The 269,824-nt window shown below is 32.5% G+C and overlaps 9 protein-coding genes and 1 long non-coding RNA gene across 15 annotated transcripts; 6 read left to right on the top strand and 4 right to left on the bottom strand.

Moving 5' to 3' along the window:
- Window positions 1-2,315: 2,315 nt before the first annotated feature.
- Window positions 2,316-24,235, top strand: LOC139514558 (S1 RNA-binding domain-containing protein 1-like; the record flags this gene model as incomplete). The annotated part of the gene is given in 17 exon segments (XM_071303935.1): window positions 2,316-2,535; window positions 2,983-3,100; window positions 3,575-3,713; window positions 4,304-4,400; window positions 5,703-5,904; window positions 6,894-7,102; window positions 7,688-7,845; window positions 9,187-9,283; window positions 12,250-12,348; window positions 13,550-13,641; window positions 14,233-14,315; window positions 16,015-16,121; window positions 19,588-19,752; window positions 20,969-21,139; window positions 21,767-21,852; window positions 22,376-22,474; window positions 23,459-24,235. Coding segments are annotated over 17 exon segments (2,394 nt in total). The 3' UTR covers window positions 23,713-24,235.
- A 2,151-nt stretch (window positions 24,236-26,386) lies between these two features.
- Window positions 26,387-31,742, top strand: LOC139514557 (uncharacterized). The gene is made up of 3 exons (XR_011662634.1): window positions 26,387-26,780; window positions 29,842-29,927; window positions 31,122-31,742. It is a non-coding gene; the product is annotated as an uncharacterized lncRNA (long non-coding RNA).
- Window positions 31,743-36,531: 4,789 nt separating this feature from the next.
- LOC139514556 (DNA repair protein XRCC3-like) lies at window positions 36,532-59,488 on the bottom strand. Its single transcript, XM_071303933.1, has 6 exons — window positions 59,339-59,488; window positions 48,077-48,214; window positions 47,039-47,251; window positions 44,681-44,823; window positions 38,346-38,558; window positions 36,532-36,825 (listed from the first exon to the last, which is right to left on the bottom strand). The coding sequence occupies exons 1-6, from the start codon at window positions 59,397-59,399 to the stop codon at window positions 36,559-36,561; spliced, it is 1,035 nt and encodes a 344-aa protein (XP_071160034.1). The 5' UTR covers window positions 59,400-59,488; the 3' UTR covers window positions 36,532-36,558.
- On the top strand, window positions 59,454-115,532 carry LOC139514555 (rab3 GTPase-activating protein non-catalytic subunit-like). The gene is made up of 34 exons (XM_071303932.1): window positions 59,454-59,638; window positions 63,276-63,461; window positions 63,778-63,856; window positions 65,001-65,048; window positions 65,288-65,363; window positions 68,340-68,441; window positions 69,168-69,267; window positions 73,850-73,945; window positions 74,425-74,570; window positions 75,693-75,772; window positions 76,146-76,235; window positions 77,011-77,150; window positions 79,269-79,393; window positions 80,055-80,254; window positions 81,159-81,241; window positions 81,826-81,890; window positions 88,271-88,361; window positions 88,719-88,849; window positions 89,640-89,907; window positions 90,416-90,513; window positions 90,918-91,014; window positions 91,634-91,794; window positions 92,363-92,555; window positions 93,121-93,267; window positions 101,412-101,518; window positions 102,511-102,577; window positions 103,024-103,094; window positions 103,467-103,502; window positions 104,802-104,876; window positions 111,514-111,726; window positions 112,873-112,962; window positions 113,582-113,806; window positions 114,317-114,475; window positions 114,985-115,532. The coding sequence occupies exons 1-34, from the start codon at window positions 59,530-59,532 to the stop codon at window positions 115,129-115,131; spliced, it is 4,101 nt and encodes a 1,366-aa protein (XP_071160033.1). The 5' UTR covers window positions 59,454-59,529; the 3' UTR covers window positions 115,132-115,532.
- Window positions 115,533-119,691: 4,159 nt separating this feature from the next.
- On the bottom strand, window positions 119,692-155,540 carry LOC139517618 (NFX1-type zinc finger-containing protein 1-like). 3 transcript variants are annotated; one of them, XM_071308859.1, is made up of 10 exons: window positions 155,335-155,510; window positions 151,695-151,962; window positions 150,365-150,947; window positions 149,214-149,318; window positions 148,665-148,946; window positions 147,313-147,540; window positions 144,907-144,953; window positions 140,348-140,466; window positions 127,969-133,304; window positions 119,692-120,397 (listed from the first exon to the last, which is right to left on the bottom strand). In XM_071308859.1, exons 3-10 carry the CDS (start codon window positions 150,939-150,941, stop codon window positions 120,240-120,242), a joined length of 6,852 nt encoding a protein of 2,283 aa, XP_071164960.1. In that variant the 5' UTR covers window positions 150,942-150,947; window positions 151,695-151,962; window positions 155,335-155,510; the 3' UTR covers window positions 119,692-120,239. The 3 variants fall into 3 exon arrangements, with proteins under 3 accessions (XP_071164960.1, XP_071164961.1, XP_071164962.1); XM_071308860.1 differs by having other exon boundaries at window positions 151,890-151,962; window positions 155,335-155,459; XM_071308861.1 differs by lacking the exon at window positions 151,695-151,962 and having other exon boundaries at window positions 155,335-155,540.
- A 19,277-nt stretch (window positions 155,541-174,817) lies between these two features.
- On the top strand, window positions 174,818-187,108 carry LOC139517616 (NFX1-type zinc finger-containing protein 1-like). Its single transcript, XM_071308855.1, has 4 exons — window positions 174,818-175,131; window positions 176,795-176,849; window positions 180,474-185,809; window positions 186,537-187,108. The coding sequence occupies exons 2-4, from the start codon at window positions 176,833-176,835 to the stop codon at window positions 186,737-186,739; spliced, it is 5,556 nt and encodes a 1,851-aa protein (XP_071164956.1). The 5' UTR covers window positions 174,818-175,131; window positions 176,795-176,832; the 3' UTR covers window positions 186,740-187,108.
- Window positions 187,109-191,915: 4,807 nt separating this feature from the next.
- LOC139517617 (NFX1-type zinc finger-containing protein 1-like) lies at window positions 191,916-206,351 on the top strand. Of its 2 annotated transcripts, none has more exons than XM_071308858.1 (5): window positions 191,916-192,065; window positions 197,209-197,244; window positions 198,222-198,326; window positions 199,456-204,695; window positions 206,214-206,351. In XM_071308858.1, exons 2-5 carry the CDS (start codon window positions 197,234-197,236, stop codon window positions 206,333-206,335), a joined length of 5,478 nt encoding a protein of 1,825 aa, XP_071164959.1. In that variant the 5' UTR covers window positions 191,916-192,065; window positions 197,209-197,233; the 3' UTR covers window positions 206,336-206,351. The 2 variants fall into 2 exon arrangements, with proteins under 2 accessions (XP_071164959.1, XP_071164957.1); XM_071308856.1 differs by having other exon boundaries at window positions 192,041-192,183.
- Window positions 206,352-210,995: 4,644 nt separating this feature from the next.
- LOC139517615 (adenosine receptor A2b-like) lies at window positions 210,996-212,189 on the bottom strand. Its single transcript, XM_071308854.1, has one exon. It carries the CDS (start codon window positions 212,183-212,185, stop codon window positions 211,253-211,255), a length of 933 nt encoding a protein of 310 aa, XP_071164955.1. The 5' UTR covers window positions 212,186-212,189; the 3' UTR covers window positions 210,996-211,252.
- A 15,572-nt stretch (window positions 212,190-227,761) lies between these two features.
- LOC139514554 (NFX1-type zinc finger-containing protein 1-like) lies at window positions 227,762-247,966 on the top strand. Of its 2 annotated transcripts, none has more exons than XM_071303930.1 (9): window positions 227,762-227,832; window positions 234,785-234,890; window positions 235,912-236,010; window positions 237,261-237,374; window positions 237,977-238,075; window positions 238,437-238,550; window positions 240,012-240,173; window positions 240,590-245,856; window positions 247,625-247,966. In XM_071303930.1, exons 2-9 carry the CDS (start codon window positions 234,868-234,870, stop codon window positions 247,822-247,824), a joined length of 6,078 nt encoding a protein of 2,025 aa, XP_071160031.1. In that variant the 5' UTR covers window positions 227,762-227,832; window positions 234,785-234,867; the 3' UTR covers window positions 247,825-247,966. The 2 variants fall into 2 exon arrangements, with proteins under 2 accessions (XP_071160031.1, XP_071160032.1); XM_071303931.1 differs by lacking the exon at window positions 227,762-227,832 and adding an exon at window positions 229,259-229,345.
- Window positions 247,967-255,099: 7,133 nt separating this feature from the next.
- On the bottom strand, window positions 255,100-267,981 carry LOC139514553 (NFX1-type zinc finger-containing protein 1-like). 2 transcript variants are annotated; one of them, XM_071303929.1, is made up of 5 exons: window positions 267,843-267,981; window positions 265,378-265,413; window positions 258,323-263,649; window positions 257,474-257,605; window positions 255,100-255,591 (listed from the first exon to the last, which is right to left on the bottom strand). In XM_071303929.1, exons 2-4 carry the CDS (start codon window positions 265,392-265,394, stop codon window positions 257,475-257,477), a joined length of 5,475 nt encoding a protein of 1,824 aa, XP_071160030.1. In that variant the 5' UTR covers window positions 265,395-265,413; window positions 267,843-267,981; the 3' UTR covers window positions 255,100-255,591; window position 257,474. The 2 variants fall into 2 exon arrangements, with proteins under 2 accessions (XP_071160030.1, XP_071160029.1); XM_071303928.1 differs by lacking the exon at window positions 257,474-257,605.
- Window positions 267,982-269,824: the final 1,843 nt, after the last annotated feature.

Raw genomic sequence — 269,824 nt, 5'->3', positions numbered from 1 at the left:
TATTTGTAACTTGACCTTTACAATCACTTCATTTGTGGTGTTTTATGTAATATCAGATACTGTAAATTCATTATTATTCATTGGATACCAATTTTCGTTGCTTTCGTGGTTACAGGTGAACCATGAAATTAAATGTTCAATAAAAAACAAATTTCCTGTAAGCTTATATGCAGACTTTGGCAAAACCACTAAATTAAACATCCACGAACATGCAAGTTTCTCGTAATCCATGAAAATTGGTACTTAGAAAATAAATGAATCCACAGTACCTTTATTATACCCCACGCAAAGAAGTTGCGGAGGGTATAATGTTTTTTACCCGTCCGTCCGTCAGTCCTTTTGTCAGTCCGTCCGTCCGTCCGTCAGTCCTGTTTCTTGTCATCGCAACTCCTCTCAACTACACAACAGAATTTCACGAAACCTTTTCAGATAATAAGGCAGACTATGTAGTTGTGCATATCGACGGGAAATTGCGATTCAATTTTTTTTTTTCTAGGAGTTACGCCACTTTGAACTTATTTACTTTAATGTACTACTGCAACAGTTTGTCATCGCAACTCCTCTCAAACCACACAACAGAATTTCACGAAACCTTTTCAGATAATAAGGACATACTATGTAGTTGTACATATCGACAGGAAATTGCGATTCAATTTTTTTTCTAGGAGTTACGCCCTTTGAACTTATTTACTTTAATGTATTACTGCAACAGTTTGTCATCGCAACTCCTCTCAAACCACACAACAGAATTTCACGAAACCTTTTCAGATAATAAGGACATACTATGTAGTTGTGCATATCGACGGGAAATTGCGATTCAATTTTTTTTCTAGGAGTTACGCCCTTTGAACTTATTTACTTTAATGTATTACTGCAACAGTTTGTCATCGCAACTCCTCTCAAACCACACAACAGAATTTCACGAAACCTTTTCAGATAATAAGGACATACTATGTAGTTGTGCATATCGACGGGAAATTGCGATTCAATTTTTTTTCTAGGAGTTACACCCCTTTGAACTTATTTACTTTAATGTACTACTGCAACAGTTTGTCATCGCAACTCCTCTTAAACCACACAACAGAATTTCACAAAACCTTTTCAGATAATAAGGACATACTATGTATATTGACAGGAAATTATTATTCAATATTTTTTCTTATACAATTTTTTTTTCTTGTACTTATTTAATTTCTCCAATGACAATGTGGGGACGTGGGGTATGTGAGCGTGCTCACTAAGGTTCTTTAATTTGTTAATATCCTAGTCCACAATTTGATATTGCACTTATTTATTATTCCCCACCTACAATAGTAGAGGGGCATTATGTTTTCTGGTCTGTGCGTCCATCAGTCTGTTCGCTCGCCTGTTCATTTGTCTGTTCGTCCGATCGTCCTGCTTCAGGTTAAAGTTTTTGGTCAATGTAGTTTTTGATGAAGTTGTAGTCCAACCAACTTGAAACTTAGTACACATGTTCCCTATGATATTATCTTTCTAATTTTAATGCCAAATTAGAGTTTTGACCCCATTTTCATGGTCCACTGAACATAGAAAATGATAGTTCAAGTTTCAGGTTTAAGTTTTTGGGCAAGGTAGTTTTGGATGAATTTGAAGTCCAATCCACTTGAAACTTAGTATACATGTTTCCTATGATATGATCTTTCTAATTTTAATGCCAAATTAGAGTGTTTACCCCAATTTCATGGTCCACTAAACATAGAAAATGATAGTGTGAGTGGGGTATCTGTGTACTATGGACACATTCTTGTTAATGATAATGTCATTTCATGTAAGTTAGTATATTAATGTATGTATTTATGTGTATTTAAAAAAATATCACTTATTATAGTTCATATCTGCAATTCTATTCATGAAAGTCAATTTCTTTATAGTATAACTTATCGTCGAATTTGAATATCAAAAATAAGACAACGCGTGACCGAACAACGCATGGATTAAACGAGTGCGCAGCACGAGTTTAATCCATAGCGCTGTTCGGTCACAAGTTGTCTTATTTTTTATATTCAAATACGGCGATTAGTTATTCTTTTTATTACATTGGCAAATGGCTTTTTTTTTTATGAAATTAATGTAAAAATGTAAGGAACTACATGTATATCTTTTTCCTACGCATTGACAATATTTGTTTTGATCCGACGTTATCGACGTCTTGACAACGCCTATTGTTGTACATGTATGACGTCAGAGAGTGAAATAACCATGTTTATTTCACATGTGAAATTATCAGTTTTTATTTAACTGGGAAATCAATGTAATTCATTGCAACCAATGTAATAATAATATTTATTATGCAGATATGGCTTGTGAAGAGTTAAAAAATACAGATCCAAACTGGGAGACAGAAGAGGCTATTGCTGAAGACTTAGATCTTCCAAAATGGTCTACTAAAAATGTTGTTAAACTTTTGGAAGAAGGTTGCACAATTCCGTTTATAGCAAGATATCGTAAAGAAATGACTGGAGGGATGGAAGTTGATAACCTCAGAGATATTCAGTCATCTTTAGAAGACCTCAGGTATTAATTTGATTTTGAATATATGTGTTCATGAATAATAATTCAGATCAATCTATAAACTGTAGGTGTATTGATAAAAATCTTTTAAAGAAGGGAAGTTACACCTATATATAGCTAGGACTATTATAATTAGTGTAGTAGTCCCATGTTACACACATCTATTTTTTGGCTATTTTTATTGCTACAAAAGTGTTGGACAATTAAACTGTATCAATATGTTTTCATTTAGAACAACTTGAATCATTAAAACAAAGCAAATACACAAAATGTACTTTAATGATGAAAATATATATTTTATTTCATATGTCAGTCTACAGAAAATTATTAGTGTACAGTATAATGGGTAACAAAACAGAAATATAATGAAAAACCTAGGTCCTCAATTATTATTGAATCTTTTCATCTTTAAGGGTAAAATTGCCCATATGTTCGTTTTAATAATTTCAGACATGTCCAGAATAAGATGGCTACTGTATTGAAAGCTATCAATAAACTAGGCAAGCTTACACAGGGATTAGAAAAATGCTTGAAGAATTCTAAAACAATAACAGAGGTCGATGATTTGGTAAGTTCAGGATAATTGAAAAGATATATATGTAAAATTTTATTACTTGTATATACTTTTTGTAAGGAACTTTATACAGCACATTACAGAGTTATGATAATTTGGCTCTGGAATCATGAAGTTTAACTTTTGAGCATGTATTCAGTTACTGCATGAATTTTTTGATACATTATTGTTAACCCCCAGCTTTTTGAATCCGAATGTTTTACCAGTATTGTAATGAGTATATTGATTAGATGTCTGTCAATTCATCTGCTGTCCTTTCATCTCACTTTTGTATCCATTACTGCTCTTGAACAATAATGCTAATTCATGTTATATGCTTAACATGCTTAAGTCCTATCTACTATGTATATTTTTTTTCATCACTACATCAAGTACACAATTCTTTCAATCTATCCACAATGACTATTTATTTAGTTATTCTCAATAACTCTATAATTATTTTGTTATTTTACACTTTTATATTTTTAGTATGCCCCTTTCAAACCTGGACATAAAGGTACACTAGCAGAAAGAGCTAGAGCTCTCAATTTAGAACCCCTAGCTATAACATTCCTTGAAAGGCCCTGGGAAGGTAAACTTGAGCAGTATGTGGATCCAAATGTTAAAGGTATGTCAAATTATATATAAAGAAAAAAGAGAGATAAAAAACATAATATGGTAACATACTTTTGAACACTTGAATGTCCTGTAATATTAAACTGTGTTTTTTTGAAAGAAAAGTTAAAAAAAAATCAGATTTCAGTTGGAATTTTTTTTCTCTAATGCAGTAAGCCAACACATTTTTATGGTATTAGATTCTACATTTATTTTTAGATTTTTTGTTTATTAATTTGTGATATGTTGATGGACGTGATGTATTTTTGACTATTGATTACCAAAGTTTTTTGTTATTAATGCTCTTGTAATAACATGTCTGAAAAAAAAATAATTATAGCATTCATTTTCTGTTCAATCTGTGTAATTGTTTTCTTCTTTTATCCACTGATTTTTTGCATTGATTTCATACACGTAAACATTGAAATTTCATACATATTTATACGGATACTATACATTTAAAAGTGTTTTTTTTCTAAAATTCTGTTTTAAAATAGCATTAGTATATAAAAAAAGATTATGTAATTCCTAAATGATATGTATGTATACCCCTAAGAAGAATTTATATCACTCTTTATATAAAAAAACATCTATATAATTCAGGTTTACAGAAGTTGTCAGATGTAGAAACTGGTGTTAAGCATATACTAGCAGATATCATACATAAGCATAAAGATAGCATGGATTTTATAAGAGGGTGGTTAGTATTGTCTTATTTTTCTCTTCTGAGTGTCCCTTAGGGATAAGAATAGAAAAATGTTGATTGGTTGCTAAGATTTTTTAATTTTCTCCAAGTAATTTTCATACCAAAGCCGAAAACAATAGAGGGACTTTTCTTCTCAATTATCAGTTTTCCTTTTCTTGATGATGATTCATTGGGTACATTTATCTAGTTTACATTTATTTTACCGTTAGGTCAATTGGTTTGATTTTTTAATGTTCATATGTCTCAAATTTCAATGAACTTGGGAATTTTTCTTTCGCCATAAAAATATGACAAAATGCTAATTGAGCAATTTAGGGCATCTTGGCCATCAAATTTTCTGTTTCTTGACAATTTCTTTTCAGCCAAAAACTATACCTTTACCAAGCTTGGTTTGGTAATGCCCCAAATACTGCTGAATTGTCGTCAAAATTCACATTACAGCAGCTATAGATAGACTAAGACTAAAGGATTAAAAAAAATGTGGTTTAAAGATTTTATGTCTATCTTTTACCAAAATAAGTTTGATAATGCCCCATGGAGTACCGTAAGAAAAATCTTATTGAAGTTCCGAGACCACAATTGTCGTCCCTTGATTTTCGTTGTTCATGAATATAGTCCCTAGTGTTGACAGTGGGTTACTTGCCATTAATTTTTATACCCCTTCCAAATTTGTTCCTCCATGTTTAATGCCTCAAATTGCAAGTAGGGGTGAAATTACACTAAATAAATTTGGGTCCAGAATTTTAAAGGAAAGTAGTAATTTGGTCCAGGTGAAAAAGGTTCAAAATTAGCACTTCGGAAGCTGTCAAAAGATTTCAAGACGCCCCAAACATGAAATTGTCCATATTTTGAGTTAGAGCCGATGAAGTTTTCTATAATTTTGATATAATTTGTCCCAAAAGTAGTACAACACACTGTAAAAATTTCTTTGAGAAAGCGCAGGTGTGATTTTTTTTATTTTCATTTATGTTCTAAAAGAAATGCACTACGAAATAATTGTGGTCTCGGACCTGAAGCTTTTCATTATTTGATTAATAATTTTGAAAAAAAGACAGAATATAAGTTTTTGGCCTCTTTAAAGATACAAGCATGATGCTTATGCAATTAAATGATTTGTAGCTTTACTATTGTAGTTATAATAAAGATAAGCTAGTTATGATAAAGAGGCAAAAATATGATAAAAGATTATATATTCATTTTAGGATATAGAATTTTTTATTAACCGCCAATAGTTATGTATATTTATCTAAAAATGTTTCAAAGTAAACAGATTTTTTTAAATGTTCTTTCCAATAGGTCAAAATACAGGGATATTAAGCTTGTCACTTCTGAATGCAAACCAAAAAAGTCTGGAAAAAATGAAGACTCAAAGACAGTTAAAAATGCAGAAATGAAAAAAGTCGTAAAAAAGGAAGTGAACATCAAGGAAGAAAGTAGACATAAATATGAACAGTATTTCAACTCTAATTTTAATGTCTGTTATATAAAACCACATCAGGTAACTATTTTTTTATTTAACATATGAAACCTCAAATGGTTAAAATAATGGGTTGCATAAAACCTTAATTAGAAACCCTGATTAATTTGCCTGTTACATATGTTCTCACCAGGCAACTTTATGTCTTTTAAAACATCATCAAGAAATTGTCTTTATTGTCTGTCTGTCTGTCTGTCTGTCTGTCTGTCTGTCTGTCTGTCTGTCTGTCTGTCTGTCTGTCTGTCGATCTGTCTGTCTGTCCGCCAGTCGGTCAGTCAGTCGGTCGGTTACAGTTTTTTGTCAAGGTAGTTTGTCATGTTTGTAATGAAAGTGAAGTCCAATCAACTTGAAACTTAGTGCACATGTTCCCTATAATATGATCTTTCTGATTTTAATACTAATGGAGCATACTTGTACTATGGACACACTCTTGTCTTATTTCTTAACATCCAGTAGAAAAAAAAATCAATAATTTATGACTTATATAATTTATGTTTGCATGTCATTTAAATTCTCACTAGTTAGTTTATTTGTTTGCTAAAGTGACTGTTCTCATTTCTTATCTGCACCATAACATTACATCAGCCAACTTTAATTTATTTGTTTTTGGAGATGTGTATGATAGCTAACCAAGTTTAAAAAGTGTCAGCTATCCATATGAGTTTGATTCAAGTGGTAGTGAGCAATAATATGCCATTGTATGGCCTTCAACAATGCGAAAAACCCAATCAGTATAATAGGCTATTAAAACCCTAATCATAAAAATGTGAAACTATTTAAATTATAAAACTAACTACATTTACCTTATTTATAACTAAACAATTTACAAGAAAACAAATATGAGTATCAATGAACCAACAACAACCACTGTAACACAGGCTCATGACTTCGAAAAAATGTTGCAGGGTTTAAATGTCATATTTTCTAACTAACCAATCACATTCAAGTATTTGTATACAAATCATAATGGAATACTATTATTTTGTCAGTGATATCCCTTTACATTTCAGGTGCTAGCAATTAATCGAGGTGAACACAACAAATTTTTGACAGTTAAAATAGATGTACCAGATAAAGTAAAATCAATGTATGAGAGACAATGCAGTCAGAATTTTATTAACAGAGCTCATCAAGGAACATATGCTATGAACATTATTACCCAGGCAATCAGTGATGCATATGATAGATTGGCACATCCTCAAATGATCCGATTGATCAGGTTAATACATAAATATTACCATCTTTTGATACTTTCCTGGAAAACAATTGTTCTGTGACCTAGTTTATGTGTCAAACAGCAAACTGAAAATTGTTTACTAATCCTGGTCATGGGAATTCATGAACATGGCAATGTTAAAGGATTTTAAGGTATAATGGAATAAGGATCTCCTTTAAAGTACAAATTAAAACTCTTTAGATTTATATGTTTGAAAAAAATGTACAAAAATAATATTTTTATTTTGAAAATAAAAAGATATGGCATGATCATGATGATTGCTGAGGGAAAACTCTCCATCAGAGTCTAAATGACATAGAAATAACTATAGGTCACTGTACAGCCTTTAACAAAGGGAAAACTCATAAAGCATAGTAAACTATAAGAGGACCAAAATAACAAATATAAATCAGTTCATACAAGAAAACTAATAGCCTGATTTATGAACAAAACAATAATTGCTCAATATACAGATAATGTATATGCATTGTGGGGACATCGGAATCTGTTCTTCTTTATTATAACAAAGCTAACTATAAATCCATACACATTTGAAATGATTGTAGATATAACTTGTTTTCTCCTTAGGTCTGAATTGACAAAAAAGGCTGAAAAAGCATCAATTGAGGTATTTGCTACCAATCTAAAGAATTTACTTCTAGCTTCACCTGTCAAGGGAAAGTGCATTCTGGGATTAGATCCAGGATTCAAAAATGGCTGTAAAGTAGCAGTAATAACAGCAACAGGTACACATATTTTATTTCTTCAAATATGAACTCTATTTGTGTTGAATAGAAATATGTGTAGATTTACAAAGAGTTCTTAATTTTCTGTCAGAATAAAATACTAATTCATTAATTAGTTGAACACATGTGCTATACATGGCCAGTATTTGTTGGTATTGTCAACTTGACCTGTAAATCTCTTTTTTACTTGATGTGTCATTGGGTTTCTTTATAATTTATGTATACCCCCAAGTCTCCTTTTGTTCATGGATCAATGACAAGAAATATGTTGTCATTTATACCAAATGAGTATTTCAGTAGTTTGATAGGCCTATGCATGAGAGTTTTTTATGTTTCAGTATACCAAAAAAAACAATAATCAGAAATGAATGGTAAGAATATATTGATTACACTGCACCTGATTTATACTAACCACAATCTTTATTTTGCAATTAGCTGACATATTCACTAGCTACTCATTTTGAAAGAATGAATTCATACTTGTTCAGTCCATTGCCTGATTGGTATTCTGAAAGATAAAACTGCTACAGGCATTTGGCTTGTATAAAATTCAATATGCCTGACAATGGTGCATTTTATAGTGTACTGCAAGCAAGAAATACAATAAAAACTTGATTATGTGATGTTTTTTTTTACATTTTGCCATGTTTGTTCTTGCCACTTTTATTCCTTTTCAAATTCATTTACCTAATCCTCATTAATGATTATTATGCAATTTTGATAAAAATTCTGATTAACATTAAAATAAAATTAAAATAAAATGCATCATTATTAAAAAATTACTTCTTTCTTTTCAGCATTACATAAGACTAAAATGCAAATGTAAACAGTTCTTTTGAGTGAAATGATGATAATCCAGGTCCCTAAGTTGTAAATCAGTGATCTTTCAGTGGTTACATGACTACCTGTAGGTTGCAATTGCAACCAAAGGGAGAACCTATAGTGTTAAGCAGTTAAAATTGGAATAAGACTTTTAAAAAATGTCTGGCTGGCTCAAATATTTTTTGGATGACCTGACCTACACCCTGTAAAATGTATGTCAAATTTCCAAATTTCAATCAAACTTTTTTATATTTGAAACGTTGCTTTCATGTTACACATTGTGTCCAAATTACCCATAATTTGCCTGATTTTGACTAAGGCTGGGGATAAATTTCTCATCTATGTTCATATCTGTAGATATAGTTTTTTGACACCCTGCAGGAAATTGTACACCCTTCGGTATGCCTCAGAGTATACTGGGGTACTTATGCAGATATGAACAAAGATACAAATGTAACTTATTATATCATAATATTAAAAAGGGGTGGAAATGATAAAATGTTCCTTTTTATATTCCAGGCCAGATTGTTCACACTGAGATAGTTTATATTCATGATTATAAAAGTAACAAGTATGATGAGAAAATGAAAATTTTACAGATGATCAAACAATATGGGTAAGCTTGATGTAGAAAATAATTTTATCTGTGTTTAGGTAAAGATTGCATGAAATGCAATCAAAACCTTATGGGACTGACTTGATATCTAAATCTTCCAAGGCTTATCACTACCTTTTTTGATACACAAAATATAGTGCATTGATCATAACATTCTATGCATCCTATCCATGAACATATCCAGAAATATTTTGATGTAATATATGCTCAGATATTCAAGACACAAAATGATGTTAAACTTGTCAAGAAAATTACAATGTAGGAATCTAATATCTGTTCTAAAAATATAAATGATGTCATTGTTAAATTCATCTTAAAAAAAATGGAGTTATCTTCCTTTGTCTAGAATTGCTGTTAAATCAACTACAACCAATGCAATATTCAAGTTTACTTCCCACTATTAGATTGAAGCAATCTTTACCCTCAGTGCTTACAAGTACTTTGATTAGATTCAGGAGATAACTGAATTGTATTTAAAGCTTGGCCTTCGTAAAACGTAGATTTTACTATCGCAAATTGAGTTTACCTAGCATAGCCTAGCGTCTTTGTTTAATAATGTAATTAATGATTTCTGAAATTTTTCAAAACAGATTATTTTATTTCAAAATGTTCCTGATTATTATTCAGTATTTGTTGTTGCTTAAATAATGAAGTCAAAACGTGGAAATCTGTTTTATATTCTTCCAATGGTAAATTTATTCTGTTTATAATCCTCAGGCTTGTAAATTTTGATAAATGTGGGTTATGTTTCTACGCACAGTTGAAAGACATCAGGGCTCACGCTACCAGGCGACTTGGGTGAAGAAGTCGCTTTCCTGACCGTCACTTCGCTTTACCCGACCCCCAAAAGCGAAAACAATTCGCCCGGATGTTAACGATACTTCCTTTCAGTCGCTTTGGCATCGGACATTTTCAATTTTTTCCAAGTTGATAAAACATCAATTTTTATGCCCCACCTACGATAGTAGATGGGGCATTATGTTTTCTGGTCTGTGCCTCCGTTCGTCCGTTCGTCCGTTCGTTCGTTCGTTCGTTCGTTCGTTCGTTCGTTCGTTCGTTCGTTCATTCGTTCGTTCGTTCGTTCATTCGTTCGTCCCGCTTCAGGTTAAAGTTTTTGGTCAAGGTAGTTTTTGATGAAGCTGAAGTCCAATCAACTTGAAACTTAGTACACTTGTTGTTTATGATATGTGCTTTCTAATTTTAAAGCCAAATTAGACTTTTGACCCCAATTTCATGGTCTACTGAACATAGAAATGAAAGTGCGAGTTTCAGGTTAAAGTTTTTGGTCAAGGTAGTTCTTGATGAAGCTGAAGTCCAATCAACTTGAAACTTAGTACACTTGTTGCTTATAACATGATCTTTCTAATTTTAATGCCAAATTAGACTTTTGACCCCAATTTCATGGTCTACTGAACATAGAAAATGAAAGTGAGAGTTTCGGGTTAAAGTTTTTGGTCAAGTAGTTTTTGATGAAGTTGAAGACCAAACAACTTGAAACTTAGTACACATGTTCCATATGGTATGATCTTTCTAAATTTATTGCAAATTTAGATTTTTATGCCCCACCTACGATAGTAGAGGGGCATTATGTTTTCTGGTCTGTGCGTCCGTTCGTTCGTTCGTCCGTCTGTCCCGCTTCAGGTTAAAGTTTTTGGTCGAGGTAGTTTTTGATGAAGTTGAAGTCCAATCGACTTCAAACTTGGTACACATGTTCCCTATGATATGATCTTTCTAATTTTAATGCCAAATTAGAGATTTTACCCCAATTTCACGGTCCACTGAACATAGAAAATGATAGTGCGAGTGGGGCATTCGTGTACTGAGGACACATTCTTGTTTATCCAATTTCACGGTCCATTGAACATGAAAATTGATAGTGCAAGTGGGGCATCTGTGTACTTAGGACACATTCTTGTTAATTGATAATTAAAGAAATTCAGACATAAACAATTAATCTTCTTAAGAAAAGAGATTGAAGCATTGTCTTTACAGTGTGTAGCAGGTTGTTTAATTAAAAGACAACTTTTTATGACTTCATGAACTTCCGTAACTTCAGGTGCTTGATACTCAAAAACGTACATCAACCTAACTTTTGGGGGGCAAAATAAGTTTGTAACTTCATGTAAAAATGTCTCCAGTAAATTTCAATCCATTTATTGCATTAAAAACGTCATTTTCCTTTCCAAACATCATTTATTTTTCTAAATTTTCTTGCATTCGTCTGCCATTGACCGTTTCTAACTACGGATCAGAACCGGACCAGCTATGACCGAAATCCGTATTTTTACAATAATAACTACAGAGGCATGGATGGAACAGCTCACAGAAGAATATAAACCCCAAAAGGGAAAATTATTCATTCCACACACATTAACAGACTTTTGGTTACATCCAATTGATTAGTGTATATAATTCCATATAATTTATATGAATTGTTTCAAAATATTGATTTAACTCTGAGACTATTATACTAATGCAATTTATTATGGCCCAGCTTAACTTTGCATATATTTTTTTATGAGAAACACTGAATTTCATACATAAGATAGTTTTTAATTAAATTGTAATTAATATATACACAATGTATCATAATTTCTTTACCTTTTTGACATAAAAAAATAATCTTTTTAGTGCTAGATATTTAGTTGGTAGTTTCTCACAAGAACCTAAACTTCACCAACTTTGAATTTGAACTGTTACTGTAATTGTATACTCAGATATGAATTGAACAATATAAAAAGAACATTATTTACATATGCCCCTTTATACTATAGTAAAATCCAAGCATTGTAGCGCAGCATGCGTAGGAGCACTTCTCTTTCAAATCTCACCACTTCTCCCTATCAGTTTCAGAAAGAGAAGTCACTTCTCCCTATGATTCTGAAGTAGTGTGAGCCCTGGACATGTATTGAATGTTATTGGTCAGTTACAATTTCCATTCTCAATTTTATAATGATTTTTTGCAGGTGTGAGATATTTGCCATCGGAAATGGAGTCGCTTGTAGAGAGTCAGAAACTTATGTTTCTAACCTGATTAAAGAGGAATACCTGAAGATGAATTACTGGTAAACTGTTTAATCATACTTATCTGTTTATCTTTAATTTTGATGTATAAGGTAAATATGAAAGAACTAGACTATTTATAGATTTTAATGGAAATGAATTTTAAAATTAAGTTATTCAAGGATTTTTGTCGAGCCTTCGACTTTTGTTGAAAAAGCGAGACTAAGCGATCCTACATTCACTCTGTGGTTAAAGTTTTTGAAATTTTAATAACTTTCTTAAACTATACTGGATTACTTCCAAACGTGGACAGAAGTTTGTTTATGATCATAAGATAGTATCAAGAAGTAAATTTTGTAAAAATAAAATTCCCATTTTTTCCATATTTTACTTATAAATGAACTTAGTTTTCTGTGGGGAAACATTACATTCACTCTGTGGTTAAAGTTTTTAAAATTTTAATAACTTTCTTAAACTATCCTGGGTTTGTACCAAACTTGGACAGAAGCTTGTTTATGATCAAAAGATAATAAACAGAAGTAAATTTTGTAAACCAATTAATCCGTTTTTTACGTATTTTACTTTTAAATGGACTTAGATTTTCTGCCAGGAAACAACACATTCACTCTGTGGTTAAATTTTTAAAAATTTAATAAATTTCTTATACTACTTTTAATTTGTACCAAACTTAGACAGAAGCTTGTTTATGATCAAAAGCTAGTATTTAGAAGGAAATTTTGTTAATATTTTGTACCTGTGTATCTGTATTTTACTTATAAATGGACTTAGTTTTTTCTTCCAGTTAACATTACATACAGTCTGCAGTTAAAGTTTTTAAACATTTATTAGATTCATAAACTATCCTGAATTTTTACCAAACTTGGACAGAAGCTTCTGACAATCAAAAGATAGTATCAAGAGGAATATTTTAATTGATTTTTTTCCTCATTTTTGTTGAGCCTGTGATTTTCAGCAAAAGTAGGCGTCTGAGACCCCTTACAATTTTTTTTTTATAATTTTCTTAAATGTGATAAGGAGACATTACAATATTTGCTGTAAAACAACCTTTGATCAACATCATTGTTAATTGCTAATTATTTTTTGATGGAACTGATTCACATTACATTTCTCAATGAATTATGGGTAGTATGCCATAAGTAATGATGAAATTTCTCTCAAATATTGTTACAAGTGTCATTCTCACACTAACTTGTTGGTGCCATGATTACACTGCCATGAAATGTTTATGATGAACTATTACAGTGTGGTAGATGAGAGTGGAGCATCCATATACAGTGTGTCTGATCAAGCCAAGAAGGAATTACCTACTTTAGATCCTTCACTTAGAGGGGCAGGTAAAAATTCACAATATTTATCAGAAATTGCTACTTTCTGTTTTGATATGAAAGCATATTGGTAAATGTACAGACAACAACTTTAGGTTGCACTTTGTAAAAAATACAGTTGTTTCACAAGCCACAACTCTTTTGGGGATATATTCAATATTCATAGACATTCGTTTTGTTTACCTGCTGATTCCCAGATATGATCTCTTCATTTCATTTCATAGAGGCTTAACTTGGGAATTTAACCAGTATGATATACATGGAGAGCAGCCAGATTAAATTCTGAGAAAGACCCAAAGTGAAGGGAGGGGTATTGCAGCAGAATTTTACTATAAGTTTAAACTCTTAAAAGTTCAAGGCATATACATGTAAATGAAAATTTGGCACACAGCCCTATATATACGAAAATATAACATTTTGAGTGATAGTTCTTTTATATATCATTTTATAACTACTACAGATGGATTTTTTTAGGTTGAGGTAAATCCATCGGTATACAAAGTTAGTTAGTTTATTAGATTATTTCTTTCCATATGTTTTTGTATGTAATGGGGTCCATTAGTAGTCAATAATCATATGATTTAATTGATTACATTTCAGTATCAATAGCAAGAAGATTATTAGACCCTCTAGCAGAACTTGTAAAAATAGAGCCCAAACACATAGGTGTAGGACAGTACCAGGTATGATTATTTTTAGTTATTGAAGGGGTTTCTAGTCTATTAATTAGAATTCAAAGATTTTTTTCATTTTTTGCTAACATGTAGTTTTTATTATGTTATTAACAAAACTGTTTTCATTAGGCCACACCAATTTGATTCCTTGTTCAACGGACCTGCCTGCACCTATTTTTTTCAAAACAGAATTTTTTTATTTTTATTTTTTTTATATTCCCGCTTCTCGCATCCGGAAATGTAATCATGTCCATTTCCCGCACCGTTTCTTTTTGTAAATATTATAAAAAGATGTCAACATTTGTTTTTAAAATCACAGTCTAACCTGTATATATACCGATTTTAAACATAAAAGCACTCCACCACACTTTGTAAATATCTGTGAGAATATTTGTTTTAGCATGGAACCTATTTATCCAAAGCGGGAGTGCTCCGATATAAATTTATATTGGAAATACCAGTAAAGAACATAAAGTATATTCCCTATCAAAAAAAAATTTTGTTGTTAGAATAAAGTACAAAGAACTTCTGAAGGATTTGCCTTCAACTGCAATTATATTGTATGCTGGCGAAACAAAACTATCCATAACCGCTGCATGTTTATGCACCTGTCCAGATTGATTGAGGGGCCTGTCATTCAGCAGTTATCGTTTGTTGATGTTGTTCATTCATATTTTCCCGTTTGGATATACATGATATATAAATTAGATCGTTGGTTTTCCTGTTCGAATTGTGTACGCTAATAATTTTGGGGTCCTTTATAGCCTGCTGTTTGGTCTGTATCAAAGCCCTGTGTAAAAGGCTGTACTTTGACCTGTGTTTGTTATTATCAGGTTGAGAACAACCCTCCCTCAGACAAGGGGTCATTTTACTGATGTAGAAAAGAAAATAGAAATACCAAGGATTTGTATAGTTCTTCTGTACAAAATCTTTGAAAACTTAGAATTTTGTACTCAAAAAGAGGAGATTTACATCATATTTTAAACAACTTTTTCTAAAAGAAGGGTCCACTTATTTTGAATAATATTAAACTGTTAAAGTGAATGTGTTAACATGGTTAAAGTCCAGGAATATTACAAAATTCTTGGACATGTTTTGACCATTTAATACCAGATAGATATATAGTTCTTTTAGAAAATATGAGCCCTTTTGTACAAACAAATATATTATAACTTATATTGATCCCTCATAAAACATGTAAAAGGGATATTTATAACATTAACATGATTAAGGGGTTGTCCCCAAACTGATTATGACTTGGATGGAGAATTGTCTCATTGTCAGTCACACATACATAGACCAGATTTAATTATTTCTTGGTGAACAGGGAAAAAATACTTTAGAAATTAAAGAAATGTCAAAGTACAAGTGATAAATTAAGCTTTAATATTGTCAAAACCTACTATTTTATGTTTACAAAAAAAAATTATAATCGCTCGCCTTTACTTTTCAAGCTTCGCCTCAAAAATTTGCAAATTAAATATTTTTTTATTAAAATTATCAAATCGCTCGCTCGCCCCAAATTTTGGAGTCCAAAAATCAGTAGAACAAGAAATTAAATTGGTGTGGACCAAGTTAGAGATGATAAAAATCCTTGATCTAGTTTTCAACTAACCATTTGATCAGTCATGTTAAGAAAATAAAGAGGACTATAAGTATTTAATTAACAGACGATGAATAATTTGATTATAAACTTATTTATAACCAGCATGACATGCCAGAGAACCAATTGAAGCTGTCATTAGATTCAGTGGTGGAAGAATGTGTCAGTTTTGTAGGAGTAGATGTTAATACTGGGAGTGAGAGTTTACTCAGGTAATATTTAAAATGTTGTGAACTTAAAATATATGAATGATATTTAGAAAACTAACTATTCAAGTTAAAAGAACAAAGATGAGATAGGTCATTGTATATGTTGGACTCGGAGGTGCGATGGGGACTCAGAAGTGTGATGGTCTGCGCCGAGGTGTGATGGTCCTTTTGCTGATGTGCAATGGTCTATAAGACATGTGATGGCTAGTTTCAAATTCAAAGATGTTAAATTATGATGAGAGCTTGATTTGCTTATAAATTTTTATCTAAATACCAAACATTCAACATTTTCTCCATTTGCAGTAAAAGCAGGGTTTTACCAATGTTATTTCAACTGATCCGGCGGAGCTTATGTTTTAATTTGCATAAGGACAGTCTATTTGAAGATGTGCGTGATAAGGATGATTGCTGTTATAATTTTTATTGAATTCTAATCATGTATCAGTGTCATCAAAAGCACATTATGGAAATGTCTTCACAGTCTGAACCGAAAAGTTAAAAATACACCATATGAGTTGGCCACAGAAGATAACAATACAACTAAAAGTAAAAAATGTATAGCTGATACTTTTAATAACTTTTTCACTTCCTGTGCGGAAAAACTAAGAGAACAAGGAAGTTATACACCTGTTAACAAAGCAGATTTTAGTAATCTTAGTAAATTTGTTAAAAATAAATTACATAAACATGAAAAATTTTCTATACCACCAGTGAATATGAATGAGCTATTTAATGAATTAGCAAAACTTGATATAAATAAAGCATCTGGTATGGATAATATTGGTCCAAAAATCCTAAGATTAAGTGCCCCTTTTATTGCATCACCTCTCACATATATATTTAACAGAATGATAGATACTGGTATATATCCTTCATTACTGAAGAATGCTAAGGTAACACCAGTTTTCAAGGATGGTGACAAGCTTTTAGCAACAAATTACAGACCTATATCTGTTCTTCCAACTTTATCAAAATTAATAGAAAAACATGTTTCTAATAAAATGTACAAATATTTATCTAAACTTAAACTTTTACACCCTACACAATCTGGTTTCAGGCCGCAGCATTCTTGTCAAACTGCACTTATCAATATCATTGACAAATGGTTGCAAGAAATGAATGATGGTAATTTAAATCTAGCAATTTTATTAGATTTTAAAAAAGCTTTTGATTTGGTAGATCATGATATTCTTTGTTTAAAGCTTGAAATTTATGGATTTAGTGAGGCTACTGTTAGTTTTTTTAAGTCATACCTCAATAACAGAAAACAGCAGGTAAACATTTGTAATGTTTATTCTGAACAACAACATATAAAATTTGGTGTCCCCCAAGGTTCTATACTTGGTCCCCTATTGTTTGTACTATTTATAAACGACCTTCCCTTATGTATTGAAAATTGTGAAACAGACCTATATGCTGATGACACCACTCTTCATAAATCTGGGAAAAACATAGAAAACATACATGATGATGTTCAAGAAGATTTATACAGGGTTGAAGAGTGGTGTAAAATGAACAACATGTTCATTAATGCAAATAAAACAAAATGTTTGGTTACTGGAACAAAACAGAAACTATCAATTCAGACTTATCAACCAAACTTGATAATAAATTCAAAAGTCTTACAAAATTCTTCATGTGAAAAATTATTAGGTGTTAAAATTGACAGCACACTTAACTGGAAAAATCAAATTGACCAAGTTTGTGCTAATATATCATCCAGAATATACCTTCTTTCTAAAATAAAGAAGTTTTTAGATATAAATGCAAGGAAAACATATTACAATGGGTATATTCTTCCCTTAATTGACTACTGCTGTATTATTTGGGGTGAATGTAAAAATGAAGGGAAAACAAGAATTTTAAAACTCCAAAAAAGAGCAGCAAGATTAATTCTAGATGCAGATCCTTTATCCCCCTCAGCCCCCTTATTTAAAAAACTTGGGTGGATGACAGTTGACAATAGAATAAATTACCACAAATATTTACTTCTATATAAATGTATGCGTATGGAAGCACCAATGTACCTAGTTCAAAAGTTTAAACTGAAATCAGATAATAATCCTTACTCCTTAAGAGGTGTCACTCAAGGTAATCTGATAGTTCCTAAGCCAAAAGCTGAACTATTTAAGAAATCCTTTGCTTATTCTGGATCAGTATTATGGAATGGACTACCACACAAAATGCGTAAGGCTCAAAACACTTTTACTTTTAAGCAAAGTATCAAGAAGTACCTAACACAATCCTGATAAGAAATATTTGCTACAATCATGACAATGCATTTGTAATGTATATTTTTTTTTATTTTCATTTGATTTTTTTGACTACATGTATACTTCTTAAACAGCATTATATCTTATGTTAATAACAATACATTGAACTACATGACTGTAAATTAACTATGTGTAAATATCTGTTTTGATTGTATTGTAATTTGTATGTGAGGGCCTCAGGGAAGATTAGTTGATTGTAACTAACTGAGTTTACCCTCTTTAAATAAAGAATTTATTATTATTATTATTATACAAAAGAACTGAGTGTATGATATGAGACGAATAACTGGACACTACATTGATGAGTTTATCCCAAAACTCTTGTCTATAGATGGACTGGTCTTAAAAAAGCGAACTTTTTAAACCGCGCCCAGTCAAGTGAAATAAATCTAGTAATAGCAAGGGCAGATAATAATGCCTCCAAATTTAACACATTTTCACAACGCTGTTATGAGAAGTTCAAAATTGCTGAATTTTTCATTCCATTCGCTTACTTTAGTTTACCTCAACAAAATGTAATGAATCTTATACACAATGCTTATTATTACAAAACACAGATCAAGTGAATTTTGGTGGCATCACTTTTACTTTTCTAGAGTTATGCCCCTTTACAAATGAAAAAAATTGCTGAATTATTCATTTCCATTCTTGAAACCAAATGCTATGAAACTTTTACAAAATATTATTTGAACAATATTATATGCAGGGGGCATCATCTGTGTTCCATGAACACATTCCCCATTTATTTTGTAAAGAGATCTTTAAATAAAAGGCCCTTCAATGAAGACTGAATGCAATTAACTTTTTGATGAAATTATTCCTTTTATTGGTTATAAAAAGTCGTAGTCAATGTTTTTCCAATATAGATGCATACAGAATAAAATCTTGGAAGATGTACTGCAACAAACAACAACCACTAAATTACAGGCTACTGACTTGGGACAGGCACATACAGAATGTAGCGGGTTAACATGTTTACTAATGTCATTCCCTCCACTTAGCTTGTACAGCTTTATATAACAAATTATAGTAATAAGTTTGAAAGGGCTTAACTCATGAGATGGATACTAAGCACAAAAGCACAAAATACACAAAGTACAGATGTGAGAGTTACAGGTTCTGAAAGCTTGTTCAAAGGCCATAACAACTTATAAAAAAAGTGTATTAAATGCTTAATTTGGATATTAATATTTCAGGAGAATAGCAGGCTTGAATTCCACAAGAGCTAAGAAAATAATAGAATGGAGAGAAAGTAATGGTTTATTTGTCAACAGACAACAAGTAAAATGTGTGAAAGGTATCGGTGACAAGTCTTACGAACAGTGTGCAGGTTTCATCAGAGTCATTGCTTCATTTGAAGGGTATTAAACATTACGTCTGTTGAGAGATATATTTGCAAATGTAATATGTTAAGATTGAAAAATCCACCATTTTACATTTACATTTACTTCAAAATTCATTCAACATAATTTGAAAACACCAAGATTGTCAGGTTTTTCTCCTACTATTGAAATTTAGATTTGACTGTATATTTATTTATAAGACATATCAGAAGTACATGAATACTGTAAATTCAGAAATTATTGCGTGCATTTATTATTGCGATTTTGTGATTTTTGACTAAAATGCAATTTTATTTTTTGCAATTTGAAAAATATCCTGTTCATATAAAAAAAATTAGAATGCGAGTTTAAATTATTGCAATTATAACCATGTTGCATTTTTGCAATAATAAAAACTTCTCAGTAATTTCTGAATTTACAGTATATAATATAATACAAAACAGATGTGGTATGATTGCCAATGAGACAACTCTTCACAAAAGACTAAATGACACAGAAATTAACAACAATAAGTCACCCGGAAGTTACAAATGTTGAAACATTTCAAACAAGAAAACTAACAGCCTGATTTATGTACAAAAATTGAACAAAAACAAATTTGTAACACATCGATAAACAACCTCTGAATTACAGGCTCCTGACTTAGGACAGGCACATACATACAGAATGTGGTGGGATCCTAACCCTCCCCCTTACCTGGAGCAGTGGTGTAACAGTACAACATAAGAACAAACTATAAAAAATCAGTTGTAAAAGGCTTAAGTCATCAGATGGATAAGTTCATTTACTGGAAAAATAGAAATTACTAAATCTCTTTATTATGCTACCATACTTATAAATCAGTTAATGTCAATATGTTTGTAAAGTCTTGACGGCATCAATTGAACCTTAAAGGAGGTTTGTTGTTATTTTTTAATGTTATGCTCAACTTTTATCAAACTTTGATAATGTCTCATTGTAAAAATGAGAAGATCCATATTTATGTAAAACATTGTGATTTAAATGTTGTTATTGCAATAGAAATATGTCCTATCATTGACAGTGCAACAGGTGTATTTTATAGAGTTCAACCTCTCACAAGGAAGTCATAATTTATAATATAATATGGGGCAAGGTTTACATTTAATATTTTTTTCTGTATAAATTAATTAGTATATTAGTGTTTTCGTTGTTCTTTTCTTTCATTAGTTCTTAACATGAACACAATAATTAATCTTGATTTTATTACTTTTAGTCAGACTGAAAAATGTAAAGAAGAACCTGAAGAAACCAAAACAGGAAGAAAAAGAAAGAAACCTACAACTGGTGGTGGGAAAGCTAAAAAGAAGAAAGACTCCATCAGTCTAGAACCTAACATCCTAGATACAACATGGATACATCCAGAATCTTATTGTGCAGCAGAAAGGTGTGTACTCCTTGATCTAACAATGTGAATAAAAGGAAATGGCGGGTATATGTCCTTGAGACAGCAACTCAATGACTAAAATATCCATACTACATCAAGACTTATTAAGCATGATGTCTAATGCATTTCATTTCAGCTGAATAAACTGATCAGTACATTTTAAAGTTTGTTAATATTGTTCTATCGGCCTGCCTTGATACAGCTGCCATCTTACATGTTTTGATAGATGTCATATTATTCGTAGGGTTTTCATATTATTTTGATAATGTTTGGAAAAGCAGTGTTAATTGAAAAAGCTTATAGAAGTAGCATTTTCAGCTTAGACATGCAAATCATGTAAAATATACAAGATCTCAATGGGTTTTATTAAAAAAAAAAACTTGTATGAATGTATGTCAACAATATCTTAATTCAATATGAAACGTTGTAAAAATAAATTAAACAAAAATCACTCTTACAGTTCTCGAAGCATTGATCTAATTTGTATACAATGTCTATAATAGAAGAGTATTTCATTTTTGCAAATAGATAAAGAGTGCAATAACAATTTCTACTAGATTTATAGCCATTAATGTAAAAAAAATATCCATGATGTTCTGATATTAGATTTTTAAACTTGATTTGTAGTTTAATGAATATGATAGGAGTTAAAAAAGAAAACCTTGGCCAAGAGGTGTTCATCAGAGAGGTACAGAATTATATGAAGACCAAAAGTATGACAATTTATTTAATTTAGTTTAATCTAGCTACATTGGCATCAGAAAATTCATTTAATTAGATTCACCATACATTTTAACAGCAAAACAGCTGAAGGACGCCTCTGAGTGCGGGAGTTTCTTGCTACATTGAAGACTCATTGGTGGCCTTCGGCTGTTGTCTACTCTATGGTCGGGTTGTTGTCGCTTTGACACATTCCCCATTTCCTTTCTCAATTTTAAGTATTCTATATAAAAATGAAAGTAAGAAAACTTAAAATATTTTAGAATGCAATCTTTTCATAAAAGGAAAGTTATTAAACATATACATAAATATAAAAATATAGTTTCAATCCAACATTTATATAGAAAGCACAAATAGCACAGTTGCAATATATGTATTAATCATACGGTTGGAAATAAAGTAAAAAACATTCGTTGAAATTTGTACATAACTCTCTGGCTATGATATAGTCACTACACCTTTAGAGATTTTTTTGTGTGTGCATGATAATTTAAAGTTTCCCCACTTTTTTTATAGCCACAGAGGAATTGGCAGCTACCCTTGCAGTAGGAGAGCCAACAGTTGATCTGATTGTCAAAGCATTCCTTAAACCATATTCCTATGATTACAGAGAAGGTAACAATTAATCTTGGTTTACTAATTAAGATTTTTACAATTAAAGGATTTAACAGAATTCATAAATTACAGTCATTTGATGAGGTTTTTGTAGACGAGATTGGCATACAAAATTTCAAACCTGGCATTTTTTTGTTTGAACTAAGTCCTTTACAAAGTCCTCATTATCTATTTATAGTTTTGGTCTATCCTTTATCTATCTAATGTGGTCAATAAAGCATGGGCTATGCCTCTTATGTGGTGTTAAGGCAGATATTATTGCTTTAGTTGTATTATCAATATTGTCATTAATAGATAACTTAGTTCTTGTGAAAATTGACATAAAAATCAAGGGGTCTTTTCACAAAAAAATCATACGACTAAAATTAATAGTAAGTTATACTGAAACGTTCATGATTTTAAAGTAATTTTCCGATAAGATTTTTTTGTGAAATGAGTCACAGACCTTGAGATATAATTGATCAATCAAAATTTTATTAAACAGGAAGTTTGCTTGTCTGGTACTGACTAAAAGTAATTTACTTTTGTTCCCTATTTACTGCTGGCTTCCAACATTAAATTAAAAAAAAAAAAAAAAATTAGTGAAGGAAAACATCCATATTTTCCTTTTGAGAAGATTATATGTTATTAAAGATGGAGAGTTGTCTCCTTGGCATTCATACCACAGCTTATTTTTATACAGGGCTGCGTTCAATATCGTAGAGGCTACGTAGTGCTACGTAGATTTTGACTATTGAACGTGTAGCTATATACTAGATATTAAATAGATATTGATAGCAGCTACATAGCGGCTACGTAGCTGCTACGATATTGAACTCAACCCTGGTAATGTTGTGTCTTGTAAAAGAATACACCAAAAGGCTGGACGAGCAAGCAAAAAGATATATATAATCCAAAGCAATAGACCTTGTGAAATCATTGTTAAATTTTTATTAACTAGATAAACCATGTGTACAAATAACAGTTGTATTTTTCTGTTTTTAGGTTTTGAGAAACCATTATTCAGAAAAGAAATTCAAGACATTAATTCGTTGAAAAATGGAACAATCTTGACGGGAAAAATAACAAATGTTACACACTTTGGAGCGTTCGTAGATATAGGTGTAGGACAAAATGGACTGATACATGTATCGAAAATGAAAAATACAAAATTAAATCTTGGAGATAAAGTATCTGTAAAAGTTATCTCACTGGAACTGAGCAAGAAAAGAATTGGTCTGGAAATTCATTGCACTTGATATAGCTTTTCATGTGAAGTATCAAATCTCAACAGATATCAGTTTCAGGCAAAAGACGATGCAAACAAGGACGGATATCAATTATGGTGGAAGTGTGTGAAATAACATATGGCCTTAGATATTATGAATCATCAGTAAAACAGTTATGGACCAAAATATGAATATATAATGTCAGAAATGTAGATGATTAGTCTACAGCATCATATTGACAGAGACTTTTTTGTAATATTGTAGTATGTCGACATTTCTTTTTTTCTAGATTGTAATTTTATTGATTTTTTGATGGATTTACTAGTATTAAATTGATAAGATTGTTGTAGAGAGTCTCAACAACATCACTTCACAGTAAAGGTACAGTCGTTAGGATACAAATAGTAATGTGCTGATGTATGAAATCTGAAAGTCTGAATATTACATCTTAGTGTAGCCATGCTATTGAAAGTGAATGTAAAAAAGTCAAATAAATAGACTGAAACAATATAAATAGAATGTCAACATGGAAAAGAAAGTAAAATAAATGGTTGATTAGGTCAGTTTATGGGGAACTACAAGTGGTAGGTCAATGATATTTGGTATGTAGTTGTGTAAGCAACGGCATATCTCATTTCCATGGAGATAATTTGGCTCTGCCCCCTTAGTCATGGTCTATTGACTTTGAAATTTTTTCTGAGTTATCATGTATTAGTTTGCGATTAGGTCAATTCAAGGGGAACCATTAGTGGTAGGCCAATGTCAATTGGTATTCAGTTGTATAAGCATTGGCACATTTCATTTCCATGGAGAATATTTGGCCTCACCCCTCAGTCACAGTCTAATGACTTTGAAACTTATCTTAGTTTACATGTATTAGTTTGTGATTAGATCAGTTTAAGATGAACTGCTAATGTTAAGTCAATGATATTTGGTATGCAAATTTATTGGCATTTGCAAGTATCGTTTCCATGGAGATTAAATAGCCCCACCCCCTCTTATTGGCTTTGAAACTTTTCTATAGTTTACAAGTTAATGTTTGTATTTAGATTTGAGAATGACTTATTATAAGTCAATGGTCATGATGGTATTTGGTATGCAGTTGTATAAGCATTGGCACATCTCATTTACATGGAGATTGTTTAGCCATGTAACTCAGTTATGGTTCATTTACTTTGAAAATTTTCATAAATTGTGTAAGATGTTAAAGTATTGCTATTTTGATTTCAACATTTGCATAATCAAAATTACAAAAAGGTGAGACATATATCTGTGATAACAGTTTATAATGTTCTGAAGTAGATGGTTTTTATATGACCGCAAAATTTGAAAAAAATTTCGTCGTATATTGCTATCACGTTGGCTGCGTCGTCGTCTGTGTCGTCGTCGTCGTCTGCGTCGTCGTCCGAATACTTTTAGTTTTCGCACTCTAACTTTAGTAAAAGTGAATGGAAATCTATGAAATTTTAACACAAGGTTTATGACCACAAAAGGAAGGTTGGTATTGATTTTGGGAGTTTTGGTTTCAACAGTTTAGGAATTAGGGGCCAAAAAAGGGCCCAAATAAGCATTATTCTTGGTTTTCGCACAATAACTTTAGTTTAAGTAAATAGAAATCAATGAAATTTAAACACAATGTTAATGACTACAAAAAGAAGGTTGGTATTGTTTTTGGGAGTTTAGGTCCTAACAGTTTAGGAATTAGGGGCCAAAAAGGGACCCAAATAAGCATTTTTCTTGGTTTTTGCACCATAACGTTAGTATAAGTAAATAGAAATAAATGAAATTTAAACACAAGGTTTATGACCATAAAAGGAAGGTTGGTATTGATTTTGGGAGTTTTGGTCCCAACAGAATAAGGGGCCCAAAGGGTCCAAAATTAAACTTTGTTTGATTTCATCAAAATTGAATAATTGGGGTTCTTTGATATGCCGAATCTAACTGTCATGACTGTGTATGTAGATTCTTAACTTTTGGTCCCGTTTTCAAATTGGTCTACATTAAGGTCCAAAGGGTCCAAAATTAAACTTAGTTTGATTTTGACAAAAAATGAATCAGTTAGGTTCTTTGATATGCTGAATCTAAAAATGTACTTCTTGATTATTGGCCCAGTTTTCAAGTTGGTCCAAATCGGGGTCCAAAATTAAACTTTGTTTGATTTCATCAAAAATTGAATAAATGGGGTTCTTTGATATACCAAATCTAACTGTATGTAGATTCTTCATTTTTGGTCCTGTTTTCCAATTGGTCTACACTAAAGTCCAAAGGGTCCAAAATTAAACTTAGTCTGATTTTAACAAAAATTGAAATCTTGGGGTTCTTTGATATGCTGAATCCAAAAATGTACTTAGATTTTTTATTATGGGCCCAGTTTTCAAGTTGGTCCAAATCAGGATCTAAAATTATTATATTAAGTATTGTGCAATAGCAAGTCTTTTCAATTGCACAGTATTGCGCAATGGCAAGAAATATCTAATTGCACAATATTGTGAAATAGCAAATTTTTTTTTAAATAGAGTTATCTTTCTTTGTCCAGAATAGTAAGCAAGAAATATCTAATTGCAAAATATTGTGCAATAGCAAGATTTTTTTTTAATTGGAGTTATCTTTCTTTGTCCAGAATCAACTTAAATCTTTGTTATATACAATATACAATGTATATTCACTTTTTACTACCAACTGATAAATTAAAATAATCTTTTTTTTTTTTTTTTTTTTTTTAATAAAATAATGTCTTTATTGCACTTTTCTTTGCTGTTGTAACAAATTACTCGACCTACAGCAGTTGGCCGAGTATCCCTGTGAATTAGTCACTGGATAACCAGGGAATTTATTCAGTGAATTAATATATAAGATCATAGTTTGTTTGTTTTACAGTTCATGGTTATTACATACATTTTACAAACTATATTGTTTCATAATTACGGAAAGTGTACAGTTTTGTCCGGTTTTGTTTCTAAAGATTAAAACTTTATGATCGTTGACCTTTAACCTTATTGATGAAAACCGTTGAAGCTTGTTGATCAATTGTCCGGATTAATTTATATGTTTTATTGATACACACGAACAACTTAAACTTTGGTTAAAAATTACATGTGGTAAGTTTCGACGTTGTAGTTGGAAATTCATTTGATTAAGTGATAAAGTGTGTATAAAAGTATTTTGAGACAAAATTCTGTACATTTTCACAAAGCATGCTGTTTTGGTATATTGCCACGTGCTCGGATATATTGTCAACTTTTGCTACACAAATTCTATACATAAAAAAAATATTGTATCTAGCTATTCATGATCATATGTATCTTTTTACATCATTTAAAAATTTGCTGTTTTTAGCATTAATATATATGTTAATTTCGTATGTGTTTAAAAATTCATTTCTGAAAACTGTATAAGCGTCTATGTCTTTTTGTTTATAATTTGATATATGAGTGCTTTTATGAATTGAATATAATAAGACAGTAAGGAAGAGATTTATATCATTATACATAGGATCATGTATTTTATAGCCCAGTACTAAAGTTTTAAAATTAAAAATATGTGACCCAATTTTGATTTTGCTTACAAGTACATATATTTTCTTCCAAAATTCATGAAAGAATTGACATTTGAGAAAAAAGTGTTCGTAATCTTCAGTCACATTACACAAGTCACACATACTTGTTTCTTGTATGTGCCATTGTAGTAATAATTGTTTACATGGTAGGATGAAATGGAGTAATTTCCATTTAACATTTTATATTTGTTATTAATTAAATAGGTAAAAGTAAATTGAAGCACATTATTTATTGGAGTGATTGATTCTAGATTGAAGATGTTTTTCCATTTGGAGAACCCTAGTGGTCTCTCCTCATTTTTGTTATTTAAATAGTTATATATATCTTTGGATGACATGTTTTCAATTAGTTCTGTTTTTTTGTTAACAATCAAGGACAAGTTTAATTTTGTTTTTACAGAAGTTTTCAAAGATTTGTCAGATTTTAATGTACTAACCCATTCTTTTGGAATACAATTTTTCAATTTTAAAAGTTCTGAGATCCAATTGGTTTTTGAGGTTAGTTTCTCCAATATAAGTTTTTGTGATATGTGCCCTTTTTGGTCAATTATATCATTAATGAAAATAATACCATCTTTTATCCAATTTGGGTAAACTAAACATTTTCCTTTAAATTTTATATTTTTATTACCCCACAACATTTGCTGCCTAATATTTCTAAAATTTATGATAGGTGTATTACTTGTTGGTGTATTATATGCTTCATACCAGCTCTTTAATATGTTCAAGTAAAATGTGGGTAGAACATTACTTAAATTAGGTAATGATTTTATGTTGTCAGGCATCATATGAAATATAAGGTTGTTTTTACCAAATTTATTGAAATAATATGTTGGAATGACTTTCCAATTAGCAAATTCTTTTGCCGTTAATCGTTTAACCCATGAAATATTTAGTGCATTTAAGAAGCAATCAATGTCTGTCATTTTTAGACCTCCATTTGTGTAATCTTTGGTAAGTGTTGAACGTTTTACCTTTTCTTGTTTATTATTCCATATAAAATTATAAACAAGTTTTTTAAAATCTTTTATGTACATTTGGGGTATTGAAACAACCGAAGCCAAAAAAGTAAGATTAGGTAAAATAAGCGACTTAACAACTGTTATTCGTCCTATCATGGTTAAATTTCTTTTTTCCCAATCAAGTATTAATTTTTTTGTCTGTTTCATTGTTTTTTCAATATTTAATTTGTCACATTCACTTTTATCTAATCCAAAGTAAACACCTAGACTTTTAATTGGTTCTTTGCTCCAGTGTATATTTTCAATTTTTTCTTTACAATGTTTAAGTCTACCTAACCATATACCTTCTGTTTTAGATTTATTCAGTTTCAAACCAGAAAGTGTTCCAAATATTTCTATTAGGTTTAATGCTTGGTGTATTTCATTTTTTGAACTGAGAAAGAGTGTTGTGTCATCAGCCAATTGGGAAATTTTTAAACTGTGAGTTTTTTCATCAAGTTTAATTTGAAACCCTTTAATGTTTGAATCTTGTCTTACTCTACAGGCCAGGATTTCAACTGCCATAACAAAAATAAGAGAACTTAACGGACATCCTTGTTTTATACCACGGTGAAGACTGTAGGTTTCTGAAATCCAGCCGTTATTAGACAGGCATCCTTTAGTATCATTGTATAACGTTTTAACCCATTTTAAGAAGGAGTGTGGTATTCCAAATTTTAGTAGAGATTCATACATGAAGGGCCATTCTAAAGAATCAAAGGCTTTGGAAAAGTCTATGAACAATAAAACCCCATCTATATTAAATTTTTCTGAGTAGTCTATAATATCTTGAATCTGGCGAATGTTAAAACCTATGTACCGATTTTTTATATATCCATTCTGATCGCTATGAATAATTTTGGACAACACCATTTTTAATCTTTGCGCTAAGGCATAGGCCATAAGCTTAGTGTCTACATTTAATAAAGTGATTGGCCTGTAGTTATCTAATGATAATGGATCATTTTTTTTATATAATAAGGAGATAACACCTATTTTTTGGAGAGTTGTCATTTCTTCTTTTTCATAACATGTATTAAATACCTTCACTGCAGATTCTTTTAGGTATGACCAAAATGTTCGATAAAATTCTACACTGAGACCATCTAGTCCAGGGGATTTATTTAGTTTCATGTTAAATATAGCATTTGTACATTCTTCTAATGTTAGGTTGCCCCCCAATAGTTCACTGTCACTATTGGATAGTGAGTGATCTATCTTTGTTTGACTTATATAATTTTTTATTTCTGAAGGGTCCGGTTTAGTACTTTTATACAAATTTTGGTAGTAATTTTTCCCTAGAATAAGAATATCCGACGCGTCTGTAACAATATTACCATGGTCATTTCTAAGGGCGGAAATGGTTTTCTTGGTTTGTCTTGATTTTTCAAGACCCAAAAAATATTTTGTGTTTTTTTCCCCTTCCTCTGCCCATCTGACTCGGGATCTAATTTGTGCACCTCTTAGTTTCTTTTACATATAAATTTTGTAAATTGTTTTCTACATTATTTATTTCTTTTTTAAGATGTTGAGAATTACTTGATTTTTCATTTAAGAATTTTAACTTATTTTCTAAATGTTTAATTTCATTTTTACTTTCAGCAGCCTTTTGTTTGCAGTATGCAATGGTTACCTCCCTTACTTCAGTTTTGAAAATGTCCCAAGTAACTCGAGGATCATTATTTTTGGTGAGTATTTTTTCTTGATGAGTATCAATTAGTTTAATTATTATTTCTTTGTATTTTGTATCATTCAGTATGCTGTTATTTATCTTAAAGAATCCTTTGCCTTTATTTTGAGCTTTAAGTCTTATTTGTACAGAGATTGCTTGATGATCTGTATGTGATATTAGTGCAGGTCTTATGTCTGCTGATATTATGTGAGGTCTTATATCTGGGCTTATTAGAAAGAAATCAATTCTGCTTGCAACACTTCTATTGTTTTTTCTTCTCCATGTAAATTGACTGCTGTTTTGATTTAGTTCTCTCCAAATATCAATAAGTTTATATTTTTTTATAAGTTGCTTTAAACTGTTAACAGGTTTATTTTGATTATTAGGGCTAATACTTTTTCTATCAAATGAAGTTAAACTTTCATTCATATCACCCCCCAATATTAATATTCCTAAGCGGTTATTGTTAATGATATTGTTTACTTTTTTGAAAAAAGAGTTTCTATTTCGACGAATGTTCGGAGCATATACATTCAATAGCGTAAAAATATTACCATCAAGTTCTATGTTAATGAGTATTATTCTTCCATCATTATCTCTAGTTTCATTAATAGTTTTATATTTTATGTTATCTTTTATAAGAATTGTTACGCCTCTTGATTGTGAATTTCCGAAACTATGGTAAAGTTTCCCTTTTATCTCATTGTTTATGACATTTTCATGTTTTTCAATAAAGTGTGATTCTTGTATGAATAAAATATTACATTTTTGGTTTTTGCACCATAGGTTTAATCTTTCTCTCTTTTCTTTTTGCCCTAAGCCTTGACAGTTTAAGGAACAAATATTTAGTTTTTCACTCATTATAGAGATTAATTATTTTTATATTACACGTCATACACGCATCTTCAGAATTATACAATAGAGACAGAAGGTTGAGCTTAAAAAGTAAATAAGTTGATATCATATTGTTAATATACACACTGAAATTGTTTACAAACACATATAAATTATACACATATAAATTATACACATATAAATAATATAGATAACAGTTGAATTTTATTTCTAAATTACATAGTATCATGTGTTTAAAACCAACATTAATCATGATGATGAATTTTATGTTGTGTGTGATAATCATATACTTGTTCACATGTTTGTTTAAGAAAAAGAAAAAAGAAATCATTATTACGTTTATTTTCTTTTTCAGGTTGATGTGTCTGTTGCATAGAACATGTACAAGAGATTTTGTATTTTGCGCAAATTTACTTTTGGGATTTTCATGATACACAAATAGGAGTATTTTTCTCACAGCGTTATGAAGACTGTGCTTTTGGATATAAAGTAGAAGCATAATGATATGACAACTGAACCATAATGACTGGATTTTCCTGTTCTCTTTGCTCAACAATTTTATTTTGATTTTGAATATCCTATGAATATTGAGAAGGAAGTGTACAAGAAAATTAAATATTTGTGCAGTGTATAATGTACATTTGATTGGATTTAACAAGCATAAAAGTATTTGATTTGTGATAGTATTTGGATTATGTCTGTGTGAAAATGTGATTCTAGAATTTTCCTGATCTAATCTGAGTGTCTTAGCATAAGGAACTGCTGATGTACATGTATCATAACTCTTTTTATGCATAATGTTTTTTTGGCGGATAACGTTTACAAAACATTTGATAGTTGTGATCCAGCTTTTATTATGACATTTAGTGGATAGATATATAGAAATTTGTTTGCCGTTAAATAGATTGTGAATTTTTAAAAGATGAGTGCTTTTCAACATGTTCAATATCAAAAATAAATTACATGTATACATATATTTTTGAATTACTCTTTCATGGGAATATGTATAATCTACTATTATACCATATCCGTTTTTTTGTTCATTTTTTATAATATAGATAAAAACAACAAAAGAGACAAAAATAACATAGATAAATTTACATACACACATGAATATTTACAAAGAAATATTTGGGTGTTGGCCACACAAAAAAAAAGGGGGGAATTAAAAATACAATTTGTTCTTTAATCATAATACATTGACCTGAATTATATCGTCTTCAAATGAGTTAATGCCCTTTTGGTTTTTGAATAGGGACGGATCGTTCATGGACTTCATCAGTCGGTGTTGTTGCTGGACGCTTTTCACTGCAAGAGTCTGGTGTTCCCGCGCCAAATTGAAACATTGTTGTCTGAATATTTGATTTTTTAGCTGTAGCGTCTCCTGATTTTTTCCTTCGTTTTGTTGTTTTCTTTTTTTTCTTTTTGGGGTTTTCCACTTCCTCCAAAATATCATTGGTTTTATTTTCGAATGAAAATGTCTCTTTGGTGATTTTCTTCGAGGCCTTTCTGAGTACATTTGATAACTTTTTCGGATTGACTTTTGTTGCTGATTTTGAAACTGCTACATGCATGTTTTCTTCTGGTGTATCATCAATTGACTCAGTGTTAGATTCGTCACTGTCAGTATCACTTTGAGAAGAGCTGCTGCTTTTTGGCTCATTTTCATGAGGCATGCTGTTACTCTCCTTGTTTTGAGCTTCAAAACTTGGACAGTCAGCCTGCTTATGCCCTGGAAGTTTGCATTGTTTACAGACCCAGTCATTTTGACAGTCTCGAAATCTGTGACCATTTTGAAAACATTTATTACATACTAAGTTTTTCGTTTGTTGATGGCATTTGATCTTTGTGGAAGACCGTAGCTCTATACTTTCCTATTCTGATAAATCTTGGTAGGGGTTTTTCTAACGGGTCGCAAAAAAGAATGCGGTCACCCGTTTGGCATTCTGTCAGCAACCCATCTACTCGGAGTCGTTCTCTGTTTAATTTGTGAACGGTACATTTGCCTTCATTTTCAATGGCCCTCAAAATCTGACCATCGTCTGCAGAACACGGAACGTCTTTGACTCTGACACGTAGGTACAAGAGTGATGAGTATTCACTTGATTTAGGGTTTGTATTATACACGTTAATTAGCTTGTTACGTACAATTATCTTTTTGGTAATGAGAGTTACTCTGTCATTATCAGAATCTGGGTAGATGCGCCACATACCTCTTACTCGTTGTAGGCCTTTCAGATGGCTCTTTGGTATACATGAGTCAATGGAGTTGTAGAGTTCGAGGTGTGTAAGGAATTGATCTGGGCTGGGTTTCACCTCACCAAAGAGGTCAGTTTCCAGAATAAATACAGGTTTTACAGAGCTAAGAGTTTCGTGAATATTGACATGAGGTTCACCATTCAGATAATCTTTAGGTATAAGACCTAGTTTAACTGCATCATTGTAAGTTTTGGATGAATTCGTGTTATGGCTAACATCACTGTCATTTTGTGGTTTACCTGCAGTAGCCATATTGAATTTACTGGATGGTTTTTTTTCAACGTATTTTTGTATGAATTACAAGTTCAATTTAACTAATTAAATAGTATATGCACGTCACTACACTTTCATAGGTTTGTTCTGTCGAAAAACAGTCGTTCGAAGTCTTGTATTTACGATTATTTCGTAGATTTGGTAAGAGCTCAAAATTCTCCTTGGATAAGCTTGAGGCCGCTTACCGTATCTTAATACCATCTTTACCATTCAGTGATAACAAGCAGTTTTTTTACATCTTAATATTTTATGATGTATTTAAATGAGTAGTTATTGTTGCAAACTCCATTAGAAATTTTAATTGAGATTAGTTTTGGAATAAGGGAAAGGGGGATGTGATTAAAAAAATTGGGTTCAATTTTTCTCAATTGAAATTTCATAAATAAAAAAGAAAATTTCTTCAAACATGTTTTTGAGAGGATTAATATTCAACAGCATAGTGAATTGCTCTAAGAGAAAACAAAAATTTTAAGTTCATTAGAACACATTCATTCTGTGTCAGAAACCTATGCTGTGTCAACTATTTAATCACAATCCAAATTTAGAGCTGAATCCAGCTTGAATGTTGTTTCCATACTTGCCCCAACGGTTCAGGGTTCAACCTCTGCGGTCGTATAAAGCTACGCCCTGCGGAGCATCTGGTTGTCAAATGGTGAGCCCTCTACTACAATCCTGAATGTGTGAGTTTTCCCATTCCATTCTTTCTTCTGTATGAATTCATGTGGTGGTTTCATTTTTTAACTCACCTGACCCAGTTGTGAGCTTTTCTTATCACTTTGCATTAACTGTTACAAAATTTTTCTTCCCTGAATTTATTGGGAAATATTTAACAAAACTTGGTCACAATCATCATTCAGGGTATTTAGTTTGAAAAATGTGTCCAATGACCGTGCCTACCAACGAAGATGGCTGACCAGCTAAAAACAGAAGATGGGGATAAACGCAAGTTTGGTCTTTTATTGTGAAACTGTTATAAAAAGAGAAAATCTTAAATCGGTAAAAATGTTATGACAGTATGTTTAGCACTACCACTAGTCTATTTATATCAAAACTATGTGACAGCTTTTTGTAGGAGTTAATGCCCTTAAATGACAAATTTTACTATTTTTGTCGCAGAAAGCTAATCATAGGGATAGTGATCCAGCGGTGTTAGCTAACTTCATAAAAGCTTTATATTTTAGAAGGTGGAAGACCTGGATGCTTCATACTTTGTATATCGATGATTTATGTCACGAAGTTTCCATCTGTCACATGTCCATTGTCCTCATTTTCATGGTTCAGCGACTACTTGAAAAAAAGCTTTCTCTTATTATGAGTAATTGGATAACTACATTTGGTATGTGTGTACCTTGCAAGGTCCTCATGCCCTTCACAGTTTTCACTTGATCTTGACCTCATTTCACGGATCAGTGAACAAGGTTAAATTTTGGTGGTCATGTCCATATCTCGGATACTATAAGTAATAGATCTAGTATATTTAGTGTATGGAAGGATTGTAAGGTGCACATGTCCAACTGGCAGGTGTCATCTGACCTTGACCTCCTTTTCATGGTTCAATGGTTATAGTTAAGTTTTTGTGTTTTGGTCTGTTTTTCTTATACTGTATGCAATCAGTGTGCTATATTTGGTGTATGGAACGATTGAAAGGTGAATGTGTCCAATTGGCAGGTGTCATCTGACCTTGACCTCATCTTTATGGTTCAGTGGTCAAATTTATGTTTTTGAGTTTTGGTCTTTTTTTCTAAACTATATATGCAATAGGTGAACTATATTTGGTGTATGGAAATATTTTATGATGTACATATCAGTCTCACAGTATTTGTTTGTCCTTGACCTCATTTTCATGGTTCATTGCTCAGTGTTAAGTTGATGTGTCTATTTTTCCTGAACTGTAGGCAATAGGTCAACTTAATCTGTTGTATCTAAGGATTGTAAGCTGTACATGTCTGCCTTGCATGGCTCATCAGACCTACACCTCATTTTCATGCATCATTTGTCAATGTTAAAGTTTTCTTGGTTAAGTCTGTTTCTAAGAAACAATAAGCAATAGGTTAACTTTAATTAGTGTATTAAATGATTGTTAGATGTACATGTATTTTTCGTTTGGTTTATATGACCTTGACCTCATTTTCTTAGATCCTGTTAAGTTTATGTAATAGTTGACTGTTGTAGTAAAGCTTTCTATTTAGGACTATCAACATAATATCAATGGTTAGTAAAGAAGGCGAGACATTTCAGCGTGTGCAATTTTGTTTTTAGTTTTGCCTATTATTTTTGAAAACTGTTATAGAAAAGACTGCATTGTTGAAATCATCAGTCAGAAACTTAAATAGGCAAAAATTATCGACAATGCCAGATCTACAATTAAGACTGGAGGAAAATAGTTCGATGACTCCTGATTGTAGTTATTTTTCTTTAATGACAATTTTGACCATTTTTCACGTTTAGACTTACATGATAAAAATTATAATAGATAAATAGACACTTTAAATCTCAAAAATCATCATAAAGCCAACATCTACTCATCAAGTATTTTGTCAATTATAAATGGCATAAGAACTTAATGAAAAATTAAAATTTCATACAAAATTCATGAAAAAGAGATTGGAAGTCCAGTTGTGAATTAACCCCATCATGAAGAGTAACAGTTCTTTATGCTTCTATGTATAAACCACTGAAATTTAACAACATGGAATCAAATAAATTCTACAAAATGGCGTATAAAAATAAGAAGATGGGGTATGATTGGCAATGAGACAAATCTGCACAAGAGACCAAAATGACATAGAAGTTAACAACTATATCATATATAGGTCACTGTACAGCCTTCAAAAATGAACAAAAACCATAGTCAGCTATTAATGCCCTGAAATGACAATTCCAACTAGAAAACTAGAACAGTTTGAATCATGCACAAAATAGGTAAATAAGACAATGACAAATATTCCTACCAAGTGTGAAAGCCTTTTGTCAAATAGTTGCGGAGTAATTTGGTGCATTGGATGGAAGAACAAACAGGCAGACAAAGTCTTTGATTAAAATTATTTTAAAATTGCCTCTCTAAAAAAAATAACCAGATGAAAATCACACAGCATATAAATATTGTACAAATTACCCATAATGTGTACAAGTTTTAGTTTTAATACTTGAACAGTAAAATGTTTGATTGCAGAAAAAAAGAAATGCATATACAACTGCAAATAACCTATTGAACTATACAATGAAACAAGCAATAAATAATAATCTTTTTTAATAAAATATTAACAAGTCCATCCTTTAAATCCTTCTTGATCTATTATACAAGGTAGTTTTAACATGGGTAAATGTGGGGCAAAGATGACTTCTAAGTCTCTAACACATGTTTCAAATCCACCAATCACCAAATTGTTTATGAAATGTTTTGGAATTGTCACATGCTGGTTAGTTCTAGTCAAGGTTATCCTAGTAGTCACTTGATTGGACCATGTAAGACCCAGGGATGGAATATGCTTTCTGTGCCTGTCTTTAACATCCATTGAATCTGTTACCTGTGATTAATGAAGCAATAAAGCAAATTAATACATTTAAATATAATGGTTTTCATTTCATATTTAGTATTACCACAGTTACTTAGTATTCCAATTTTATTGTTTCTTAATTTATTCTTTACCTATTAATATCTGAAACTTTGAACAGTAAAAATGATCAGCAACAAAGATCTTCAAATAAGTATTTGACACTGTCATACATGTTAGCAACTATGTCACTGTACAGCCTTCGACAATGAAAAAAATGAGGCTATAAAAGGGCCAGACATGAAAAATATATAAAAATAAACAGCTGCGCCATGAGCGCATGATACGCCCGACGTCTTATGTGGAAGTCTTATGCAATAATCATAAATAGTTTCTGAGAAAGTTTTAAGCAATAACCATATATTGTTTTAGAGACACGGCGGGACATGTGAAACCCCCCACCCTGTTTTTTTTTTTTACAAAAAACTAAATATTACCAAAATAAAATTTTGAATCAAAACCAAAAAGTATACAGATCTTTACATTAATATAACAAAGAAGTGGGTAAAGTTTTAAGCAATAATCATAAATTATTTTTGAGATAAGGCGCGACATGTAAAAAACCCTCCCCTGTTTTACAAAATACTCAATAACTCAAAAATAAAATTTTGAATAATCACCAAAAAGTATACAGATCTTTAGATTAATAGAACAAAAAAGTGTGTAAAGTTTTAAGCAATAATCATAAATTGTTTTTGAGATACGGCACAACATGTAAAAAAAAACCTCCCCCTTTTTTACAAAATACTCAATAACTCAAAAATGAAATTTTGAATCATCACCAAAAAGTATACAGATCTTTAGATTAATATAATAAAGACATGTGTAAAGTTTAAAGCAATAATCATAAATAGTTTTTAAGATATGGCGCGACATGTAAAAAAACCCTCCCCCTTTTTTACAAAATACTCAATAACTCAAAAATGATATTTTGAATCAACTCCAAAAAGTATACAGATATTGAGATTAATATAACTAAAAAGAATTTAAAGTTTTAAGTCATAATCAAGAATCGTTTTTGAGATACAGAGCGACATGTGAAAAAAACACACCCCTGTTTTAGTTATAAAGTGCCGCAACTCAAAAAGTTTAAATCTTATTTTCACCAAAAAGTATACAGATCATTTGACCATCATAAAAAATAACTATATTAAGTTTCATGAAATTTGGATAAGTCGTTCTTAAGTTACAGTGCGACATGTTTACGCTGGACAGACGGACGGACAGACAGACGGACACCGGACATTTGTATACCATAATACGTCCCGTCAAAATTTTGACGGGCGTATAAAAAAGCAAGACCCTCACTGGTAGTAAAGGTTGTTTAAACTTCCACTCGTTGTCAAATATATAACTATCAAAATGAAATACGAAGGGCCTGATTTATGTAAAAAACAAGGTAAAATATTGAAATCTAAAACTTTACAATATACACATCAGTATTCCACAAAATAAAAACAAATATGGTGGTTACATTTGAGATGTTAACTTGCCTGATTCACACATACTACAGGAATATTATACTGGTTACTAAGCTGATGTAAACAAGCCCCCATGGATGCAAGGTCTTTTGATCTCTGAACCATATCTTTTTGGTCATATTCGCATCTGAACAGACTAGCAACTGAATCAACAACTACTAGTTTAATATCTCCTTTGGAAAGCAATATAGGTAATCTCTTTTGAATGCAGTATTTCAATCCACTCTAGAAAACAAAACAGACAGCATAAACAAATATTAGCTAATATTTTACATTTACATAAAATGTATGGAATGTCTACCGTTATTACACTTCCACGTTAGGTAGCAATAAACAGTTAGGAAAAAATATAAAAAGTTTTCCTCATAAATTTTACCATCCCCTTTTCATAATTTGCTTTCTTGCACTTTTAAGCTTACTGTTTGTGTCATATATGTGCATATGTATGTAATCAGAATCTTCCATAGATTTTATATCCAGTGTAAAATGGTAAAATATAATTTCTTTTGGGTGTATCCATGGCAAAAATCTGCATTTATTTGCTATAAAATATTGCAAAAAGGGGGGAAAAGATGTCACATATTTCCCCCAAATTTGGCCAAAAGTAGAATTTCAATTGTTTGAAGCCATACCTTTTCTGAAACTGTTTACATATATCTTTCAATAAATCCAATGAAAATCATATGTATTTCGTCTCATTTTTTTGTAAAATTGTGTGAAAAACTTTGTGTAGAAAAAAAGTGTTTGTAAACATTACATTAATTTCTGGACCGATGGCAGGTCTAGCTTAATGAAAATACAGAGAGTCAAACAGAAAAAAGCCTATAAAACATATAAAAAATAATCTTGATGTTCTTATAAACCATCTTTATTTTATTACACAATAACTTTCATATTGAAAAAATCAACCTGGGCCAAAATGCGAAACTAAACTCCTAACTGGGTATTGCTACCTTAATAGTAAATATTTTTTTCAAATTCTCCCTTTTACCTAAATTTCTGTGTTCTGCTAGCTAGAACGAGTAAAATACCCTTTTATTTTTGAAAATTGGTTGAGTAATGAATATTTTATGAAGGTTAGCAGTTGACACTGAAACGCGACAACAACTGATTGAAAGAACGGTGCCAAGTCAAAGTGTAAAATCTTGTTTCTACCTCAATTTTTGGCAAAACCTTAATAAATGTACCTCTTTTGTCAGTTTTTTAATGTTGAAAATCCTAATAAGATCTCTGATGATGCAAAATTGTACAAAATTTAGCAATTTCAAGCATAAAAATGTTAATCTTTATGTTTATTGCATACCAAAGACTTGATTAAAAAACTTAGTTATAGGGAACCATTTTTTACAGCTGAATCAACTAAACATTTAAAATATGTCAAAATGTAACATGATATCTTGATAAAAATAATAATTTAGTACATACGCAAGAAAAAATACAAAGCGTTTAATACTTAGGCTACTACATAAAGCGCAATCCTTCAGAAGCAAGGGTTAAGCCAATAGAATAAAAACAAGAGGCTCTCAAGAGCCTGAATCGCTCACCTTAATTCTTTTGGTTAAATCTCTCATCAATGATTATTTTGGCTTTTCAATTTATTTAAATGTTTTTTGGATCGTCCTATTTTCTTCAAAAGCCAAAAAAAATAATCATTTTCTCCTATGTTCTATTTTAGCCATAGGAGCTATGTTTCTTGACATACAAGGAAATAAAATATAAAATTTATACTAGATACTCTGAAACTCATTTAGCCTAAGTTTGGCTGAAATTGATACAGCAGTTTCAAAGGAGAAGATTTTTTAAAGTAAGTCAACATGATGAACAAATTGTGAAAAAAGTCTTTAAAGGGCAATAACTCCTTAAGGGGTCAATTGACAATTTTGGTCAAATTGACTTAATTGAAGATCTTACTTTGCTGAACATTATTGCTGTTTCCAGTTTATTTCTATCTATAATTATATTCAAGATAATAAACAAAAACAGCAAAATTTCCTTAAAATTATCAATTCAGGGGCAGCAACCCAACAACAGGTTGTCTGATTCATCTGAAAATTTCAGGGCAGATAGATCTTGACCTGATAAACAATATTACCCACGTCAGATTTGCTCTAAATGCTTTGGTTTTTGAGTTATAAGCCAAAAACTGCATTTGACCCCTATGTTCTATTTTTAGCAATGGCGACCATGTTTGTTGATAGATCATAACTGCGGATACAATTTACAAACAAGATACCCTAAGTCACATTCAGTTAAAGTTTGGAAGTATTTGGCCCAGTAGTTTCAGAGGAGAAGATTTTTGTAAAAGATTACTAAGATTTACGAAAAATGGTTAAAAATTGACTATAAAGGGCAATAACTCCTAAAGGGGTCAACTGACCATTTCCGTCATGTTAACTTATTTGTAAATCTTACTTTGCTGAACATTATTCCTGTTTACAGTTTATCTCTATCTATAATAATATTCAAGATAATAACCAAAAACAGCAAAATTTCCTTAAAATTACCAATTCAGGGGCAGCAACCCAACAACAGGTTGTCTGATTCATCTGAAAATTTCAGGGCAGATAGATCTTGACCTGATAAACAATATTACCCCATGTCAGATTTGCTCTAAATGCTTTGGTTTTTGAGTTATAAGCCAAAAACTGCATTTGACCCCTATGTTCTATTTTTAGCAATGGCGACCATGTTTGTTGATAGATCAAAACTTCGGATACAATTTATAAATAAGATACCCTAAGGAACATTCAGTTAAAGTTTGAAAGTATTTGGCCCAGTAGTTTCAGAGGAGAAGATTCTTGAAATAGTTTACGACGACAGACGACGACGGACGCCAAGTGATGGCATAAGCTCACTTGTCCCTTCGGGACAGGTGAGCTAAAAATGAGCCTGGTGTCAAAATGTATAATTTTGGTTGTTAAGGACTGTTGACAATGAAATTGACATGTATTGTCATTCTTAAACACTCAATTCCCTCAGAAGTTGATTTAGAATCGATATATCAATGGATTTGTTGTATGAAAAGTCTTAAATTATACAATTCTGAGCCTGGTAAGTATGCCATAAGATAGCAATAAACAGTTAGGAAAAAATATAAAAATTGATCCCTCATAAATTTTCCCATCCCCTTTTCATTGCTTTCTTGCACTATTAAGCTTACTGTTTGTGTCATATATGTGCATATGCATGTAATCAGAATCTTCCATAGTTTTTATATCCAGTATATAAAATGGTAAAATATAATTACTTTTGGGTGTATCCATGGCAACAATCTGCATTTATTAGCTATAAAAGGGGGGGGGGGAAGGGGAAAGATGTCACATATTTCCCCAAAATTTGGCCTAAAGTAGAATTTCAATCGTTTGAAGCCATACCTTTTCTGAAACTGTTTACATATATCTTTCAATAAATCCAATGAAAACCATATGTATTTCGTCTCAATTTTTTGTAAAATTGTGTGAAAAACTTTGTGTAGAAAAAAAGTGTTTGTAAACATTACATTAATTTCTGGATCGATGGCCAGTCTAGGTCAGGGGTCACCACACTTCAAAATTATAGGGAGAAGTCACTTCTCCCTGACAGCCAAACAGGGAGAAGTGAAGACCCAACAGGGAGACTTCAGGGAGAAGTGAAGGCCCAACAGGGAGACTTCAGGGAAAATCGACAGATCGCGTTTATACTTTTTATGAATAAAATATTCTAAGAATCTACACCTTTTTGTTACTTTTCTAATCATTTTTGCATGACAATTTAAGGAAATACATTTTGTAAGTCCTTGTCTTGCCATACGTGTAGTCTGAAATACTTTTTTATTTACATGTGTACCTATGCAAATTGTCATAAAAAATCATGACATAAGGACCATAAGTTAATGGCATAAGAGCTATGTTTATTCTGGTAGGTCTAAATGAATTGAAGATTTGACATGGATCAAATTATGCTGCATTTCAAAGACTTTAAAATTAAACCAAGTCCAAGAACCTTTTAAAACAAAAATAATAATCAATTATGAAAAGTTAAAATACGGTTTCACTGTCTTTCATAGCTAAAATCATGATTCAAAAATGTATCTGTTCTTAATAAGAATTCAGAGAGAAAACTGTTTGACATGTGTTGAACAGTTGAAAACGTAAAATAAACTGTTAATTTCAAATCGTGTACATGTAATCGCACATGTTTGCGGTATTTTTAGCCATAATAATACGGAGAGTCAAACAGAAAATAGCCCATAAAACATGTAAAAAATAATCTTAATGTTCTTATAAACCATCTTTGATGGCTAAATTAGTATGCAGCTGTCTAAAAAGGAATTTTATTACACAATAACTTTCATATTTGAAAAATCCACCTGGGTCAAAATGCTAAACTAAATTCCTAACTGTGTATTGCTACCTTAGCAATCTATATTATGTTTTTTTTTGTGTATGTGTATTTTTTTTTTTATGAGTTGGGTGTTGATTGCTGATTGCTGATGTGAGGCATTTTTTTGGAAAATAAACAAGAATGTGTCCATAGTACATGGATGCCCCACTCCCATTATCATTTTCTATGTTCAGTTGACCGTGAAATTATCATAGGGAACGTGTGTACTAAGTTTGAAGTTGATTGGACTTCAACTTCATCAAAAACTACCATGACCAAAAACTTTAACCTGAAACTCCCACTTTCATTTTCTATGTTCAGTGGACCATGAAATTGGGGTCAAAAGTGTAACTGGGCTCTAAAATTAGAAAGATCATACCATAAGCAACAAGTGTACTAAGTTTCAATTTGATTGGACTTCAGCTTCATCAAAAACTACCTTGACCAAAAACTTTAACCTGAAACTCCCATTTCATTTTCTATGTTCAGTGGACCGTGAAATTGGGGTCAAAAGTGTAACTGGGCTTTAAAATTAAAAAGATCATATCATAAGCAACTAGTGTACTAAGTTTCAAGTTGATTGGACTTCAGCTTCATCAAAAACTACCTTGACCAAAAACTTTAACCTGAAACTCCCATTTCATTTTCTATGTTCAGTGGACCGTGAAATTGGGGTCAAAAGTGTAACTGGGCTTTAAAATTAAAAAGATCATATCATAAGCAACTAGTGTACTAAGTTTCAAGTTGATTGGACTTCAGCTTCATCAAAAACTACCTTGACCAAAAACTTTAACCTGAAACTCCCACTTTCATTTTCTATGTTCAGTGGACCGTGAAATTGGGGTCAAAAGTCTAATTTGGCTTTAAAATTAGAAAGATCATATCATAAGCAACAAGTGTACTAAGTTTCAAGTTGATTGGACTTCAGCTTCATCAAAAACTACCTTGACCAAAAACTTTAACCTGAAGTCGGACGAACGAACGGAGCCACAGACCAGAAAACATAATGCCCCTCTACTATCGTAGGTGGGGCATAAAAAATAAGATTGGTTATAATTGCCAATGAAACAACTCTCAACCAGAGACCAAATGCCATAGTACTGTTTCCATTCTATGTACAACTAAATGGGACTATACAGCTGTAATAGTATTTCCTTCCTCTTTTCATTTTAAGAAGCTTCTGTGGTTTAACAGAGTTCAACATAAATATTAGTTCAATTGCCATGAACAAATGAAATGTCACAATCAGGTGACTATAAGATAGCTGTACTTTGCCTATGTGGCAATTAAATAATCACTTCAGAAATATAGAAAATAACCAAAATGCATTGTTTTAGGTTGCATTTCTGTAAATATTGACAATGCAATTTCCCATAGGAACTCCTTTTACGGCTAAAACTGTACCACTTTTACTATGAAGTTTTGAAAAAAATCTTATCCTAGAATTGAAAGTTCATATGCACTTCAATTTTTTTCAAAGGTCAAAATATAGGGCTGTGGGGCATATTTTCAACATTTACCTCGAATGAAGGGTTACCACAGATTTCAATGTAAACAATATGCACATGTATATTTACTGGTAACATTCCCAAGATATGTCTCTATGAGATGGAACACAGAGAGCATAACTGGGAACCAGTATGTAAACAAAATTAATTTTCTATGAATATTCTAAATCTCTCCAAAAGAGGCATGGTTTGAGAAACAGCTGCATTTACAAAGTGCAACCTTTAACATATTGATTCACGTGCATTCTTTCTCACACAGATCTATCTGAATGCAGATTCTGGAAAAAATAATCTAGAAGTTTCTTGAAAACAGAAAACTGATATCAATGACATTTTTTTTATCAGAAATTTAAATTTGGACAAGCTGTTTTCCATTTTTAACAAGTAAAATTTTGTGGTCATTTGCCAGAAGGAGAAGTTGATTAAAAGTTATGTCAACCCTGTTTTCATAAATCAAATTGTGATACATGTACTTACAATATCAGAAATATGTTCTATGAATATGTTGTCTCCATACTGTATTTTGTTTGATAATGAATTCACTTTAAGATTGAAATATTGGATCATCTGATGAAGACGTTTGTTTGGGAACACATCTTCTGTACAAATATAGGCTGCCCCTGAAACATATTATAAGTGTAAAATATAGGATATTTAATGAAAATAAAAGATACTGTTTCAAAGAAATTAACATATCAAATATTGACTGCTTGACTATAATTAATATGTATGTACTGAATAGCTAATTAAATCCTGGAAACATCTATCTGATAACCGAGCTAATCATAGTGACCGCCTTATATTTATGTTTGACCGAAATAATAATTGACCTATTCTGCATAGTGACTGAGGAGCACATCTAATACTGAAATCTTAACTAGACCACTACATACCTGTCAACTGACTCCACGGCTGTGACCCGAGATTTTTCACAATTCTGAGGGATCACCGGGACAACTGCCGCGTCATTCAATAACCCGAGAATAACGAAAATTACCCGTTTTCACCTGGATTTCTTAGCCTAGAGATTGATTTCATAAGTGATTTTCTTTTGAAATACCGGCAAATTCGTAATTCTTTCATGAACAGGAAGTTCAGCTACATGTAGCTGTGTAAACTGTCAAATTTAGTGACCCATTATGTGCATGGCTTCACTTGACAGCTTTGGTGTCAACACACTGTTAATAACACCAATTACCTTAGCTTTAGGTCGTAAATAATTTGTGTACAACTTGAGTTACTTCCCCTTTTTTGTCACCATTAAAATTGTTCCTTATATTTACGTTTTTGGGGTAAAAAAGATTAAATCTTGTACAAAAAGAATTCAATATTACTTTTCATTATTTTTATACCTTTATATTATTATAAAATATGTAGTTGAAAATTATTTTTTCATCTATACTTCCTTTAACTGTTTAACTTTATTTTACTATACTGTAATTTCAAGACAAGGCTGTTCAATCAGATGTTTAAGGGCTAAAAAGCCAGTCATTGACTTCACATAGTTCCAATTGAAGAATAAAAAATTAGCAATGATGTTTAAGGTTGAAGTCGATATCATGCATGTAATGGATACTCAAATGTAGTACATTGTATGAAGATCAATAAGAAAAGGAAATGAGGCAGTGTTACACAAATTTATCAAAAGCTTTTAAAAGTGCAATGACAAATTTTAGATTACTCAAACAAGTGAACATGTTTTGGAAACTTTGAATTATAAGAAAAATGTCCCCTAAATACTGAAATTCAGCTCGAAAAGTTTGTACGCATTATGACCTGATATTTCATTCTTCAATGCAGGTCATGACCTGCATTTTCATTGTCACAGGTTGACAGATATGCTACTAGAGAATGAAATTGAGGTCAAATGCCATGACATGTCAGGTGAACACTTATATACTTCTCAAAACCTAAGTAATTGAAAGTGAGGCAAATCTATATATATGCTTCTAATAATAGAACAGCATCCTGCAATTACACTGAAGAGATGAGTAAATGTTAATTTCTGTTCACTTAAAAACACTTTTGAGTATTGCCTCTAGATGTCCTCGTTTAATTCCTATGAGAAGGTAACACCTTCCGAAATGAAAGCTGATTTTTTTGTTTATCAACTATAGTTAAAGGAGGAGATAAGGCTTCTGCCCAATGCTAGGCAGTGTTGTCATAAGAGAAATAAAAAGTACGCTTAGATGAAGTAAAGAATCAGATGTACCTGAACATTGTTAGGTTGATTTTCAAAGCACTTTAAATATATAAGACCCCTTTACCAAGAATTTGTTTTACATGCACACATATAAAAATATGCGTTTTTTATATAATGAAATCATAGGTACACCACCTTGAATTACTGTACATTTAATGTTGCCTTATCTTACCTCCACTCAATCCTCCAAGAGTAAATGGCAGCTGTACATTTAATGTTGCCTAATCTTACCTCCAAGAGTAAATGGCAGCTGCACATTAAATATTGCCTACACTTACCTCCACTCAATCCCCCAAGAGTAAATGGCAGCTGTACATTTAATGTTGCCTTATCTTTCCTCCACTCAATCCTTCAGGAGTAAATGACAGCTGTACATTTAATATTGCCTACACTTCCCTCCACTCAATCCTCCAAGAGTAAATGACAGCTCTACATTAAATATTGCCTTCACTTACCTCCACTCAATCCTCCAAGAGTAAATGGCAGCTGTACATTCAATGTTGCCTTATCTTACCTCCACTCAATCCTCCAAGAGTAAATGGCAGCTGTACATTTAATATTGCCTACACTTACCTCCACTCAATCCTCCAAGAGTAAATGGCAGCTGTACATTTAATATTGCCTACACTTACCTCCACTCAATCCTCCAAGAGTAAATGGCAGCTGCACATTCAAACAAAGCTGTAGACACAGCTGAGTTTTACCAGCAGAGCTCTCCCCGGATATTTCTGTTATACCATGAGACAAAAGTCCACCACGTAAAGCTTCGTCGATGGATTTACATCCAGTTGTCAATTTCTTCAATGTGAGCTGACTAGGACATTTTTCTTCCAATATGTCCAAAGCTAGTAGGCAGATAAATAGATCAGATTACAGAATTGGATGAATATCAGAATTTCAAATGAAGGAGAAATGTTTTCACCTGGTTTTTATTGATTTATAATGACTGAACGTCTATGAGAACTCCTTTTTGTCAATTTAACTTAGTCATTACAATCATACAACCAGAGGCTGATTTAGGGGGTGGCCCTCCCCCTTTTTGTGGGAAAATTTTGGTTGGTTATATAGGGAATCACTGAAGCATGACGGAGTGGGCCCCCTCTTAGGCAGTCAGGGGGCCCCAACTTATGAAAATTTCTGGATCCGCAGGTGACAACAGAATATAGATATTAGAATATATATATCTTTAAAAATAGTTTGAAAACTGAACTTATCTTTAGATTGAAAATGAAATCATGAACCATAACATGTCAGAGGTCAAATATGAATTAAAAAATATTTCATTTACTGTTAATTCAGAAATCAGTGCACGTTTTTTTTATTTGAAAAATGCAATTGGGTTATTATAATAAATTAAACTTGCATTCTGATTATTGATACATAGATCATGTAAACCAACATGCAGATTATCCTGCAATCACAATAATGAAATTAACATTCTTATTTATTCTTATAAAATCTCAAATATAAATGTTTTCTGAATATACAGTAATGCAAGCAAAAACCAAAATTATCCAAATTAACAAAACAAGAACCGATATTGAATTTACCAAAGGATGTAAACCAGGGCCCATCATTTCCATTATCTCCCCTTTAACATGTTGTGGGATCATGAAATCTTTGCACAATGTAAAATCAAAGATAAACCACATGCTGCATTAATTGTTCACCTGAAACACAAGGCAGTTTAGGAACTGTTCTAGCAACTGCTTTCTTTAGTAATGACACGTCTCCTGAACTTAGTCCTGTTGACCTTTGAATATCTGGATTGGACAGACTCAAAACAGTTTCAAACTTTTTTATATTTGCTGAAACGAACAAAAAAGATAACAATAAACAAGGAGATAATTTATACATTTGTACCTACATTCCCAATTTAAAATATTATACATTTTAAAGACATTTATATTGACTGTGTTGTTAGAAAAATCACCAATTTTTGTAGTTCCAAATATTCTGATTTTTCACATTCTAAGTTTTCATGTACACTGGTCTCCTGTTGCAGACTTAACAATTAACTGCAAGGCCCATTGCCCAGGCTTGTAAACTCTACAAGCTAACAGAATCCAACTTTAAAAATTCTTTTATAAATTGAGCTTCAGTCTTGTGGACTCAAAACTTAATCGTGAAGGCTGCTCGTCACGTGAAAAATTCATGTGAAATATTGTCTTTTCATGAATATAACAAGTCTCTTTGTGTAAGTTAAAAATTTTAAAGATATTTCTTACTATAAAGTGGATGTCAGTTTTGTCTTTATACAATATTTTAAACAATCTTAAGAAAAGTTGTCTCAAATTCTCAATCTATACACATTCAATGTCCATTTGATTTTGAATAGCAACTTAATTATAAAAGTTTCAATCTTTGCTGCATAACCATACTCATAGTTTGTTTTATGTTAATATATGTTATTCATTCTTTGACTGTTTATAGATCTTTATCTATATACTGTTATGTATGTGTTTTTATATTCTGCCAAAAGCTCCAGTCTACAGTCACAGCAACTTTAAAATTGAGGAATAAAGTTGTGCACCCAAAAACTGTTGATACATGTACATATGAATCGTGATTTTTTTTTATATACTTATATTAATAGGTTTTTTTTCTTTGCTGTGAATACCACTGTCACTCTAATATAATTATAATCAATTTAACTATTGTCAGTTTATTGTCTTAATTTTGTCAAGGATTTGTATCACTGGCAGACCTATTTGGAAAATCACCGTGATTTTTGTAAAAAATTCGGTGTTTTTTGGCCAATCTGCGCGGAACGGATAATAAATAGAGGTTCATCGTAAATTTTCCGTTTTACAGAATATTTTGCGGTTCTCCGGAGATTTTCCATGTCTCAGGGAATTATCCGTTTGTCCGATAAAACGGGTGTGTATTGAGTCATTGATAGAACCAGTGATGCGTGAGCGACGGTTATTAAAAGGTCGGTTGTATAATCCGTTATGCGTGAGCGACGTTCAATCATTAATTGATCGTTGTATAATCCGTTAAGTGTGAGGGACGGTTGTATTGAGGTACAGATTGTGATATATGTAGAAGTTTACAGAACTACTAGTATCATTAATCGATTGAGATATAAGGAATTTTCAAAAATTTATCACATATGATAATGTTTCTGTAAATTTAGAGAGAAACAGATTATATATTTCTCGGGGTTAAAGGTTTACTTTTATGATGGAAAAATACATGTGTATTTCTGAGGCCGCAGATCATTTAAACTTCATTGGCAAATAGGAATTTTTAAAACGGTCTTGATCACCTGCTGATCCATTAATCTTTCAGAATGAAATGCACATTTATACCTCTTGGGGTTGAAGGCATATATTAGCAAAATTAACAATATGCTACGATGAGATAATAACTAGTTGCGAATTTTAGTCCGAATGTGTATATATATATGAGCATATGGACATACATTCATCTTTATAATTAATCAGTTCATCTGTCATTTGTTTTATTCAATTACTTTTCAATTGTGGTATAAATACAATTTTATCATTGTGTAAGACGATTTGAGAATAATGCTTTCATCGTAAATACTTCAGAAATTATAATTGATTCAAGAACCGTTTATTGGAACAAAAATAAAATGAACGGCCTGGAGGAAGTTCTAACCTTAGTTGATATCAGGGGTCAATTGGTATAGCAGTATGTTACGTAATACAACGATCGTCGATGCATAATATGCATATGTATGTATATAGTATGCATGCAACTGGATTTCGACAACTCGTTGGTTGTCTTTTAGACAAAGAAGTTCCATTTTAAAGATATCAAAGTACGTCAATGCACGTCTTGTAAACTAATCTGTTACTTTTTGAAATATAAATAAGTTATATTTAAAAGATTGGATGGTTATTTCACACGTATCAAAGTTCTTCTGTCATCATTACTTACTGTTTTTCAATTATTTTTTGAGAGTTCGATCTTAAAACTAAGTTCGTCCTGACATTTATGGAATATTTGCCACTGGAAGTTAAACAACCAACAATCAATCATCTTATTACAAAATTTAAAATATGCCTGAGCGATAATATTCTTTTAAATTTTAATGTGAAAGACAGTTTCTCCATTTATAAGAAGGCACTTCCAGGTCTAATGTTAAGTGTATCTAAATCCCGGGATTGAGATTTATTTACTATACTAGCAAAAAAAAAAAAGAAAAGAAAAGAAATGATGATACGTTTTTTTTTTAATAATTAAATAATTAACGTTAAAAATATATGTAATTAACTTGATCTAAAACTTGACCTCGCTCATAATAGAGAATGTTAAAAATCAATCGTGTCGACTGCACGGGATTGTCCAACGGCGGGAAATACCCTGTAACTATAAACACAGGTGATGTTACTGACCGATTGTGGAATGTCAATTAAAGGGTTAAAGTGATGTGTAATGATTGACATTATTGTGCGCTTGAAAGTTGAGGCTCTAGTAGGTTCATTTCAATTGATAATCGAAAATCGAAAATCATTTTTTTTCAAATCAACGATGAAGTTTTGGATATTATGGAAGGGATTTTTTTAAGGACAACGGAGGTACCTTAAAAGTCAATAGGAAAATATACAAATAAAATAATATAAAACAATTTCGAAGGTCACAACTTGTATCTTATAAATCAATGATAAAGCGACTTCATCAGTATTAACAGTTATAAGATTGCAATCAGATGACTTTCAATTTTGTTTGTGTTTCAGGAGTGGGAGTGTATAAGATTACCTTATATTACAATGTTTGTTGATATTGCTTGACCCTTATGGGTGTAATTTTGCAATAAAGATTAAAAATATATATTTTGGATGTTCCATTCTCAGCATTGTTTCTGGTCTTGTCTGTTCGTTTGTTCGTTCGTCCGTCTGTCCCGCTTCAGGTTGAAGTTTTTGGTCGAGGTAGTGTTTGATGAAGTTGATATCCAATCAATTTTAAACTTAGTACACATGTTCACAATGATATGATCTTTCTAAATTTAATGCCAAATTAGAATTACCTCATTTCCTCAGTCCACTCAGGGACTTTCTATACTAATTAAAGATAGTCCTTGGTCTGTTAAACATAGAAAATGATAGTGCGGATTGGGCATCCGTGTATACTAGTGACACATTCTTTTTTTTAATTTATTAAACTTGTTCTCAGTGGCAGATCCAGATTTTTTTTTATATATAAGGAGAGGGGAGACTAACTGATAATGTCATGAGAGGACCAGCTCCAGTCATTCTCAAGTGATTCCCTATATAATCAATATTTATTTTCAACAAAAGGGGGCGGACACCGTGTCATTCCCCCTTTATAGCCGACTGAGAAACTCAAAGGGCTGTTTAGGCAGTCTATGTCGTCAAAAGCTTCTATGCGTTGTATAGCCAGTCATTGAGTCAGTGTCGTTAAAAACCTCCATGATATCAATCAATCAAATCAAGACTATTAAAAACTCTCATCAACGCCATTCCCCACTAAATCCGGCTCTGGTTCTATTAATTTCATTACTTCTTCAACATACTAGTATCGGGAGCATGTGAGTATGGTAGCACTCCGTAGATAGGTCTGTAGTTTTGCATGTATGACACTAACAGTTGGCCTAACGTATTAGAAGGCCAGTGTTGGAAGGTTATTCAACATTCTGTGGCTCAATTGTAACTATATTTTCTGTGAAGTGCTACCTAAGCCGTGGCCTGGTGAACCCTACCCATTTTTGTCAAAGGATTTTCCAATAGCACATCGAAACACTTCCAGCATTCTATATTTTTTTTCACCAAAAAAATTGTACCTCAGCATAATACAGGTCATGAGGTACATTTGTTTGAGGAGGGGGTTTCAATTACTGTTTAATTTCCTGTTACTACGAATTTTCGGGATTTTTTTTTCATCAGATTTGCCCTGTTGTCTTTTCTTTTAACTCCGTGTAAACCCTCACACGCGATGTTTACAGAATTATTTGTTTGTAAAATCAAATTTGTTGTATTACCTCTTTTATCAAAATAATATTTAGTTAGCTTTATTAGCGCCTTTTCAAAGTCCAAGCATTGAACATTGCAAACACATATAAATATTTTCAAATGAATTAGAAAATATCTTCCCAAATCGACAGAGAGATATTTGCCACTGGTCTTTACCCAGTTAACGATTCACTCTTAAATGCATTTCTCAAAAAACGATGGGAAACAGAAAAAACCAGACTATATCTTTTGGATAAACAGCCAAGGACATTTCCAGACATGAATATTACTGCATGGACCATCGCTTAAAAGTTTTGTGACAGAACAGACTTACAACTTTACTATAGTACATGTACAGTGCTTAGAACTCTCATAATTTTACTCCAGTTTACATAGTGCATTATTTTATGTTTTATGATAACAGAACTTTGTTTTATCAAGGTTTATCATAACTCGTATGGTTTTATGATAACTGATTTCTGAGGAATATGTTTAATAATGTAAACTTTATTTAAAGATACGTTTTTTCCAATTGGCGCTAAAGAAAAGCACCATATGAATATTCATGAACCTACAACGATTGCTCAAAATCGTGATTTAAAAATCCTGTTTGTGAGATGTAGATTCATTTTAATACCGAAATTTCGTCTATATATTAAGTTTCACAAGTGTATAACACGGAGAAGCTATCAGAAGGTACATTACTTCCATTTTGTTTGGGTGTGAACCATCGATGTTTACAGCAATATCAAAGAATAAGATGATGATGGTAGAAAGAACTATGGGCGTCATGTGGCAAATATTACATGCATATCGGACCATGAGTTGTCAATCTGTATGAAAAGATTTCCAATACAAACATATTATTGAGAAGGAATGTTAACATGCTCTCGTACTAGTATTACAGGGTTCTTGTGTCGTTCACCTTAGACACACATCTTTTTAACGATGTTTAGGATAAAAAAAAAGACAGAACCAATTTAATGTCATATATCCCTATTTTTTAATATAACTATAACAAGAATACCCCTATTAAGCGGACAAGCAGTTTATTCTTTTTTCTGTTATTGAATATTGAATACCAAGAAGGAAAGTAAATCCCGAAATTAATTTGAAACTTTGATACTCAATAGTTTTCCAGCAAAATATTCACAACCCTTGGGGATAATTAGTGATTGTCCAGTGGCATGTATAACATGCATGTCGGAACAGGAAATGTTGCATAATGTACTTTCAGAACCATGTTCACATCATTATAAATTATAGCCAACAATTGAGACGACAACTCCTTCCTTTGTTCGAGAACAATCTTGTTGAAATAGAAATCTGTGATTTTACTATGTCCATAACTTCGATGAACCCAAAGCAAGTTAAATATCGACCTGTATTTAATTCAAATAAGTTCTCTTCTTCTTCTTCGTCCATCGACATCCCATGATAACATACTCAGTCTGTTGTCATACGAGGACTAGTTTATTTACAGAACTTTTAACCCAAATAAACAAAATGTATGTTTCTTTCTTATGTTCAATGTAAAAATGTATATAATTTTGAATTGCAACTATCTATAGTTCCGTAACTTTCTATCAAGGCGTATTAAAGAATGGTCGAAAAGTGCGTATATTTTTGTTAAATCAATATTTCTTGTACGTTTCAAACTGTCCTTCACTTTTGAGAACGAGTACTTACATTTCCCCAAATTTACCCTTGGAAAAAATGTGAAAACAGATTTTTATTTTATCAAATCTTTTTTTTTTGAATTATTTAGATTTTTATAAATAATATTCTTTACAACAGAAATGTAATTTATAAACAAGCTTATGCGTTTAGTAATGACTAGTATATCGGACACGCAAGACAGAGATTTATACTATACACCTGATAGTTCAAAAGTTATCGGTCGTATACACTGATCAATACCCTTAGAAGTGAAGCGATGCATGAACTTGCAAGTCCGACAGGAAATCGCTTGAATACCTGAACGTGTCACCTCACAATACATTTGGGAGTAATACCTTTAGCCATGCTGGTGATCAGACAAGGGAAGGTACAAATTTATTTAAATAAGTTTATTACATAAAAGAATTATGAACAAATTAGATTTTCGAAAACAATTTTCACGGAACACTTATTTACGCTCATTTATGACTTTGAACTATGACTTTTTCACCAATTCCCATATAAACAGTTAAGTAGACAGAGACATCAATATCAGCCCAAGGGCCTTTAGGCCCGAGGGATGATATTGGTCGAGGGTGATACGGCATATGATACGGATTTTGCCATGTATTATTCTCTATATATTATACATATTATATATTATACATATAACAGTATTTTTAAAATTTTTTTTTCATATATATTATACATATAACAGTATTTTTTTTAATTTTTTTTCATACATATATCACTAAAATTCAAGCGACTATGAATTCACGAACACGTGGCTGTTGACACATTACACACAATATACTTAAAATACCTGGGTCAATTTACACTTCTGGTTTATTGTCCCTTTAACCAGCCAGTGTATCTGTGTGTGATGTATTTATCTACCGTGCAAGGGTTGTGCAGCCAGTCAAGGTCGTTAAATGTATCTCTAGCTCCATTGACAGACTCCCATAATATATTCGAAAGCGGATTCCGGATTTTGAAAAAAAAAAAAGAATGTGGAAGGACGTAAAGACAACATTACAAATTGGACTAGTGTACATGCAACATTCAATCTATTTCTTGTGTGACAGTTTACTGACTGTCAAACCCGTGTTCAATTTATTATTTTGATATGGTTCCATCATTCGAAAATAAGTTATTAAAATCTCAGTAGGCTAAAACAAACTACTGGATTTTACCCACAGAGTGCAACAAACACAGGTCACGGAAATGGTTTCTACTACTTCAAACTTTGGCAATCTAAAATAAAATCTAATCAGTCAATTTTACAGTATCACAATTTCATGTAACAGAAGAAGATAGTGCCTTGAAGATAGCTGAGTAAAATAAATATTTTTTTAAACAAGATATATGTAGGGAGCTCTATTTTTAACCAACCCGCGCATGAACAGATTCATTTTTTCTTGTATTTACTTCCTGAATGACACAACTCTAGAAATGTTTGCCACTGGACATCAATTTAAAAATTAAATAGAATCAGACAGTCAGGCTCGAGCAAAAAACCTTGAGAACGGAACTTTATAGCAAGATATATACTATAGTGTATACAGATTGTATTTGAACACATACGAGGGTCTTGAATATTGTCTTATAGTTGTAAGTAATTTTTCTGTAGTCTTCATATTTTCCCCCATTATTCTATATTCTTTGTTTTCTTGGTGTCTATTTTATTTACTTTTTTGGCCCTTTGTTGTGCACTTTTTGTCCATATATATTCTCTCTTCTTCTATATAAATCCTATTCAAACCCTTATAAACATACACAATCAAAATGTTCAACTCAAAACCCCAGTTGACTTGTCATCCATGGAGTTTTTCTCAACCGTTGAGAATATAACAAATGCTAAATGAGTCCGTTTAAAAAAAAGATGTGGTGTGATTGCCAATGAGAAAACTCTCGTTAAGAGACCATATGCCACAGAAATTAACAACTATACATGTAGGTCACCGTACGGCCTTCAACAACGAGCACAGCCCATACTGCATAGTCGGCTATAAAAGGAGAAAAAGTCTAGGAGTCCATTACTGATATTACATATATATATGATTAATGTATCACGTATACGTCTGATGCTTAGTTGTTGGCTCTGCTGGAAGGCAAAATATTTAGCTCTTTACTGACTAGTATTTAACAACTGAAACTAGATAAGTTATGAAAATCAAGGAATCTATACATGCTATAACAGCAAATTTAAACGGAACCAAAACGCAAATTAGTAAAATAATAAGTATACAACTAGCATTTCAGCATTTTAATATTGGTAATTATTAATGATTTAATGCGTAAATAAGTTATCCTACACAGTGGAACAAATGGGAAGCCAAAGTACGTTAATGTCTGGATTAATCTTCTGCAAAAACAATGTCATTTTGTTTATTTTATCTGGTTAAATCTTCTGACATCAGACTCGGACTTCTTTAGAACTGAACTTTAAATGTGCGTATTGTTATGCGTTTACTTTTCTACATTGGCTACTAGAGGTATAGGGGGAGGGTTGAGATCTCATAAACATGTTTAACCCCGCCGCATTTTCCCGCCTGTCCCAAGTCAGGAGCATCTGGCCTTTGTTAGTCTTGTATTATTTTAATTTTAGTCTCGTGTGTACAATTTGGAAATTAGTATGGCGTTCATTATCACTGAACTAGTATATATTTGTTTAGGGGCCAGCTGAAGGACACCTTCGGGTGCGGGAGTTTCTCGCTACATTGAAGACCTGTTGGTGACCTTCTGCTGCTGTTTTTCTATGGTCGGGTTGCTATCTCTTTGACACATTCCCCATTTCCATTTTCAATTTTATTTCAATAAACTGACTTAAATAAAATTTAAGCAAGTTAAACTGTAAGCTTGCCGCCGTTGATACCCCCGCCGAAATATTTCAGTTCACAGGAAGTTGTTGAGAAATGAATCTGAAAACGCACCACACGGTACAACTTACTTGCATCAACCCTGTAACCAAATTGATAGATACGAAAAAGATAGATACGAAAAAAATTTACTTAAATAAATGTTTACATGTAATGTATGACGTACTTAAAATCATCTTTGTGTAAAGAAACGTTTGAATTGGCTGATCTTTTTGTAAAGCATGCTATTTTGACGGTTACGGATTCAGACTCATTAAAGATGCAAACGATGCAAACGGCTATGCTCGCACATGTTTTGATCATTTCTTTCAAACACATACGTTTGCAAAGTTTACATAAACTTTGACAAACTATGCAAACGCTAAAAATGCGTCTGCAGTTTGTCGTTTGTTAGTACAAACGCTGCATTTTTTTCTAACTTCAACCTGATTAAACGAAGTATTTGTTTCTACGTTTGTAAAAAAGTCTGATTACTAACAACATGTGCATGCATTATTGAAAATTCAAACAGGGTCATTAAAGATTTATCAAACGATGTATTTGTTTCTACTCGTGTAGAAAACAGTAACACACGCGACACAACGTTTACAAAATTCTTGTTAGAAAGAAATGCGGCCTAAGAAAAATCTTGTTACAATCACAAGAAGTCTTGATAGGTCGTAAAATAAACTTCCCATCACTTTATTCTTTTCACATGTCAATTTAAATAAAAAAATTCGCAACGATGTCATAATTGAAAGCACGAGGAAGGCTGGCCAAAATGTTCAACTTGCGGCTAGTGATTGACAGGTATGATTATATCTTGGGGCTCTTGTGGGGAGCGTGGTGTCGGACGGAAAAAAGATTTCCAGTATTCATATATATATAAATGTCGATCTAATGTGGAAAATTGTGAGGTTTTTTTTAATAGCACAAAGAAAAAGACGTTAGAAGAGTAACAATGTGTAACTATAAACGAATTACTCGTTTATAATCTACGAGACTGATCAGATCGAAGTTTGATAAAAAAAAAAAAAAAAAAAAAAAAAAAAGCATTCAATATCAAACCTTCTTGGTTGGAGAAAACATGTTCAATGTATACCTGCAAATATGTCTTAATAAATTATATTGTGTATTTAAATTATCTCCATTGAATACAATACAATTTATTAAATGTATCTATGATATCCTCCATAAATAAATATCTGAACAGGTAAAGTTAAATTCGGATCAACAGATTGATTTACGACCTTCCGCTTGTCCATGTTGTATTGCAAAAATATCACAGCACTGCAGGTATTGCTCACATTAGACAAGTGTCAAATCAGTATGACATAATGTCGGATTACGGCATCTGCAGTAATTAAGAGTCTGTTTTTACAGGAACTGATTTATCTTAACATGACAATAAAGAAGAATTTTGTAAGGTGAACATATTTGTAGTATTGCAAAGTTACCACGTGCATTTTCCTGTTCATTGGTCACATTTAAATAGATTATTCTTTATTGAACTAAATTCGATATTTAAATTGCAAGTAACTTTAATATCAAAACCACCGCTTTTTATTTCTCGACTGAAAAGGGTAATAAGACGGTTATTTTTATCTGACTATAAACAGTGTATATAATCACAACGATCTATTAATATCCGTTGCTCACAGATAACGGATTATACAACGATCTATTAATAACCATCGCTCACGCATCACTGGTTCTATCACTGACTCAATACACACCAGTTTAATCGGACAAACGGATAATTCCCTGAGACACGCGGATAATTCCCTGAGACACGGAAAATCTCCGGAGAACCGCAAAATATTCTGTAAAACAGAAAATTTACGATGAACCTCTATTTATTCTCCGTTCCGCGTAGATTTGCCAAAAATCGCGGTCATTTGCCAAATAGGTCTACCAGTGTATATAACCATGTATATGGCAAGCCAAAGTGGACAAAAAGAGCTATTTTTTAATATTAGAAAATGATTTTTTAATATTAGAAAATAAAATCATTTTAATATTAGAAAATGATTTTTTAATATTAGAAAATGATTTTCTAATATTAAAAAATCATTTTCTAATATTAAAAAAATAGCTAGAAAAAATCATTTTCTAATATTAAAAAATAGCTCTTTGTGGCAAGCCAAAGTGGACAAAAAGAGCTATTTTTTAATAATAAAAAAATCATTTTCTAATATTAAAAAATCATTTTCTAATATTAGAAAATAGCTCTTTTTGTCCACTTTGGCTTGCCATACATGTGAATGTGTTTGTGCTAATAAATAGTGTCTGTTGTCTATATAAATATATTAAAGTTTGTCATGTCAATGAGTTAAGGTTATGATAACTGTCACAGTAAATGTTGATACTGATAGAAATTTTGGTTTCTGAATAGTTTAAAATTTGTGTGTGTGTCTCCTCCAATAGAAATTTTAAACTGACCTAAAATCAAATCTCTTAAAAAAATATTAACCTTTTATCAATGCATGAGTAATTCTTGGATTAATGTCTAGTTGTGACAGTTGTTCTGACATTTACTGACAGTATTTTAGAAAATACCAAACTCAACATTTCCCGCCAAAACCATATTTAACTTCCGTTTCCGTTTCGGAACGTAAACATTGATTTTCATTTGAGACTTTTAAAACGATAGAAATACAAACCATGTCATGCCAGCTCTCTGTATTTGCTCATTTCCAAGAAGTCTCATCACTAAGAGAATATCTCTTTCCCTGCTTAAAAGATGAATCGACACAGAAAAGTAACAGTGGTGGTGAGACTGTTTTGTAAAATAAAGGGGGGTGGGGTACATAATCGAGACTGTTTTGTAAAAAGTGTGTGGGGGGGGGGGGGGGGGGGGCTACATTCGTAGGTCACCTCGGGTCCATTTGCCCATAGACGGTTCGTCCTGTTCGACTACATTTTAAATAAGAAAATACGTTCGTGTAATTAAAATCGTATAAAATTTATGAGAGAAGAAAAAAAAAATCATTTTAGATTTATGTCTAGTAATCTGACTGACCAAGGATTGGTATAGTATTTTTATGGTTTAGGAAGTAATCTGTAGGTTTGTACATACAACCCGTTCTGGCTACATCAGTTCTATGTAAATATTGTAAGTAAGGTAACCGGGGCCAATATATGTTGAGTAAGCTTAGATAAGACAGAATGTCAACATTCTGTTAATTGCTGGTATGCCTTCCTACAACATTGAAGGAAGGCTTCTGAAAAATAATTTCTCATAATAATTTGTTCTTCATGTCGAGCTGATTGGCGTCAATGTATTTCTTGCCATTAGTCTGCCAATTCCTGCTATTGACCCTGCAATCAGAGATCCCAATAAGCTGTCTCCCTTAAACGCAGACTAAAAATGTTCCAAATCACCAGTAATAAAATTGCCATTCCATAGGATGACATTCAACATTTTGTCCAAATTGAAAGCAAGGCAAACACAACTAGTGAGTGCTTCAAGGAAAAACTCACCAGAGAAATTCTCCTTGAAAATTACCCATACCTACATGCATAATTCATAATTTTTTTTTATCTTATTATCTATTATGAAAATAACAATCTTTTAATTCAAACTAAGAAAAAAAACCACATCAAACAATTTACTTACTTACTTATAGTTACTTATAGTTGATTTCCAGTACAGGATCCCTCAAGGTTCCTCTTCACCAGACTCGTAACTTAATGTGTTTCTTATACTATTTTGACCGTGACTTCCGGATATTTCTGCTCTATAGTCATTATAGTATAATTCTTCGTCTAACCAATATTTGTCTAGTCGATTTTTGAATGAATTTATCGATGGTGACTTTGTTATTTTATCTGGTAGTTTGTTCCAGGTTTTAGCAATTCTAACAGAGAAAGAGTGTTTACGGATATTAGATTGGAATCTTTGATGAACTACTTTATTACTGTTGGTCCTACTACTACATCTTTGTTGAGAATCTTCTGCCTTTCTTAAAAATGAGCTAACTTCTTTGTCGTAGTGTCCGTTCATTGTTTTGAAGGTTTCGATCATGTCTCCTCTTATTCTCCTATAGGATAATGTAGGTAAGCCTAGTTTTTTTAGTCTCTCTGGGTAGCTCATGTCTTTTAGCCCTGGTAGTTGTTTTGTTACCCTTCTTTGAACACCTTCTATTTTGTCTATATCTTTCTTTTTGTATGGGGACCAGACTGAGCTGGCATAGTCTAGGTGTGTTCTAACCATGGTTTTGTATAGTGGCATGAATGTCTCTATTCCCAGGTATTTAAATGTTCTTCTAAGAACTGCGAATATGGAGTTTGCTTTGTTCACTTTTTCACTAATGTGGTTTTCAAATGTGAGTTCTGCATCAATGAGGACTCCAATATCTTTTTCCTCTTTAACTTGTGCTATAGGATGATTTAGTAGGTTATAGATTGGTGGATGGTCAGTGCTATTAGATTTCTTACTTATTTTCATATATTTACATTTTTCTGGGTGAAATTTTAGTAGCCATTTGTCACTCCAGGATTCCATCTTATTAAGATCTTCTTGTAAAATTTGTCTGTCATTTTGTGTTTTAATTATTCTGAAGATCTTAGGCCAGGATTTTTTAATTTGTTGGTTTACGGATCCGCCGACCCGATTTTTCCGATTTCCAGAATAAAAATAAAATTGACTTTTCATGCTTTTTTATTCCCGCCGACCCTAGCAAATGCATTATCCCTGAAAAATAATTAAATAATTTTTTTTTATGAAATGAAATGCATTAATCACTAACAAAATTGATAACACTTTCTGTTGTGAAAAAATAAAACTTCCAGTTTACGTTTCTAAAAATAGACAAATCAATTATAACTGACCTTGAAATGTCGTTTGCGCAAATAATATTGCGGAACGAAACTTGTTTTTAAAACCAATTACACAATAAGTTCGTTTCCCTTATTTGTCATCAGTCCGTAAGATCATCATCTCATAGAAATAGACTTGTCCAAATGTGGACAGGGTAAAGGCATCAAGTTGAAGTACTGAATATTAACAAATCATTTGGAATTTTCTTGTTTCATAGATAATGAAAAAATTATCGTCCATTTGGATAAAAAACGGGAATGCGAGACAACAGATTAACCCGATAATCTCGTTTTCCAGTGGACGAGTCTATTAGGTTTTTAACACGTGTGTTGAAACTTATTTTCGTACGACGTTTTTACATTTTTTTCTTTATCAGTTTTCGTGCTTGAAGATCATTATTCACCAAGTTTTCAGGAATTGATAAAGAGCTACGCGAATTTATTTTTCTTGTTTCTGATATGACGATTTAATTTCGTCTTTGTCCGTGCACCCCCCTTTTTTTTACTGTAATTTATTGGACAATGTCATGCGATGTTTATAACATTTGAGCAATAATATTTCATCGAACTAAAATTTAAGAAATGATGATAAAATAGCATAACAAACATATTGTTAGAAAGGTGAAATATATATTGATTTTGCATATTTTTCTGTCTTCAAAGATGATTTTTTTTCTTCTTTTTTTTCCCGACCGACCGACCCGACTTTTTCATTGGGAAAATCCGTAAACCATCAAATTAAAAAACCGTGGCCTTAGTGTCATCTGCAAATAGGTATGCATCAGAATCTACTTGGTCTGGGAGATCATTTATATATAAAACAAATAGTAGTGGTCCTAATACTGATCCTTGGGGTATCCCAGATGTAACGTTAGCCCAGTCTGACTCTTCACCATTCACTACGACTTTTTGTTTCCTATCTTCTAAAAAGCTTAAATTTACTTTCACATCTTGATTCCATTGATCTAATTATATATAATTTCTAACCAAAACTAATGGGGATATGGTATGATGGTCAGATGACAACTATCCAAAAGCCCAAAGGACAATGAATGAGGTTCCTGAACATGATTACGTGTTTAGCATAACCAAGGATATTAATACTTTTGAAATATTTTTCCTGGCTGCAAACCTTCAAGGTCCCTTTCAATAATTTTTAATTACAATATTTATTATTTATAATATATTGTAGCATCGATATCATGATTATACAACACAACAAACAAATAAAACAAAGAAGAATATTATTTATGGGTAAATGGATGTGGGCGTAAAAGATACAGTAAATGGGCAAACTGACCACAGTTCCCAAGACGAACAAGTAAAATCTCATTCCTACTTGTCATAGAATTGATAAAACTTAGGAAAATGATATGTTTTACATTTCACAGAAACATATATAGATTATGTTTTCTTATTGGAGTAAAATGTCAAAGTTGTTGATAAGAAAGGTTTTAGGAAAGGCCCCTATAATATAAATACATTAATTTGCTATCTTTGTGTCAACGGTTTTACCTTTACATTGTTCTCTAGTCATTTACAAATTTATGTTAAGAAAGTATTGAAACCATAATGTTATATGTTTGTAGGAAATGATGCCTGGACTGAGGATTGGAGTTGGAATGAAGATGAACCGATGGAACAAGATGACTCAGACTCATCTCAGTCAACCGAGGAGAATAAACACAACTGGCTACAGGATTGTCTCATATCCATCTCACCTGCTAATGATCTCATGGCTGTGGCATATGGTGACAAACTTGTCCTGCTCTCACGTATGTAGGCTTTACTTAAAATAAAATTTTGAACCATAAACTATATGCTTAGAAAATAGATTTTTTTTAAAGTGAATATGAGCCATAAAAAAGTGTTACATACAATTTATCGCATTACAAAGTATTTGTAAAGTAATTTGAAATTCAAAGTTGCACTACTTAATTTATTTTTGCACAGCTTTTGATAAACTAAGCTACAATTCAATTTACATGTACATGTATACATCATCAGTGACTTTATAGTTTGCTAAAACCCTTCCTGTTTTCATTTACTTTTGTAGTAACTTTTTCTTCATGACTTTAATATATTTAACAGAAAAATGGGATCCTGGTGACACAGAATCAGAGACCAAGTTTTCTATGAAGTATAAAGAAAGTTTGAAACAAGATGAAGGGTATGTATTAATTGTTCATTATCACTGAACTAGTATATACATGTATTTGTTTAGGGGCCAGATGAAGGACGCCTTCCGGGTGCAGGAATTTCTTGCTACATTGAAGACCTGTTGGTCACCTTTTGCTGCTGTTTTTTCTATGGTCGGGTTGTTGTCTCTTTGACACATTTCCCATTTCCATTCTCAATTTTATTAGAATAGATCATGTGATTTTGCCCTTCATCATGTTATCAAAGAGGTTAAAAAGAATCGAAGGCCGTAGAAAAAGCTTAATTATGGTTGTTAATAGTAAGGCATAGAGGTGGAAATAGTTACTGTATATATTATATTGGTTAAGACTAAGTGATTATGTGTGTAAAATACTTTTTAGTTTGGGTTATGTTTATTATTCATATGTTTACATAGAGAATAATACATGGCAAAATCCGTATCATATGTCGTATCATCCCGAGACATCAATATCAGCCCAAGGGCCTTTAGGCCCGAGGGATGATATTGGTCGAGGGTGATACGGCATGTGATACGGATTTTGCCATGTATTATACACTTTATCATATATTTCAACAGAAGAGTATTATATTATATGAACTGTTTTCTGATCCATAGCACTGGGTTACCTTCAGTTCTACTTTTGTCTTGTTTCGAAGGCCTTAAAAGAACTGCTCAATTACTTATCCGAAGCACTTGGGTTACCTTACAATTTGCGTGCTGTTGTTTTTAAAATATTTTGTTTATTATTGTATTAATTTGTGTGCTTTGTATTTTTCATAGTTGCATTTTCGTGACGTCACATACAATATGAAAACTCGATGTTCGTGACGTCACATACCAAACAATGACGTCATTCAAAAAATTTATCTATTTTGAGGAAAATTTTTCTTAAGCCAAAAAAAAAACCAAACTGACTTTATGTAAAAAAAAAAAAAAAAAAAAAAAAAAAATTAGGGGTGTGATAAAGGGTAGGGGTGTGATAAAGGGTATGCGATAAAGGGTGCGCATCAAAGTTGCGCGATATGGATTAAACAGCAGGCTATTCATCACATATGCAAAACTACTGTATTTACTACTAAACATATGATAAAATGGTTTAATGACTTGATTTTGTCATGCAGTAGGACTATTTTGTTTTATATTTTTATTATAGGGAAACCATAACAGCTGTTTTGTGTCTGCCATTAGCCTCTCAGAAAAGGTAATGAAAACTGTCTTTGCCTTAGTTAGAATATTATAATACATTTTATGATTATATAGATATAATTACTGGATGAGATCTGAATTAAAGTATTTAGTACAATGTATTAAAAAAATGTAGATTCTTCAACATGTTAATCTGCTTTTAGTTTACACACCACATAAAAATAGACTTAATTATTTTTTTTGTTAGTTACATTTATAAACATGGGTAATTTCTAATTTCTTTATTATTTGTAGAAGTACACAGGGTGCTCCAGACTGGACATGTATTATTGTAGGATTTTCCACTGGGTACATCAGGATTTATACTGAGGTAAAATTGGGGTATTGATTTCTGTGTTGTTGGATCTTTTTGGTACTTGTATCTAAAACAAATTATAGCAATGCCTGCCAACTGAAAAACTTGACTAAAAGCATTTTAGATAAACAATAGGGTATGATCGTCGAATCACCCAAAACTTTTGAAGTTGCACATAGGAAGTAGTGCTCATTAGGAATTCTTATGTAATTTGTTATCGCCTGTGCTTTTGGCTAAGATGTCAAAAAACAATTGTACGAAATATTTAATCGCCGAAAATAGGGTATGCTACAATTTTTCTTGCATATATAAACAATGTAAAACAAGGATTTAAAAGAAATAAGCTCTCCAATGAGTTTATTTGACTGGGCTTTCTAATCATAGGTTTTCTTCTAGTTCTCAAATAAATTACATTTATATAATTATTTTTATGCAGTTAATCTGCATTATGCGAGCACCCTAGATTTGTGGTCTACCCAATAAATGCTGAAATACTTGCCATTGTTATTATCTAGCTGGCTACTATGTTATATATAACTAATTGAACACTTTTTTAATACTTTTAATTCTGGATTACAAAAAATATGACTAGAAAAACCTTAAATGATCGTCGAATCACCCAAAACTTTTGAAGTTGCACATAGGAAGTAGTGCTCATTAGGAATTCTTATGTAATTTATTATCGCCTGTGCTTTTGGCTAAGATGTCAAAAAAACTGTTCATGCTGTTGGCGGCAATTTCAAATTAGAAGACGAAATTCGTATCTTTTCAATTTGGAGCCGCAGGGGTTCAAATTAGCGGTGGTCCGAGGTCCGCGACCTTCCACTTTCGACTTGGTTACTAGCCACGCCTGACGAGTCTTCCACTCTGAGACAACTATATCACAGTTATAGTACTCTCAGTTCGACTTGAAAGAAAATAAAAAATAGCTTTGCAAACCTTTTCGCCAAAGTCTCCAAATAAACGATCTCAAAACTTATTTTAATCATTATTATTCATGACAGCGATGTCAATTTTGTTCAATCGCTAGCTATATACAGAAAATCACCGACAAAAAATGTGTTAATACGAGTAAAATCGTATCTGACTGACAAAAACAACATTGAACACAATATGACAATGGCTGCCGTGAAAAAGACAATTACAATTTCGGATCCGATTCCGGAAGCGGATAAGGGTAATTCCGGGTTTTTAGCGAATCCAGACAGTTGACAAAATACATCTATGCATGGTAAATGAATATAAACACTAGAATTGAAAACCAAACAGACTATTTATTGTTCTCAGAATCACCGAAATATTACAAATCTGACAAACATGAGAGAGTAAAATAGAAAAGAAATATTATTAGTACTAAGCAACTAATATGTTAACTTATTTTTAGCTCAAAGAAATTGATATATGTAAAAGAAAGAAAAAGCAGAAAATATTTTAAACAGAAACTCAAAATTACTTTTGACAAATTTTAATGTCAAAATCCAATACAATGTGACAGCTGGGAACAGTATATCTAACAATATATATGTTCCTGGTCACAGTATAAATTTTCTTTATCAGTGATAAATGTTGATAATGCATGTAAGATGCTTTTAAAGTGTAAACATATTACTGCAATTTTGAAGGGGTATTTTTTTTTCTCAATTTTGAAGGGTCAGTTAAAGTAGCTGGAAGATTCTTACCTTATTTTCACAAATAACTACCTGAGTCCTGAGTGTAGGCAAATCATATGATATATAGGTGGCGTACTTTGGGCCACTCTACCCCCTCCTGTTTGATAACTTTGAAACGGATGAGATCCCCACCTCTCAACCATATACATTCATGTATGGGACTATATATATAACTAATCAAATGAAATATAAGGGGAGTCCATGGGGTGACCACCACCTCCTGTTTGGGAACTTACGAAACGGTCGCCTGAGATCCCCACCCCTAAACAATATATATTCATGTATGGGTCAATATAACTAATTAAATGAAATATAGGGGGAGTCCCCCTACCCCCTCCTGTTTGAGAACTTGGAAACCGATGAGATCCCCACCCCTAAACCATATATATTCATGTATGGGACAATATAACAAATCAAATGAAATATAGGGGAAGTCCCTGGGGTCAACCTACTCCTTCCTGTTTGAGAACTTGAAAACCCTCAAGATCCCCACCCTAAACCATATATATTCATGTATGGAACAATATAACAAATCAAATGAAATATAGGGGAAGTCCCTGGGGTCAACCTACTCCTTCCTGTTTGAGAACTTGAAAACCCTCGAGATCCCCACCCCTAAAACCATATATATTCATGTATGGGACAATATAACAAATCATTTACATTTACTATGGGCAGGTCAGTCAGACCTCACCTTTGATCCTTGTAGTAGTGAACATTTGTCTGATTTGTGTCGCATAACTATTGTATTATAGAATACATACTCAGTTTTCTTTACAGGGAAACCAGTCTATTCATACTATTACATGTTCGTACTAAGTCAACACGTACTACTAACAGTCAACTAAAACCAACGTTAACTACCAACAAGAACAACTACAATCATTGCGAACTTGTACCACTGCAGACTCACCATAAAAAATATACATTTATATATTCATTGCTATTGAAACCTTGATAACATATAAATTATTTGCCTTAATAATTAATTCATTAGATAAACATAAATGTACAATATATGAATGTTTAATGCCACATCAGAGGCGGATTTAGAGGGTTTTTCAGTGCCCCCCCCTCCCCCCATTTTCCATTTTTGAGAAAAAATTTGGTTGATTATATAGGGAATCACTGAAGCATGACTGGAGCAGGTCCCCTGTTAGGCAGGCAGTGGGCCCCCACTTATGTAAATTTCTGGATCCGCCACTGCACATAATTACGATTGCCTGGTTTTTGGTTAACTGCCTTCAGCGCTTACAGCGCTTTGATTATTCATATTTCCATAAGTTGATATGCAGATAACTGAATGTTGTTATGTTTTCAGACTGGTACCTTGCTTTTATCCCAGTTATTGCATACAGAACCAGTTCAAAAGATCAAGTGTAGGACTTATGAACCTCCAAGATACCTTGGTCTTTCTGAACAGGTACAGAATTACATTAAATAGAGTATACTATTCAACTATGATAAAAACAAAATTAAATAAAGCTAATTGATTGATAGATATTGTATTAGACATGGAAATAGTCTTTCTGTAGCAAGATTTAAAAAGAACAGAAAAATGTTATAAATTTAAATTAACATGGGAGTGGATGAAAAGCTAGTCATTTTTGGCAGTCATATGACCTTTATTTTGGATATATAGGACAATTTGAATTAGAATATGCAGATTTCTGATGATTGATGAATTTGTGTTATTAAGACCTAAAAATGTCAATTTATAATGATCAGAATTCCTGTCTACTCAATACTTAACATGGTGGATCATTTGTAAGCAATAAGTCTCACTTCACTTATGTTTAGGTGGTGTTTTATGATTTTTCATTAAACAAGGAATTAATTAAATCTTGAATAATTTTGAATTCTGGAAAATTAATTAAAAATGTATGATGAAAACTAACCCAACTTAAAAGGGTTAGCCATATGCGCATGGCTAACGTTATTTTTTTTTCACTATCATTTCAGTATGAACCAACTAACTAACCCCCCTTAGCCATGCAGGCATGTCTAACCCTATTTAGTTATGTTAGTTTTTATCATAAATTTCTCATCAATTTTTCAGAATTCAAAATGATTCCAGATTCAAATAATTCCTTAGTATAAGAATATTTAATTTGTGTTTGTTATGTCATTGTATTTACTAATATTTCAGCATGAGGAACTAATAATTCTATTCAGAAAAGCCCTTGTGACTGTAGATGGTTTCAGTCTTTACCAGTCACTTAGAGCTTGTAGGAATCAAGTGGCCAGAGGTAAATTAATACTGTTATACACATTTATTTTCATTCTTTCTTGTACAGTACTAATGTAAAACATTTATTTTAAAATATAGATGATTCCATATCAGCTAGCAGAAATAAGTTATACATTGCTTCATTATTTACCTCATGTTTTAGTTACTTGCATATTGATATAAAAATAAAGAAGATGTTGAATAATGGAAATTGAGTTAAAATAAAGTAGATGTTAGCAATTATAGGCAACTGTAAGGCCTTCAACAATGAGAAAAATCCATACTAAATTGCCACTATAAAAGCTCTGACATGAAAATGTGAACTGATTGAAAAGAAAATCTAGTTTTTTGTTTGTTTGTTTGTTTGTTTGTTTTTTTTTTTTACACTAGATGAAAATCAGCTACAGTACCATTCAAGAGGACCAACTCTCCCACACCCTACACCAAGGAAAATGTCGGAGTCACTCCGAAAAACTCTGATATTCCTCCCAAAATGTTGGAGGAATTTAAGAGTAATCTCTCCCAAAATCGCGTAAATGTTTATTGTGATAGCGAACTCACTCCCTACACCCAGGAATTAATTGTCCTTATCCTACTTTGATCTCTACCGGCACACAACTGATAGGGTCATTAGATTACCTGACAGGTAAAGGTTGATGTAATAAAGAATTATATTTCCGGTCTTCTGTACCAGTTTAAGTGTCAAACAGGTGTATAATTTTAAATGTCTTTTAATACTAGTTAAGTTTAATTTGTGGTAATAATAAGTTAAAATATTTTTGTATTTCTTGCTTGCTTATCTAAAAATATCTTTACCTAAATGTACTAACTTTTTAGAAAAAAAAAGGTTTATAAAATATAGCGGAATATGTGAAGAACCCAATATTCTTCTTCAAAGTAAATGTCTTTATTTGAAAATTATGTGTCTAAATATTTTGTTAAGAAAGTATTGAAACCATAACATTTTTGCAGAGCTCCAGATAAGGTGCGTATTTGCGTGATCACGCAATACAAATAATAAAAAACCCAATGCAATGGCCCATTGCAGGGTTCAATAACCCAATAAATTCAATGGAAAACCCAATTATATTCCAAAACCATGAGTTCTCAACCCTTTTATTGGCTACCATTTGCCTTATTTACCCCTTATCTGTTTACAGTGGTCGCGTAAACTATTTTTATAATATTTATAATTGGAAATTTCCTTCGTTCTAAAAATAGATCCCTGCATCAAGTAGCTGAAATGGGTCCCTGTTAGAGTTTTCCGTTGCTCAATAGGTACACGTGTTTTTGTCGATCTTCTCGGCGTTTATCCAATTAGCGTGTGTCATGAAGTCATATTTTTTTCGCATTGCTTGGGATTTATCATTACATAAATTGAATTAAAACAAAAGTGAATGTCCGATAAAAATATTGAATAGAAGCGTGTTTTCTGCTTCTTTTGAAAAGCTTAGGGAAAGTTATGATGATAACAAGACTCAGCCAGTGTTTTTAGGAAGCGTCCATCGAACACACAGGCGTGTGTACGTACCTTAACGAGAACATTGCTAATAAAAGCAGGGTTTCCTCAAAAACGAAATCAGTTGGAAAAAGTGAAAGGCCAAATTAATTTTGACATGATAAAGCATCAGAAACCAAAAGTTCTAATAAAAGACAACTAAACCCAGATTTATGAAAATTGAAATAAAACAAAAACATTCAAGTATAATTAATACTATTTTTTTTCATTTACGGTTAATTAATGAATACACACACAGGCACTGGTCTCAGAATTTATTATATAAAGGTATAAGACGAGTGCCTGTAAATACACATATCCGTTTTTTTACAGTGTATATGAGAAAATACAAAACTGGCAGAAGGTTTGAAACGGAACACAAATTAAACCTACAATTGCTTCTCAGTCAATAAACCAAATAAAACAGCTAGCAAATAACCCTAACCCTAAACCAAATAAAAAAGCTAAACAAAGAAAGAAACATATTTAAGATGGAAAAAAAAATCTGGGGTTGATATTGCCTAAATATTCAATATTGTGTTGATGAAAAAACCCAATACATTAAGGAGCTTGGTGGTGAAAAACCCAATTTGTTATTAACATGAGGGGTGAATTGGAATTGATAATGCAATCAAAAAACTTTATCACCCAATTATATAAGAAAATGGTGGGTAAAAAACCCAATTTGTGAATTCTTATCTGGAGCTCTGATTTTTGCAAAAATTTATGTAAGTAAAAAGGAAAATTTATTCACCATTCGTTTATAGGCATAATGATAATTATTTAAGTCTATGGCATTTTCTTTTTCCGATTATCTAATTGTGGAATGAATAAAAGATTTAAAAGCAAAATGTTGTTGTTAATTCTTTCAATTGCAAAGTTTTACAAAAAATAAAAACTGTACTTAATTTTGACATCGATGTCTTCACCAGTAATTTAATATTTTATTTACAAAATGGGCATACTTGTGTTAAAATAACCGGAAATTTCCACTAAATTAATGAGAGCTGTTTTAAGAAATTATGTGTCTCAAAGTTTTGTATATGCAAGTAAAAAAGAAAAAATTATTCACCATATGTTATGCTTAATAATAACGGCATTTTCGTTTTTAGTTTTGTTGGCATTACTACAGGATAATAATACATTTCGGTTACGACAGGAATACTTCCACAGCTGCATTAAATCATCTTTGTATAATATTTATTTTCGCACAATGAATGTAAATTTGTGTATTTTGAACAGTGATCTTAAAAGATTTTAAAAACAATTATTTGCCGTGCGAAGACAATTCCACGATACACATGTCAGTAATCAACAGTTATCAACAGTTTGGGTTGAACTTGAACTTGACTTACTGAAAATGTTCAATGCTAAAAATAGTTAACATTAATTTCATCTACAGCCCGAGTATTTTAAAGGGCTGGAAATAATATAGCGTACCAGTAAACTCAGGTGACCTTTCTAGACGACCGTGGGAAAATTCATGCAGGTTTCTAAAGTTGCAGAACAACATTTTTGTGCATTTGTATTGAGGCTCTAGGCGGTCCTTTTACAATTGATTAATAGGAATCTAAAAATCTAGAATAAACGAGCACACATCTTCTTTGAATATTTGATTGTTAATTTTTTATCAGTCAAAACAGGACGTAGACCTGAACATTAGTTATATGCCATGGTCAATAATATAAATTTATGGTTGATGAAATATTGAAATTATGATGGAATTTGTCTGGGGGATCAATTGTGTTCAAATGACAAAAATACGAACGAAAAGAACTGCCAATTGTAAGCGGTTGAGAAATTTTGAAAATAAAATGCTGACTGATTTAACTGGAATAGAATATTATGATGGGCAATTATGAGGTTTGATAATAATTAAAGGATTAATGACCTATCGGATAACGATAAGCGGATTACTTATCATCACAACTTTTAATATCTTTTGTAAAGGTTAAATGGCTGAGTGTCATAAACTTGTCAAAAACATGAAGACAGGTAGAATTATAGTAATTTAATGTGAAAATATTTTTTACACTTTCTAAATTTAAATAACGAAATTGATATAAAATACTCTCGTCAATTTGAAAATCGTTTTGTGAAATACGAACATGACAAGCCCTAGCAATACCACTTGAAGTTTTATCATTTGTTCAACCATTTTTAAAAAAAAATTTAAATATTTAAATATAACTTCTATGATTCAACAGAGTTGTCACTTTATAGTTTCTTTTCGTAATTTAAATTATTCAAGTCTGTATATATGTACCAAGGTGGTAAAATATAATATTTTACATTGCTCAATAAATTGAGTTTACTTGTTGATCCGATGAATCAACTCTGTGGTTTTGATTGGACAATCGTGTTACTGTAAAATCAACATTTTTTCTATTAGCCAGTTGATTTTTAAATAATAATAAACAACCAATGCAGGAATATTGGTTATTGAGTAAGTCATAAAAGATTCTAATGGTGGCAAAATCATCTTTGTTGAAGGAACACAATGTAAGACCTGACCGTATTGTAATAGAAACAAATTAACAAGCTTTTTCTTCATATTTTTTCGTTTGTACGTTTTATTTCAAAGATAATAGCATGGGACAAAAACATATAAATTATTAATTATCTTATTCTAAATGATTATGTCACATCTTTATCTATCAAAGAAAGGAAAACCTTTGCTCAAATTTCACAGCCACACAGTGTTGGGAAAGAATCTTTGGAGGAATTTGGGGGTGAAATCAGCGGTACTCGGTGTGGCTCCGAAAAACACGGAAATCGGAAAAAAACGATATCGAATTGATCCATTTGAATGGTACTGTATAGAAAATTTGTCTTTCATATTTTCAGTGAATGCTATTTTGACTGTAGGAACAGAAACATTAATGTAATGACTAATGAATCATGTTTTAATTTTGTTTCTTCTACTACTGGCCTTAAAAGAAAATAACATATGATGAAATATTGAAAATATGATGGAATTTGTCTGGGGGATCAATTGTGTTCAAATGACAAAAATACGAACGAAAAGAATCGTACATATGCTTATAAAAGTTTAATTATAGAAATGTTGATTATGATAACATTCTGTTGTACATTATTCTAGCTACAGCAGGAGATACATCCATACAGCCACCACCTTTAGCCTACAAAAAATGGGGGTTACAGGGACAAGAAAGAATACAAGATTGTTGTACATGTGGTAGGTATATTATATTAAACAATATTATCATTATAGCTTTATAGAAAATTCTACAGGTGGAAGGCATGTGAAAGGATATCATCATTATAGCCATGGAGAAACTAGGACTAGGAACAGGCTAGGTCAAAACCCAAAATAGTTAGCTTGAATAATACCACCTTGGCAGTTTAATATCTCATTTTATATATACAAGAAATTTATGACAGTATAAAATGCACCATTATTGAGAATTTTAATTTAATTTTCACACATTTATTGCTGAAGTTTCATTTTCTTATAAAACTAAATAAAGACTAAGAAAAATCTATTATATTTTACTGTAATATGTTAAAAAAATTCAAATGGAGTGTTTATGCATAATGTTTATGGACAAATATTTCTGTGAAGGTGGTAGACATTGCAGTAACTTCAAATGTTTTTAAACTTTTCTATGAAAAAATTTCTCTTCATTTTTTAAAACAATCTCTTTTCTGTTTTAGGTATTGATTCTCCTAATCCATTTGATCAGATGAAATCTGCTGCAATGACAGCACCTAATGCTACATTAAGACCAGCCCCACCAACTTCTGCCAAATACATTACGTCTGGTGTTAGTCATTATGTTGGAGTGTATAATGCTGTTGAGGTATTTATTGATAAAAAGGGGAATTGATGGGTGAATATCTATGTATAGATAAAATGGGGACATTTATAGGTGAATATTATGTAGGTATTTGGTTTGTACCTACCTACACATTTCATGCTTACTTAACCTAAGGTTTGAGTAGTTTACAAAGTGGCTAGGTACACTAAATCTTCCAATATCAGTAACTTGGCGAAGTCAATTAATGGATGTCCAGTTTTTAGTAGCAGTTAGCTGAAATAACCCATATGTAAAAGAGAGGTGTTAAAAATACTAGCACAAAAGTGTAAAAACGGTTATAAAGAAAGTTTGCTGCTATTATTTCAATGTTTCCATGATATTTTTTGCTTTGTCCAAGGCACTACATTTTAAAATATTACTGGCAACCGAAATTTGTTAACATATTTTTCATTAAAAACATTGAAATTTCCTCTTATTTCTTCTACACTTTTATGTGATTGATCATTTACATAACCTCACCGTTTCTGGATTTGAACATCTGAAGAGGTACAAATTAGCTGTATTTGGCAAAACTTTTAGGAATTTTTGGTCCTCAATGCTCTTCAACTTCGAAACTTTATTTGGCATTTCAAACATTTTTTAATTGGAGCGCCACTGATGAGTCTTTTGTAGACGAAAAGTGCATTTGGCACAAATATAATTTTTTTATCCTTGTATCTATGATGAATTTATTTACATTCCCAAATGATTAAAAGGGAAGTAAGGAGTAAGTGAGTGGCCCTACAAATACAAAAATCAAGACATTATTTTTTAATTTTGAATATGAATTAAAGGAGTTGTTGGATAAATTTCAGAGATGCCGTAACCTAAAACACATCAAAAGAGACATCACCAAATGGTTTTCAAAATTTGTTAATTGCCCACACCAAACAGCCATTCCAGGTAAACAACTTGTGAATGATGTAACAGGGACAGTCAAATACCTAAGAACAAACCAAGTTGTCAAGAGAGAAAAGTATAAAAACAGTGACAATCACTGGCTAAGATCCTAACTTTCAATAGTAGCATACAATGAGGGGTAAACTAGTTTTGTAAGTTTACAACCTTTAAGGATAGAAATAAAAATAAAATAAAACTAAAGGAGTAATAATCTTTGAATTACAGGGCAGTACACAGCCTATTTTATCAGAAGTAGCCTTTGCCGTTGCCAGCAAACTGAAGTCTGCATTAATGTCAGCTGCAAGGTTAGAATACAAATGCCTGATAGTCAATTGTAATTTACATTATAAGATAACTAAATGGAGTTGACTTTAATTTTTTATCAAAATTTTTATTAAAAAAACATTACAGCAAGATAAGGCTGGCATTATTTAATACTGTAAGTGCAGAAATTAATGTGAGTATTATTTTTTTACGATCCCTTGACCACTGTCAAAAATGGGAAATCTTAATAATGTTATTTCAAAAATGTTTCTACTTCTGTCTTTTGTCAGTAAATTTGAACATGAAAATACAACTATACACAATGCCAACATTAATGTAAATGTTTATGTAAGATAGAAAAGACCTAATTGTTTAAAATGTTTTCTTACTGTTTGTATCAATATTCTTAAACAGTGGCTGGTTAGGGTTTGGACAGAAACAGAAACAGAAAGATGAGGATAGAAGCAAACCCAAAATTGAACCAGTTACTCCATTAAATATGAGGTAAATTTAGTAATATTAATGTTTCCCATTGATTTAAATGTGAGATACAACATTTTTTAAAGAGATGTTTATGTATGAACTTTGACTATGACATCAATTAGTGCACCTGTCAAACATTTTAAAGTAAACACATCAAAGACAAACAAATCTTCACAATGAAATGTTCAAACTATTTTATATTCCATTCATGAAAAGCTAATTTGTAATTTGGCATACCTCACCTCAAAGGATCTGGAAATTTTTTCACCTAATTTCGAAATTTTGAGATAACTTATAAGTTGGTGCCCTTTTTCAAAAAAAGATTGTCAAAATCACATTATTTAGTATGCTCAAACTCGTAGCCTCACGAACTTGCTGTTGCTTGCATCGCTTAATCTTAATGAATTTTCCTAGCATTTCCCTAAAATCATTCAAGAGAAATCAAGGGAAGGCAACAGTTTAATAATTAAATGATTTTAATGACTCAAAACAATAATTTTCTCAGACAAGGCTTACTTTTCTTTCGATTCTGAAGACAAAATTGAAACCGGATGTTTTGGGAAATTCTAAATTGAGCAATTCTGGTCTCATTTCAGGGTTTAGTCTTGTTTTTTCAAATTCACAGAAAATCATTGGTTTTGTAATTTTTTACCTTTGATAGTGTTTCGATATGAATGATAATACTTACACTTGCTTTATTTAGCATGAAATCAGTTTGAATTTACAATTTAGTGTCTAATCTTGGGAAGAAGCATGTGTGTTAGAAGTGACTTATTAATTAATTTTGTGTTGTCAGCTTTGGTTTACCAGATAGGCTTCGAAATGGTGACTCAATCCACTTATCTCCTAACAATAACTATGCTGCTACAACAGATAATTTTGGTCGAGTTATTCTGATAGATATAGACAGAGGAACAGCCATCAGAATGTGGAAAGGTATTCATATATGTAGAATTCTTACTATTTTATCCGGGAAATTAATCTTGTTATAGAATGATTTTATTATAGATAAGATGTTATGTCTTGTAACTTAAATATTCACAAAGTGATAATAATTAGTCATTGCATTCTAAACACTGGCATATCTTAATTTTTTGTAAAACTACTTGACATATTTTACAAATATTATAAATAGATAAATAAACTGCATGTGTGGATAAAGCATTGAGTGAAATCCAATTGATTTGGGTAAGAACTAATTATATCCCCGCTTTAAAAAAGTAGGGGTATACTGTTTTACTTCTGTCTGTCCATCAATCCATTCGTCATTGATCCATCATCTGTCTGTCCCATGAATATTTATCTTCCCATCTTTCTCAGGAACTTCAATACAAGGATTTTTGAAATTTGGTTCCAGGGTTTATATATGTAAGCTATACTGTGTGAAGACAAGTGTTTTCAGATTCATCACTCAACAACTTCCTGTTTACCGAAACACTTGTATCATTTTTACACATGATAGCCAAGTTGAAAATTTCGTTCCCACTCATTGGTATATACTTATTTTATCATCCACAAGCAACAATGTTAAACTTTGGTATAGAAATGTGACTTAATAGTTAATTTTAAACATAATTGTTGGAACATTTTGGAGATACATCTCTTGAAACCATTTTGGTTTTGAAGTGCCAGGGATCTCCATGGATGAAAATTGAACCATGGAGGAACTTTCACCATTACAAACCTTGTCTACGCTGTACAGTGTAGCGCGATCAGAAGTATTTTATCCCTCCATACAAGGAATGGTGAAAATGCTAATTCATTGCTTATTTAAATTATATTTATTTGAATTTTCATTATAGAATTAGAAGTATCAATATTTTCATTTATTGCCGTTTTTAACCATTCAAATGCCAAGTCATCATGGCCCCCCCTTAGTCGAGAATGACCAAAAGCTGTCATGAAGGTCCCCATGCAGATTTCTTTTATTTTTGGTAATTGTTATGGGGGTTAAAAATCATCTAATGTGGAGCTTATTTTTCGTGGACACTGTCAAATTCAGAGCCCATTACCGGTATGGCTGATTTGCAGCAGCAACAAAACAATTCGTACGGGTTATGTAAAAGGTTAAAGAGATTTGTAAAGCAAACGTCGACAAATGAAAAGGTTTTTAATGACTATCTGGAAAAATTGATGCTCTGCAACATGCATCTTTCGAGTCTGAATAGAAACCGGAAACGCGGATGTATCAATTTGATTGTAATATACGAAATGAATTCGGAATTTAGATACGATATTTCTTTACAGGAAATATTTAAGTTTTTACTTTTAAACTTTTAAAGTAATTCTAAATTATTGTTACAGCAGTACTCGATTTATTTACGATGAAATAATATTTACTGTTTTGCGTCTTATTTTGTACTTCTTAAAAAAGGGGGATGCTGATTGCGTAAGTCAAAATAAAGCACGTGTTCGACTTGTTAAACTGTTTTCTTTGTAACTGGATTAATTTATTAATTTATTTATTTAATCTAAATGATCATAATCATTTGCTGAAACTTAGTTGATTACTTCGACAAATGGATCGTCTATCCTCAGATAGTATTCTCCCGTTTGGTTTGTTGATCTACCTGTACAAGCTCGGGTACAAGTAGTTAGCGATCTTAATCTGGATATCCCTCAGGCGTTAGAACTGTATTTGATTATAACATAAAAAGCCTAAGGGTTATGCAATTACATGCATTTGATTATAATTGATAAAAAAAATGGCGTCGGGCTACAAAAAACGATGAAGTTTTGAACGATGGCGGAAGACAATTTAACGATGGCGCAAGACAATTTAACGATGGCGCGAGTCATTTGACGATGGCGCAAGACATTTGAACAATGGCGGGGCTCCATCGTTAAACAGGCCATGGAGATCCCTGAGTGCTTTGCTGCTCTGATTTCCTGGTAGTTTACGATGAAACACTGACACTTCCATAATAAAAATGACAGCATAGAAAAGGATTTGGTCTTTATATCACAATCAGTGATAGATACTGCAGCTATTATGACATATCATATGATGACTTAAATGTTGAAGACGGTAACCATTGTCATTTATCTTTTTAGGTTACAGAGATGCACAGCTAGGATGGGTACAAGTGAAGGAAGATTTACAACATGGAGAAACACCCCAGCAAAGAAGAGTAGCTCAATTTCTTATCATTTATGCTCCAAGAAGGGGAATCTTAGAGGTATAAGTGTATACACATTTCATATACATGTAACTGTATTACATCTGGTGTTAACATTTTCAACAGTTTAAAGGAGTAGGTAAACTAAGACCCCTTTTGGGCACCAAAATATAGCAGTTTTACAAAATTGTTAAAATGTAAGCTATTTATTAGAAAGTATAATACTTCTGTTACATAAACATGGGCTGTTTTTGACAACACAGTTCATACAATGCACATGTATATCTGGTTCTAGCATCATTAAGTCATGCTAAATTACTTAAATCTTCACAATTTTAGCATTTGAGTTAATTTTTAGACAGTTTTCGTCTTAAATGGAAGTGGCTGTATTCGTGTTCATTCTTAATATCTAAATGTAAGCTGTTTTTGATTATAATACATAACATATATAAAAGTTGAGGATGAACATGGATGCGGCCAATTTCATTTTTGACAAAAAAAACATCTGAAAAGTGACATATTATGGCATATTTGATAGAGTTTTAGTATTAAAGCTTGAATTTGGGTGTCTTTAATGTCTAAATCTGTCCAAATTTTTCACATAAACTAATTGAGTATTTTTAAGTAGACATTATACTGAATTCTTTTGTGCATAATAACAAATGTATTTAAACACCTCAGAGTCTAACCAATATAAATAAATTAAAGTTTGTATTACTAGGTATGGACGGCAGGAAATGGTCCACGAATTGCAGCGTTTAATGTGAGTAAGTCTTGTCAGCTGATCTGTCCAGGATATGGATACCTTGGATTAAATAATGTGACAAGTAGAGGAATAAAAACAAGATCATTCCAGTGTGCTCTTATTGACCCAGCTGGTACTATAAAAACTCTAGATGTACCATTCCACTTAGCACTTAGGTAAATAGATATAGGGTTTTTACATTGGTATAAGAGGATTATCGGCTTTATCAAATTGAGATAATTGAATTGTTGAATTTTACAATCAGGAGTAAATATGTAAGATCTGTTTTAAAAAGTTTAAAAAATGTGTCTGATGACCCGGCTACAAAACCAAGATGGCCTACATGGTTAAAAATAGCACATAGGGTAAAATGCAGTTTTTGGTTCATATCTCTGAAACCAAAGCATTTAGAGGTAATCTGAGGAGGACAAAATTCTTCATTAGAGCAAGATCTATCTGCCCTGAAATTTTCAGACCAATCAAACAATCAGGTAACCTGTTTTTGAGTTGCTGCCCCTGAATTGGTAATATAAAAAAAAAATTGAAGCTTTTAGTTATTATCTTGAATATTATTATAGATAGAGATTAACTGTAAACAACAATAATGTACAGCAAAGTAAGGCCTACAAATAAGTTGGCATGATCAGAATGGTCAATTGACCCCTTAAGGAGTTATTGCCCTTTATAGTCCATTTTAAACAATTTTCATAAATTTTTGTAAATTTTTGTAAATTTTTACAAAATATTTTCCCCTGTCACTACTGAGCCAAGTTCATTATAGATAGAGATAATTGTAATCAGAAAGAATGTTCAGTAAAGTAAGATCAACAAACACATCACCATCACTAAAGCACAATTTTGTCATGAATCCATCTGTATCCTTTGTTCAATATGCACATAGACCAAGGTGAGCAACACAGGCTCTTTGGAGCCTCTAGTTCTATAACTCAATGTTATTCATGTTGTGAGCATACTATCTTTTTTTTATTCACTTGTAATTGCAAATTGATTTAGTTGAGTTCTTGAATTAAATTAAAGCTTCAGAAAGTTTCATTATAGAAATTTAATATATCATTTCAGTGATAAGAACAGTAAAAGAGCAAGGGATCTACATTTGCTTAAGCAGTTGAAACTTGTGTTAAAGGACAACACTGTAGAGTCAGGTAAACTAAACTTGTATTGACCTTCCAGTTGTCAGACTATTACCATTCAACAAATACCTAATGAATCTCTGTTTTACCATATGAGCAAATTCATTGTTATGTTTAAGGGGTTAGAGAAAACATACAGGAATTTACTCTTTAAAAATCAGCTGAACGCTTTAATCAAATACTTTTAGTGAAGAAAAATCAAGCTTCTCATGACCAAAATTAGTGTTCATTAAATTGCAATTATTCTTGTTAGTTCAATAGTTGGGTCTTTCAAATTTCTTGAAATTGTTATGTTTTTATTAACAGGTCAAAATAAATATTTTGTGAAAATTTTATGAAAATTAAACGACTCAACTGTATTTTATTTAAAGAAATATTAGTAATAAAATTTAATATTAAGAAGAAAGTAAAAATTGATATTTGTACACTTAAGTTGTTTTATCAATCTTTATCTATAACTAAATTGCAACATATGAATTCATAAAATAGCAATAGAAAGTCTGAATGCTAATACAATGTACCACTGTTCCTATTTTAACCTGTGTGTAGTTAATTTGGTTTATTAATAATAAAATGAATGGTTTTATTCTTTCCAGAGACATTGGAATCAACTGTGAAGTCACTTATTCTTGACATGAAAATCTCAAGTATTGCACAGCAGGTAAAATTAAAATCAATTTTAGACACTGTTTTTAAGAATTGATTCAAAATTGCAATGCAAATGAATATGTGATAAAAAAATTATTAGATAGTTATAAAATTAAAAAGATTACTTTTAAAATATTGAATTCCAATGAACTAAGATGATAACTAATGTTAAATATCCCAATTGGTTCAAAAAACTTGTTATTGTCAAGATACTAGTTTAAAAAGTAGCAAACCAGTATGATTAAATGCACATTTGAAAAAGATTTGAACTAATTATATCTCTCCTAATGTGTAAATAATAATAATAATTCTTTATTTAAAGAGTTAGCTATAAAACTAATCTTCCCTGAGGCCCCCATGAAATACAATGAAATAGAACAAACAATTACAAAATATCAAACAAACACACATACATGAATAATGAAATAAAATATTTTTATGAAATATACAATTTTCAAAACAGGTAAAAGTTACAAATTCATATATGACATATATAGTATTGGCATCAACAATATTATAAGTTTGAGTAAGTGTGTGAAAATTATTATGCCTATAAAACACACATCTTCTTAATGTTCCATCAAGTAATTTTTTAAATCTCTTTTGAATGAGCTTGCACTTGAGGTTGATTTTTTCGGGGATATTGGTAAGTTATTCCATAAAATAGATCCTGAATATATAAAAGATTTCTTATAAAGCTCTGTTTTGGCTTTTGGAACTTGTAAATTTTTCCAAGAGGCATTTCTCAAACAATATTGGTTTATTTCTGGCATTTCTTTAAATTATACAGGGGCTTCATTCTTAAAGGGAAAATTCACGATTTTTATACGACCGCAAAATTTGAAAAATTTTTCGTCGTATATTGCTATCACGTTGGCGTCGGCGTCGTCGTCGTCGTCGTCGTCGTCGTCGTCGTCGTCGTCCGAATACTTTTAGTTTTCGCACTCTAACTTTAGTAAAAGTGAATGGAAATCTATGAAATTTTAACACAAGGTTTATGACCACAAAAGGAAGGTTGGTATTGATTTTGGGAGTTTTGGTCCCAACATTTTAGGAATTAGGGGCCAAAAAGGGCCCAAATAAGCATTTTCTTGGTTTTCGCACTATAACTTTAGTTTAAGTTAATAGAAATCTATGAAATTTTGACACAAGGTTTATGACCACAAAAGAACGGTTGGGATTGATTTTGGGAGTTTTGGTTTCAACAGTTTAGGAATTAGGGGCAAAAAAAGGGCCCAAATAAGCATTATTCTTGGTTTTCGCACAATAACTTTAGTTTAAGTAAATAGAAATCAATGAAATTTAAACACAATGTTAATGATTACAAAAGGAAGGTTGGTATTGATTTTGGGAGTTTAGGTCCCAACAGTTTAGGAATTAGGGGCCAAAAAGGGACCCAAATAAGCATTTTTCTTGGTTTTCGCACCATAACGTTAGTATAAGTAAATAGAAATCTATGAAATTTAAACACAAGGTTTATGACCATAAAAGGAAGGTTGGTAATGATTTTGGGAGTTTTGGTCCCAACAGAATAAGGGGCCCAAAGGGTCCAAAATTAAACTTTGTTTGATTTCATCAAAATTGAATAATTGGGGTTCTTTGATATGCCGAATCTAACTGTCATGACTGTGTATGTAGATTCTTAACCTTTGGTCCCGTTTTCAAATTGGTCTACATTAAGGTCCAAAGGGTCCAAAATTAAACTTAGTTTGATTTTGACAAAAAATGAATCAGTTAGGTTCTTTGATATGCTGAATCTAAAAATGTACTTAGATTCTTGATTATTGGCCCAGTTTTCAAGTTGGTCCAAATCGGGGTCCAAAATTAAACTTTGTTTGATTTCATCAAAAATTGGATAAATGGGGTTCTTTGATATACCAAATCTAACTGTGTATGTAGATTCTTCATTTTTGGTCCTGTTTTCAAATTGGTCTACACTAAAGTCCAAAGGGTCCAAAATTAAACTTAGTCTGATTTTAACAAAAATTGAAATCTTGGGGTTCTTTGATATGCTGAATCCAAAAATGTACTTAGATTTTTTATTATGGGCCCAGTTTTCAAATTGGTCCAAATCAGGATCCAAAATTATTATATTAAGTATTGTGCAATAGCAAGTCTTTTCAATTGCACAGTATTGCGCAATGGCAATAATTGCACAATATTGTGAAATAGCAAATTTTTTTTTAATTAGAGTTACCTTTCTTTGTCCAGAATAGTAAGCAAGAAATATCTAATTGCAAAATATTGTGCAATAGCAAGATTTTTTTTAATTGGAGTTATCTTTCTTTGTCCAGAATCAACTTAAATCTTTGTTATATACAATATATAATGTATATTCACTTTTTACTACCAACTGATAAATTAAAATAATCTTTACCATTCAGTGATAACAAGCAGTTTTTTTACATCTTAATATTTTATGATGTATTTAAATGAGTAGTTATTGTTGCAAACTCCATTAGAAATTTTAATTGAGATTAGTTTTGAAATAAGGGAAAGGGGAATGTGATTAAAAAAATTGGGTTCAATTTTTCTCATTTGAAATTTCATAAATAAAAAAGAAAATTTCTTCAAACATTTTTTTGAGAGGATTAATATTCAACAGCATAGTGAATTGCTCTAAGAGAAAACAAAAATTTTAAGTTCATTAGAACACATTCATTCTGTGTCAGAAACCTATGCTGTGTCAACTATTTAATCACAATCCAAATTTAGAGCTGAATCCAGCTTGAATGTTGTGTCCATACTTGCCCCAACTGTTCAGGGTTCAACCTCTGCGGTCGTATAAAGCTACGCCCTGCGGAGCATCTGGTTTACTTATGGTTTAAATATGTTCATTATGACATAATATATATATTCACAAAGTTTTATCGCTATATGTGCAGTAATAAAGGAGAAATTCAATAATTAATGAAAAAATATCAACTACTTCCTGTAGGTCGTGACGTTTTCTCCTGATTTTTGCATGCCGGGATTTAAAATACAATCATTAAAAGTCTTGGTTTTAATCATATTTTAACGTAATCGTAAGCGCGCCGATGACTTATGCTTTATCTAATAACCATCCGATAATAAGAAGATAAAACGCACAGACGTTCAATTGTACTCATTCGTGAGATAAATTATCTATGTTAAACGTATATATATTCGAATTATTTTTGTAGACAATACAAAAAGTTATAAATTTATTTTTAATAAATGCATTTTCGGACTGATAAGGTGAACAAATTAAAGTACAATAATCTGTAAAGACAATATGTTGGTGTACTATTATTGACCTTTTACTATCTCTGCTATGGCTAGGTTTATACGATGTGTGTATTCACGGTTCTGTGGCAATACTCGTAGATGGCTTGTTGAAAGGTAAATTGTTATTTGCACTTCGGTATTTAACCACGCCTCTAGGGCACACCTTGCCAGGTGTGACTGTCTATTCGGATCAGTGGTAGCATTTAATACACACATTAAAAATACATATTCAAGTTGGTGACAAATAAAAATTGGTCGCCGTGGAATTATTTAATTATATTTGGTGCTATTATTTATTTGAATTCAAATAAGTTAATTTACTAAGAAATACACAATTTTCGGTTAAAGACGGGAAACTTAATTCATATGTCAGAATGAAATGATATACAAGTCTTGTCCTTGATTTATGTCTCATAAAAAAGGGGGACTTAGAAATTAGAAATAGCTTTACTAAATCATTTTTATTTGTCTTTATTAGGCGAAAAAATGTACGAGAACACTTACATTTAGACTTTTGAACGCCATGTATTAATTAATATATGAAACTATCTGAAGATAACTCTACCGAAGCGGAATATAATATGTACGAATAAAGAAAAAAATATTTTTGTAATGGAATCGAAAAATTACGAATAGATACTCTTTTCAAGTGTGATAAACGTCAACCAAATTTATTCATAATGGGGAACGTCCTTATTAAAATCTGAGACAACTATAATAATCGTCGTCTCCCAACGTATATATATACTTAAATAACTATTTGATCAACGATGTTTAAAATTAAAAGACAACGAATTTAATGTTATCTTTCCCTATTTTTGAATGTTATTATAAGTCTGTTCAACTTGCAAGAACACCCCTAAAGCGGACAAATATCCGACAAGCAGTTTATTCTTTAAATTGCTGTCATTGAATATCAAGAAAGAAAATAAATCCCGAAATTGATACTCAATAGTTTTCCTAGAAAATATTCACATTCCTTGGGGATTATTAGTGTACGTCCAGTTGCATATATTTTACATGAATGTTGGAACAATTGTGATGATGACGAATTTCGTCCTTTATTCGAGAACAATTTAATTGATATATAAATCTGTGAGTTTACTATGTTCTTAACTTCGATGAACCAAAGCAAGTTATAAATTGACCTGTATTTAAATCAAATTGTTTCTTTTTTTTCTTCTTTTTCTTTTGGTATATATACAATAGTCTATCGAATTCGTTGATTACATACTGTTGGCATACATGGACTAGTCTATTAACAAAACTTTTACCACAATTTACACAAAATGTATGTTTCTTTCTTATGTTCAATGTATACATGTATACATATTTTAAATTGCGCTACTGACTATAGTTCCGTAACTTTCTACCAGGCGTATGTATACACGAATCGTCGACAAGTGCGCACATTTTTTTAGATCAATAATTCTGGTATGTTCCAATCTGTCCTAAACTATTGACAACGAGTATATATTACATTTTCCCAAATTAACCCTTGGAAAAATATGTAAATAGATTTGTATTTCTTCAATTATTTTTTTTTGTATTATTTTTTTTTTATAAATAATATTCTTTACACCAGAAATTTTATTTATAAACAAGCGTATGAGTTCAGTAATGACTAGTATATTATATCACTTTCGGACACGCAAGACAAAAATGTATATTATACATGCACCTGATAGTTCAAAATGGAAAGTTATAAGTAACGGTCGTGTACACTGATCAATACCTACAGAAGTGAAACGATGCATGAACTTGCAAGCCCGCCGGACAGGAAATCGATTGAATACCTGGACGTGTCACCTTACACCCTTCCAATACCTTTGGGAGTAATACCTTTAGCCATGCTGGTGATCAGATAAGGGAAGATCCGAATTTATTTAAATAAAGTTTATTACTTGAAAGAATTATGAACGAATTAGATTTTCGAAAACAATTTCCACGGAACACTTATTTATCATTTTATGATTTGAACTTTGACTTTTTAACTAATTACAATATTATCAGTTTAAAAATAACAGACTATATGGTTATTTAAAAATATAAGACCATTTTCCGTATCAGGTTAGTCAGTCAGATAAAACAACCGTACGATTGACAAGATATCGACACGCAATTACGACTACATCGTTTACTGTAGTTTTGTTCCTTTGTGGTTTATTGACATATCGGGATTTTTCATCGGAGAAGGTGACAAGATGGCGGAGAGTAGAGAACTGATACTCAAAATTTAAAATCGATGGTGATCTCTTATTTAGCGGAATAAAACTTTAATATCTATAAATTTGAGCATTTTTATACAGAATGGACATAATATCAATTTTTGATTTTTTTGCGAAGTTTCCCTTTAAGGCATTTCTGCATCAAAACTGATTTGTGGTATGAGATTCTGTTCTCTACTGTCATCCTTCCAAGCTGTTTAAACAGTGGAGCTGATGATGAAAGTGGATCAGCATCTAAAATAAGTCTTGCAGCCCTTTTCTGCAATTTTATTATTCTGACTAGCTTATTTTTAGCACAACGAATCCAAATAATACAACAATAATCTATCAGTGGGAGAATGTAACCATTATAAAATAATTTTCTTAAATCAATATTTAGAAATTTCTTAATTTTAGAGAGTAAATAAAGTCTAGATGATATTGATGAACATAAGTAATTAATATGGCCTGTCCAGGATAGATTAGAGTCAATTCTAACACCTAAAAGTTTTTCAATTGATGATTTTTGAAGAATATTATTCTCAATCGTTAGAACTGGTTCTGCTTGATTTAAACACAACCTTTGTCTTGTACTTATAACCATACATTTCATCTTATCCGAAATAAGACATATACAGATGAAGTTTTAGTCTGTTTATTGGACGATAAGACAACTATCCCTAAAGACCAAAGAATGAAAATTATCTTATAAGACTAAAGGTCAAAGTGATTTATTACAGGTCACCATAAGGCTTACAATAATGAGCAAACTTCCACACTATTTTGTGGATGTACCAAATTATATTTGCAGGTCCATGTGAAGTTTGTTTTTAATTTTTTTGGTTAGTGTGGTCTGATGTACCATCTTACTTTTTTCGTATTGTTTATGTATGTCTTGCTTATAATGTATAAACAATCAGTTGTTTTTGCAATTCAGGGTGTAGAGAGAGTATTATCTACAAAGTATCTGTCAGTGAGTGTGATGAGAAAAATACTTCAAGCGTGTCTACAACAGTTCACTGATAAAGGTAGGAATCAGTTTGAATAATTTTAGTAAGTTCTAAAACTTACTAGTAGCTAATATTCATCCTATTAGCTAGACAGATTTTGACACTTGTTTTTCTTGAAATAATCTTTAAACTTTAAGCACTGGAATATTTTTTAGTTGTTGCAATTAACCTTAACTTTTGGTTTGATTTTTCCTCAAATTTTAGTCCATCATTATCACAATCAGTCAATTGCACATAATTCTTTAAAATAAGATATTTCTAAACTAGAGGAGACTTCTCTTAAACTAAATATAGGCAGGTTGAAAACATGGATTTGCTTATCCAATCTGATAATAATTTTAAATTTTTACATGTTAGTCTGTATCTTGTTTTCAGATTGTTTAGATATAGATAGTAAGATGTTTGTTAGATATAGCGAGTTAAAGGATGGATTACTACAGACATATCAAATGTTAGTAAAAAGTCACCAAGCTATAGTGGATCAAGAGAATAATCAGAGCAATGAGGTATATAATTAATGTTATATGTCAGGGCCAATATTGAAATCTTATTACTATAGTCTAAATGCTCATACTCTCCCAATAGAATTTGTTATTGCTTTAATTAGTTGTCTCATTGAAGCTATTTAAAATTTGTTTATAAGATAACTTTATGCAATAGTAAAGAATACTACATGTATGATGTCTTACCTTACATTACAAATGTATTTTCTCAAGCTTTATTACAAAGATTTGTATTGACTCAAAGTCTTATAACACACATTTAAACCCTTTTCATTACTCTTTTCTGGTTCTTGTTATTTTGGCAATGTGTCTAGGCATATAGTGTTTTACATGTTTGTTATTCTGAAATCAAAACGTTTTTGTGAATTTTTTATAATGCCTTTTAATGAAGCTACTTCGAATAGACAATGGAAAGTTGTTCTGTTGAAACTTTTTTGTATTGCCTGCCATTCTAGAGCTTATTTGGTAGAGAAGTGTATAATGATGACTTGCAGATCTTCAGGTAGACCAAGGTTTCGCTATACTCAAGTTTGAATTATCTTTTTAATGATCAACATTTGTCTTTCTAATTGACAGATCCTTACCATCCGACAAATACTTAATGAATCTACCAGATACGCCATATGAGACTCACCATAAACCCATGTGTTGGTAGTGTATGTCTCTGGTACATCTCCCCTTTGAATTGATTTCCCCCACATATACATTATGTGATGTGGCAGGAGGTGAGTCATACTAGCACATAATGCTTTTTCTTACTGTAGGATTTATATAAAAACTTTTTATTTTCCAGGAAATTCTTGAAAAATCACTTGATTTGTCTGGCTCTGAGGCCACACATATAGTCTCACAACTTGATCAGTATTACTCTACAAAGAATGGTGGGAATGGAGAAAAATCAGTGAAGCGTGTCAAATTTGAGGATGACAAAGAGGGTATGACACCAGCTGGTTTCCTAAACTGTTTCCAATGTCAGCCACACTTGGTTGAGCAGGATGCTAGTCAGCATGGAACATATGAATTGATGAGTAACTTATCAGATGATAAAAGAACAGATTTAGGTAGGAAATTACCATTATTTATACCAGGTATAGTGTATATATAAGCTTGTGAAATATCTCAGTGGTCAGTATAGTTGGTCATGATTTGATGGAATTATTTGATGAAAAAACGTCATTAAATAATTCAGTAACTTACAAGGACACTTATGTTACAATTTCTCAGGCATTTTTTACTTTAATTTGGCCTTTTGTATTGATGGCAAGGTGATTTGATCTATCGATATATATGATAGATTATATCACTCCTATTTTAGAAATAGGTGGTTTATCCCAAGTACCCAAGTATTCAACAAAACCAATAAAACAGAATTGTAGAAATGTTTGGAGTGAATATTATTGCAGAATGTTATATTTGAAGTTTTGAAGTATATAGAGAGTATTATGATAAAAATACATAACGAAAAATTCACATTTTAATCTTTATTAGTTAGACAATCTGATATTGGCTTATCACTGATCATGGATTTTCTTTGGAATGTAGCACAATTCTGATTTTTTTTCCTTACAGTGAAATTTTTGTTTGAGCTTTCTCTGAGAGACAACAAATCAGCCAATGAACTTGGTATTATTCTACAAGATAGCTCTCTGTCCCCAAAGTTGTTAATGGTAAGAAATAGATTATCTCTTTACAGTTTAAACAAAAATTAAGTATAAGATTTATATGTTATTATTTCATTTTGATTATAGTTTACTCTGCAAAAAGATGAATCTGTTCAACAGAAAGAGTAACGGGTAAAGTTGAATTCTGAAATGATCAATTGGGAAATAATTATATATATAATGTCACTTAAAAGTCTGTCTGGAATTCAAGGTAGAATGAACAATGACATAATAGAAAAACAAAGCATATGGTGTATGCATCCATGACACACAATCAGTACATGCATAGCCAAAAAAAAGCAAAAAAAAACAAAAATCAAAGGAACAGTGCTTTTATTGCTGTTCTTCATCTTAAAGTCAGTGTCGATATCTTATTTGTTTTAAACTATTGTTATCTGAATATGTTACAGCACATGTTGATATATTACTGGTTATCGTATGTTGAACCCTTGGTGATTTGTATACCTGCATTGTACCATATCATTAAAGTCATCACTGAATTGACAGGTAAATCTTAAACTTTGTATATAAACAGTCGAATGAATGGAGTTTTAGTCTTTAAAAATAAGAGAATTAATGAGATCATCAATTAATTTTTACTGATTTTAAAGATTTTAATGTGTATTTAAAATGAAACTTGATTTGAAATATGAAAATTATTATTTACTGTAAATTAAGGGAGCTGGGGTGTTTACATCTTCAACAAAAGATATTTCTTAAACTTGTGTTAAAGACTCAAATAAAAAATTGGGTCATTAGCTTTATTTTTATGAAAAATCCTGAAAACTCAGATTGTCCTATCAAATTCTATGTTATTATCTGCCCTTTATTTTGAAAGGATATTTCTTGAAATCTAAAATACACTCAACATCAGCAAATAGTTTGATAGATGAATCTTGAAATTTCAAGTATTAAATGTTTCTGTTGTATATTGATGATACCTGATGATATTCATCAGGTATCATCAATATACTCTTCAACTAAAACATGTATTTTTGCAACATGCCTAGATGCTCAGGAAATGACACCTAGGCTGCAATCCAACAACACACTCGTCTGTTATAAAAACAATGTGTAAAAGTATAGAATTGATGCTTTAATCTTTAACGACTTTTTTCTATAACAGACAAAGCTGAGGTGCTAGTAGAATGTGATAGTATCTCTCCTTGGTGGCAGAAGATTAGAGATACTTGTTGTCATAGCAACAATGCAGTAGCAGCATATTTACTTGGCCTTGCATGTAGATCTGTCGCTAAACAAATGGAATATAATCAAGTCAAAGCAAAGGTAAAGTAACTATATTTTTTGGAACAAATGTATTTTTGAATATTAAGCTGTTATTTTTTGCTGAATTATGTGGCAAAACTATGGAATATGAAGATCATAAACAATCTGATTGAGGAACTTACTCTGTGTATGGTTTTCTTACAAAGAGAGAAAGTAAGTCACCATATTGTTGGATGTAAGCAGGTGTGAACTCAAACCCTCTTATAAGATAGAATTTGTAATAAACTGAAGACTGTTGAATAGTGTCACTGTGGCTTCCTCCATCAATATAAACTGATATAACCAAGACTAAAGAGTGCCTAAAAAGGCATTTTAAACACCAACAATCCATCAATCAATCAATCAATCAATCAAATAGCGATTAAAATCTATCAGAATCATCTTTAGGATATTTAATTTAAAAGTATATGAATGATAAACAAACATTGGTGTGTTTTGGTTTTTGTGTTGTGGGTAACTGTCCTGTTGACATCCTACACTTATCCTCATATTGATGATGACAGTATGTGTTGATTGATTCGTTACTTATGTGAATTTGAGTTAGAAATGAAGTAATTTTGTTTGACAGGATCCTGATGCAGATACAGCATCAAATGAAGATCAGAGTCAGTGTAACTCTGTTGACTTACAGAGATGGGACCAGTTAGTCAAACAGTTAGAAGATGTGCTGTCTTTGTGTAATCTGTTAGGTCTACAAAGAGCAGACGACATGTCACAGCCTATTCCTGTGTCTGTTTCAAAGTTAATGGAGGGTGGAAGAGGTAAAATTTATAGTTATTCATGGGAGACTATTATCATTAATTACATAATTTAACAAAGCCATAATGTTTTACATACAAAGAAGAGCTTATCTTCCATCTTTTTTGTGAAGTAACAAAGTAGAAAACTTCAAACAATGAGAAATTGGAATTATTTTATTCAGTATACTATAACAGTAAGAAAAAGACTGGTCAGCTGAGAGAAATCAGAATCCTGTTTCGAACAGACTCTTTGTTTAGTCACTTATTTGGTATACTTTTACTTTCAATGTTCACTAATCATGTCAACTACAAAATGTCTATGTCACAATGACATGTTCTTATCCTGAATATTTATATAATATTTGCTGAGGGATATTATTTTTGAAGCAGTCATCAATGAATATGTTATGATTGTAGTGACAAAATTCTTCTTAAAAAAATTACAAAATTATTTATGAAAAAGCTATTGATTTAAGTTTAACATCGATTTTTTTAATGAGATCATGTCTTTAGAAGTTTTTTTATCATCTCAATTCAATACATTTACAATTTTGTCAGCCAGATAATAATTTTATGATGTTTATAGGTTCACTATCAGAGTTGGTTGCCAAATACATTGCCAAGACAGGTCTGCAGCCAAGTGATATCGTCAAGTTTGGTTTGTCTGATACTGTAGAGGTTGACCCTGGTAAAGAAGTCACAGAAACTGTCACAACACTGGACAAAATACAGGGTGAATACTAGACTTAATTAATTCTTATTCATAATAATGGGATGTAGGAAACTGAGTTTTGCTAATGGGTGTGTAGATTACATGTATATGTTGTGTACAAGTTATCATTGTGTACAAATTATAATTTGTACAAAAATATTGTACAAATTATAATTTGTATTTTGACTTTGTACAAATTATAATTTGTACAAAACATGCCTGTACAAATTACAATTTGTACAATATTTGACAAAAATTCACTTATAACTTGTACAATAATTTATAATATAGATTTTGGTGAAAAATTGCATTGACTCACATGATAAAATTGTAATTAATGACCACACAGTAAACCTTATTTACTAACATAATACACATTTTTTTACAAAACTGTAAAAGGTAGATTATTCTTCAAAATTTAAAAGAAAAGAAATGGAAAAATACACTGATTTTTTTTTCAAATATTAAGGCAAAAACTACTTTTCTGAACACTATCATTCAATATTATTGTTTAGATAGTTAATTTGATGATTATTCAGAAACTTTGTAAAAACCGTAATGTTTGTAAAAAAGGATATTTCTGGTCGTGAAAGATCGTGTACAGCATTGTTATGATCATGAAAAGGAATTTGAAAGATCTGTTGCTGCTTATTTGTTATTTCAAAAAGTCTGAGAAAACCATCAAATCTTTCTTCAAACAAGTGATAATTTATAACTGAGATAGGTATATCAAAAGTTTGAATCTACATGACTAATTCCGCTTCACTTCTGGTTGTGAATAGCTAGATTGATGGTTCAATGCCATCAGGTCTGATTATTTGATATTAATACTAAATCGACTAGTTTTCACATAACAACAACAGTCCGCTGTCCATTCTGCTTAAGTTTTATGTAATTTTTATACGACCGCAAAATTTGAAAAAATTTTCGTCGTATATTGCTATCACGTTGGCGTCGTCGTCGTCGGCGTCCGAATACTTTTAGTTTTCGCACTCTAACTAAAGTAAAGTGAATAGAAATCTATGAAATTTTAACACAAGGTTTATGACCACAAAAGAAAGGTTGGTATTGATTTTGGGAGTTTTGGTCCCAACATTTTAGGAATTAGGGGCCAAAAAGGGCCCAAATTAGCATTTTCTTGGTTTTCGCACTATAACTGTAGTTTAAGTTAATAGAAATCTATGAAATTTTGACACAAGGTTTATGACGACACAAGAAAGGTTGGGATTGATTTTGGGAGTTTTGGTTTTGAACATTTTAGGAATAAGGGGCCAAAAAAGGGCCCAAATAAGCATTATTCTTGGTTTTCGCACAATAACTTTAGTTTAAGTGAATAGAAATCAATGAAATTTAAACACAATGTTTATGACCACAAAAGGAAGGTTGGTATTGATTTTGGGAGTTTAGGTCCCAACAGTTTAGGAATTAGGGGCCAAAAAGGGACCCAAAAAAGCAGTTTTCTTGGTTTTTGCACCATAAGGTTAGTATAAGTAAATAGAAATCTATGAAATTTAAACACAAGGTTTATGACCATAAAAGGAAGGTTGGTATTGTTTTTTTGGAGTTTTGGTCCCAACAGTTTAGGAATAAGGGGCCCAAAGGGTCCAAAATTAAACTTTGTTTGATTTCATCAAAATGAATAATTGGGGTTCTTTGATATGCCGAATCTAACTGTGTATGTAGATTCTTAACTTTTGGTCCCTTTTCAAATTGGTCTACATTAAGGTCCAAAGGGTCCAAAATTAAACTTACTTTGATTTTGACAAAAAATGAATAGGTTGGGTTCTTTGATATGCTGAATCTAAAAATGTACTTAGATTCTTGATTATTGGCCCAGTTTTCAAGTTGGTCCAAATGGGGGTCCAAAATTAAACTTTGTTTGATTTCATCAAAAAGTGAATAAATGGGGTTCTTTGATATGCCAAATCTAATTGTGTATGTAGATTCTTCATTTTTATACGACCCCAAAATTTGAAAAAATTTTCGTCGTATATTGCTATCACGTTGGCGTTGTCGTCTGTGTCGTCGTCGTCGTCGTCTGAATACTTTTAGTTTTCGCACTCTAACTTAAGTAAAAGTGAATAGAAATCTATGAAATTTTATCACAAGGTTTATGACCACAAAAGAAAGGTTGGTATTGATTTTGGGAGTTTTGGTCCCAACATTTTAGGAATTAGGGGCCAAAAAGGGCCCAAATTAGCATTTTCTTGGTTTTTGCACTATAACTGTAGTTTAAGTTAATAGAAATCTATGAAATTTAGACACAAGGTTTATGACAACACAAGAAAGGTTGGGATTGATTTTGGGAGTTTTGGTTTCAACATTTTAGGAATTAGGGGCCAAAAAAGGGCCCAAATAAGCATTATTCTTGGTTTTCGCACAAACACTTTAGTTTAATAAAATTAACGGTACCAATTTTCTTGCACCAGATGCGCATTTCGACAATACATGTCTCTTCAGTGATGCTCGTGGCCAAAATATTTAAAACCCAAAGCTTATATAAAAGATGAAGAGCTATAATCCAAAAGGTCCAAAAAGTATAGCCAAATCCGTGAAAGGAATCAGAGCTTTGCATGAGGGAGATACATTCCTTAATTTAAAAATAATTTCTAATATTTTGTAACAGCAAATTTTAATAACACAAAAAATCCGTATTTTCATGCCAGTACCGAAGTACTGGCTACTGGGCTGGTGATACCCTCGGGGACTAATAGTCCACCAGCAGAGGCATCGACCCAGTGGTAGTAATAAAATTAACGGTACCAATTTTCTTGCACCAGATGCGCATTTCGACAATACATGTCTCTTCAGTGATGCTCGTGGCCAAAATATTTAAAACCCAAAGCTTATATAAAAGATGAAGAGCTATAATCCAAAAGGTCCAAAAAGTATAGCCAAATCCGTGAAAGGAATCAGAGCTTTGCATGAGGGAGATACATTCCTTAATTTAAAAATAATTTCTAATATTTTGTAACAGCAAATTTTAATAACACAAAAAATCCGTATTTTCATGCCAGTACCGAAGTACTGGCTACTGGGCTGGTGATACCCTCGGGGACTAATAGTCCACCAGCAGAGGCATCGACCCAGTGGTAGTAATAAAATTAACGGTACCAATTTTCTTGCACCAGATGCGCATTTCGACAATACATGTCTCTTCAGTGATGCTCGTGGCCAAAATATTTAAAACCCAAAGCTTATATAAAAGATGAAGAGCTATAATCCAAAAGGTCCAAAAAGTATAGCCAAATCCGTGAAAGGAATCAGAGCTTTGCATGAGGGAGATACATTCCTTAATTTAAAAATAATTTCTAATATTTTGTAACAGCAAATTTTAATAACACAAAAAATCCGTATTTTCATGCCAGTACCGAAGTACTGGCTACTGGGCTGGTGATACCCTGAATAGAAATCAATGAAATTTAAACACAATGTTTATGACCACAAAAGGAAGGTTGGTATTTATTTTGGGAGTTTAGGTCCCAACAGTTTAGGAATTAGGGGCCAAAAAGGGACCCAAAAAAGCAGTTTTCTTGGTTTTTGCACCATAAGGTTAGTATAAGTAAATAGAAATCTATGAAATATAAACACAAGGTTTATGACCATAAAAGGAAGTTTGGTATTGTTTTTTTGGAGTTTTGGTCCCAACAGTTTAGGAATAAGGGGCCCAAAGGGTCCAAAATTAAACTTTGTTTGATTTCATCAAAATTGAATAATTGGGGTTCTTTGATATGCCAAATCTAACTGTGTATGTAGATTCTTAACTTTTGGTCCCTTTTCAAATTGGTCTACATTAAGGTCCAAAGGGTCCAAAATTAAACTTACTTTGATTTTGACAAAACATTAATAGGTTGGGTTCTTTGATATGCTGAATCTAAAAATGTACTTAGATTATTGATTATTAGGGCCCCGCCGACGGCGGGTCGCCCTATAGTGATCAGTCTGTCCGTCCGTCCGTCTGTCCGTCCGTCTGTCCGTCCGTAACACTTTCGTGTCCGCTCCATATCTAGAGAACCGTTATGATTTCAGACTTAATACTTAACATGATTATTAACCAACACCAGAGGGTGTGTCATGTTGTATGTACAACTTCCTAGGTCAAAGGTCAAGGTCAAAAACTTTGGTTTCAGTTGACAACCCCGTGTCCTGTGGTGAAGATCGTGTCAGCTCCATATCTAGATAACCATTATGATTTCAAAGTTTATACTTGACATCCATTTTAACAACCACCAGAGGGTGTGTCATGATGTATGTACAACTTCCTAGGTCAAAGGTCAAGGTCAAAAACTTTGGTTTCGAGTTGACAATCCTGTGTCCTGTGGTGAAGATCGTGTCCGCTCCATATCTAGATAATCGTTATGATTTCAAAGTATATACTTGTCATACATTTTAACCACCACCAGAGGGCGTGTCATGATGTATGTACAACTTCCTAGGTCAAAGGTCAACGTCAAAAAAACTTTGGTTTCAGTTGACAACCCTGTGTCCTGTGGTGAAGATTGTGTCCGCTCTATATCTTAAAAACCGTTATGATTTCAAATATTATACTTGACATCTATTTTAACCAACACCAGAGGGTGTGTCATGATATATGTACCACTTCCTAGGTCAAAGGTCTGTCTGTCTGTTGGTCTGTCCATCGCTAACAAATTTGATCCACATTATATTTTGAGAGGACAGCTGTTATTATTTCATACTTTATACCTGACAAACATTTTCAACTTAACATATATATTAACCAACACAAGAGAATGTGTCAATGTATGCATCCTAGGTCTAAGATCAGTCTGTCGGTCTGTCCATCTGTTCGTTGTTCTTAACAAATTGTGTCCGCTCTACCTCTCGAGAACCATTAATATTTCATACTTTATACTTGGTGGGTCATAATATATTGAAGGCATAATTCTAAAAATATGTGACAAATATCAATTGGGCAGCACCTTTAAACATATTGTTCAAACATCAATCCATATATCCAGAAGTCACCTTAGAGTAGTAATCAATGAGTTCACATCATGCAGTCATATCACTATTATACTATGAAAGTAAGATGAGAATATTTATCAGTTTTAACTTAAAATCTTAGATCAAAATCACACATGAGACTATGTAATAACTTCAAATAATGCTTCATATCAGATTATCCATACAACTTATTTACCCCACGTTATTGACAGCGGGGCCCACAGAGATGGCTCCCATCTCAATGATATCTAGTTGGCCCAGTTTTCAAGTTGGTCCAAATCGGGGTGCAAAATTAAACTTTGTTTAATGTCATCAAAAATTGAATAAATGGGGTTCTTTGATATGCCAGATCTAACTGTGTATGTAGATTCTTCATTTTTGGTCTTGTTTTCAAATTGGTCTACATTAAAGTCCAAAGGGTCCAAAATTAAACTTAGTTTGATTTTAACAAAAATTGAAATCTTGGGGTTCTTTGATATGCTGAATCCAAACATGTACTTAGATTTTTGATTATGGGCCCAGTTTTCAAGTTGGTCCAAATCAGGATCTAAAATTATTATATTAAGTATTGTGCAATAGCAAGTCTTTTCAATTGCACAGTATTGCGCAATGGCAAGAAATATCTAATTACACAATATTGTGAAATAGCAATTTTTTTTTTAATTAGAGTTATCTTTCTTTGTCCAGAATAGTAAGCAAGAAATATCTAATTGCACAATATTGTGCAATTGCAAGATTTTTTTTAATTGGAGTTATCTTTCTTTGTCCAGAATCAACTTAAATCTTTGTTATATACAATATACAATGTATATTCACTTTTTACTACCAACTGATAAATTAAAATAATCTTTACCATTCAGTGATAACAAGCAGTTTTTTTACATCTTAATATTTTATGATGTATTTAAATGAGTAGTTATTGTTGCAAACTCCATTAGAAATTTTAATTGAGATTAGTTTTGGAATAAGGGAAAGGGGGATGTGATTAAAAAAATTGGGTTCAATTTTCTCATTTGAAATTTCATAAATAAAAAGAAAATTTCTTCAAACATTTTTTTGAGAGCATTAATATTCAACAGCATAGTGAATTGCTGTAAGAGAAAACCAAAATTTTAAGTTCATTGGAACACATTCATTCTGTGTCAGAAACCTATGCTGTGTCAACTATTTAATCACAATCCAAATTTAGAGCTGAATCCAGCTTGAATGTTGTGCCCATACTTGCCCCAACCATTCAGGGTTCAACCTCTGCTGTCGTATAAAGCTACGCCCTGCGGAGCATCTGGTTAAAGTTTAGATTGTCCTATCTGATTTCCATTAATTTTTATGCATAGTCATATCTAAAACAAAGATCCTTGTGTTTTTTTTGGTGCAAAAAATGGGAAAAAAACATTAATTAAAAAAGTCGGAAAAACAACTGACATATTCCTGATCTGGCATAGGCATCCCTTAGTAAATGGAGGGTTTAATGTCGCTTTCTTTCTAGCGTATACGCCCATTTGTATGACAGTTGTGTTAAATGTTGAGGGTAGCAATGCAAACAGACATACTAATGGTTAATGTGGTCATATCTGGAATCCAGCAGCATATATCACAGACATACAATTTTTTTATACTTTTTATACGTTCAGGTATTTTACATCCAATTTTTTATGGAAATATTCTTTATAAAGCACAAAGGTGTCAGTATTCACCTCAGAAACTTACAAAACCTTTAAATAGACTGATTAAGAAGGGATATAATTACGATACTGTTGTCAAGTCATTAAAGATTGCATATTTTGGCGTTAATATTGAGTCACTGATAAGGTCTTTGCGTCGGAACTAAAGACATTTATTCTAAAAACAGTTGTTGGCATGACACGGGTTATGTTCTTCTCATATATGTTATGATGGTATGATACTAAACCCCTAACGGGAAGGATTGTGCCTGAGGTTCATATGATGAAATCATAATCTTTCAGTCAGTTTAATTGAAGTCTGGAGCTGGCATGTCAGTTAACTGCTAGTAGTCTGTTGTTATTTATGTATTATTGTCATTTTGTTTATTTTCTTTGGTTACATCTTCTGACATCAGACTCGGACTTCTCTTGAACTGAATTTTAATGTGCGTATTGTTATGCGTTTATTTTTCTACATTGGTTAGAGGTATAGGGGGAGGGTTGAGATCTCACAAACATGTTTAACCCCGCCGCATTTTTGCGCCTGTCCCAAGTCAGGAGCCTCTGGCCTTTGTTAGTCTTGTATTATTTTTATATTAGTTTCTTGTGTACAATTTGGAAATTAGTATGGCGTTCATTATCACTGAACTAGTATATATTTGTTTAGGGGCCAGCTGAAGGACGCCTCCGGGTGCGGGAATTTCTCGCTACATTGAAGACCTGTTGGTGACCTTCTGCTGTTGTTTTTTTTATTTTGGTCGGGTTGTTGTCTCTTTGACACATTCCCCATTTCCATTCTCAATTTTAATTGAACTCAATTTGACTTTCAAACACATTTATAATTAAGGTAGATTCATGGTATACCGCCATCTTAGATTGTACAATCCAAGTACAAAATCAGTCTAGCTATTTGCACAAATCTGCAAATTTGTCAACAGATTTGAAATTTATTGGTAAGACAGATTATTTATATGAAGAAAACTTGGTGATTTATGTAGACCTCAAAAAATAGGATCACCTGCTTACAGAAATGATCAAAAAACTTTTTGAATTTTGTAACAAAGGTTTACTGTGTGGTCATTTGATAGCAATTCTATAATGTGAATCAATGTTTCTTTTCACCAAAATCCATATTTTAAATTATTGGTCAAGTTGTAAGTGAATTTTTGTCAATTTCTGTAATTTTGTACAATTTGTACAAAGTCAAAATACAAATTATAATTTGTACAATATTTTTGTACAAATTATAATTTGTACAAAATGATAACTTGTACACAGCATATACATTAAGACTTACCCTGACTATCAATAAATGTGTGGAATCTGAAATCAAACGACAAAAATAACAAGTGAAACAAACATCAATGAGGTAAAATTTTATAAACCCAGGCTTATTATAAAACTTGATTCAGATAGTGTTATGGTAAGCTACTACAATGTAAATACGTTTACAGATGTTGATTGAGAGAAATCTGTAAATAATTCATCAGATAAAGTTGCCAGTCGAAATATTCTTTTAAAAACTATTGTTTCTTTCAGGTTGTTTAGAGATTTTACAGCAGAGATTTGTCCACAGTTTAGACAATGATGTTTTGTATGCCAATACATCATGGGAAAATGCTGTGTATTGGTACAATGAACCAGAGGTACAATTACTTATTGATTTAAACAAAGTGGTCCCAATAAACCCTTTAACAAACCACAACCTTCATAAAAAAAAAGATGTGGTATGTTGCTGATGAGAAAGCTCTCCATTAGACACCAAATAACATAGAAGTTTGGAACTATATATCGCCATACTGTCTTCAACAAGGAAAAACATCATACAGCAACGAAAGCATTACAAGGCCAGGAAATGTCATATGTAAAGCAATTCAAATGAAATAACCACAACCTGATTTTTGTACAAAACAATGAAATATAATATACTATAAAAAATGACAACCAATGAATTTCAGGCTCCTAACTTGAACAGGCCCATACAGAATTCTTGTTCTATATATAGCATGTATTGCACACTGTATATTATTTTTACAGCTTTCAAAGTATACAAGAGCCTGTTACCATCATGGAAGAGCCTGAAAATATTATTTCAAAAGTTTTTCTGTCACAATCGTAAATTGGTTTATGTATTTGCATGTGTCTAAGTTAAATCTCTCTTAACATCTCTTTGTAAATGGGTAAACATCTGAATTTGCCATCTTTGTTCTCTCACTTACGGTAGCCTAAACCAAATGTTATAAAACTTATACACAATGCTTATAACCACAAAATACAGATCAAGTTTGAATTTTGGTTGTGTTACTTTTACTCCTCTAGAGTTATGCCCCTTTACAAATGGAATAAATTGCTGAATTTTCTGTTTCCATTCCATGTTATGAAACTTAAATACAGTACTTATTACCACAAAATTCTAATCAAGTACAATATTTGGTAGCATCACTTTTACTGTGTTTATGTTATGTTACATCATAACTGTATATGATGTGCATGCTGGATTATCATCTATGTCTCATGGATATATTCAATATATTTGGACATTACCCATTTATTTGTTTTTATTTTTAAAATTATATGGTGTAACATGTTACCTTTGAAAATTTGAAATTAAACACCAGTTGTAAATTTGTATTTGTAGTTGGTGCAGAATTTGAAGCTTTCTTCTGAGTATCTAAAGCTAGTACAGAATGCTGTTCTCCAGCATGGTAAGTATGGTTTGATATACCTGACTGTGTTAAAGTGTTCAAAATGTAGCTTAGTTTGTAAACTTTGTACTTGTTCCAGATTGTTTAAGATAACAATAATCAATGTTATGTTAACATAAAAGAGGGACGAAAGATACAAGAGGAAGAGTAAAACTCATAAATTGGAAATAAACTGACAACGTCATGGCTAAAAATGAAAAGACAAACATCTATTCTACCTCTAGTCTGATACTGATATTCATTGTAATGTATATATTGACTTACAGTAGCTTTCTATTTTTAATTTTTTATTGTAAGTAGATTATATTTTTAAGTAGAAAGAAATATTTACCGTTGTTAAATGTAAGAAACAAAGATTGTTCCTGTGCTCTCAGTTAGTTTTAACTTTTAAATATAATCCCATGTTTTTTTTCTTTTTTGCTTTATAACTTAATTGATTATTACAGGAGTAGGAGCTATGATGTGGAGTATGTTCATCTCTAAAAGATTCCAATCAGCTGCACTATTAATGGAAAAGGTAAGATTTAAAATTCATATTACTTGGAGACCTGATAATCAATCTTGTAGGAAAGGTCTTTCATTTTTCCAAATTTTTTAGTATTGTTTCAAAAGGTCATTTGAGAAAAATTGAATCCATAGAGATAATATGACTTGAATAACTTGAAATGACTTCTTTCTAGTTTGATATATTGAGACCTTCAACTATGACTTCATCTGGACTTATCATCTCTAATTGGTGATGTATTCCAAGCTCAATTAGATTTGCTCTTTCTTTCAAGATGCTGTTGTTATTTTGATCTTTGACATAAGAATTGAAAAACAAATTTAAATAAATGCCTTTGATTTTAGAAAAAAACAGTTGAAAATCCAATGTTATGATATTTTGTAGGTTGGAAAAATACCAAAGGATAGGTTAACTAGAAAGGTTAGTGCATTTAATATTGTTGATATTTATTTGTCTACAGACTTTTTGAGTGCCATTTACTCTTTAGAAAGAAATATTCCAAATACTTTCTGTTTCCTGATATATGTTACTTTTTATAAATTTTCACATTTGAAAGCTTTTTAAACATGGCTTTAATCACCCTTGCGATGCAGTGTCAAATTATCTGCACGGGACGTTTGCGCTTTTTCATAGGACATTTGCGCTTTTTTTTGTGGACACTTGCGCTTCAAAACATAGGACATTTGCGCTTTTTAAAAATGGACATTTGCGCTTTTACATAGGACATTTGCGCTTTTTTTATAAATATCTATGACTTCCCTCCTCTTTTATCCGGGCTTTAAAAGTTTAAAATTCATTTCATAGCACATTATTGTGTTTAAAAGTTTATTACGTAGTTAAAAGTAAACATTTTTAAGAAATAAAATCAAGTACTGTCATCACAATTACAGGTCAGTTTTAGCTTGATACTTGAAGCCCAATGAGTGAACAAATTTATCCTTGTTATCTGTCCTGATTGGTATTTCTCAAATAAATGATCTAGTTTCTCCTTCCCACTTCAGTTGTACATTCCTTGTACTCTTTAGAGAGTCCTTATGTTTGATTTTTTCTCCACCAGCTTGGGACAGATTGAAACGGCAGCACTGCAAGAGAGCTGATGGAAATAAACTTCTAACAACAAACATAACCTGGTCTAGTCTCTATACCTTTAAATTCCATGATCAAGACTGTGTATAAAATGTGAACTAACTAATGACAAATATAAGTTAAATTTATTTACGTAATGATAACTTCTCATTAAGATTACAGGTAGTTGACTATAGGTAAAAGCGCAAATGTCCGATCAATTTAATACAGGTGAATCAAAAAGCTGTTTTACATGGTAAGGTTCATTATGATATTCAGTATGTCTAAGTGAACGTTCATTCATATCTGTTTAAGTTTTGGTTTTAGGTATCATATAAATTTGTGGACACATAAACTTAAAACTAACTCATAAAATGATAATGAAAAAGAATGAATATGGTGTATCAATTCATAACACAAAATCACTACAAGCACATGAAAAAAAACATTAGCAAAGGCACAAAACTTTTATTGTTGCTCTTCATCATAAAGTCACATGCTTATTATGATGTGAACTTTAAAAATGAATATCATATTAGGTTTAAGAACATGGATATATGATTGAAGCAGATCATTTTATCATATGGACACAAATTATATACTCCCACTTAAAATTGTGGAAGTATGTGCTTTATTTTCTTGTTGGAATTTCAGGAGATTGGAATAAGTGAGGGTAAAATGGTTGACTTTATGGAAGCTGTGACAGAATTCCTGGACATATTGATGGAGGTAACTTGTTTGTAGCTTCATTATCACATTGATTTGATTTAAAACCAGTATTTTGCTATGAACGAATAAACCTTATGTTATAATGCTTTTATTATGGCCGTATAGATTACAGCTTTATTTAATTTATGACTTGTAAACATTTTGTCAGTGGCAATATGAGTAACTGTTATTGTGGTTTTAGTTTTTTTGTTAGAACCAATTTTCCTGATTAAGGAAATATTCAATTGTATTGAACATTTGATTTCATGTTTTTGTCAGTCTGAAAATTGCTTTGGTTTAACCCTTACCATGCGGTACCCGTCTTTTGACGGGCGGACCCTAATAACCGTTATTTGGCTCCAATGGCGTTCCATACTTTTAGAAGTCCACTTTATGATACTTATTTTAAAAGTTATGCATGTTCCGTCAACCTGAGGCTATCCATATTCACGTTTCTCATGTATTAGTAGCATTTTGAGCACAAATACGGACTTGGAAAATTGAAATTGGCTAAAACTCGGTTTTCTGGAGGGGTAGGCTTTACATCTGTATCTTACACAAGAAGTTCAGAGGCATAAAACTGGCAAAGATAGTGCAAACCCACAGCCATATAACTACTGATCATTATTATTATTGAAATACGCATAGGAAACAACTACTTCCGGTTTTGGGTCCATTCGAAGTCAAAAATCGGCAAAAATCGTGAAATTCGGTATTTTGGGTCAAAATGACCTTCTGTAGACTGATGAATCAAGATCAGATTCACTCTGTTGGGGTCAATTTGTTCACTAGGGTCCACTCTACACGCAGGCTACAGCTGGATACCTTAACCAGCAACCCTGGGTCTTCTGGGTCAAGAGAAGGGGTGAAAAATCGGAAAAATTGACGCTTTTTGCATCTGTTGACCCACTTTGGGGCAAATTCCCGCCAAAAAAATCATACAGGTCTTCTGTCTTCTGAAATATAAAGCTTTAAACAAATAGTTTACGCCACCTGATAGTAATACCTATGTCTCGCATACTGCAACTTTCGTCGCAGGCGAGACAAAATTTGCAATTATATGTAATTATATCGAGATAACGAAATAAATATATCGATATAACGATTTAAATATCGAGATAACGAGATAAATATATCGAGATAACATAATAAATATATCGAGATAAGATAATAAATATATCGATATAACGATTTAAATATCGAGATTACGATATAATTATATCGAGATAACGAAATAAATATTCATCGAGCTAACGATATAAATATATCGAGATAACGATTTAATTATATCAAAATAACGATTTAATTATATCGAAATAACGATATATATATTGAGATAACGAAATAATTTTATTTTTTTGTAGGTCCCCTATGGGCTTCTGTAGTAACACTACGAAATTCTTACTGTTGTTGAACTAATTTGCGGACCGGATTCTGGATAGGGAGATATTTGTTTCACGGATATTTGTCGAATAACAAGAGAGAGTTAATACGAATTTTTCTACAGGTACCCGGCCATTATTGCTACTTTGGAAATTAATATACATTGTACACAACCCGGGGATATATATGGAAGTGTTTAACGACCTTGACTGGCTTTTCAGCCCTCGCACGGTCGGGAACCCGGGGAACATAACTATATACACTTTTATGTATGCATTTTTTAAATATTTAAAAATAATTATATTCTTGGCGTTGTTATTTTACTTAAATGGCACTGGATATTCTGACACAGGAACGTAACAATAAGAATAAAATTATTGTTACATTCGCGACTAAAATTCGGAGTACATTGTCGGGCAATGATCCGATATTTTTCGTGTGTAATAATAATTTTAATAAAATAATTACACAAATATGTTCAATACAGTGTTTGAAAAGAAATTATACCTCGCAGGTACTATTGTGACAGTTGAAAGGACATTGGCAAACTAAAACAACCTGTAAAATCTGACAATATTAAAACAAAACGATCCTTTTTTTTCACAAAAAAAATATTATATACTCCGATCCGATCCCTAAAATAGAGAAACTTCTGAAAAAGGTGGTTGACAGCCTCCGATATGCATTACAGTGATTCCCTATATACAATTTACACAATGCTTGTGTCAGAACCGGATAGTATGTAATACTATTTGCTACTATGGGGGTGTTGAGACCATATAAAAAAGTATGCGTGTTTCTGGTATCAGCCTACCTTCTCTCGTTTTTGATGCCTACCCTAGCCTTTTTATGAACGAACAGAGGACGTGGTTGTAAGGGGTAGAGAGGCAGGAGGTTGGATCTTCAGGGATAAAATACCCTTGTCCACCCCCTGATAAATGTCATAAGAGTTAAGACATTTACTTTAACATATTGGTATATATTCTGTTTTCATTCAAACCCGCCATTTAATGTTTTCAATGGCTACAGTTGGGCGTGATTTCCACTGGTTTCAATCAAAAAAACTGTCAATTGTAAAAAAAAAATGTCTCTCCATCCTGAAACCGTTCTATCAGGGGGTGGCTAGGGGGTGTCGAATTTTTACATTTTTAATTTTACTCCGTTTTTTCGCCCGTTTTCTCCCCGCTCCACGTCCCTTTTGCCCCGCTTCCCGCCCCTTCTACCCCGGCTTCCCGCCCCTTTGGTCACCGCTTCCCACCCCTCTACCCCCGTCCCCCGGTCCACCCTCTTCCGGCCGTCCCATTCACCCCGATTCCTGTCCCTCACTCCCGGGTTCCCGTCTCATCCACTCCTGGTTCCCCGTCCACTGTCTCCCGGTTCCCGCCCTATATCTCCCGGGTTCCGGCCCTGTATGAGAGAGAGATGATTTTTAACGGAGTATTACCGACTATTGACCCTTCGGACCATTGACCCTTCGGACCATTGACCCTTCGGACTATTGACCCTTCGGACCATTGACCCTTCGGACTATTGACCCTTCGGACTATTGACCTTTCGGACCAACGAACTGATCCCATATACCATACATTCATATAACTATGCACTCTACAGAAGGATTTATGTGGTCAACTATACACAGTACACAACCCTTCTTTTCTAAATAAATAATCTAAAAATAACATAAGTATGAAAGATTTCAATGCCAATTTTTGAAACAGCTATACTTACTATGCACACACATTTGCCTTCTATCAGAAAAAGAGTTGCAATGAATTTAGAATCAAATTGGAGGGGACAAGCACCAACTTCTTTGAGAAGTATTTTGCACACATTTTAGTTAGCGTTCTTGTTTAGGGAAAATAATTTCCTAATCATCAACCTACGACCAAATCATTTCTAAAACAACAATTATGTTTAGATTGAAGTACACATTGATTTAATGTAAACAAAACAAATATTTTTATGCCATGTCAGAAAAAAAATCGATCACAACTGCTTGGTTAGTTCCTATATCCGCTGTACCGATGATACACAGTGTTAAAGGCACTTCAAAATTATATAAAAGGCTTTCTGCATATAGTTTATATTGAATCTCTTAATCAAGCAGTAGTGCTATTATTCAGAGAAGAAATTAAGAATTATATTTATCTCAATGTTAATTGTTATTTAGGTATAAATGTGCTGTCTTATTTTAAATCATCATCTGCAATGTCAATACACTTGATATATAAGAGATATATAATACACTCTTTTAGTAATTTTTTAAACTCAAACTCTTTCCTTTAGACAAAGGTAATATGAAGTAACTGTATGATGTAGTGTTATCTCCCCTTTCTTAGAATCTTGAAAGTGAATGATAAAATTAAAAACATGACAAATGAAATTATAAATGGCTGTGTTTGATTAGAGTTATTTTAAATCTTACTGACTGTTTATATATTATCTGTTTTATTATTGTAATGCTGTATATTGTGTTCATACTATCTTGTAGTTCAGATTAATATGCATGCTTATCCCCTCATGTAAAGCATGTTCCAATTAAATATTTTCTGTAGTAGACAATGCTATAGTTGGAATCAAAATTGGTCACATAATATTTATGAAATATTAGTACTTATTATATTAATTTGAACTAACTTAGTTTAAAAGTCTTTCCCAGAGACCAAATGATATAAAATACAACAACTAGAGGTCACTGTATGGTCTTTTACAATTATAGAGACTCATGAAAAAAGCTATAAAAAGACTGTGACATAACAAAATGTAAAACAATTCAAATGAGAAAAAAACAATAGTTTGATTTATATACAAAACAATAAATAAAAAACAAAAAATAGGTTATACTGTCCCTTTCCTTACAATATTGTGTTGCATATTGAATCGTTTCTCTTAGTCATAATGTCTTGATAAACAAATATGATGTTTAATTCATGCCTTTATAAATTATTTTATTTATTCACTTGATAGGCAGGCGCGTAGCTCCCTATACGCCAACACGCAGTTGCGTGCACATCGATTAGGCAAGCAAAAATAAAAATGCCATTATAAAAATTTATAAATTAATTATGGTTAAAGGAAACACATATGTTGTCACTTTTTTAATTGATGAACTGTCATTAAATAACGGCATTTCAAAATAAACGTTTTATTGGAGATCATGTAAAAATCGGACAGTAACTTGTATCTTTTACCAGATTTGAATTTATTATACTCAGTCTAAGACGTGTAGTTTCGGAGCACATTTTACAGAGTATGGCTTATCTGTTTGCGATGCGATGAACCAATCGACCATTAGATTTATCGAAACCCTTTGATATTATTGAAAATATGCCGAGGCGATGTATTTTCGACAGACTACCAGAGTCAATCACCCTGAAAACACATCAAAACAGCATTGGAAAGTCTTATTATATTTTGCGTTCACACATAGATTGAACAGTTACTTGCTACATTAAATTTTTCACATGTTTGGAAAAATCATGATACTATTTCAAAAAGGCGTTTATTATATGCAATTCATACCAAACTTAATGATAGATATCTTAATTATTGGAAAGAAAATATATTTTGTGATAATAAATCAGTACATGGTAATAAGCTGAGAAAATATAGACAGCTTAAAGAAAATTATATATTGGAAACCTATTTATTGTTAAATATAGACAGAAAAGTAATAGGGCATTTTGCTATAATTCGTATTAGTAATAGTGTTCTTAGAATTGAACAAGGGCGTCACACTAAAACCCCTGTAGAAGAAAGAATTTTTCCTTTGTGTCTCTTAGAAGTAGAAGATGAATTTTATTTCACTTTAAAATGTACAAAACTAAATATAATTAGAGACCAACCGTTTTCCAAAATTAGTGAAATAGTTCCCTCATTTTTAAATATGACTTATGAAGCAAAATTTAAATTTTTGTATACGTGTGTTGAGACTGATATTATTAGAATTATTGTAAAATTTATAAGCGACATGAACATTTCTAGAAATGCTTTATTAAGCACTAAATAACTTTGTGGTAACCCTAACCCTAACCCTAACCCCCACCTCCTCATATAATGTTTATGAATTTGGTATGAAATATATATGTTTGTATGTTTGTGTATAACAAATTTGTATTGTCTTGGTATCAATCCTGTAATTTTGGATTTTAGACCAATAAAAATTACTTACTTACTTACTCACACGTAGACCATATGATAATGGAATTGGAGAGTAGAGGGTGTCTGGTATTATCAGAAAATAGCTTCTTTGTGTCGTATCTGCTTCCTCGTGTTGTAGGAAATATAACCAACGAATAATTCTCAACATTGTCTGAGACATACAAAATGACCTGGCATGCATATATATTTGGCGGACAATTTCAATCGGGAGGTCGCTCGATGTAGAACACGTACGCTGGTTTATAACATCTCGCGAGTGCTACCATGATTCTACCATGCAGATCTAGCAGTGTATTAAGTCTGTTGAAAACAAATGTACAATCAACAATGAACAACGACAGGTTATCATCGCTAGCGTTACTGCATATTGATCGGGATTTCAGTGTGATTGAAAGTTGACAAAGTAATAGAGAAGTTCCTTTCTGCTTAGACCCGAAGAGCAGATGTTGGTCAATGTTGAGTAAATTTCTGTAATTCAAAAATGTGTTGTTTATGTATTAAATTAACCATGATTTACTCTATTCAGAAGATTCAAGTATTAATAGTTTTACGTTCATAAATTGTTTACAAGTCCTATCTACATGTAGCTCCTCTTTAAACCGTTCTATGACCAAAAACCAAAAAAAAAAAAAACATTTTTCTGCATTAAAGGGTCCAAAATATTTCGCCTCGCTCCGCTCGTCGGTAGTTGCTTGCACATCGTTTCCTTCTAGCTACGCCCCTGATAGGCCACTCCAATATAGTCTTGTTTGTGCTGATGTGGTGTAAAGCAATCGCCAAATAACCAGGACAGCACTTTCAGTTATCATTAAGAATGACTTCAAGTTGAATGTTTTCTCTTATGAAATAACATTGGATGAGTTGGGTTTTTTTTCAAATCAAAATTTTATTTTTTACTGACCAAGAATCTTTCAACTTTTACAAAAGTAAATTTTTTTTGTGAAGAGCTATATTGTGTGCTTTTACCCCAGTTGTTTTTTTTTATTTTGTTTCATTGAGTGTGTATTTGTAAATTATGTTGGAAAATTACAAATTAATTAGATAATACTTATAATCAATGTTTGAATCAATAAATTATAATTTTATAACTGAATATCCATCATCTTTGTTGTAGGCAAACTGTGAGGCCAATGAAGTTCCTGTGTTTAACATTGAACCACTTTGGCAGGACATAAGGGGTCCTACATCTCTTGTAGAGCTAGCAGTTGAACAGAAGACAACAAATTATGGTCTGATACATCACCATTATCATCTGTCTGTCATAATGTTAGCAGTTTTGACCTTCAATATCAAATCTGTCAAAGTTATTTCTCTTTTTGACACCAAGGTAATTTAAAAAATCATAATTCAAAATTGTACATCTTCAGATAAGTAATTTCTCAGTGTTTATTTTATTGGATCCCAATAAATAATTGGTTTGACAAGATGATAGTAATATCATTTATTATTTCTAACCTTACAAAGAGGATATAAAACAGTATAAGCCTATATATAAAGCTTTAAGAAAAAAAGTGCCTTTTGCACAGAAATATTCATACCAGTATCCATAAAGTATTAAATTAAATATTTTCTGTGATTTTTAAAGGTCTTTGATGTGTAATTTTGAAATGTAATTTGGTGATTGAACTATTTTGTTATCTCAAAGGGTTTACGAAATGCTAAAAGTATTATGGAGGACCTAAATACTTCTGTTTAAATGTTATAAGGGCATCCTTATAGAACAACAAAAATCAAAGAAACATTAAACATTTGTGCAGCCCAAAAATGCTACAATAATACTTCAAACAGAGATAATATGAAATAAAAGTAGTGATTTTTTCCCCCAGTCCTGTATAAATTATAAGTAAGGAAGGGTGGCAAAATGTTAATTTGATCTAGCAATTGCAATTGAACACAACTAGAAGATATGTGTTTTTATGCCCCACCTACGTTAGTAAAGGGGCTTTATGTTTTCTGGTCTGTGCCTCCTTTCGTCCGTCTGTCTGTGCGTCTGTTCGTCAGTCTGTGTGTCTGTTCGCTTCAGGTTAAAGTTTTGGTCAAAGTAGTTTTTGAAGAAGTTGAATAAACTTGAAACTTAGTACACCTGCTCCCCATGATATGATCTTTCTAATTTAAATGCCAAATTATAGTTTTGACCCCAATTTCATGGTCCACTGAACATAGTGTGAAGTACAGGTTAAAGTTTTTGGTCAAGGTACTTTTTGATGAAGTTAAAGTTACATTAATTTGAAAATTAGTACACATGTTCCCTATGATATGATTTTTCTAATGTTAATTCCAAATTTAAGTTTTGACCCCAATTTTCACGGTCCACTGAACATAGAAAATGATAGTGCAAGTGTGCCATCCATATACTATGGACACATTCTTGTTGTATATTATATTACATTGTTATATTTATTTATATATTTCAGAAATAGTTAAAATTATATAAAAAAAGAGATTAAAAAAAAAAGATTTTTGGTGATTTCAGGGTAGAAATAGTTTCTTCAAGGCATTTGATCAGCATCCATTACTGCCATCTCAGAATGTTGACCCTACCATAACTAATAACAGAAAACAGGTAATTATAACAGTGGCTTATTGAGTGAATGTACATTTGTCGAGTGAAAGAACAGAAGAACTCATTAAATGCAACACTGCTTTGTTGATGTTTAATCTTTGCAGTAAAAGGAAGTACTTCAATGATGAATATAAAATTTCACATCTTTGACTAAAATCCATTTGGTTTTTAGTGTAAACTAAAGAGGCATTGTTAACTGATAAAAATGTACTTTGAAGGAACGTATTTGAATATCATGAACATATCTTCAAAGTAATGTATGTAACTGTCATAAAAACAGTGCATGTAAATAGGTTATCAAAACAACTACAAACAAAGAGTCACACAAGGCATCTTCTACACTATGAAAGGAAGTGTAAACAATATGGCTAAAAAAATAAATATTAAACTGCAACCATCTCTTGTATCTTAAAAGATGATAAGTAGTATGGTTTTAACTATGATGCTACTAACAAATGCGGTTTAAAAAAAGAGGTTTCCCTGAACCCAATACATCCATGAAAATTGGTATCCAATGAATAATAATGAATTCACAGTAAGTATTGTAAGGCGATGGTGTAAATGGCAAGACACATGTTCTTATTTGAAATTAAAAATAAAATGTTGCTATCTATTGCAGTTTCTGTCAAAGATAATTACATGTAGTGTGCATTCTGGTGAAAGAGAGGAAATAGAAAAATCACAACAGTTCCAAGGATCAGAATCAGTTCGCTTTAAACCAGTGCGTAACTGGTGTAAACTGGTTCTTGAACTTGCCAAGGACTTTGGTCTAGATTTGGACTTTTTTAAACGGCATCATGTGGTTGAATTGTATTCCTGTGGACATGATAAATTGGCAGAGGAGGTATGGCATTTTAACTTTAATTCATAGTGTTTTTCCAGTTATCAAATTATTTTAGTATCCATATCAAATGTTTACACATTTTGGTTTGTGAGGTGTCCATCCTTTTACTAGCTTGGACCAAGGCGGGGTGGGGGGTGGGGGGTGGGTGGGGGGGATAGGGGAGAGGGGAAACAATTTAAATTTTAAGGATACATAAAGCAGCAGAGAATAATTAAGTGCTCTGCTGTAGCCTGAAATAAAATTAAAAGAAAACCAGACTGTTAAGATAAAACTTCTATGTAAGGTGGATATTTTTTTTTAAATGGATGTGCACCTACTGCACCATATTAGGTGTATCTTCAATTCATGGGGAAAGGAACACAATTTGGTGAAACTGGAAAGCTTTTAAGGTATTATAAAAAATTTAAGAAAAGTATTGTTTAGAATAAGTGATGTTCAAGTACTATATTGTTTATAATAATTTCACTTATCTTTCATATATAGATATATAGTTACTATGTATATTCATAGGTATTAGGGACTGTAAATGACCGGGAGTCCATGGGAGCTGAGTTACTTCCTGTAGCAGGTTGTAGAGTAGCTTATCAGGTTCTAGTCAAGGACAAATCATGGGGTGCAGGACTTCTGACTAATGTCTCACCAACACTATCATCATGGTTAAGAGAACTGGTGAGAATTTACGTAGAATTTCAAAGTTGAAAATTTTAACAGTCGTTATAGGAGAAAGGATTTTAACATTGAATTTAAGTGATATATGTTTAAGCATCTGACGTGTAAACTAATTTAAGTTCCAAATATGAAAATAGAAAATGGAAACAAGGAATGTGTCAAAGAGAACACAACCCCACCAAAAACAGAAAAACACCTAAGGCCACCAACAGGTCTGCAATGCAGGGAGAAAAGCCTGCACCCAGAGACAAACAATAATTCAGCAAACATTTAACTCTGAAATATACAATTGAATCAAAACTAAATAAAACACAGAAGACTTGTTACAAAGTTTAGAGATTCTTGCTAGGATTTAGACATTTCTATAAATATGAAAGTATTTGAAAAAAACATCAAGTTTTTATAAAAAATGGTTTGGTTATCAAAAACAAAAAATATCATTTTACAAAATTGTCCAAACACAAAGAGATGATGTTGTGATTAATCTAATCTTTTGATTTTGTTTACAGAAAACTGACCATTTGGTACAATCAGAAGTAGATGTCCAGGACATAGCTAATCTGTTACAACATGTAGCTAACTGTCTACCTGAAGGATTTAACGACTATGAACTGGCTATATCACTAGTAGATCTTGTCCAATCAATGAAAGGATAACGAGACCACTACTCAATCATAAACTTATTGTTAAGATGTTTTGGAGGCATAAGAGACTTTAAATACTGCATGGCTTATATTAAAATGTTGTTAATTTTGTTAAACTGTAAGTGTGTCAATTAATCATGCTTTTCAGTGGATGATAGCTTTCTTAATTGCATGGTTAGTATTATAAGTTATAATGGTGAATAGATGTTTAAAAAAATGAAGTATTTAAATTCCACCCAGATGTGTACTTTCAAGATAAATTTGATTAAAAAAATGTAACGGCTGTTGAGTCAAAAAGGTACTTGTTGTTTTTGTTTATAAATTTTAAGTTGTTATCGTTAACTTTAACTCAGTTATTAATTTATAAGTGGTCATTGTGCAATCAGTCTTGTCATTAAATATTTATAAACCATGTTATGACATTACTTTCTACTCCCTGTTTGTGTATCAGAGGTTTTGATTTTTTGCCCTTGAGTTATTCAGTCAGTGTGATAAAACACTTGACCAACATTTAGTATTGTTATAAAGAACACACTTGAATATCTTCTTAAAACATGTGTTCCCAATAGAAAGTCACATTAACCTTAAGATGACTGACATCTTTTTGTTTATCAGTGCATTTAACAGTCTGGGGCAGATATATGCATGATGGGTGATGCTTCCATAGCAGAAGGCGCTTACACTGTAGATGCACCTTTATTTGTCTTTTCTTGGTCCATTATTCCAGATTCAACAACAATTAATCACTGCCCCATTATTTCATTAGATTGTAAATATCCAAGAACTCCCTTGATGCAGTTAAGATGAACATACTCGTATCTTATTATTACAACCACCAATACAATAGTCTTCTATGGCAAAACTCATGCTTTATACTTTGGGAATCTGTTTGGCTGTGTGGGATGTATAAATCTGAGCCAACTATTGTTCCTATCCAACATACATCTTTGGTTTTATTATCAATTTGTTTTTTGTCTTGAATATGCATGAAATGTTTGCTACTTATGCAAACAAACAACGAGACTATAAAAAAACATGGTTCTCTGCTTCATTTTTCACACTTTTGTTTGAATATAGATTTGTTTTGTATTATTTGTAAACCTTCAACTATTTATATAAGAATACTTTTTATGTCCCATTTATGGTAATAATGTTTAAGGTCTTTGTATGTCGGTGTGCCTGTCCTGCTTCAGGTGAAATTTTTTGGTTAAATGTTTTGGTCAAGGTAGTTTTGGGAAAGATTAGAACTTGTTCTAAATATCTTTACTTAGGTACTGGCCTCCCTTACAACAGGACAGGTTAGCTACTGTTACTAAATGTATTCACACTGAAATATAGTTCCCTATGGTTCTCATGTATGTGCACATAATACACATATAAACTGAACAAAAATGGGTATATTATTGAAGCAGTTCATTCAAGAATGTATGTCATGAAGGTGTGTTGATGTGTAGGCTTTTTAAAAATCATTTTGATTAGGTAACTGGGTATTGATTCAACTAGTATGATTGACAACTGTCATTATCACTAAACAATCAGAGACAAGGTGGACCTTAAATTACAATGCCCCACCTCCTAAACTGCCAATCAAATTGACCACATAACCTATCAACCTCAGTCTTACATAATTATACAGACCACTTATTATACATAAAATTCTTAATACACAAGTATTTGACCTCATAATTGAATACACAAATGTGTATATTAGATGTTTGATATTTATAAGGATGATAGATTTATTTATTGCCAATTACTTTTGATCTACATTACATGAAGTGATTCTGTAAATTATATCTGAAAGATAAATGATTAATGGATTAACCAGATCTTTAAAAAAATGAAATATGAATATAAATATGAATAAATAAAAGGTATTCAAGTAAGGCCTATAATTTACTTGTTAAATTTCCAAAATTCATCTGTAATTAATCAACAATTAAATTAGTATACTTTTTTTTTTATCAGGAATTGGCTTGAAACAGTTTAAAAATGTTAAAACTTTAAATTATAACAAACCATTGTTTATTAGTTTATTTCCCATCAATCATTATGTCTATTTTAGGCATTTAAATTTTTATTAGAAGTGAATATGTATTTTTGCAATCAAGAAAGAATCCACATTTCAATAAGATAAGTTTTTTAATTGGTTTATGTTGAAAAAGTACATTTTCAATGCCCTGTGTTGTAAAATACTTTAAAAATTGACCAAAAGGCACTCTAAAACCTTTTAATCTTCAATGCCATATAACCTATGTTATGTTTCAACTTACAAAATGCCCCAAAACAACATTTTTCAAATTTTTTTGTTGACACTTTAAAGTTTTAAGCTGTTGGTCCAGATTTATGTCTAACAAGGATAGTTGGTAACATTTACTAGAAGATTTTTTTTTTTTTTATTATTTAATTTAATTTAATTTAAACATATTTATTTATAGTGGATTGGGAAACAAGTTTTACAACTTATATTAATCCCTTTCCACTTTGCGGGTGCGAGTGCTGCCTTGTAGCGGCATTAGCCTACTCTTTTTCGAAATCTACAAGGGTGTCTTTAACGTGCAAGGGATATGGCTCTCTCTTAACACGGGTCAGCCATTTATCGTCCCCTTCCGACGGACTATCATCGTTTCCTCAAGACCATACTCGCAAATGGTGTAAAGGGAGAGCCGAAAATTGAGTTCCTGAAATTTTCATCCCAGACGGGAATCGAACCAGGAACCTTTGTGTTAGTAGTCAGATGCACTAACCACTACACAACGGCTCTCTTTTTATTTTTTTTATTTAAACATGTTCAGAACCGGCAACATAATTTCAATAAGATATAAACTGCAGTTTAAATAAAATTGTGCAATTAAGAGACCCATATTATTTAATTTGAACTCATTTTATCCTCATACTGGAAAAGCAAGTTTCCTTCTAAAGACCTGCTGTCAATGAAATTTTAAGCAATAGTGCTTTATAAATGTTCGTTTTTCCCCACCAAACCTTAATATGAAATAATTCAAACTACTCTTCTTATCTTTCCATGAGTGATTTCCATCACTTTGATTGATGAAGTTCAACCTACTTGAAACTTACGGGCAGAATCAATTTGCGCCAATTGCAGTTTTGAAAAGGTATTAATTGCGCCACTCTCTTTTATTTTGATAGTATTAATTGCGCCAATAAATGAAATGAAATTGCGCCACATTTACCTGTTAATATTTTTTACCTATATCATACCTGTACATGTTTTGCCTATCAAGACAAGACAAGACAAGACTAATACTCTCACCACCGTGACTTGTTACATGTACATATGAAATATACATCTTAAAACTTCATAGCATATTTTGAAATTAGAAAAGAAAGATTTAAAATATGTGCGTCAGTCAATGTATATAGAGAGAAGAAAACTGCATCCGGCTCAACCTAAAAATCAAGAAGAATACAACAGATGATGACTTTGTATTGTGTAACAAAAGCGGGATGATTTTATTAGGATGCGAGGCTAATTTAAAATTTCTTTGTACAATGTAAGAGGATTGTTTGCTGATGGTACCTAGTCAATCATTTAGTTGTTATATATGAATAAAAATAAATAGAATTGGCGCAATTAGATGATTATTTTATTGGCGCAAATGATACCTATGGTTTTAAAAATTAGTTGGCGCAAAAGAAGTATTGGCGCAAATAAGTTGTGGCGCAAATGAGTTACTTTTTGGCGCAAAAAGATATCGCCCAAACTTACTACACATGTTCCCTTAGATAACATCTTTCTAATTATAATGCCAAATTAGAGTTTTTACCCCAATTTCACGGTCTGCTGAACATGGAAAATGATAGTGCGAGTGGGGCATCCGTGTACTTTGGACACATTCTTGTTATCCCAATTTCATGGTCTGATGAACATAGAAAATGAAAGTGTGAGTGCACAACAATGTACTAAAAAATCACCATCTGAAATACATAATGAGTACATACTTAAAGTACTTTCACTTTTACAAAAGAATACAAATTTTACCAACTTGATTTTGAAGAATTAACTCAAATTACAGAACCATTAGTTATTTTCTTTGCAAGATACAGTTCCGACAAAGATGATCATTAATGACACTCTAACATTGATACTGCTACATGTGGTACATAATCTGCTTTCCTTTCTGATGCCCTTAGATCATTCCCTATTTTCGAATGTCCTTGTTTATCAGTTTCCAGATTCTATGCAGATTATGTAGATTGTTGTTTAGGCATTTCGTTGTATTTTTTTGGGGGGGGGGGGGGGGGCGGTGTTGGCCCTGGTGTTTTTTTAATTTTTTTTTTTATGAATTATGAATTTTGATTATTCCTTATTCCTTTAGTATCTAATACCTTTTATTATGTAATATAAATGTTGTGTCAAAAATTGTCATGCTGGTCTTTGTTTAAGAGGTTTTTTAAGAGTGAAATTTATATCAATCCTCATTACAACTGGATCATGGTCATCATCATCGTAAAATACCTAATTCATATTCATTTTTCATATTTTTTCACATTTAATTTGAAAACTTATATCCAAAGCGTTGATGACAAAGCTTTAACACATAACACAAATTTAAAAATGCACATAAACATCAATAGCAACAATTGTTCAACATAATTAATTTAAAATCAGGAATACTTATTTTAGGAAGGGGTTATTTTTTTATATATATATATAGCTATTCTCCATACTTTAAAATTCAACATTTGATTACATAAGTTCTGCTTATTGTGATATAGACAAGGCCTGTTGAGGAAAGGCATCTGAACGTAGTACCTTCCGTCACACAGTTCCTCAGTTTGCGAGAACAAAAATCTTTATTCCTCCATGCATCAGGAGATTTTGTATTTGTAACATTACATCACAATTGAACATTATATCATTTAATTGTCAATTCTGAATGATAGTCCAAAACTTCTATTTTGAAAAATGAGGCAAGTCTATATCCTTAGACTTGCCTCATTTTAAACTGTCATGCAAATCTTATTGTTTCCTGTGAAATTGTCTATACCTGATATAGTAACATACATTGCAAGCATATATTGATAGCAAACATTTTATGTCACATCCATAGTTAATGAAATCGAACTTTAAACGGGTTATAATTTCCCAGATCAGCTTAAGTCGACCATGCAGCATGCGCCGCTCCATCCATTTCAGGAGCTAAAGCATTATCATCTCTTACTCTATGCTGTGTTCCTCCTATTAGAGATTTACATTCAGGACATCTTGATTCTTCTCCTGTTCCGCAAAAATCGCCAATTGCATAAACATGCCCTAAAATACATCCAATAGACGAATAAATTTCGCAAGAGACCAATAAGTTAACCGAATAATATCAAGACATTCATGTTTCACGTTTACTATGCAACATAGCAGTTACGATGTACTTTAGGTGAGCACAAAGATGTTCATTTGTTTATCCTGAAATTACATTGGAAATTTTCCAGAATCGTAACTGGAAAGTTATTTCTATTCGTTCTTATCCGGCGTATAATATGGCCATTTGAGGCAATTGGTGATTTTGAATTGACATGTACATTATTATGATATTTTATGGGTTTCATTTGTGTAGATTTTAAAATGTTTCAGTTTTGATATGAGATCACAGTATTGTAATGGTTCATTCAACCTATGTCAAAAATCTGTTGAAATTTGGTAAGTTTGTATATTTAGTTAATTGTTAAAGTATGTTTCATATTAAAGACAACAAAATAATGAAAAAAAAATATCATAAAAATTTGCCCCAATAAAATAGTTTTTTTATCTCTTTTCTTTCTCAAGTATTGTTATATTTACGTGTTTCATTTCAGAAAGTTAGTCTATTTTTTGTCATTATGATTTTTTTGATTTTTTTCAACACAATTTTTCTAGTATCAAAGGTTCTATTTAACCATTTTTGTCCTTTTAGAAAAAAAATTATTATTCCATTTTTTCTACAACACAGTTTTTCAAATATTTCAAAGAGTAATATTTTAATTCTTAAATATACTTACTGTATTTTACCTTTTATAAATTAATAATTGCTATAACAACACCTATTGTATTTTGTTTGTAGGCATATATTGAATACATTTTTATCAAATGTTGGCATAGGTTGAAGACACCTTTGTAATTGTACGTTTCTATTGGAAAAGTTCTTGAAAAAAACTATATTTTATATCAAATCTTCACATTCAATCATGTTTAAGTATTGGAAGGAAAACATAACTGTATTATATACTGAGTGCCAATGAAAACGCAACACTTTTGTTTAAAAAAAAAATGATAATTTTTATTTTATTTATATTAGAACTTTGTATAGTTGGTTTAAGGTGAGAGGTACGTAAATGAACGCCTCTAGCGGAAAACGGGAAAATCGACGTTTGTTGCTATGGGAGTTATCTCCCGTACACCAGAAAAAAATATTTTCAAGATGTCGGAATATATTCCGCTTCGTCAGAATAATGGTCTATTTGGTGGAAGAGTATTGAATGCATCTTACCAAAATGTACCAAAAATTGAAGTATGTAAAATGAAATATCTTGTAACAGTTAAACAATGATTCCCCTCATGAAAATGAAAGTAACTCGACATGTCGTGATGTTCGGAGTCTGAGAGTGATTGAGTTGGGTTTACTAGCTGATCAACTTTAATGCTTGCAAGATCTTCTATTCACCATAATGTTTCTACAAAACTGATTGAAGTACAAAGAATGTGTCTCGGGAGTATTTTGTTTATAATACCTTGGGTAACTGTCCATACATTAACTTACTATACGCTTGTAATCGGCACAGGTCAGAGACTCAACTTGAAAATCGGGAATATTGATATTGGACGTGAAAACGAAATGTAGTATTGATAAGAATATCATAAACACGTACATGCATTACATATGCACATACACTACTACAATAACAAATTAAAGCTTACACTATATATTGTCATTTTATGTATTGAAATTCCATAGCAAATATAGTCACAGACTTAATTACAATTTTTACTTTCATGCAGTCATTTGGCGATTTGCATTCAAAGAAATAACTGTCACAATGAAAACGGCTAGGACGTTTTCAATCCTCGACAAAAAAGAGTTTAATACTGATATTCTTGATTTGATATTTCTGTTATATAAACGTTTTCTCATTTAAATATAAACATAAACCTTTCTTCACGGTGCTTTCTTTCACGTCCGCGATATGGTCTATAAATAGAATTTGAAAATGAAAGTACTAGTACTATTTTTAAACAAATAATTTACCGTAGAAAAATATTGAAGCCAAATAGTTCAATTGCTGCCTGTGTGACATGAAATTTGGGAGACGGGTAAGCGAGAGAAGGGCAATAAACTTGAACGAAAATCGAAATGTGGATGGGGCCTTATGCACAGACAAACGGGAAGTAAAACTGTCTTTCAAAAATGAACGAAAACTTAAAAACGTTGCTTTTCAATCAATTTAAATTGAATGGAACATTGTGAGTTACAAGATTCCAGCATGAAAAAGGGGCAAGGGAAAAATAGAGACCCGATGCATGAAAATAATTCTTAACAGCCACTTCAAAAATAAAATAAATAGCAAAGTACATAAAAAAATATTATATTATACTGAAGATTTAGAAATTTCTGCGTGCATCAATCAATTCATTTTAAAATGCGCCAAATTTCGAAACTACAGTTTTTCGATTTAGTCAGTGATACTGTTCAGGGGCGGATCCAGCCATTTAAAAAAGGGGGGGGGGTTCCCAACCCAGAGTAAAGGGGGGATTCCAAGTATATGCTCCCATTCAAATGCATTGATCGTCCAAAAAAAAGGGGGGTTCCGACCCTCGGAACCCCCCCCCCCCTCCCCCTGGATCCGCCACTTCTGTTTGACAATGTATGCATACATATGCAAATGCAGCTATAGAAAATTAAAATTAAAGTTTTATTTTTGCTATAGTATACGTATTTCTTATCACTGGCAATTTTCGCAATAAATAAAATAATGCAAAAAAATCTTAAGTACGAACAGGAATATTGCTGGCATAAATCACGAGTTATATAATGCCGTTGGCGATTTCCAATCACTGCCGTAGCGGAGGGGGAATTAAGTTTTACACTTATCCGTTTGTCCGTCCGTCCGTCCCAAAATTAGTTTCCGTTCATTAACTTTAGTTTGCCTCTACCAAAAATGTTAAGAAACTATATACAATGCTGATTACCACAAAACAAAGATCTAGTTTAAATTTTGGTGGCGTCACTTTTACCGTTCTAGAGTTATGCCCAATAACATATTGAAAAATTGTTACATTTTTCGTTTCCGTTCTCTAAGTTTAGTTTGCCTCAACAATATATAATAAAACGTATACACAAACAAATATTAAGCGCGGGCATCATCTGTGTCCCATGGAAACATTTCTCCATTTATTTACTATTGTTTGTCTTTTGGCCGTTTTTCGTTTTTTTCCCCATGGCATTGTCAGTATGCTTTCGGGTTATAAGTTTGAATTTCCCGTTGCGCGGTATATTTCGCCTCCCTTATTGTGAAGCAGCAAAAATGTGGTCGAAAATGTGAACATTGAATGTATATCGTCATTCGGAGAATCTATTTTAATGACAGATGTTTTATTGTTTCTGTTAAATAATTTATGTTTATAAACATATGTAATTTTTTTTAAAGATGTCCTTTGACACTGTGTTTAATCATTCCAGAAATACGTTATAAATACATAGGATCTCGTATAATCACTAAATAAGTAATCAATCCTTTTTTCAGACAGGATAATATGCTCTATAGCGCATTTGTATAGCCAAAAAAATTATAATGAAGCAGCTAGTCGTTGTCCTTACAATTATGCTGATATAGCCTTGACGTTGCGTAATCCTTTCGGCGACGTCATGAATTTGTTCTCTTTTCCCGTCAGCAACACCCTTTCAACGGCTGATATATAAAAAGAGAGTTCGGTAACCCCCTGAAAATTGTATATCAAAAGAAAGGAAAATAATACCCTAAAAACATTTGATTTTTATAGAAAAATCGTAGGATTGGTTTAAACTCCAGAATAACTAAAGCTTGAAATTTCTTATTTTTGGTTTAAATTTGACGTTATGTCTATGTACTTTATGTTGTTTCCTAACAATTTTCAAATGTCTGGAACTCGGAAATTAGATCGGTGACCAACTTAAATTTTTCGATTTTTCATTATCTTTTTATAAGTTCTACGAGTATGCAATTTCTTTTAAAAATCGCCGGACAAGCCATTTACGTACCTGTTACCTTAAGGTGGTATGGGTGTCTTTCGCCATCTTGGATTGTAAAAAACAGAGAATCTAAGGTCCATATTTTCTATCAAATTAGCAAAATTTAATGCAAGAATGCAGATATTTCATGTGTTTTTACATTTAAAAGATCCAATTTATAAGAATATAACTTATAAATATAAATATATGTACAAGTGTAGATTATTTTTTGTTGTTTTTAAATATTTTGAAATTGTCATTTTAAGGGGAGGTAACTCTAAAACAGTGCATTTTCTGTTGGATTGTTCATGGAATTTTTCTACTTTGTATTTCATACCTGCCAACTGTCACTATTTGCGGGGGATTTCCCCCATGGAGGCTCCCAAATTGAAATTTTGAAAGAACAATTATGTCCACAATTTAAACAAAACAATTAGTTTTACAATGCCATGAGGCTTATAAAAGTATTAAGAAGCCAAAAAACAACATTGAAATGTATTTGCATGCCCCCTTGAAGGTTTTTTTTAGGGCTGTGACAGCAATCTTGCACGCAAAACCCCCATGGGCATTTTGAAAAGTTGGCAGGTATGGTATTTTAGCCGGAAAAAACGCACGGTGACCCTATCTTTTCTTTTGATATTATCAAAGCATTGTTTGAAAGCTATATTTTCCTAATTTATTTTACAATTCTATCATTTCGTTTAGTTTCTATTCACAAAATAGTGTTTTTTCCTGTATTATCCATACAAAATTTGTCATTTTGTCACGACCCGTAGCTTGAAAAAATGCACGGTGACCTATCATTTTAATAATATTTTTTAACATGTATCAATAGATACTACATTTTGGCAAAGTATGAACAAATTCTATCATTTTTATTTTAGACTCCCATACCACCTTAAAATGACTTTTAAGACAATTGATGACAACTTTACGGTTGAGTGATTTTTGGAACAAATGCTAAGTAAGGGTTATTTTGAACGGACATACACCGAGTTCACCGCTTTTCAACATACGCACCATTTTCACGATTTTGTCATTTAAAGCTTGGCTAATGTCATGAATTTTCCCGCCCTTATTGTAAGGAAACTGCAATAGACATCTGAGTAAATGCTAAGACTTTCTGACAACCAGCGACATGCAGTTTTGGGCATGATCCAATGAAGCCTTTCACTGCATACAATGACGAGAAGACTGAAGTTGTAGCCTCTACAATAACCCAAATCATTCACAAATTCAATCATAATGGGTCATTTAATGATAAGAGACATCCCGGGGTACAAAAAGCAAGAACCGCTCAGCCAGACCGATACATTTGGTCTTAAACATATTCGATATTGACTCTGATGGGTGTACAAAGATCAGGAGAGTTCAATGGTGGTCACGGTAGATCCTTTGGTGCAATTTCAGTAAAGTACCAGTTGCGCAGAAATTGTTAAAGAGCACCAAAGTCTTTCCTTAGTGACATCTAAACAGCCGTAAGGCGTAAATATCGAATTTTGTAGACCAAAAATCATTCATTGTGTACCAAAAAACGTAAGTGGTGGTTAGATAGACATTTAGGACCCATCTTGGCCAAAAGTCATGTGTTTTGCCCGATTTTGGTTCGATGGAGCAAATTTTGCATCAGATTGGGCATGGTTTAGACGATGAAAACCACCATCAATATCATAAAGTCAGCTTGAGTTTGATATTCGGGACAAGTGGAACAACATTCCTCGAGATCACATTAAACGTACGGGATGATTAGTTCCACGCCGGTGTCGAGATTGCGCTGCACAACGGTGTTGTAACATGTTTTGTTAGGACTGTGAGTTGATGATTCGACATTGGATGTTTCGTTTACCTATAGCGTCTGAAAGATGATAATGAAACATTTTTGTTTGATATCGATCTATTGTTAGAATTGTTAACTTTCAAGAACAATTTATTTTGAAAGATTATCATTTCTAATATAAATTTTATTTTTGAAAAACCAAGTGTTGCGTTTTCATTGGCACTCAGTATAATAATAAATAATAAATTCTATATTTAAAGAGGGTAACTCAATTAGAACTAGTCTAATTTTCATTGAGGCCCTCAAATAAAATACATGCATACATTTAACATTCATACATTTAAAATAAAATATATTACTATAATAGTATATAAACAATTCAACCATGCAAACATACAAATGGCAATAAATGGCATTTTGATTAAATTTTCTTATTCTTACAACAACAGAATGAAAACAAATTATTTGACTTGCATATAATTTCCAGAAAATGATTAGAACAATGTTTCTTCAATAATTCCACATTAATTACGACAATTTTTTTATGTTGAGTTGTAAATTATTCTATACCTTGGTTGCAGAATAATGAAAAAGATTTTTGTATAAAAAATTGTATTTGGTCTTGGAACAAATAGATCATTATTAGAGTAAGTTGTGATGTTGCACATCATATATATTAAGCATGGCTAAGTAATCGAGTGTTTGTCCATTTACAATTTTATACATAAGTCTAGAATATTGATTGTCGATATCTTATTCTTTTGGTAAAAGATAACCATTTTAAAGATGAAAACATAAAATTAGATGGAACAGAAATATCGCATTCCAGTATAATTCTTGCTACTCTTTTTTGAATCTATCAGAATCTTTTTGTAATAAATTTTCCCAAACTGAACTACAATAGTCTATATATGGTAGAATATATGCATTATAAAACAGATAATCTCACATATATGATCAACATGATCTTCCCAGCTTAAATTTTCATCAATGCGAATTCCAAGTAATTTGAAAGAATGGATATTCCCAATACATGTTTCGTTGACGGTAATACATAATTCTGATAGTTGTGCGAGTTTTTGTTTCGAAACCAATTTCATACACTTAGTTGTTTGTGCATTAATTTTCATACTGTTGAACCTCTTTTTGTCTTTCAGACAAATATGATTTTATCCAATCTATCATACGTTCTCAGATATGATAAAATTTAACTTATCTTAAAAGTATGGCATGGTTTATAAGGACAAAAGCTTTTCTGAAATAATATAGTACCAACTATTTTTCAATTATCTAAATACTTTAACGATTCATCAATTAGTTTAGTTAGCGCTGTTTGACAAGAATGACCTTGTTTGAAACCTGACTGAGCGATGGAGCTGGAGCGATGCTTAACAACTTTTTGTTGTTTAAGAATTCATATAATTGTGTACATACATATCTCTCACGAATTTTAGATATGGTATTTAAAATAGAAATTGGACGATAATTTGAGGAAATATCTCTTGGTTCTCCTTTATGTATAGCAATTTCTCTTGCAAGTTTTAATTTTTGTGGAAAACGATTTGACGTTAAACTTTTGTATATTAAAATAGTTTGCTGGTCTTTAAAACAAGAACTGTATAAAGGCTAACCCAGGGAAATTTTCCAAATAACTTTTGCATGATGTCTATCACAAATAACATAACGTCATGTCAAATTTAATATGTAAACACAACGTCTCTTGACCAGATAACACTCATAGGCCATCTGAGTTCTGTCCTATTTGAACTTGTGTTCGGTATTGGTACCTTGGTGTTGCTTTTCGGCGGTTGCAAATGTAAGTAAGTGAAACTATGTGCTTTTATCATAATAAACACTGTAAAAAATACTTACCCATTTTACATTTGAACCAGTGCCCTTTCGTCAATCCCATAGCGGTAACAATTTGAACCCTTTCCTCCTCTGATATACCTATTGTAGTCAGAGGTATTACATCTTTCAAAGCTGTCAAAGTCGTCTCTGTTTCACGTCGCCTCTGTTGGGTGAGCTTTCTTCCGTCAGTTAAATGTTGTTCAGTTAGTATTAAATCAACACTTAATTCTCTGGTTAATGATGTTTCTAGAATGACCTTCCTTTCTTTGAAACGCGTTAACTGGTGTAACAGTTTTAAACGATCAAGTTCACTTTCGATGTCAAGGGACTCTTGTTTTGTAAAATATCGTCGACGTATCAGAATAAATTCATGTACAGCATTTAGCTGATCCAAGGCTTTTTGATACATTGCATCATAGCGACCTGACCTCCCTTCGTTTGTTTCAAACTTCTCTTTTAATTCATTTACGTATTTCAAGTTCTTTATTTGTTCAAGTATCGTTTTGAGTGTGTTCTCGTCTACGGGTCCTGTTGTAAGTTCATTAAGAATTTGTTTCATTTTCCAGGAATCTGTTTTCTCTAATTCTAATAATTCCTGTCTTATCGTATTTTCTGTCGCTTCCATCTCCGATTTACTTCCTAGAATACGTTGTTTTACTATCTGAATATTGTGCAATGTTTCTTTTATGATATTTCCGTATCTGAGATTTCTACGAATGGTAGTTTTACATTTCGGGCATCCTTTCAATTTGATTTTCTCATCTTTTATTTTATCCATCCATTTATCCAAACCAGTTACTTCAAAAACATGTTTACAGTCTTCAAGCTGTACAAACTTTGCATCGGGTTCATCTTCCGTTTCGAAAAAAACATTAAAAGCATCATTGTCAGGTTCACAGGTCCGACAGACGTTTGGGCATGGTTCACCGCATAATCCTATGCATGGATGTTTACACCCAGGAATACGTTCCTTGCACGGCTGGTTGCACCTCGGTCGTTCGCAAGGAGAACTACAAATCTGATCACATCTGTGATGTTCGCACTGCCATTCGCAGTCTTCAGCGCATGCGCTACACTCCTCTCCACACTGCTTACCACAATAGTTGTGTTTGCATCGATTTTTGCACTGTTCTTTGCAAGGAGGACAATTGTTGCATTTTTCTTTACATATATGCTCGCATATCAATACTCTGTTGCAAACTTCATCACAGGCATTGTGAAGACGTCCATTCTGACATTCACCACATGATCCCTTACATTTATGTTCACATTGTAAAATTTCCACACAAGGCTCTGAACAAAATGCTTGCTTTGTCTTAAGTAAGTGACACGGGATTTTTGTTGCATGGTTACACTGACCAAGTTTCTCTACTTGCACGGTACATTTATCGGTATGGATTTCTCCACAGAGATTTTGACACGCATGACCACACGAAAGGATCTTAACACATCTTCCCTCACATTTAAAGTCTGTTGGTTCTAGATAACATGGAACATTCTGTGTATGTCCACATTTAGGCAAACGCTTAGGTACATTGACCTCACATGTAGCACAATCCTGATTACATTTAAGTGGACATCTGTGTCCCCTATTACACGTATTAGTACACGATTTTTTACATAGGATGTTCTTGTGTTCGCGATCTTTTATGTGACAAACACTTGGACATGTGTGGCCACATGTAAGACGATATTCGCAAGGACGGCTGCATCCACCACCAGGTGATTGCTTGAAATCTGATGGAAATTCTGCGTGTATTATAGATTCGTTGGCATCCTGGTGATTTTCGCAGTAAAGACGAAGCTTTTTGCCAATGAATCTGTTTTTCCGTGCATGATCAACAAATTGTCTCCATATTTTGCTCTTGCTTGACAGCATTTGAAAATTACCAATAACGTATAGACCTTTCTTGGCACGGGACATTGCTACGCAAACACGATCTTCTTCTTTCAGAAACCCAATTATGCCATCTTCATTGCTACGCACAAGTGATAGTAAAATGATATCATTTTCTTCTCCCTGGTAATTGTCAACTACTGTTACACGAACTCCTTCAAACTCTGCTTTAGGCATTCTATATTTCAGCTCAAAAAGTTGGGCAGAATATGTTGTTAATACTGTAATTTTGGAGGGTGAATATCCTTGTAAAAGGAGATATCTGCAAAGCTCAACCAAATATTCCGCTTCATGTTTATTCGAATGGCTTCTGAGGTCATTTTCATAAGATTCCGTTTCCATATGATCGATAAAATATACGTCTTCGACAATACCGCGGACTCTGTCATAGTTTTCAACGACCTCGTGATCTTTAAGGTTTGGGTATATGATCTTCAGCATTTTGGATATTTTTGGACGCATTCTATGTTGAAGAGCAAGACACTGTACATCAAGTTTATTGTTTGCCAATCTCTCAAAAAGGGACAAATCAAGTTTGTATTCCTGAGCCAATTTAGACACCGTTGGTTTTGGTTTAAGCTGTTTGTGATCTCCAATCAAAATCAACTGCTCACATCTTCTACTGAGAGTTGTTATCACGTGTCCTTCGAGCACTTCTGCTGCCTCTTCTACAATAATGATTCGTGGACCTATTTCCTGCAATACAGAATGATATCTGGCTGCACAAGTCGTGGTCATACCAATAATTGTTGAATTTCTCATAATAGCTTTATCCTCTTGCATCAGTATTTCATGATACTTTTTACATGTTCGCTCGAATTCAATTTCTTTATCATCGATTTTTTCTTGTACATCATCACAATACACTTTCAACCAGTATCGATACATACGCCATCTTTCTTTAGGCAGTAGAGTCCATAAATCATCCGCAAATCCATCAACTTCAATATCTATCATACGATCGGTTGATGATTGAGACATAATTTTACTCTTTATTTTTCTATTTTTCTTTTTTGGTTTCTGCCATCGAAATCTCTCTCCTTCGGGTCTTCTAAAATAAAGATCTAACTCTGACATATCTAAGGCAACCAATGTGATGTTTTGTCTCAATATTTTATTGAATCTATCTTCAAATGATTCTTCTTCCTCGTCAGATTCTTCCATAGTAATTTGTCTTTGGGCTATTTCAACATTCCTTTCGTAAAGTACGCTGATGAAATCATTTGGTCTATTTTCATTTTCATTAAGGTTTTCTGCTCTTTTGTTTTCTCTATCGTCCTCTGTATCAGGTACATCACCATGATTAGCAGCGTGGGGTCTTTTTTCTTCATTATCTTTCGCCTCATTTTCAAATTGAGGTTCGAATCCTACAAATTCCCCATAACCAAGCCATTCCAGTAATGCCGAGGCTTTCCTTGGTTTCTCCCACTGAGAATCGTAGCCACACATATCGCGCACGATTGTCTCATATCCAGATATAAGTTTTTCATAAAAATCTCCCATTACATTTTTAATTACGTCTTCATGTAAAATTTCTCTCTTTGCTTTTTCAATTCGATCAGCAATCTTGTTGATCTCTTCTTGCAGAGAGCTCATATTGTGTTTAATTTCCATTTTACTAGAATGAATTTCAAGAGGTACCTCCTTGTTTAATCGCATTGTCATTCTTTTACTGTTTATACTTAAGGGATTCATTTTTTCGCTTGAAGTTATGCTGCCTAGTCGTAACACGTCACCACTGTAGCATTGTACTATACCCTCAAGCAACTGGTCTAGTGTGTGGTTAGTGTAACAGACAACGAGGATTGGACGGTTATCTTCTGCTCCCGTATCTGGATCCGTATTCCAAATATGTCGATTATGTAACAGACTTTTTATAATTTTGTGTCCGATGTATTTTTTGCCAGTTCCAGGGGGTCCCTGTATAACTACCAGCTCTTTAGATAGAGCCGTTTTTAATGCTCTTAGTTGAGATATATCTAGATGCAGTAGTTCAGGAGGAGGCCATGATGTTTGATCTGTAACATTTATATTTCGAGCATCTTCAGACTTTTCACTGAAAGGATATGAATTGGTCGGTTCATCTTGTTTCCGATCATCCAACCTGATGTGTTCGTCTACTAACGGACGAAGGTCGAATGTTGCATCCGGGCTACGCTGTAAGTATGCTGGTTTTTCAACATAAGACAGACATTTGACAATATATTTTTCGAATGGCAAATCTCCTTCGTGAACATGTTGTAAACCATAGAGTGCATGTCTGTTAGCTTCGAAGTTTGCTGGAGTTTCTGTCATAACGAAAACTGTATCTGGTGGAATAGTTGACACTTCTTCATAATCTTTTTCAAATTTAATATCAATTAGTCCTTTGCGTATATTCGTCAAATCTCTATTGGCAACGGTTGCAAACCAGACAGTTTTGAAGTTGTCGGAAGATAAACAAACCAATGACCCGTATATTAGATGTTTACTTTGTTCCCAACGTATTCTGTGCATTCCGGGATAATTAAAGCTTATACGCCGACATAAACCATGATTATTACATATTGGACTTATAATTTGAACGTCACGATAAATTCTCAATTCATGCAATTTCTTTTCTGGTCTCATGTCGTGCACTGCATCCATATATTCTCTGATACTATCACGTAACGGTGCAATAAAATCCTCACGCAAAAGACGGTACTGAATGTCTAAATAATGATCTAGATTGTCATAACCTCCGAATGTTTTGTTGTGGCGTAACTTTGTAGGAGTTGTTGATTGAACTTCTTCTGTAGTCGGAAAAACCGGATATTCACGGAAATCATCATCCGGTTCATCTTCATTTTCGTCACCATCTTGGTCTTTGAAATGCGATATTTTTTGTCGCGTTGTATCTTTTCTGTTCATTAGTTCTTCATATATATCCCACATATCATCATCTATAATGGTTGTATCGGATTTAATCACATTGATTGGCGTGTCTATGTAAGTCAAAATACCTTGAATTGTAATGCGGGAATTTGGCAGTAGTGACTTCAACTGTGTGAGAATCGTAAAAATATCACGTAAAATACTCCTATTTTGAAGCTGCTGTACTCCTCGAGGTGTGCTCTCAACTAAGACATTAACAAAGTTTATGAACTCATAAAGGAATTTCGAGCGTACTACAATCGTGAATACGTCTATAACTTGTTGTGGTAAAGATTTACATTCGCAGCACTTGGCTAGACATCTGACCAGCATCATAAGCATATTATCACCCCCATTTCCTTTCATGGTTGTTTGGTCTAAAGCTTTCTTAAGTGCTGTTTTGTATCTATCAAAAGTTAACAATATTGCAGTTGCATCCTTTGTTTGTAATTCCTCTAATTTCCTGAAACCAAGTAGACGTTTCCATGATACATCTTCCAGTAAGTCATGTTGGTGCTTATCTGTTCCACGACCACGTCCACCACCTCGTCCTCTTCTTTGACCTCTATATTAAGATAAGATATTTTATAATTGAATTCAATTATTAGATTGGTACTAAAACAAGAATAAAAAATAAAAAATAATGCAATATCAATTATATAAATAGAAATTATTCAACTAAAAAGTTCAATGCAAAACAAGAAAATTTCAAATTGATTTTTTTGTGTTTTTTTCCATGGAATGTTTTTGGTATTTGGTCAAATATATAACTATGTTAGCCTCTTCAATTTCTAAAACATTTTAAGTGGTAACCTGATGTTAATTCAGAAATACATGCCTCCGCTTGCAATATTTTAAACTGCAATTTCTCTAAAATGACAGCAGATATCTAAAATATGTTAAGTAATGAATGATCTGCAGTTGAAAGACAACATGTTAGAAAAAAATCGACACTTCTAAGGTTCTTCAAAGTCACAACGAATCATCAAAAATATGATGCAATACCAAACTTGAGAACCGAGAGTGGTAGAGACACTGGAATACCACCATTCAACTCAGGACTAATGCTAAAAGGTCAAGGTCATAGTACACTTTAGAGGTCAAGGTCATAGTACACTTTGAAGGTCAAGGTCATAGTACACTTTGGTAAAATTTCATCATGACCTGACACCTCATATTGAAGGTTTTGAATTACTGATCATTTTTGCAATTTATTGTATGTTAATATCTGTTACCTTTTAAAGGTATTGATAAGATATCTTAAAAACTTTATAAGATAAGATATCTTATAAAATTTATAAGATATCTCATATAATTTTCTTTATAAGATATCTTATAAATTATATCTTATATATATTTTTTATATAAGATATATCATATAGTTTATAAGATATCTCATATATTTTATAGATATCTTATATACTTTATAAGATATCTTATATACTTTATACTGATAAAACATTAGCAATCAAATAGTCAAAGAAGATGTGTGCTCGTTTATTCGGAAAAGAATAATACAAATATACAATATTTGTTTAGCACAAACTTATCAACAATAAATGATTAAGGCTCATGGTATATCAATTACATACTAGTTGGTCAAACATAATAAGTATTGCAAATAATGACTATAAAATTGAGAATGGAAATGGGGAATGTGTCAAAGAGACAACAAGCCGACCAAAAAAAAAAAACAACAGCAGAAGGTCACCAACAGGTCTTCAATGTAGCGAGAAATTCCCGCACCCGGAGGCGTCCTTCAGCTGGCCCCTATATTAATATGTAATGATTACAATGATTATGAATTGGACATACATATGTATTGAAAATTTTATAGAGTTTGTTCTGCTTTACGCAGGTTCAAACTGTCTGAGATGAAAGAGGAAGTCAATTTCAGGATTGTGTATGAATTATTATTTAATAAAAGATATTATATTATTGTCATGTTTTTGAAATTTTGTAAGATCAACGATTATATTTGAAACTTTATGGTAAAATATGGCCCTTTTAGTTGAGAATTTTTCACAATGTAAAAGAAAATTGTTTTCATTTTCAATTTGACCAGAATTACATACAGAGTATACGCTAATACAGAACTTACATATTGCAGCTCTGAATATCATATTTTTTTTTATCTTGTAGTTTCCAGGCCAATATTCATGTAAAATATCAAGAGATTTTTGTAGACCCTCTTTGCTTTTAGATAATAAAACAATATCATCTGTATATAAAAGAATATCCAAAGAGGTATCCCCAAAATTGTTTCTTAGTATGGATAGTAAAATTTGGTATTTTGACTAAGTCGTTTAAATCACTCGAAACTAGGTGAGACATGCACAGAAGTGATAGATATGCATTATAAACATAAAAACTTGAATATTTTAATTAACCGAAAAAACTTTAAAAAAATGTATCATATACCCAAGCGCCTGTGTTCCAAACGGTTGAATATCGACGTGTGACCCCAGTTTAAAGCAATTCTAAATTTTTTGCGAGGATCCTAACACGGAAACACCAAAAAATTATTAAGAACTCGTAACCTGAAAACTATTACGATGAAACCTAAGGTGGTATGGGAGTCTAAAATAAAAATGATAGATTTGTTCATACTTTGCCAAAATGTAGTATCTATTGATATATGTTGAAAAATATAATGAAAATGATAGGTCACCGCGCATTTTTCAAGCTACGGGACGTGACAAAATGACACATTTTGTATGGATTATACAGGAAAAAAACACTATTTTGTGAAATTAAACAAAATGATAGAATTGTTAAATACTTAAAGAAAATATAGCTTTCATACAATGCTTTGAGAATATCAAAAGAAAAGATAAGGTCACCGTACGTTTTTTCCTGCTAAAATACAAAATAGGAAAATTCCATGTAGAATCCTTCAGAAAACGCACTGTTTTAGAGTTGCCTCCCCTTAAAATGCCAATTGTTTTGGTTAAACACACAAAAATAATCAATATTTATAAGTTATATTCTTATAAATTGGTTCTTTTAAATGAAAATTCACATTAAAAATCTGTATTCCTGCATCAAATTGTGCTAACTTGATAGAAAATCTGGATCTTTGGTTCTCTGCTTTTTACCATCCAAAATGGAGGAAGACACCCATACCACTTTAAGGAGGAAATAAGACCGATCTACGAACAACCTGAGGGAGCTTTGATTTACACTCTTTGAATGATCTTGGGATTCTCTTATCTTCCCCTTAATTCAATACTTGCGACCTCTCTTAGTAAAATTTCTTGTTACCAGCCCCCGATGTCGAATACTACTCGATGTACTCGTTTTTATGAAGATCAAATTGGCAAACGTGGGACAACTGGTTAATTTCCATCCTTTATTTTATAAATTAATCACTTTCAGACAATAGTTGCAAATTGTCATCATATTGTCGTACTACTCTTGATACAAAATCATTCGAGTGAACGGTTTATTAGGATTGCGTTTACAATATACAACATCAGACAAACATGAATTAAGACAATATTATTTTACCGATGTTAAGGTTTATGTACCCTTCTGTAGCCATTTTTATACGAATTTTTCAAACATCAATTGTATCAAAACTACAGATATAATGAATAATAGAGACAGGTCCTTTTGAATATCACGGTAGGCATAGTGTCCGGCTAGGATCGTGTTTTTTCGAGTGATTTGATCGGGCTTTTTCGAGTGTGACCATTTTTTTTCGAGTAAATATGATCAAAAATGTAAACAAACAGACTTCTTTTCTAACAAGACGTGATATAGAAGCTTGAGTTTGATAAACAAGGTTGTAATGATATGTTAGCATTTGAAATATAAAGTTAGGATCATTCTGACATTGCTTTTAGTTTAAAAAGTTAAATTTAGCCTTCAAATGCTTTTATTCTAAAATACCAAATAAAGCTATTTTCTTACATATACCAATGCAAATGTCGACGGAAATGCATACATGGAATCTATATATCCTTACAGACACTTCACAAAAACAATTGTTATTCCATTGAAAACGAGAACAGTCCAGGCTTTTTCGAGTGTGTCCTTTTTTAATCGAGTGATTATGAATATTTCTTATAGCTAAAAATCTTATGTGTTTACGTTTAAAAACTATAAAATAAAGGCTCCAATTAAGTGTTTCAAGGCACATGCATGGTGTATCAACACTTTTATCAGGAAATTTTTCATTTGTATATGTTTCTCAAACAGTATATATTCGTGATGTCAACAATTTAATGTGAGTGTTCCGGTATTATAAGTATTTGAACCTCATGGAATGACTATAACTGAACAGAAAAATGTCGACTTGGAAGATAACTTCCAAAAATGTCTTAATGTACTGTTAAACAAGTGTTCAAATGTTTTACTAACAGACAAAAATATCGATATAATAAAGGGTCTAATAATTGATACTAGAGACGGACAGACAACATATACTAGTACACCCAACTTTAATTAATTGAAAGACAATGGGTTTCAACTTGTAAATTGTGCTGTTAGCTTTTGAACTATAAAATTCATACATTTCATGTAACCGTCATTGTTATAAATAAGTTTATTGTATTATAGAATCGTTTCTAATTAATAAAAGTGAGAATGGAAATGATGAACGTGTCAAATCAACTCATCATAGATACCAGGACTAAATTTTATATTTACGCCAGACGCGCATTTCGTCTACAAAAGACTCATCAGTGACGCTCGAATCCAAAAAAGTTTTAAAAAGCCAAATAAAGTACGAAGTTGAAGACAATTGAGATCTAAATTTCCTAAGAGTGTTGCTAAATACAGCTACATGTAAGGTTATCTATGCCTGAGGTAGATATATGGTTTGAACATGTCAAAGAGACAACAACCCGACCATAGAACTAACAACAGCATAAGGTATCAACAGGTCTTCAATGCAGCGAGAAATTCCTGCAACCGGAGGCGTCCTTCAGCTGTCCCTTAAACAAATATATATACTAGTTCAGTGATAATGAACGCCATACTAAACGCCAAAGAGTACACAAGAAACTAAAATTAAAAATAAACACAAGACTTATAAAGGCCAGAGGCTCCTGACTTGGGACAGGCGCAAAAATGCGGCAGGTTTAAACATGTTTATGAGATCTCAACCCTCCCCCTATACCTCTGGCCAATGTAAAAAAGTAAACGAATAACAATACGCACATTAAAATTCAGTTCAAGAGAAGTCCGAGTCTCATGTCAGGAGATGTAAGCAAAGAAAATAAACAAAATGACAACAAACTACTAGCAGTTAACTGTCATGCCAGTTCCAGACTTCAGTTAAACTAATTGAAAGATTGTCTTCATCATATGAATATCAGGCACAATCCTACCCGTTAGGCGTTTAGTATCATACCATCATAACATATATGAGTAGATATACCTATATGGTTCCAAATTGGGTTTCCCCTTGGGCACTTATTTTTTCGCCACCTCTTTCGCCAAAACAATATATTTTTCGCCACTCTGTTACTTTTTTCGCCAAGTATATAACATAACTATATCTTTCGTTTAATTTTTTTGTTCTATCCCATCCCACCCCTTAACCGTTAGTTTTCCCGTTTGAATTTTTGAACTAGTTATTCTAGGGGTCCTTCATAGCTTGTTGTTCGGTGTGAGCCAAGACCCCGTGTTGAAGGCCGTACCTTGGCCTATAATGATGTACCTTTATGAATTGTTATTTGGATTGAGAATTGTCTCATCGGCACTCATACCACATCTTCATATATCTATCATATGGTCCTACCATTCGCGTACAGTTTGACCATATGAAAATACGCATATGGTCCGGAACATAAGCATAGTCAATTCGAATTGAGACGTACACAAATATATTGTATAAGATGAGGTGTATGTTCTTAAAAGAGTATACATTTTAGATATTTCATGATCTATTTGTCTTGTATCTTGTATTATTTATTTTATTGTATAAGAAATGGAAACCGAAAATGACTACATGCTACAACTGTGAGGAGGAGTCTGATTATGCAAATATAATAATTGGTCATACATCAACTAAACACCATGATAACTTCCTTTAAGTAAAAGAAAAGGGTATAAAAAGTAGAAAATATGAATATTAATCAAGACATTAAAATGTTGTTCCTTGTATCGTTCGAAGCACTGGACAAAGTATCTGGTGATAGCATATGATATACACATTTTGTATTTGTTTATCATTGCTAAAGGATAATATTTAGGCTACTGAACTATATGTATTAATTTCATTGTTGATTTTATCTGAAATTTTATTCAAATTATGTGTTTAATGGCAATAAAAATTGATGAATTAAATGTGTATGTTTTTTATGTTTTTTTAATAATAGGTTTCTATTATTAATCTCCGGAGTTCACCACAAGAAATATTATAGACTGTGAAATCAAAAGTAGCATGAAATGAAGTTAACATTAATATGAGATCCCTGCATAATGTTCTAGACACCGTTTTGTTAAGGATCAAGTTATTTCTAAATAAACACCGGAAAATAGTTGTATAACGCTCTCCAAACAGATTATTTGCATTAAATTGAAAAAAAGATTCATTTTGATATGTTTTGATGACTTATTGGGAGTATGTGATATTGTCCTTCACTTAATTACAGCTACAAACTAGAAAAAAACAAATCATTTTTTAAAGCCTAGAATACCTTCAATTTTCTGTTAAAAAAAAACCCGGACCATTTGTCTTAAAACCCGGACGAATTCACAGTTGCTCTCGAAAAAAACCGGACAATAACAAACATTTATTTATTAAATACAAGAAAATTGAGCTTCTTTGTTGATCGAAACATATATAGTATTCAATATAAGATGGGTAGTAATGTTAAAAACTGTGATAATTACGATGTTAATTGAACTTATAGCATGTTTTATCACTCGAAAAAGCCCGAACTACACTCGATAAAAATGGACAAAATCACTCGAAAAACCACGATCATAGCCGGACCCTATACCTACCGTGAACATATACCAGGGAGAACCTTGATACAAAGCATTATTATTTACTGTTGCATTGCAATTAATAGAAAAAGAGGACTTTGTGGCAAATAAACCAAGATTTTTATAGAAAATCCACAGCCTTTAAGGTTTATGTACCCTTCTGTAGCCTTTTTTGTACGAACTTTTTAAACTTCAATTGTATCAAAACTACAGATATAATGATTAATAGAGATAGCTCATTTTGTACATATTCCAAGGGGAAACTTGATGCAAAGCATTTTTTTTTTACTGTTCCATTGCATTTAAAAGAAAAAGAGGACTTTGTGGCAAATAAATCAAGATTATATAGAAAATCCACAGCCTTTATCCTTGTACTCTCATATTTGGAAATTTGATGACTGATAGATATAGGAATATTGCATGCAGTGCTAGCATTGATTTCATTAACAAAAGTTTATAAATGTAGTTATTGGTTAAAACAAATATAAATATGGCCAAAATCAAGTACACCTTTTAGGGTGCGCTCGACTTTAAGACTTAAGATCAGACGACTATACTAGTATATCAAGATTCTAGTTTGAAGTCGTCTATCTGTGTCTATATCGCTGAAAAACAACAATTTTGTTTGGACTGCAACTGATGGGACATCTGTTAACAAATACTAACCTTATCCGTACTTGACTTTGTTTAATATTTGTAATGGTCTCATAAGTGTTGACTTGGGATCCAGATATATCATTTCCGCTTTCCTCTTTTACGTTAGTTTCTTTTGCACCATGAGAATGCTTAAAATAAACATGTTCATTTTATAGAGTAGAAATAAAATAAAATGATTAAAAGCTTACAGCTCTTTTAAGAAGATTACATTTAATATCCATGAAACAATAAAATAAATATCAGCTGTAAAGCTCTATTTTAAACACACATATACATGCCGGCTTTTATTTCTAAATAATGAAGACTTACAGCGAAATTTTTACTGGTATGTTTAAGTTTTTACAAATTTATACAATAATGAACACTATAACTATCGTAGCTTAAAACGTGAGATAACAGGTTGATATTTCTTGACTGCGTTATTGGTATTGATTAAAAATTTTATTGAACAAACTTGAGATCAATTTCTTGATACAGACATCAGTGAAAACGTGATTCTTAAAGGTGAATGAAAAAAAAAAGTTCTGAAAAAAATGACTGAACTTGAGTATTGACCGATTTCGGGAACAAAAGAACTTGTAAATAGCGAACTAATACTTTGTTACATTACGAGTAACGAGTCAGGATTCCCGGGTATAACTATGTGGGCCTCCGTTGCAGAAAGTAATATTCAAACCATAATGGAAGTTCGTCAATCGTATTATTTTCTGCTTCAGGTAATTCAATACAACATGTACAGTGGTTCATAACATATGACATGAAACAAATACATGGATAAATAATAATAGAGATACAGCTAGGTGCATGTCATGCAACAAGTTAAATAAAACATTTATGCAAGAAGAAAAATCATCTTGATGCACTGCATTCAAATACTCTACAGGCTGGATGCGTGATTAGCAATTTATAAATATTACGAAAAGCAGAATGTTGCATTTGTTGTACTGAGTTTAATAAAAAAAAATAAACCTATCAGTACTCAGTATAGAAATATCTACATGGGGCGCTGCGTTCAATACTCAGCATACTCAGTGCATGGTAGCGATTTATACAAGCAAACAGTATACAGAATTTTGATTTGAAGACTAAAATAGTTTTCACTAAGTACTCTTTTTGGTTGCAGAAAATCATAATTAGAAAATATACTATTAACTCACTGCATTGAACCTCTTGGCATTTATTTTGCTACGAATAACAAATATCACATTTATTCTAAAAACAGTTGTTGGCATGACACGGGTTATGTTCTTCTCATATATGTTATGATGGTATGATACTAAACCCCTAACGGGAAGGATTGTGCCTGATGTTCATATGATGAAATCATAATCTTTCAGTCAGTTTAATTGAAGTCTGGAGCTGGCATGTCAGTTAACTGCTAGTAGTCTGTTGTTATTTATGTATTATTGTCATTTTGTTTATTTTCTTTGGTTACATCTTCTGACATCAGACTCTGATTTCTCTTGAACTGAATTTTAATGTGCGTATTGTTATGCGTTTACTTTACTACATTGGTTAGAGGTATAGGGGGAGGGTTGAGATCTCACAAACATGTTTAACCCCGCCGCATTTTTGCGCCTGTCCCAAGTCAGGAGCCTCTGGCCTTTGTTAGTCTTGTATTATTTTAATTTTAGTTTCTTGTGTACAATTTGGAAATTAGTATGGTGTTCATTATCACTGGACTAGTATATATTTGTTTAGGGGCCAGCTGAGGGACGCCTCCGGGTGCGGGAATTTCTCGCTACATTGAAGACCTGTTGGTGACCCTCTGCTGTTGTTTTTTATTTGGTCGGGTTGTTGTCTCTTTGACACATTCCCCATTTCCATTCTCAATTTTATGAGCAATTACACTCATATGTAGACTTAACGAAGTAATTCAATAATGTTATGTCAAGATTAGCTTTTTCTTCTAGTAAAATATGGAACAGAACACAACCGCAGACAATTGCATGTATCACGTAGACCATGGTGATAATATGAACACATTGATTATTTTTTAAACAAGTTATAAAAAATCACAATAATATTAACATAAATGTGACTTTCACAGGGGGTACCAACCTTTTACTTTTTTTTTTAACAGGAATACACATCTATTTGTTGAGGGTTCCATTTTAGTAAAAACATAGCTTATCCCTTTAAAAAGCTGTGAGAAACACTAGTAAAATACATTACAAATATTTACTTGATTTAAAACTATGCTGATAAGATAAAACAAAATTAAAATGGTGGTGACTAAAAAAAACCAATGCAGACTACAATACTTTTAATACAGTGTTGCATTTCTGAAAAAAAGAGTTTAAAATTTAGTATGCATTTGATAACTATTGATCATAAACAAGCTTCTGTCAGAGTTCGGTACAAATTCGGCACAGTTTAAGAAAGTTATTTAAAATTTTAATCTTTAACCACTAATTGAATGTAATGTTAACTGGCATAAAAGTCAATTTATAAGTAAAATACGGATAAACAGTATATCATGGTGGTCGAATACGGTCATTTAACATTTTCGAGTTTTCTCCATTCAATTTTAAAACGCGAAATCGAGAAATGGTGAAATAGAGAAATTGGGAAATCAGGAAATCGAGAAATCGAGAAATTGAGAAATCGGAAAATTGGATTTCCCAAATTCCCGAATTCCCTATTTTCCGATTTTCCGATTTCTCAATTTTTCGATTTCTTGATTTCCTGATTTCCCAATTTCTCCATTTCACCATTTCTCGATTTCGCGTTTTAAAATTGAATGGAGAAAACTCGAAAATGTTAAATGACCGTATTCGACCACCATGATATACTGTTTATCCGTATTTTACTTATAAATTGACGTTTTAAAATTGAATGGAGAATTTGTACCAAAGCTTGTTTATGATCAATAGTTATCAAATGTACCAGGATTATAATTTAAAACGCCATACGCGCGTTTCGTCTACATAAGAAGTACCTAGAAGGAAATTTTGTAAAATTTATTTCCTGTTTTTCGGTTTATATCATTAAAATGGACTTAGTTTTTCTTCCAGTTTACACTTCATACATAGTTTTTCTTCCAGTTTACACTTCATACAGTCTGCATTTAAAGTTTTTTAAAACGTTTATAAGATTCATAAACCATCCTGAATCTTTTACCAAACTTTGACAGAAAAAATAAAATAAAAAAATACTGAACTTCGAGGAAATTTTAAAGAGGAAAGTCCCTAATCAAATGGCAAAATCAAAAGCCCACCTGACTTTTCATTCAAAAGATAGTATCTAGAGGAAAAGTTTTAATAATATTTTTCCCAATTTTTGTTGAGCCTTCGACAAACAACAAAAGTTGGGAAACACTGGATTCAGCGGAATCCTGACGATTTATTTTTATTGTGTTCACTACCTTATAGTTAAATGGTGAACATAGTCATATGTGTTTGATATTTTTCTAAGTTCGAAGATCTATTCTTTCTTAGCTTTATATATTCTATATAAACAGATATATTCTATGCAATCATGAGCAGATGTGATTAAATTCCAATTAGATAATTCAGAATGTAATTTTCATATCTAAGTTTGTTGCTATTTTATATGTACGGCTTTCATACCGCATGGAGCCTTTTTAGCTTTTTTGGTTTGCTTAATATATTGAAGTTTACTTTTATCGCTTTTTGTTATTATGCCCCATTTATTGGCATTATGTTTTCTGGTCTGTGCGTCCGTTCGTTCATCCGTCCGTTCATTTGTCCGTCCGCTCGTTCGTCCTTCCATCCGTTCGTCTGTTCAGGTTAAAGTTTTTGGTCGAGGTAGTTTTTGATGAAGTTGAAGTCCAATCAGTACACATGTTCTCTATGATATGATCTTTCTTATTTTAATGTCAAATTGAAAAAAGAAATTTTATCCCATTTTCACGGTCCACTAAACATTTATAGCAACCGACGTACTAGATTATTAATTTGATAAACGGTCAGAATTTTCTTATTATATTTATATTGTAGCATAATTGTGTTTTATTAGCATAGGTTTACTACACGTATTATTTTCCTGGGGTAAAAAATCATTATTTGTTCGATTAAGAAATCAAAGTTCTGTAAACAGTTTATTCGACTTAAATGGCACGGCCTTTATATTGACTGACTCGTCAGCTCGGACACCAGCTCGGCCTTAAAGTCTTGATTAAAACACAAAGACAAATGTCATTGTACTACGTGTGTTTTGATCAAAATACTACGTGTCAGTGCAGCAATTTCGCGTTTTTATTTTATTCTGCGTCAATTTATCAATGAAATTTTATCTGAGGTGAGATAATAGAATATATCTTGTTTACACTCTTTGCCGTGGCATTTTCCAAAACGTATAAACCTTAATCTTCACAAGGACGCCCAAGTCATTTGTGCAAGTTAAAAAAAATTGAGGCGTTTGATTACGTCTTGTAGTTAGAGAATATTGGAATTAAAATTAAAATGTTTAACCAAACCATCTCTATGTTCGTCTTGAAAAAAACAGCGGTTCTTCTGTCTGGGGCTCTTGAAATTCTAACTTCTCAAATATCAATCCTGAACATATAGCCTTGGCGCTAAAAGGGCAAATAAAGAAATAATTACCTTGTATATTTCACTATCAGAATATCTTTTCAAAATTTTGTCTGTATCTGTGAAGAAAAAGAAAAAAATATTACATTCATTACAACCAACAATCATTGACTTACCATCATTGTTACTGAACTTCAAAATCTCGTCTATGAATTCTTTAAGGAGATTTTCTAATGCATTTTTACAATATTGGTTCTGTTGGGATTATTCATCAATATTTGTTAATCTATTAAGTTTTTCCTCGCAACAGTATATGTGTTCCTGGTTTTTCGAGCATTTATAATTATATATGAAAAAAGAAAATGTGGTGTGCAAATGAGATTTTGCACAAGAGACAAAATAACACAGAAATCAACAACTATAGGTCACCGTACGGCCTTCATAAAATGAGCAAATCCCATATCGCATAGTCAGCTATAAAAGGCCCCGAAATGGCAATGTAAAACAATTCAAACGAAAAAAACAAACGGCTCAATGTATTTACAAAAATAAACGAAAAACAAATATGATGAGTAACACCATTTTCAACTGATTTTTATAGTTCATTCTTATGCTTTACTGTTATACCACTGTCCTAGGTAAGGGGAGGGTTGGGATCCCGCTAACATGTTAAACCCCGCTACATTCTGTATGTATGTGCCTGTCCAAAGTCAGGAGCCTGTAATTCAGTGGTAATCGTTTGTTAAGGTGTTGCATATTTGTTTTTTGTTCATTTTTTCATAAATTAGGCTGTTAGTTGTCTCGTTTGAATTGTTTTACATTGTCATTTCGGGGTCTTTTATAGCTGACTATGTGGTATGGGCTTTGCTCATTTTTGAGGGCCGTACGGTTACCTATATTTGTTAATTTCTGTGTTATTATGGTCTCTCGTGGAGAGTTGTCTCATTGGTAATCATACCACATCTTCTTTTTTTGGCACATAAACAAACGACAACAACTGAATTACAGGCTCCTGACTTGGGACAGGCGCATACATACAGAATGTGGCGGGGTAAATACTCTAGAATCATACTTTGCAATACGTACAAAGTGTGGCAATTTTTAATACATGCAGCCTCCTCCACTTATTACATATAAAAAAGATGTGGTATGATTGCCAATGAGACAACTATCCACAAAAGACCAAAATGACACAAACATTAACAACTATAGGTCACCGTACGGTCTTCAACAATGAGCAAAGCCCATACCGCATAGTCAGCTATAAAAGGCCCCGATAATAATTACACCTGTTTCCCTTGGAACTTAAATAAAAAGTAACATAAAACAAATTTATATTTTAGCGTAAAACAATGCGTTATTTCGTAAAGGTTTGCGTTATTTTGCATTGGTTTACGTTATAACGCAAACATAACAAAAAATATATAAAAAAGGTGGCGCTTATTCGCTAGGGAGTCATAATGTAAAAGTTGTGCAGTTTACTTTTTAGTGTTGACAATGACTAAAAGGGGAACGGTTTTTTTTCAGATTTTTACACCCTAAGGTTTCTGTTTTCGACCCGGATTTGTTTTCGATGAATCGATTAATGACTTTTGAACAGCGGTTTACTACTATTGCCTTTATTTAGGTATGTTGTTGTTCTCCGAAAAGACTTAAAATATCAACATAATAAACAATACAAGAGTCAAGACTTCAGACTTTAGCTTGTAGAACAATACCCGAAGTAAAGATGAAAATGTGTAGAGCCATTATTTTGCCCCTTTAAATTGCACAAATAGTAATTTTGCAACGTTCCAAAATTATGTCAGTTCTTTTGCTAAACGAAAAGGATGATACACTCTATAACCTGGAAACCTCAATTTATGAATGTCAGTTATGATATTACAATGACTGCATACACATGGTAAGCTTTTCATAGTTTCAATTATGAGCCGAATACTTTTTCCAAAAGTGACTTTTCACCTACATTAACTTCTAAGTATATGATATTTGATATATAAATATCTTTTGGGAAGGGGATTGGCATACATCTGCATGTCAACGACAACTCTGTAAATAAGGCAAAAATGGCAACGTTTGTACTTTTGCATTTAATGATAGAAAGAGGAAGCCCTTACAAAAATATGTAAGACACAATAGAAAGATATGAATGATGTTATCTACCAAAGTAATGTCATGTGTACAACTTTAGGGTGTTATTTGATAATCATAGTGCTTTATGTTTTTTCAAATGTAAGTGGTACAAAGTGGAGTTATAACATCATCTCTTTAGTTTTAAGTTTTATTGCCAATACATCCAACAACATTGTTCAAAACGTTTCTTCTCAGGAACTTCAACAATGAAAAGTAGCAGAACTATTGTTTAAAGGCTGTACTTCCAAAGACTTAAATGCTCTGAATCTGTCTTATTTTTAATTATCACAAACTAGTACAATACAAAAAAAGGGTATACATTACAACTGATCATTGAATAAATACCTGAATCTTGTACTCCTATAACAGCCGTCATTTCTTGTTTTTGTGTTACTGGTTGGCCATTTATCCCTGAAATAGCTTTCCCCAGGAAGTTATGAATACTATGAGACAACGATTCTTCAGTAACAAAAGCATCTTTTCTAATTTCAACATTTAAAACAAGATCTGCTCTACTACTGCATGGTTCATCAAGACTTGAACTGTCTTCATCTGATGATGAATCCAAATTTTCTGTAATTGTAAAGGGTACAATTATATAGATTTATCATAGTGCAACGATATATCGTTGAACTCTGATCCAGTTAGAACCAATGCGACGAATGTTATAAGGCTAGTAACAAAATGCCACAGTGAACTCTATTGCGAATCATGTGACAGTTGTAGGCAATCAAATATGAAAACATCCCCCAAACTATTTATAAAATTTCCGGCAGTATTAACGACATGCACGTGCAACGTTAAGCATACTTCAGCTAACCTTTTTTTTTTTAACAATTCCTATCACCACTCTTTTCAAAATATTCTAACTTGAATATTTCCTACCGTTCACACAGTTTTCTATACTCTAAAAGACTATTTTTATATAATCGAAGATATATTCACAGTGATAACTGTACTCGAAAAAGACAGTTTGGCTGTGACATATTCATTTTTTCTTTTCCGATAAAAATAAAAGCAAATCCAGAATATTTTCAAGCTTACGACGGTGACAAAACAAGACAATATTTGGCATGGCATGTAATACAATTAAATATGAAAAACGGGTAAAAATATTGGACAACACTTTTAAATTTTAAAATCTGCAAACAAACATAAAAATAGCTAGAAAAAATGTACAAAGAGCTCATTTTGCTTCCATTACCGGGATTTCAACAGTACATGTATATGATGCATTGCTATGAAAATAAAATAAAATGGCATTTTTTAAAGCAAGCAAGAGATTATTGACAGAAGATTGATTATTAAGAACAGAAGATAAGGAAAATCCGATATTTATGCATGATTGATTAAAACTCGAGTGCCGGCTAATGAACTAAAAAGCACCAATGATTGGATGTAATTTGCATTTAAGGGTATGACAAATGAAATTGCCAATTCTTTATTCATTTTAATTATCACGAGTAGCAAATGTATTTCAAGTTTTCTAATTTAGACAAATATGAAGCGTTGTAGATGTACATTTTTTATTTACCATTCTAGTACCATAAATCATAATACTCAAAATAAAATATTCCTTATCTGCAATATGAAAAACATAAAATGAATGAATAAATGCTGTATCGATAAATGTCTCAATTTACACATGACATTTTTTTATTTCTCTCTTGTTATTGAAATTGAGAACCTAAGCATACCTTCTAGTATGGAAAAGAAAACATCACACTGTTTCTGTGAAAAGCATTGCAAATCAGCAACCGCAAATACACGCTGAATGAAACTTTCCATTTCTCTGTTCAGCAAACGATTATCTTGCAGCAAAGCAATATCAATTTCCACATATAAAACTAGACTGCCTTTTTCAGCATACTTAAACCCCACCGACTCCGTGCTTAAATCTGCTCCCCTGGAATTAAGGAGATCAGCTTTTTCTTGAGCATTCTCTATACCAGTGAATGTTATTGTCGACTTTATTTTTCCTAAAATGAAATGGGATGAAGTTAAAAGTACGTCTTTTTATGTTTATTTAGATCAAATTTACAATTCTTACAAAATCCAGAATTCGAAAAAATTAGAATGCTTATCCATGACATTGATCTGATACCAATAATAATAATAAAAAAAAATGTCAGTAACATTTTCTAATAAAATGTTAAGCTGCAAATGTGTTACTATAACTTGTCAAGATAAGACTTAAAGATCAGAAATTTGTAAGAATCAATTCTGTTTTTTATAGATATAGTTACCTTCTGTAGGACCTTTTGCTCTCAATTCTTCAATAACTGTTTGGGTTGACTGGTCTATGTAAACTGTTAAAGGCAAATCAGGCTTTACTTGGGTTTGTAATAATTCTGTAAAAGATCATAAGAGAATATACAATGTTTTTATGTAGTGAATATCTATGATGAGTTTATTAATAAGAAGGTCTAAAACACTTTTAACAATTAACATAAATAATCCATTCTTTTTTAACTTGAGAAAAAGGTTGGATAATATGTAAATGAAACAATGATTTTTGTAAGAAAATATTGTGTAAAGAAAGTTCAATTTAATTTCGAAACATGTGTTATACCAACTTATCATTAGGTGTCACTAATGTCTTTCTTCGATGTATATGTGTTCCTCTCAATAATACAACACCATAGTTTACCAGTTTTACATACGTTGGTGTATATATGATTTATACCTTTGATTTAATCCTGATTTATAGCCGTTTGAAAAATTTCTGCGACTTCTATATACAATACCATGAATACAATGCAATGGGAGAATTGTTATGCCCTAACAGTAAAATGCATGGTGAACAAAAGTTGTATAGCAGTATCGCAGAATGAAGCAACCATGGGAAGTCCAATTCAGATTTGCCGTATTTGTTGTGTGTTCAAATTCAGTATTATTTTTAAATAGTTAGAAGAAAGTGTTTAACTTTAGTTATTGTGGCTTGGTTATAGAGCGGTGGGTCACAGAACAACACGAAAATACATCACACCAAATTTGACATGTTTTATACCGAGAATATAAATTTGCTCTTTCCCTTCAAAAAAATTGATTTTGCAGATAAGTAGCAAGTATCAAATTTAAAGTAGACAATAAAATTGAGAATGTAAATGGGGAATGTGCCAAAGAGCCAACAACCCGACCGTAGAGCAGACAACATCAGAAGGTCACCAAAAGGTCTTCAAAGCAACGAGAAATTCCCGCATCTGGATGCGTCCTTCAGCTGGCCCCTAACAAATATATACTTGTTCAGTGATAATGAACGCCATACTAAACTCCAAATTGTACACAAGAAACTAAAAGTTAAAAGATACAAGAGTAACAAATGTCTGGTTGATAGTTATCTGATTGATATTCTATTTTCATATTTATTTCATTGTACATCATATAAATCTCTTACTTTTTAAATCTCTGATCTGTTGTTTGTATTCCTCTTCCATTTGAGTGAACTTATTCTCCATTTCTTGGTCTAGATTACATGTCTGGTATTGCAATATTTTTAGTTTAAACGTTCGTGTTTGGAGGTGTGCTTCTGCTCTTTGAGCTATGTCAATATATCTTGAAAATAGACGATGGAAATCATCTTCTGAAATAGATGTATCAGCCATATGTGAGATATCATCTCTACATAACCTAATACGTTCTATGTTATCTCCTGCTGTATACTCGTTTTGCTGGGGATTCGCTCCCCATCCTCGGGTTGGTTTGTCAGGAATCAGCAATGAAAAACTCTTATGTCTTGCTATTTTACACATTAGGCTTATGTCAAAATTTTTGAATCCATATGATGGTAACGTCTGTACCACACTCATCTCTTTTTGGTTAAGACGATTCTTGAATTTTGAGTTCAAAATGGAACGTTCTATTGCAGCCGGCTGTGTCCCAGACTGTTCCATATACTCTCTCATTATTTGAGTTAATACTTCACCAAGTGCAAGGCGACATCTCATATATCTGGCTTGATCTTGCGTAGCCATGATTACCTAAATTATCAAGACTAAGAATTATAAATAAAAAGATTTAAAACATAGATACAACAATTACAAATTTGAGCTAGATATCATATAGAATAAAATGAAATATACGACAAAAACATAATAGGAAAAGTAACATGAAACAAGGTCATTATAATGAGAACTACAAAAATAGCTAATTTGATATATCAACTTTTTAGAAGTATTTATACATTTAAGATTTTTAGTAACATTTCCTCAAATGCTGTAGAAGTATTCGTTCCTTTTCTCTTATTGAAAAGGACTTTTGATTGGTAAATAAATGAAATAAAAGATATGTTTAAGATCATATAAATAGTAGACAGGATACAGAAAATAGAAATAGTAAATTTATGCCAGTTAATTAGTCTATTACATTTTTGTTTAACTGTTTTAAAAAGTTTGAAAACTGTGTTGGAAAGGGTTTCAATTGCAAAAAATAATAATAAATACAAATTCCGTGTATTCAAACTTTTAAATTCATTTAGAGAAAATACATAGTTTTATATGTATTCATACAAATTTTAAACCAACAGATTTAGAGCTCCTTCCATCTTTAAAGACGCTCAGATCATAGAGGAGTTGTCTTGCCTCCATGACAAATATAAAAATGTTATCGTTCCAGCTGACAAAGCCTAAAACCATATTGTGATTGCAAGAAACACAACATTGACTGCCTAAATAAGGAACTCGGGATAAATAACACACTTGGAAATCCTACATATACACTACGCTTACGAATCAGGAGATCCTGGAAAACCACAAATCGGTTCTAATCTCCTTTAGTGTTAATCTAAAGGATGAAGACTAGAATCTGCCATATTCATATTGGATTATTAAACTTCACAAGAATCCTTATAAGAAAATGTATATTGCAGGTTCTTCAAAGTGTTCCGCTAAACCCCTTTCTAAAGTTTTTACTGTTATACTCACTGAAGTTAAAGAAGGACGTCACAAATATTCCGAAACGGCATATTCAAGAAGTGGTGTTAATCAGATGTGGATACTGAAAAATTCAAAAGAGTTATTGGTGAATTTACAATCTCAATCATTTAAACATTGTACCAACATTAAAACCTTTGAATTTTAACTCTTTATACCACTATTCCACATACTAAACTTAAAGCTCTACTGAAAGAACTCGTCAGCTTATGTTTCTTTGATAAAAAGGGCACTAGACGTTTTAAATATCTAGTTTAGGGCAGTAATTCAGCTTACTTTGTGAAAAATCATACAGAGTCAAGAAAAAGTACTCCGAAGAGGATATTACTACCATGCTGGACTTTTTAATTGACAATATATTTGTTGAATTTGGAGGTTTGGTCTTCCAATAGACTATTGGAATCCCAATGGGTACCAATTGCGCTCCTCTACTTGCAGATTTGCTTTTGTATTCCTATGAAGCAGAATTTATCCAAGGGCTTGTACAGAAAGGCGAAAAGAAATTAGCCCAGTCTTCTAATTTCACCTTTCGGTATATTGACGATGTACTGTCTTTTAATAATAATAGATTCAGTGATCACTTACATTTAATATATTCAAGTGAACTTGAAATTAAAGATACCACCGACACAGATAAATCTGCTTCATATTTAGACCTGTTTCTGTTGGCCATAATGACAAAAGTGTGTCAGAAATCATATCTGAAATTCTTCCTCAGTCATAATAACCTTTCACCATTACCGTACTGAAAAATGAAATAACACGACGGGTGCCGTATACGGTACAGGAAATGCTTACCCTTCCAGAGCACATAATTTCACTCCCGGTTTTTAGTGGAGTTCGTATTGTTTCTTATTTATTATTTATAACAGTTGATGTAAATGTCTTTTGGTTTTGTGAGTCTCTGTTTACTCGTTAGATTTGATTATTATATTCTTATACATATCAAAACTAGCCGTGTGACTTGTAAAGAAAGAAAAAAGAAATTAGCAGTATCCTTAATTATCATATTCCCCTATAAAGATGATGTTCTCTCACTGTTCTCTCAGAAATAAAGAATAATACAGATGCAGTTAATAATGCTCCATATATTGACTAACACCTAGACATTGACAATGAGGGTCAGTTGAAACAAAACTTTACGACGGCAGAGATGATTCCGGATTCCCAGTTATTAACTTTCATTTCTATATGTAGCAACATTCCAGCAGCGCCTTTTTACGAACCATGTTGATACGAGATTCCAGGGTTTGTATTTCATTTAATGATTTCCTTGATAGGTGGTTGCTGCTAACAATGAAGCATTCAAGCCAAGAGTTCCAAGTGAATCATTCCTTCGCAAAATTTAAGGACGCCATTCTGAGTTGTTTGACCGTTATGGAATATCTGTTTCACATGTGACGAAAAATATGTGTTAATTGTCGTACAACAATCCCGTTCCATTTTCCAAAAAAAGGTACCTCCCAAATTATACATATCACCGGGTTCATTAAAATAAATGATAATACAATTTTCCATATTTGAAGATTTATTCACATATTGAATAAGTTACAACGACTCTAACGGAAAACAAGTTTTGTTTTAGCCATTAAACAACAGCTAACATAATTTCGTGTATCGACCTTTTTTGCTTGTATCATTTTTCACTTCAAATTTTTCGTTTGACATAATAATAATAAATAACGAAACAGAAAGTAGAAAGAAGACCTTGGACTAAATGTATTACTAAGGTATTGATCTAGGTGATTTTGTCATGTGTAGGTTACGTTTGTTTTCTATTGAAGCTTTTCAATCCAAAGCAAAAGACAAATTAAATATAAGAATAGAAAGATTTGGTATGCTTGCCAATGAAACAACTTTCCACAAGAGACTAGCTTGATATTCGATGGAACATCTGAAGAATATATTTGCATTCAGATTTATTTAACGACCATTCAATAAAAAATACTTTTGTATGATGAGATTGTGTTGAAGTATAGTGTCTTGAAGTTATTGTGCATTTTGGACGTGGTTTTTTTCTTCAGACTTTTTTTCCCTACATTCCTGACAAACGAACAAAAAATTCACAAAATCGGAAGCAACAAAATTGGTTGTAGAAAAGGTCACAGGACAAAAGCTCACAGTTAATGTATTTACAATTGCTTATATATCTAGCTCCTGTAAATTCAGAAACAATTTCGATATTTTTATTATAGCAAAAAATGTGACAGGGTCAAATTCGCAATAATTTAAACTCTTATGGTCTTTTATTTTATTTCGAAATATGTCTTCGAAAACAAATCAAATCTGTATTTCAGGATGGTTTAGAAATAAGTTGAACAACACATCCATGTCAGGATAGCTAACAATCAGATCAATGTGCCACTTCATTTAATTTGAAATAACTCTACTGAAGCTGAAACCGTTATCTCACTTCTATTTGTAAACACGAACATCTTAGGAATTTTATTCTGGGGAGATGATAACTTAATTAAATTTTATCATTTTACATATTATGTCTATTCAAAATTTATGTATGTCATGTATGATAATGAATATTAACCATAGAAAGTCTTCTTCGAGACTGTCCCAGGCTTGGATTTTCTCTGATAATCTCAAAATCTTTCAGATGCTGATCAAATAAAATGAAAGTTTAATTTTTTGATTTTAGTTCATACTAAATTTGATGTCATTATAGCACACTATATTTATATGTGATCCGATGGATAAATCTGTTGTAGAGTTGTCACTGGCTCAGACGTACTTATAAATATAATTATTTTCTGTGATTGTATCTTACATTAATTTGTAGGATCCTTTACGATAGATAATTTAGCTGATCTGTAAAAATAACATCTCCATGCCTTATATATCATGTACTGTAGTACGCCGCTAGATTAAAACTGACGTGGAAAGGTAACACATGGCCAGCGAAAGCTTCATGTTTATGAAGCCCAGGTGGTCGTGTGGTCTAGCGGGACGGCTACAGTGCAGGCGATTTGGTGTCACGATATCGCAGTAGCATGGGTTCGAATCCCGGCGAGGGAAGATCAAAAAGTTTGCGAAAGCAAATTTACAGATCTAACATTGTTGGGTTGATGTTTAGACGAGTTGTATATATATATATACATATATATCTATAGTAGCTAGTGATGTTAACGTTTGAGGTCTGCAAAAACAAAGATTGAAATGAACATATATAGACAAATTAATTTTAAATGATGAACTTTTTTTATATTGGTTAATAAATTGGTTAAAAAACGAAAGTATTTTTTTTTACAAGAGCGCGTTCTATTTTTGTTTTTGTTTTAACTAATCGGCTTGAAAGTACAAATTAATGAACAGTTTTGTTTGTTAAAATAAAATGGAATAACGTACATGAAAGTAGATTGTAGACATTGGCGTTGATGAACTTGTATTTGCATGTTTGACATAATCAAATTCGAGGTAAACCTACCTGTGTGTTGTTATTTCTGTCTATACTTTCCTAACTGGTATAGACCACATCACACAAGAATCTTTTAACATGATTTTTATCTAAAAACACCGTCCGGTTCCCAAATCTTAATAGCAAACCTTCACCTTTAGCGATAACATAGTTTTAAAAATCAATATTTTGCTTACGTAATTAACATGATATTTGAATTATAACAAAAGCAGCAATGTATGCAAGCAGTTAATCGAAAATTTTAATTTTGCGTGTGGGGATCACTTAGGGTTGTCAGAGTCAAGTGTCTTTTGAATGAAATGACTGCTGAAAAATTGTGTTCCAAATATCTTAGGTAATGCTTATAGAAGCTACGTTCAATCAAATATATAAGAATACTATTTCCTTATGTAAATGCCTCCGAACCAAAATATAATAATAATAGTGTGTTTTAACATTTCGACAACTGCTGACTTAGAAACACATACGTTTCATGACTTTTGTAATGCTATAATTTAGTATGATTGGCCTGCATAGGTTTATGTTTAAATATTTTACTACGACCCTTTTTAGAAAATATTTTCATCCCGTTGAGTATATATGTTACAGTAAATATGTGAAATACGTGTAATTCATGATGCCCTTAGTTATTACAAGAGATAATACCCGAAACAGCACAATCAAAACCAGTAATTACTTATTTTGAGTGATGTTTTGCTTAAACAATGATGCAATATGGTCAGTTATGGTAATACTGATTTCAAGATCAGTGGATACTTTTAAAAGTGTACATCCCAGCTAAATTAAACCTTGATGTTAAACACATTTGTGAAAAATAGCCGATGAGAAATAAAACAATGGTGACAATATGTGTGCTTGGTTGAGATGAGTTGTGAACTAAACAAAGTATACCATTGTCCAGCATGTTGCAAATTATTTTCAACTAGTTTCAAAAATTATAAAAGTACAATTTACCTGTTTTAACATTCAAACTGTAAAGAAAGAGCAAAATTTGTACTCCTTAACCCTAAAGTAAGCCATAAAATTCCTACCTCATTTTCTTTCTTATTTGGTTTCTTGACTTATGTCTAAAATATTGAAACTAAAGAATCAAGTAAATAAATAGTTGTTCTAATTGCCAACCTTATTGATATCAAAGTGTCTGAGGAATTAAAAATGGTATCCAATAAATTTCAAGAGGTTATTAAGGTTACTTGTTTGGAAAAATCTTACGGTGATGTATTTTACAATGTTTTTATTATCTTGAGTGTAGAAGAGAAATTTAATTATGTTATGAGCTGTGATGACATTCAACTTTTATTAGCTAAAACATCAACATTGCATTTGATGTTTAAGAGGAGAAAGATCAATTTATAACTTTTAAAGAACTTAATTTTTTTGAATTATTATTTATTTGCATATTATTTAAGATTTTAAAATCAATTTTACCTTTTTTTTGTTCTTTTAAGTGAACAATTGTTGATCTACGAGGTAATAGTTTTGTTTTTTAAAATATTTTGTTTTTTATTTTTGAAAAACATTTAAGATGCATAATTTGAATATTATAATATGTAATTGTATTTGGATGGAGAGTTGTCTCATTGGCACTCACACCACATCTTCCTATATCTATATATGGTTGGAATTCCGGAATCACATTTGACCGGTTATAAAGGCATGGTCGATAGGTACAACTGGTTTGGTTTTAGTCGTAAAAACATTTACGTGTCTGCGAAAACTGGTTCTGATGGGTTTTGACTTTTATTACAAAATTATATTTGCAGTCAATTTAATGCTTAAATAATTACAATGATACAAATGGAATATTGTGGGTGAGGTTAGGGAATAAAAAGCGTTTACAGAACAATTTCTGTGTTTGTGTGGTATATTTACCAACTGAAAACTCCATACATGTTGTAAACAGTTTTATATAATCATGCCTTATATATCATGTACTGTAGTACGACGCTAGATTAAATCTGACGTAGAAAGGTAACACCCGGCCATCGAAAGCTTCATTTTTATGAAGCCCAGGTGGTCGTGTGGTCTAGCGGGACGGCTACAGTTCATACGATTTGGTGTCACGATATCTCAGTAACATGGGTTCGAATCCCGGCTTTCGCAAATTTACAGATCTAACATTGTTGGGTTGATGTTTAGACGAGTTGTATATACATTATGTACACAGCAGGGATGGGGTAATTGAAAATATAATGGTAATTAAGTGTAATGCATTACAATTTTCCATGTAATTGAATGTAATGTGTAATTGAGCATTTTTTTAATTACATGTAATGGTAATTTAATTAATTACATTGAAAAAAGCATGTAATGCTCAATTACTTTTGAATTACATTTCAATTTCTTATACTTTTATAGTGTTAAAGATAAGGATTTGTGTTTAATAATATAAATTGTAAAATAATACTTGTTTTTTCAAATGATTATTATTTGATTATAAATTAAAAAAAATATGAGAATCATATATTAGTGTTCAGTCTTTAAGAAAGATCTTTTTACTAAATGGATTGATAAGTAATTAATCACCTTGTTAAACAAAAACCAAAAAAAAAAGTGTCAATGTGGAAAATCTTTCTTAGACAGTTCAATAATTAGAATTTAAAATCACTATACACAATCATTTTGTCAAATTAGTATACACAAAAGGATTATAGAAATAAAAATTAACAGCTCTAAAAACAAACAGCAATTAATCAGATTAAAATGTCCAGGGGCAATGCCACTGTTACATGTATTTTTTTTTATCTAATTAGCAAAATATTGCCTACATTTAGACATTATACATACATTATTTGTACTAAAAATTATTTTCAATATTGTGACAAGCACACTTTTTTTATATTTTTAACGTAAACAAAAATATTTATGATTTATGTATAAGTATGATAATATCTTTATTTATATTATATTTAATTTAAATGACTTCATTTCTGAGATGTCAAAATACCCCTTGATGTATTGGCAAGTTAATAGGAGCCAATTCCCCCTCCTTTCAATATGATGATCTTCTGATCATAGAACTTCCATGTTCTGATCAAGCAATATCTGCCGCATTAGCTCCTGTCGAAAAGCTATTTAGAAATGACGTCAAAGTGTTCAGACCAGAGAAATTCAGACTAAATGACAAAACATTAAAATAGCTAATGGTTATCAAATGCAATGTTTAAACTATGGTTACATGAATATTTTACACATGCATTATTTATACATGTATAATATTGTTAAAAAATACCATAACCAAATGTAATGTGTAATTTAATTAATTACTTTAGTAAAGTAATTGTAATTTAATTAATTACATTTCAAAAACAGTGTAATGTGTAATTGATGTAATTGATCATTTTTGCAATGTAATGTGTAATTTAATTAATTACATTCCAATGTAATTGACCCCAAGTCTGGTACACAGCCATGTATCACCATCACTGCTGGTGATCCGATGGATAAATCTGTTGTAGAGTTGTCACTGACTCAGACGTACTTATAAATATAATTATTTTCTGTGACTGTATCTTACATTTATTTGTAGGATCCTTTACTACAGATAATTTAGCTGATCTGTAAGAATAACATCTTCTTGCCTTATATATCATGTACTGTAGTACGACGCTAGATTAAAACTGACGTGGAAAGGTATTAAATTGATATTAAGATCCATCTTGTTACATCTTATGATCAGTTTTATTTGACAATCGCCAATGGCAGTCAGCAGGGTTAAAGAACATCAGTTGTTCGACCTGTTAGTCAAATGCGTTTTGTTTAAATATACTTTTTCACTTTTTTGGTCTTTTGGAAAATGTTGTTTGTGCTGTTTTTAGACCCTTCTACAACGAAATTTGTTGTACATGCACACGTATAAAAAATTGCGGTTTTTATCCAACGCAATCATAGGTTTGAACGTAGTTTTCAATTTAGACTCGTTTATATTTTTTCGTGTGGGCTTGTATCATATTTTCCCTCCGGTTTATATGATCCGTTCATCCTGTATTGACTCTTAAAATTCAAGTGTCTATCTAAAAATGAGGGTACTTTTTATATGGCCTTCCAAATACCGTTTCGATCCCTAACATCACTGAAGAGACATTTATTGTCGAAATTCGGATCTGTGTACTAAAACCAATATTGACACCGTATCTTTGTGGCATAACATCGTGGCCACAAGTTTTAAAAAAAAATCTGTTTAGCATTGAATTGATATTTAGATCCATTTTGTTACATCTTGTGATCAATTTTATTTGGCAATCGCCAATGGCAATCAGCAGGGTTAAAGAACATCAGTTGTTCGACCTGTTAGTCAAATGCGTTTTGTTTAAATATACTTTTTCACTTTTTTGGTCTTTTGGAAAATGTTGTTTGTGCTGTTTTTAGACTCTTCTATAACGAAATTTGTTTTACATGCACACGTATAAAAATTGCGGTTGTTATCCAACGCAATCATAGGTTTGAACGTAGTTTTCAATTTAGACTCGTTTATATTTTTTCGTTTGGGCTTGCATCATATTTCCCCTCCGGTTTATATGATCCGTTCATCCTTTATTGACTCTTAAAATTCAAGAGTCTATCTAAAAATGAGGGTACTTTTTTTTTCTAAAAATGAGGGTACTTTTTTCTAAAATGAGGGTACTTTTTATATGGCCTTCCAAATACCGTTTCGATCCCTATCATCACTGAAGAGACATTTATTGTCGAAATTCGGATCTGTGTACTAAAAAAAATATTGACACCGTATCTTTGTGGCATAACATCGTGGCCACAAGTTTAAAAAAAAAATCTGTTAAGTATTGAGTTGATATTTAGATCCATTTTGTTACATCTTGTGATCAATTTTATTTGACAATCGCCAATGGCAGTCAGCAGGGTTAAAGAACATCAGTTGTTCGACCTGTTAGTCAAATGCGTTTTGTTTAAATATACTTTTTCTCTTTTTTGGTCTTTTGGAAAATGTTGTTTGTGTTGTTTTTAGACCCATCTACAACAAAATTTGTTGTAAAACAAATTTCGTTGTATATATTATGATTGTATGATACTAAACCCCTAACGGGAGGGATTGTGTCTGATTTTCATATGATCAAGACATAATCTTTCAATCAGTTTAATTGAGGTCTGGAGCTGGCATGTCAGTTAACTGCTAGTAGTCTGTTGTAATTTATGTATTATTGTCATTTAATTTATTTTCTTCTGTTACATCTTCTGACATCGGACTCGGACTTCTCTTGAACTGAATTTTAATGTGCGTATTGATATGCGTTTACTTTTCTACATTAACTAGAGGTATAGGGGTGGGTTGAGATTTCATAAACATGTGTAACCCTGTCGCATTTTTGCGCCTGTCCCAAGTCAGGAGCCTCTGGCCTTTGTTAGTCTTTACTTAAATTTAAGTTTCTTTTGTATAATTCGGAGTTTAGTATGACATCCATAATAACTATACAAGTATACATATTTTTTAAGGGGTCAGCTAAAGGACGCCTACGGGTGTTGGAGTTTCTCGCTACAATGAAGACCCAATGGTGGACTCCGGCTGTTGTCTGCTCTATGGTCGGGTTGTTGTCGCTTTGACACATTCCCCATTTCCTTTCCCAATTTTATTGTTTGCTGAAATACAAAAATCTACACACTTTCTCAAGGGTATCCGTTTTATCTGTGTAGCGATTGGAAAAGTATACGTTCTGATTTGTCAGATTCGATTGATGGAAAAGACAGTTAACCCAAAAGAAATGTAATTGACTTTCATCAAAATAGTTATGGTAATACTTTTTGTGATTTCTTAATTTACGAAAACTGTTGTATTTTAAATGGACATAAAACAGTTAAAACGACTTTACATTAATATCATCACGTGATCGTAGCGTCGCAGACTATTGTATGGTATCATACGGAATGCGTGATTATTTCGGTAATTTCAAAGTAACAACAACAAGTGTAACTTGTGTCATCAATGAATATGATCTGACCAGAATAGTTCCAGATCACTCCTTCTTGTCCTGTGAATTCTCGTTGAACTTTAATTATGGAATTGAAACAAACAATAATAATCCTAATGTACGTACAACAGTCAATTACAATACACGCAATCTACCCGATGATTGGCGTTCCGCATGTTTTGTTATTTCTGAAATACATGGACTTATTCAACCTTTAGAATCTTCTGAGGCCACTCAAGACAACATTGCCCGTGTGAACGAAGATTTTAGGCGAGTGACTTTAACCATAAAATTAAATTTTTAATGCACCTACCTAACACACGGCTAAATTATATATCATTTTAAAGCTACACATCTGTATTATCTGTTTTGCCTGGTCGTAAAAAAATCTTACGGTGCAATTTCCGTCAAATCGAGATCAAAGGCCAAGGACGAATAAGTGCATATTTTCAAAGATTTCAGCCTGATTGCATTATATGACTTTTATATACTTAATCCACATATGCAAACAATTTAAACTTTTAGCAGAGCGATTAACAGTCATTATTCAAATGCATTTTTTAATATTCAAAGCGTGTTTTTGACAGAAAGCACATATTTCCTGAAATTCGAGTAAAAGTTAACAAAATGTGTGAAAACCCAAATTTTTCTTTTTGGTGCAACTGTTAATCACTTTAAACTAAAAATACCCTGTAATGACTATCAAAGAAGTTTTTGACATCATAAAATTTCCTAAAAGTATGCTTACTTCTAATCAAACAGCAAATCATAACAACTCATACAGTTGCCCAAAATACCGCCATCTGCGAAAACACTGCTTTTAAGAATTTCTTCCTATTTAAACATTGTATGTGTCAATATAAGATTTAATAAACAAATTCTTAAGAATCTGAAAAATTTAGAGTAAAAAAATATGTGCGCGAATCAACTTATTGCTTGAAATAAAGGGGGTGAAACTAAGAGATTGCAATCTGCATTGTAACTACCAGTCTGAAATAAACTTATTTTGACTTTTCTAATTGTTTGATTTGTAGCTTCATTATAAATATTGATGTAGTGAAAAGACCTTTTCATTTATTTTATGTGAATTGAAAATTTAGACCAAAATAAATAAAAATAAATTGATGAAAATTGAAATTTCAAAGAAGTTAAAAAAAACTAGTAAACACATTATAAAAATTGATTTATTGATTGCTTGAATTGCATTGTTCATTATTTACATGTATTAATTCATAAGATAAGAATAATTTTGAAGAAAAAATATCCATTTATACGCAAAGATTCTAGTTACAACTAGACTTCCTGAATAGCTTGAATGACTAGTTCATTTTTCATACGAGGATGACTTCATGCAAGAGCTTCTGATGACAACTGCAGAGAAGCTATCATTATCTTGAAACTTCACTTTTCACTATAAAGAGGATGTCATCTCACTAAAGAGTGCAAAATTTGTGACAATGTTGGACTCGTATTTTCCATTGAAATTGGAAATAAAAGACCCAACAGATATAGTTTACTCCAATCGATGATGAGGGTTGGTTGAGAAAAAGTTTTACGACAAGAGAAATGTGCATAAAACAACCCATAAAACCACCCCTTACTAAAAAATTATAAACTTCTCATTTCCATCTAACAACATTATAGCAACGCCTGCATATCTATACTACTAAAGGAGGAGACCGATTTCATTGAGCTGCATCTCCTCTGAAATAAAGGCAACTATAGTATACTGCTATTCAATAGTGATCAACCGATAAAACTAGTAACTGAAATAAATCCGGGTCACAAAGCAAAAACTAGGGAAACGCATCAACTATAAGAGGAACACAACGATATAACAGAAAAACTGAACTGCTACAAAAAAACTCACGCCAACATACAAATAAACAGATTATTCGATACCAACTGTCATATGTCTGACTTGGTACAGGACATTTGAAGAAAAATGGTGGTTTAAACATAGTTCTAAACCAGAGTTCAAATGCAAAGTTGAAATCAGCCCTTTGAGAATTTCATGGACGTCACTACGAGATGGTTGACAATTATGAGATATCTGTTTCGCCAGATGACGACTGATAAGTTCCATCGACGTAACCAAATTGCCGTCATCTCTGCCGTGAATGTCACCAACCGAATAAGGCTTGGCATCGAGTTAGGAAATACATGAGCCACAAAACGGGTAAAAGAGAGCAGTGGTGTAGTGGTTAGTGCATCGAACTACTTACACAAAGGTTCCAGGTTCGATTCCCGTTCCGTGATGAAAATTTCAGGGACTGAATTTACGGCTCTTCCTAGACACCATTTGTGAGTATGGCCTTAAGGAAACAATGAAAGTCCGTCGGAAGGGGACGATAAATCATGGATGACCCGTGTAAAGAGAGAGCCATATCTCTTGCACGTTAAACACACGTTTGTAGATTTCGAAAAAGAGCAGACTAATGCCGCTCAAGGCCGCACTTGCACACGCAAAGTGGAAAGAGATTAATTTAAGTTGCAAACTTGTTTCCCAATCCACTATAAATAAATATGTTTAAACTAAAACAGTTGTCACATGTGGAACATAAAATGCCTACCCTTTTAGAGCCCCTGAGTTCACTCAAAATTTTTTGGGGAGATTGTGTTACTCAATCTGTAGCTTTATATGTTGTGTTTTGTATACTGTTGCTTGTCTTGTTCGTTTGTTGCCCAGCTTTGTCAGTTCGTTTTTAATTATGAGTTTGGTGTCCCTATAGTATATTTCGTCACTATTCAAGTAGTAAAAGGTTTTAAAATGATAGATCAGTGTAGCTAACTGTGTCATGATAACGATTTGGTTATATATATATATATCACCGTGAGCAAATTTAGTTACTTAGTATTTTCGCGGATATTTGTCTTATTGCGTTTATCTTCTTCACTTTACTTTGAGGTGTTTTTTGGCCGATTTTCATTACTGCAACTTAATGTCTTTAAAGTAAAACAAATACCAAAGGGACAATCAACAACTAAAACCATGATTCAAATAAAGTTAATTAAAACCATGAACAAAATAAAATTAAAGTCCAAGAGACGAACAGTCCACAAAACACAGCATACCATGAAAACGATCTCTCCTAAAACAGCAAATGATCTTATAAGTTAAAGAAGGGTATTTAACTTTGTCATTTTGTTATTATACACTGCTTATAGTTTTTTACATCCACAATCACGTGCTTTTGTATTTAAAAAGCTTATTTAGAAATTTCTCAAAGCATCTTTTATTCAAATAATTAAAGTGATTAAACTTCTAAAAACATTTAATATGATTTAATATAACACGATTTTAAACTAAATAAGAAACCGCCGCATTTCATTTAGTTCGTTTACATCCCCCTCTGGACAACTAAGTGTTTCTAACCAAGATTTCTTATTTCAATGTTGCCTACGATTTAGTAGCATAGTCATGTTTGCATTTAAACATAATTACAAAAAGTAATAAAAAGTTTGACTTAGTAAAAAACAGTTTAACCTCAATTACCTCGCATATATTATGTTCTAACTTTAAATATCCCTTCTTTTATTATGAAATCTCATTCTCCTCCCTGATATTCACAATTAGCGATGTGCTATTTTAACATAAATTAACAAATTGATCGCTATTTGAAGATGGTAGATTTTTAGGCAACTGCAAATACTTCAATAAAAGGCTGTTCCATGAACAAAAATAAATAATAATATCTTAAAATTACAAAACAAATATTCCTTGACCTAAAATATATACATTTATCTATATTTTTTTAGCATACAAATATCGATTCCCCAAGCTATATTTTGCTTCTTGAAAAAAAAAATCATGTTTTTAGGATTTGTGATAAATTTCAATTTTCGGGAAATTTTGCGCATCGAATTTTTTATTTTTTGTTTAATTTGAAAATTATGTATCATGTTCCATAAAGTTCATATGATTTTTTGAAAAATTTTAGGCTACAAGAATAAGAAAATAGCATTTTATTTAATAATCGCAAAAATTGGATTTTTTTTTAATGACCTTTAACCTTGATTTAACAGAAAATGCACCGAACGATTTTTTTACGACCGGGCAAAATAGAAAGTACAGATTATCAGCTTTCGAATGATATAGCCGTGTGTTAGGTGGGTGCATTAAAGTCGTTAACTAAGCGTCTTTTTGAAATAAGTCACTCGCCTATTTCGTGAGCATTATAAAAAGCAATGTCGTCAAAACTTCCATCTAAGACGGTACATTTGTATACATGATGGAGATAGTTATACGCTTTTACACCCCAATAAATTTACAAAAAGAAGCATTCAATTCTTAAATGGTTACGTTACTTTTGTTTTATAATGCAGCTTTTAAATTTAAAAAAAAGACAAATTTTAGCTTGATGTCTGATTGAACATTTGAATGATTTACATGAGACGTCAGAATTCAGTTTAGCAAACGATTTTTCATAATAAAATGAGACAATAAAGTATCGACATTTATATGTGATTCGTATGGTCGTGCTTACGATTGGTATAGTTATTTCTTCTGTGCTTATAAAGGAGCTTGTCAAAATACATCTGCGTTTCCTCTAAAACCGTATCGTTGATCCCGTCGTTGCATGTTCGCATCGAGTGAAGGAGGTATTTGTATGGAACGCCAAAACTGTCTTGTTATGACCATTTTCATTATATGATGTGCATTTACCTTTATATGATGTGTAATTGTCATTATATGATGTGCATTTATCTTTATATGATGTGCAAACACCTTTATATGACGTGCAAATATGCTTATATTATGTGCAAGTATCTTTATATGATGTCCAAACATCTTTATATGATGTCCAAACATCTTTATATTATGTCCAAATATACTAATATGATGTGCATAAATACTTATATGATGTGCAAATGTACTTATATGATGTGCAAATGTACTTATATGATGTACAAACATACTTATATGATGTGCAAACATTCTTATACACTGTGCAAATGTACTTATATGATGTGCAAATATCCTTATATGATGTGCAAACGTACTTATATGATGTGCACATATACTTATATGATGTGCAAACATCCTTATATGATGTGCATTTTCCATTATATTATGTGCAAACATCTTTATATGATGTGGCTGTGTCATTATATTATGTGCTTGTAATCTTATATCATGTGGTTCGGTTAACTTCATTGTATGATGTCGAAACGTCATTATATGATGTGCTTTCATCGTCGTTATGGTCAATGAACATGATTACGATTGTAATGATTACTGTCTACGTCATAACTGATTCCGATCTGCTTCTGCGGAATAAATATCAACCTGGCTTATCTGTAGCTATCGTTTTGAAAATAGTTGCGATTTAAGAAGAGAAAAACCTTGACGTGTTGGTTAACTCCTCGATTTAAGATGAAAAAAATCGATGGGTCTACAATAATGAACATACAACATACGGGGTCTACAATAATGAGCATACAGTTAACGTTATCAAGTTTAAGAAATATTTCTTAAATCTGTTGCTATCGCAAGCGAAAGTGTACTTTCAAGATAAAGTGAGACAGACTCAGTGCAATCTAACAAAAATTAAAGTTTCAAACATTTCCGAGGAAGATAAAGATCAATTAATACAGGAGCTAGAATTTCCCGGCTGCGGCGAAAATATGATAAAACAAATTGTGGGGCTCTTATTTATAGCTTGCTGTTCGGTTTGACCAAAGGCTCCGTGTTGAAAGCCGTAATTAGACCTATATTTGTTTACTTTTTTCACATTATGACTTGGATGTTGAGTTGTCTCATTGGCACGCATACCATATCTTCTTATTTCTATTCATTGCAAAAGACATCAATGAACTCAAAGTCAATTAAAAAAATATTTCATAACGACAGCTAAAAAAAATTCTACTTTTGCATAATTATTCCGGTATGGTTGATAGGTTGATTAATTTGTTGATTGATTGATTGGTGTAAAACGCCACTTTCAACACTATCATGCTATTTCGTGGCGGTGAGTTTATATTGATGGAAGAAGCCGAAGTCCCCGGAGAGAACCACCGACTTTCGGTAGAAAAAACTAATAATTCTATTCAATTAAGATTGGAGTCCTTACCTGCCACGTGTCGGATTCGGACTCACAACCTAAGTGTTGACAGGCTAGATATTTGGACCACTCGGCTTCCGACCCCCCCCCCCCCCCCCCATCTAAAAATGAACTAAAGGAGATATCGGATGATCTTTAACTCGGTGCATAACATTTGCGTGCATCTTTTTATTATGTTGTCATGCATTCATTGCACAGCTTCACTTGCATGATTATGAATAGAAATCTTGACGTCGAGCGGAAAAATTGATATATATAAAAAAAAAAAAAAAAAAAAAGAAGATGTGGTATGATTGCCAATGAGATAACTCTTCACAAGACACCAAAATGACACAGAAATTAACAACTATAGGTCGCCTTACGGCCTTCAACAATGAACAAAGCCGATACCACATAGTCAGCTATAAAAGGCCCCGAAATGACAAATGCAAAACAAAGCGGGAAACAGCAAATACCAATTTTAAATTCTTTGGTTTTGAACAGGCCGGGATTCGAACCCATGACCAGCCACACTTGAGGCGAACATGCTACCACGAAAGCACCGCCACTATACAGCTACCCGTAATATCAAAGGAATGCCGCTTAGATACAACTCCAGATTCTAGTAAACAGGGTTAAAATACTGACCATTGATTTTTTTTTGTGATTGGAAAGGGGGGGGCATATTTTTTTGTAAATGTTTGATTTCAAATTACTTTAAAGATATTTTATCTTTTTCAGAAGGGAATCAAAATAATTGTTTCCATTGAAAAGGAGACAAAAAAAATAAAACAATAATGAAATTAAAAAAAAATAACCATGTTATTTAAAAAAAAAAGTTTATTTTTCATTAAAGTCGATGAATATGTTTGTCCTGGAACAAGACAGTACACGTGCTCCGGCCCACACTAGATGAAGAGTCGGTGCCTAACCTATCTGATTAAGATACAATGTACAGATAATCTGACTAAGCTTTGATTACAATGATCTGACAATGATCTGACAACACTTCATTTACATCGCGATGACCGTGAGGGCATTCCGATGTATTGTCGCCACAGAGATTTACTTTCGTTTTTGACTGGTAACCGATCGTATAAAAACGCAGACATTATCGAGTGCAAAATTACATTCCTTGTTGCTTCAAGGAATACTCATAAAACATTTTATTTAGAACATATTGAATTTATAACATGAAAATGTTGTGTCGTTAGAAATATGTATATACATTTTGTAAGTAAAAAATCATTAATATCTATGCACACGTACAGAAAAATTGTGTTAACGCAAGCGGAAGAATATCTCAAGAACCTTTTTGCGGGAAAATATGAATGCCTACTTAGTCCAATCTATTAGAAAAATTGAATTATTACAGAAGAGTTTTCACCATGCACTTGCACTGCACTATCATAAGAATAGTAGAATAGAATCAATGATATACAAATGGATGAAAATTATATTTTAGGCATTAAGCTATTGCCTAAGATTTAAGCTTAATGCCTAATTTCACTTACTGCCGCTAACATATACATGTAACTGTTACATGTATATACAAATATTAATATAATATATATACAACAAACCAGAGTATACCGATTTGTACACTACAATATAATAGTGATTACGGCGAGGTTGAATTCCCTGTTATTTATTCATCATCCACGCACGAACTTGTCTCAGAAAAAAATATATCTCTGTAAATTAACCTCACTTTCAGGTATAGAGATGTGATTTTTTTTTAGTTTTTAGACACGTGCGTGTGAACATCCACAAGAACTTGCGGTCATCCGATGTTTGTAACAGAAATGTGCTAGGAGATGAATTTCATTACATATATGATTGTATTTTCTTTAATGCAGAACGGCTGAAATTTTTGCCTGCAGATATTTGTAAAGTTAAAAATACTATGAGTTTCTCTAATTTAATGAACAGCAAAGATAAATTTGTTCTTGTTGGCTTAGCCAAGTTTTGTAAAATTGTAATGTCAATTTACAAATGATATTTCCCTTCCCATTTATTCATGCATTTGTAAATATGTTTGTTCATGCATTATTTCTTATTTGTTATATTGTTGTACTATCATGCCTCATGTGAGGCCTTTAGTGAAATAAAATGTTTCATGTTTCATGTTTCATGTTTCATGATGTTCAGTTCCTTTCGTCAGCTAATGAAATTCAGCCTTCACATTTTTGAAGGTGTATATAAATCCGACAAAACCGACAATCCCAATGGTCTTTAGACAGAAAATAGAATGGAGCGTTTTCAGATCCGCGTAAGCATAGCTTGGACACAATATATGTAATGTAATTAGATTGGTGTCTAAAGGAACATAAAAACACTGCATTTATTTACTGTTTACTGAGGACTGATGGTCTCTGACAGATAGAGAGTTGTGTTTAAAATTTGTCGAAGTGAAGAATTACGGCGATGACTTTTAATCATTTGCGTTTATCTTTAAAACTACAATAGATTAATTAAAAAAAAAATAGTGCAATGTGTCTGAATATATTCTGTGGTAAATTTTAAGGTCCCATTTGGGCAATTTGGGCTCTTATGAGTTTTGTTGTTTTATTGCCTATTATCTTGATAACTTATCTATAGCGAAACCTTTTTTTAGCAAAATTTTATAGACAAGAACAGATTTAAAAACAAATAAATTATAATTATTGTCATTTTCATCATTGGTGGTGGGAACGTGGTAGGAAACATGGGAAAAACTCTAATTTTTTCCAAGTCATTACCTTGAAATAGGAAAAAAAAAACAATGAAAACCCTTTCCAAAGACATAAACTTTTCACCCCTCCCCCTCCCCAACCCCCTAAAAAAACCGCAAGAGAACAATTACACACACCTTTCTCAATACTTTTGTTCGTAATAAAAAAAACCGCATTAAATTTCTTTTGCATTATAAGTTTAAAATAGCACGCCAATAGTGGATCTAGAACTTCAAGTGTGTAAGTTAAATTGGCTATACCGGTTATGGTCTCATTGATATTTATCACACCTTCATTCAATATTACTAGCTTCAGATGAAACATACTCTGCTAGAAGAAATTAATTGTTGAAAATCATGATTTAGATTTTAACAGTTGAAGCTAGCGGAGTTGGCGTAAAAGTTGACGTCTTTCGAGTCAAAACTATTATTTTTTACTGGGTAAAAAGGGGGGGGGGTGAGAGTACGACAAGATTCGAACCCTTAACAGTTAGGGCAGGTTTGTGACACATAATAAATGTGGTATAAAATTTTCAAAAGTTGAAATTTGACAATAACCTATTATATTGTCCAATATCCGAAATCTAAATATATTGCTAGATTCAGCATATCAAAGAACCTTAAAAGAATTGTTTGCTTTGGTCCCGTTTTGGTCGCTTATTTCTAAAAAGTTATTGTCTGGCAACAAAATATTTACGGACAAAGATCACATCGCCAAAACATTATACGGCGGCAAATCTTTAACTATAAACAATTAAATACATTGTACCACCATTCTATTAAAAAAAATCAAAATTAAAGGCTCCCTTAATTTCTTCCTATCCCCTCTTTATGGGGGTTTTAAATGACCGGTCTATTATATTAGTAATTATCCTATCAATGTCCGATGTTTGTCCATTTTTGTGTCTTTCTTGAGAAAAGAGATATATAAAAAGAAACTTCCAAAAGCTAAAATGATCAGTAAAGGCAGACTTTACAAAAAAAATGAACGAAATTACTTGAAATTCATGTATTTACTTCTCTAAAAAATAAAACGCTAACGCTAGGTATAAAGATATTGTCAGATATAAGCCTAGTACAATGAGCATAGAACATGGCATAAAAGAATCATTTCTTTGATTTGATAACTCTAGGCTCATTATTGTTGACCTCGTATGTTCATTATAGAAGACCCATCGATTAAAACTAAACTGTGCAATTCACAATTTGACAATTTTCCAATAATATCTGGTGTGATTTTTTCATCTTAAATCGAGGAACAAACATGTCAAGGTTTTTCTCTTTTTTAATCTCAACCATTTTCAAAATGATAGCTACATATTTGATCCGGGTTTATATTAATTCCGCAGAAGCAGATCGGAATCAGTTATGACGTAGACAGTAATCATTCTAATCGTAATCATGTTCATTGACCATAACGACGATGAAAGCACATCATATAATGACGTTTCGACATCATATAATGAGGTTAACCGAACCACATGATATAAGATTACAAGCACATAATATAACGACACAGCCACATCATATAAAGATATTTGCACATAATATAATGGAAAATGCACATCATATAAGGATGTTTGCACATCATATAAGGATATTTACACATCATATAAGTATATTTGCACATCATATAAGTACATTTGCACATCATATAAGTATATTTGCACATCATATAAGGATATTTTCAGACCATATAAGAATGTTTGCACATCATATAAGTATGTTTGCACATCATATAAGTACATTTGCACATCATACAAGTATGTGTGTACATCATATAAGTATGTATGCACATCATATAAGTATATTTGCACATAATATAAAGATGTTTGGACATCATATAAAGATACTTGCACATAATATAAGCATATTTGCACGTCATATAAAGGTGTTTGCACATCATATAATGACAAGTGCACATCATATAAAGGTAAATGAACATCATATAATGACAAGTGCACATCATATAAAGGTAAATGCACATCATATAATGACAAGTGCACATCATATAAAGGTAAATGCACATCATATGAATGAAAATGGTCATAACAAGACAGTTTTGGCGTTCCATATATTTGGATGAAACCTCGGTATAGGTCACACTAAACACTTCAAACAAGTATTTACTGCTTCTCTAATTAGCACGGGGAATTTAGAAGTAAGAGTTATACATGTAGTTCATTTATCCCATTTGGTGCCACTTTTTATTATTTTCTTAATCACAACAGCCAGTTCATAAACGTATGAACGGCTATCGAAGCGAAAATGAGTGCATATTCCTTAGATTCCGAATATAAAATATGTTGAGTAAGAATGCTGGAAAAATAAAAATACATTTTGTATAAAAAAAATTGATATAACATCTATACACCCTAAAACACTCTATCCTCAGGGTCTATCTACAAGATCCATAGTAAAACTTCTTTTTTAGTTATACTTTAATATTGCGGATGTGGTCGAATGCCCTAGAGCGTAAGACATTAGGCTTAGCATTTGGTGCTGTAGTGTATCAAAGGTATGAGTTCGAATTCCGTTGAGGGACTAAAATTACTCGGCATGAATGTCAAACTCTAACACTGCTTGGTGCAATTTTTAGACATGTGTAGATTTACAAAGTCGCATATTACAATATTTTACAAAATTATTAAGTTCAAATGAGGTAGATGATATACTGCGTTAAAACTGTTTGTTATGTCGATATGTCCATGTTGATGTCCATCTTTCAGTAACTGTAATCGGGTATCAAATACTGTATATTGGCGTCTGTTGTTGGGATGGGCTTCTTGTGTTGTTTACTCGATAATTTTATTCTGTTAATGTTTTGGGTTCTTCTGTCAATATTTTTAAATAAAGAGCAGTATCTTTCAATTCAAAACTATGTCATGTAGTCGGTAAATTGCCACATACCACATGTTATTTCTCTATCAGTTTTTAATATATCATGTTGTCATATTAAAAAAAACGCACGAATTAGTGTTTGTCCATCTATCATGAGTGTTATATGCAGAACTAATCCAAAAATATATCCAACATACTGTGAAAAATAAATTGCACGTTTGCGTCTTTACAAATATACTAAAAATTATACAAAAAATTGAATAAGTAACGAAAAAGGAATAAGTATTGAATAAGAAATAAGTAACGAATAAGAAACGAATAAGGAATAAGGAATAAGTAACAAATAAAGAATAAGTAACGACCATGTATCGAATAAGGAATAAGTAACGAATAAGGAATAATGAATAAGTAACCAACTTGACGACCCTCATTATCTATCCGGCAAACCCTTAAGATGTTTCAAAAACTGTTAATATCTATGTTTTTGGCGCATGGCCTCATCATTTTTTTCATATCAATATCAGTTAAAATGTCAACTATCAAAAAATTACTTAAATTTAGGAATGTTTCAAAAAGAGAAGAAAAAAAATACCCAAAGAACCCTCTCCCCTCCCCCCCCCCCCCCCCCCCCCCACACACACACACACACTTGGTAAAAGAGAACTACATTTGTTGGTTTTGGGACAAATGTTGATGCAGTGTGTCAGCTTCATTGGTGTAATCCTGTATCTATGATGAGTTTATATCCAGAAGTTTGAGCCAAGCATCTCACAAAATTGAGAAATTAGTTTGATTTACAAGCTCGTGTAGTAATTTATTGAAACAAAACAATTCGTTTTTGTGAAAACTTATTGATTTGTTCAATTGTAAAAGGGTTAGAAAGGAGTATTTAAAAAAAATAAACAACAAAAATGGTGAACAGTTTTCCCACACTACAGTTTTTTTTATGGGATAGAAGATTCGTAACAGCAAAGAAACGTTATAACGTTCAGTAGTAGTTTTTAAAATTGTTGATACCTATTATTAATACTTGTTACATACATAATGTCCAGAATTTTAATGAGCAGATGTACAGATTTTCCGGTGATCCTGTGTATATAAAAAACATTCTTTTTAGCTCACTTGCCCATATTGTCATGTGAGCTTTAGACATCATGTTGCTTCCGTTATCTGTTTTAGATGCTGAAAATTAAGGGTACGAATATTCATAGTAACTGCATATTGGTGGACAACAAAGAAACATCGATGCTAACGTTAAAACGTTAGTTATTTTTAAAAATACTTATATAAAAATAGACAGTTAATACGGAAAAAAAGAGTGCATTTTTTTGAACTGCTTACCAAGTCCCTTTGCTCTTCGGACAGCGAAACTGATGATCGATTTATCGGAAAGATAGGATGTATAAGCGCAATAACTAAGAGGGTGACACATTTTTCTGATGTGTGATATAGGGGGGTAAAAAAGTAGGGATATAATAGGCGTTAAAAAGTGGAATCTCTGGAAAAAAATGGGAAGTGGAAATTATTACGAAAAACAGGATTTTGGGAAAAATCACCCGTGTCACACCCTTCAACAAGACCGATACTACACACAAGTTTCTGGAAATTCTACTTTCAGTTTCGTTTTCAGTACTGTACGCAGTTTGTTTATCGGCAAAATGGTCTTAATAAAAAAAACATGCAAGAAACTCGAAGATAATAGAAACGAAATATACAATTAAAGATACATAGGTATAGAGAGGATGTATATGTACAGGAATATGCATCTATTTACAAACAAGTTGGCACTAGTTTGGACTGTCAAAGTCTCAGTGACAATTTTCAGCGTAAAATCAGATTAAATTCATTATATATGCCAACTTTTTTGTAAAAAGATGCATATTCCTGTACATATACGTCCTCTCTATACCTATGTATCTTGAATTGTTACGAGAATAATATATTGGCATTACTATCCAAAGTAGTACCAACACTCATTGTGACAAATACATTTTTCGATTCGCAGTTTCATACAGTGCTTCTTTTGGTTCAGTAAACGGAAAAACCAAACGAAAATTTCCAAAAAATCTTTCTACTTTCGTTTTTACTTAACTGTACTTGACAACAGATACGTCGACTACTGTGATAAAGTAAATCACAATTGATTCGGATAGTTATTCAACATATTTAACCGTGTTATCGGTAAAGGTGAATTGACGTCAGTGTAATTAGACTGGATAACTCGAGTAAAATCTGTACCATTATATTATGATGACAATCCGGAAGACGGAGGGATAGCTACAAAAAGGTAGGTTTACTACAAATTTATTTTGTAAAATAACTACAATCCAAACAAACACACATATATAACATACATATCTGCGGTTACTTACATTTGGAAAAGTAGGGCGGAAATGCCCGCTCCCCCTTTTTTATATTTTCCATCGTAATTATCAAAAATCGGATAGAAAACTGGATAACAGGAGAAGAAGAATTTTGATTCAACATACATCTTATAATTTGTATAGACGTTAACAAGGTGTGTCCATAAAACATATAACCCCGGGTCCCTGTAAGTTGTTTGTTCACAGGAAAGGGTTGGAGTTTATGACACGCTATAGTTGACACACAAAAATATCCTCCTTTTTGCTATATACTAGTAAATATATATATGTTTTGTGTTGTGTGTTTTGTGTCTTGTGTTTTGTGTTTTGTGTTTTTGTTTTGTTTTTATTTTGATTTCTTCTCATTTATTTCACGTACTCCTTGCCGTCATAAAACTTTCGGGCATGATTTTTGTAATCTGACAGACTCAAGAATCAACCAATCAAAATTTTGGATTTCATGTTTCGAGCATGATTTTTGTGCTCCGAGCACTGAGCAAAGTTGTTTGCCTTCAAAACATCATTCACCCAGGCACGCGGAGAAAACTGCATTTATACCTTAGAGTCACACATTCGCGATTTTACTGTCGTCCTTGACATGACCATTCCCGATTAAAACTTCATTTGGGGTGAAGCCTTTATTTCTCTAAGATATTGATCAGTTTTAAAGAAAAATATAATGTTTTTTTAGTAATTGTCCTCGTACATGTACCTTGGGTAGATAAAATATGTGCAACGCGGGGACATTGTTTTGAAATTCACTTAACTTTTTTAATATTCTCAAATATTTCACCGTTTTCACTCATTTATGGTGTTGTGGCTCTTAATACCATTACATCACTTTTTACGTGCTGGGCCACTATTCTTATTAAACAGAGGAAAATGAGGACCGAAGAACAGCACATGGCTGTTTGACAAATACATGGTTTTCATTGAAATTGCTGTTTTTGATAGATTGAATTCCAATTTCCTCTATAAAAAATCTGATATTGATTTGCCAATTTCGAGAAAGAAATGGGACAGTACCTTGTTACAGCTACCGTAAATATCGTCATTTCATGAATGTATATTTAGCGTCCTGTGGCAACTTAAATGCACATACAGGACGAGAATATGTTGATAATATATATGAAACACTGATTTGTACTAGGCCGACACCGCTCAGCTAAAGCTAGTTTACAAAATAACAACACTATGGAAAATATGTCATGCTTCCCGGACACATTATTCTCAATCCGAACTGACAAACATTTACCCTTAATCAAAACTGCCGCGTATTTAATAAAGGAGCAGCTAATACCCATTTTTATCGTTTGGATCGAGCCATTGACATTCGGAACGGCCATCCTGCACTCAGGGCAAGCAAAAATTATAACACCAGATTGCCTGCCGAATAGGGGGGGGGGGGGCAACAGTAGGCAGCTTCAAATTATAACAATTATTTATTGATATCAGACATCAATTCATAAATCGTCACCACACTTATAGTTTACAAAAGCAAAGAAGCATGCACAATTATTAATAAGATTGCTTTTTTTTTTTTTTATATCAATGTAAATAAATTCTATATATGGAATACATTTTCAGACTAGAAAAGTTGACAACAGAATAGCAGAAATAACGAAATGGCCGAAGGTCCAAGGTATTTATTCCTAAAATAACTAAATTAATAAAAGAAAATACTAACATCTCAAATCAGGTTTTTAAATCCTGTAAATATATATCGCTATATTTCTGCCCGAGTTTACACTTGTTGATATTTCAAAATGAAAGCGCTGAAAGCACTGTAGGCAGTTAACCAAAAACCAAGGCAAACATAATTATGAAAATTGCGGCAATGTTGCTTCAACTTTTTTTTTAAAGATTTAAAAGAACAAACATTATACATTCATATATAATTGTGCATTTATGTTCCTTTAATGAATTAAACATTAAGGAAAATAATTCATATTTTATGAAGGTTTGACTGTCAGTAGTTCAAGTTGACTTTAGTATGAGCTTATAAAAGTATGAATGAACTTGCTTCCCTGGAAAGAAAACTGAGTTTGTGTTTTACAGTACAAAAGTTATGAGACACAAATCAGATAAATGTTTACTTCTACAGGGATCAATGGTGAGGTCTGGCTGACCTGTCCATAGTAAATGTAAATGACTCCCACCTTCACCCCAAGTCCATGATGTCTAAGTTTGGAATAAAATGACAGGTGTTAGGGTCTAGCAAAGTGATATGCATATCTGTCGCCTATGAGATTGACCTTGTATGTCATTCAATCTTTTTGAAATGAAAAACAGGAATGAATATGGTTTAGGCGTTGGTATCTAAATCTTTTACAAGTTCTCAACACACAAAAGAGGGTGTGGGGTGACCCTAAAGACTACCCCTATTTTTCATTTGATTTTTTATATTGTCCCATACATGAATATATATGGTTTATGGGTGGGGATCTCATCTGTTTTTAAGTTATCGAACAAGAGTGGGTAGGATGACCCTAAGGACTCTCCCTATATTTCATTTGATTAGTTCTCATACATGAATATATATGGTTTAATTCAAAGGTGGGGATCGCGACTGTTTCCAATTTCTCAATCAGGTGACTGCAGGGACTCCCCCTATATTTCATTTAATTTAGAGTTGGGGATCCCAACTGTTTCAAAGTTCTTAAACATGAGGGGTAGGGTGACCACAGGGACTTCCCCTATATGTCATTTGATTTGTTATATAGTCTTATACATGAGTATATATGGTTAAGGGGTGATGATCTCGAATTTTTCCAAGCTCTCAAACATGAAGGTGTACAGTGACCATAGGGACCCCCTTATAATTTATTTGATTTGTAATATTGTCCCATACATAAATATATATTGTTTAAGATTGTGGATCTCGACCGTTATAAATTCTCAAACAGAAAGGGGTAGAGTGGCCCCACGAACTCTACCTATATTTCATATAATTTGTTATATTGTCCCATACATGGATATATATAGTTTAGGGGTGGGATCTTGACCGTTACCAAGTTTTGGTCATTTTGGTTTCTTGTGGATAGTTGTCTAATTGGCAATCATACCACATCTTTTTTTTTATATTAGAAACTTCCAGCTATTTTAACTGACCTATCAACATTGAGAAGAAAAAAATACCCTTGAAATTGCAGTAATATGTTTAACTTGAAAAGCATTTAACATGCATTACCAACATTTATCACTGATAAAAAAAAATTATACTGTTACCAGGAACATATATATTGTTAGATAAACTGTTCCCAGCTGTCACTTGTATTGGATTTTGACATTAAAATTGGTGTACAAAATATTTTCTGCTTTTTCTTTCTTTTTCACAATTTTGGTTTTCAGTTCTAGTGTTTATATTTATTTACCATGCATAGATGTATTTTGTCACCTGTCTGGATTTTTTTTGTTGATAGCCCCCAAACCCGGGATTACCCTTATCCGCTTCCGGAATCGGATCCGATATTGTAAATGCGGCAGCCATTTTATTTACGATGTTGTTTTTCAGATAGCTCTGTTTTTGACAGAAAGTGAGACACGATCTTACTCGGATTTACAAATTATTTATTGGCGATTTTCTGTATAAAGATAGCGGTTGAACAAATTGAACATCGCTGTCATTAATAATAGAAATGATGAAAATAAGTTTGAGATCATTTTCTTTTAGGAAACTTTGGTAAATATTTTTGCAAAGTTATTTTTTATTTTCTTTCAAGGTCCGTCGGGCGTAGCTAGTAATTAAGTAGAAAGTCCGACTGCAAAAGTGGAAGGTCACAGACCTCGAACCACCGCTTATTTGAAACCCTGCGTCCAAATTAAAATGATACGAAAATTTCGTCTTCTAATTCAAAATTGCCGCCAACAGCGTGATCAGTTGAACTTATATTATAGACTACTGACGTATATATATACATAGTTGACTACGTATTGACGACAAACAATATTCTTACGAGTTTAGCAATTTGTGAAATCTTAACTACTTGTCTTTAGAGATTTTCGGCGATTAAATATTTCATACATTTGTTCTTTGACATCTTAGCCAAAAGCTCAGGTGATAATAAACTACATAAGGATTCATAATGTGCTCTACTTCCTATGTGCAACTTCAAAACTTTTTGGAAAATCGACGATCATTTACGGCTTTTCTGGTCATTATTTTTGTAATCCAGAATGAAAAGTATGAAAAAACTGTCAAATAGGTTATAAATAATATTGTAGCCAGCTAGATGATAATAATGGCACGTATTTCAGCATTAATTGTGTAGCACACAAATCCAGTGTGCTCGCATAAGGCAGCTTAACTGCCTAAAAAGGATTAAGCATATTAAGATTTTAATATCTAATTTAAGGTACATATCGTCATGTTCACTTACATCGATATTCGACATTGCATAAGATTGTGCATGTTAATTCAATTTTCGATTCTGGAAATGTCGCAAGGTGTTTCCTTTTCATTTATTGAGAATTATATCCAGGAAAACTACACTATAGATGAATAGTGAAGTTATTTGAATGGAATAATCCTTTGACTAAAAAAAGGTAATTTGTTGTGTAAAATGTCTATAGTGACAATGAGATGGTGTGTAGTAGAATAAAAAAAAATTTGATATATAATATATTCCTTAGCAGTGTCTTTAGCAATTCAAAATGTTACTTTAGCAACCAAATTTGAATATAACATCTGTATAGTATATTTTTGCGCCAAATAATTTTCTGTATTGACATATTTTATTTGGTGAAAGCATGGCAAGTATAATTTTTTTTAATCAATTAACAAATTGATTAACAATTCTTTGAAGTTTATTAGTATATATGGTTGTGTCTTTCAGGTCACTTGTCAGAAGTCACAACTGTTCAATCTTGTTGTCTTAGTAGATAATAATTATTTGTTCGATAAAATCAAAGTTAATTCTGCTAATCGAGTTTTGAAACAAAAGCTTTGTTTATGAAAATACAAATTCCGATTTTGTTCTCTCCTAATTATATTTCGGAAAACTTTGTTGATGAAAATACTATTTTTTTTCACTCTCTCTTTAGGCAGAGCTATAAGTTGATCGTACAATGTATTTGAGATATATATATAATGTATACCCAGTAGTACAACCCAATGTTCATCCTTGAAACCCAATTTCGAAAAAAGAAACGATTTTGATATGTTTTTGTCATTGTTACATGTTTGTATTGTTTATTTTTATGTGTGTAAGTGACAATCCTATTTATGGCTTCACACCGATAACAATCTAATCTTATCTTATTTTAGGGGCCGTGGGAGAGGACGAGGGGTTGGACGTGGTCGTGGAACAGATAAGCACCAACATGACTCACTGGAAGATGTGCCGTGGAAACGTCTACTTGGTTTCAGGAAATTGGAGGTATTACAAGGAAAAGATGCAAATGCAATATTGTTAACTTTTGATAGATACAAAACAGCACTTAAAAAAGCTTTAGATCAAACAACCATTAAAGGAAATAAGGATGTTAATATGTTAATGCTACTAGTTAGATGTCTTGCCAAGTGCTGCGAATGTGAATCTTTACCACAGCAAGTTATAGACATTTTTACGATTGTAGAGAGTTCGAATTTCCTTCATCAGTTCATAGAGTTTGTTAACGGCTTAGTTGAGAGCGCACCTCCAAGAGTACAGCTTCAAAATAGGGGTATTTTACGTGATATTTTTACGATTCTCACAAAGATGAAGTCTCTACTGCCAAAATCTCGGATTACAATTCAAGGAATATTGTCTTACATAGACACGTCAATCAATGTGATTAAATCCGATACAACTATTATAGATGATGATATGTGGGATATGTATGAAGAACTAATGAACAGAGAAGAAACAACACGACAAAAAAGATCACATTTCAAAGACCAACATGGCGACGAAAGTGAGGATGAACCGGATGATGATTTCCGTGAATATCCGGTTTTTCCGACTACAGAAGAAGTCCAATCGGAAACTCTTACGAAGTTACGTCACAACAAAACATTCGGAGGTTATGACAATCTAGATCATTATTTAGACATTCAGTATCGTCTTTTGCGTGAGGATTTTATTGCACCGTTACGTGAAGGTATCAGAGAATATATGGCTGCAGTGCACGACATGAGACCAGACAAAAAATTACACGAATTAAGAATTTACCGTGACGTTCAGATTATAAGTCCAATATGTAATAATCATGGTTTTTGTCGGCGTATAAGCTTTAATTATCCAGGAATGCACAGAATACGCTGGGAACAAAGTAAACATCTTATCTATGGTTCATTGGTTTGTTTATCTCCCGACAACTTCAAAACTGTCTGGTTTGCAACTGTTGCTAACAGAGATTTGAAGAATATCCGCAAAGGACTGATAGATATCAAATTTGAAAAAGATTATGAAGAAGTGTCAACTATTCCACCAGATACAGTCTTCGTTATGGCAGAAACCCCAGCATACTTCGAAGCTTACAGGCATGTACTCTATGGTTTACAACATGTACACGAAGGAGATTTGCCATTCGAAAAATATATAGTTAAATGCCTGCCTAATGTTGAGAAACCAGCATACTTACAGCGTAGCCCAGATGCAAACTTCGACCTTCGTCCGTTAGTGGACGATGACATTAGGTTGGATGATCGGAAACAAGATGAACCGACCAATCCATATCCTTTCAGTGAAAAGTCCGAAGATGCTCGAAATATAAATGTAACAGACCAAACATCATGGCCTCCTCCTGAACTACTACATCTAGATATATCTCAACTTAGAGCGTTAGAAACGGCTCTATCTAAAGAGCTAGCTGTAATACAAGGTCCCCCTGGAACTGGAAAAACATATATCGGACATAAAATTATAAAAAGTCTACTACATAATCGACATATTTGGAATACGGATCCAGATACGGGAGTAGAAGATAACCGTCCGATCCTCGTAGTATGTTATACTAACCACGCCTTAGATCAGTTTCTTGAAGGTATAGTAGAATGCTACAGTGGTGACGTTTTACGACTAGGCAGCAGAAGTTCGAGTGAAATAATGAAACCCTTAAGTATAAACAGTAAAAGAATGACAATGCGACTAAATAGGGAGGTACCTCTTGAAATTCATTCTAGTAAAATGGAAATTAAACACAGCATGATGTCTCTTCAAGAAGAGGTAAACAAGATTGCTGATCGAATTGAAAAAGCAAAGAGAGAAATTTTACACGAGGACGCAATTAAACACGTAATGGGAGATTTTTATGAAAGACTTGTTTCTGGATATGAGACAATCATGCGCGATATGTTTGGCTACGATTTCCAGTGGGAGAAACCAAAAAAATCATCGGCATTACTGGAATGGCTTGGTTATGGAGAATTTTTAGGATTCGAACCTCAATTTGAAAATGAGGCGAAAGATAATGAAGGAAAAAGACCCCACGCTGCTAATCCTGGTGATGTACCTGATACAGAGGATTATAGAGAAAACGAAAGAGCTGAAAACCCTAATGAAAATGAAAATAGACCAAATGATTTCATCAACGTACTTGACGAAAGGGATGTTGAAATAGCCCAAAGACAGCTTGCTATGGAAGAATCTGACGAGGAAGAAGAATCATTTGAAGACAGATTCAATAAAATATTGAGAGAAAATATCCCATTGGTTGCCTTAGATGTATCAGAGTTAGATCTTTATTTTAGAAGACCTGAAGGAGAGGGATTTCGTTGGCAGAAACCAAAAAAGAAAAATAAACAGCTAAAGAGTAAAATTAGGAAGTCTCTGTCATCAACCGATCGTATGATAGATATTGAAGTTGAAGGATTTGATGATGATATATGGACTCTACTGCCTGAAGAAAGATGGCGTATGTATCGATACTGGTTGAAAGTCTATTGTGACAATGTGCAAGAAAAGATTGGCGATAAAGAAATTGAATTCGAGCGAACATGTAAAAAGTATCATGAAATACTGATGCAAGAAGATAAGGCTATTATGAGAAATTCAACAATTATTGGTATGACCACGACTTGTGCAGCCAGATATCATTCTGTATTGCAAGAAATAGGACCACGAATCATTATTGTGGAAGAGGCAGCAGAAGTGCTCGAAGGACACGTGATTACAACCCTCAGTAGAAGATGTGAGCAGTTGATTTTGATTGGTGATCACAAACAACTTAAACCAAAACCAACGGTGTATAAACTGGCCCGTGAATACAAACTTGATTTGTCACTTTTTGAAAGGTTAGCAAACAATAAACTTGATGTACAGTGCCTTGCTCTTCAACATAGAATGCGTCCACAAATATCCAAAATGTTGAAAATCATATATCCGAACCTGAAAGATCACGAGGTCGTTGAAAATTATGACAAAGTTCTTGGAATATCTGAAAATGTATATTTTATCGATCATAGGGAAACGGAATCTCCTGAAAAGGATCTCAGAAGCCATTCTAATAAACATGAGGCGGAGTATTTGGTTGAGCTATGCAGATATCTCCTTTTACAAGGATATTCACCGTCACAAATTACGGTTTTAACAACATATTCAGGCCAACTTTTTGAGCTGAAATATAGAATGCCCAAAGCAGAGTTTGAAGGAGTTCGTGTAACAGTAGTTGACAATTACCAGGGAGAAGAAAATGATATAATTTTGCTATCTCTTGTACGTAGTAATGAAGATGGAACAATTGGGTTTCTCAAGGAAGAAAATCGTGTTTGCGTAGCAATGTCACGTGCCAAGAAAGGTCTGTACGTTATTGGTAATTTTGAAATGCTCTCAAGTAAGAGCACTATATGGAGACAATTTGTTGATCATGCACGGAAAAACAGATTCATTGGCAAAAAACTTCGTCTATATTGCGAAAATCACCAAGATGCCGACGAATCTATATTAAACGCAGAATTTCCTTCAGATTTCAAGCGATCGCCTGGTGGTGGATGCAGACGTCCGTGCGAATATCGTCTTACATGTGGCCATACATGTCCAAGTGTTTGTCACATAAAAGATCGTGAACACAAGGACATCCTATGTAAGAAATTGTGTACTAAAACGTGTAGTAGGGGGCACAGGTGTCCACTTAGATGTAATCAGGATTGCGCAACATGTGAGATCAATGTACCGAAGCGTTTGCCTAAATGTGGACATACACAGAATGTTCCATGTTATCTAGAACCAGCTGACTTTAAGTGTGAGGGAAGATGTGTTAAGATCCTTTCGTGTGGTCATACGTGTCAAAATCTCTGTGGCGAAATCCATACCGATACATGTACCGTGCCAGTAGAGAAACTTGGTCAGTGTAACCATGCAACAAAAATCCCGTGTCACTTAATAAAGCCAAAGCAAGCATTTTGCCCAGAGCCTTGTGTAGAAATTTTACAATGTGAACATAAATGTAAGGGATCATGTGGTGAATGTCAGAATGGACGTCTTCACAATACCTGTGATGAAGTTTGCAACAGAGTATTGATATGCGAGCATATATGCAAAGAAAAATGTAACAATTGCCCCCCTTGCAAAGAAAAGTGCAAAAATCGATGCAAACACAACTATTGCGGTAAGCAGTGTGGAGAGGAGTGTAGCCCATGCGCTGAAGACTGCGAATGGCAGTGTGAACATCACAGATGTGATCAGATTTGTAGTTCTCCTTGCGAAAGACCGAGATGCAACCAGCCGTGCAAGGAACGTATTCCTGGGTGTAAACATCCTTGCATAGGATTATGCGGTGAACCATGCTCAAACGTCTGTCGGATCTGTGAACCTGACAATGAAGCTTTTAATGTTTTTTTCGGAACAGAAGATGAACCCGATGCAAAGTTTGTACAACTTGAAGACTGTAAACATACTTTTGAAGTAACTGGTTTGGATAAATGGATGGATGAAATCAAAGATGAGCAAATCAAATTAAAAGAGTGTCCAAAATGTAAAACTCCCATTCGTAGAAATCTCAGATACGGAAATATCATAAAAGAAACGTTGCACAATATTGAAGTAGTAAAACAACGTATTCTAGGGAGTAAATCGGAAATGGAAGCGACAGAAAGGACGATAAGACAGGAGTTATCAGAATTAGAGAAAACAGATGCCAGGAAAATGAAACAAATTCATAATGAACTAACAACAGGAGCCGTAGACGAGAACACACTGAAAACAATTGTTGAACAAATAAAGATTTTAAAATACGTAAATGAATTAAAAGAGAAGTTTGAAACAAATGAAGGGAGGTCAGGTCGCTATGATGCAATGTATCAAAAAGCATTGAATCAACTGAATGCTGTACATGAATTTATTCTGATACGTCGACGATATTTTACAAAACAAGAGTCCCTTGATATTGAAAGTGAACTTGATCGTTTAAAACTGCTACACCAGTTAATGCGTTTCAAAGAAAGGATGTTCATTCTTGAAACATCCCTAACCAGAGAGTTAAGTGTTGATTTGATGCAATCTGAACAACATTTAACTGACGGAAGAAGGCTCACCATACAGAGACGACGTGAAGTGGAGACGACTTTGACAGTTTTGAAAGATGTAATACCTCTGACTACGATCGGTATATCAGAGGAGGAAAGGATTCAAATTGTTACTGCTATGGGATTGACAAAAGGTCATTGGTTCAAATGTAAAATGGGTAAGTCATTTTTAAATGTTAAGTATGATAACAGCACATAGCTTCACTTACATTTGCAACACACTAAAGGCAACAACAAAGTAGCAGTAACAATCGTTAATAAGTCAAAACAAGACAGAACTAGACGTTGTGTTTACATATTAAATCTGTCGAGACGGTTTTTTTTTTTGATAGGCATCATGCAAAAGTTATTTGGAAAATATCCCTTGTTTAGCCTTTATACAGTTCCAATTTTATAAACCATCAATATTGAAATGCTTTTCTTCCGATACTTAAGCATGATTGAATATGAAGATTTGATATAAAATATAGTGTTTTTTTGCAGAACTTTTGCAATAGAACCTTACAATTACAACACTGTGATCTCAAATCAAAACTGAAACATTTTGAATCTCAAAAACCCATGAAACACCATATTTATTGTACAAATTGCCATTTTATACGCCGGATATAAAGAAGGAGTAGAAATATCTTTTCAATAACTCTCTAGTTTCGATTCTTGAAAATTTGGCGAAGATTTCCAAAGTAATTTCAGAGGAAACAAATGAACATTTTTATGCTCATCTAAGGTATATCGTAATAGCTATTTTGCATAGTAAACGTGAAATATGATTGTTTTAATATCATTTGGTTAACGTATTGCTCTCTTGAGTAAATAAACTCATCATAGATACCAGGACTAAATTTTCTATATACGTTATTTATTCTTCGATTGAATGTATTTTAGGGCATATTTATGCAATTGGCGATTGTGGCGGAGCAGAAGAAGAATCAAGATGTCCTGAATGTAAATCTGGAATAGGAGGAACACAGCATAGAATTAGAGATGACAATGCTTTAGCTCCTGAAATGGATGGAGCGACACATGCAGCATGGTCGACACAAGCAGATCTGGGAAATGATGACCCATTCGAAGTCCGTTTTCATTAACTATGGATATAACAGAAACAATCAATTTAAGCATGCAATGTTGTATGTTATTATTTTTAGTTGTAGACTATTTCTTAGGAAACAATCAATTTAAGCATGCAATGTTGTATGTTATTATTTTAAGTTGTAGACTATTTCTTAGGAAACAATCAATTTAAGCATGCAATGTTGTATGTTATTATTTTTAGTTGTAGACTATTTCTTAGGAAATAATCAATTTAAACATGCAATGTTTTAGTTGTAGACTATTTCTCAGGAAACAATCAATTTAAGCATGCAATGTTGTATGTTATTATTTTTAGTTGTAGACTATTTCTTAGGAAACAATAAGATTTGCATGATTGTTTTGTTATTAAAATTTAAGGAACGCATACATTACATATATATAAATATAAAACTTTGACACCAAATGGATAAATGAAAAGATGTAGTTCGAATCCGTGTAGTGCTTCACATTTAGGTTATATTACTTATTATAACAGTCTCTGTTTCTATGTTTAACCTTTCTCATCTATTAAATAAATTTAAATTTGTTGAAGATACCAATTTAAATTGCTTAATTTTTTGAGAGATGTAAAAGTACCAAGCCGGCACGTTGTTCTAGTTATATTTAGTCAAAACTTATTATTATATTTTAACGGCTGTTTGTTCGCGATGTTTAAATACTCAGACTCTGTTGTAGGTACTTTACTCTGTAAACTTAAAATATTTATAAATTTAGATCGTTCAGTGCTGTCTATTTGGTAATGTAATTGACGTAATCATTCTTGAACCATCATAATTGTCGTTCCTTCTAAAGTTTTAGAATTGTGCTAGTTCATATCGCACATTATTATTTGTTTTTAAAGCATATATTTGAACTCTCTGTTGTAATAAGCCATATAACCTATGTCATGTTAAAAAAAAAAATTATAATGGTGCAAGCGTCTTAACTAATATTCGGTGCCTTTTTATGATCTAAATTCAAGATTGTAATAGCTTAATCTAAGAAGACTTAAAGATGACTCATTTAACATCAGAATCTTACTTAGGAAGGATATACCGGTATGTTATCCGAAATATTCATAAATAATTACATATTTAGTTACCATTTTTTGTCGAGCCTGCAACTTTTGTTGCAGAAAGCTCGACATAGGGATAGTGATCCGGCGGCGGCGGCGGCGTTAGCTAACTTCTTAAAAGGTTTATATTTTAGAAGGTGAAAGACCTGGATGCTTCATACTTTGTATATAGATGCCTCATGTTACGAAGTTTCCGTCAGTCACATGTCCAATGTCCTTGACCTCATTTTCATGGTTCAGTGACCACTTGAAAAAAAAGTTCAGAATTTTTGTAATGTTGAATTCTCTCTTATTATAAGTAATAGGATAACTATATTTGGTATGTGCGTACCTTGCAAGGTCCTCATGCCCGGCAGACAGTTTTCACTTGACCTCGACCTCATTTCATGGATCAGTGAACAAGGTTAAGTTTTGGTGGTCAAGTCCATATCTCAGATACTATAAGCAATAGGGCTAGTATATTTGATGTATGGAAGGACTGGAAGGTGTACATGTCCAACTGTTAGATCTGTAAATTTGCTTTCGCAATTTTTTGGTTCTTCACTGTTTGGTTGATGTTTAGACGAGTTGTATATACATTATGTACACAGCCATGTATCACCATCATTGATGGCGATCCGATGGATACATCTGTTGTAGATTTGTCAATGACTCAGACGTACTTATATATATATAAATATATACAAATGAAAATAGGATAAGTTATTATGATAAGTTATTTGATTATGACAATAACTATTAGATTTTTATAGCGTGCACTTAACCCAAATTTGCGGTTTACATGTCGTCGAACTACATTAAAATCGTGATCAAATGTGTTCTTCCAATTTGGTAGTCAAGTCTATGTTATAAACTGTTCTCCGTTAAGCTTTATACGTACTGTTCAAAATTATTCTGAAATTTTTATAAGATTTCTATATCTGATAAATTTGACAAGTATAAAGAAATCAATTCAAAATCAAAAAGTGAAGTCAAAAACATATTAAAAAATGAAAATTTAACTTATACTATAACATATAAAATACTATTTATCAATGTATTCTATACAAATAAGTATTCTATACATATATGGCTCTATTTTGAAATTGCATTCAATATAAACTAGCCAAATTTATCACAGTTGTAGTGTTTGTCTATTTCAAAGCATTTATAATTAAATGACACGATGTTCAATTGTGATGTAATGTTACAACATGAAAAATCTTCTTATATTTATAGGAAAAAAGTTTGATTTTTTTCCACAAATTGACATGGTCATGGATGGTATTGCGCTCACATGTCTTTTGTCACCAGAAAATGTCTCTGTCACAATATACAGAACTCATTTAACTATTGTTGAATTGTAAAAGTATGAAAAAGTTCATTGTAAAATCTTCCAGATAGTAAAAGTTATTTGATATATAGAAAAAAATTAGATCTAACTTGCATAAGTATTCATGACTTTCAATTATCTATGTTAAACAATTGTTGCTGTTTATGTAATGAGTTTGTGCATTTTGAAATTTGTGTTATTGCTTTGTTATCAACGCTTTTGATATAGGTTTGCATAAAAAATAAATAAAATGCATAAATAAATTTGAAGAAAATATACGAATTAAGTATTTTACGTAGACAGAGAGTGATATTCACACCACAAGCGGTATCACTATCTGTAAGACTACACGAATGTGTTTTATATACACACAGACAATTCCAATAGAACACCACAGTTTCTCTGATCAACAAGGGGTCTTATTGCTAGACTCGGCGAATTCAACAAACTATGATATATGGCAATTTTGTATTGCTAACCTTTGCCGATTATATGGACATTTACAGTTTATTGCAGTTGCCCAATTTAATATTTCTGTTAAAATATGGATGTACATTTAAATCACGGTATTTGCACAACAATTATATTGTATAACAAAGACAGGTGATACAAAAGGAATAATCAAAATTCCTAATTCGAAGAAAAACCAACACACCACTGAAAAACAACGAAATGACTAAATAACAATCTGCAAAATCTGTATAGAGTCTGAAAACTGATAAAAGAGGGACGAAAGATACCAAAGGGACAGTCAAACTCATAAATCTAAAACAAACTGACAACGCCATGGCTAAAAATGAAAAAGACAAACAGAAAAACAATAGAACACATGACACAATATAGAAAACTAAAGAATAAACAACAAGACAAACGAGAACTTTCAAAAACAGGGGATGATCTAAGGGTGCCAGAAAGGAAGGCAGATTATGTACCACATGTAGCGATATAAATGTTAGAGAGACAGGCATTTATGTTCATCTCTGTCCTCGATAAGATTATGGTATGGAGAGAAAAAATGGATGATGTAGTTTTTGTCACGTTTAACATTCAGGCTATGGTATGGAGAGAAAAAAATGGATGATGTTTTTGTCACGTTTAACATTCAGGCTATGGTATGGAGAGATAAAAAATGGATGATGTAGTTTTTGTCACGTTTAACATTCAGGCTATGGTATGGAGAGATCAAAAATGGATGATGTAGTTTTTGTCATGTTTAACATTCAGGCTATGGTATGGAGAGAAAAACATGAATGCTGTAGTTTTTGTAACGTTTAACATTCAGGCGTATTTTGGGTCAGCTGGTTTGAAAGATGTAGGAAAATAGCAGCCAGTAACAGTAAAACCTCATCTGACCAACTAAACGAACCCTTTTGAAATATCTAAATCATGGAAATATACATAAAAAAGAAATGGTATTCTAGTATGCCCTCTCAACCCTCCGAACCCTGGGCTTTTTAACCATTTTGAAATTTGTGAGGTATAAATTCAAAGGCATATATATACATTATTATACTGATCATTTTGTATTTCAAACTACAGCTTTCAGTAAGCGATCTTGTTGATGCAGTGTGAATTGAAACAAAACCCAGATTGTCAAGAGCGCCAATGAGTGTCTCCCTCGCCTTGTTTACTGCTTTTCATTTAAAATAAAACGAATGCGTTTGACGGGTAGACAATTCTAGCAAATATACATTTGTCTGATAGAGGAAATTCTGTATAAACAAATGATATGATTTTATCAAGTACGATTTGTATTTATGGAGCCTGTACTATTGATCAGGTACGAAAAAGAAATAAACGAGCACCTTTACCAATACCATTTACGGTGTAAATAGAACAAATTGATTGAGAAAGTTGCAAATGATACCAGCTATCTAAATTTACAATCAGATTGAATCATTGAATAATAATTCAAAAGCATATATATATATACAATTCCGTTGCTTATTTGCATAGATTATAGTTCTGCTTATGTTTTAAATGATATTTTTTGTTCCCCTCCAGCTAGAGTTCGCGAGAAGTGTCAGTTCTCAGGATTTTACCACCAAAATTTTGCATAGGACTGACACAATTTTAGTATTTTTCAATAGATTAATAGTGAGAACCAGCAAATTTTCTTCAAGGACCACAAGGTGAAAAAAGATTTCGCGAACTCTGCCCCTCATAGGACATTGATCTGGTGATTAAAACCATTCTGACCCTTTCCTTTCCACTGCGCACCAATCCATTCAATAGCACTTCACTCAACTATACTACATTCCGTTCCGTTCCTTTCTATTATATTCTATTTTATTACGTTATATCCAGTTCCATTTCATTGCATTCTCATTGCATTTAACTCAACTCCACTTAAATCTGTTCCATACCATTCACTGAATGACATTTCATTACGTTTCACTTCACGTACTCCATTCCCATTCCAATTTCCAAATTATTTCATTTCAATTCCAGTCCATTCCCATTCCCATTCAAGTCCATTCTCACTCTTTTTCCATTCCCATGTTATTTCCATTACATTTCAATTCCATTTTCGTATCTAATTTATCTTATTTAATTCTGTTCCCATTCATTATACTTCACTCCACTCCAATTCAAGTGTCTCTTCACTGTTTTATCCTATTCCTATTTTCTTATTTTTCTTACAAGTTCATTTTCATTTTGTTTCCAATACTACAATTTTCATGTATGCTTTTTTTCAATATGGCCTTTTTTTAATGTATTGTGCATCATAACAACTATCAACAATTTATAGATAAAGAGTGAGAGAATAATGGCAAAATGCGTCATCAGATATTGCACTTAAGTAATACAAAACCTTGAAACAGATATTTAAATTCATTTGATAAGGTTATTATTACGTAAACTTCGCTACAACTCAACTGATTTTCTGAAAACTACAAAATAGGGATGTTGGCTACTTTCCAACTTCCCAATTCATTGTAAACTATTAAAGGTAAGACATAGTACGATAGTCTTGGGTTTTCAAAAAGTCAATATCTGCGTTTCGGTATCATGGTTATTGATCTATAAGTATTGATAACACTGTTATACTGAGAATAGACGACATGCAGGTAAATTGAACATTTTGTATGTTACATTTTATAAAGGAGTAGGTCCGGTAAGGACTCATTTTGGCCTCAAATTTCAGTTTCATCTGACGAAAGATGATGACCACTTTTTAAACACTTAAGTGTCTATTTCACTTGATTCAATTAGTTTTTGTGAAAGATTTTTTACTAATTTAGTCATTAAAAACGACCCGATATAAGCTCAAATTTGAAAAATCTCTCAAATATGCCAAAAAACGTCACTTTTCTGATGGTTTTTGTCAAAAATGAAAGTGGCCGCATCCGTGTTCATCCACAACCTTTATATATGTTATGTATTATCATAAAATACAACTTACATTTCAATATTAAGGATGAACACGAATGCGGCCACTTTCGTTTTACACGAAAACCGTCTAAAATTTAACTAAAATGATAGAATTTTGAAGATTTCAGTAATTTAGCATGACTTAATGGTGCTACAACCCGATATATGTGCATTGGATTGTGAAAAACAGCCCATATTTATGTAGCAGAAGCATTCAACTGTCCAATAATTAACTAAAAGTTTACATTTTAACAATTTTGTAAAACTGTTATATTTTGGGGCCAAAAAGGGGTCTTACCGGACCTACTCCTTTAAGGTCTTTCCCATCGTGGGGAAAGACCTCATTGTTTATCTAATAGTATTTTGTCTTCACACATTTTATGTTTTATTGATGTTACAATGACCAAATTTGGACCATCGATAGACATTATCATGAAGTATTACCAGATAAACCTATGTAGGAACTTATGTTAATCTGGTAGAAGTCATGTCCCTTCTGTTGTTTTTTTCCGACAGGTCCTGTCCTCCCCCTATTTCGTTGTAAAAATGGAAATTTAAAACCTCATTTTCCAAGAAGGGTTCGGTCATTAAGTGTAAAAATTAAAACGTCAAAAACAACAATTGAAAGTTTTTACAGTGTACATTTTTCAAATGAAATTTCCCTCTCGTGAACTTTGTTAGGTATGGTCATTCAGTGCAAAAACAAATGTCTTCGAAGGTAAAGTGGTTTTCGTATATCAAATGAAAGGTTGTAAAAAGATTTGTTTTGAGTGCCAATCAGACAACCTCCACCAAAGTCACAATTTATAAAAGAAAAAAAAATATAGGTCAAAGTACGATCTGCAACACCTCGGAGCACTGGGTCACCCCATACAGTAAACTATAATGGGCTCCAGAATTTGCTATTGTAAAACCATTCAAACGGGAAAACCAACGGTTTAATCTATATACAAACGAAAAACAGTTATGAACCACATCAACAAACGACAACTACTGAACACAAGGTTCCTGACTTATGACAGGTGCAAACAAATACAACGGGTTTAATAGTTTTGATTGGTACCAACCTTCACCCTTACCCGGAACAATAGTGTAACATCACAACAAAGAAAGACACACTATAAAACATCAATTGAAATGGCTTAACTCAATCAAAAGACATATTGACTCAAATGAACATACACTGAACGAATAAAGCCGATCTATGATACAATGTAAATACAAAATAAAAAAATAAAAAAAATAAAGGCAACAGTAGTATATCGCTGTTGGATGTTAAATAATTTACCTTTTATCATACTCTTGAACAAATAACCTTGTTACCAAATAGAATAATGTACACAGATAAAAGAAAATAATTATGTTATAAGGTAAACAGTATAGACGAAAAACAGATATATTTTTACAAAATAAATAATTTTGTTGTTCATAGTACGAAAAACAGAAGTGAAAGTTTATAGTCAAACTAAACACTTATCAAACTTTGTTTATATTAAGAATAGAGAGACCAGGTAAGTTATACTTTCATTTGTCATATAATTGTAGAAAATAATGGTATAATTGTACCCTTTGATCAAACTAATTTGTACAAAAAATATATAAATTAAAATTGAAGAATTGTCTCAGACGTGTGATATGACTTTTGTTATCAACTGCTTCCGGTATATATTAACTGCTTCTGGTTTATATCAACTGCTGTAGGAAAATATCACATGCCTTTCTTTTACCTTAGTTCTTGTTTGTATGTCTTCTGATGAAGTAAATGCATATGATTAAAAGACCTTTCCGTTCAGGGGTGAACATTTAAAGGACTGAATTTTCGACTCCCCTATGACACCAATTGCAAGTATGGTCTTCAGAAACTATGATAACACCATGTTATTTTTCATATCAGACCCCTTATCAGCCAATGGTCCTAAATATCGTAACATAGCTATAATTTGTATAATGTCAATTTCATCATGGAACACTATCTCAAGAATCAGAGTTTCTTTAAGGGGTGAAAATAAGTTTGACATTTGTGTTACGATTTAAAAAGCTATCAATGTCGTTTAAAAACAATATTAGGTCAATGTCATAAAAATATAAACTTATTTGTACTCGGCGGTAGAACCTTACTCTTCCCTAGTTTCTCAGCCTCATACAAAAGTTTAGATTTCTCTTTCATTGATATAATATTGTGTTTGTACACGTAAGGTTTTTCAACGCAAATTATTATAGAAATTTGTTTTGCATGTTCACGTATAACATTGCGGTTTTTATCCAACGCAATCATACTAGGTTTGGATTTTTTTTGTCAATTTGGACTTGTTTATATTTTTTCGTTTGACTTTGTATTTATATATTTGCCTTCTGGTTTATACAATCCGTTCATTATATATTTGCCTTCTGGTTTATACAATCCGTTCATCCTATGTTTTGTTTTTTTCAAAAGTGTACCCAAAATTGAGGTAAACTATATAGCCTTCCAAATACCATTTTTAATATCACGAAATAATATATTTAGGTACTACTGACAGTGTTAAGCCCCACAGGTTCTTCATGATATAGCTGAATCTATAATTTGAAATTTTATTAATATCATTAATATTTGGTTGATAGTTTTGGAATATTTTTCTTAAATATAACCATATTTATACGACTGCAAGGATTGTTTGCGTCGTATAATGCTTTGATGTCGTCGTCATCGTCGTCGCGTCCGAAACACACATTTGGTTTCCTGACAATAATTTGTTTGTAAGTGTATGGATATTTCTGTACTACAAGAAACCATACCACAAAAGGAAAGCTGAATTGAGTTTTGGGGTAATTACTCCAAGGAGGGTTCAAACAATTTTTGGGGGGGATTTTTTTTTCATAATTTTTATTTATTTCCTTTAAATTTTCCAATTTTACAGTGATTATTTCTGATTTATATATAAAAGCAAAAAGTACTGATATAACAGAAGATACGCACCAAACAAGAAGTGTAAATTATTACAAAATTAAGTATTGTGCAATAGCACAGTTATGCTCAATACAAGAAATCTTAGATTGTACAGTTTTGTGCAATAGCAAGAAATCTTCAATTGCACAGTAAAGCGCAATATTAAGAAATATCAAATTGCGCAGTAATGTGCAATAGCAAGAAATATCCAATTGCAAAGTATTACGCAATATCAAGAAATCAATACTGCAGAATTAACAGTATTGCGCAATAGCACAGTATTTCACAATATCACATTATTCACCAATAGCAAGAAATCATGTGATCTTAACCCATTTCATTGTTTTAAGATCTTTCACCACATTTATTTTTTGTCATAAACATATATGATGTAAACAAAATTGATCACAATCCAAATTCAGACAGTATCAAGACTGAATGTTGTGTCCAAACTTGCACAACTGTTCTTGGTTTGGCATCTTTGGTCATATCAAGCTGCACTCGGCGAATCATTTTATTTATTATGTTGTACTATTCCACAATGCCATTTTCTTCTCAGTGACTCTGACGTATACTGCCACTGACTTTATTTGTGCATCATGTTGTGAACAGCGTGCGAGAGCCACTGGTGTTCCAGAAACTACTTACCCCTCTGGAGTTCATCTAATCTATTTTCCGCCTTTCATCAGACACAAATTGTCACTTTCTAACACTCAAAGTGTAATTCGTTTACATTAAAAAATGTTATTCCTTGAAACTATTCTGCATATTTAAAAAATAAAATACCAACAATCAATTCTAATGTATTAAATTGTAAATGGACTAACACGTGATTACGTAGCAATGCTAAATATTGATAATGTGCAACACCACAACTTACGATATGCTATTTGACCAAATACATTTTTTTTTATAAAAAAAAACCTTTTCATTATTCTGCAACCAAAGTATGGAATAATTTACCACTCGAAATAAAAAAATGTCGTAATGAGGAATTATTTAAGAAACATTGTTATAATCATTTTCTTGAAAATTATATGCTAGTAAAATAATTTGTTTTGTTTTTTATTTTGTTGTAAGAATAAGAAAATTAAACAAACTTTATTAAATATTGCCATTTGTATATTTGTATATTTGAATAATTGAGTTGTGTATATACTAGTAATATATATTGTAATATATATTGTATTTTAATGTATGAATGTATGAATGTATGAATATTAACTGTATGAATGTATGAATGTATGAATATTAACTGTATGCATGTATTTTGTTTGAGTGCCTCAATGAAAATTAGACTAGTTCTAATTAAGTTATCCTCTTTAAATAAAGAATTTATTATTATACTATTATTATTATACAAACTAAGTCAGATTCCTTATTTAGTATTTACTTATTTTGAAATTGAAAAAGGAAGAAAACAAAAAGCATTCCAACCATATGTATATATCACACTTTTAAGTGGAAATAAAAAGTAGAATAATTTATTTTTTTTACTAAACTCCGATGAAATTTCAGAAAGGAACGTCCCTAATCAAATGGCAAATTCAAAAGCTCAAGCACATCAATAGAATGGATAACAACTGCCATATTCCTGACTTGGTACAGGCAAATTGACCACTTAACATTTAAAATACGAATAATAAGATTGAGAATGGAAATGGGGAATGTGTCAAAGAGACAACACCCCGACCAAATAAAAAACAACAGCAGAAAGACTTTTCCAGGATTTACACGTACCATATATGTACTTGATGGCTTTAATCGCCTAACCTGATTTTTGTTTTATTTTCAGATAGTGGACACGATAATTTCCTGAGATGGCGCAACGGTAAGAAAATAAAAACAATGGTCAAAAACACTGGTTTCTTGAAATGTTGACGTGAGACCAAATGTTAAAATATGTTATGAGAACATTTGTAGTAACTTTGCTCAGCTGGTATTTTACAATAATGCATTGGTATTGGAAAGTGACAATCGAGAATCGACTGTTGTTTGATTAAATATAGCTTTGTCATGATATCTTATAAAACTGTGGGTCTATAGTCTTTCAGATGCACAATTTTAAAGCGTTAGCAGTGATTTAAAATTTCGTTTTAAGAAAAATATATGTTTTTGTATTTCACGAAAAACAAATCGGTAATTGTTTATTGGAAAAGGATTCGATAGGTCTATTTGGTAGATTGAACATCGATACAATTCAGTGTGCAATTTTTAAAACTAATTCATACACGTTTTCTTTATTTTCAACACTTTGCACTCAATAATGTCCTTTTTGTAACCGGTTTCTATAATACGAATGTACGAATTTTTGTTTTTCGAATTTCATTGACAATATAAATAATAACAATATTCCTTATCGCTATTTTTCCGCCATTACTGGATATCACGCAGGTTCCAGTAAAATTTTGACGTCATAAAACAAAATATCTGACGCCACAATGGAAAAGTGATTGATGTTGACGTCAAAAGTTCAAGCGGCCGGGTCAGCCGGGAATAGCGATAAGGTGTATTGGATGGCCAGAGATATTTTCATTTTTATTTTGTATTCATTCTTATTTTTAATCTCACCATGCAGTAAAAGGGTACACCGATATACAAGTGAATAAAACCAATCTGAATACATGTTTTTTTTTTATAATTGAAGAAAAAAATACTTCACGGAAACCTACGTTTCATTTCGTGATCGTTTAGAGATCCATATCCTGCCACCATTTTTAGAATCATGAAAAGACAATCAGAAAGTGAAACCATATCGATATTCTGATCAATTATTTTCGACTTTCTAATTGTTTAATTGTATTATAGCTTAGACTCATCGTATAGAGGACAAAGAGGAGGAAGAGGTACTGGAAGGGGTAGAGGTTATGGAAGAGGAAGAGGGTATCAATCACGAAGCGAATCTGATTGCCGGTAAGTATCTGGACAAAAGATTTAAATTGTTTAGACTACAAATCAAATAAACTCTAAGTTGCTTACATACCTACATGATCTTACATCTACGTTAGATCATGCTCTGGTGGATAGTTGTTTCACTGATTATCACGCCACATTTTATAAGTTTTGCATTTAAATGATATTCCAAACTCATAAAAAACTTAGTCAAAACAGTCATGAATAAATATACTTATTATTCTTATAATGTTGTGTGTAATTTCTCACCTTCATAATACTGCATTTAATTGTAACATCGTGCATTTGTCTGATGTGGCAAAAAGTTCAACATCAGGAGATCTGCATATGTGTGACATGATTTACGTCAATTTTTCACAAAATTACCAACAGTCGGAGATTCATTTTGCATGTGAAATATACAATGAAAGTTAAAAAGGTATCCATTTTCATTGAAATCTGTTTGACTTACTTACCAAACAACTTTCGCAAAACTTCAAGCACTCGTCTTCCACTTTTTCTAATCTGCCTACAATTTTTTCGATATTCATATTTGGAGATGTCGAACTTATTGTCTGACTATGTTAACTTCAAAAAATAACATAAGTGTTTTATCAAATATACTATTATTTTCAGCGGCAACTTATCAAGACTCATCACTTGATATAAACTAGTTATCAGAAACTGGTTATTGGTATAAATAAATATTAATAAAAAAAAATAACCAAAAAAACCCAAATGTTTTACGAAACTCTGATACACAAGTTTACAATCAAAACATATTTACATAAATAGTAAGCATATACGACATGATTTTGTTTACAGTTTTCTTTGCACAGTAAAGAGATAAGCAGCAATTCATACTGTGTTTTTTTCATAACACAAATGGACTGCTGTTACATTTTCTATTTTATATACTAACCAAAAAACTAACTATTTGATTAACACAATATGAGTTGCAATTAACTATTCAAGAGAGATACTCCGCTATTATTTAACCAATTTTTTGCAGAGAAACCCGTTATAGAATTTAGCTAAAAGGGATTATATTAGTTTCAGTTCTTACAAAATAATGTAATATTTAAATTACATAAAACCATACAGCAAACAATGGTTGTTTTCCATATGTTAAGATTATAAACTTTTTCAGGCGACCCAATAGCAGTTCCATTGGATCAGGAAGGAAAAGTTGGCGGCTTTTGTTTGGATTCAGGAGGCTTACAGAGTTGAAAGATAAGGAATCAAACGAAATTCTTCTTCACTGTACTTCAAACAAGGACTCTCTGGAAGATGCCTTTAATGAAACGGACCACGACGAAGAGATGTTTCGCCTTATTTTGAGATGCTGTGCTAAAGCATGTCAGTGTGAATCATTATCACAAAAGCTGTTGGAGTTTCTTGTAATATTAGAAGATTCCAAATTCCTAAAAGCAACGCTTACTGACTATATGATTAGACTTCAGAATCTACCTTCATCAGAAATTGAGTTACATGAAGACAGACTATTAGACATAATGATGATTTTCACCCAATTGAAAATGAGAGTTCCTCATGCAATGTTGCTTTCTTTAGGAGTATTAGCTATGTTAGAGGGAGTTCTCCAAGCAGTCGAAAATGAATGTGGTGGTGTAAGTTATAAACTTGCTGCTGCCTTCAAAGAATGGAAGGAAACAAAACAAATTGTTGTTAAGCAGAATGCATCGAAACAAAATAAGCGATATATGCCTATTGCTGAAGATGAGTGGCTGCCACCAGAAAACTTTAGAGACATTCCAGTCTTTCCCGAATCAGTTGACATTAATGTACAAGATATGCCGTTCTTACGCCGCAACAAAGTTGAGGGTCGTTATCTTGACTTGAATCACTATTTAGATGTACAGTTCCGTTTATTAAGGGAGGATTTTATTGCTCCACTTAGGGAAGGTGTCAAAGAATATATAGAAGCTGTAAGTACTAATGGAAAAACGACGAGGTTGCAAGATGTAAGAATATACACAGATGTCCAAATAGTTAGTCCAACTTGTAGTAACTTAGGATTATGTCAACGTGTCACCTTCTTGTGTCCTGGTTTTCATCGTATACGATGGGAGTCAAGCAAGAGACTTATTTTTGGTTCATTGGTTGTTTTATCCGCAGATAAATTTGAAACGTTCTTTTTTGCTACTGTTGCAAACCGTGATTTAAAAGATGTTAGAAAGGGACTGGTTGACCTTCAGTTTGAGTGTGATTCACAGAGGTTAACATCTGTTCCTCAAGGAACCATCTTCGTCATGGCAGAGACAAGTGCATATTTTGAAGCATATCGACACGTACTGCTTGGCCTTCAGAACATGAAAGAAGGAGACTTGCCTTTTGAGAAATATATTGTACATTGTGAAGTGAATGTTCAGCCACCAGCCTATCTTTGTCGACAGCCATCTGCTCGGATGGATCTGCGTCCTTTGGTTGATGAAGATATGTGGTTGAGAGACGAAAGTCACCAACCTGGCCGACGCGTACAAGATGCTTCAAAGCCCGTATATACATTCAGTGCTAGGGCCAACATGGCGAATAATATCAAAGTTACAGATGAAAGATATTGGCCAGATCCCGAGCTATTACACCTGGACAATTCCCAGTTCGATGCCGTTCGCACAGCTCTTTCAAAGGAATTTGTTATCATCCAAGGACCACCAGGTACCGGAAAGACATATATTGGACTAAAGATAGTAAGAGCATTGCTCCACAACAAGTCACTGTGGACTACAGACCCCATTACAAGAGAACATAACAACAAGCCGCTTTTAGTCGTGTGTTATACAAATCATGCTCTTGATCAGTTTTTAGAAGGAATTATTAACTTTTACAAAGGTGATGTCTTGCGCTTAGGTGGGCGAAGCTCTAGTGAGATAATGAAAAATTATAGCATCGCCAATAAACGTGAAACACTGAGAAGAAACCGGAGTATACCTAGAGCCATCTATAAAGAAAGAACTGAAACAAGATTAAGAGTAAAAGCCCTTAGAACTAGTATCAATTTACTAGCAGCGAGAATAGAAAGTGCAAAAATGAATATATTACACGAAGAATGTCTTCAAGCAATTATTAGCCAAAAACATTTCAGAAATTTGATTAGGGGATATGAACTTGTTAAGCTGCAAGACAACACCAGAGACTTTCGGAACGCCAAAAAACGAAAGGAATGTGCTTTAATTGAATGGCTAGGATACGCACAATTGTTACAACAAAACACTAAAGAAAGGATAAGCAAAGACAGAGAAACAACAACCGAAGACGATTTAGTAAACGTTATCAATGAAATTGATGCAGAAACGCAGCAAAGGCAAACAGATGCTTACGACGACGAGCACAACGTCAATGAAAACGAGGCTATTGCAGAAGTAACCAATAGTCTTTCCAGCTTAGGAATCGGTGAGAATACTGTTGCTATTAATGTATCTGAAATGGACGACGATGACGCTATTAATCCTGAAATGTCTTTTCGTTCAAAGAATAATTCAAATGAATGGGAAATTCAGGGTCAACAAAAGAGAAGCATGAAGAAAAATCTTAAACAACAACTTCGTTCTAATGATTCTATGAATGATGCAGAAGTTTCACAAATCCGTGATATTTGGAATTTGTCTTCAGAAAATAAATGGCGGCTTTATCGACATTGGATTTTTCAGTACTGTAACATTATTCATAGAAAAATCGATCAAAATGAAGAGGAATTTAAGAATGCATGCAAAGCTCATTTAGAAATACAGATGCAAGAAGATAAAGATATAATGAAACACGCCACTGTAATCGGCATGACAACTACATGCGCAGCAAAATACCAACCAGTACTTAAAGAACTTGGACCAAGAATAATAGTAGTAGAGGAGGCGGCAGAGGTTCTTGAGGCTCATGTGATAACTACTTTGAGCAAACAATGTGAACATTTGATTTTAATTGGCGACCATCAACAACTTAAGCCTAACCCAACAGTGTATAAACTTGCACAAAATTTTAACCTTGATTTGTCTTTATTTGAAAGAATGATAAAGAACAAACTCGAATATAATTGTCTCCAACAACAGCATCGCATGCGTCCAGAAATAGCAAAAATCATGAAAATTATATATCCAAGTTTGTTGAATCACGAAATTGTTCATACATATGAGGATATAAAGGGTGTTTCAAAAAATGTATTTTTCGTCGACCATTCTGAAAAAGAGTCTTCAGAGGAAGAATCCAGAAGCCGCTCTAACCAACATGAGGCCGAATATATCGCCGGACTTTGTAAGTACTTACTATTACAAGGTTATTCTTCCTATCAAATTACAGTTTTGACCTTGTACTCAGGACAACTTTTTTGTCTTAAACAAAAAATGCCAAAGTCAATTTTTGATGGTGTCAAAATAACAGTAGTCGATAATTTCCAAGGAGAGGAAAACGATATCATAATTTTGTCCTTAGTCCGGAGCAATGCAGAAGATAACATTGGTTTTCTTAGTATTGAAAACAGGGTATGCGTAGCATTATCTCGTGCAAAAAAGGGATTTTATGTTATTGGAAATTTTGAAATGCTAGCACGAAAAAATCAATTATGGAAGTCCATTATAAACCTTGCTAAAGATGATGAGTTTATTAGTGAAGGTCTGACGCTATACTGCCAAAATCATCCTAATGATAAAGGAATATACGCAAAGTTAGGGAGCGACTTTAAGAAAGCACCAGAAGGAGGTTGCATGAAACCCTGTGATGTACGTCTCAGATGTGGTCATACTTGTACAAGAGCTTGTCATGTAAGCGACAGGAAACATGAACAATTCAAATGTATGAAACCTTGCGTTAAAAAAGCATGTAATTTAGGACACCGATGTCAAGGCCGATGTAGTCACAAATGCCCTCCATGCATGTCTCTTATCGATAAAACGTTACCAATATGTGGACATATTCAAAATGTTCCATGTTCTATGGATCCCTTAAAATGGAGTTGCACAGATAAATGTCAGAAAATTTTAAAATGCAATCACCTATGTGAAAACCTTTGTGGGGAAAGTCATACAGACAGATGTCAAGTTTTAGTCAAAAAGGACTGGTCATGTGGACATTCTGCAAAAATCGAGTGTTACATGTCTAATATGCAATGTCCGTCAATTTGCAAAAGTGAAATTGGTTGTGGTCATTTATGCAAAGGAACGTGTGGCCAGTGCTTCCAAGGAAGGCTTCATAAAGCCTGCAAACAGAGATGTAATCATACACTGCTTTGTGAACACCCGTGCAAGAACTACTGTTCAAATTGTCCTCCGTGTATTCTTAAGTGTGAAAATCGGTGTATTCACAGCAATTGTCAGAAAACTTGCGGCGAACTTTGTATACAGTGTATCGAGAAATGTGAATGGCAATGTCCACACTTTCGCTGTACCAAATTGTGCAGCCAGCCATGTGATAGACCAAGATGTTATCACCGATGTAGTTGTCTATTAAGATGTGGTCATCGGTGTATTGGAGTTTGTGGCGAGCCCTGTCTAACTTTATGCAAAATATGCAACAAAGATCAGTTAACCAAAATATTTTCGGGATTAGACGACAAACCTTATGCGCTTTTTGTTCAGTTGGAAGACTGTTCTCATATTTTTGAAGTAGATTGGCTTGATAAATGGATGGACAATGATAGCCAGACTCGTGAAATAAAAACACCGGTAAAGTTGAAAGAGTGTCCAAAATGCAATAAGCCAATTAGACGAAATGTTAGATACGGTAACCTGATAAAGCATACTTTGAAAGACATTGAAACTGTAAAACAAAAATTAGAGCAAAGAAAATCCGAGCTAGAGTATTCCGCGCTGCGAAAATCTAGATCATTAGTTTCATCTGACCGCAGGATATTCAATGAACTTTACTCTAGAAATCAGATATCATCCCAAAATAAGTTTGCAGCTGTAGAAAATCAGATAAGATTTTTAATAACTTTATCAGAAATTAAAGAGAAATATCAAAACGAAGTTGTTAAATCAAGAACTGGGGGGATAGAGTTATTAAATGCATTGCAACAAATAGATGAGTTGCATGATTTCATCATCAAAGATCGAAGCTACTTCACTATCCAGGAGACAGATGATATATTGAGAGAAATAGAAAAATTCAATCTTTTACTGAAATATTCACTTCTCAAAGAGTGGAAATTAAAATCTGACGTTAAAATGGACGCATCCTTTGATGTAAATCTAAGAAGAGTGGCGAGATACCTGACAGATGGAAATCCACTTATCGATCGGAGAAAGGTCTTTGTTACTAAATTTCTCAAGGTCATTGAAGACCTCGTACCTCGATTAGGTCTTGGTTTATCGGACGGAGTGAGAACAGTATTGGTAAATACAAAGCAGCTGTTTAAAGGTTATTGGTACAAATGTAAAAACGGTATGTAACATTAGTATACAAACATATACTTTTATACACTATTAAGTATAGTGCATGTTTTTCCTGTTACTGATTAAGATTTCACGAGCTGATTTTCCTTCTTACTGCTTTTTCAATTCTATCGTGAACCTTTCAGTTAAAAAAAATATCATATAATTGACATGTTGTATGCGTTAGAAAAATGCGCTACTTTGCTTCTTGTTGTGGTTGAATGCAAAATTAAAAAGGTCATCTTTATTGCAGTTCGCATATACCTTTGAAAGAAGTATGGCTACTGGAAATTAAAAAAAATTAGGAAAACAAATGTTTTTTTTTTTTGGTATTTTCATTAACATTAATAAGTATATTCATTTTGCATATATATATATATACAGTACAAGAATTTAGATTGAATTCCAATAAGAGGAGATGCGGGGAATTAAGTCAATGAAAGCAATACAGCGACATAAAACTAAAATGCTTCTAGAGGTCACATACTGACATGTGTCTATAAAATATATCAAGGTCTATCTCGTTCAGAGCTTTTATACAAGTAACGTTTATGATTTGGTGTGTTTGGATTCCAATAGTTAATAAGTGATTGTTCTTAAGATTGATATTAAAAATCATTACAACAAATTTGAAATACATCACCGAAGATCAAAGTTTAAATAGCTAACAATAAAAACACACTAAAAAAACCGACAAATACGTTTGAACACTATATTTGACTCATACAACCAAAATTTAGTATATTTATCTTAATAATAAACATATATGTGGAAGAATAGATAAACAATTTATCTATTTTCACCATTGATTATGTTATATCACAGCAACATCTCTATTTCGACTGATGTATAATAAAAACACACTTTACGCTATTCGAAAACTATAAAGCCCTAGCAATAAATATCAAGATAGGGGATCAGTTAGTTTTAGATATAATAAACTAGTTCAAATAAAGTAACCAGAGTTTCTCCCGTTTTAAAACTCTTTTTTATGTTTTGTTCATATTTCTCAATTTTTACGGTTTTTGCTTGGTAGTCTGGACTGTTCTTTGTATAAATTTATTTTTCGTTTCTGTTGACCTTGTTATTATTTGTTTTTCGCCAACTTATTTATTTATTATGCTATCTAGAGTTTAGACATTTTTAACATTGTACAATATTTAGTTAGCCGACCATATTAAATGACCTCTTTTTCTGGAAGCCAACTTGTGCTTATAGTTTTTCCCTCTCCCGTAGGGCATGTAAGTTAGCCCCTGTCTCAATCTGTTTGAAATATTGATAAATCGTGATTTGGATATGTGTATAAAGCGATCAGAGGTTAAAATTTTAATTAGATATATATTTCATATAAATTATTAACTTTACTCGAATGCGTTTGTGGTATAGTTAATAATATAGTAATTTGGTTTTTTCGATTCTGACTGGAAAAGGCGAAAGAAGCAGACTTTAACAAACAAAAACATATGGACTGTTTATATTCGTTACATGTATGAATAATATAGCAAAGACAACTATTTTCCCTTATTAGGTCATGTGTATGCAATCGATGCCAGTGCAGGCGAAACTGAAGGAAGCATTTGTCCAGAATGCAAAACGACCATTGGTGGAAGGATCCATCGATTGAGAGAAAGAACGGAAACGAGTTTGTAATAAAAATGGATTGCTACTCTCCTTTATGTTTCGACTCATGCTGAAAAGAACAGAGAAATTATACGTTGTTTTGGCTGAGAAGGGGAATTCAGCTTTAGGCATGTCTATCGTTGTGTAAAAAACCAGATTTCTGCGTCAATTTCTTTTGAATTTTAATGGCTGGATAATGTTTTCATGTAAAGGTGGTATGGGTGTCTTTCGCCATCTTGGATTGTAAAAAACAGAGAATCTAAGGTCCAGATTTTCAATCAAGTTAGCAAACTTTAATGCAGGAATGCAGATAACTAATATGAATATGCATTTAAAAGAACAAATTTATAAGATAACAACTTATAAATATTAATAGTTTTACAAGTGTTGATTATTTCTGCTAGATTTTTAAGGGCATACTAAATGTATATAGTTACAGGGGAGGTAATGACGTTGCTAACGTAATTTGTTATTTTTGCGAACTTGCAAATGCAATTTTGTAAAATAATTTTGAAGGTTAAAAAAAGTACTGCTCATTGTATGATTTATGGAGAATTGGGTAGAATACCATTACATATTCTTATTAAAGCTAGAATGGTTGGTTTCTGGCAACGTATCATGTGTGGTAAAAGAAAAAAAAATTTCATATACACTGTATTCTATATTGTATCAGCTTAGTAAAAGGGGTATCTACCACTCTAAATGGTTGTTAGAAATTAAAAATACTTTATATGAATGTGGATTTAATTTGATGTGGGATGATCAAATAATTGCTAAATCTGAAAATATTAGTAAGAATGTCAAGAAATGTTTAAGTGATAAATTTATGTTGAACTGGAGTAATAATGTTATGAATTCTGCAAAATGTCTTAATTACAGAATATACAAGTCTGATTTTTGTTTTGAGAAATATTTATCGGTGTTACCATCTGATTTATGTAAATTTCGTTGCCTTAGTAATAAATTGCCCATTGAAACGGGCAGATTTTTTAATATTGATAAATCTGAAAGACATTGTAATCTTTGTAATGCTAATGAATTTGGTGATGAGTTTCATTACTTATTCAAATGTACCTTTTTCAACAATGTAAGAGCTAAATTTTTACCTTTAAATATATGTAAAAACACAAATGTTTTAAAATTTAAAGAATTGATGAATACATCAGATTTATTTACACTTACTGGAATAGCAAAATTTTGCAAAAGTGTTATTAAAACCTTTTAATACATGTGCTCAATCATGTTACTATAATTTGTACTTCCTGTCAAATATCTGTATTAATTATATATATACTTTTATTGCACCTTTGTTAACCATGTTGTTCTAATGTAAATATGTTCACACTTTTATTGTTTGTTAAAAAATGTTGTACTAACATACCCCATGTGGGGGCTTTAGTGAAATATATGTCTTATGCGACGTCAAACTATGACTTATCGGGAAAAGATGCATTTTCGACGGATTTTTATCATTCAAACTGATTTAACTTGAAAACAAGATCATGGACCCCTCTTTTTTAAAATGATATTTGGTTTGATTACGCGAAAAGATTATGTGTGACAATTTATATGAAAACGTATATAGTTTAGTTTTTTTTTAAATTTGATAAATATACAGCAAAAAATTATGTATTTTTTTCTACGTTCATAAACATTTGCTAAATACGAGTTATTTCTGAATAAAAAAGTATAAATTTTAAGATACTTATAAAATACAGAACTTACAAATTATTTAACAAAAAAAACAATTTGTGTTTTTTTTTAAAAGTCAAAAAAGTTATGACGTTACGCGCGATGTTCGAACCTCATTGGAAATTCGGTGTAGTTGGCAAGATGCAAGTCCAAAATATATAATTGTGTGATATCATATTCATTGCTATTGTACGTATTTTAAAGAAAAACGATTTTTAAAATAAAAACGAAAAAAATAATTGTTGAAACTATGTTTTATGCTGCATGCGACAATCTTCAGTTTTAAAAAACGGCATTTTTTAGGTTGTCCCGCGTAACATATTTCATTTATTGTAACCACTAAACTATGATTTTCGTCAAAACTATTTAATATTTTGAAAAACGTTTTTTTTTTTCATTATTAAACAGAATGGTTCCTTCAGTCTTTTATGCGGTTTTTTTTTATGACGTTATGATGACGTTATAGAAAAAAAAACGCTTTCCATACTACAAGCGCAAATCTGTCCCGCGGGAAAAAAATTGGGATTTCAGATTTGAGAATCAAAAAACATTTATCTAAAACGAGAAAAGTTTAGTATTTGTATTTACTAAATCAATGTTAATTTGCTTAATTTTATGAATTAAAGGACAAATATCCTGAAAAATGATATATGGTAATTTATGAGCGATTTTTGAAAGGCTTAAATACAAGTTTGTCGCACCGCCATTTTTTGACGTAAAAACGAACTCAACTCAAATTTACGTCAATTGTTTGCTTCTTACTGCTCTTATAATGGTAGAATTTTATGATTTTTTAAAATGTTATTTTTCTTAAATTTTCAAAAAACTAAAATACATCAATTTTCGATAAGTAGTAAAAAAGCACCGTCGATTTTGCGGAGTCTTACAAGAATGTCGCACTTGCTTAAAAACAACGTTTCAGTCGAATTTTCGGTTTGAACGTTACGAAATATTCGCGACGTTGTGTTACGCTTACTTGTACGAACATCGCGCGTAACGTCTATGTCTTTCTTTCAAACGAGAAAATACGGCCACAAATCCGAATTTTGATCAAATATACCAAATTTCGACCTCATTTTACTCAAAAAGTAGCACATGAAGGTATATTTTTGTTACATATTTGATTTAATCAGGTAAAACATATTCTATATGGAAATTTTTATCAAAATGTAATTAAGGGGAGGTAACTCTGAAATAGTGCATTTCTTGAAGGAATCTATATGGAATTTTGTTATTTTTTATTTTAGCCGGGAAAATAATGCACGGTGACCCTATCTGTTCTTTTGATATTACCAAATCATTTTCTAAAAGCTATCTTCTCGTATTTTATTTTTCAATTCTTTCATTTAGTTTATCTTTTAATCACATAATGGTGCTTTTTCTGTATAATCCATACAACATGTGTCATTTTGTCACGACCAGCTGTAGCTTTAGAAAATGCGCGGTGACCTATCATTTTTATGATATCTTTTAACATATTATATATCAATAGATACTACGTTTTGGCAAAGACTGAACAATTTCGGTCATTTTTAATTTATACTCCCATACCACCTTAAGAAGGAGTGCTGCACTGTATACTTGGTTTTTTTTCACAGTCGATCTCTCATTGTTTGTTGAATGAGTATATATATCAAAACCAAACCAATTATATTTTACGAAATTCAGTGTAGTTAGCTAAAAAACATAAAAGATCATAAAAGGACTTCAATCATAAATATTTTACCATATCGCAAATGATTTATTTCTATAAATCTATATATATATATATATATCCAATATGATGAGCCATACTGCATGATAAGTTTAAATCTGAATCAACACTAGTTTTTATTAGTTTTCTAATTATTTTTTTTTTGGTTTGAACTATGTACATGAATAATAAAATTATACCTCACTGATGGATTCAAATAGATTTGTACAGACATATAAGTATCATTTGTAAAGACCCGAAATATACAACAATTGGTAGCCTTCGGCTGTTTTCCGCTCTTTAGTCGGGTTGTTGTCTCTTTCACACCTTCCCCATTTCCATTTTATCAAATAGGTATTTATAAATTGTACAACATAATCTACCGTACAAAGACCTGTCTGTCTGTCTTATTAATTATTATTTATCGAGATAATTGCCTAAGAAGTTTGTGAAACCGAAATTTAAGCAATATTAATCTTTGCTCAATATCTATATATAAAAAAATGGAAAAAAGTTATGTTTATACAAAGGCGCTTGCAAGTTACCAATTTATGTGTTCACAAAGGACCTTTGCATTTTAAAATTTAAACAAGAATTTGTCCCCAGTACACGGATGCCCCACTCGCACTATCATTTTCAATGTTCATTAGACCGTGAAATTGGGATAAAAACTCTTTTTTGGCATGAAAATTAGAAAGATCATGTCATAGGGAACATGTGTACTTAAGAACAACTTACAGATATTTTTACAACAAAACAATTGAGGAAAAACAAATATGACAGACAATAAAATAAACAACAAACAACCGAACTACAGGCTCTTGACTTAGGACAGGCAAATAATGAATGTGTTTGGGTAGCCTACTGTTTTCGTCGTTTGCCTAAATGTTTTGTTTTATATCATTTAAACATTATTTTCATTGTTACAGTTTACCAGAACGGTTTTTTTAATGATTGATGTCTTAATAGCGTCCTTGCTAGAATGGGAATTAATTTGAAAAGATAAAGTTTTTGCGGTTCACGGGGTGGTAATGTTTTGACGTTATATTTCTCCTGGACATGAAGCTGCATGAACAAACAGTGCCAATATTTATTTTATAAGATAACACATCGATTGTTGATAATATCAAGGATAAAATGATTTGCTATAATTAAAAGGACACAATAATTTTTTTTTACAAAGGATAAACTATCACAACTCATCGAGCACCTACTTTTACTACATTTCATCATAAACAATTGCATTTTCATTAACAAACAGATTTTTTTTTAAATAAACTAACACCAAAATTTCTCGAGGTCCTTTTAGAAACGATGATTGTCATTTTCGTTGTTGTAGCAGGATATTTGAAATGGAATATCATTTTTTAAATTCTAAACATTATATGTCGCTGCATTGTATCACCGTTCTAAACCTTAAATGTCGCTGCATTGTATCGCCGTTGGCGGTCTTTTTGTACTCGTTTTTGTAGTTTCGATGTTTTCCAATAAGAACATACACGAATACACGACAATTATTATATGCTTCCACTAACTGTTTGTGTTCATTCGTATTTGCAACACTAACTGTGTGAACAGGAAAATATTTTTTTACATTGTCTCTTAAAATCGGGTCGCTTCCAGCCATAAATAAAAGGATTCACAACGCTGTTGAAAATGCCCAGAAAAACTAACCAGTTACCTATCTCATTCAAAAGTGGTGATCTCCTTTCACCAGATACTGCATCTCGAAGTTGTATTGCTTTATAAGGCAGCCAGCACAGGGAAAACACCAAGGCTACAACGCCTGTTACCTTTGCACTACGAATATCCTTTTCCATGGCCTTTGTTTTCATCTGATTTTGATGGTCAGTTTGCTGTGGTTTGATCTTATTATGATATCGCCATGCTGTTTTTAATATGGATAAGTACATCAAAAAGGTCATAGCACTAATTGTGTAAATAATGACACATGTTGTTCCATACCATAATTTTGAAAACAATAAACCATAAACGCATGACATTCCTGGAAGCCAATTGTTCCATCCCAAAAATGGTAGAAGATCAAAAATAGCCAGTAACCATGGTAGTATACACATGACGTTTGATGTCGTTTCGTTGATGAACTTTGAGTATTTATGCGGATGGCAAATAGCTACGTATCTATCTAAGGTTGCCAGCATGACGGTGAGTTGTGAAGTTAATGTCATATAGCTGATTATATTATAGCGTAAAAAACAAACATATTTGTCGGTGGCTATGTTTGGATACAAGAAGTAAAAGACTTGTATCCCAGACGCAATGCCTGTAAAGGAATCAGCTACAGAAAGGCTGACGATAAATTTATTAGTATTTGACTTGAACTTCAAGTATTTTGTAAAAACAAAGATGACTAATCCGTTACCAACACAGGCCGAGATAAATACCGTCTGCTGGAGAGAAATGAAAAACATCAACATTGGCGGGAATCCACCACTGGATGATGGGGCTGGAGTTGTAACATTTGTCATGTTCATTTGTTGGTTATTTTTTAGAATCTGAATAATAAATTCGCTTCAATAAGCAAGTTATCATATATAAGCAAAACAGTTTTAAAAAAAGGCACCAAATAGTGTATGGGAAATTGTGTCCAATACAGACAAACACCATATGATGCAAAATAAGTAAAAAAAATAATATACAAAACGTTACACAGAACTAAAGATAGAGCAACACGAACGCACTGAACCATGTGCTCTGAGATTTTATTAAGAACCGGCTCAACTATTTGCGCACGTCTTGTTATGTTAGAATTGGGCTATAAGTTGCATTCGATTAATTCAGAATCAGAAGTGGACTCCATTTTGGTTACGACAAACTTATCCTTGGTGAATGAAACCAAAACTGTGGTCAACTTGAATATGCAAAACTTTATTACGTGCATGGGATGTTTGATTCAACTGTTTTGTTCTTTAAACATGTATAAAGAAAAAGCAACGCTTCACATGAATCAAAAAGCTTTGTGTTACTTCAAACGATGAAACTTGAAATGTTTTTTCGTACCCTAATTTTTTTAGTTTTTGATTTCGTTCATTCATTTCCAAAGGGTAGTTTAAAACGTTTTACTTCTTTTAACTCATTAAATGTACCAGATAAAGAATAGTGAGACTCATCGGTCACTGACACCCATTAAAGGTTTGCAAAAAGCTCTTGAAGACAGACGTTACTTTTGTATCTTAGAAGTGCATAACTAAATTTGTGACCACATGATATCTACCAGTAGGAAATGAGATTTAAGCCCTTCCATACAATTATCCATATTTCTTCGTGTTTTAATGAACTTTCAAATATTTCCCGTGAAAACCAAACATACAATAATTGTATCTTAACAGTTGCCTAAAAGTACATTAATTGATGTTAATTAGTGAATAGCCTCAAACATATAACTCTCTAAAAATATGACTTTCAAGCAAGGGTCGTAATGATGCAATGTGATTTTTTTAAAGAAGGGAGGTAACTGGTTTTAAAGATTTGACAGCACATCATCGTCAATTAGTTTTGAAATATGTTATTTACACTGGTTAATGTAAAAAGTATTACAAAAAAGATCGTACTAATATATAAATTATATTATATGATGATATTCTATTAATACCTAGCACGTGTAAAAAAAGTTCTTGGTGTTATTGTTGCATAATTTTGAATATCGGCATTTTGTAATTCTTTCTTTAATACGGTGGCGTACACTGAAATATACCGAAGTAAACAATTATCTCAAATCATGGTTTTAAAAAAGACAGAAACAAACCAACAAGCCGTTAGTTTTCTCGTTTGAATTGTTTTACATTGTCTTATCGGGGCCTTTTATAGCTGACTATGCGGTATGGGGTTTGCTCATTGTTGAAGGCCGTACGGTGACCTATAGTTGTTAATGTCTGTGTCATTTTGGTCTCAGTTGTGAACAGTTGTCTCATTGGTAATCATACCACATCCTCTTTTTTTTTATAAACATCAAAACTAAACAAAACAAGAAAAAAACTAAACATAAAAAGAAGATTGTTCCAGATTTTGACAGAAAAGTTTTTAAGAGACATTTTTACAAGAATGGCCTTACAATCATTATATTCTGCTTAAAACCCACTATTATGGCCATAAAGAAAATATATAGTTAAGTTTTTTAAACAGATTATGAAAAATACACTTACCTGGGAATAATGGAGAATCAACTTAGCAAGCAAGCAAACCCTTACCGCGAAAACAGACATCTGTGTTTATATACTAAATATGTGCATAATCGATTTTGAGCAAATGATCATTTTTGTAAGAAGGCGGATCTTATTAGTGGGTCGTAAACTTGATTGTCGAACAAAGTGGCTTCAGAGTTCAGTATATTTTTCATAGTCCAATCGGTTTTAAATATTGAATGACAGCGTTTATGATGATGTTAATTCGGACGAACAATATTAAAAAAAAAAGAAGTTCCTATTTTGATAATTTTCTGGCAACCAGTTAATTATCTGCTTGGTTCAAATTATATACTATTGCCCCCTACCCAATACGACCAATACCAGGTCTGGACATGCTTCGCTGCAAAAAAAAATTAAAAAAAAATTAGGTAAAATAAAATTTAAAAAGATGCATTACTGACCATTCCATTTCATTTAAAGACACACACAATGTGACGAAAATTCTCCTTATACAATGAGTTCTTTGGAATTTCAAAAACAAAATTCTTGTACAGTGAGTGTTATAAAATTTCAAAAGATCGGCAATTAAGCAGGGATAAGCTGGACGGTGAATGTACACATTGCATGCTAGTTATAACTATAGATATTATAAAGTTTCAGACCAAATGTTAGACATTTCTCTTTTATTATAAACAAAAAAGTTTAACAACGATTTTTAGATGTTAACATTCAGAAGGTAGACAAAAAATGTCATTATCGCCATTGCCAAATTAGTTAGAAGTTTGTAGGTTTTCTAAACAATTGTTTTCCAATCTGTCTGAAAATTTGAAGAATTCAGAAAAGACCTATATAAGATTGTTGCGGTAGTGGGACATTAAAATTTTTCCAGTTCTGTAAAGTAAATGTAGAGTGTGACATCAAGAGGTCCTTAAAGATAAAATACTTTATAACCAATTTACTAACATGGATAATATACTTAACTACCGTCTCATAGTTACAATTATTTGCCTATTGCCTGAAGATGGCTGTAAAACATGAAAGAACTTGTGAGTACTATTATTATAATCAATGCATGATCCGGCAATACTGGATATTTTTATATATACATAAAGATGTATCATAGATCATCTTCCTTTGGCGTCCATCCGTGGTTATACGAGTCGAAAGGGTTTGCGTCTCAGACTCTGATTGTTAAATTTATTCTTGGCTATACATAGAACTTTATTATTGACATGTCTTACAAGTTAAAACCAGTCTGTTTCCTGTTTTTCTGTTCTTCATTTTTACTGTATTTATTCATTTATTACACTTCAATTTCTTATGCACTTTTCTGTGAAAAGGTTGAGCAACGATACAACTCAACATATATGTATATTATTTAAGGAACTATGTGTCCAATTTCAGAATTGTAATACTTAAGTCGCCATATTAAAAGCTATTTGATATGACCAAAAAGTCATAAAATTACGGGGTTTGAACATAATTATGCTCCCTTGAAACCGTCAGATATCTATTTAAAAGAATTATAGTTTTTTTTTCTTCAATTTTTTCATTTTGCCTTTCTATTCCCATTGTTTTTGATTCATTTGAATTCATTATTAAAAAAGTAGCTGGTAAGAAATTTCAGTAATATAAAAGAACTGCTTAATATTAAAATGCTATAAACAATGTACGACCTTTTGGTCGTTTAAAATCTGACTAGTCTTTTTCACTTGACTAATCGCTATTGGATTAATCAAACTGTTGTTTCCATATACATCCATCAATGATGAGATCAAAGCACTTTTTGATAATTTAAAAATAAATATGAATTGATACAAATATATATTGACGAGCAGATTCATATCATTTATAATGAGAATTATATATAAAGTGAATTTTTCAACCATCATTAATATACGTTTACAGTATTGACTTAAACCACATATCTTTGATGCTTGTATCATCATTTTAATAGGACATGAAGGGAACACATTTTTCGTATCAATTATAGATAATGACTTCGAAAATTGAATTAATAATGAATATTTCCATTATGGAATCCTTATTACATTTTTTTCGATTGTTTTTTTTAATTTATAATCATATTACATAAATATACTTGCAACCCATAAACAAGAAAATTAAAAGCAAAATATCTTTGGTGTTCGTATCCAAAACGCATACAGCGGACATATTTCTAGTTTTCATATTTCTGTTCTAAAGGAGTCTTCAAATGTTTTGTATTTTCATAAGTTGTCTACATTTAGAAAAATATCAAATAAAAAAGAGAAGATATCAGGCGGCACTCAAAAAACTTAAGTTGAAACATTCAACGAAGGAAAAAATCCCAATAATTTAGAACTGCCGAATGTAAAATTTATAAGAAGGTATTAGAACTTGAAGTATTTGAAAGATACAAATTTAACAAAGGCCAAGACAATAATATAAAACAAAAGCCTAACAACGAGAAACCGATTTTAACTGATTTTCTGTATGAAGATGCTATGAAGCTAGAAAATATTTGGAGTATTATTTGAACTATTTGTTAGTAACTGCGAGTACTTTCAAATACCCTGCAAAGTCCGGTCTTTGTTTAGGTAAGATATTATTCTGAATTGTTTCGATCTGATGAGTTAAACTCTTTTCAGCTGATTTTTAAAGTTTGATCTTATTTTGTTCTGTAACACCAATACTACATGTAAGGAGGAGAGATGTATTGTTAGATGTTGATAACCTGTACATTCTGTATGTGCCTATCCCAAGTTAGGTGCCTGTAATTCAGTGGGTGTTGTTTGTTGCTGTATGTCATATTTTCGTTCACAAATTTTTACATGAATTAGGCCGTTAGTTTTATCGTTTTTTCGTTAAATTGTTAGCATAATTAAGGCCGTTTGTTTTCTCGATTGAAATATTTTACAGTGTCATTTGGGGCCTTTTATAGCTGACTATGCGGTATGGGCTTTCTTCATTGTTGAAGGCCGTACGGTGACCTATAGTTGTTAATTTCTGTCATTATGGTATCTTGTGGAGAATTGTCTCGTTGGCAATCATACCACATCTCCTTTTTTATATTTGAATTTGTTATTTTGGGGCTATGTATAGCTGAATATGCGGTATAGGTATTGATCATTGTTGAAGCCTGTTCTATGACCTATACTTAACTTCTATGTCATGTTGTCATCCGTTGGAGAGATTTCTAACATGTAACTTCTGTATACCATTGTATTGACACATTATAACTCTGAAACCAAAGCATTTAGAGCAAATCTGACATGGGTTTAAATTGTTTATCAAGTCAAGATCTGTCTGCCCTGAAATGTTCAGATGAATCGGACAACTGGTTGTTTGGTTGCAGGCCCTGAATTGGTGATTTTAAGGATATTTTGCCGTTTTTGGTTATTATCTAGAATATTATTATAGACAGAGATAGTAATAATGTTCAGCAAAGTAAGATCTACAAATAAGTAAATTTTCATTAATTTGGCAAATTTTGGTAAATTTTTACAAATATTTTCCTCTGTAACTAAAGGGTCAAGTTTAATATTATAGATAGAGAAAGTTGTAAGTAGCAAGAATGTTCATTAAAGTAAGATCTGCAAAAACATCACCATCACCAAAACACAATTTTGTCATGAATCCATCTGTATCCTTTGTTTAATATGCATATAGACCAAGGTGAGCGACATAGGCTCTTAAGAGCCTTTAGTTATGTGTTTATTGTGCTGCTCTGTTTAATGTCTGATTTTTAGTGTTTTTTTAGCCTTTTTTCTCCGGTTTTTCGTTTTCATATGTCTACGCTGTTTTCAGTCTTTGTTTGACAAGTGGTGTTTGATTTGAAATCGTTTGTTGTCTTATTCCTTATTTTAAGACTTAAAATACGGTCTATAAAAACACTTCTTAAAAAATTTCTTCCTCCATTGATTTAAAAAAAAGTTTTTTAGATGAAATCTGCTTAAATATAACATGCTATCAATACAAAATTAACTTTCGCAAGAAATGTACATTTTTTTTAAGAAATGGGGTTTATAACATTACATATGTGCATGTCATGGAGTGTACCTAGATTGAATTTAGCTTCATTTTGAAAGATAACAATTTTCTGTATGCAAGACGATTTCGTTTTTACTGGTCAAAAATTGTCTAGCATCTTTTGATAGGGGTAAATCAATTGAAATCAGAACACTTAAAAATGCCCCTTTGAATTGCGAGGGGCAAAAAAGTCTCTATAATCATTTTGAATGGAAATATGCACATATGTTACCTGTAAGGCCAATTTAGGTTGCGGAAAAAAATCTTGATATTGTTTAATAAAAATAAAAAGAAGACAGAGTCTAAAAAAATTTCGAATTTCTAAACACTGTTTAGTTGTAGAGATAGATAGATATAATAATACTCCAAGACATAATAAATCATGTCAAAGATGTTGTAGTAATAAGGTCGAAATCATTGGCCTACTATTTAGAATGAAATTCAAAACAGTGTAGCTGTGGCCATTGATCGACACATTAAAATCATCCATTGACTGGGACAATTTAGGCGAACGTTTGTCTGTAACGACCACTGTTCACGACGTACCTACGATAGACATTTAAACTGTGGGGTCACCAAAGGTTTCTTAACGCCTTTAATTATAAAATAATTCGAAAAATTAATCAGGAATAACCTTTGTGTTTTGATTTATATAATTGATATAAATCAAAATATCGTGTTATTTCTGATTAATTTTTCGAAATACTTTAGAACCTTTGGTGACCCCATAGTTTAAGTGTTTTTAAAAGGTACATAGTGAGCATTGGTCGTTACATACAAACGTTCACCTAAATTGTCCCAGTCAATGGATGATTTTAATGTGTCAATCAATGGCCACAGCTACACTGTTTTGAATTTCATTCTAAAGAAGTTTTATATTTTTAGTCACTATAAAAAAAAACCAAATATGTCAACAAACAAAAACAAAATGGCATATAGACTAAACACATAAGCAAAAATAAAAACAAGAATACAAAAATTGAGAATAGCACACTAACACAACAGCGGGATGCATAAGTACCGATTCACGACAAAATGATATTTAAAAAAATGGACTATACCGTAATGGATAATAATTTACAGAAACAAACAAACAAAAGAACACTTTAACACGTAATTGAGATAAAAAAAAACAACAAAAAAAACGTAAGTATCTAGAATCTATACTTCAAGATCATCATAAGCACTGACCCATGTGATCCACGAAAAGAAGGATACTACCAAAAATCGATTAAACAGTAAAGGTTGATAATTTGCAAAGACAAATTAAAGAACACTGTAACACTTAATTTAGATGAATTTTATTACTGCAAGATCATCATGTCTTATTGTCAAGTTGATACGAGAGTATTTATCAACATTTCGAGATATCAGTTAAGAAGGAGGCGGCGGAAGCCGTGCCTGTTGTTTCTTTAATCTAGTTCTGGATGAAATATTGATGGAACCCATTTAGAAAACTTTGGATTGTTAATGGAAAGAACATCATCAACATATCTTAATATTAAATTAAATGATCTGGCTACTTTTTGTTTATAACAAGGAATAACCGTCGGTTAAAAATAACACTTTGCGGCAAAAATGGAGGTTATTTCAGCTTCCCAATTGTTAACTTTTCATTTCTATGTAACAATAAACTGACACGTTATTCCAGAGCTTGTGTTTCCTAAATAAAGAGATGCTGCTCACAATGAAGTAATTGAACAAAGGATTTAAGGATAAAGTAGTAGTCTATCCTTTGAATGATGAATATTTTTGTAACATATGGCCACGTATAATTGTCGTAAGAACAACTACGTCTTTTTTTGTCTTCGAAAGAAAAATCCTGTCCATTTTTCTTCTATTGAAGCTAAACTTATATCCGTACTTGTTATTACCATAAGCACCACTTGTTGAGCAGTATAGTATATACTTACACTCCAACACCACCGGAGATCCCCCGTTCTTGGGAGGGGTTCGTTTTGTATGTATTGTTAAGCATGCAGTTGTTTTTGAATGCACCCAGTGTATCGAAGATCAATTTTTGATATGTGATAGACAATTCAATCTTTAGTTTTAAGTATCGATGCCAAAATATTCAATTGGAAGTCTCAAGCAAGCATTCAATGTCGAGAATGGAAGTGAACGAGTTATTTCACAAGTGAAATTATGGGAGTATACCACAACAGAAAATCCATATTAATCCACATCAACTAGGTAACGGTTAGTCTCTGGAATGTTATATGCCATAAAAATAAGAGCGAGAGACCTTGCTCCGTGCACTTTATCTCATAGTAAATACCTTTACATTAAATATCCAAATTAATACATAATTAAACTCAAGTAATTCTACTAGTTTGTCTATGACTATTTGCATTACAGGTGTTTTTAAAATGTAATTTGTTAACTGATATTTCAGTCAATACTTACATCTCATATATCTTAGGGAACTTGAAATTATGGATACTACTGATACTAGAAGGATTGCTTCATATCTTGATCCTTTTCTCAATATAGACACAGATGGACATTTCTCAGCAAACAACTATCTACGTTGCCTGTTCTGCCCGACCGACACCTATTCCCGAATATGACTGTTTTGTAAAATGTGAATTAGCATTGGTATCAGACGTGTCTCGATATTATTTACTTTCAAAATTAATACATTTAGCTATGTTCGTTTGTAGGTCTGGTTGGATGTTGTGTTATGTCTTATCGTTTGTGGTTCGGATTTTAATTTTATTTTCTGTGTGTATTTTAAAGTTCATATAATTAATTAGCTAGTTCGTTTCTGTGATTTTTAGATTAAAGCAAATTTATGCACAGGACTTATTATTTTTGCAGTTTTGATTAGAAGAAAACTCGATACGGTTTAGACAATACAAATAATTACCACATGACTATCACATTTCTATATTAATATTTTTGTAATGGTTAGAAAATACCTTAAATAACACAATTACAAACTTAATCCCAAATTTTTATTATGTTTCTAGAAATCTGCATTTGACGTCACTTTTTGTGGTGTTGATACATTCGTGTGACGCAGAGTTAATAACTCAATTATGGTGTACTTGTGTACTGTTGTAAATTTTTTGGATTTGTTCGTCGTTATTATGTTGGTTACATGTCGTTATGCACTGGTATGTTATTTATTTATGTATTTCTCTTTCCTAAGTGTGCTTGCGTTTATTTGTACTATATTCCTATCACGTAATGTTGTTGTTTTAGCGGGATTTTTTTAAACACTTCCATATGAGCGGGAGGTTTGGCTAGGCATAAAGCATGTTCAACCCACCACTTTTTTTCTTAAAATAATTGTACCATGTCAGGAATATAACAATTGTTATTAAATAGTCCGTGTCTATGGATGTCAGTGTTTGTTTTTGTAGCAGTTCGGTGTTTCTGTTGGTCCGTTGTTTTCCACTTTTAAGTGCTGTGTTTCCATCGGTTTTGATTTGTAACCTGGATTTTGTTTCAGTTTTAACGATTTATGACTTCTGAACAGCGGTATACTGCTGTTGTGTTTATTTGTCATGCAAAGGTGCTCACTGTGTTATGTTATTGCATTCATTATAGACCAATTTGTGACAATGATTTACCAAATCGTGATTGTAGAAATGCAGCAATCAAAAATTGGTTTATATATTCAATCAAACATACACCTTTGGCTTTTTTTAGAAGCCCTTTGACTCCAAAAAAGGAAAATTTGAAGTTGCTGGTGTAAGTAAACATATAACGATAAAGGTATGTCTACTTCTTTGCATGATAAGATGCATGACATAATAATGTAAAAAATAAACACCCCAGGAATACACAGTTTAGTGAAAACATCAAGGTACGTTGATTTGGTAAATACTAAGTTAAAGTAAACCTATATCAATATATAGAGATGAAGGTAGCTCATTTTCTTGAAACTTTATTATTTTTCATAAGTAAAGGGAACAAGTTCCTTAAAAGAATTTTTAAATGAAAGTTACACTCTAGGTTTTAAACGACAGATTTTGTGTAACAAGGATCTGTATTAATGTTGGACTACCACAATAATGAGATTGCGTTTCAAAAATATTCTTTATTAAAGAGAGGACGAAAAATACTAGAGGGACAGTCAAACTCATTAATCGAAAATAAACTGAAAACACCATGGCTATAAATATAAAAGGACAAACAGACAAACAATAGTACACATGACACAACATAGAAAACAAAAGAATACACAACATGAACCCCACCAAAAACTAGGGGTGATCTCAGTTGATCCGGAAGGGTAAGTGGATCCTTCTCCACATGTGACACGCGTCGTGTTGCTTATCAGATAACAAATCCAGTAAACAGTCTAATTCGGTAGGTCACATTTATGAAACGGAAGGGGATTGTAGTAACGACGTAAGGAACATATCCGATATCATTTGTGAAACGGTTATTCCATAACGGTCAACCAACTCATGATGGCGTCCGTGAAATTTACGAAGAGATGATTTCAACTTCACCATTTGGAACTCTTGATTTAATAGCTTCCGTGTGACATATGGCAACAACCCTCTATCAAGAAAATCATGATAGGAAATGCAAGCGTGGTAATATCGTATCAATTGGGAGATATAAACATCGTAGGTAGATGTTTTGAAACATAACATTTCAATCTAGAATAAACAGTAACATTTTTTGTTCTTATTATCTTGGATTAAAAAATCGTACATAATTACTTAGTTCACGTGGGAAAGAGTGTACTATGAAACTTTAGAAGTTAAATTTAAACAATTATAATAAATTTTATCTTTTAAGTACAAACATATTTTATTAGTATCAATACTATTCTACTGCTACTCGGCCGACACTCGGTTAACCGAGGATTAATCGGTTAATCTATATTGAATATGTGGCTATATGGGCGATTGGTCTGTTGTTTAAGAGAAAAACGCATAATTTAATGTTAAACTCTATTTAATATACAGATGTTTGGCATATTATAAGAACAAAAGAACAAAAAAAAAGAAAAGTGTCTGACAAAATGATATCTCTCATAGAACATTTTCCACCTATAAAAACATTTCATATTCTGCATAGTTTTCAGTAAAACTAAAAGGCGTCGCGCAAGTATGTTTTATTTATGCTTATACGCAGAGCAATTTTTTTTAATTAAAGGCGAAACAAACAATTTTAGATATCATTTAAGGGACACAAAATAGCACTTTGGTTCTGAAAAATAAATTGACATTAGTAAATATTTCATAATTGTAATATAACGTGAATAATACCACGTTTTAGTGAAAGTTACGGGAATAAAGTCTGTTAATGGGTTGGACAATTGAAATTGTGTCAGTTAAGAGTTATTTAGCCACGAGAATAGTTTTGCTACCTTTATATTTTCCCATTGAAAACGTTTAAGAATGAGATGTTCTTGAGTTAAAAAAATAAAATTGACACTGAATACGGTGCAACAGTATCCTTCTAGAAAGAACATTTTTATTTTGACATTCTTTGCATTTTGTGGAAGGATGTGTCTATGGCTTAGCCGCTGGAATATGCATGCATTTATTATTAACGTTTTCAATCAGCCTTTTTTGTGTGTGTTCAGAGTAGCACGTTCTCAAATCCGACTGAAAGTGTCTTTCTAATTCAGCACATGGTACATATAACGTGTTGTCGTTCTCATATGCACATTATGTTTGTCATTGGACGTTAATTCTAATAAGTCAGAATCATCCAATTGATTCTTTTCTTCTATTACTTAATCATAAAATTATACGGTTTACAAATCATTCTAAAGAAGTAAATGGAAAGGAGCGAATGCAGCTACATAAGGTTATCTTAAGTTTTAACTCATTTCATTCCATTTCTAGTTCCTTTCTACATAAGTGCAGATGAGAACTACAGATGTAAACTTCTAGCATTTGTCATCAATATGAGTACATCGCAATCCGTCAGTGGCGGATCCAGGGGGGGGGGGGGGGGTTCCGGGGGTGCGCACCCCCCCCTTTATTTTTGCCGATCAATGCATTTGTATCGGGACATATGTTTTGCACCCCCCCTGCACCCCCCCTTTCGAAAATTCCTGCATCCGCCCCTGATCCGTTACTGTTTCAACACTAAGGGGTTTCATGTCTGTATTCTTAAAAAAATATTTTTTGTTCTCTCTTTTTTTAGCAATGCAGACCAATTAACAGACCGGGTTTTATACATCTGACCCATTAACAAACCAGGTTTTAAATAAAGATTGATTTATGTTACGAAAATACAGATTAGATCGTGTAGATTTTTCACACATTGATATCAATATGGTTAACAAACATAATGCCTGTCTTTTTTCGATGTTTAAATTAGTGCTGTCACGTTAATTTAACCAACGTATCATTGTGTGTACTTTATATGTGTTGTAACGTGTAACCGGGCGGGGACGTTTATATGTTTTTATCCTCGGGTTCGTACCAGTTTCCTGGGATTTGAAAAGCAATTCAAAAGTACTAAAGTCAATAAAAGTTTACACTATCACTATCAAATATGAAACAAATACTTTACTAAATAAAACGATTTTCAACACTTATCAACCTAACTGAACCTGTTGAATTAAAACTGTTTATAACCCTTTCTGTCCTATACTGTTTAAACCAACTGTTTGAAACTATAGTCTGGAACATAAATGTATAGAACTGGTTTGAAACCTAAATGTATAAAACTGGTCTGAAACCTAAATGTATGAAACAGCTGGTCAGACGGTTTTGAACTATTGTCTGAAACCTAAATGTTTGGAACCTGTTTGGAACCTAAATGTTTGAAACGGGTCAGACGGTTTGGAACTATTGTCTGAAACCTAAATGTTTGGAACCTGTCTGGAACCTAAATGTTTGGAACCTGTCTGGAACCTATATGTTTGGAACCTGTCTATAACCTAAATGTTTGAAACGGGTCAGACGGTTTGGAACTATTGTCTGAAACCTAAATGTTTGGAACTATTGTCTGAAACCTAAATGTTTGGAACCTGTCTGGAACCTAAATGTTTGAAACGGGTCAGATGGTTTGGAACTATTGTCTGAAACCTAAATGAAACGAATGTATGGAAAACTAATCAAACTGTTGAAACTTTATTAAAATATATTTATAAAACTGTTTGAACAGGGTAGCACTAATGTATGGTTTAACAGCAAACACTCACTGCAATAGTGAGAGATGTGGAACGCAAAACCTTAGCACTAACCCTGTTTATACAACTTCTACGGAACCGAAACTATTTATATCTTCTCAGCAGGTTTCAAACACTCCACTTTGTTTGAATACTCCTGCTACTCGTCTTTAAATATTAACGGTCCAATCTTTTTAATCTTCTTCTTCCGACGTCTCTGATAAGAATGACAACTTACACTGAATAGCTACCCACTATTTATTCTTTCACATTCATTTGTTCAAATTTACTGTTTGCAATACTAGTAGCATGAATCGTTCTATATAAAAGTGTTCTTATCCCGGGCATAAAAACAATGCCGTATTTGGCAAAACCTTTTCAACTTTTGATCTTCAATGCTGTACAACTTTGTACTTTTTTCAATTTCGATCTTTTATATCTGGGCGTTATGTATTCGGGTTTAGTTTTCTGTAATTAGTTAATACTTTAGTTTCGTTATGTATATCTCTTTCATATTCATTTGATAACATTTACTGTTTGCAATAGCATGAATTGTTCTATATAATAAGAATGTTCTTATCCCGGGCATACAAACAATGCCGTATTTGGCAAAACCTTTTCAACTTTTGATCTTCAGTGCTGTACAACTTTGTACTTTTTTCACTTTCGATCTTTTATATCTGGGCGTCACTATTGAGTCTTGTGTGGACTAGACGCGTTTTTGGCGTATTGAATTTTAAACCTGATGCTTTTTGTTATCTATTAATCATGCTTTTCTTTGTCTAATATGGTCTCCTTTTTATTTGTATTGTAGTCCTGTAATATTATGTTGTCATTTCAATGTTATATTTAACTTTGCCATTAAAGTGCGAGGTTTGGCATGCCATAAAACCAGGTTCAACCCACCACTTTTATTCCCCTTTAAAAGTGTCCTGTACCAAGTCAGGAAGATGGCCATTGTTATAATATTGTTCGTTTCTGTGTATGTGTTGCATTTAAACGTTGAGTCGTTTGTGTTTTCTCTTATTTTTTAGATAAGACGTGGCACGGTACTTGTCTATCCCAAATTCATGTATTTGGTTTTGATGTTATATTTGTTATTCTCGTTGTGTTTTGTCTATTGCTTGGTCCGTTTCTGTGTGTGTTGCGTTTCGGTGTTGTGTCGTTGTTCTCCTCTTATATTTAATGCGTTTCCCTCGGTTTTAGTTTGTTACCCCGATTTTGTTTTTTGTCCATGGATTTATGAGTTTTGAACAGCGGTATACTACTGTTGCCTTTATTTATACTTCTAACGCGGACCTCGAAGAGAGCACCCTAGCAACAACTGTACAGGTAAAGCGTCTGATAGCAACCAAGGATAAAGGGATGGTTTTAGATACAGTTTTCAACTGTAATAAGATGATATGGGAAACTAATAGAGATATTGGAAAATATATAACTGTAGAACTATTATAACCTTCTTAAACTGCAAATTCGTAACATGTGTGTTAAATGTGTATAAATTCATTGATGAGTAACCCGCCTTTTCATTTTATAGAGTGTACATTGAAGCTAGAAAAATAATAATTACACCACTGCATTCAGTACATTGAATTGTTTTGAAAGACATGAATAATTTTTTATGATTACAATATATTGAAAAAGTTATACAATGAAACATGCTGAACTTTCAATGATTTTCTCGATAACACCTAATTAACAGACTTCAATTCTCATTTTTGATGATCTGTTTTACAAATTCAAATGACGTCATTTTTTCGTCATTTTTCACAGTTTCAAATAGTACGTCACTTGGCGTTGAGGTTTAAACTTATTCGGATGTGTCTACTTTTGTTTTTCAAATGTCTGGTTATGTAAATGTATTTCAGTTGTTTCCTGTAATTAGTTAATACTTCAGTTTTATCATGAACATCTTTTGAATAGTTATTTTATAAAATTTACTGTTTGCAAAAGTATAAATAATTCTAATTAATAGGGATGTTTGGTAACTAACAGAAAACCCTTGCCGTTTTTGGCACAACTTTTTTTTATCTTTTGGTCCTCGATGCTGTTCAACTTTGTACTTGTTGGGCTTTCAAACTTTTGTATCTGGGCGTCACACGTAGGTCTTGTGTGGACAAAATGCACTTCTGGCGTTTTAAAATTTTGAACTTGTTGCCTTTTGTTGGCTTTTGTTCGTGTGATTCTTTGTCAATTGTGTTCTCCAATTTATATATATTATAGTCCTGTGTTGTCATTTTGATGTTATATTTCACTTGGCCATAAAAGTGCGAGGTTCGGCATGCCACAAAACCAGGTTCAACCCACCATTTCCCCCCTTAAAAATGCCCTGTACCAAGTCAGGAATATGGCCATTGTTATATTATAGTTCGTTTCTGTGTGTATTACATTATAACGTTGTGTCGTTTGTTTTCTCTTAATTTTTTAGTGTAAATTCACATTGCGATAAGACGTGTCACGGTACTTGTCTATCCCAAATTCATGTATTTGGTTTTGATGTTATATGTATGTTATATTTGTTATTCTCGTGGGATTTTGTCTATGTGTGTTACATTTTAGTGTTATGTCGTTGTTCTCCTCTTATATTTAATGCGTTTCCCTCGGTTTTAGTTTGTTACCCCGATTTTGTTTTTTGTCCATGGATTTATGAGTTAACAGCGGTATACTACTGTTGCCATTATTTAGCCAACCCGATTAAGAATCGATTAACAGACCAACCGCCGATATAGTCGCATACTCAATAAGATTAACCGACCAATATCTCGGTTAGCCGAGTGTCGGCCGTGTACTTAGTAACTTGTTAACAGTTTTCAGAAAATCAACCACGTGCATAAACCAGGTAATTGGTGACGTGTGCATACATCACAACAACGAATGTGAAACTTGCAAGGTAAGCAGGAATGAATGTATAACAATAGCCAGTAAATTATTATAATGATAGTAAGAATAATTAAAATAATATTTTTTATCTCATTTGAATAATATAATCATAATAGAAACAAGATTAATATATTTTTCATAAAAGTTTATACCATGGTTAAATGTAAATTAATTTTAAACAGTAGTTGTATTGACTGAAACTTGGCTCCAATGAAGCACAACATGCAAATAGTGCGTGCTATCAAAGAAATAATTAATATATTTTAGAGGCCCCTCATGGGGGGGGGGGGGTCCTAGTAATCACATAATCACCATTTTTTTGCCAATATAATCACATAATCATTAAATATTTGCTTATCTTTAGTAATCAAATAATCATAAACTAAAAATACAGTCCTAGGTAATCAAATAATCATGAAATATTTGGCTTAATAATCAAATAATCATTGAAAAAACGGCCAAGTAATCACATAATCAAAAACCCCATGAGGGCCCTCATTTTATAAGAAATAATTGTATCTGAATATAAGTTTATTTACAAAAGATTAAGAAAAGACGGGGAAAATGCTTAAACTGAGCGACAGCAGTTTATTACATGCCAAGTAAAAATCATCTTTTCCGCATACATTGTAATATATTCTCCCTATAAGGAAAGGTAATGAATAGTTAATAAAATAAAGTCATAATATTTAGGTACAACTTATTGCTCATTGAGATATGATAAAGTTGAGGAAAAGATTCATTATAGATAAAATAATTATAATCTAACTTTGTGCAGGGATTTAAATAAAAACACCATTTTTTAAATTATACAAAGGGATAATTATCATTTAAGTAAAAGCCTGTATTGTAACAAAATGGGTCACAATAATTTACCAAATCTCGAGGGTAGATATACAGCAATAACGATTTGGAAACTTAACGGTTCATAAATCAATCAAAAATACAAAAGCTATTTTAAAGGCTCTGGACTCCCAAAAGTGTAGCTGCTGGTGTCAGCATACATATAACGATAACATATGTGTGACCTTTTTTTTTTTATTCCCCCTTCAGATATATCATAAATCCTCCTACAAAGTTGCTTGAAATTCTCTATATAATTTTTATAGGACAAACTTTTTTTATTTATAATGTAACTGAATAGTGTTGATGATCACATTAATGAAATTGACCCAATATTTTGATCTAGAATAGACATTGTGATGTTTTTCAAACTTAATATGAATCTTGATTACAATATAATGAACGTACGCTCTTGTGGTGATTCGTACAAAATAAGTTCACGAGGGAAATATGTACTTTGATACATAGATGGTAAATTTAAACAATTTGATTGGACGAGGAGTTGACAAAATAATGATAATGAATGTTATCTTTAGGATTGAACATACTATCACATATATTATAATCAATACTATCCTTACAACACTCAAAATACTGCCAGTTTTCAGAAAATCGATTACCTGTTTTTAAATCAAGTATTTATGAATAATTATGCATACGTCACAATAACAACTTCCAAGGTAAGAAGGAATGAATGTATATATGTATAACAATAGTCAGTTCTATTGATTATAATGATAATAATAATTATATCATTTAAAAGATAATAGAAACAAAATAAATGTATTTTCAAGGAATAAAAACCATTATGAAATGTAAGTTGTTTCTAAACAGTTTCATTAACGTATACTGAGGTCCAATCAGTGAAGCAAAACATGGAAATATTGCGTGCTATGAAATACATATTTTTGTTTTTTTAATGAGCGAAATGATTGTATAGGAACTTTATTAACAAAGGAGTAAGAAGTAATAACATGTATAATGCTAGAATGAGCGACTGCAATTTATTTCACAACAAGTAGAAATGATCTATACTAGTGGGAGATATTATGGACATAATTGTGCAAATCATGATACAAGCATGAAACTTAGTATAAAGATTCACTAAATGTTACTTACAAAATCCGTGCTGGCCATAAACAAAAATCATTTCTTCAAGATGGCCACCACTCATTTTGGTAATGGCGTCATTATAAATTTGCAATAATTCGTTAATCCTTTGAAAGGTGTGTTATAAGTAAAACCCAATGTTAGATTTGATAAAAAGTAAACGACAGTTCTTAAATTACAACTATAGTGCCTAACAAGATTGTGTGAGGTAGACGAAATTGACGTTAAAACGATCGTATTGACTTTTGATGTGCAGAAATAGGCAGATCGGATATATTTAGACTTTATTAACTTACTTCATAAGTTTGGGACTAATTGAAATGAACATATTCCAATGAAACTGAAAAATGCTTTTTTTTATTATGATAAATAATAATTTTACCTACCGTAGTCGTGTGTAAAATATATTTCGGCATTTCTCTTACGAAAATGACTTGTTCAATGGAACAAAACGTATTATTTGTAAACTTTCTCTTTATTCTTCACAATAGGCTTTTAAAAAATAACCTTTCAACTGTATATTCCGAAAATTTTGTGAAAATAGAATAATTGGCAATTCTTACCTTTCATATCTTAACTTTCATTGATAAAACATAATATTGACTCGTCCAGTGTCCAGTCTGAAGGTCATTTTAGTTACCGTACACATTCATGCACGTTTTAATTAATCAATAGTCATGTATGAAAAGCATACACAAGTTTGAAGGTAAACTAATAACAATTTAATCCAATCAAATTGCCTACGATTTAATATTACATCCCAGCTCCTTTGTTCTAACAGGGGTGATCTGAGCCGGATCACCCCAACCAGATCACCCCAGTTTAAGTTTCTTTGTTATGCATGCTTTCCTTTGTTCTGTAACATTTTGGCGGGAATGTCAAATCCAGTATAAAACTTATAATTAATTATACGAAGAAGACTATCTATCAAAATTCACGTAGAAAAAATCCAGTGTATATGCTGGGATTCGAACTCAAGACCTTTAGCATATCAAGCCACGACATATACCACTTAACCAAGACGACTGGATACGAACTATCTGAAATTTAACATACTTAAAGGAAGCAAGATATTTTTATGACTGGGTCGAGTTGGCAGATCTTTACTCAGTGGGGTTTAAACCCTTTTCGTTAAATAAATGAGTTGTCAGACTGATTGTTCAATTTGATTTTACACTTTTTAAAAGTTGGGCGAGTCGGTTACAAGAGTGGGGCGATTTTTTCATAAAGTGGCGATATAGTGTGGGCCGATTGGCCAGTGGGACGAGTTGACATTGTTTGATATCTACTCATCGTGTTAGGGGGTCATAAAGGGTATACATCATATAGTGATATATAAAGTATATTATAATGGTTGTGTGGCGTTCTAAACTAGATTTTATGAATTGTAAATGGTTTTTCGTCTAATCTAAAACAGCTGGGATGTAAAATAGTTATCCCATTCGGACTTGGTGTGTCAGTGTAAGATCACCCTCTGGCCTCCGGCCATCGGGATGATCTTACACTGACACACCGCGTCCTTATGGGATAACTATTAAACAATGACTGGTCCACATCATAAAAATGTATAGGGGTAAACTGGGTAGGGAGAAAATGTCAGATATTTTAAAATCATTATTTTGGAATAACGAATAAAAATTTGTTAACCAATAGATTTGTTATAATTTCATAAACATGTCATTATGTATTGGTATAGTTTTTGGATCTTTCATTAGCGTATGTAAGGCTGTAGAAAGTTTGGCCTTCAAAAGTCAACATAATCATTGACTTTATACAGAAAATTCGCCTTTTTAAAACATTGAATGTTGCTCAACTAATACTCGACAACAAAGCAAAATCATTTCTTAAAACACTGCAAAAAAATAATTCTGATTGATGCAGTGGTATTGTCATAAATTGCACTGGAGTAAACAGTGGTACAACAAACGTCGAATTCCCTCACACAATGTTATCACACACTATAGACAATACATTAATGAAACAAGTGGTGACTTCCGGTTTCAAAATGGCGGCAAAAAAGTCAAACATGTCAATTTTTATACTTTCAAGCAACTTTACAAGGGACGTTACTTATTGTTTTTCAGTTCTCTCGCCTTGTTATGTTAAACAACATTGTGTGTATCTAAAAAATATTACACTGACAGCTGTATGTACACAAACCCGTACAAGGACAACAAGAACGGTAGCATTTAAAGTTATCAACACAACTGGGTTTCTTGCATCCGCATTTAACAAATTCCTAACACGAGGATGCAACGGCAGGTAAAGAAGTCCATTTTGGTTTCCAACTTTCGATGTCGTTTTCTTTCGTGCAACCCCAGTGTTCAAGACTTGGTAACTGTTGAATGCATACATCCGTTTGGGCCAAAACATGTCCGCATTGGAATGCTGCTCTTTTGTGTGTTCCAGAAGAGCACCTCTTGTAAGCGGAATAGCATCATCATAAGGCTGCTGCTTCCTCGCAAACAATTTAAACCGTTCACAGCAAATGTTGCTGTTGATCTGTCATGCATAATGCAAACAAATGCTTCTATGTTGTCCATGTCTGTGTTTTCAATAGAGTTTGGTCTCATACTCAAGCGGGCAAAAACGTCTGTTGCATCCGGAAGAACTTCCCATGTCTGCCAAGCTGATTTTTTCCCTTTTCCACGAAATGTCAAACAGTGTCACATTCACTGAATGCATAGAAGAAAGGAAGAGCAGCTTCACGAGGATCTAATGCATTTGATAAGTCATGTACTGGAAGCCATCGAAAGTACTTGTTACTACCGGATACATGTTAAGTTATTCCCCTTACAGGGTAACGTACTGAACAGATGAAAAAAATAAAGTCATAATATCTAGGAACAACGTATTGCTCATTGAAATATGATGAAAATTGGAAAAATACTCATAAAAGGATAACATGCCTAGAATTTACCGTTCAATTAAACACACTATGTTTTAAATGATTGCGTATGACAGTCTACTACATTACATCATAAAATTATGGGTTGACGAACAAAGGCCCTCGAACGATTGTAATGTTTTCTTCTGCCTTTATTAAATTTAAATGAAAATCAGATAAGGAAGCGCAGTGCTGTTAACTCAGATTACCTCTGAGGTATAGAGGACATACATGATGCCTGACCTAAAAGAAACGATAGAACAAAAATATTTTTGACTGTTTTTTTGGGGGGCTCTTTTATGATTTGCATCATGTTATTTGGCAAGCTACTTGATTCACAAATCGGATATTTCTCTCCATTTGAGCGTGAATTATGAGAAACATAGTTTGTATAGAAATCATTGATTTTATTGAAGAAAATCTCCCTTCGTTGGTTACTTGCATTCTGCTCACAGGCTGGGGCTGGAAGTAGTTTTCCGTAAATTCCACGTCTATTAGCACTCTTTCGATATATACAATTAATGTAATTTGACATATATACGAACAAGTCCGTTATATTGTGTTATTTGCAAACTGCACTTCTAATTAACTGAAACCTGTTATGTCGCTTACACCATACATCTTCAACATTTAAAGAAAAAATTATTACGAATGCTTAGATTTCAAATGATCTGATTTTGATGTAGGCTTTGCTTGCATTTTTTTTTTTGATAACATTTAAAGATATGTAAATGTTCAGGTTGTGTGGCTTTGTAGTTTGTGCTGAAATCAAATAAAGTTCAACAAATACGGTAGCAATTGTAATCTTTTAAGGGATATCATAGTAATCATTTTGAATCTCTATGTGGTGATATAAATATTTAGGACAGCATTTGAAAGTTTCATCATTAATATTTGTGCAGTATTACTGATCAATCTTTCCAATTTGAAATGGCTTGATAAAATAATAATAAAACAATATCATTCTGACGGGATCTTTTAAGTACAGAGTCACGTTAAAAGACGGAGTTATATTTCAGTTTTGAATGTGTTATATTTCAGTTTTGACGGAGTTATATTTCAGTTCTGTTAACTACAATCGATACTGCAAATATTTTTATACGTTATCCCGTTTTGACCGAATATTTTATTATATGTTTATATGAGAGAATTATTTAATCCTCTTGGCATCCCTCATCTTATATGGAAAAGGAGTATTCCCTCTTTCAACTCCTCTTCAGTACGAAAAGTTATTAAATTTAAGGCATTGCAAATTATGACTTAACAATATTTCTTGAGAAAAAATACTCTATTCAGGAAGGACCTAATTTATGACGAGAACACTTAAGATGTCGGTTGCGTTTGATAAAGATTTATAATTGGGAAAAAACACCCTTGTGAGCATAGAATCGTGATAGTTCTGAAGTCCCAGGCGTTTTGTTTTGTCGATTTTTATAAGCTACTTTTAGGCAATGAATTTTATTTATGACAGAAACATTCAGAAGGACCAAGAAATGGGACAGACACTTAAACAAATTCATATTCTTTTACGGGAATACATACCTTGCAGGTTGCACTTTGTAAATACAGCAGTTTTACAAAATATAATATTCATAGATATATTTTCTTTTGTTGACGTCCTTGTTCTTAGATATGATCTCTATGTTTATCTCATAAAGACATAAATTGGGAATGTTTATACCAGTATAAATAATCATAAAAACCGACCGCCTTGAAATCTGAGGATGACCTTAAGTAAAGAAAGAGGTAGTACAGAATGTTAGCGTAAGTTTAAACTTTCAGAAGTACGGGGCATATAAATGTTGAAAAAATGCCACACAGCCCTATATTTTGAGCTTTGAATATAAAGTAGTGCATATGAGCCTTCCATTCTAGGATATATTTTCTTTGCTAAACTTAATAGTAATGGTAGTTCAGAATCATACGTAAGAGGAGCTCCTATGAAAAATAGCATTGTCTATATTACTAACCTGAATAAATTCCATTGAGAAGTACTCTTAGAAAAGGTGAACCTACCAGACAACAGGTAACAGGTAGCATAGTACGAAGAAGTGAAAAATTATAGTAATGCATATTTGTGTTTTATTTGCATTTGATGCTATTTATAAATGTTGTATTACAGATGAACATATTACGTGATATGCAGGAGGCAATGCTGTGAATGACTAAAACAATAAATGATGTAACATCCGTGATTTCAGCAGAATGGCAGATCAACCCGACAGAAGGTGAGTGATTTTTATTTTACCGATGCTCAAATATCGTAAATCGATTAGAAAGAGATGATTCAAGGTAATGCAAAATAAGAGAATCGCATGAAATAGAATAACAACGAGATCTGGTGCGTCGACTGGATATATAAGATTTCTCGGCTAGGTATGTATCACTCGCCATGTAAATTCTCTCTTATTTCTAAATGAGATGAGAAACGTACCTAAATGATAACACCATGGATAAAACAATGAAAAAGACCAAGAAAACAACAATATCCAAACACAACATAAAAAAAACCATAACAACCTGAGCAACACAAAATTCATTAAAACCTGGTTGTGATTTCAGATGACCTGGAAGGGTAAGTAGACCTCCTGTCCATATGTTGCGCAAGTCGTTTTGCTCATGTAATTGCAACCAAAGAGATAATTGTTTTATTCGGTTGGTCACATTCGAGAAAAATAGAACATGATTGTGGTTATGATAATTGGAACATATCCGTGGCCATGTCTTGGAAATAGATATTCCATAATGGTCACCCAACTCATGATGGCTCGAAAAACTCAAGATGGCGTTCGTACTAATAGTAACACTTTATAATGCATATCGTATCAGATATATTGTGTTGATTATTTTCAAAGAAGGATACTTGTCATTCCTCTTTACTCGTATTCACATACTATCTCATGAACAGTCTCAAATTTAAATTCCCTCAAAATGTGTTTTGAAACTACTTTTTTATTACTGGAATTTTAAAAATAATTTATTTTTTGTTGTTTCTCTTAAAAAGCGTGAGATAAATACAAATGGGGTTCACTACTGACATCTGCATTTTTTGTTGTTGCGAAAATGATGACCATGTGCATATACGAAACAGAAATCAGTACCAGTAGATCAAGTATCGTACCTTGTATATTAAAAGTATAAAACTGTATGAAGCAATAAGGGAAGAAAACGAATTTGCAATCGGAGAAAACAGATCACTTATGTGTCTTCAATTCCATCGTGTATATCACAGCCTTATATACATTTCAGAGGCCGAGGAGGACAAAAGGGTGGATATAGAGGTGGAAACCGAGAAGAAGGCAAAAGGAGAGGAGGGAATACTAGAGGAAGGGGCTTTTATCATAACCGGTATACATATTTATATTCAGATCCATTTTGTTACATCTTGTGATCAATTTTATTTGGCAATCGTCAATGGCAGTCAGCAGGGTTAAAGCACATCAGTTGTTCGACCTGTTAGTCAAATGCGTTTTGTTTAAATATACTTTTTCACGTTTTTGGTCTTTTGGAAAATGTTGTTTGTGCTGTTTTTAGATCCTTCTACAACGAAATTTGTTTGACATGCACACGTATAAAAATTGCGGTTTTTATCCAACGCAATCATAGGTTTGAACGTAGTTTTCAATTTAGACTCGTATATATATATATAAATATATTTACAAGTCTAAATTGAAAACAACGTTCAGACCAATAATTGTGTTGGAGAAAAACCGAAATTTTTATACATATGCATGCAAAACAAATTTCTTGATAGAGGGGTTAAGATACAGCATAAACAACATTTGTCAAATAACCTGAAAAAGTGAAAAATATATTCTAACAAAACGCAATTCAGACTAACAGATCGAACAACAAACGTCCTTTAACCCTGCTAACTGCCATTGGCGATTGACAAATAAGCGGATCACAAGGTGTAACAACATGAATATTTTAACTATTAATTTATTGCCACACAAAACTTTAAACTTGCGAAATAGATGTTATACCGCAAATAAAAGTTGCAAAAAGTCCATATCCGGATTTCGACAATTAATATCTCTTCAGTGGTGTTAGGCATCGAAACGGTATTGGGAAGGCCATATAATTTACCACAATTAAGGATAGGTTTTTGAATTTTGAAGAGTCGAAATAGGATGAACGGATTATATAAACCCAAAGGCAAGTATAATACCAGCCCAAAAAAAAATATAATATTTATAATCTATATAATGTTCTGCTTCATTAAGATTTCCATGAACAATAAATTACTCTGGCACATTGCTTGACAATATATGAATAACAAAATTATTATGTTATTTGTCGATTAAGCATACATGATTGTCTATATTCATCCACGGTGATTATGGTTCATGTATTACCTGTTTACCATTTTAAGTATTAAAGTCATACACACAATTTTTAAATTTGACAGCTAATTCAAAGTGCCAATTTATACTTAATCCGGAGAATTTTTGCCTTTCAAATGTTATAAACAATTAAAATTTGCAAAATTATGATTTATGCTGAAATTTTGTTTTAAAGATTTCAATTGAAATTCTATTTATCTAGCTTCAAATAGATGTAAAAAATAACACCCATAATTTATGTATTTGTTTTAGAAATCAGAGACTTCCAGATGTTGACCGCTCTCTTCATTATGAACCTGTTGGGGCAGGACTTATTTTTTCAGACAGCGAAGATAGCGATACAGATATATTTGAAAACAGTGTGAGGTAAGACCGGAAACAATCAAATGAAGACATCAAAAGCAAAAGGTCACATTACAGATTACTCGATGGTAAAAAGAAAGAAAACAAACAAAAAATAACAATGCTAAAATCACTACTCACATAGATCTGAATATACCTTTCCCATGTATAAACAATTAAACATCACATTCTCTGAAATTAGTATATTAAAGATCATATTTCTTTTAAATGACAACATATCTGTTGTTTGGAAGATGTGTCATACAATCGTCATTTCAATTAGAACAAATTGTGTATCTCTTCTTGGCGATTTCTGTCTTTATTCATATGCTACAACTGACCATGACGAATTAGAGAATAAAAACAATTATGATCATTTCACACCACGTTCCGCTTTAATGTAGCTGTCCATAAATCACTTATTCTTTATTTTTTTTATATCTAGAAATGGACCATGAGGGATGGTTGAAAATCCAATTCCACGGCTATAAGCTTTCTGTGTAGTTTGCTTTTGCTGTTATCTTTTCATATTACAAATGACAAATTAACAATCAGGGATGGGGGATGACTCTTGTGTTCATCAATAACTTTCGTTCATATGTTTTACAGTTATCGATACATTTCAGAAGCCGGGGAAGACGAGGGAGTGGATATAGAGGTGTGAACCGAGATGTAGGTAACAGAAGAGGAGGGAATACTAGAGGAAGGGAATTTCATCAAAATAGGTATGAGTGAACATTTTGGGGTACACCTGAAACAGATAATGAGATCAAAATATAATGGAAAAATTCACTGTTTATATTATGAATTATAAATATCACCAATACACACACATGAAAAGCTAGCGCACAGGTGATGCGACGTATTATTTACAAAAGTTCTTATATAAACATGCAGGGAATTTCATGTCCATAACATGAAATCGCTTGCGAATGCAATTAGATGCATACTTTACAAAAGATCGTATAAAACATGCAGGAACGCATTATGATTACATAATGTAATACATTCCAATTATTGTATGTAACTGTCTGACTTCAAAAGCACAAAAGATGATTTTAATTACTGGTATCATTTTTGGTTTAGAAATGAAAGACCTCAAGATCGTGACAGCTCACCTTTTCAAAGACCTTATATGCCAGGAATCAGTTTATCAAGCGGAGAAGAGAGTGATACAGATGCATCTGCACACAGTGTTAGGTAACATCATTAGAATTAATCAATATAACATAAGCTAACATTTGATTATATTCCAGTTTAATTTCTAATTTCGACAACGACAAAAAAAAAAAATTATAGATTAGTTCTTTTTTAAAAGGAGTACTTCTCTGGAGTACTCTCTAAATACTCATGAAACTACCAGATTTATCATGTTCTTCGCTAGATGTGCATTTCGAATACAGACAACTCAGTGACGCTCGAAAAAAATTAAAAGAGTTCGAATTTGATGAGCAATAGGAACCTAAAATTCTGAATAGGTTCGCCATTCTCGATGCATCTTCACCAAAAACGCAAGGAATAAATGAAACCCCACAGGATGCTTAAACATATGATATACTTATTGTGGATATCATTTTACTTTAGCTTAAGCTTTAAAATTACTTAAGTCATGTACAAAGTAAATTAAAAGAAATACTGAACTCCGAGAAAAATTCAAAACGGAAAGTCCCTTAGAATCAAGAGCTCAAACACATCAAATGAAAAGGTAACAACTGTCATATTTCGGTCTTGATACTGGCACTTTTTTTATGTAGAAATGGTGGTTTAATCTGGTTGTATATCTAGTAAAAAACTCTTATAAGTATTATATGAAATTAAAGAAAGGTTTGTAAAAGTAGAAAGTCTGATTTTGTAACTGGTGGATTTTCATTCACATCCAAAAATAATATCCACAGAATGTGAATTATAATGAAGGAATATCTAAATATTGCTGGCACAATTTACGTTTTTTTAATTTCTTATATTTTCATGTGCATTATAATTATCACATAATCGTGTTCACCAGTTGCATAGGGATACAAAAAAAGATGAATGTGCCTTTGCGTATTAACTTTTTAAAACAGTAATAAGAAACAAGTCTGCAACTGTAACATAAGTATGAGTCCTTGTTAACTAACATGTACAGCATTATGTGTTTGCATTTTTATAGACTTTTAAAAGTAGCAAAACAGTTTTCTTGAATAAAAGGTTTATACTATCATTTCATGGATGTATATATGCCACCAAGAGTTGATTGGCTGTTATGGAATATATGTGACCACGGATTTGTTCCGATTGTCGGAAACACAATCCCATTGACTTTTATCGATTGTGACATCATCGTACGAGACTTCTCATTGGATTTGTACTTGCACGAGTAATACGGCGGGAGTCATAAAGGAAACAGGAATTGCCTTTCCTTCCTTCCCGAGCATCTGAGTTCAGCACGGTTTATGTTTGAGTTTGTATTGACCAGCTTTGTTTCTGTTGATAGTTTCGTTTTATGTTAATTTTCGTGTTTTGAAACTTTGTCAGATTGTCATAGACTTATTAGCTTTGGGTGTACCGTTTGTAGCATTCGCCTCTTCTAGACAATACTTTACAAGCTGAAAAAGACAATACAGTAGTTATAGAGTTAAAAATTATTGGCATTAACGAAAAGTGCTTTCCCATTTTTTACAGGGAATATACACGTTCTAGTAGCGTAAGAGATACAACATCGAGGTATGCTAGAGATACATGTGCAGGCAGAGGTAATTCTAATACAGCAGCCAAAAGAGGTCAAAGAGGAAATTCAGGTTTTGGTCGACAGGATAACCAACAGATGAGAAGTAATTCTGCATCGTGAGTTTTTTTTATACATAAGTTTTATTTTGTCATTTCTTCAACAAATTATTTTTTAACTCTGTCAGCGTCTGCACACTGTTTGTTTTTTAATAATAGTAAAAGTAAACAATTCATCAAAATTTTCTCAATTTGATATTTACCATTTAAAGATATATTATCTTTTTGCAAGTTTATTTTTTTTATAACACTTATATTTTCTCACTTAATAACCCTTTATAAAGCAGTTTAACAACATATATTGTGCGCCATGGTTTTCATACCAAGGAGTTGACTATCAAAAACAGACAAAATATTTTATAGTTAAAAACCTCTTCTCATCAGCAATTTAACACCCCCGTATGTCCCTTTTTAGGATCTTTCGTTGTTTTTTTGTAGTAACATTTTCGATTACAAAGTTTTGTGTTATATTTCAGAAACCCAAGAGTCGCAAAAGGAGGACATAACATGAGCAAAAAAGGCGAAAAACACTGGAAACAAATTTTTGGATACAGTCGATTACTTGAACTAATAAATAAACTACCGAGCGATGTAGTTTTTGAATTCAGCGCTAATATAGATTTGTTAAAGGATGTCCTCGATTGTACAAACCACAGTGATGAAATGATCAATATGATATTGAATTGTCTTTCTAAAGCTTGCAAGTATACAGGGCTTAGACAACAAGTTCTACATGTATTAACTACACTCGAAGCCTCGGAATTTCTAAAGATAACTCTTCTTAAGTTTATTGTTAAATTGAAGTCATTACCCGAGATAAGCTTGGAGGAGTATGAAGCTTCTATGCTATACATTCTGAATATTTGCAAAGAAATAAAATCAAGGATACCAAGCTCAATGTTTCAAGTTGTAGGTATAACAACTATTTTAGGCCAGATAGTATCAAAGCTTTCAGACAGTGAAAGAGCCAGTTCGCAAGAATTGATACTGGCTTATAAACACTTAGATGACTCAAACGAAGAAGAAATGGAACAGATTACCAGTGATAATAATAAGTCATATAGACAATCGAATTTCGAGTCTAACCAACAACCACCACAAGACTTCCATGAAATTCCAGTGTTTCCAGAAATGCATGATATTCATGTTGATATATTTCCCTTTTTAAGAAAAAATAAGATTTTTGGTGGATATGAAAATCTGCAACATTATCTGGACGTACAATTCCGATTACTTAGAGAGGATTTTATTGGACCTTTGCGTGATGGAATTCAAGATTACATAGCAGCTTTAAAAAGACCAAAGGAGAAGGGAAATAGTCCGAGGGAGATAAGGGTGTACACTGATGTACAGCTAATAAGTACAGTATGTAACAGTAGTGGCTTATGCAGAAGAGTAAGTTTCTCATGTCAAGGTTTTAAACGTATTAGATGGGAATCAAGCAAGCGCCTTTTGTTTGGATCTTTAGTATGCTTATCAACAGATAATTTTGACACACTGTATTTTGCAACTGTCGGAAACAGGGATCTGAAAGACTTGAAAAAAGGATTGGTTGATTTGAAATTTGAAACCGATGCAAGAGAAATAGTATTGTTATCCGAAGGAGCAGTGCTGGTTATGGCTGAATCAAACGCATTTTTTGAAGCGTACCGACATGTGTTGACAGGTTTAAAATCAATGCACAGAGGAGACCTTGCATTTGAGAAATATATTGTTTCCTGCGAAACAGATGTCGATCCTCCAGCGTACCTTCAGAGGAATCCTAGAGCTCGATATGATCTCAGACCACTAGTAGACACGGATGTTACAATTTATGACAAATCATGTCATAATTTAAGAGGGCGCCAGCTAGCGTATACATTTAGTGCACAATCACAACCAGCTTACAATGTCAAAGTTAGCAATGTAAGAAATTGGCCAGCCCCGGAGATGTTACATTTAGATGAATCGCAGTTTAGTGCAGTTCAAATGGCTCTTTCAAAGGAATTTGTCATCATCCAAGGACCACCAGGTACAGGAAAGACATATATCGGCCTTAAAATAGTAAAGGCTCTTCTTCACAATAAAGATATATGGTGTCCTGATGAAAACAATTCTAGTCCGCTCCTGGTAGTATGCTATACTAATCATGCGTTAGATCAGTTCCTTGAAGGAATTTTAGGTTTTTACAAAGGAAATATTTTACGACTTGGAAGTAGAAGTTCCAGCGAAGTAATGAAACTGCATAACATTAATTCAAAGAGAATGGCGTTGCGAAGAGATAGAAGTGCGCCTCTCGCTTTTTTCCGAGAAAGGGCAAAAGCACGTGTCCATATGAACTCTCTGAAGGCTGCTATAAATAAAATTTCAGAAAGAATTGAAGCAGCTAAGCGAGAGGTGTTACACGAAGAAACGCTGGAGACAGCTATAGGACAGGGATTATGGCGGCAGTTGATACACGGACATCAGCTATTGATACAAGAAATGAGAGTACATGGCTTTATTCAACCATTGGGGAAGAAGAAAAGTGCCATTTTGGAGTGGCTTGGCTATGGAAATCTTACATGTGGTCAGGAAACATTACATTTACCCTCTTTGTCAACAACGCAGGGTATTTTTACCGGAAACGATCAAGATGATGATGAGGACGACGAAGATGAATTTATTGATGCACTTGATGAAGCTGATGGTGAAATGAAGAATAGATTGATGGACATATTTGATGATGAAAATTATGAAGAAATAGACGATGATGGTGCTATAGCTGAAATAACAAATATGTTGCAAACAATTGGGTTAACAACAAACACAGTGGCATTAGATGTTTCAAGCATCGGGAAAGAGGAAGCAGTCGGAACAGAAGAATGGACACTTGATCGGAAACAGAAAAAAGCCATTAAGAAAACAATAAGAAAAGAATTGGCATCGTCAGATAAAATGAATTGTAGGGAAGTGACTAGGATACAAAATATATGGAAAATCGAACAAAAAGAAAGATGGCGCCTTTATAGAAACTGGGTACATAGCTACTGTGCAACTCTACAAACACAAGTTGAATTAAGAGAACATGAATTCCAAGAAGCATGCGACATTGCAAATGAAATGCAATTGCATGAAGACAAAGAGATCATGCGAAGATCTTCAGTGATTGGTCTAACAACAACATGTGCTGCACGGTATCAATCAGTTTTGAAAGAAATAGGACCAAAAATAATTGTTGTGGAGGAGGCGGCCGAAGTACTTGAAGCCCACGTTATCACAACGCTGAGCAAGCACTGTGAACATCTTATTTTAATAGGTGATCATCAACAACTGAAACCAAATCCGACTGTATACAAACTGGCTAGAGATTACAAACTAGAAATATCCCTTTTTGAAAGGCTGATCAACAATAAATTGGATTACCGTTGTCTCGCACTGCAGCATAGAATGCGGCCTGAGATATCTAGAGTCATGAGGATTATATACCCTCACCTTTTAGATCATGAATTCGTGAAATCTTATGAGCCAGTAAAGGGAGTATCGAAAAACGCATTTTTCATTGAGCATACTGAAATGGAATTGTCTGATGCAGACATAAAAAGTCACTCTAATATACACGAAGCAGAGTATATCGTAGCATTGTGTACATACCTACTGCTGCAAGGATATAAACCTGCTCAGATTACTGTTCTTACTCTTTATTCAGCTCAGTTATTTGAATTAAAACGGAGAATGCCGAAATCGAATTTCAATGGCGTGCACTTAACAGTTGTTGATAACTATCAAGGAGAGGAAAATGATATAATCCTCCTTTCATTAGTTCGCAGCAATGCTAGAAAAAATTTGGGATTTCTGGGCATTGAAAATCGTATCTGCGTATCGTTATCCAGAGCGAGAAAGGGGTTATATGTCATAGGCAACTTTCAAATGTTGAAAAAAGACAAGCTTTGGGGCAAAATCGTGACTCTAGCTAGAAAAGAAAAGATGATTGGAAACAGTCTTGCATTATATTGTCAGAATCATCCAAACGATGGTGGAATACATGCCATCACAGCAAACGATTTTAAACAAGCACCTGAAGGAGGTTGCATGAAGCCATGTGAGTTCCAGTTAAAATGTGGACATGTATGCACCAGAGCTTGTCATATTTATGACAAGAAGCATAAAGAATTTATGTGTATGAAACCATGTGAAAAAATTGTTTGTGAATTCGGTCACAAATGTTCTGGTATCTGCAGCAAGAAGTGCAAGAAATGTAAAATTACAGTTCCAAAAATCATACCGAAATGTGGACACGTGCAAAATGTACCATGCTCCCAGGAACCAATTACATTTGCATGTCTAGAAAAATGCGAAATTATATTGTCATGTAAACATATATGCCAGAATTCATGTGGTGATATTCATACAGTTTCTTGTCAAGAAGAAATAACCAAAACATGGCCGTGTGGTCACTCATCGACAGTAAAATGCTGTAAACAAGATGGAAAATGTCCGAAACAATGTCGCCAAATTTTAGACTGCGAACATATTTGCAAAGGCACATGCGGAGAATGTTTATATGGACGACTTCATAAATCATGCAAAAAAGATTGCAAACGCCCTCTTGTCTGTGAACATCTGTGTAAAGACAAATGTTCAAACTGCCCACCTTGTGCACGTAACTGTCAGACTCGTTGTGTTCACAGCAAATGTCAAAAATATTGTGGTGACGTATGTATTCCATGTGTCGAACCATGTGAATGGCAGTGTGAACACCATTCATGTAAAGAGGTCTGCAGTAAACCTTGCAAAAGACCTCGATGTAATCATTCGTGCAAGAAAATGCTTAAATGTGGACATAAATGCATTGGTCTTTGTGGTGAACTATGTCCTGATGTTTGCAGGATATGCAATCACGATAAAGCGATAGAAATTTTCTTTGGCACAGAAGATGACGACGATGCGCGTTTCGTTCAGTTGCAAGACTGTCGCCATTTCTTTGAAGTGAGTGGACTAGATCGTTGGATGGATGAAAATATTGACAGCGACCTGACCAAGACCAGCATCAAACTGAAGGAGTGTCCTAAATGTAAGACTCCAATTAGAAGAAACTTGAGATACGGAAATATGATAAAAGAAGTTCTAAAAGACATAGAATGTGTTAAAAAACAAATGATTGGTGATGAAAAGAGGATTGATGGAATAATTGAATCGATTCAAGAAGGAATTGTCAAATTAACATCAGAGGATCGTGCAACCGTGAAACAGCAAATGGCTAATATGTCAAAACGACCAGTTTCCGTCCAGAATTTCGGAACAGTGAATAATCAGGTTAATTTCTTTGCACGCCTTTCTGGTCTAGAAAAACAACATAAAAAGGAGACCGATTCTCAACCAATGCTCAGGATGTATTCGGCTGGATTTTATAATGACATAAAATGTCTACGTGATTTCATAGCAAAAGAACGCAAGTATTTCACTACACAAGAAGTTATTGATATAATTGATGAATTCGACAGATTGAAGCTTTTGGTACATTTCTTACACTTCAAGGTTAAAGCATCGGGAAGAGCTCTTAGATTTGATGATGGGAAGAAGACGGTTGACATGAACACAAGTGAAGATTACCTGACAAATGGCAAAAGATTATCTAAAGAAAGGAAAACTTTTGTTCAGGAATTCATAGAAAGGATGAAAGATTTATTTCCAAGGACAGGACTAGGAATTACTGACGATGAGCGCATGGAGATCGTAAAGGCAATGGACTTGTCAAAGGGCCATTGGTATAAATGTCCTAACGGTAAGAAGAAAGGCTTGGTTTTAAGATACTCCGATATTATTTTGTTAATTGCCGTAAAACATACGTTTGAAATTGTTAAATCTCTGTTGTTTGAAATTCCTCTGCTAAAAAAGATCCATAAGGTAGCAATACACAGTTAGGAGTTTGGTTTCACATTTTGGCCGGTGTTTTTTTTCAAATATAAAAGTTATAGTTGAATTGAATTAATGTTTAGACAACTGAGCCCTAATTTCGCATTCAAAGATGGTTTATAAGAACATCAAAGTTATTTTTTACATGTTATATGGGCTATTTTCAGAATCTGTTTGACTCTCCGTATTTTCATAGTTGTCAGACCACCAATTACTCCCTCCAATTTAGAACGTATGTAAAATTAGTCCTACTTTGACACAAAATAGTGCTTTTGATGTCATTGTTTACTTAAACTAACCAACAAATTTGCAGAAATGAAACTTTTGGTGAAAGGAAAATATATTTAGACCATTTTGAGCCAAAATTCACTTGCCTATGAGTTTGCATTAAAAATTAGTTGAAAATTGGCATGTAGAAAGGTGATACATGTACAATTGAGGATATACCTGGTTTCCTTGAAGTTAAACTTAAGGTAAAATATTTAGAAAGCTGTGAAAATTGCAAAATTTGGTTGAACAGATAGGGATTTTTAATTGGTGGTCTGACACCTGAATTCATAGCGAGACCTGCCATGGGTCCAGAATTAATGGTAATGTTTACGAACACTTTTTTCCTACACAAAGTTTTTGACGCAATTTTACAAAAAATGAGATGAAACACGTGATTTTCATTGAATTTACTGATAGATATATGTAAAATGTTTCAGATAAGGTAATACATCAAGCGATTGAAATTCTACTTTTAGCCAAATTTTGAGGAAATATGTGACATCTTTTCCCCCTTTTTGCAAAAATTTATAGCAAATAAATGCAGATTGTTGCCATGAATACACCCAAAAGAAATTATATTTTACCATTGTATATACTGGATAATCTATAAAATATTTTGACTACATACATATGCACATATATGACACAAACAGTAAGCTAAATAATGCAAGAAAGCAATAAAAGGGGATGGTAATATTTATGAGGGCAAAGTTTGAATTTATTCATAACTGTTTATAGCTACCTAAGCAGGCACGGAAAGCGGACTCCGTGTTAGTAGTTTAACATATGTCGAGGGAGCAAACACAAATACATAATCCCCTTTTGGAGATAAATGGTTGCTCCCTTTAATTTTGTTTTAAATTCTATCTAAATTGTTGGACATCAAGTTTTTAGTCAAATGTCAGAGACATTCATGTAACATCAAAAGGATGAAATATATTATTTAAAAATTAAATAATAGGCACACAAAACCAAGCAGTATTGAATAATATAAACAACAAAAATCAGAAAATACTAACGTAATATTTAGCAACCTATCACCAGAATATTAGAAGCAGTTGAAAACTCTTAGTACTGCGCATGGCAAGTAAAATTCGCAATGCGCTTCGATCATCGTTGTGCTCTATTAGGCCTTTTTAACGTTTTTTATTTGAGCGTCACTGATGAGTCTTTTGTAGACGAAACACGCGTCTGACGCAAATGCAAAATTGCAAGCTTGTAATCCATGATGAGTTTATTCACATGATAACCCGCAAAGTAATGTAATAAAAGAGGGAAAATGACGGTACATGACTACAAAACATGTCACTGAATTAAAATAATAATTCATGGACGTTTTTATTTAAAGAATAATTATATACTTACAGGGCATGTGTACGCGATTGGAGAATGCGGTGGTGCTACCGTAGAAACCACGTGTCCAGAATGCAAGTCAACAATTGGAGGTAGTGGCCATAGACTTAGAGGTGACAATGCGCTAGCCTCTGAAATGGACGGTGCAACACATTCTGCCTGGTCAGAACAGGCACTTATGGAAAACTACGATCCTTTTGAAATTAGATTTTAAGATATTGATCAGAAACACATTTATTGAATAGTTAATAATGTACTTTGTTGTAAAAAAAATTCACGCTGTATAACCATTAGACTTGTCTTGTATACAAATTTGTTAACTCGCACTGAACAACCAATTGATCATTTCGTTTGAAAAGGAAAATATCATAGGCGGATCCAGGGGGGGGGGGGGGGGGGGCAGTGGGGCGCGGGCCCCTTTTCATGGGAAAAATTCGGTTAATTATATAGTGAATGATTGAAGCATGACTCCTGCCTTTAGGTCAGTCAGCCCATCCCCTTTTATGAAAAGTTTTGGATCCGCCACTGACTATTGTTCACGCAATTGTCGCATATAAAATGGAATGCAATTTTGAATTTATGCATGCTCCTTTCCATGACAACGATACACATTGGGCTGTCCATGAATACGAAGAGTATGTGATAATTCTTAGCTTTCTGGATTTCTAATAAAACGGAAACAACTTTGAATCACAATGATTTTGGTCATAACGATCATTTATTTGATATTTCTTATGCTTATATTCAACTAGTTGTTTAAAAGAAAGACGGAAATATTAAAATAAACTTTATCAGTTAATTTTGAAATACATTGTATTTTGTTAGATGACTACACTGGCTGACACTTCAAAAAGTACATAGTACTTAACGCATGATCGAATCCGAACGGTCTAAAACAAAATTATGAGGGTCAATTTTAATAGACGCATAAATTCAGCATTCAGAATATTTTTGAATTATTTCAAATGATAAAGTTTGACCGTTGAACAGAATGTACACGTAGGAATTTGATTTTTTTTTTAAATTAACTCACATTCAGCTTTATAAATCTACCATCACATGTATGTGTAAATAAGTTTGAATCGTGCTATTTATTAGTTACTAATAAAAGTGTCAATAAGCTAAAGATATAGGATCATAATGTAAAGTATTGTTCAATTAAATGTATTTTGTTTTATTATACTTTGTGTTCTAGTATCATTACTCTTTGAGAAATTCCTATACAATATTCACGGTGGGTATGGTTGTCCTGCGAGAGAACGTACTGTGCTGGTGATTTGGTCCTGACGGGTGCTGGTGGGTCCTGATTCTGTGCTGGTGGGTTTGTTTACATTGTATCAGAACGGCAATAAAACGACTGTTTTGTTGCTTAATTTTTCTCTGATGTGTCATAAGTACCATGCAAAGTATATTACAACAATATTATATTGCAAATGTCGGGCAAGTTCGTTAAACGGAATTGTCCTGACGCTGTGCTGGTGATAAGAAAAACGGTCCTGGTTCTGTGCTCCTATGTCCTGGTTCTGTGCTTTTATATTTTATTTAAAAGTGGCACATTTTCAAGATCATTGATGCTGTACTGTTATTGACTTATTAGCTATTGTCTGCTTTCTTGAAATTGACATTGTTGTGAATCTGTTTACTGTTATTATGAAAGAAAAAATACCCCTATTTTAAAAAAACTAACTGTAATCTTATTTATTGGCCTGTTAATGGAACACTTCTTGCCCCCTTTTAAGATAAGAAAATATGTTTACGATTTTCGGGATTACGATCATTTTGCAAGAACCAAAGGAAGTATATGTTAACAACCATACGTCATCGTACGACCTTCAACAATAACCCATAAAATAAAAATGTAAAAGGTTTTGCATAAAAATGGAGAGCAAAAATATAGAACAAAGGACTTTCTAAGCGTTTGAATCATGTCTTTAGCAGCTTAAAACACATTTGTTTGTGAACAATTGAGTGCTGACTATAAGAATGACAATATTATTGCGGGTTTTCACATTTATTGTCAATGTACAGCACTATATTAATGGTTTGATGGGTTTTTTTTTGGGGGGGGGGGGATAAGTTAGAGCGAGGTTACAGTGAAAGCTTGGAATAGTTTTCCGTAAGATTGAAAAGTTGTATTGTAAAAGAAAAATGTATCTTATAGCTATTAAGAATCACTTGCTGTAAGATTTTTCCAACAATCAGGTATTTTTTTTCGAAAGTTCAATAGAACACTAAAAAAAATCACTCTTTTATGAAAGGGCAGGCTAGAATATGTCAGAGAATGAAGACGAAATAACCTAGAGAACACTAATAGAATTAAGATGTCTTAGCTTTTTTCATTTCAAAATAAATATTTTTGATAAAGAATTACGGGGGAGGAAGTGAACAATGTGTCCTTCTTTTCTTTATATAAATATTTTTCATGAATAAAAATAAAATGTGCCTTGATTATGATTGAAAATGATTAAATGGAAAAAATACCCTACTAAAATTTACTTTTATTTTAATATTGGTAATATCACTAAGCTTTTAAGTTTTGTGTGTCAAACACACCATCTCTGTAGTAATGACTCCTTACTAAGATATTTCACTTCATTCTTTTTTTTTTCTGCATATTTTGATATTGTGAATTCATAGAATTATTATATTAAAATGTAGCCTTAATTTATATCTAAAAAAAAACCTGAATCTAAAGCCAGATATATCAAATATTTGTGTTTCCATCTCTCCGTTTTCAGGACTTTAACAATCAACAATAACACGCCTGGAAAGTAAAATGCGTACTGGGCTGTCTGTAATCGACCATTTTTAGACACCCCAGGCTCCTAAAAAAACAAGCCGGGGTGGGGGTTCAAAGATGCAAATTAAGTACTTATATCAATATTTTATCCTTTCGTGTACGGTTCATGACCCCTCCTGTGGCCTGTCAATTCCGAAATGTGCAAACTGCAATAGTATCAAAACAGCACAGACAATGAATAATAGAGATATAATTTTGTACATATATCAAGGGGAAACTTCTTGCAAAGCATTATTATTTATAGTTCGTTATTGTATTTAGTAGAAAAAGAGAATTTAGTGAAAAATAAAATCACTATTTTTGTAGAAAATTCACAGAGATTTTTGTTATGTTTAGCATGGGATCAACACAGTGGTTCATTACTGAGTAAAAAAAATCAAATTGTCTATCTACCTTGCACATTTCAGAAAATTCAGATCAGATAACGAAACTGGTTCCAGCAACATTTATAAGCAATTTAAGATTGTGACCCTCACAGTTTCCATTCAACACAAATATTCTCGTTACAACGAATCATTTTAAAAACAAAAATACGTGTTGCATGCAGCCTTTTCTTTATCTATTAATATATGTATACGGATAAAGTTATGAAAGGCAGCAGGGTCATCAGGGTGAGGAGTCCATGTCATCTGAAATAAATGCTTAAGCATAGATCTAGAAAGCGACATATAATCATGATATAAAAAAAGTCTCTTCTTTTCGACTTTTGTCGAACAAATTGACACATCAAATGAAATATATAGTATTGTGAAATTTTTAACTTGTTTTAGATACTATATATTGTTATCTGATATTGGACGAAAGATGTTGCCCTTTTATGTTATTATGTAATACAAGTTCAGATCATTTGAAATCACATAATAAACAGCCAAATGGATGCACAAGAGCTAAAATAGGAGTCCTAGATCCTGTTGGCAACAATTATCTGGCTAATTTTATTGATTTTGTAACATTTGTTTCAAATATGACCAACTTCTTATCCAAAATCACCAGCACCGTATCAGGACCCACCAGCACAATGACAGGACCCACCAGCACAGTATCAGGACATGAATAAATTGAGAAAATGCTTAATTTTAATGAAATTGCAATGTTTTTTCACAAAATTGTTTTGTCGTGTGGATTGCGGTATAGAAGGCGGACACTATGAGCACTTTTGTTTTATTTTTTCAGTTCGAGATTTTCTGAAAATGAGCATTTTTGTGTTACGCTTACTAAAACAGTTTAGAGGGTCATTTTTTTAATGGTTTATATATGAACCCATAAGAAACGAAATTGAAAAATCTCAACTGTTTTCTTCCATTTTTTATGAGTGAAAACATCATTTTCGTCTTTGTTTACATTTTTTCATTGATCACCAGCACCCGTCAGGACCGAATCACCAGCACAGTACGTTCTCTCGCAGGACAACCATACCCACCGTGAATATTATATGAAAGAATATTATGAAGAAACGTTTTATTTATGCATTATGATCGTTAATAATTTGTTTGGGAATTTTCCCCTAAATGACCTATATGATTCTGAAATATCTGCTTCATAGAAATAAATGTACGTACATGTATTTGTTCAAGTTTCACTACAAAAAAACGACACACTTATTTTTGAAAGATTATCATTATGTAATGGACATTTTTTCGCAAATTATGAAAAACTTGTAAATTGTGTTTTCATAGTAACGGTAAACCTTTACATAACGGGTGCATGTCACATATGGAGCAGGATCTTCTTACCCTTCCGGAGTTCCTGTGGAAACCACCGGATTTTGATTGAGCTCTTGTTGTTCAGGTTATTTTTTGTATTCTATGCAGTGTATTTAGCAGTTTTGTTGGCATTTTCATGGTTTTGTTTTTTTGCCATTGGTATTGTTTTCGACTTATGAGGTTCCCATAGGTTTCTTTTGTCTATTTTCTGGGTTAGTAAAAATCATCACAACGGACTTCTTTTTTGTTTTGGTAAAAACTCCTTTTGTTACAACACATCCAATATGTTAACAAAAAAATGATGCGCAGGTCAAAGCTTGATACGACCGCAGTGGTCGAACTCTGAACAATTAGGGACAGTATGGACACAAAATACAAGCTTGATACATTTGGATTGTGATTGAAAATTTGACACAGCGTAGATTACTGACACAGAATGAATGTGGTCTGATGAACTAAATATTTTTTTTTACCTATTATGGTCTATATCAAAAATCTAAATACATTGATTATTTCAGCATATCAAAGAATCCAAAGAAATAAATTTTTGATGAAATCAAATAGAGTTTAATTTTGGACCCTTTTGACCTCAATGTAGACCAATTTGATAACAGCATTATTTATAAACTGTGAATCTACATCTTGAAATATTCTTACTTTAATAAATGGAAGAAACTTGTACAAAATCCTGCAGCATTTTAAACAATTTTACAATGATATAGTGCTTGATTATATAAAAATAAAAAAAAATAAATACATAGATTCAGCATATCAAGGTACACAACGCATTCGTTTTTTGTTAAAATCAAAAGTAGTTAAATTTTGGACACTTCGGAACTTTTTGAATGCGGGACAAAAAATTAAAAATCGTAAAACATAATTAGATTCGGCATATCAAAGAACCCAAATAATTCGATATTTGATGAAATCAAATGGAATTTATTTTTTTACCTCAATGTGACCAATTTGATAACGTGGACGAAAAATCAAAATCTAAATACACGGTTAGATTAAGCATATTAGAGAACCCTATATATTCATTTCTTGTTGAAATCAAACAAAAGTTTAGTTTTGGACCGCAATTTGGACCAACTTGAAAACTGGGCTCATAATCAAAAATCTAAATCTAGGTTAACATTCAGCATATCAATTAACCCAAATAATTCAATTTTTGGACCAACTTGAAAACTGGGCCCAAATTCCAAAAAACTAAATACATGCTTAGATTCAGCATATCAAAGAACCTCAATAATTAAATTTTTAATGAAATCAAACAAAGTTTAATTGTGGACCCTTTTGACCTCATCTGGACCAATTTAAAAAAACGGGGCCCAAATTCCAAAAACTTAATTCACGGTTAGATTCGGTATAAAAAAGAACCCCAAGAATTCAAGAATAAAATCCCATTGAAATTGGTCAAGAAATAAGCAATGTATATAAAGTATTAGAAAAGTACTGTTATTGGTCCCTTTTTAGCCACCAAATTCGAAAGTTTGTGCTGTAACCCCCAAAATCAATCATAACCTTCCCTTTTTGGTATGGAACCTTGTGGTACAATTTCAAAAAGTCCATACACTTACACACAAGTTATTGTCTGGAAACTAGAAAAAAATACTTATTTTGACCCTTTGTGGACCCCTTGTTCCTGTGCTGTTAAGACCACAACCCCAAAAATCAATCCAATCCTCCTTTTTGTGGTTTCAAACCTTGTGTTTAAATTTCATAGAGATCCATTTACTTCACCTAAAGTTATTGTCAGGAAACTAAGTGTCTGCAGACGACGACGCACGACGACAACAATATGATACCAATCTACGAACACATGTTTTTTTTACGCTGGTATAAAAAATATTCTTAAAAATCACCTTTTTGAATTCATGCGATTTCCTCAGTTCGTCTTTGTTACCTTGGTTTGTCGTCTCAATCAAATTTTGTATTTGAATTTTGATAAATTGCTGTTGCCTTAATTTATATCAAGTTTCCCCAAAACGAAACAGTTACATAATGTTCCCTAGGCTAAATGATAACAAAATATTATCTCTTTTTGATTTTCTTCCATGTATAATATTGACAGAAATATACTGACATCGTGTGTAATTAGTAGAAGTGAAAAGAACAAATCTTGATCCATTTGGTTAGGCAAACCGTGCAACTTTCACGTTAATTTATCGACGAATGAAGTCAACACATAATATAAACTACCTATAAAAGAAAAGAAAACTTCTAGTTTCATGTTCTAAACATTTCTTTTTATTCGAATAGTCATGAATCATCATAATCGTAATTACCGTTCTCGAAATAACGTGTCTATAATCTATAGTTATATACATACATGTACTTGCTATAAAAAGGGAGATGAAGGGAAAAAAAAGTAACAAGAGAATATGAATCATTTATCTCAATTGAAATAACATACCAGTTAAAAATTGTTTCACGAGTGAAGTCGCTTTTAAACACGTGTGTCAATCTTTTATTGCTGATTTAGTTATTGGATAGATTTTTAATGATGACACATAATATATACTGCTTATATTGCTGGAAAATTCTTAAACAATGAAATATGAAACAACCTTAAAAAGCAACCACTATTTGAACAATACAAAACAGGGGTAGATCAAACCATTTTAAAAAGGGGGGTTCCCAACCCAGGATAAAAAGGGGGGTCCAACTAAATGACCCCATTCAAATGCATTGACCGGTCATCAAAAAAGAAGGGTTCCAACCCCAGGCACAGTGGCGGATCCAGAAATTTTCATAAGTGGGGGCCCACTGACTGACCTAAGAGGGGGCCCGCTTCAGTCACGCTTCAGTGATTCCCTATATAAGCAACCAAATCTTTTCCAAAAAAGGGGGGGCCGGGCCCCCTGGCCCCCCCCCCACCCCTAAATCCGCCTCTGAGGCACCCTCCCCATTTGGATCCGCCACTGCAATAATACACATATATTTCAACAGTGCAATTTTCGACTATAAACAAAAAAAGAAAATAATGAGTTATAGATTGTACTAGAAAATAATAATAAACATGTGAGATTTCATTACTACTACATGTACATCAATCATGTTGCATTTTCTTAAAGATCTTTTATAAAGTCCTTGTATTAACTTCTAAATCTAAAGCAATTCTAATTTTGTACAATATTCAAAGTCATGTTTGATTAAAATATTATATTCATTGAAAATCTTGATAAATAAGATGTGAAAATCACTCAAAATAATTTAATTAAAGATAGCATAAAAAACAAACAGAAAAACATGACATGGCATGTCATTCAAATAAATTAAAATCTGATCTGAAATGGGTCGTAATTGCCCATGTTGGCTTGTTCTGACCAAGCAGGATTACTAGCTCCGTCCATTTCTGGTGCAAATCTATTATCTTGTCTAAGCGTATGTCCAGAACCACCAACGACTGACCCACAATCTGGACATTTACTTTCCACAGTAGCACCTCCACAATCAGCAATACAATAGACGTGTCCTGCATAAAGAAATTATTTTTATTATCAGTATAATAATAAGTTGTGTTTCTACGGTAAATATGAATACAACAAATCTGCCTTTTTCTTTATTGGTTGCTGTATACATAACTTTATATTTCATTTTGCTGTAAACATATTCGTAAAAACTTTCATCAAAATTCTATAATATTTTCTAATGACTGAAGCTATATGCTATTCTTATGTTTTACTGTTATACCACTGTCCCAGGTTAGAGGAGGTTTAGGATCCCGCTAACTTGTTTAACCCCGCCACATTCTGTATGCATGTGCCTGTCCCAAATCAGGAACCTGTGGTTGTCGTTTGTTTATGTGTTACATATTTGTTTTTCGTTCATTTTTTTCTCATACATTAGGCCGTTAGTTTTCTCGTTTGAATTGTTTAACATTGTCATTTCGGGGCCTTTTATGTCTGACTACATATGCGGTATAGGCTTTGTCCATTGTTGAAAGCCGTACGGTGACCTATAATTTTTCATTGTTGTGTAATTTTGGTCTCATGTGGAGAGTTGTCTCATTAGCAATCATACCACATCTTCTTTTTTTGTAACTTTTCCTATATATAAAAGGTGTATAATAGACGAAAGTATACATGCAAGCAATTTGGTTTCTTAGCTTTGTATTATTTTAACATCAGGAAAATTTTCATCGCATATAATATGGTTTGATTGGTTAATCATTCAAACTCAATGTAAAAACTACAGAAAAAGTTATCAGAGTTTACAAATTGATATATTTTCCAAATTTCATTATATGGTAATGTCCTTGATTGGCTAGGAGGAACCCAAAACAGATAATTATGAAACACGGATAATATTAGAGGTGCAAAATGTTTTAAGATAGAAATATTCTACGAAAACTATTTATAAAATCTATCAGCTTTCTTTAGTGATACCAATTCATTCACCCTTTGGGGATATGACAAAGCTAATGCGTGTTGTGAACTTTACATGAAAAACTAAATTGATAACAGGACACGTTTAAAAACCTTTTCAAATATACAAGGTTGTTTGGTTTGTTTGACAAAAGACCCATCAGAGAATCTCGAATTTAAAGCAAATTAATGGCCAACCATGTACAAAGCTGAAAAGCACTGAATACCTAAAAATCTGAAAAGGTTTTGCCAAAAACAGCTACAGCAAAATATTCATCAGAAAACATAAGCAGTTTTGAACTATTCAGTTTTTTGTAAACAGCAGATTTGAAAGTAAACCTCAATCATAGATGGCATCAACTTTATGGTTGTAAATAAACTTGTAATGATGCGTTTGATTTCGCACGCTAGTCGTCGTGCGTAAACAATTGAACTTATATTGTAAATAAATGGAGAATGGGTATATTTTACATAGATGTTGTTCCTCGCTTGCAGATACGAAACCCCTAGATAAGTTTTTTGACACTTCATGTATAGGTAGCAAAAGATGCAAGGTCCCAATTCCAACCGGAAGTAGCTGTATAACTATATATCACACAAAAGTAAAAGGACAATCTTAGCATGGGCCTAATACCGGCAGAAGTTTAAAAAAATATTTTTATATCCAAATCAACCCTTGGGATGCAGAAGTATGTATTATAAATCACAACTTCTATAAATTATGGCAATGGTATGTTATGATATTTTTTAATCATTTGACTAAACCGAACCAGTTTGTAAATTTCGAAATTATACAGAAACTTAGGTTTTAACTCCATCAGACATAGTTGGCTTTCGATGGATTCGGCTTTTTTTAAGCTGATGTATAGCTCTTTGAGGTTTTCAGTCTCGACAAAATTGCATTTATGTATTGAGAAAGAAGCAATTATAACGATTGGCAAACACATAACTCATGCTTTAGCAAACAACATTCAAATACTGTTTTAATACCTTAATTGGTCATTTCAAGGGCAGTGGTATTGCCAGCCACTAAATGACCCATCCCCCCGATTTGAGACTTGCAGACAGGACAAATTCCATGTTGGTTTGCTCCCCCACAATTACCAATGGCATAAATATGACCTAAAATAAAATCTTTTCTTGTAAAAAGGTTTACATATCTAAAGTAATGCGCATATATACACAAATTTAGATTGCAAGAGCCATTTCTTTAGAGCGGTTTGTAAACGGTCAGACTAAAGAATAAACATGAGAATGAAACTGTCAAACGACTGAAGGACTTTGTTTTACCCTTCCAAAGAAATATCAACTAAAGATGAAAAACCTGCGATGAAATAAATCATATCTTATACATCTCGAGAGGATGAATAATAAAGGCTAGAAACAAGCAGCATATTCTGATTTTTAAAATCTCATGAACAGATCTTGTCATTTTAGAGATTTTGTCACTAATTGTTGTACATTTTCCCTTGAAATGATTAATGCCAGGTGTTTTCTTTGCCACGAGTTTTGTTGATAAAAAAATATCAATTATTCTTAATTTTAAGGAGTCTAAACTCAAATTACTTTCCAATTTTCAAGAAACACTCTTTATCATTAAAAGTTTTACTAATTTAGGGAATGTATAGTACAATTTCATTTTGTAAATTTTCTGTGGTGTAACTGTTATAACTGTTTTATAAAGAAGTTAAATCCAGAAAACAGTTTCGGATTCACCAAATGTATGAGGTGTTATTCCTATCATTTTAGATTTAATATAATTATTTTATTACATTTTAAGTTTTCTTTAGCAATTCGGAAATACTATTCTCAACTTTTAACTATCAAACTTTAACATACCATTTGGACATTTGAACCAATGACCTTTTCCCAATCCAATCGCTGTTACAATGTCTATCCGTTCCTTGTCAGTAATAGCTAATCCAGATAGTGGTAATGCTGTCTTTAATGTTTCGAGTGTTTTGTCAACAAACATCTTTCTAATATTTGTAAATGTCCCTTTTGTCAGGTACTCTTCTGCTGTCATGAAATCGAGACTCAGCTCCCTTGGTAGAGCACTCTCCGTTACTCTTCTTCTTTCCTTGTATTGTAGGAAAATGCGGAGTCTTTGTAAACGATCTAGTTCTGCATTGAGATCATTGGTTTCTTGGACAGTAAAGTATTTTCTCTTTCTAAGAGTAAATTCATGACAATTATCCAAATGTTCAATAGCTTTGTCATTAAGTTCTATGTAATGCACAGAATCTCTATCCTTTTCAAACTTTGCTTTCAAACCATTAACATGACGTACAATGTTGATTTGATTTTCAATTGCTGAAAGTGTGTTTTCGTCAAAAGGACCCTTGGTTAAATCTGAATAATATTCTCTGATTATTCGCTGTTCTTTAACAGGTAAAGTAGGTATTCCTCTAGATATGGATTTTTCCATTTGGGACTTTCTCACATCGTCACCTAACATTCTTCTTTTTACAGATTCAATATCACGAAGCGCTTGTTTAATCATATTGCCATATCGCAAATTACGGCGAATAGCTGTTTTGCATCTAGGGCATTCTTTCAATTTTATGGCTGTGTCGTTGTTTCCTTCACTTATCATGTCCATCCACCGATCTAAGTCAGAAGATTCAAATAAGTGTCCACAATCCTCCAATTGGACATATCGTGCTTCTACTTCGTCCTCACTTCCAAGGAAGACCTCTGTCACAATGTCATTATGACATATCTTACAAAGATTAGGACACGGTTCCCCACAAAGTCCAATACACTGGTGTTTACATTCTAGCAATTTCTTGCATGGCTTATTACAGCGAGGTCTTTCGCAAGGTTCACTGCATATTTTTTCGCATCTATGGTGTCTACATTGCCATTCACAAAGTTCTGCACATGGCACGCAAAGTTGTCCACATTTTTTGCCACAATAGCTGTGTTTACAACGATTCTCACACTGACGAATACATGGTGGACAGCTAGAACAGCTATCTTGGCAAGGATGTTCACATACCAAAGGTCGATTACAGTCTTCGCTACAAGACATATGAAGCCTTCCTTGGAAACATTCCCCACATGTACCCTTACATATATGACCACACTCAAGTTCCTGTCCGCACTTTTTAGTGCAGATTGCTGCACGTTTCTTGTAACAACTGATTTTTTCCGAATGCCCACAGCTCCATGTTTTTACCACTTTCATCGTACAATACTCTGTATGTGCTTCTCCACAAAGATTGCGACATGGATGACCACAAGACAGGCTGGCAAAACATTTTGATGTACATTTCCAGTTTACTGGATCTATATAACACATCACTGCTTCTGTGTGTCCGCATTTTGGAAGTACCTTATCAACCCATTCATGACATTTTCCGCATTCTTGATTGCATCTCCGAGAGCATCTGTGATTTCTTTCACAGAGTATTTTAGTGCATGGTTTATTGCATTCATATTCCTCGTGATCACGATCGTATGTATGACAAGCTCTTGCACAGGTATGACCACATGGAAGACGATATTCGCATGGTTTCATACATCCACCTTCAGGTGCCTTCTTGAAATCTGATGGTTCTGTAGCTAGAAGTCCGTTTTCATTTGGATGGTTTTGACAATAAAGCGGCAAGGCTTCTCCAAGAAACATGTTTCTTCTGGCATGATCAGCGATAGAACACCATAATTTACTTTTATTTGCCATTATTGTAAAATTCCCAATGACGTAGAGTCCTATTTTTGCTCTAGAAAGTGCAACGCAAACTCGATTTTCAATGCTTAAAAATCCAATTTTCCCATCTTCATTACTTCGAACTAAAGACAACAAAATAATGTCGTTTTCTTCTCCTTGATAATTGTCAACAACAGTTACTCTCACGCCTTCATATAAGGTTTTAGGCATTCTCTTCCTAAGAGCAAATAGCTGGCCAGAATAAAGAGTCAAAACGGTGATCTGTTCACGTTCGTACCCTTGCAACAAAAGGTATCTACACAGAGCGACAATGTAATCTGCTTCATGGTCGTTTGAGTGACTCTTCAAATCATCTTCAGAAGTTTCTTCATTTGTGTGATCGATGAAAAATACATTGCTTGATATACCTTTGACATCTTGATATCCTTTCACCGCATCATCATCTTTCAATTCTGGGTATATTTTACGCAACATTTTTGATATATCTGGTCTCATTCGATGCTGAAATTGGAGACAGTCATATGCCATGTTGTTGCATATCATGCGCTCAAACAAAGAAATCTCTAAGTTGTATTTGGTTGCTAGTTTATAAACAGTAGGACTCGGTTTAAGCTGTTTGTGATCTCCTATCAATACTACATGTTCGCATCCTCTGCTAAGAGTACTAACTATATGAGCCTCAAGTACCTCTGCTGCTTCCTCGACTACAACAATTCGTGGTCTGATTTCCTGAAGCACGGACTGATACCTTGCTGCACACGTAGTTGTCATTCCAATTACGGTTGACTGTCGCATGATTTCCCTATCCTCTTGCATTAAAACCTCATTATATTTTGCACATGCTACCTGAAACTCGTCCTCTTTTCCACGTATCTTCTCTTTGAGACTATCGCAATATGCGTTAACCCAAAATCGATATAAGCGCCATCTGTCTTGTTTTCGTAGTTCCCACATATCAAAATTGCGAGAAACTTCTTCACGAGTCATACGATCATTTGATGAAAGTTCTTTTCTGAGCGTTTTTTTCATTTGTTTCTTTTGCTTTTTTGTCATTTGCCATTGCTCAAATAAATTCGATTTTTTATCATCTGCATCTAACTGAGAAACATTTAATGCTATCACTGGCTTTCGTACATCCAAATCATGTAATGCTTGTTGCATTTCTGTAACGAGTGCATCGTTTTCTTCTTCATTTTCCAAATCTTCAATGTCAAGCTGTCTCATGTTCATTTCTGCATCTAACTCATCGATGACATTTATGAACTCGTCCATCAAATCATCTTGGTTCTCTTCGTTGTTTATCTGATTACCGTCATTTACCTGGTCATTCTCAATATTGTTTTCGTTTTGAACTTCCTGTTGCTCTTCTACTGCAGGATCTTCGGTTAAAATGTTGCCATACCCAAGCCATTCCAACATTGCTGACTGCTTCTTCGATTTGTGCATTTCGTATCCATACTGGTACATTCTGAACTCGAAGCCAGAAACGAGACGTGTAAAAGATTTGCCCATAGCTGCTTCTAAAGTGTCTTCGTGTAGTAATTCCCGTCTTGCCATTTCAATTCTTTCGCATATTTTATTAATTTCTTCTTGAAGAGCTTTCATTGTATGCTTAGTTGACATTCTTTCCATATGAATAATTCGAGGTAATTCTCTCTTCTTTCTCATTGTCATGCGCATATTACTGATGTTCAGCTGCTTCATTACCTCACTAGAACTGCGACTACCAAGTCGTAGAATGTCACCTTTGAAAAATCTTAAAATTCCTTCCAAAAACTGGTCTAGTGCGTGATTTGTATAACAGACGACAAGTAATGGTCTATTATCTTCCTGTCCAGTGTCAGGATTAGTATTCCAAAGATTTCTGTTATGGAGAAGTGCTTTAACAACTTTAAGTCCAATGTATGTTTTACCAGTTCCTGGTGGCCCTTGAATAATGGAAAATTCTCTCGATAGGGCATTTTGGACAGCTCTAAACTGAGACATGTCTAAGTGAAATAGATCGTGGGCTGGCCACGTTTTTAAATTGTTGACCTTGACACGGCGAGCTTCCTCAGACCTAACACTGAAGTTGTAAATTGGTTCTCGGGTATCCTCTCGATTTCCAGTTATATTTCTTTTCGCACGTAAAATCATGTCTTCGTCAACTAGAGGCCGTAAATCAAACGTCGCCTCAGGATTTCGCCGGAGGTAAGCAGGCAAAGCTGTCTCCGTAAAACATCTGACAATGTACTTCTCAAATGGCAAACCATCGTTTGGCACATTTTGTAATCCTAGTAGAACATGCCTATAAGCTTCGAAGTAAGCAGTTGTTTCTGCCATAACAAACACTGTGTCTTCTGGAATATTAGCAATCGTCCTGTTATCAGTCTCAAACTTGACATCAACCAACCCTTTTTGAATGTTTTTCAAATCTCTATCTGCAACGGTTGCAAAAAGTAATGTCTGAAAATTGTCAGATGATAAACATACAAGAGAACCGTAAATCAGTCGTTTGCTCGATTCCCATCGTATGCGATCCATTCCTTTACAGTGAAAACTTATCCTACGACAAAGCCCACTATTGTTACAAACCGGACTTATGATCTGTACATCGGTATATATTCTTAGTTCTTGCAATCGCTTAGCTTTTCCTGTTGCATGTACAGCTTCAATATACTCTTTTATGCCATCACGTAACGGACCAATGAAGTCTTCACGTAAAAGACGAAACTGAACATCTAGATAATGGTCGGTGTTCTCATATCCTCCAGTTTTCTTATTGCGTCTAATAAAAGGTTCAGCATTAATCTCCACATCGACCTTTCCTGGAAATATGGTTAATTCACGAAAATCGTCTGGTGGATCTTCTTCATTGTCAACCTCTTGTCGCGTTTTAGTCTTTTTAGTTGCCATTCTTTTGAGAGATTCTTCTTGTCCTTCTTTATACTCCAGATAAGATTCCCACATTTCATCATCTACAACTTCACTAACATTATTTCGCAATGAGTTAAAGGTGGTGTCAAGTATAGCATTTAACCCCATAACTGACACAATTGATTGAGGCATTTTCAGTCTGAAGTCTCTCACTATTGTTAATATATCCCGAAAGGGTTGCTTGTAGTTCATTTGCCTGTCGTGCGAAGCCTCTGTCATAGCACTAAATATATAAGCAGGGAGTGATGATTTGAAGAAGAGTGAGTTTTCCAAAATAACAAATATTTCAATCATACTTTCCCTCAATGTTTCACATTCACTAGCCTTTGCTATACATCTTAGGAACAAAGCTACAATGTTGTTCTCGTGAGTTGCTTCACTTAAAGCTTCTTTAAAAGCATGTTTACGTTTTGATAGAGTTAGAGTAACTTCGTAAGGTTCTTTATCCTTGAGTTCCTGCAGTCTTCGAAATCCTAACAAAAGTTTCCAAGGGACATCTCGATGTTCATTCTGGCGATTAGCATCTCGACTTTGTCCTCCTCGTCCACGCAAAGGACCTCGACCTCTTCCCCGGCCCCTAAATAAAATAATTAAAAATTACAAAAGAATATAAAAATACGTAGTAGTATCTTACATCTTAATGTGCATAGCAAAACTAATAATCTTTATTGGAATAAGGTCCAATATGTAAATCTACAATCTATGTACAATGTATTACCGTTTTAGTGTTGATACTACAATGGGCGTCCAAGTAAAGGGTGCTGGGACTTTATTATGCATTGTAATTTGGGGGGGGGGGGGGGGGGACAATGGTGATTTATTTCATATATGAACACAAATTAGCCTTAAATTCTTTCGGTATTTTTTTCGCTTAGTGTTTTCATTGTGAAAATACATTATGTAGTTATATACTAGTCAACAAAAGAAACGATACAAGAAAATGCATTTTTCATATATAATAAAATTGGATACACTGTATCAAGAAAAATAATTGCCAAATTGGTCTAATATTTATATAGTGTAATTTTGTTTTTATCAAAACTATGATTGATTTAACAAAAATTCGCGAAATTTTGGGAATCTTTGTTATTTAAAAAATCGTATTTAACCCAAAAATTCAGAAATCGACATTAGAACTTAAAACTTGAACTTAGTCTGCTTAATATTTTGAATGCCTTTGCAGATATTGGAACACTTAATTCTCATCTTCGAAACAAAGAGTCGTCTTTTGTCATCATTTCCCGCAAAATAAACATGACCCCAGCAATAACTCGGTATTTTCTAACTTTCCGACTCGGTCAGATTCTTTTAAACATATGTAATTGCTTTGTAAATGAATGTTTTTCATTGGATCATAATTAAACAGTTTTTCCTATTTATTATATTTTATGATAAATTTCAGTTCAAACGTGTGTATCGTTTCTTTAATGTTTATTGATTAGTATATTTATATCATAGTGTATTACTTGATTTATTTCACTTGACTGGGCGGGGTTTAACCAGTTCGCTTTTTAAGATCACACCATCTATCGGGATAAACTCATCAATGAAGTGTCCAGTTATTCGTCTATTATCATAGTACCCTCAGTTCATTTGTATATCCGTTTGGGACACTGATAGGTGATTAGAAATAAATTATAATTATTACGGCCTTCATCCTTATCACACACATCTTCAAATAGATTGTCCTTATGCAAATTAAAACGTAAGCTCCGCCCGATCAGTTGAATTTATTAGTAATACATTGATGGTTGAACACGTTATTTACTCGGTGGATGAAAATTCTTAATTTAACAATACAACTAAGTTAGAGAAAGGGAACGAAAAAAATCAGCAATTTTTCCATGTGTAAAGGGGCATAACTCTAGAATGGTTTAAGTGACACCCCAAAAATTCAAACTTGATATGTATGTTGTTATAATAAGCATTGTGTATATATTTCATTTGGTTGAGGAAAAGTAAAATTAGAGAACGAAAAACAACTTTAGGACGTACGTATATTATACATTGAGTTTAGTTCGTCTATATTATTTTACGACGGGTATCACACGTGGAGCAGGATCTCCTTTCCTTCGGAGCACTGCCTGATTATATCACCCCCGGTTTTGGGTAGGATTCGTGTTGTTTAGTCTATATATTGTGTTTGTGTACTGTTGTTTGTCCTTTCGTCGTTTTTCGTTTCTTGTCATGTAATTAACAGTTTGTTTTCGACTTATGTGTTTGCATATTCCTTTGATATCTTTCGTCAAAATTATAGTGGACTATAAATAACAATCAGATCTCACAATATATCATATAAACTTACCTTGGCCTGTCTGCCATTTTCAGAAAATATTTTTATCTGAAACAACAAACATATATATGACAAGGATTATGTGCATGTGTGTTCATATCATTAAAAAAGTGTACAACAGTTACTGAATTATTCACGAAATTTACAAAGATAACCTATCATTTTAAAAGTGAGGTAAAATCATACAAACATGTTAAAATGTATTTACTCCTTTAACCATTAATACTGAAAATGTTATTGTAAAATAATTTATCCGTATTGACTTTTTAAACCTATTATCTGTAACACTGCATATACTTGAGCACGTCGTTATGATCACTTAGCCATGTTAATCATATGTTACTACTACAAGGAAACACTTGAAATAAAATACCAAAAAGCCGTGCCATAATTTTATATTCAATTTTTCTCTATCCTTTTTATGTTTTTAACATTTATCTCTATGCTTCAAATTTTAGCACCTCAAACTTTCTGTTCTTATTTTTTAACCCTCTTTCTCTAGGGTCCGCTCGACAGTCAAATGATTCGATATTACGATAGTTCAATAGTTCAATAGTACGACGGTTCGATAGTCCGACAGACCGATCCGAAATATCAAATACGATAGAATAAGATGCTATTAGAGGGTGCCCCATTCCCCCCGCAGATCGAGTGCATTGATGTTAAGATATTCGTCAGTCCATCACATTTTATTGGCGGACATTTTCATGAGAGGGGACACTGATTTTATACTTCACTGATTCCTTCTATAATCAATCAATTTTTCCAATAAAAGGGGGCCCTGGTCACCCCTCTAAATCCGCCTCTGCGATTAAGGTATGTATTCTGTCATTTTAATTCATTAAATTAAAAACTATTCTCCGTTATTTCTCTTCTCATTCGTAAAATATACCAACAATACGCATGTTTGAAGGGGTTTGAACAAACATAGTAAGTCTATTTAATTGAACGTCTGAATTGTTTTTAAAAACTTTTCGAATTTAAAAGAAAAGGACTGGGGCCAACTTTTATACATACTAGTTCGATTATTGAGATTGATAATTGAATGTGCTTACATGTATACGGTTGATTTGGTCTCACTGACTAACGACTGAAAATAAGAATTTCAGCAACAAGCAGCGTCAAGAAGTACACTTTGAACATGTTGAAGAAAGTTTATATTTTATTAAAAAATATAAATTTATAGAAAAAAGTGAATTTATTGTAGTTGAATATTTGATGTTTTATAGAGTTTTGTTCCTATTTAAACTTTCTGTTTCGCCTTAAGAACTTTAAAATTGTGTTATTTTAATCACAGTTTTTCGTATCTTTCATTATAAAAAGGAATTGAGCCTGGGTGCCCCCTTTTCCTCTTAAAAAAGCAAAAGATGTTTAAATTTCTATGACCCTTTTATATGTGTTATATTTACATATCGAACAAATAATGATTTTATAATCTTACTTTATCTATAATGCTTTTATTATCATATGTGTGTGTATTAGTAACGTATCTATCCAGATAAGTATTAAAAATAAAACTATCGATCTCTCGAGTTAAATATGTTTGAGATATTACAAACAAATAAAATAGATTGATAGAAATAACCGATTCAAAGCCTTTCTAATCTGACATTATATCTTAGAGACACAAAAAATATATGAGATAAAAAATGGTGTTGAAATACATAAGTTGAAAAACAAAAACAAAACTATTATCATTCGGATAGACAAAAAGTGCCAGACTGGTAGTTTTAAAGGATCTTAAAGGATTCTAGAATACTCGGGACGGGGTGTCATATATTAGACAGGTTCTACTGCATATCATTCAATATCAATCAACTTATTGGTGATGGTGGTAATAAATCACTATTGATACCATATTGTACGGTCAAACTATCGAGCGTCGAATTACCGTTACGGTCTCTTTTTATTCTTTATTTGTTTGTGTCAATTTTTCTGTAGATTTGGCCCATTATTTTTTCTTCTGTAAACCCCATCGAAGTGTTGGATCCAGGGGGTTTTGACCCCCTTTTTGTTGACGATCAATGATTTTGAATGGGGATCCCCTTTTTATCGTGAGTTGCCCCCCCCTTTTAAAATTGCTGGATACGCCCCTTCGTTGAGACCCCCATGCCCCTTGGTGAGATTCACGAATGTTGAAATATATAAAAGGTTTTCAATAATCTTGTTGGTGTGTTGTTGAAGAACTTAATTATATCGACCTCAGTGAGTCTTTCGTTTCGTATTTCATCATTACAAATCTAGGCTATACAGCATATATTTGACACAGGCCTTTGTACTTCTAGTGTAAAGTTAAGCACATATAACAGCTACAAATTATTTTCTATTTCGGTTTAAAGTTCAACACGTCCAAGTTGAACATCGTTAACATCGCCAAGTCCTCTTGATTAGTTAACAAGTTGAAAAAGCCCAACTATTCATGAAATTATGGAGTTTCCCTTCTCAAAATGTCAACCAAGAAGCCATTTTGCACCTACCTTAAGTCAGCTTCTCTATTTGAACAAAATGTCGTTGAGAGAAGAATTACGTCATAATATTAATTTTCAGGAAACACCTATTTTACTTTCGTTTTCACGTATCAGCTGTGTGTTCATTTGTAAATTCCCACAAGGCTATAAATACATTTACAAAAATCCCATTATTGTTATCTAAATACAAAAACTAAATGTAAAGAAATAAAGAATGACAATCGACATTTTTATTAAAAGGAGGTTTTCAGTAATACTTATTAAAGATGTTCTTGGAGTAATTTGCACTTCTCATGACAATGCATGAGTGAACCACACTTTTTTTTACAGTATAGAGTCATCAAATTTGGCTATAATGTACCTCTGGGGATAGGTCACACAATATATACAAAAAATTGGCGTGACTCGCCTGCCAGTTCGGTAACTGCAGTGAACAGTGAACAAATCCTGTAGGATATTTTTTTCTTCCATAGAATTTTTTAAAATCATACAGAATTTTATGAAATCCAATAGGATAAAGTCATTATCCCGTAAGATATTTTTAATATCCAATGGGACATTTAAATCCTATCGGATATAGGAAAAAATATCTCCTATGGGATAAAATTAATCATATCTTACGGGGTTTTAAATCATGTAGGATTTTACACAAAGTATTAAATCCGATAGACTTTTTTTCATCCTATAGGATTATCATGATTATTTTTTTCTCCTAAGAAATGTATTTTGTCCTGTAGGATGTTTTCTCTCCCATAGGATAATTTTTCTTCTACCGGATTTTTTTTCTTTCCATTAGGATAAATTTTGTCCTCTAGGATACTTTGTTCTCCTTAGGATAAACTTTAAAATTTGTCCTGTAGGATTATTCAGTTTCCCCCCCATATGATAAAATTTGAATACGTTTTTATACGACTGCAAAGTATAAGGCGGTAAACAGAAATCTATGAAATTTAAACATAAGGTTTATGACCACAATATTAAAAGGATGGTTAGGGTTGATTTTGGGGGTTCTGGTTCCATCAGTTTAGCAAAAAGGGGCGCAAATGATAAGCATTTTTCTAGTTTCGAGACAATAACTTGTGGAATGGTGTTTATTTACAGCTTTACAGATGTACAAAAAAAAGTAAACTGATCACAAAAATACTGAACTCAGAGGAAATCCAATCGGAAAGTCCATAATCACATGGCAAAATCAAATGACAAAGGCACTGGCTACGGTTACATGGAAATGTAACAATAATAAAAATATTATTGTTACATTGGAGACTAAATGCCGGAATGCATGGTTGGGTAAGGACCTGTTTAATTACGAATGTAACAATAATTATAGAGGCTACGGTTACATTGCGTTATTGTTACATGAAAAAAGCAATGTACGATGGGACTAATAATATACAAAAATGTATGTACTAAATAATTAAAGTTGAGGACATTTATTACATAAAATTGAGAAAGGAAATGGTGAATATGTCAAAGCGACAACCACCCGACCATAGAGCAAACAACAGCCGAAGGCAACCAATGGGTCTTCAATGTAGCGAGAATTCCCGCACCCGTAGGTGTCCTTCAGCTGGCCCCTAAAATATGCATAATAGTACAGTGATAATGGACGTCATACTAAACTCCGAATTATACACAAGAAACTAAAAATTAAAATCATACAAGACTAACAAAGGCCAGCGGCTCCTGACTTGGGACAGGCGCAAAATTGCGGCGGGGTTAAACATGTTTATGAGATCTCAACCCTCCCCCTATACCTCTAGCCAATGTAGAAAAGTAAAAGAATAACAATACGCACATTAAAATTCAGTTCAAGAGAAGTCCGAGTCTGATGTCAAAAGATGTAACAAAAGAAAATAAATAAAATGACAATAATACATAAATAACAACAGACTACTAGCAGTTAACTGACATGCCAGCTCCAGACCTCAATTAAACTGATTGAAAGATTATGTCTTCATCATATGAATATCAGGTACAATCCCTCCCGT

This window comes from Mytilus edulis, chromosome 3 (genome assembly GCF_963676685.1).
Source record: "Mytilus edulis chromosome 3, xbMytEdul2.2, whole genome shotgun sequence".
Taxonomy (NCBI): domain Eukaryota; kingdom Metazoa; phylum Mollusca; class Bivalvia; order Mytilida; family Mytilidae; genus Mytilus; species Mytilus edulis.
Note: the sequence above shows the minus strand (reverse complement) of the source record. Positions and strands in the feature narration are given on the sequence as shown.

Coding starts and splice junctions, on each gene's coding strand:
- LOC139514556 (XM_071303933.1), bottom strand. CDS start 59,399: ATGTCAGAACAACTGTCACAACTAGACATTAATCCAAGAATTACTCAT. Junction 48,215..59,338: donor TACTCATGCATTGATAAAAG/GTTAATATTTTT, acceptor TGTTCGTTTCAG/CAAATATAAAAAAGTTTGAA. Junction 36,826..38,345: donor CTGTAGTATGTGTGAATCAG/GCAAGTTAACAT, acceptor CATTAATCACAG/GTAACAGATTCAATGGATGT.
- LOC139517617 (XM_071308858.1), top strand. Junction 198,327..199,455: donor CGAAGCGAATCTGATTGCCG/GTAAGTATCTGG, acceptor AAACTTTTTCAG/GCGACCCAATAGCAGTTCCA. Junction 204,696..206,213: donor TTGGTACAAATGTAAAAACG/GTATGTAACATT, acceptor TTCCCTTATTAG/GTCATGTGTATGCAATCGAT.
- LOC139517616 (XM_071308855.1), top strand. Junction 185,810..186,536: donor TTGGTTCAAATGTAAAATGG/GTAAGTCATTTT, acceptor AATGTATTTTAG/GGCATATTTATGCAATTGGC.
- LOC139517615 (XM_071308854.1), bottom strand. CDS start 212,185: ATGAACATGACAAATGTTACAACTCCAGCCCCATCATCCAGTGGTGGA.
- LOC139514554 (XM_071303930.1), top strand. CDS start 234,868: ATGGCAGATCAACCCGACAGAAG. Junction 234,891..235,911: donor GCAGATCAACCCGACAGAAG/GTGAGTGATTTT, acceptor TATACATTTCAG/AGGCCGAGGAGGACAAAAGG. Junction 245,857..247,624: donor TTGGTATAAATGTCCTAACG/GTAAGAAGAAAG, acceptor ATATACTTACAG/GGCATGTGTACGCGATTGGA.
- LOC139517618 (XM_071308861.1), bottom strand. CDS start 150,941: ATGGCTACGCAAGATCAAGCCAGATATATGAGATGTCGCCTTGCACTT. Junction 147,541..148,664: donor TTTCTTTTCCATACTAGAAG/GTATGCTTAGGT, acceptor TTACAATTACAG/AAAATTTGGATTCATCATCA. Junction 120,398..127,968: donor CTGGTTCAAATGTAAAATGG/GTAAGTATTTTT, acceptor GATGTATTTTAG/GGCATGTTTATGCAATTGGC.
- LOC139514555 (XM_071303932.1), top strand. CDS start 59,530: ATGTCATGCCAGCTCTCTGTATTTGCTCATTTCCAAGAAGTCTCATCA. Junction 59,639..63,275: donor ACAGAAAAGTAACAGTGGTG/GTGAGACTGTTT, acceptor ATATGTTTGTAG/GAAATGATGCCTGGACTGAG. Junction 65,364..68,339: donor ACATCAGGATTTATACTGAG/GTAAAATTGGGG, acceptor TTATGTTTTCAG/ACTGGTACCTTGCTTTTATC.
- LOC139514553 (XM_071303928.1), bottom strand. Junction 255,592..258,322: donor TTGGTTCAAATGTCCAAATG/GTATGTTAAAGT, acceptor TTCTTTATGCAG/GACACGTCTATTGTATTGCT.